The 283,467-nt window shown below is 49.3% G+C and overlaps 6 protein-coding genes, 1 long non-coding RNA gene and 1 pseudogene across 27 annotated transcripts; 4 read left to right on the top strand and 4 right to left on the bottom strand.

Moving 5' to 3' along the window:
• The first annotated feature begins 6,521 nt into the window (after window positions 1-6,521).
• Window positions 6,522-13,491, top strand: Tor1b (torsin family 1 member B). Of its 2 annotated transcripts, XM_052725651.1 has the most exons (5): window positions 6,522-6,765; window positions 7,186-7,451; window positions 9,910-10,085; window positions 10,763-10,890; window positions 11,133-13,491. In XM_052725651.1, the coding sequence occupies exons 1-5, from the start codon at window positions 6,570-6,572 to the stop codon at window positions 11,372-11,374; spliced, it is 1,008 nt and encodes a 335-aa protein (XP_052581611.1). In that variant the 5' UTR covers window positions 6,522-6,569; the 3' UTR covers window positions 11,375-13,491. The 2 variants fall into 2 exon arrangements, with proteins under 2 accessions (XP_052581611.1, XP_052581612.1); XM_052725652.1 differs by lacking the exons at window positions 9,910-10,085; window positions 11,133-13,491 and having other exon boundaries at window positions 10,763-10,873.
• Window positions 13,492-14,643: 1,152 nt separating this feature from the next.
• Tor1a (torsin family 1 member A) lies at window positions 14,644-21,716 on the bottom strand. The gene is made up of 5 exons (XM_052725653.1): window positions 21,359-21,716; window positions 20,737-21,002; window positions 17,680-17,855; window positions 17,454-17,581; window positions 14,644-15,227 (listed from the first exon to the last, which is right to left on the bottom strand). The coding sequence occupies exons 1-5, from the start codon at window positions 21,537-21,539 to the stop codon at window positions 14,977-14,979; spliced, it is 1,002 nt and encodes a 333-aa protein (XP_052581613.1). The 5' UTR covers window positions 21,540-21,716; the 3' UTR covers window positions 14,644-14,976.
• A 3,012-nt stretch (window positions 21,717-24,728) lies between these two features.
• On the bottom strand, window positions 24,729-37,525 carry CUNH9orf78 (chromosome unknown C9orf78 homolog). Its single transcript, XM_052725654.1, has 9 exons — window positions 37,208-37,525; window positions 36,461-36,520; window positions 33,719-33,770; window positions 31,383-31,453; window positions 28,869-28,946; window positions 27,557-27,754; window positions 25,803-25,939; window positions 25,620-25,718; window positions 24,729-25,212 (listed from the first exon to the last, which is right to left on the bottom strand). The coding sequence occupies exons 1-9, from the start codon at window positions 37,288-37,290 to the stop codon at window positions 25,121-25,123; spliced, it is 870 nt and encodes a 289-aa protein (XP_052581614.1). The 5' UTR covers window positions 37,291-37,525; the 3' UTR covers window positions 24,729-25,120.
• On the top strand, window positions 33,777-36,035 carry LOC128102119 (uncharacterized). Its single transcript, XR_008215323.1, has 2 exons — window positions 33,777-35,468; window positions 35,649-36,035. It is a non-coding gene; the product is annotated as an uncharacterized LOC128102119 (long non-coding RNA).
• Window positions 37,526-37,710: 185 nt separating the features above from the next.
• Window positions 37,711-73,598, top strand: Usp20 (ubiquitin specific peptidase 20). Of its 2 annotated transcripts, XM_052725649.1 has the most exons (26): window positions 37,713-37,808; window positions 44,694-44,773; window positions 47,092-47,139; window positions 47,720-47,816; window positions 49,027-49,080; window positions 51,436-51,498; window positions 51,835-51,966; window positions 53,160-53,256; window positions 53,659-53,728; window positions 55,307-55,420; window positions 56,974-57,052; window positions 60,382-60,829; window positions 61,206-61,346; window positions 61,642-61,757; window positions 61,910-62,082; window positions 62,566-62,660; window positions 66,964-66,997; window positions 67,209-67,254; window positions 67,848-68,028; window positions 68,109-68,235; window positions 68,442-68,611; window positions 68,700-68,781; window positions 69,409-69,517; window positions 70,500-70,602; window positions 71,661-71,732; window positions 72,151-73,598. In XM_052725649.1, exons 4-26 carry the CDS (start codon window positions 47,736-47,738, stop codon window positions 72,309-72,311), a joined length of 2,748 nt encoding a protein of 915 aa, XP_052581609.1. In that variant the 5' UTR covers window positions 37,713-37,808; window positions 44,694-44,773; window positions 47,092-47,139; window positions 47,720-47,735; the 3' UTR covers window positions 72,312-73,598. The 2 variants fall into 2 exon arrangements, with proteins under 2 accessions (XP_052581610.1, XP_052581609.1); XM_052725650.1 differs by lacking the exon at window positions 61,206-61,346 and having other exon boundaries at window positions 37,711-37,808.
• A 4,648-nt stretch (window positions 73,599-78,246) lies between these two features.
• Fnbp1 (formin binding protein 1) lies at window positions 78,247-207,381 on the bottom strand. Of its 19 annotated transcripts, XM_052722720.1 has the most exons (18): window positions 207,222-207,378; window positions 164,539-164,654; window positions 156,608-156,664; window positions 155,590-155,737; window positions 141,290-141,352; window positions 140,267-140,371; window positions 115,411-115,539; window positions 111,400-111,546; window positions 109,995-110,189; window positions 108,920-109,102; window positions 103,408-103,491; window positions 99,578-99,592; window positions 95,099-95,208; window positions 89,758-89,890; window positions 89,111-89,232; window positions 88,628-88,767; window positions 85,878-86,036; window positions 78,247-80,971 (listed from the first exon to the last, which is right to left on the bottom strand). In XM_052722720.1, exons 1-18 carry the CDS (start codon window positions 207,243-207,245, stop codon window positions 80,964-80,966), a joined length of 1,938 nt encoding a protein of 645 aa, XP_052578680.1. In that variant the 5' UTR covers window positions 207,246-207,378; the 3' UTR covers window positions 78,247-80,963. The 19 variants fall into 19 exon arrangements, with proteins under 19 accessions (XP_052578680.1, XP_052578681.1, XP_052578677.1 ...); XM_052722721.1 differs by lacking the exon at window positions 78,247-80,971 and having other exon boundaries at window positions 81,736-86,036; window positions 108,920-109,072; window positions 207,222-207,381; XM_052722717.1 differs by lacking the exon at window positions 78,247-80,971 and having other exon boundaries at window positions 81,736-86,036; window positions 207,222-207,380.
• A 10,025-nt stretch (window positions 207,382-217,406) lies between these two features.
• Gpr107 (G protein-coupled receptor 107) lies at window positions 217,407-282,510 on the top strand. Its single transcript, XM_052722738.1, has 18 exons — window positions 217,407-217,555; window positions 234,539-234,661; window positions 235,267-235,317; window positions 235,935-236,017; window positions 238,592-238,731; window positions 240,922-240,959; window positions 243,318-243,374; window positions 244,210-244,320; window positions 244,714-244,847; window positions 249,171-249,246; window positions 250,474-250,547; window positions 251,160-251,277; window positions 254,236-254,366; window positions 257,118-257,161; window positions 274,139-274,188; window positions 275,624-275,707; window positions 276,948-277,069; window positions 281,032-282,510. The coding sequence occupies exons 1-18, from the start codon at window positions 217,433-217,435 to the stop codon at window positions 281,126-281,128; spliced, it is 1,656 nt and encodes a 551-aa protein (XP_052578698.1). The 5' UTR covers window positions 217,407-217,432; the 3' UTR covers window positions 281,129-282,510.
• On the bottom strand, window positions 221,131-223,463 carry LOC128100504 (cAMP-dependent protein kinase inhibitor gamma-like; annotated as a pseudogene).
• Window positions 282,511-283,467: the final 957 nt, after the last annotated feature.

Raw genomic sequence — 283,467 nt, 5'->3', positions numbered from 1 at the left:
TAAAGGGGTTGGTGTTTCAGCAGGCTGTGACCTGCAATCCTTTGCCCAATGACATCCCTTATTACATCTGGGGCATTGGGTCCTAGGTTTTGCCCAGGATCAGTCACACCACAAATGGCCTGGTTTGCCACATCCCCAGCAAGTTCTGTCTGCCTGGAGGCCCTTGGGGGTGTCATCAGCATGCTGCTTGTCAGTGAGGAGAGCGTCCAGGGAGGCGGTAAGAGCGACAATGGGACCGGTGCCGGGGTCGAGATCTCTGGTGGCCTGCACCCATTTGTGTATGTCCTCATTCTGCACAGCTGCAACCACATTACAGGTTTGGACACTGTCTCTCCCAAGTCAGCTGTTTAGTCAACATATCTCTAGTGGGGCCTACATCCACTCTCTGCTCTACTGCCTCATTGACATGGACCAGGAAGTAAGGGAAGAGCTCCCTGGGCTGTTGGATAAGATTGTGAAAGTATGCCAAGGGGTCCCGGGGAGTACAGGATCTGAGGGCCTTGAGGGCCAGGTCCGAGACCTGTTCAAAATAAGCATTCAAGCCAACTGTGTCTGGTGCACAGGAGGGACATAGTCCCCAAGCCCTATGAGCATATCATAGGTCACCAGGATGTTAAGTAAGATGTTCACCCGGGCCTGGGATTCTGCCTGATCATCATAGCCTGCAGGCTCCAACACAGCCTTAAGCAAATGTTACCAATCGAAATAAGTTTGTAACTACTTGGACCATTGAGCAAGGACCTGCTGAAAGTAGGGGGAGTCTGGGCCTGACTCATTGACTGCCTTCCGGATGAGGGAGAGTTCAGCTATGGGGTGGGAATCCAGGGCTGGACATCGGCATTTGGGCCCACATTGCCTGGGAAGGCTTCTGTAGGCCTATGGACTGACAGTGGCGCAGGCTGTGAGGGTTGGAAGATGCCTGGCACCCTGGGAGAGGAGCCACCTCCCGATGCAGCCGGGTTCTGGGGTAGATCACCCCAAGAATGCTGTGGTGGAGGCATAGCCGCCCTCGGTGGTGGTGGAGCAGAGAGGGGAGCAGCGTGTGACTTAGTGACAGCTGCATTCTCCTTGACAGATTTCGCCCAAACTGTCTCCTCATCATTGGTTACCATAGAGATGGATGAGAAGTGGTGGGGTGATGAAAAGATGACCCATCTTTTAGAGGGAAACAGCAAGCAAACAACAGTCAGAAGGTGACAGTTTCTATGGACCCTTAGGTCTTGTGCTTAGTGGGGGACTTCCATGGTGTTTTAGGCCATGGCCACATGCTCCCAGGGTGTCTCCAGACAAGGGTTGGTGTTCAGGAGTCGAGCCTTGGTTCCACCTCCTGGGGGTGTCAGTCCTTATGTGGAGGTGCCAGGCGAACCAAAATAGAAAAAACTGTGCCTTCCTAATGGGACAGGCAGACAAACATGACAGACAACACAAAAGAAGGAAAGAAATGGGGGGGTCCCAACGCTTACCTGCTGAAGGGGCTGAAGAACACTACACTGAGGGGCCTTCTCACCGAAACACACCGTCTTGGGGGCGCTCTCCAGTGCCTCGAGGGAAGGGAGGGAGATGATCAGAACCTACACCAGGAAGAGAAAGTAACAGAAACCCCATGTTCAGGTATCAGATATTGCTTGGATCCTAAGGGCTCCCTTGGGGAAGGGGGAGAGAAGGCATGGCATTAGTGAAACAGACATCGGGAGTCAGGTGGAGGCAAACAGCAGACTCATTTAATAACATGGAAGGCCTTATATACCCTCCTCCCAGCACCTAAGCTGTGTCCCAAACTGGTGGCATTTTGTGGTCATCCCCCATTGGCTGGGCACACTCAGAAACTCTGACAGCGTCTGCTGCTAGGCTCTCAGGCAGACTCCAGGTTGGTTCATAAGGAAGTACATTATGTACATACCTTGGCAACTGGTTTGAGCCAATTTCTTTGACCCTATGGGCCTGTCCTAATACAATAGTGTCCAAATATCCCACAACAGCACCATCTTGGAAGCACTGAGCAGCAAGAATCCTCAACTGATGCTGAATCTATGGCTCTCAGGTCTTGGCTACCCTAGCTATTCAGAACCACCAAACAGACAAGACCATAGGATCTGAACAATTGAAGGCCATGCTGTCCTCCCCAATCATCTGTTCTCTATCTGTCTCCATGGTGTTCCTGTCCCCAGGCATCACACCCTGGCTCCAGGTCGATTCTCAAGTCCCTTTCTCTGCCTGCCACTGCTTGTGTTTTTAGCTCATGCCACCAGCTGCTCCCTGAAGGAATTATTTCAGCTACAGAACCGGTCCCTTCCTTCTATGGACTTGACCCCTGCTAGCTCAATATAGGTCCGAAGTGATCAGAATTTGACAGGCACTGTCTCCTTGCTTGGAGGCAGTCCCTCGAGGTGACTAAAGCATTGTGAAGCCCTGCAATTGGGTCTCATTGCGTGTCTTTTTAAAAAAAATTATTTATTTATTGGTATTTCAAGACAGGTTTTCTCTCTATAACAGCCCTGGCTGTCATGGAACTTGCTCTGTACACCTGGCTGGCCTTGAACTCACAGATATCTGCCTGCCTCTGCCTCCCAAGTGCTGGGGCTAAAGGAATGAGTCACCACCGCCCAGCGTCTCTTCTTTTCTTGTCTCTCTCCCTTCCTTCCTTCCTTCCTTTTTTCCTTCCTGTGTGTGTGTGTGTGTGTGTGTGTGTGTGTGTGTGTGTGTGTGTGTGTGTGTGTTGAGACAGGGTCTTATGTAACCCAGACTAGCCTCAAATTCACTGTGTGCCAAGGACGGCCTTTCACTCCTAATCTTTTCGCCTCTGCCTCCCAGTTGTTGAGATTACAGGTAGCTACTGTCAGCTTTTTGTTGTTTGTTTTTTGGGTTTTTTGTTGTTGTCTTTTGTTTTGTTTTTTTAGCCAGGACTTCTCTGTGTAGCCCTGACTGTCCTGGAACTCACTGTATAGACCAGGCTGGCCTCGAACTCAGTGATCCTCCTGCCTCTGCCTCCTGAGTGCTAAGACTGAAGGCGTGCACCACCACACATGACTTAACTGTCAGCTTTTACAGTATTGTACTTCAGACTGCCAAAGTGGGTTCCAGCCACTGTCCTGACCCAATCAGCTTGGATTCCAAGAACAGGACTGATCAATCAACATCCATATGACAAGGAAACTACACCAACAGCAAGCATGGGTGAGCCAACACACCATCCTGTGAGGGTGGTTGTCTCTGAAGGGATGACTGGAGCAAGCTCCTGGAAACTGACTTGTCTCTTTAAAGAGTATGGACTCCTATGAGCCATCATCCAGAACTAGACTGAGACAATGATCAACCAGACCACCCTTTGACCAGAAGTGCTTACTTATGAGTGCCTCTTGTCCCTTGTCCCAGTTCCTCCTCTATCTAAACCTAAAGCTCATGTCAGTGTCCAGAAGATGGACTTGAGGTCGGTCACTGGCCCCCCTTATCTCCTCTTCCTCATGTTGATGAAAGCTCTTTATCTGCTTTTCGCTATTAATCATCTCTTTAATTAGTCCACTGGGACAGGTCACTGAGACCAGCCTTCAGGAGACCTGGGAGCCTTAGCTTTTTCTGGGAATCCCCAGAAATAAGAACAGTCATGATCAGGGGCTCTGTAGTGAGGTCAGGAAACACACCTGTCCTGTCTTCTGATGTAAGCTTGATACTGTATATGGTGCTGGATCTGACACACAGTCAGAGTTCATGAGATATTTGTTGCAGATTGACTGTCCAAAGAACTCAGTCAAGTTTGGCAAAGCCTGGGGTAAGTATATGTGGACTGCTGTGATAGTTTCTCTCCCTGGTGAATGATCTCTGAGTTGGCTCCCAACTCTCCTCCAGAACACAAGCTAACTTCTTTCAGTGTCTGTAAACCCTTTACCTTCCAGTCTCTGCACTGCCCTCCATCCTCACCTCCTAACACCCTCCCAATGAACAACAGTCTCAGCCCTTCAAACTGGCCGTCTACAAACTCTACTCTCTAAATAGACCATGCCACTGCTTGTTTTTTGGTCGGCCAACTCCTTGAGTTTTTGTTTGGATAATACCTTTTTTTTTTTTTTTTGGTTTTTCGAGACAGGGTTTCTCTGTGTAGCTTTGCGCCTTTCCTGGAACTCACTTGGTAGCCCAGGTTGGCCTCGAACTCACAGAGATCCGCCTGGCTCTGCCTCCCAGAGAGTGCTGGGATTAAAGGCGTGCGCCACCACCGCCCGGCTTGGATAATACCTTTAATCTCCAGCTTAGGCAAAGGCTTTCCCTACTGCAGGGTCCCTGAACTTTGATGGCTCAGTATCGTTCCTTGTCCTCTTCCTGTCTCCCCCATAGCCTGTAAGTCCTGAAAAGCAGGGCCAATTTGGTCTCCTGCACTCCTGTCTTCCCAGAAGGCAGCCTGGGGCCTGCCAGGTGACATGCAACATGAATGGATGTCTGGATTTCCTTGTCAAACCCAGCATGTGTCTCTAAGTGTTCTATGCCCCTGATGCTTACTTAGCCCTGGGCCTAGCACCAAGAGTGCTCTGCAGCTGTTCAGGAAGGCCAGGGGTGGGCAGATCTGAGCAGTGCTCATCACAGTCCAGGGGAAATGAGACAGGATGACAAATCCCAAATTTGGGATTCTGAGGGGCTCTTTAAAAAGGTCCTATGAGCTGGTCATTGGTGGCGCATGCCTTTAATCTCAGCACTTGGGAGGCAGAGGCAGGCAGATCTCTGAGCTTGAGGCCAGTATAGTCTACAGAGTGAGTTCCAAGACAGCCAAGGCTACACAGTGAAACCCTGTCTCAAACAAACAAACAAAGGCCCTGTGAATTTTGGGTGTAGTTTAGTAGCAGAGTGGTTGCTGACGAAGAGAAAGAAAAGAAAGAAAAGGTAGGTCTGTAGAGATGGCTCTGTTGGGTAAGAACCCCAGGTGTGCAGGCATGGCGACCTGAGTTGGAGACCCCAGCTGTTGTGGAAGTTTTTTTGTACACTGTGAAGTTGTGTCGCTCTGATTGTTCTAATAAAAACCCGACCGGCCAGGAGCTAGGCAGGATTTCTGGGAAGAGGGGATCCTGGGAAGAAGGGAGATGGCCAAGAGACGAGGAGGAAGCTGCACGGGCAATACAGAGTAAAGGTAACTGAGCCACGTAAAAAAAAAAAAAAAAAACGTAGATTAAAAATATGGGTGAATTTAAGTTGTAAGAGATAAGTTAGAAACAAGCCTAAGCTATTAGCTGAGCTTTCACAATTAACAATAAGTCACTGTGTCATTATTAGGGACCATGGGTCCTGACAAAAAAATCTGACTACACCCAGCACCTATGATAAATGCTAGGTGGGATGGCCAATGCTGGTCTGTAACACCCACCCCCACCAGACAGAAAGGTGGCTGGGGAGTCCTGACCACAGCCCTAACTCCAGGTTCAAGGTTCACTGAGCTTCCTATCACAAAGGAAGATGAGGTAAAGCAAGAAATCTGACATTCTCCTCTGGCCTCATACAACACACACACACACACACACACACACACACACACACACACACACACACACACACACTCATGTACTATTATTATTATTGTTTGGTTTTATTTATTCATTTATGTATTAGTTTATGTGTATGTTTGTGTCTGAGTTTATATATATGCACCCTATACATGGAGGTGCCCACGAAGGACAGAAGAGGATGCCTGGAGAAACAGGCAGTTATAAGTCGACAGATGCGGGGGTGGTAGGGTGCTGGGAACACAAACTTGCTTCCCTGCAAGAGCATAAGTACTCTTAGCCACTGAGCCGTCTCTCCAAACCCATTTATTTTTTTCGATTTTTATTTTTTTATGTATGTATGGTTTTTCAATTATTATTATTATTATTATTATTATTATTATTATTATTATTATTATTTTTTGGTTTTTCGAGACAGGGTTTCTCTGTGTAGCTTTGCGCCTTTCCTGGATCTCGCGCTGTAGACCAGGCTGGCCTCGAACTCACAGAGATCCGCCTGCCTCTGCCTCCTGAGTGCTGGGATTAAAGGCGTGCGCCACCACCGCCCGGCAATTATTTTATGTATATGAGTGTTTTGCCTGCATGTACGATTGTGTGTCGTGTGTGCAATGCTCACAGAGGCCAGAAGAGGGTGTCAGAACCCCTGGAACTGTATATATATATATATATATACACACACACACACATATACATATACATATGCATATTTTAATTTAGAAAAAGAAAAATAGAAAGCAAACAAATAAGACCTCTTAAAGACAAGTGTGAAGCTGGGTGACTCTCGCCTTTAATCCCAGTAGAGGCAGAGGCAGGCGGATGTCTGAGTTCAAGGCCAGTTGGTCTACAGAGCGAGATCCAAAACTACACAGAGAAACCCTGTCTCGAAAAAAACAAAAAACAAACAAAAAAGACAGGCATGAAATGCCTTCGAAGGTCCCTAGAGGGTTTCCTGCCACTCACAAGGATGGCGCCTTAAGCCTCCCGCCCCTTTCCAGTAGGGGGGCGGAAGTGACGCACCGTACCGGAAGTAGGTCTGCTGCACACCGGGGACTGAATCCGAGCGCGGCGCACTGCTCTCGGTGGCGCGCGATGGGGAGGGCCGGGGCGTTCGGGGGCTCGGCGGTGCTGTGGGCTCTGCTGGCCGCCCACGTCGCGATGGCGTTCGAGCCCGTGAGCGTGGGCATCGCCATCGGGGCCGTGTCGCTCACCGGCTACCTGTCCTACTCCGACTTGTACTGCCGCTTCACCGAGTGCTGCCGTGAGGACCGGCCCCTCAACGCCTCGGGTACGTGGCTGCGGGTCGCGGGCGGGGCGGGTGGGAGACCCACTCGGCCCGATCTCGCCACACCTTCGCAGGCCTTGCGATGACCGCCCGGAGAACTGAACGCAGCGGGGCCGGCTGTGCGCCCCCCCCATCCAGAAAGCCCGCCTTTGGCTCTTGCATTTTTTTCCGAGCCAGCAGGGGTGGCGGGAAAGCTAGCTTGGAGCTCAGCCGTGAGGTGGCTTTTCCCTGGGTGAAAGAATCCGAGTAGCTTCCTTAGACACTGCCACTTAAGGGTCTGACTCTAGATCCTTACGGTTGGGGTTCTGAAGCCTGGCAGAGACCCTGCTGCTGGATCAGTCGCTAAGCTGTGCCTCTCTCTGGCCAGTTTCACGTGCTTTTTTTAACGTTATTTTTCTTTCTGTTCCGGGCTGGCCTCCGCAGCCCTCAAGCTGGACTTGGAGGAGAAGCTGTTTGGACAGCACCTTGCCACCGAAGTGATTCTCAAGGCACTGACCGGCTTCAGGAACAATAAAAATCCCAAGAAACCACTGACTCTGTCCTTACACGGCTGGGCTGGCACGGGCAAGAATTTTGTCAGCCAGATTGTGGCTGAGAACCTTTACCCCAAAGGCCTGAAGAGTAACTTTGTCCACCTCTTCGTCTCTACTCTGCACTTCCCTCATGAGCAGAAGACAAAACTGTACCAGGCAAGAAAACCTATTGCTACCCGCTCAGCAGCTCTGGCCTCTGCTTCACTCTGCCTTGCAATGGTTCCGACTGGCCTCTCCCCTAGCTTCTTCCTTTCTGTTATTTGTTTACAGTTTCACTCTGTAGGCCTCAGAACTCAGAGATCCACCTGCCCCTCCCTTCCTCCCTGGTGCTAGGATTAAAGGTGTGAGCCTCCATGCCTAGCCTGTAGTTATTTATACTTTTTGAGTTAAGGTCTCATTATGTAGTTCAGGCTGGCCTTGATGTTAGGGACCCTACTGCCCCAGCTTTCTGAGGACTGAGATTAACAGGCATCCACCACTTTGCCCATCTTATGGTACATGTGTTTGTGTGTGTGGGGAAGTCTTAGATAGTCTCATGTAGCCCAGGTTGGCATCAAATTCACTATATAGCTGAGGCTGGTTTTGAACTTCTGATTCTCCTACCTTCACCTTCTAAGTGTTGGGATTATAGGTGTGCCTCACCATATCCAGCCTTCTCTCTTTTTTTAAAATTGCTCTTCCAAAATAATCCAGTGTGGGGGGCCCACAGAGGCTCCCTATTAAGGCTTTACTCTGGGTCAGAGACTCTGAGCTTGCTTTACCCAGCAGGGCTGCATAAATGGATGACTTGGCCACAGGTGTGTTTACCCGGTGTTTGGAAGGGTCTACACTTGACTGTACGGTGTGCTTTGATCTAGCAAGGGGAAGTCTTTTGCCTCTCCCCTTGGTGTTGTACAAAAAAGCCCTTTTGAGTAAACGACTGGGCAGCTGGGTATTGACCCAGGGCTCTCCCGAAGCTATCCTGTGTCTCTGTGTCTCCTATCTTTCTATCATTTCCTCGTTCCTCTCCTCCCCCCAAGAACTCCTCGACAGGTCAGAGCTGGACTCCAACAGACCCCCACAATCCAGTGAGGTAGGGATGCTATGAACGTTGAAAGAAGGAGCCAGCAGCTGGGCCCACGTGGTGGTGCACGCCTTTAATCCCAGAACTCGGAAGGCAGAGGCAGGTGGATTTCTGAGTTTGAGGCCTGGTGTACAGAGTGAGTTCCAGGACAGCCAGGGTTAAACATAGAGAAATCCTGTCTTGAAAAAAAAAAAAGGAAAAAAAAAATGATGGAGCCAACTAGTGTGTGTGAGACCATAGGTTCAATCCCTGGAATTTGGGAAGGGAGAAGGGGGCAAGAATGAGAAAAGATGGGCAAGAGAGGCAAGGTGACTTATTCTTACAGCCTGTACTCGTCACCTCCCATCTGTCTCTAGAGTATGTCCCAGGCACCCATAAAGTGACTAGCCTGCCCAGCAGGGCCTAGGGTGTTAGGTGGGGCAGTCTTAGTTGACTTGGGCATGGCCTCATCTAAAGCTCTCCATCGTGCTGCAGCCTGGACTTTGCCCCGTGTTTTGCAGGGTGCAGAGAAGATTTCCTCTTACCAGTTTTGATTCCCATTGCCTCCTCCCACCCCTCATGTCTCAAAGAACCAAACCTCCAGACTTTGTGCTTGTGAGATCTCTGCACATTTCCTTGGCTGATTCCGACTTAAATGATTGTCTTACTTAGGGTGCTAGTCCTTCAAGGACTGGGACAGCAAACTGAAACCCAAGCGAGGAAGGAAATGAAAGTGAATATTTGTTGTCTTCACATGAGGCAGGGCGGAGTGCCAAAGGGAAGAGATGGTTTTATTTTAAGGTGCTGGGGATAGAAACCATCGTGTTTTGCTCAGGCTGAGGAAATGCTATCTCTACCAGGCTACAGTGCCTACCACAAAGTAATGTTCATGTTTTCTAAATTGGATTATAGCTCTCTCAAAATACAGTATTTGCAAGGGGTAGTTCATGGTTGTGGCCTCCCCTATTTAGGGAATGAGAGGCTGTTGCTTGGGTGTTTCAAGAAAGCAAGAGGGCTAGGGATGTAGCTCAGTGCTTTTCCCACCAGCCAGGTCAGCACCTGTACTCACCACATCAATCCAAAGCCTCGGTCCCCTGCATGGTGAAGGTCTGAATCTGGTTGTCATTTCTGTGTGCCTGGTGTCTTGGTGTCTTTCCTGTTGCTGTGATGAATAGCCTGGCAGAAGCACCTCCAGGCTTCCTTCCTTCTCTGAGGCTGCTGTGGGTGAGCTGACCAACCAGCTTCTGCCTGGTTGTCTACTTCCCATTTTGTGGCGGAGGGTTGTTACAGACGCATGCATTGGCACAGTGTGGGAATGTATATGGAGGTCAGCACACGGCTTTCGGAAGTCGGTTCTCTCCTCCCACCATGTGGGTACCAGGGATTGAGCTCAGGTGGCCAGGTTTAGATGGCTAGTGCCTTTCTGCTTGTGGTGACCTCTGGAAAGTGTCTACCTCTGTTGTGTGGGGCAAGTATGCAGGTGATGGCTCCTCAAAGCCCAGCCCAGGGGGCTCTCCCCCCTCATCCTCTGGAACATCCTCTGAGCTGTGCCTCTCTTTACGGTTGGTCTAGGACCAGCTCCAGAAGTGGATCCGAGGCAATGTGAGCGCGTGTGGCAGCTCCGTCTTCATCTTTGACGAGATGGATAAGTTGCATCCCGGGATCATTGATGCAATCAAGCCCTTCCTAGACTACTATGAGCAGGTGGATGGGATTTCCTACCGCAAAGCCATCTTCATCTTCCTCAGGTCAGCCAAGGAGGCTTCTCAGGGACTACAAGTGCTAGAACGAGGTTCCCCTGGCCATCCAGGACAGAGCTGCCGGCTTGGCAAAGCCATGGCTCATGTGCCATTTTCACTTCCCAGTCAGTCTGGCATAGAAACTGGCTTGAGGATGAGACAGTGATCCCTCAGTGAGGCACTTGGTGCTCCTGCCAGCCCGTGTTTAAAATCTAAACACAACATTTACATTCCTTGCAGGCAGACACGCTTCTTTTTGTCCTTGTCTGGTAACATGTTCCAAACGTCCTGGATTAAAGCTTTGGAGTGCTAGCCCGGTGGTGGTGGTGGTGGTAGTGGTGGTGGTAGTGGTGGTGGCGGTGGCGCACACCTTTAATCCCAGTACTCAGGAGGCAGAGGCAGGCGGATCTCTGTTAAGTTCAAGGCCAACCTGGTCTACAGAGTGAGTTCCAGAGCAGCCAGGGCTACATAGAAAAATCCTTTCTCAAAAAACCAAAAAGGCTTTGGAGCATTAGAAGTGGCGCACACCCGGAAGTGGGGTGTGGTATGATGCTGTGGTGACACCTACTCAGCATGCCCGCGACCCCGGGGTCAGTTCTAGCATTTGAAAAGGAACCAAGCCTTGGGTGAATGTACTTGGCAAAGAGATGGGGATAACTGAAGTCTTGCATCTCTGGCCAACTCAGTAATGCAGGCGGAGACCTGATAACTAAGACGACCCTGGACTTCTGGCGGGCAGGAAGGAAGAGGGAAGAGATCCAGCTGAAGGACCTGGAGCCCGTGCTGTCTGTGGGCGTCTTCAACAACAAACACAGTGAGTCCATTACGGAGCTGGGGCACCCGGGCTCTGCCGGCATCGAGCTGCCGCGTCTCAGCGGCGCTCAGGAAGCCGGCGTCACTCCTGCCTGTGGCTTTGCTGCCATAGGGAGTTTCCTCGGAGTGTTAGAGGGCGTATGTCACTTGACGGTCTCTGGAAGGGTAAAGACGTGAAGGATGGACTGGGATCAGATACGGTGTGGCCAGGTGGCAGTGACAGGCCCCTGTCTTGTTCTGCAGGTGGTCTGTGGCACAGTGGGCTGATAGACAAAAACCTCATCGACTACTTTATCCCCTTCCTGCCCTTGGAGTACAGACACGTGAAGATGTGTGTGCGGGCAGAGATGCGGGCGCGAGGGGCTGCCGTCGATGAAGACATCGTCACTAGGGTGGCCGATGAAATGACCTTTTTCCCCAAGGACGAGAAGATCTACTCGGACAAGGGCTGCAAGACTGTGCAGTCACGGCTGGATTTCCACTGAGCTCTTCATCCCATGGGGTGGGAGATGCAGGGGAGCCTCCCACCACCTCCACGGCCTTGCCTTGCCCAAGTACTTTGAAGACCCCTTGGGGCTTTGCACATTTGCACCTGTGGACTCTGGGGATGCTGCCGATGCTGCATGGCAGCAGCCGAATGTTTAGAACCCTTACACTGTTACTGTGAATCAAGTGCCTCGAAACACCTGAACACAGGAGGCCAATGGCACCCATGCCTCAGATGCCACCAATAGGCTACAGCACCCTGCTGCAGCCTTGGGGAAGCACGGGAGGTTTTTTTGGTTTTGCCCTGAGGCTGGCACTGTCAGTTGAAAGCTGGTCAGTCTGAGGGAGCATGTGGGCTTGACCTTGGCTCAACTGTCATCGTGAGCAGTGAGGACTCCCTCTGAGGCCTGTCACACACTGGCACACAGAGCCTTGGAGGCTGGACCTTAGCTGCTGCTCACAGCCCTGGCTGTGGACTGTGTCCCACTGTGTAGGGGCTGCAGCCTGCCTCGGACTTTGTCTCCTCGACTGTTAGGTTCACCCCAGCCTCATCCCTGGTCATGTCAGAATGGGTTGTCAATGTTGGAGGTCTTTGGAGTTGGTCTGTTACACTTGCTCTGAAGGTCAAGTCAGCCCTACGGCACCAGTCACATGCATAGGAAGAGCAAGCTCTAGGCCAGACCCTCGGGTTGCTGACTCTGTCTGAAGGAGTGGACCTGCCACACACCAGAGATGCCTTTTTTTAAAAAAAAAACATGTCTTTTATTTCTAAACCTTAGGTAATAAAGTATAAGATGCCATGTATTTTAAAACCTAGGAAGCACCCAGTGGTGGTGGCACACGCCTTTAATCCAGCACTTGGGAGGCCAGGCAGACGAGATGGATCTCTGAGTTCAAGGCCAGCCTGGTCTACAAAGTGAGATCCAGGACAGCCAAGGCTACACAGAGAAATGCTGTTTCAAAAAACATCAAAAACCTAGGAAGGACATAGAATAAGTATTCCTAGTCTCGGGTAGTATTGTTGCTGGGTGTGGGGGCACAATGTGCATGATCCTAGCAGGAAGATCAGGGTTCCTCTGCCGGTTGTGAGTTTGAGGCTAGCCTGAGCTACATGAAACTTTTAAAAGGAAAAAAAAAAGGTTTTATTGTCAATGTCTATGTGTAGAGAGTGGAACTATATGGGCACAGTTTTAGACCCCCCAGTCCTCAGTTTATAGTGGATCCTGGGTATAATCTCAGGGTGATGCCGTGAGTGGCGGTCCTGGGCCGGGCTGCTCTGACTGTAGGAAGTAAGCCTGCGATTCTGACCTCGTGAACCTCTCTGTCCCTCAGCTGCAATGCAGCTGCAGATATGAACACTGTGCTGTATTTTTATGGAATGTGGAAGAATGGCTATTTTTATAACATGGAAATGCCTTCTAGAGACTCACATTTAGTCTTTTAAAAATGCCAAGGTGAGGGGGCTGGAGAGATGGCTCAGAGGTTAAGAGCACTGACTGCCCTTCCAGAGGTCCTGAGTTCCCAGCAACCACATGGTGGCTCGCAACCATCTGTAATGAGATCTGGTGCCCTCTTCTGGCCTGCAGTCATACATGCTGTATACATAATAAATAAATAAATCTTTAAAAAAAAAAATGCCAAGGTGAGCTGGGTGTGGTGGTGCACACCTTCAGTCCCAGTACCTAGGAGGCCAGGCTGGACTGTCAACTTTGAGGCCAGCCTAGGCTACACAAGTGAACAGCAGGCCAGTGGTGTACACACCTGTAATCTTAGCACTTAGGAAGATGAGTTTAAAGTCAGCCGAGCTACATACAGAGACCCTGTCTCAAAGTAGAAAGCAAACAGAAGCCTGCCAAGCTGAGGCGGAGTTTCATGCCATATTCTTGGGTTGGAGCCAAGTTACCATTTAGAACCTGTCGGGTGCCTAATCAAGAAGAAACAAGCTTTTCTGTTTACAATGATGCAATATGTGGACACGTGTTGGCCACCTTTGGACTGCTCTTACTGATCTGTAACTTAGAAAGGCCTGGGCTGGCTGCCCCAGCCTCCCCGACCTGCCTGTAGGAAGGCATGAAGGCAGACTAATAAAGCCAGTGTGGTGCACTGTGACATGTCACTTCCACTAAGTTTTCTTCATTGGTGTGGTAGCACAGAGCTCAGAATGAAGGCTCTGGAGCTGCCCATGTGTTCCTTACCTTTCCACACCTGGATGCGCAGGTTGGCCGAATCACAAAATCAGTGTTTGCTCTTGGCTTTTCTGTGTGGTATGTTTGCACATGTGAGGGGTAGGCAATCACATGCACGCACGCACAGAGGCCAAAGTCGGGCACGCTTCTCAGTTTTCTCTTCCTGAGACAGACTCTGGAGTTCAGAGGCAGCGGGCTCCGGGGGCCGCCAGAGACGGGCTTTTCTACCACATAACCTCCCCAATGGTGACCTATCCACCTGGCCATGGCTGTCTTCATCCTAGCTGGCTCTTCCGGCCCAGGACTGGTAAAGAACCTGATTCTAGTCTGTTCATGGGCCAGATCTCAGCATGACTAAGCTGGCTTCTCAGGCAGCACTGATAATATGGCTCCGTCACAAGTCTAGAAAGGAAGTCCTCTTCACTGTCACCCTGCTGCTCCCTTTCTTAGTGGAACATCCAGGAGCCTAACACAGCACCCACTCTGTCATATCTACAAACACAGGACTTGGCAGAACAGAGGACTCGGCTCCTCAGTTGGGGCTCAGTGCTTGGGCTCCAGCCTTAGGTGAGTGGTCAGACCTGACATGATCCTGGGGACTCGGGACCATCATTGGGAGCCCCGCACAGGCTGGTAGAGGGGTGGTTCTGCCAGCCACTGACCTAGTATTTGACTTGTTGAACCTTCGGGCCCTTTTCTCCTTGCTAAGCCCAGCCCTGTGAGTGCCCTAAACGGCAGCCACACCTACAGGAGCCCTCCCCATTGGCAGGCATTGTGTGTGCATAAAACAAGCCCATCTGGAGCTCTGCCTGCCGGACATCTGGAGTGGACCTGACAATCACAGTGCCACTAAACTTGTTCCCATGCTACTGAGTCCAGGGAAGAGCACACGGGTGCATTTGTGACAGTGTTCCAGTCTTAGCCAACCACTGCATGGCCCCTGGCAGGGCTGGCTTCAGTCCCCTAGGGTCAGTCCCTTGTTCCTGAGATGTCATCCAGCAGATGCCCGTGCTTGGGCTTTTGCAGTAGAAACCCTGGTGATGTCAGCCTGAGAGTTTGAAAAGACACACAAAGCCAACAGCTGAAAGGCTTCTCATATATTAAAAACCATTTAAAATAAAGTTATCACATTTGCAGTAAAACTTACTTGTTCTGCCTCAAAACAGAAACACCTGAAATTAAAACATAATTTAAAAAAAAATCATGAGCCCGGGAAGGGGCAGGCTGGGAGGTTTCATCCCCTGGAGGCTCCAGGAAGCTTTGGGTCCATGTTGTGTCTGGTCCCTACAGCATGGCCACCTGCAGGCTCTGAGGAGCAGAAACAGTCCCCAAGGCAGTACCTGGTAACCTCGGCAGAAAGTGTCCTGAGCCGCCCGCCTCCTGGGAGAGGAGTGGCCTGGCTGTCTGCAGCAGACTCAGTCATCCAGGTAGTAGTCCAGCTTGGTGAACACAGTCTTGCAGCCCTTGTCCGAGAAGACTCTCTCCTCCTTGGGAAAGAAGGTCATCTCTTCAGCCACCTTGCTTACAATGTCCTCATCTACTTCATAGCCACGGGACCGCATCTCAACTCTGATGCACATTTTCAGGTGCTTATATTCCAGGGGCAGGAAAGGGACAAAGTAGTCAATGAGGTTCCGGTCAATGAGGCTGCTGTGCCAGAAGCCACCTGGGAAAAAGACAAAAATGTGCCACTCACTCTTCATCTGTCCAAGCAGAACTAAGTGTCCACTGGAGACCATCCCCAATACCACCCCGTCTCCATACAGTGAGGGAGAGACAGGAGCTGGGGACAGCCTACAAACACTGCCTTGTGATGCTGCTCTGACAGCAAGGGCAGGGTGACATAAAGGGACACCTTTGGGCTGGAGAGATGGCTCAGCAGTTAAAAAGGCTTGTTGCTCCTTGCAGAGGTCCCGATAATCACAACCACATGTAACTCTGGGTCCAGTGGATGCAACACCCTCTCTGGACAACCGGATGCACATACACACATACTCAAAAATGAAAACAAAAAAGTTTGAAAAGGGACACTTTAGTGCTGTGGGCTTGGAAAGGCTTCTCCAGGGTACCTTAGAGGTGGGAGACGGGCTAGAGGGCCACATGCACCATACTGTGTGCCATGTGGGATCCAGGCAGGGTGGCCAAAAGCTGAGGGACAGGTTGGAAGAGGTGCAAAAAGGAGAGAAGGGAGGGGTACCCCCAGAGACAGACTCCACCAGTCAGTTTCCAGGAAACCACCATCTGGAGAACCCACTGCTGCTGCCAGTGCTCAAACCTAGACTCCTCCGGGTGGTCATGTGCAGACAAGGCTGTGCACCTCAAGGGTCTGACTCCGACAAGTGCTTCGCTGCAGAAGCTGAGCTCTGCATGGCTCAGCCTCCCAGTACTGAGAACACTTGACGCAGCTCCTGCTGGATGCCTGGGAGCTCCTGACATGTCTTCATGTCCTGCCTGACTCATTCATCTTTGCGTTCTGGCTTCCCGTGCAAGCTGTGCCAAGAGCCCAGTTCCCAGTGGAGCCCTGCACTCTGACGTACTCAGTGAGGGCCTGTGGCCAGAGCCAAGACCAAAACTATGAACAGCCACCAGGGACTGCTGTCTTGAAGACCTACTCTGTGCCAGGTGTACATGGAGCCCTGGGGATCATGGCTGGGGGCATCTGGCCTGGCTGGGGAGGAATCCCCCCAACACAGCCTGAATGAGGAGGACCCAACCACTTGACCCAGCAAGTGCTCAGCAGAACCAGTAGACGAGATGGTGACATGGCCTTAAACACCAGCGGGGCTGGGGTTAGCTCAGTGGGAGGCACAAAGCTGGCATGTGTAAGGCCCTGGGTTTGCGTCTGAACATGAAAGTAACACCACTCATCTACTGCCATCTCAGATGTGGGTCCTGAGTCAAATGTCTCCTTCCAGCTCCTCCCCCTAGCAGGATGACTCAGGCACATGTCTCCTCCTCCTCCTCGGAGGCTCTTCACTGTCCACCCCAGCACTGCTGGCATTCCGCCACCCAAGCCAGATGTCTTCACTGTCTCTTCTCCATCTACAGCCCTGCAGGAGGTCTTCACTACCTTCAGCACACAGTGTTCTGATGTACTGCTGCCAATCAATCTGTACTTCCTGTTGTGTGTTGTCATCCTTTTAGCACAAAGAGAGACTTTAACATTTAACCACGTTCGTCTTTCCTCGGTAGTATCCCCTTGGCACAGGGTAACACCACACTGTGCTGGTCACCTCACTTCAGTAGAGATCTCTCGGTGAGCGTGTTTCCAATGAGACCTACGGCCTTCTGTTTGTCACCTCGACAACCGAAGACCTGGTGAGATGACCAGTGAGTCACCCTCATGGCCGGCTGCCTCCTGGGGTTCAAGGTCAAAGGTTGCAGGACAGTGGCTGGAAAAGCAGCTTAGCTGAGAGGTAAAAGCTCTGAGTGCAGGATGGAGGTGCCACCCAGGCTGTGTGGTGCTGCGCAAGCTCCTGCACTGAGCCTGGGTGTCCTCTGTAAAGAACGGGACAACAGGCATCTGTCTTCTCTACACGGGAACAGGGTCGGCTGAATCAAACAAGCAGGTCAAATGTCTGCATGTCCAGTAGAGTGGGAAGGCCCAGGCATGGCTGCAGAGTCCTAGGGCACTTACCCAGTCACCAACCTCCCTGCAGTCACAAGTGGCCTTCTCCTGGTTCAACTACCTGCTTTTCCTCTACAAGGAATGACCAGTGGTGCAGCCCAACTTCAGCGTTTATAAAATAGCCTGTGGCTCGTTAGCAGATTTCACGCAGGGATTCGGCTGGGTCAGGGAAGCACCAAGACTGCATGAAGTATGGTTCCTAGGCTGACAGAACTGACGGTGCGGGGCTAGGAGGTTGGTTTCATGAAGGACGGCCATACTTACTGTTCTTGTTATTGAAGACCGACACGGCCAGGGCATGCTCCATGTCTCTGAGCTTGATTTCTTCCCTCTGCTTCCCACTTTTCCAGAAATCCAAAGCCACGTCTGTGATCCTTTCTGCCCCCGCATTGCTGCAGAAATAATTGCAGTGAGGAGGGGCTGCACTTCCCCCCAAAGCCCCCAGGTCCAGGAGCAAGGGTCTCCCACCACATCCCAGCCACAGCCTCACCTGAGGAAGATGAAGATGGCCTTCTGATAGGAGACCTCATCTACCACATCGTAATAGTCTAGGAAAGGCTTGATGGCATCGATGAGGCCTGCGTGCATCTTGTCCATCTCGTCAAAGATGAAGACGGACCGAGCACAGGCGCTCACGTTGCCTCGAATCCACATCTGTAATTGGTCCTGGAGACAAGAAGGCCCAATTCAGAGCTCTAGTGGGTGCAATGCTCTCAGCTTAGGTTTCTTTGTTTTTGTGCAGCTCTACCCAGAGCCCCACTAGGGCTAAGCAGCCCTCTACCGGAGCCACACCCAGGCCCTCAGGACAGCGTTATCCGCTAAGGTCAATGGCTACACTTCTGGAGCACCGGGCTGTGAGCATTACACACATACACCTTTCCCTCACAATCACGCATCACACCCATGCCAGGCCACAGGTGAGGACACCAAGAGACAGAGCACTTCAGCAGCTTGTCTAAGACAAGATAATTAAGCTGGGGCAAACTGGGATCTCAATCCAGCCCTGCCCTATGGCAAAGCTCCAGGTTTGTGACACTGTGACCACACCGATGCCGTTGTCAGCCAGGCACCAGCTCTGTCCTCACAACGGCAATGTCACAGATGTCCTGTGGATGATGATCTCTCTCTCGGTAAGAGACAGAAAGCTACTATCATCTCATCCCTTGCTCCGCAGTCCAGCCTGGAGAAGCACTGACTCCCAGGTGGGAAACCGCGCACAGGGCTCCCTTAGGGAGTCGGAACTTGAGCACTCCGCACTCCGGGAGGGTAGGAGGAGGCTCTCGGAAATCCATCGCCTGGCCAGAAGAACACATTTGGAGAGGGACTTGGTGACATGCATCTGTGACCCCAGCTGAGACAGAGCAAGAGTTCCAGGCCAGGGGTGGGAGGAAAGCATACTGGGTAAAGCGCCTGCCTTACAAGCACCCTTATGAGGAAGCCAGGTGTGGCAAATGCAGGATCTTTGGGGCTTGTTTAACTGGCAGTCCCAGGTCTCAACGAGAGACCCTGTCTCAAAAAAAGTGGGCAGATTCTGAGGAACAGCACCAGAGACGGACCTATGACCCCTATGCACACACATGCTCACAAGTACACAGACACACAGAATTTAAAAACAAAAACTAAACTAATAATACAATAAAGCCGAGTTCAGGGCCAGCCCAGGCTACAATAATGAGCACGTGAGCAGCGGGCTCCAAAAAAAATCTTAAAATGACATCAGAGTCACTCATGCCAGTTACACACTAAGCCATCAAGATGAGACACACAGACCTCTTCAAGCATTATCCTCATAAAACTGAGCCAAATTCTACCCAGTCTGTAGGTATTTCCACCCTCCTCCTGAAGTGAGGTGAAGAAATCAGCTATGCATTTTTCTGAAGAACACACTAGCAGTTACATTGTACATCTGTTTGGGGTTCTTCCCTTGGCTCCTGTGGCCAAGGTTACAGTGTTCCATTTGTATCTAATGGAAGCAGCAAATCTGCAGGTATGGACCGCCTTCCCCTAAGAGCGGTGGTTCTCAACCTGTGGGGCTCAACCCCTTTGGGGTCAAATGACCCTTTCACAGAGACTACATATCAGATATTTATGTTTCCTAACAGTAGCAAAATTACAGTTAGGAAGTAGCAACGAAATAATTTTATGGTTGGGGGTCACCACAACATGAGGAACTGTATTAAAGGGTCGCAACAGGTCGGTGGTAGCATGCTCCTTTAATCCCAGCACTCGGGAGGCAGAGACAGGCGGATCTGTGAGTTCGAGGCCAGCCTGGTCTACAGAGCAAGATCCAGGACAGGCACCAAAAACTACACAGAGAAACCCTGTCTCGAAAAACCAAAAAAAGAAAAGAAAAGAAAAAAAAAAAGGCCGCAGCATTAGGAAGGTTGAGAACCACTGCCTTAGAGGAACCTTCAGAGACCCGAAGTGGCCTGCTAACACCATGAGGCAATTGACCATTTACACAGAGCTCACTCAATTGTTCGAACCCAACAGACAAGGTTTGCCCAGTCTCCTGCCAGAACAACAGACTGTGCAGGCCACTACGGAGGACACCGTTCTAAGCACTGGTCCCTGGACATTTCAGACGCCTCCCAAGGCCACTGAGGAAACAAACACTATTGGGCCTTTTTTTTTTTTCTTTCTCCCTCATCTGTCCTCCTCCCCTTCTCCGTTTTCAAACAGAGGCTCACTGTGTAGCCCAGGCTAGCCTCAAACATGTGATCCTCCTGCCTCAGCCTGCTGAGACTACAGCTGTGTAGAAAAAACCCAGCTGATCACAGGCACAGAGATTAAACAACCTGCCCAAAGCCCCACAGTTATGGTGACCCGGATGTTTAACAGAAAGCGGTGGTGGTGGGGTGCTTCGCACAAGTGAGGGCAAAGCACCATTCTGTATCAAAGAGCGTGCCTCTCAGAAAGGTTAGCAGACGGTCCCCACGCTGCACAGCTGGAGGGAGGGGGCGTTAGGACCTGATTCAGGTGTGGGCTCTTAACCAGAGATAAACTCCAAAAGCGGGTTGCAACAGCCAAGTCAAAGCAAACTTGGACCTCCATGTTTCCTTTTCACAATGCGGGTGGGACCTGAAGACCCTGAAGCTGGATTGGATTATGTCCCCACTTGTCCACTGCCATGTGTTACCGAGCCTAGAGGTCACCCATAAAACTTTGGTGGTCTAATTGCTCTATGTATCACAAACCCTCTGTAACGTACACATCCACTACCACTCCCGCTGCGGCGGGCAGGGCCAGGGTGTGGGCAAGTGCTCTACTCTGGGCTCCCCTAGCCCTCACTGTTTTCCTTTGAAACACGCTCCCGAGCCGCACTGCACAGGCTATCCTCAACTGTAGAAGTTCCTCCAGCCTCTCTCTGCCTCCAGAATAGCAGACATGACCACAGCCAGCTATGCCCACAGCTTTTAAAGAGGAACTGACATATAAAGAGCCATATTGAGGCTCACTCACTGACGTGGAATTCCCACATCTCATCCCACAACAGAGAAACCCCAAATCCGGGTCATCCACGATGGCGGCCAATTAATGCTCTTGCCTTATACAGGGTGATGTTAGAGGCGTGGGGGAAATGCAGCGTGGCCACAAACAGGTGCACATAGTCACTGTTGAGCCCACCCTCGTAAATATTCTCTGCGATGATCTTGCTGGCGAAGTTTTTGCCGGTGCCTGTCCACCCATGCAGGGAGAGGGTAAGGGGCTTCTTGGGCTTCGGATTGCTTAGGAAACCAGACACGGCGTTTAAGATGACTTTCTTTGCAAGATGCTGTCCAAAGAGCTTGTTATCCAGATCCTTCTGCAGCGCTGGGAATGGAAAGATCACTCTGGTCAGGAGAGAAGCAAGCAGGCAAAATGCAGCCTCATGTCCAGGCTATCAGAGCCCGCGGAGCCCGGTCTAGAGAGCGCTGAAGGACCCTGGTGCCGCGAACTCCGCCCTTCCTAAGGCCTGGGCTTGGGGATGTTCCCCAGAGCCAAGCGGAAGAGACGCGGGGAGGCCACCCCGGTGAGCTCCGCGCAGGGCTGACACCCTAGCTCCCCGCCCGGCAACTCATCTCTCAGGCCTCGGGCCAAAGTTTGACCTGGCCGCGGAGCATCCCCCTGCCGCAGCGCCCCTGCCGCAGCGCCCCTGCCGCCTGCCGCCCGTCCCTGGTACCGCCTACCCTCCCGGCTGAGGCTCCGCTTCTGACCGCAGCACTCGGCAAAGAGGCAGTAGAGGCGCGGGTAGGAGATGTAGCCAGTCAGTACGCCGGCCAGGGCCAGGCCCAGGCTGATGGGCTCCACCGCACGAACCACACACGGCGCCAGCAGCAGCAGGGCCAGGGCGGCCCGGCCCAGCTTCATGCCCGGACCCGCGCCGCTTGCGCGTCCCAGCGCCCACCGTACCCTGCGCACCGCCAGACGCGAACTTCCGGTTCCTGTATGCTAGGCCGCCCTCTTTGTCTCAGGCAGGCCGTCCCCCGACGCTAATGGCTGCCATCTTTGTTAAGGGCAAAGCCATTTCTGCTTCTGAACCTTGATAGGAATCAGGTGGTGATTACATCCCCCCCACCCTCATCAAATAACAGAATGTTTTAGAACAGTGTTTTTTTTTTTTTTTCGAGACAGGGTTTCTCTGTGTAGCTTTGAGCCTTTCCTGGGACTCACTTGGTAGCCCAGGCTGGCCTCGAACTCACAGAGATCCGCCTGGCTCTGCCTCCCAGAGAGTGCTGGGATTAAAGGCGTGCGCCACCACCGCCCGGCTGCTTCCCTATTATTAAAATCTGACGTTGGGTCAAGTTGCGGTGGGTGGTGTGCGCCTTTAATCCCAGCACTCAAGAAGCTGAGGCAGGCAGATCTGTACAAGTTTGAGGCACATCAAAAATACATAGTGGACCCTGCCTCAAAAAAATAAAAAGTAAATAAATCTGACATTTGAGAGCTGGGTAGTGTGGCACACACCTTTAATCCTAGCACTCTTGGAGGCCAAGGTAGGTGGATCTCTGTAAATTGGAGCCATCTTGGCCTACACAGCAAATTATAGGGGCAGCCAGGGCTACACAATGAGACTCCCATATCTAAAGAAATTTAAAAAATTGACATCTTTATATTATACTTGTTAAAATCTATGAACCACTATAGTAACTAAAGCCCATAGTTCATCCAGTTTCTTACTTAGGGAACCCATCCCGCTCCCCACAGTGCTGACCCCCAACTCCTCTTGGATGCATCTGACACGCGCCTTGTTTTTTTAAATGACTTGGGAGTTTTGAGGAATACTAGCTAGACACTTGGGGGGCACTAGGATGAATCCAAGGTGGCTGTGGAATAATCCTTATGTACACTGTGAATATGTATTACTCTCATTAGTTTTAATAAAGAGCCAATTGGCCAATAGCTAGGCAGGAAGAGGTTAGGCGGGAGAGCCAGATTGAGAAAATGCTGGGAAGGAGGGCAGAGTCGCCATCTAGATGCAGAGGAAGCAGGAGATGAACATGTCATGCTGAAAAAAGGTAGGACCACAGGATAGAACACAGATAAGAAATACGGATTAATTTAAGTTGAAAGAGCTAGTTAGTAGCAAGCCTAAATCGGCCAAGCATCGATAATTAATAAGTCTGTGGTTATTTGGTAGTGGGCTGTTGGGACAGGAAAGTCTGCCTAGACCAGGGCCTCATGCACTGCAGGCAAATGCTATCGTGGAGGCATACCTCAGACCTTGTTCCTTGTTTCATTTTAAAATTTCTTTGGGGTGTGGGGAACAAAGTGGGTGCTAGGAATTGAACTCAGGTTTGTACAAGAATGACACCCTTAACTTGTTAGCATCTCTCCAGCCTCTGATGGTACGTACTACTTTGCTTTCAATTACTATGATAAACACTATGACCAAAAGCCACTTATGGGAGGAAAGGGTTTATTTCATCTTCCATCAAGAGAGGCCAAGGCAGGAACTCAAGGTAGGAACCTGAGGGCCTAAACTGAAGAGCCCGTGGAATTACTAGCCCGTGGAATTACATACTTACTAGCATGTTCCCTCTGGCTTGCTTTTTCTTTTATTATTTATTTTTATGTGCATTTTTTTTGACTGCATGTCTGTCTGTGAGGGTGTCAAATCCACTGGAACTACCATGTCAGTGCTGGGAACTGAACGCAGGTCCTCTAGCAGGGCAGTCAGTGCTCTTAGTCACTGAGCCATCTCTCCAGCCCCTCAGCTACAGGTCTACATGCCTAGAGATGGCACCACCCACAGCAGCCTGGGCCCTCGTACATCCATTAGTAAATAAGAAAAAGCCCTCCAGCCTAATCTGAGGGAGGAAATTTCTCAGGTGAGGTTTCCTCTTCCCATCTACGTCTAGGTTTATGTCACTGACAGAAATGAATCAGCACAAGGCTGCATCTACGTGTTTTCCACTGTGAGGTTCCCTGTGGACCTCCCTCCTCTTTGGAAGTCAGTGTGCAAGGCCCACACTTAAGGCAGTGGAGAGTTATGCTCAAGCTTGTTGAGGGCAAAATGTCTACAGAAATCACCTGTGCCAGGAATTGTGGCGCTAAACTAATTCCAGGAGGTAAAGGTAGGAGGAAAAGAAGCCAAGGTCACTCTTAGCTATATATTAAGATCAAGACCAATCTAGGACCAAAGAGGGGAAACAAAACAAAACAGTGTTTTTCTGTGTAAATTTGGTGTCCTGGAACTCGCTCTGTAGACCAGGCTGGCCTCAAACTCAGAGATCTGCCTGCCTCTGCCTTTCCTTCTTAATCAAAAGAACTTGTAGTCTGTAAGAGTCAGGGAATGACAGTGTATCTCAACCATCCTCCATTTTTTTGCTGTGAACTGGACAGATGTATTTTTCTTTCTTTCTTTCCTTTTTGAAATATAGTCTCTCCTGGTTGTCCTGAAACTCACTATGTAGACCAGGTAGATCTCGAACTCACAGAGATCTCCTTGCTTCTCCCTCCTGAGTGTGAGGATTAAAGGCATGTGCCACCACACCCAGCAAGGACAGATGTATTTTTCAAGCCCATTTCAAACAGTGACGGAAACCATGGTTATGTATATAACCACAAAACACAATGTAAATAGACTAGAGAAGATGGCTCAGTGGTTGAGAGTACAGGCTGCTCTTCCTGAGGACCCGGGCTCGATTGCTAGCATGGACATGGCGGCTCACAACCATGGGTAACTCCAGTTCCAGGATAGCTGACACCTTCCTCTGGCCTCCATAGGCACTGTGTGTACACACAGGGTACACAGACATACATGAAGACAAAACACCCATATACATAAATAAATCGTAAATAAATAAGGGGTGGTGGTGGCGGCGGTGGCGGCGGCGCAGGCCTTTAATCCCAGCACTCGGGAGGCAGAGGCAGGCGCATCTCTGAGTTCAAGGCCAGCATGGCTTACAGAGTGAGATCCAGGACAGGCTCCAAAATTACATAGAGAAACCCTGTCTCGAAAAACCAAAACCAAAACAAACAAACAAAAATAAACAAACCCACAATGAACACATCTAGGTCTTCCTGAGCTGGGACAACATTAAGACAAAGGCAACATATTTACAAACAATTTAATAACACTCTTGAGAAGGTTTGCCCAGGTAGGAAACAACATAGACATAGATATATTGTTTTACTTTGAAAACTACAAAGTCAGTGCTTGAAAATGCCAGTCAGGTGTGGTGGGGCCTCTAAAATTCCAGTAGGGAGGAAGAGGGAGTTCAAGGCCAGCCTGGGATATACAGAGAGGTGGTGCCGTCTCCAACCCAAAACCAGAACAGAAATTTAGCAGGTAAGCAGAAGCGCCATCTGATGGAGAACCCCAGTAACTAACAAGCGGGTTCTACGCAGGGCATTGTTTGTACGTGGACATGTGTGAGTGTGTGTGCCCCTCCTTCCCCACTCATCTCCTCAAACTTCTCATGGTGTATGTACGCGCTATCCAGCCCTCAGTAGCGCCTGTTCATCTTCTTAAACTTCTCGTAGTGGTAGTCATCTGTGGCCTTCTCGTTAGCAGGACGCTTGCGGTTGGGAGGGGACCCTAAGGAGAACAGAGGCTGCCTGTCATGGTGGAACCAGCAGAGACTACTGTTCCAAAGTGAGGATCTGGTTGGAGTTGGCCACGACAGCAGCCAGCACTGAGGCTCAGGTGGACTTACCATGTGGCTCTTATTTCCCGGTGTTTGCTTTTCCCTTTCCGAAACTTTCACACTCAGTCTCTACTAGCTTGACAGCTTGGGGTCCCCCAAGCAACCAACGGGCTGCCCCTACACCTCTCTTCATTTTACCAAGGAGGAGCCCCCAGCTTGGACAGGGGAAGGCACATGGCCATGGTCCTCAACAGGAGTCTGGGTCAGATGCCTTGGTCCCTTAGGGCTTCAGCACTGCCCTGCCCAGCATGACTCTGTCTACACAGGCCACTTAAGTGCCACCCAGGGCTGTACTCACGTTCAGGCTCTGGCTTCTCTGTGTCACCCACTCGCAAGGGCCGGGCTTTGGGCTCTTCTTTGTTTCTTCGGATGGGTGCATTGAGCTCTTCGTGATAAACTGAGCAGAGAAAGAACAAGGGACCATGAGGCAGGAGGTGGGGCTTTTAGACTCTTGGGGTGTGGGGGCAGGCAGGGCACTCACAGCGGTTGTGCTGGACATAGTTCACAGCCATGTTGGTGGGCACAAATGAAGTCTCACTGTCCTTCTTCTTGTTCTGCTGCTCTGCCAGCAGCCGGGCCTTGGCATCCTCCGTGGAAATGATGTTTTTTATTTTAGCACTACGGAAAGAGAAAGAGGCACACCTCATACGAGACCAGCACACCTCTGGAATTAACCAGTGAGGCTGGCCACTCCTACTGCACAAGGAAAGCTTTCGTCCCAGAGCACCGAGCTCTACAGTGTACCAGGCTGCTTCATGCCTTTCCTTCTTTCCTTTTGGTTTTTGTTTTTCAAGACAGGGTAGTCCTGTGTAGCCCTGGCTGTCCTGGATCTCACTCTGTCGACCAGGCTGGCCATGAACTCACAGAGATCCACCTGCTTCTGCCTCCCGAGTGCTGGGATTAAAGGTATGTGCCATTACCACATGGCTCCGTTTTGTTTTTAGGACAAGGCTTTCTACGAAGCCCCAGTTGGCCTGGAACTCAAGATCCATCTCCTCTTGCCTCAGCCTCCCCAGGGTTCAGATACCAATGTGTGCCACCCTACCTGGCCTGACCCTGTCATCACATCGGTATGGAGAACTCAGAGCCATGGGAGAACAGATGTGTTCTCTTTGACAAAGAGGAAATCTTGGAGCCTGGCAGTGGTGGCGCACACCTTTAACCACATCAGTCAGAGGACAGGCAGGAGGATCTCTGAGTTTGAGGCTAGCCTGCTCTACAGTGAGTTCCAGGACAGCCAGGACTACACAGCTACACAGAGAAACCCTGTCTCAAACAAACAAACAACAAAACAAAAAGGAAATCTTAGGCTGGGATGCAGCTTTGTGGCAGAGTACTTACCTAGCATGCGTGAGGTCCTGGTTCAAATCCCCAGAAACACACACGTGCACACACACAAGAAATCATGTCCCACAAAAATGAAGCAGGCTGCCTAAGGTTCAAACCCTGCCAGGCCAGAAAGAGACCAGAATCCGCCGCCGCCGCCGCCGCCGCCGCCTCCTAACACTTTACTCTAAGCAATGAAGCTGCCGACCACTCACTGAACTTGTTTCCCTGCGGGTGAGAAACGGCTCACGGAGGAGGCACGGACCAGCCTCTCACACGGCCCTTGATGGAATAAACAGAGACAGGCCCTTGATGGAATAAACAGAGACACGTTTGCTTCCAGAGGTCAGGGGCCCTCAAGTCTCTTCAGCCACGGAGACCAGGTGTAACAAGAAACCTCTGGAGACAATTTGCCTGAGAGAACTTGTCTGCAGGTTCCCAAGGAGACTGAGAAGGATCTCCATAACTTTTGTGAGCACCCGTGCTTCTGTGCATGTGTGCACATGCATGTGTGTGTGCATGCGTATGAGCGTGCATGGGAAGGCCAGAGGACCACCTCAGATAGGAAGCCACCCACCTTGTTTGAGGCAGGGTGTCTCACTGGCCTGGAGCTCACTAAGTAGGCTTGGCTGGCTGGCCAAGGGGTCCAAACAGCTCTCCGATCTCCACCTGCCCAGTGTGCCCTCTCTACCCGGCTTTTCTGGCATGGGTTCTGGGAATCAAACTGAAGTCCTCATGCCTACAATGACAAGTACTTAACTAACTGAGCCAGCTCCCCAGCTTCCCGGAACTCGTAGGAATGCTAGGCAAGTGCTCTGTGCTCTAGGCTCTGTGCTCTCTGTAACCGCTAACTGGATGGTTGGTGGCTCTTCCCAAGGGCAGGGGCACAGCCAGGGCTGGGAGACATACTCTATCCCCAGGTCCACCTCGGGGATGCCGCTCAGCATCTGGTTGGACAGCATCTCCTCCGTCTTCTTGGCGGACGAGACGCGGATGTTCTCTGGCAGTTCATAGAGGCAGTCCTCGGCATTCTTGGGCTTGGCCTTCTGTTCCTCTTGCTCCACAATCCCCTTCCTCTTCTTCAGCTCCGTCTCAATGTACTTCATCCTGAGAAGGGACTATAGGCTCAGGGGGCCGGAGAGGCCACCACAGGCCTCTGCTAATTAGCATTTTAATGAAATCCTTTTCACCTTTTACTTCATGTACCAAGTATGTGCAGAGCATGAACACAACAACACACGTGGAAGCTGACATCTCCCACATGTGGGTCCTGGAGACTGAGCACAGTCCTAAGGCTGGTGGCAGAGGTCTCTACCCATTGAGCCATCTCACCTATCAATACAGGAAAATTGTTTTGAAGACAGGTTCTCATTATGAAGCCCTGGCTAGCCTTGAACTCTTTATACAGACCAGGCTGGCCTTGAACTCAGAGATGTGCCTGCCTCTATTTCTCAAGTGTTGGGATTAAATTCGAGTGTCAACATACCTGTCTCCAATGAGGAAATTATCAGTTCATGCAGAAATTAAGAAAAATAAAAATACCCGGAGGTTACTTTTGACAGTCTCACACTGTGTGACCTAGATGGTTTCAAGTTTGAGATCCTCCTGCCTCAGCCTCCTTGATGTTAGAATTACAGGTGTGTGCCACCATACCTGACTTGAGTTCATTCGGAGTTTTGAAAATTTCAACTGAAAACATCAACGTGTACTGGAGACTACAACACCCAATCTCCAGATGTGACCATATCCAAGGCTCTTTGAAGACAGAAGGTGGCATTATGTTTCTCTTTTTCCCACCCCCCCAGCAGAATGAACTGGATTTATCAAGATAAAGGAAAAGAGAGGAAGAGTGGGTAGGACTCAAGGGAGGGACTCTGGAACGTTTTAAAGGCCTTGGTGGAAAAGAAGTGGCGACAGTCCTTGTGTCTGGGGGAAAATCACTAGTCAAAACATCCAAGGGCTGAGAATGTACTGTCTGGTATCTATCCCTCCAGAGAAAGGAAGGAAGGAGAGGGGAGGAGGGAGGGACAGAAATGTAAGCACAAATATAAGACCCACCCTTTGAAAGGACTTTTAAGAGGCTTTCAAAGATCTCAAACCTGAGAAGTTGGGAGGCCATGGCTAAGGAAACCCTAGAGGTACTATCTGTGACTAGACATTTGTGACAGTCTGGCTGGGGCCGACTCCAGTGTTATAGACACTGAGACACACTGGTACCTACATGTCTGCATCCTCATCCCTCCGGTTAGTTTCTGCAGAAAAGGATGTCCCCAGGTGCAGGTCCTCCTCTTCACTGACCCTGAGAGTAGGAAGAAGGTCACATTCATTGAGGCCAAGTTACATCAGACAGCTCCGATACAACAGAAAATGCATGAAAACCTATGACACAGTATGGTATATAAAGAGAAAAAACCCTAGACACATGCAAGCAACAGGCGGCAGCACCTTTTAGACTTAAGAGAATGAGTGCAAGCTTTCTTTTGTAAACATGTATAATAGGTAGTTCCTGTGTATGCATGGGTGACCCTGCATGCACATATGGAGGTCAGAGGCTGTGTCAGAGTGCCCCCCCATGGCTCCTCCCCTTTGTCTTTTTTGTTTGTTTGTTTGTTTTTCGAGACAGGGTTTCTCTGTGTAGCTTTGCGCCTTTCCTGGAACTCACTTGGTAGCCCAGGCTGGCCTCGAACTCACAGAGATCTGCCTGGCTCTGCCTCCCGAGTGCTGGGATTAAAGGCGTGCACCACCACCGCCCGGCTTCCCCTTTGTCTTTTAAGATGAACTTTTACTAGTCCACAGCTCATTATTTTGGATAGACAGGTTGGCTACCAAGTCCCCAGGATCCACTGCCTGCACTCCCTAATGCAGGGGTTACAGACACATGCTGCCACACTTGGATTTTATGTGTGTCAGGGATCTCAACCCAGGCCCTTCACTTTACTCACTATACCATCTCCCTAGCTCCTTAAACACATTTACTTTTTTTTTTTTTTAAAGAGGGTCTCATGCAGTTTAATCTGGCCTTGAACTCCCAATCCTCCTGCTTTCGATTCCTGAGTGCTGGGGTTTTCAGTGCATTGTTTTTTGTCGGAAGCCATGCCGTCACCCCTGGGAATGGTGCATAAATGTTTTGCGAATGGAACTCTCTAAGGCAAGGCCCTTTGGAGAATCCCATCCACCTGGAAGGACTTGTGGAAGGGATGCTGAAGACCCCCTGTGCTGATGCCAGGGAGCTCAGATGCTGCAGACCCCTGTGCTGAGCCCCTGTGCTGATGCCAGGGAGCTCAGATGCTGCAGACCCCTGTGCTGAGGCCCAGGGAGCTCAGATGCTGCAGACCCCTGTGCTGAGGCCCAGGGAGCTCGGGTGCTGCAGACCCCTGTGCTGATCCCAGGGAGCTCAGATGCTGCAGACTCCTGTGTTGATCCCAGGGAGCTCAGATGCTGCAGATCCCTGTGCTGAGCCCAGGGAGCTCAGGTGCTGCAGACCCCCCCCCCCCCCCAGGGATGCTTCTAACTGTTGCCATGCTCATTCTCATGGTAATTCTTGGATTTTCTTTGCCAATTGTGATTGTAGTTGAGTTTACTGGAAACAAAAGCTGATACTTTTTTTCTAAGTCTCTCCAAGGAAATCGAACCTCTGCAATCATTCACAGAAACCAGTTCCTCAGGTCACCCCTGGCTGCCTTTGCAGTCATTCTCAGTAAGCAGGAGGAACTCACTAAGGTTAATGATTCTTGCTTACTTAACTATCCTAAAAAAGAAATAACTATATTGGGAGATGGTTTCTGAAAAGATGACATTAAAAACTTACAGGAACATATAAGGAAAAGGCAAAGGACATGAAAGGTCAGACATCTCTCTGGTGCCAGGACGTGAACGGTTAGGTGTTTTTTCAGTTAAAACTCCCAGTTCCCTTGGAAGTAAAAGCACATGTAGAAACTGCCAGGAAGAATATAAACTTGGCCCCAAAAGTTAGAGAATTAGGTAATCACTACCATTTTGAGAATTTATAAATAGGATTACAACTGTTGTCCACAGAAAAGTGATATACAGATTATTTAGAAATTGACTTACACTTGAAAATAATATCCTAGGTATGGCTGATTACAAAAATATAAAATATTACATTGTTAAGGACTAATCATAAGACTTGAATCTCTTTTTTTAATAACTGCATGTTTGCTGCTGGCTAGGGCACAGTATGGATAAGATGTTCCTGGCTAGATATAACCATTTGGCTTGCAATATAAAAATTAATGAGATGAGGAAAAGGTCAATGACGTCAAGGGAGTGGGGAAGAGGAAAGAAACTAAATTGGGAAAATGGTAATGATTCTTGGAAAATGATTAAAGAGAAATGTATTGAAACTGCTCATGTCTGGATGCACTAGAACTCATAAAAACAGTGGCTCGAGTTACTCAGGGCATCTGTTTGAAAGACTTTCACCGACTCCACACCTCCGTCCTGCAGCTCAGAATCTCTCTGGAGCTGGACTCTGGTAATTTTTGTAACTAGGTTTTCATACAAAGCTTCCCCGTGTTTGAAATAATGAACAAGGCCCCTTACAAAAGGATTCTTCTCTCTTGGCTCTGAGCCCTCCACTGGGGTTGTTTCTAATTAGCACACCCCGGCACAGCACAGAGGCTGCAGCTCTGTGCAGGATGTCTCAGCAGCCCTCGCCCTCCCTGCCTGCTCAGGCCCAGGCGACAGTGCGTTTGCCCTAGTTCCCTCCACTTACTTATCTTTGCCCCTCTCCTTCAGCTTCTTCATGTCCACCATGCCGCCTGTCGTCATTTGGAAAGGGTCGTCCTGCAGAAAGCACACAGCTTAGAGGAAGCATCTAGAATAGCCACAGCTGAGTTAGTGATCTGTGAGTGTGCAGGTGCACGTACACATACATGTACATACCCATGAAGGTCAGAGGTCAATGTTGTGTGTCCTCAATCATTCTCCACCTTATTTTTCTTCTTTATTTTTGTGTTTTGAGACAGCACAGCCAAGCTGTCCTGGAACTCACTCTGTAGACCAGGCTGGCCTCAAACTCAGAGATCCACCTGCCTCTGCTTCCCAAGTGCTGAGATTAAAGGTGTGCGCCACCACCACCCAGCTTTCCTTACTTTGTATGTGTATGTGTGCTGTGAGCTGCAGAAATATGAAGTAGGAATTCAGCTGACACTGACTAAAAAAACCTGGCATAGCCAAGAGCTCTGCCAGAGGGAAGCCAAAACTCAAGGAGTTTTGGTGATATTAGCTTTTGCATGTATTAGCTGTTTCCTGCAGTGAATTTCTTGTGTGCTACTACAGTCTTCCCATTTGAATCTTTTCCCAGGAACTTCTAACACTGGGACTGATCACTTATTGGGCACTACTTCCCCTATACATTTTGAGGTATTTGGATAACATCACCCAGCTGTGTTTGAAAACAGTCACATAGTCAAGACCCCTTTCCCATAATCAGGCCTTTGTTCCTTTTATTCTAGCATAGACGTAGAGTCTGCCTTTCTGTAATTACCTTCATTAGCAGACATCTGGCCAGGGCCATCTCTGGATAAAGAGACACCTGGAGACACTTCTCATACATCCAAGGACAGACTGCAGACAGATGAGCACTAGTGTGCCCTGAGCTCATCTTGCCTACAAGAAAAGCTAACCTTGCTAACCTTAAATCCTCACCTTCACCCCGTTTATTAACACAAGACCCTAATTTAAGAGATTACTGCCTGCAAAATTACCAGGATGGTGTTCGGCCATCTTCTAGTTACTAAGATGAGGTAAATATTTCCACTGACCCTATGAGACAACCGCCAAGGCCAGTCGGGTGATAGGTGCCAAGCTTCGTTTCCTGTGCAAATTAAGCTTAAGTCCTCCTCGTTTATCCCATAGCCCAGGTGTTATCCTTAGTTCTAAAGATTCTTCCCTTTAGCAACCGACTCAGAGTGAAAGTGCTTTTATAAACCAAATGCTACATGTTGTGATGCAGAAAGTGGTGCTGATGGGGGATAAGCTTAGCCAGAAGCGGGGCCAAAGGAGAAAAGCCAGTGTTATTTTACTCATGACTTATACTGACACAGACTCCTAACCTTTTACCTAGCCACTTCTAAGAACAGAGTCTGAGCACATAACATTCCTCTTTAGATCCCCTAACTGATTTTAGCCCTTAGTTGACTCTACCTCCACTAGTCACTCCCCTTTGGGGTTGTAAATGAAAGCCGACAATTACTGCTCTATGTGTGGATCTTTTCACCTCTCTCTATGACCCCGAAAACTTTAAGTTTCGCATTGCATTGCCAAAGAATTACTGCTTGTAAGTGCATATAAACTGGTACTCCCACGGCACTTGTAGAATTGACTTAGAAGAATAAGTGAATGGACTGAAAGAGTTCAGTGTGTGTAGATTCATTTAATATCCCTCAGATTAGATCCCAGCTACTTAAAGCATCTTCCCCTGAACTCTGGGAAGAAAACCCCACGGGGCAGATACCCGGGGGCTTTCGATATATGTGACCATGCGTGTTAGTTTTGTGTGTGGAGTGTATATGCACGGCTGTGTGTACAAATGTGTGGTTGTGGAGACAAGAGACCAAAGTCAGGCATCTGCCTCAATCACTTTCCAGCTTAAGTATCTCAGACAGAGGTTACTGCTTTGGGTAGACTGCTGGCCAGTCAGCTCTAGAGCTCCACTGTCTCCACTCCAACCCGCTGGGGTTATAGGTGTATGCCATCATGTACGGCTTTTGTGTTGGTACTAGGGGCCTGAGTCAGGTCCCCATACTTCAGCAGCAACAACTTCAGCACTTTACCCACAGAGCCGTTCCCCCAATCCTTTGACTTACAGGCTTTGAGGCAGGGTCTCTTAGCTTGCTTATTCAGCACCTCGTCCTGCCTCTGCCTCCCCAGGGCTCGGATTACAGGTGTATGCCACCTCTCTCAGCTGTTCATGTGGGCGCCAGGGAGCCAAGCTTGGACCCTTGTGCTTGCACAGCAAGGACTCTGACTGAGCCATCTCTCTGGCACCATGGTTATACCTTAGGAAGCCACACAGAAGAGCAGCCCCAGAGAGGAGCCCACACTTACCACCAGAGTAGTTTCCTCTTGAACCTTCTCTCCCACCAGCAGGGCGGCAGCACTGAGCAAAAGAAAAGAAAACAACACCCAAAGAGAATGACACAGAGACAAGGAGGAAATCAATGTGCTGGCTAGTTATTTTGTCAACTGACACAAGCTAGAGTCATCGGGAAGAGGAAACTTCAACTGAGAAAAGGCCTCCATCACACCGGCCTGTAGGCAAGCCTGTGGAGCAGTTTCTTAGGATTGGTGTGTGCAGGGCTCCCTTCCCCTGGGTATGCGGTCCTGTGTTGTATAAGGTAGCTGAATGTAATCCTGGGAAGCAAGCAGTCAGCAGTGTTCCTCCACGGTCTCTGCTTCAGTTCCTGCCTCAGGTTCCTGCCATGACTTCCCCCAATAACTGAATGTGATCAAAATATGTACACCAAATAAACCTTTCCTCTGCACGCTGTTTCTGGTCATGGTCACAGGAACAGGAGGCTAACTGGGACAATCAGGCTTGCAGGCTGGAGTACTGAGGGTAGGTAGGAAAGCAGCTGCAAAAGCCAAAGAAGAACACAGCGCTCGGCACACCGTGAGTGCGAGGGAGAGCACAGTGCTCGGCACACCGTGAGTGGGAGGAGAGCACAGTGGTCGGCACACCGTGAGTGGGAGGAGAGCACAGTGCTCGGCACACCGTGAGTGGGAGGAGGAGGACACAGTGCTCGGCACACCGTGAGTGGGAGGAGGAGGACACAGTGCTCGGCACACTGTGAGTGGGAGGAGAGCACAGTGGTCGGCACACCGTGAGTGGGAGGGAGAGCACAGTGCTCGGCACACCGTGAGTGGGAGGGAGAGGCAAGGGAGGCACCTAGTGCATGTTCTTGCACGACCATTTGATATCACTGTGGTCTGGAAATCCCAGTATAAGATTCTGCCAGTCAAGGAAACTGTAACAGAAGACAAATGCCAGAGAACATGCACCGCGTATTTATAGCTGATGGTGAAAATTTACAAAATGACCCACAGGGATTGAAGTCAGGGCCTCACAGAGGCTGGGCCGTCACTATCACTGAGCTATCCCCGACACTTTTTGTTTCTTTGATTTTTGAGATATGGTCTCATTCAGTTGCCCAGCAGGCCTTAGACTTGTGACTGTCCCCCTTCAGCCTCCCAGGTAGCTGGGCCGACGGGTCTGTGCCACTAGGACTGGCTGTGTTGTTGCTGAGAGGAGGTTTCACTCTGTAGCCTGGGCTGGCATCCAACTCATGGCACTCCCACTATTTCAGTCTCTCAAGTCTGGAATTATAGGTGTAAGTCACTCCACCCACGGAGGCAGTCGACTAACAAATTATAGTACATACTCCTGGGGTACAGCATTATACAGTCTTCTGAAAAGATTTTCTGAAAAACACACAATATGGGCAGAAGCTCACAACATCATAATGAGTTGATTTTTAAAAAGCATGGGAAAAAAGTAGGTATAAAATTGATTAAAATCTTCAAAAATAAAAAAGAAACAGGTGGGAAAGAACTTTAGATGCTAACAATGGTTACCAATGCATGGAAAGATTATGAATGCTGTCTATCTCTCTACCTCAGCGTTTGTTTTTGTTTTGATGAGTGTTCTGTCTGCATGTACGCCTGCAGGCCAGAAGAGGGCATCAGATCCCATTGTAGATGGTTGTGAGCTGCCATGTGGTTGCTGGGAATTGAACCTGGGTCCTCTGGGAGAGCATCCAGTGCTCTTAACTGCTGTGCCATCTCTCCAGCCCACCAGGTTTTTTTTTTTTTTTTTTTTTTGGTTTTTCGAGACAGGGTTTCTCTGTGTAGCTTTTGCGCCTTTCCTGGAACTCACTTGGTAGCCCAGGCTGGCCTCGAACTCACAGAGATCTGCCTGGCTCTGCCTCCCGAGTGCTGGGATTAAAGGCGTGCGCCACCACCGCCCGGCCACCACCAGGTTTTTTAATAAATGGTCTTGCTATGTAGCCCAGGTTGCCCTCAAACTCCCAGTGTTAAGATTAAAGGCATACATCAACTACCACACCAGGTATTGTTTATTTTATTTTTTATTTTTTGGTTCTTTGAGACAGGGTTTCTCCATGTAACAGTCCTGGCTGTCCTAGAACTCATTCTGTAGACCAGGCTGGCCTCAAACTCAGAGAACCACCTGCCTCTGCCTCCCAAGTGCTGGAATTAAAGGCATGCGTCGCCACCGCCTGGCTTATTTCTTGATTATACTTCTCTAAGTTTCCCAAACTCTTATCTGCCAACATGTTGTTAGTCACAGTTCATCGGTGCAATTAAAAACTCAAGTTAGGAAAAAAAAAAAAAAAAAAAAGAAGAAGGCTGGAGAGGTGGCTCAGCAGTTAAGAGCACTGCTTGCTCTTCCAAAGGTCCTGAGTTCAATTCCCAGCAACCACATGGTGGCTCACAACCATCTGTAATGAGATCTGGTGCCCTCTTCTGGCCTGCAGGGATACGTGCAGACAGAACACTATATATAATAAATAAATAAATCTTAAAAAAAAAAAAAAAACACAAAAACACAAAAAAACTCGAGTTAGTTACCTGAAGCAGATTCTGAGACCACCAGGCTCAGGGCATGTGGCAAGTTAAACATTTGTAAAGAACGTTGGTCCCCTCTGTGAGCAGTGGAAGGTGCATGTCTAGAGAAAGAACTATGTTGAAGGAGGAGAGATTTGTAACTGAGACCCTAGCTGGGAAGTGTCTGTGTCTCACTGATGCCGCCCCCACCCCCGTGGTACCCACCTCACCCCGTTTGGCCTCTTCCTTAAGTTCTGCACCTCTCGGGTTTCTTCAAGTTTTAACCTGGGAGAAAATGAATAAACAGTAATGTACAGGCTGAGAGATGCTCTGCGAAATTCAAGGAGACCCACAGAGGTTTCCTAGTGAGATCTGAGCTTGTTTTACCCAGCAGGGCTGCACAAGGGGATGACTGGACCGCAGGCCTGGTTACCAGGCGTTTGGAAGGGTCTGCACTTGGTTGCACGATGTGCTTTGATCTATTAAGGGGGAGGTCTTTCGTCCACGCCTTGGCATTGTTATAAAAAGCGCTTTTGAAGAGTCAGAAGGGGCCAGCGGATTTTGATAAGGTCCTCCCGAAGCTATCCTGTGTTTCTGTCTCTCCTCTCCGCTATCTTTCTATCTAAAAGTTTCTTATTCCTCTCTCCTCCTCATAGGAACCCTTTAAAAGGTGGGCACTGGCCTCCCACAGATGGTGCCCTGAACAAGGACATAGGTTCAGGGACTCCCACACTAACTCAGTTCCAAGGACATCCGTCTCCCTTGGCCGAGTCCCTGGCACGGTAGATCACCGGCAGTCAGACCCATACGACCCCGGGACACCTCTCCCAGCTTCGCAGCCGGGAAAATGTGGCCTTATCCCCAGGAGCCTCTAAAAGACAACCCTGGCTCCCGGTCAACGGCGTCAGCGCGGTACCAGCCCCAAGCCTGTCTCCCTCTTCCTGGACCGTGGAGGCCCTGCCACACACGTACCGAACCTCCTCTGATTCCTGCTCATCTTCCTCCGACTCCGAGTCAGCCCGCCGGCGGCGGAAAGTCTTCCCGGTGATCCGCATAGCGGCGCCAGACTTTCGGAGCTATGTTACCAGCCGCGTAGTGCAGGGAACCCCTTTCGCTTCCGGCGCGCAAAAGTGTCGTCAGACCGCCGCTGCCTGCAGGCCCGCCTCCGGCTTGCCGGGCCCCGCCCCAGCAGACGGCCCCTAGATCCCAACTCGGAAAAGCAAAGGCAGGTACGGCCGCGTAGCCACACCCTCGGCCACACCCCAGCGATGTAACCGTGCTCACCACCAGCATGACAACCTTCGAACCATATGGCCACGCCCCAGCAGCACGGCCACTCCCCCTACTCCCGGCATGCATGGGCACTCAACACTCATACGGCCACGCCCCCAGCACGCACGGTCCCGCCTCCTAGTAGGCAGCGCCGTGTGACCCCGCCCCCTTCCATGGCATAGGCTCTTCCGATTGGACGGCTGACAGTGAGGAGGCGGGGCGCGGCAGGCAGAGCCACAAGACTCTGCGCGGCGTCGCGGTGGGCGCGCTTGACTGACAGGCGGCGCGGTTGCGACGGCAGGTGAGTTCCGGACGGCTGCTGCCTGATGTCGTGGGCTGGGCCGCTAGAGCAGGGACGATCGCGCCGCCGCTGCGAACAGGGGAGGCCTAGATTTGCGGGGCAGCCGCGACATGGGGAGAGGTCCCCGCCGCCCACCATCCCATCGACCGGCTTCTGTGTCCGCCCCAAGACCCCACGGCCCTGGCTTCTCCCAAGCAGGCCGCATGTCGCTCCGAAGGCCAGCGCGAGGCCACTCGGGCTCCGGGTCCAGACGTGCAAATTTATTCCTCACGGAGAAACACTGAGCGCCTGGGCGGGGGTGAATATCAGTCCCGGTGCCAACTGCCAGTACCAGGGTGGCCTGCAGCCACTGGTCCCTAGGAGGGGTGCCACTGACGTTCAGAGGCCGCTCCAAGGGTGTGAGGTCGGGGACTGCCCTTCGAGAGCTTGGGGTGTCTCCTTTGGCCTGGAGGACTGCCGCTCTACCCTCCACACCTTCCACCCCCAAGATGTTTCGAGGGTAGTTAGCTTTCAAAGGTGTCCATAAACACTTAAGAGATGGATAAATGCATGCGTAATGGCTCACCTGGGACTTTTAGGGACTCCTTAATTACTAGTTTCCTCTGGAGCAAAGCACTTTTTACTGGATACTTAACTGTGGCAGGCACTGGGCTAAGCATTCTCCCCGAGAAGTCTCCCGTCTAATCCTACGAAGTAAACGCAGTTGGGTCTGCCTTCCAACTGAGGAAGTTAGAAAAGGCTGAGGCTTACACAAGTAACCGGTGCTTCAAGTTACACAGCTGGGAAATGGGGCGGGGGCATAGTGTTGTCGGCTACGGGAATTGCATCAGGGACAGCGGGCCTCCATGGGTCTTTGCTGCTGCTATCGCACCTGGCGGTCCAGCTCGTGGGCTGGGGGAGGGGCTGATGGAGACTTTTTCTGGAAGACTATTCTAAAGCAGGGAGGCAAGTCTGCCCTGCCTTGGCTTTTCCCCAGAACAATTTTCTCAAAGGTGGTCATTCTCTTTACACTAGGACAAAGAAAAGACTGGGATGTCTTGAAACAGCCTTTTGGCTTTGATCAAAAAGGCATTAAGTGTCAGCGTCTTGACACCGCCCCCCAGACTGTTTCAGCCATCCTCAGATGTATATGGCACTCATTGGATTGTCTCTGTTGGCTGAAAAAGAGACTCCTTGGGAACTGCTGCAGGCACCCAGGGACTTGTGTGTACAACTCTCAAGGCTCAGAGGTGGTTCTTGATTCCCCTGCCTGGCCGTGCGTGCCCTGCCCTATAGCCCCTAGGTTACTGGGCCACTCTGGTACCTTCAAGGAAAGAGTCAAAGTCAGGAACATTTCCAGACAGTCCTCATTTGACGATACAGAGAGAGACATTAGATGCAAAGCTGTTGCCCCTCTCCTACCCTCCTCCTTGAAGCCAGAATGCATGCCAGGTGGCACCCACTTCCTGGGCTGTGGCAGATGGAGTTGATTCTTGTAACACAAGTACTGATTAGAGCCTGGCAGCCGGGAATTTGACCTCGGTGCCTGGGTGGAGAGACAGCAGGCCCTCTGAGTCAGGTTCTTGAAAGTGAGACTGCTTCACAGAGGGATCCTGTAGGAAAGTAAGGGGTTTTCCTCTCCTAGTTCCAAGATGAGTCTCTGGTTTTAGTTTGGCTTGGGAGTTGGGAATAGGTGCTGGTTTCTCTGAAGCTAGATGGATGCCCAAGGAGCATTCACATCTGGATGGCCCCTGCCATTGTAAGCATGCAAGAAATGCTTATTTGAGCCAGGTGGTGGAGGTGGCGGTGGCACACACTTTTAATCTCAGTGCTCAGGAGGTAGAGGCAGGCAGAGTGAATTCGAGGCCAGCCTGGTCTACAGAGCAAGTTCTAGGACAGCCAGGGCTACACAGAGAAGTTCTGTCTTGAGAAGAGAGAGAGAGAGAGAGAGAGAGAGAGGAGGAAAGAAAAATAATTCTTGTTTGAAGGACAGAGTATGTGCCTCAGCTGGTAGAGTTCTTGCCTAGCATGCATGATGAACCTTGGGTGAACCTGGCATACGGTTTCATGCCTGTAGGCCCAACCCTTGGTAGGGTCAGAAGTTCAGGGTCATACTCAGCTATATAGAGAATTTGAGGCTAGCCAGCCTGAGTCTAGGCTACATTTGACTATCTCACCATTAAAAAGTCATTAAAAAAAAATCCAGGCATGATGGGGCAGGTTTTTAATCCTAGCACTTGGGAGGCAGAGGCAGGTGGGTCTCTGAGTTTGAGGCCAGCTTGGTCTACCATGTAAGTTTCAGGCTAGCCAGGCTACCTCCTAGCTCCAACGGAAGCCTTCCTTCCCACCCTCTCCTGAGCCATCCTCCAGAGAGCAGTTCACTGCTCCACACAGCTTCAAGAAGTGTAGAACAGGGCCTGAACCAGAACCTCTGCTGGCAGCTTTTAGAAGTCAATGAAAGGAAAGGCATAGGTTTGGGGCTTTCCCAGGCTGGCACGATTTTTTCTTTTTCTCTAAAAACAAAACAAGGCCTTGCTGTGTAGTCGTAGCTGGAGCTTGGAGGTGAAATTTGTCCCTGTGCCCTGCTGACTGGTACATTGGGGATGTTGGAAGCCACAGTTCATTTAGAGCACTGGCTGCAGGGCAGGTCCCCCAGGTTTGGGTCCTGGCTCTGGGGCTCCAGAGCTCTGGGGCTCAGCCAGTTACTTCGGTACTCCAAGGCTCACATTCCCCACCTTTGGTGATGGGTGGGTTGCATCCTGGCCTCCCTGGGCAGTGTGAGGGTCCTGCGAAGTTATTCTTGGGGAAGTTCAAGACTTGGAGCTGTTAGCAGAGCTCCTAAGGTAGGGTCCGTGGTGGGCAGGGAGACCCGGAGGTGAGAGAAGCTGGCCTAGTCCAGGCAGGGGGTGGGGTGCCACATGGCTCTAGGTGAAGAGTCAAAGGGATGGGGGACTTAGGGAAGTAAGACTGGGGTGGGGAGGTGGGCAGTGTCTGGAAAAGGAAGGTGCATGTGTCCGCAAGGAGTGTGGTGTGCGGGGAAGGGGCTGTGGTTGGCTAGTGAGAGGATCGGTGTGGTAGTTGTAGGAACCCCGGCAGTGCCACCTTCAGATCCCAAAGGACCAGCGACTTCCTGGGAGTTGGGAGGAATATTACCAGAAGCTCTGGGGAAAGTGATGAGTAACGGGCACCTGAAGCTGCCAGGCCTTCGGAGTGAGTGCGCAGTCGCGCTGCCTCTTCTAGGCCCCGCCTCCACCCGGCCCCTGAGGGTGGGGCTTCCTCCATTGCCAGCTCCCTGGTCAGGTGCCAGAGGCTGTCCTTGCAGGTGCAGAATCTTAAGGTCTCACGGGGCAGGAAAGGTGGACTCTTTGCCTCCATCCTACTCTCCAGCTCCAAGACATGGGGGTGTAGTCTAGTGGGTCCCTGAGGACGGTTGCCCGGTAGGACCAGCTGCTCTTCAGGGGACCCGTACCCAGCACGGTGGGCTTTAACAGGTCTTCCCTTTCAGCCTTTATTAGGGGCCTGCTGGCCCACCCTTCCAGCTGTGTCCATTCCTCACTGTGTGACCTCAGGCTTTGCTCTTCTGTCGGAAGCGAAGCTGCTATTCCTGCCAGAGAGGGTTGCTTGAGTAGTCCGATGAGCCTCATTCTGCCGTCACCGATTATTGGCTTTTCCCCTTTATTTTCCATATCTGCGTTTCATAATGGCACTGTTGCTGATTCATGGGAAAGTAAGCCCAGGCAGTCTGGCCTTTTATGCCCAAGTATCTCAAGCAGTCATCAGAGAATAAGGGAGGTTATCACCGTGCACAGCCAGAGAACGATGTTCTCCTGTAAAACCTTTATAACAACCATTCTCCAAGGATGCTGTGACAACAGGCCACGGGAGGGGCTGCTTAAGCAATACCAATTAGTGGTCTCAAGTTCTGGAGGGGGTTAGGTTTCAGACAGCACCTTCTCATTGGGCCCTTGTGGCCTTCTGTGTGACAGCCTCCATTGCTTCTTTGTGCTTGAGTCCCGTCAGGGCCACCACAGAGACCTGATTTTCACTTATTTCTCCAAAGTCCTTACCTCCAAATACATGCTAGAGTGATGGTGCTTAGGATGTCAGTGTAGGAATTTTGGGGTGGGGTGGACAGTTGAGTGGTTATCAGTGGTGGGGAGGTGCTCAGTCAGCATAGTGCTTTCCAAGCTGCATGAGGACCTGAGTTCAGTCATCATGTGAAAAATCTGGGTATGTGGTATGTGTCTCTAATCCCAGCACTGGAGGGAAAAGATGGGGAGATCTGTGGGGTTCAGTGGCCAGCTAGTCTAGCTTAATCAATGAGCTGCAGGTTCTGTGAGGGACCCTGTCTCAAGAAACAAGGTGGACAGCTCCAGAGAAGGTGACACCCAAGCTTGGCCACTGGCTTCCACACACAAGCACACATGTGCACCCTCACCCACACCCCCAGGTAAATTCTTAAAAATACTATTGTCTAATGTCTAGTCCATATGCTAGCTTGCTAATTGTTCAGTAATTCCACCACCACCACCCCCTTAATTTAAAGAGAAGAGGGCCACCCTTTCCCTCCCTTCCTCAGTTTCCCATCCCCTTTCTCTGTGGCTTTTTTGTTTGTTTGTTTTGGTTTTTTTGAGACAGGGTTTCCCTGTGTAGCACTGGCTGTCCTGGATCTCGCTCTGTAGACCAGGCTGGTCTCAAACTCAGATTTGCTTGCCTCTGCCTCCCCAAGTGCTGGGATTAGAGTGTTTTAAAAAGATTTCTTTTGATTAGTTTTTTGTTTGGAGATAAGTTCTCACTATGTATCCTGACTGGCTAGAATTCATTTCTGTAGACCAAACTGGCCTCCAGTTGAGAGATTTCACCTACCTCTGTCTGGCCCCACCCTGAGGGATTAAAGGCATATGCCACTGCACCTGGCTTATTGTTTTTATTTTTATTTATTTATTCATTTGTGTGTGTGCATGTGCGCATGTGTCTGGTGTGGACACTCTTGGAGAAGTAGGTGTGGTATTTCCCTGGAGCTAGAGTAATGGGTGGCTGTGAACCACCATTGTGAGTGTTGGGAACTGAACTGAGGCCCTCTGAAAAAGCAAGTGTTCTTCTTAATGGCTGAGCCATATCTTCAGCTCCCCATCTCTTTTTCTTGTGTTTTAATTAATTTATTTATTTTTGAAACAAACAAGGTTTTGCTGTGTATCCTTGACTGGCCTGGAACTTGCTCTGTAGACCAGGCTGGCCTTGAATTTAGAGATCCACCTGCCTCTGCCTCCCAAGTGCTGGGATTAAAGGGATGCGCCACTGTGCCCAGTTTACACAGTGCTGAGACTCAAACCCAGGGCTTTATACATGCCAGGCAAGCACTGTGCCAATTAAGCCATGTCCCCAGCCCTCTTAGTTGGGTTTGTTTTTTTAGAAAAGGCCCTTCTCTGTAGCCCAGGCAAATCTGGAACTCAAAATCCTCCTGCCTCAGCAGCCTGAGTGCTGAGGTGATAAGTGTGTGCATTTACACGTGGGGTTACACTCTCATTTAAACTGCCTTGTGTGAAACTGGATGGTTTGCTCATGCTTCAGAACCAAATACCATAGTAACATACAACAGGCACTAGCAACTGATGCAGTGAGCCAGGGTTGTCTTGTAGGGTCCTAAGAAACCTCGATGTGACCCAGAAAGTCCAGCTATTTATGTCTGCTCATTTGGAAAGATTTAAAATCAGGTTCTGTGTGGACTAATACCAGTTGTTTGCAAAACTGACTGCCATCCAACCAGCCAGGTGCTTGACCATGGACAAACTCAATGGCGCACCGCCTGTTTCCTCCTGGGAGGATTAGGTTGTGACGATTCTGAGGCTTTAGCCGTGGGGCTTTTTTTTTTTTTTTTTTTTTCTCTCTCAAGTTGTGGGAACTGGACTCCATTTGCTCTTGTGAATTAAAAGTATGCCTGACACTGGTTGTGTGGATGCTTGTCTGCAGTCCCAGGCCCAAGGGCAGGAATATCACCAGTTTGAAGCCAGCCTGGGCTATACAGTGAATTCTTGGCCAGCCTGGGCTATATAGTGAGACTTTGTGTGTGTGGGGGGGGAAATGGGCCTGTCATTGTCATTCTGTTGTGGGCACCAAGATCATAACTAGACTCCTCCTTCCTCAGCACATCCCTCTGGAATGCTGGCACATGTGACAGAGACACTAAAACCCCACCTCTGCCCCAAATAGCTCTGGACTTGTGCCAGCAGGCACTTGGCCTCTGAACAGACCACCCAACCTGGCTGCAAGTAGGTTTGGAATTTAGAACTTTGAACCCTGTTGTTGTCATGTGGCCATTTGAGAAGTTACCTTCTAACTGCCCCTCCCTCTTTGAACTCCACATCCGGGAGACTTCGCCCACTTAGGAAGCAGGGCAGCGGCAACTCTGGTCAACCTAGTGGTGGTGTAGCCCCCGGCGGTGGCTGAAGACTTGGGGGTTCAGAGGAGCTCAGGGCTTTGGAAAGGCTCAAAAGGTGATGTGAGGGGCTCGGTGGCATGGGTGGAGGGGCCAGGCCTTGTTGTCCAGAGCTCCTGCCAGTTCTATGCCCATCCTGGAAGCAGGCTGTCACCGTCCATGAGGAACGCAAAGCCTGTGGAAGCCCCAGACAGCCCACTGTGTGTGGCCTCCCCCAGGCAGTGTGGGATGTTTTCAACCAAGAGAAATTTTTAAGATATTTATTTATATTTTGTATATGAGTGACCTGTCTTCATGCACACCAGAAGAGGGAATGACATCTCATTACAGATGGTTGTGAGCCACCATGTGGTTGCTGGGAATTGAACTCAGGACCTCTGGAAGAACAGTCAATGCTCTTAATCACTGAGCCATTTCTCCAACCCAACCAAGAGAAATTTTAAAGTAGATTCTGTTTTGTTTATCCCCAGGTGCAGACCTCCTCAGCAGCCAGTCACTGTCAACAGAGAATGTGCATGCTGGCCTCCTCCTGCATGTGCCTTTGACTCAGGTAGGTCCCACCTCCTCCTCTAAGGTGTACCCCTCAAATACTGACAGGGGAGCTGGCTGTCCTAGAAGACCATGGGATTATACTCACAGGTCGCTTTTGCTGATACGTGGCTCTTGTGCTGGGCATTTGCCTTTTGAGGCAGATGTGGGGTGAAGTCACACCAGTCCCAGGATGCTCAGGATAAAAGTGAAGTGGGGAGTGTGGAATGCATGGCAAAGCTTCGCCTTTATTTGATTTTTTTGTTTGTTTTTAATTTAGAGAACAAGGGTCAGCAAGATGGTTCTGCAGGTCAAGGCGCTTGCATCCAAAGGCTGCCAACCTGAGTGCCAACCCTGGGGACCCACATAGTGCAAGGAGAGAACTGACTCCCATAGTTGTCCTCTGACCTCCACACACATGCTGTTGGACACACACACATAAATAAAAATTAACACATTTTATTTTATTTATGTATGTATGTATGTATTTATTTTGTTTTTTCGAGACAGGATTTCTCTGTGTAGTTTTGGTGCCCATCCTGGATCTCGCTCTGTAGACCAGACTAACACATTTTAGAGAGAGAAAGCACTCACAAGTGAGCGAGTGAGGGAGGCCTGAAGCCTGTTGACCACCTTTTGGCCCTTGCTCGGGGCTGGCCCTCGGTGAGATGTGAGATGGGAAGGAACTGTCTCCTGGGCTGTGCTGCCGGGGCCGTCACAGCCACGGACACAGCAGGGAGGCTTTTGCTGGGCTGGTACAGGACTGTGTCCAGCCTAGTGGCCGGCACTGTCAGCATAGTGTCTCATGTTCTGCCTGGCTGACCCAACCCTGGGGTGGAGAGGGAATGAATGCACTGTGTCTACCTTGGGCTTCGGGAGAATGCAGCCCTGGCTGTTGATAAGGGCACTCTACACTCTACCCACACCTGTGGCTGATTTGAACCTTTCTTTTGTTTTGTTTTGTTTTTGAGACAGGGTTTCTCTGTGTAGCTTTGTGCCTTTCCTGGAACTCACTCGGTAACCCAGGCTGGCCTCGAACTCACAGAGATCCGCCTGGCTCTGCCTCCCGAGTGCTGGGATTAAAGGCGTGTGCCACCACCACCGGCTTGAACCTTTCCTGATAGTAGTTTGAGCAGAATCAGCTGTCAGCTCCTAGACTGACCCTACTGAAGTATTAAAGCATGGAAACAGGCTTTTTTATTGTTGGGTTTTTCGAGACAGGGTTTCTCTGTGTAGCTTTGGAGCCTGTCTTGGAACTTGAACTGTAGCCCAGGCTGGCCTCGAACTCACAGAGATCCACCTGCCTCTGCCTCCCGAGTGCTGGGGTTAAAGTTGTGCACCGCCACTGCCCGACCCTAAAGCGGGTTTTTTGGTTTTTTTCTTTTTTAATTGTTATTTATTTTGAATTCTTTCTCCCTTTCCTCTCTCTTTCTCTCTCTCTCTCTTTTGAGACAGGGTCTCTCCATGTAGCCCTGGCTGGCCTGGAACTCAGTATGTAGACCAGGCTAGTCCTCACCTCACAGAGATGAGCCTCTGCCTCTGGAGTGTTGGGATTAAAGGCATGCCACTAAGCCTGGCTTTGTTTTGATTTTTTTTTTAAGACAAGATCTCATATACCCAAGGCTAGTCTCCAACTTTCTGTGTAGCAGAGGGTGATATTGAACTTTTTTTTTAGTTATTTTATTGTGTGTGTGTGTGTGTGTGTGATTGTGTGATTGTGTTGTCAGCATATATGTGTATGCACCATTTGCTCGCCTTGTTCCTGCAGTGGGCAGAAAAGGGTGTCTGACCCTCTGGAGTTACAGATGGTTGTGAGCCACACACCATGTGGATGCTGGGAATTGAACCCAGGTCCTCAGGAAGAGCAGCCAGTGCTCTTAACTGCTGAGCCGTCTCTCCAGCCCCGCCTTTAACTTGTGATTGTCCTGCTACCTCTCAGGTGCTGAGACTATAGACATGGCCACTACAGACCTGGTGTCTCCTTTTAAAATGATCAGATTCCCAGGATTTTGCAAAAGCATGCCAGGCTATCCTATGTGCCCTCCCCCAGCCTGCCTAGTGTAGCTCCTCTGCCTTGTGACCAGACTATAGCCTGGATGGTCAGAGGGCGCCCCCATCTGGCAGGAAAGCATTGGTTTTTCCAGACAGATTTCCTTTTTCTTTTTCTGATGAAAGAGGAGTGGTTTACAGATGAACATCAGGAGGGATGTCTGTCAGGAATGAAGGGACCTAGCTATTCTGCCCTAGATCTTTTAGTGTCTGAGTTTGCTTTTCCTGTGAGCGTGTCACTTACCACAGCAGCAAAGCTAATTTTTCTACTCCATGACATCTGTCACCCAGATACGCTGCTGTTGACACTTTGGCGACCTCTTCCATCCTGCTTCCTGGGTGAGTCTTCTGCCAGTGCTCAGCCACTCTCCCTGTCCTCAAGCTCCTGAAGGCGGGGCCACTTGTCCGCCTCTGACGTGACCTCCAATTGAGCTTTTCCACAGAGACTGCCGCTTCAGGCACTCAGGCTCCCCTGGGCTCCTTAGAGGATGGCCCTGCCTGGTCAGAGAAGGCAGTTCTGAAGGCCAGCCATTCCTCTGCCTGCCCACTTGGTGCAGGAGATCACAGACATGAATTTGACCTCTTCCTAAATCACCTACAGCTCCTATGGGTCTGGACAGGGTAGTGTGCAGTTCCGGGGGGATCGTCAGGACTCTAGTGTCTCCCCACCAGGGAGCGTTGTCCAAAATGCTGTCTGTCAAGCCAAGTGCAGCCCTGCTCTGGCACTGGCTCTGGGACCCTCACACCAACCTAGTGAGACAGCTGCCCTCTTCTCAGACTAGGAGAGGGAGGCCCAGGGAGGCCAAGCAGCCTGCTGGCTTACCGGCTGGTATGAGATAGAGCTGGGGTGCCAGTGACCTCTCGTTCCCTGTGGTATCGTCCACAGGGGCTGCTGCTAACCTGTTGTGTCTCCTTACAGGAAAGCCTGGGTCAGAATGGGAGACGCCAGAGACATCTGCCCTCACCTGGACTCCATAGGGGAGGTGACCAAAGAGGACTTGCTGTTTAAGTCTAAGGTAGAGGAGCAGTCCTCAGGAACTGGGGCCCAGCCTTGGGCTGCCATATGCTTGGGGGACCTTTGTGAGGCAGGGCAGTGTTGCCCTGCCCCCCAGCTCTGCAAAGTCTTCTGTGTCTAATGGTCCTGCTGGCATCTGCTTGGGAACTTTCTTCCGGCGCTGGGTCCTGCTGCCATTAATCAGTTTGGATCAACCCCCTGAGAATCACTAATGGCTCCATCCATTTCCACTGGCTGGGCTCACAGCCTTCATAAGGCAGGCACGAGCGTACAGAGGTGGTTCTTGTTTTTCTTCTGCACTCCGTGCAAGTACAGAACTGCTGAGCCACACCCTGGCCTCCCATCCCTTCTTACAGATGTAGCCCTAGCTTGCTTGGGATGCCAGCAGGAGGAAGATGAGCTTCCTCCCTGAGTGACAGGTAGTCATTGTCTTCTAGGTGTTGAAGTGAAATTCTGTAAAAAACCTGCAAGGACTGAGGGTGTGGCCCCATGCTGGAGTGCAAGCAAGGCCCTGGGTTGTTAGGTTTGGTGGCGCACGACTTTAATCCTAGCACTGGGGAAGCAGAGGCAGATGGATCTCTGAGTTCCAGGCCAGCCACAGCTACATAGTGAGACCTTGTCTCAAAACAAAACAAAAATAGTGAGCAGACCACAAGGTTTTCTTCAAAGGAGGCAGAAGTTAGTGTCGGGAGGGAGAAGAGGAGTGCCAGAGGATTGGCTGGGTCTGGCAGAAAGACCAAGCCTTCTTGAGCATCTCTCTGGATATCAGAAAATTCCAGAATAAGCCAGTAGCGTTAAAAGGCGGTGACAGTGAGTCCAGTGCAGACACCCGGCCGACTCCTTGCTGGAATGCTGCTAATGGAAACCGAGACTGCCTTCAGGCAGGGCTGGGGTCCCGCCCCTCAGCTGATGTCACAGAAGAACTCGGGGTGGGGGTCAGTGTGAGGAGTCTGCTGTCCACTTAAGGTTTAACTGATTTGACTTGAAATACCTTTACAAACATGTGTTTAAAAAACTCGCTCAGACAAAGTGCCCACAGGCCCCTGTGTAGATGGTAAGTTGAGAAAGGGCTCTGAAGCCAAGGCCTTTGGGCTATGTGAGTGGCAGCTGATGGAGAGGATGCCCTGTGCTTCACCGCCTTGGCCACTTACACCTTTTTCTCCTCCCTCCCTCCCTCCCTCCCTCCCTCCCTCCCTCCCTCCCTCCCTCAGGGAACCTGCCAGTCCTGTGGTGTTGCTGGACCTAACCTATGGGCCTGCCTCCAGGTAAAGAATCCTCATGGTCCACAGGTGGGCTCAGTCTGAACTCTGGCCTGGGAGTACCTAGCCCCAGTGGGTACTACTGCAAGTTCAGGCTCCAGGGATAGTCCCTGGGATGGCTACTCAGGCAGCCTTGAAGAGTGACGAAAGAAAGTGGGGAAGACTCTGAGCCAGGTGGGCCTGTCTCCGCAAACTCTGCTTGTGTGGAGTCTTAGCTGGGGCCTGAGCCTCCTGGCAGGAGCAGTGTCTCCAGGGCCTCACTTCCCTCCCTGTGTGTGAACTACGGGTAGTCACGCTGTCTGCAGGCCCTCCAGTGGGGACAGCGTGGAATAACCAGATGCTGTGACGGTTTGTGAAGGGCTAAGGTGGTATGCAGCCCTCACTAGCATCCAGGGCGTCCCTTAGTGCCGTGAATGCCGTCATCAGAAAGAGTGGAAGTGGGGAGGTGTGGTGGCACAGCCTGGTCTACATAGCAAATTTCAGGATAGCCTGGACTACATGGACTCTGTGTCAAAGAAAAAAGAAAGAATGAAGGTAGATGTATCAAGATGTGCCACTTTTCTCTGGAGTGTAGAATTACAAGTTGTATTCAAATTTCCTATAAATATGTGGTAAATTTTATAATGACTCTCAAAAATGTTATTTAAAATTTCTTTTTAAAAGTCCATGTATGGGCTGGGCGGTGGTGACACACGCCTTTAATCCCAGCACTCGGGAGACAGAGGCAGGCGGATCTCTGTGAGTTCGAGGCCAACCTGGTCTACAGAGTGAGATCCAGGACAGCCACCAAAACTACACAGAGAAACCCTGTCTCTAAAAAACCAAAAAAAAAAAAAAAACCCAAAAACAAAAACAAACAAACAAAAAAGTATGGTAGTACATATCTTTAATCTCACCACTCAGAAGAAGGCAGAGACAGGAAGATTTCTGTGAGTTCAAGACCAACCTGGTCTACATAGTGAACTCTAGGACAGCCAGGGCTACACAGAGAGACCCTGTTTGTTTGTTTAAAACAAATCCTTTTTTTTTTTTTTTTTTTTGAGACAGGGTTTCTCTGTATAGTCCCTGGCTGTGCTGGAACTCCTTTATAGACCAGGCTGGCCTCGAAATCAGAGAACCACCTGCCTCTGCCTCCCAAATGCTGGAATTAAAGGCATGTGATCCAGCCCCCAAAATTTTCATTTATTTATTTATTTATTTATTTGTTTGTTTGTTTGTTTGTTTGTTTGTTTGTTTAGAATCAGGATCTCTCTACGTAGTCGTGACTGTCCTGAAAATCACTATGTAGATCAGGCTGGCCTTGAACTCATAGAGATCCATCTGCCTCTGCCTCCTGAAGGGAGTAAAAGCATATGCCACCATGCTCAGGGAAAAACTATTAAAAAATAAACTCTAGCAGGCTGGGTGGGCTGATGCAAACTATACTCCTAATGTGTGAGAGGCAGAAGCAGGAAGATGGTCACAGTTTGTACTCAGCCTGGTCTACACAGCCAGCCTGGGTTACCTGGCATACTTCATCTTAAAAAGTCAGTCTCCAGCAGGAGCAAAAAGATGTTAAGTGAGGAAAACACCAAGTCAATCTTTGCAGAAGTTAGAGGACCCCAGAGGTACTCTGACCTGTCACTCAGAGTGAGGATTGTAGCACACCAGGTACTCAGGAGACAGCCAGAAGGGCTTCCAGGGACCTAGTCCTGCTTCATGGGAACCCCAGGTTCTCCAGAGGCCAGATGTGGGAGCCTGACACCAGGAATGGTATGCTTTGACCACGGATTTAGGGTCACAGCCAGTGGTCTTCCCGTGGCACTGTCTGTCCGTGGCACCAGGCCCTCCTGGAGAAGGGGGACTGGTGTCTGCTGTCTCCCACACTGGGGTAAAGGCCCGTGGAAGAGACTCTGAAACTGGGTTGGGAGGAGGCAGAGCTGGGAGAGACAAATGTGAGGCCAAAGGCAGGGGTCAGAGGTGAGCAGACCCGATTATGGGATGTTGGGATAGTGTTGGGCTCTGGCTGCTGACACTCTTATTTTTGAACACCCACAGGCCTTTTAGTGTCCCTTGTTCCTGACCCATGTAGTAAAGGGACAGGCACTGGCCCCAGCATCTGGACACTGGCCCCAGCATCTGGGCGCTGGCCCCAGCATCTGGGCACAGCGTCTCCTTCACTCCCTGCAGGGCCACTTTTTTTTTTTTTTTTTTTTTTTTTTTTGGTGGCCACCCTCATCTTTGGTTGCATAGGCCTTTGTTATTTTAGGGTGGGAGTCCCTCAGTCATGTGTTGATAGCTCCAAGTCACACTGCCTTGGGGTAGAGTTAGGGACTTACTGTATCTGCTGAGGTTCCAGGCCACTCTCATGTCTCTCCCCAGGTCACCTGTCCCTATGTTGGCTGTGGAGAGTCCTTTGCTGACCATAGCACCATTCACGCACAGGTGGGTGTGGTGGGGGAACCCAGGGCCCAGCCCTTGCCAGCAGCCTCCTAGCTCCACCTGCTCTAGGTGCTGGCGACTGGGCCTAGAAAGCAGAACAGTCACAGCTCAGGTGCTGCAGAGCTGCCGGAAGGGAAGCAGGCGTAGCCTCCCACACTAGCCCTGTCTGGTGGATGCTGCCCTGGCGGAGGAGGAGCTAGCCTCAGCTCCTGGACACTGACCAGGCTGCCTCTTCCCTGTGGTGCGGGGGGCAGGGGGGGGTTGTGGGGGGGACTTGCTGGGTCAGGGCATCTGCTCGGCCATGTTGTCTTCAGCCTTCTTTGGGGTCTCCCCCTCCAGGTGAAAAAGCACAACCTGACTGTGAACCTGACCACGTTCCGGGTGTGGTGCTATGCCTGTGAGCGCGAAGTCTTCCTGGAGCAACGCCTGGCAGTCCACCTGCCCAGCTCCTCAGCCAAGCTCACAGAGCAGGTAGGGGCACAGAGCTCAGGCTGGTTGTGGACAGCAGTGTCCAGATGGGGCAGTGTGACCTGAGCCAGCGAGTCCAGAGGAAGTATGTGACAAGGAGCTCAGTGCTCGCTGAGCCCAGTTGTGACAGGACCCGTGTAAGGCTGGGAGGGGACAGATGAGCAGGGACAGGGTGGGTTGGTAGGTGCAGGGGTCCATTCATGGCTATAGGAGGACTCAGCAAAGTCACAGGTAGTCCCTGGCAGTCCCACACCTAAAGTATATCCTGAGGAACCCGAGAGTAGTTACTGTGGCATGCTCCTTTGTGGAAACCCCTGTGAGAGAACTGTCCCTTTGGCAGCAGGGCACTGGGCACTCCTCAGGATGGCAGGCTCCATCCACCCTTGCCTGGCTGGTGCTTGGTAGGGGCCAGCAAACCCATCTGTCAGGCTAGACTCGCAACCCTGGAAGGCCAGGGTATTGTGGGCAGAGATGTGTGCGGGTGTGTGTGTAGGTGCAGGAGGGTTTGGATATGTGCAGGTGGGGTGTGTGCATGTTTCTCTGTTAGCTTCTTGCTGAGACAGCATATCATAGCTAAAAGCATTTATTGAATACAGTGTGACCGGGAGATGTTTGCAAAAGTTTTTATTTTTAATTATTAAAAAGGGGAGGGGGAGATTGTATTTTTCTTCTGTATGTGTGCATGTGTTTGTGCACATGAGTTTAGGAGCCTGAGGAAACAAGAGGGGATTATCAGATGCCCTGGAGCTGGGATAGGCGCTTGGGAGCCTCCTGATGTGGGTCCTCTGCAAAAGCAGTGTGCTCTCCTACCCACTGAGATGCCTCCCCAACCCTTAAGTTTTTCGGCCTATGACAGTGTATAATATTCGTTGTTGTGTGTCAAGTGGTAAACATGTCCAGATGTGGACAGTAGTTAGCAGTGCGTGCTGGAGAAACTGGGATTGTGTGGTTTTTCTTGCTCCTCCTCTGCCTCCAATGTCTTCTAAAGGAGACAGCAGTTCTTACAAATTAAACACAAGACTGGGAGTTCCCAGGGCAAGGTCCCCAACCTCCCTTTTTGTATGATATCCTTCACTTTGTTGGGTCACTCAGGACTAGCTAGATGCCGAGGGGCTGCACATGCTTCCCTTGGGAGGAGGTGAGTACATCAGGTCCCCCTCTTCACCCCAGTTTCCTCACTTGGGTCTTTAACACAGGACTCCCCACCCCCCTCCCACCCTCTGAAAGCTGTCCCCATTGCTGTGGCTGATGAAGGAGAATCTGAGTCTGAGGACGATGACCTGAAACCTCGAGGTAATGGCTGACAACAGGAGAGCCGCTGGGCCAGGCTGGGCATGGAGAGCTCCAGGGGCTTGTCTCTGCTGGCTCCAGCTGCCATGGTGCAGTGGGCAGGGTGGCATGTGCACAGGGTGTGCCGTCCTAGTGACTCGGTCATTGCTTTCTGAGCTGCATGAGGTGTTGGTCATAGGCCCTGTGTGTGTGGCTTCCTTACCCATGTGGTTGGGAGCCTGAGCTGGGCAGAGTAGCTAAGGGCCCTTTTGTTTGGCACACCCAGCCCTGCTTAGGTGTTCTGAGAGATCTCTGGGTGGAATACAGTTATGCTCCAGCAGGGCCTAGGGTGGAGCTCCTCAGTGGAGGAGGCTTGTGAGGGTCCTTCTGGACGGGGTTTTCAGTCCTTCTCCATGTTGTTTTTAGGCCTTACAGGCATGAAGAACCTGGGGAACTCCTGTTACATGAATGCTGCCCTGCAGGCCTTGTCTAATTGGTAGGTTGTCCTCTCCTAAGGGAAGGGCAGGAGATGTCCCTGGCAAAACCCTAGAAAGAGCAGCTGTCTCCGCTTTGTGCGTTGCACATTGGCCATGGACATGGGATAAGATAGACTTCAAAACCCCTAGAACCAGGCATGCCCAGTGACTGCCATCCCTTTTAGTCTCATGCCAGCCCTCACATGACCAGAGAGGAGGAGGCATGACAGGCACAGGGGTGCCCAGCACCAGTGATTGGGGAGGGTTGACCTAGCATGTGCGAGTCCCCGGGTTCCACTGATACTGTGTACATGCGGCCTGTCTGCTCTGCAAGAGAATAAGTTTATTGTATCGCAGTCCTTTGGGGAGTGTAGGCCACCATTTACTGGAGGGGTGCAGAACCTGACAGGTAGAAGGGAGGTTGCCAGGTGTGGTGCAGGCCTGTTTAGTGGGGGTCTCTAAACGGTTGTGATTGAGAGTATGTGTGTTCATCATTTACACACACACACACACACACACACACACACACACACACAGCTGACCCAGTAATGATAGGGCAAACCCAGCAGCCTTCCCCTTTTCCCTATGTATATATAGTTTGTATGTTAACAGCCAATATACATACAGAAAGGAGGGAAGGAGGGGGAAAGGGAACAGATAAGAACACCTAGAAAAGTCTGGAAGGACAGCCCCCAAAGGTTCACGGTGGCTGTCTCATGGCTTTATGGTCAATTGACATTGTTTGCATATGTTTGACATATGTGTGTACATGCACCAGTGTGTGCATGCTCATACATGCGAATGTGTGGTTTCCTGCAGTGTGGTAACTTCTAAAACATGTGGAAAGGGAATTGAGGTTCCCTCCCACCTGACAAGTCCTGCAGTGTGGGCTCTGGGGGGGCAGGAGCGCTCCACCTCTGTTCATACAGAGTCCCGGCCTCAGGACCTGTGGCAGGGAGCCCCCATCTGACTCAGGAGAGAGGGATATTTGTTAGCTGCAGTTGATAAGGCCTTCCTGGCTCTCAATCCTGGAGACCCACTGTCAGCAGTTTCTCCCCAGGCCCCTCTCCTCCAGTAGGTAGAGTCACATTCTCATGAGGTCTTTTCCTTGTACACCCCAAAATTCCTCTGTCAGGACACTGGGACTGGCCTGGGCCTATCCAACACTCACTCCATAGTGATCTGACTACTGCTTAAAGGTCCCGTCCCTTGTGGAGTCACGTACTGAGACATGAGGGGTCAGGACTTTAACATGAATTTGGGGAGTTTTGGTCTAGGTGGGGTCCTTCTAGTCATCTGCAGGGAGTTCTGGGTGTGGGGGCCTCATCTTCCATGGCCATTTTGGTCTTTTGTTGCTCACTTTGCTCCTTAAAAAAAGGTATTTTATTTATTTATTGTGAATGTGTGTGTGAGCATGGATGGAGTCATGGGCAGCCGTAGGAGTTGGCTGTTCTTTCTCCAATCAGGTCCCAGGACTGAACTCGGCTCACCAGGCTTAGTGACTCACTGAGCCATCTCTCAGCCCTCACCTAGTCCTTCTGAATAACACTGTGTTCCTCCCATTTCTTTTCTGTCCTGGCTCTCCACCCACAACCCAGCCCCCCACTCACCCAGTTCTTCCTGGAGTGTGGTGGCCTGGTGCGCACGGACAAGAAGCCAGCCTTGTGCAAAAGTTACCAGAAGTTGATCTCTGAGGTCTGGCACAAGAGACGGTGAGTGTCTGAGTCTGACCTTGACTAGGTCTGTGGGGCAGGACAGCCTGTGCGCTCTTGATGGAGCACATCCTCTGGGTTCTCCAGAGCACTCGGATGCTCACGGCAATCCTGCACCGCGGGTCTGGTTTGATCTAGTTCTGTCTGATGAGTGGGGAGACAGGTACAGAGCTGGAGGCGTGATTCTTGTTTGCAGCCACAGAACCTGTGACCGTGGAACTAGGGTCTGAACTCACATCAAGTCTGGGTGACAGCTGTTTTGACGGATGTCTGTGCAGAGAGCTGCAGACCATCCTGCCAGTGTTGGGTCTCAGTTGAGGCTGTAGTCTGGGGTGGGGTGCTTGCCCAGGAGTGTTGGGTGCTGGCCAGGCCAGGGTTGTGGCAGAGTAAATGGCATGTAAAGATGAGAAGCATGGTCTCCTCTGGGCAAGTGGAAGGGGAGGCAGTTGCTTACAGACCCTCACTAAGTTCCCTCTGTCCCTGCGTCACATCCTGGCTGAAACCCTCACCCTGCTTGCTCTGGCCCTTGGGGCTTCTCATCCTTTCCTGAAGGGTCTCCTGTCAGCTGCTTGGCGACCGCCTGCTCGTTGAGAGTCCCTAACTCACAGGGCATGGCCGACTCTCCCTTCTCCTAGATCTGCCCCTTCTCCTAGATCTGCCCCTTCTCCCTGAAACTGCAAGGTTTACAGCATGCCTGCCCTGTTCTTCTCTCAAACTGTAACAAAATAGTCCTCAAGCTTATAAAAGCAAGCAAACAAAAGAACAAATGTAAGCCGGGCGGTGGTGGCGCACGCCTTTAATCCCAGCACTCGGGAGGCAGAGCCAGGCGGATCTCTGTGAGTTCGAGGCCAGCCTGGGCTACCAAGTGAGTTCCAGGAGAGGCGCAAAGCTACACAGAGAAACCCTGTCTCGAAAAACCAAAAAAAAAAAAAAAAAAAAAAAAAAAGAACAAATGTAAGAATAAAGAAAGGGAAGTGAAGTAGGGAGAATTCGAACGTGCCCACACCACACACACTAGGTGTGGAAATGGATTAAGAAACTAACAGTGCAGCCGGGCAGCGGTGGGTGGCGCACACCTTTAGTCCCAGCACTCGGGAGACAGAGGCAGGCGGATCTCTGGGAGTTCGAGGCCAGCCTGGGCTACAGAGCGAGATCCAGGAAGCCAGGGCTACACAGAGAAACCCTGTCTCGGAGGGGAAAAAAAAAAAGAAGAAAGGAGAGACAGAGAAAAGAAACTGATTACACTGTTCCACAGGTCAGAGGTCAGAGTTGCTGTTGGGGTTCCTGGGTGCACTTTAGCCTGCTCTTCTAGGGACCACTAGGGTCTTGATGTGTCCTCTTTGGTGGGGACACATTGGTGATAGTATTTCATTGTACTTCTGTGAAGTTTTAGGTTTTTTAGCAATGGACCCTGTGGGCTTGTCTCCTGGCCAGCGGAGCCAGTGGGGGTGGTGGGAACAGCCCCTGTGGGGTCTGATCTGCCTTGTCCTCTTGCCTTTCATGGCGTAGCTCCAGGCTGGCCAGCTGTGCTAGCAGGTTTGGTCTCCCCACAGGCCAAGCTATGTGGTCCCCACCAGCCTGTCCCATGGGATCAAGTTGGTCAACCCGATGTTCCGAGGCTATGCCCAGCAGGTAAGCTGTCTAGCTGCTTGGGACACTGGCCCAGCCAGAGCAGACCTCACAGTAGGCCAAAAGGCTACTGTCAGAGCCCTTTTACTAACAGAAATGAGGTCTCCAGTGACCTGCCACCCTTTAGCGCGCTGCCTTGCAGACAAGGAACTGAGGGTTAAGGGACCAAGTCCCCCATGCCAGCCACACAGCAGAGAAGCAGTGGAGAGGACGCCCAGACACCTGCCTGCCGCAGCCCTGCCCCTCACCCTCCTCGGAGTCTTTTCTTACTAATTCTTATTGTTTACTTATTTATTTGTGTGTGCGTGTGCGTGTGCGTGTGTGTGTGTGTGTGTGTGTGTGTGGTGCACGCACATGAGCATGTACAAGTGTGTGGAGGACAGAGGTTGGTGTTGGATATTCTTCGTTAGTCACTCCCCACCTTATTGTTTTGAGACAGGATCACGTAACAGCCTGGAACTCATGGTTAGGCTAGACTTACCGACATGACAAACCCCAGACCCTGCTGTCTTCGCCTCCCTAGCTCTGGGATCGTAGGTGTACCACTAGGCCCCAGTTGATGTGGATCTGGAGACCAGGCTGGGTCTGCAGGCTCCCACTGCAAGCACTCTGCACAGAGGGGCCCTGCTTTTTCTTTTTCTGGGGGGAGGGGAGATTTGTTTGGGTTTTTGGTTTTTTTTTTTTGGAGACAGGGTTTCTCTGTGTAGTTTTGGTGCCTGTCCTGGATCTTGCTCTGTAGACCAGTCTGGCCTCAAACTCACAGAGATCCGCCTGGCTCTGCCTCCTGAGTGCTGAGATTAAAGGCGTGCGCCACCACCGCCCGGCTTTGTTGCTTTTTTTTTTTTTTTTCCTTTTTGTGGTTCTTACTATGTAAATCTGGGTATCCTGGAACTCACTGTATAGACCAGGCTGGTCTTGAACTCACAGAGAATCACCTGCCCCTACCTCTTGAGTGCTGAGTGCTGAAATCAAAGATCATAGGTATGCTCTACCATGCCTGGCAAGAAAACCTTTTTAACTCAGAGAGCACCTTTGAGACCTTTGTGATTTTTAGAAAATCACAAGCCAAGCGTGGTAACACACACCTTTGGTCCCAGCACTCAGGAAGGCAGAGTCAGGTGGATTGCTGTGAATCTGAGGCCAGGCTGGTCTACACAGTGAGTTCCAGGGCAGCCAAGAAAGGAAATCATGAAACCTAGAATGTTGTATGGCAGGGACCCCTAGCTAAACCTGCAGTCAGAGCTGGGCCACATCTTCCGCTGCCTATATGCTGGTCTCTCAGATGCAGTGGTGGGCACTAGAGGTGCCTTCACACTCTTGTCTGCCACCCAGTCCAGGCTGGGGGCCCTGGGGCATGTGCTCAGGTCCTTGGAGTGGGTACCACGCTGTCTGCATGAGAAAGTCTACACTGCTTCTCTACTGCCTGTTCTGGGAAGTGGTGACCCCAGTGGCCTGGGCTCATTGTCTACCGCAAAGGGGGCATGTTGCTCCCCATGTCCCAGGGGAGCAAGGCTCAGAAGGTATACATCCAGGGCACAGCACACAGTGGCATGAGTGGGTAAGGGACAAACCGAGCCTGTCCCTTACCACCAAGTGGACACCATCCAGTGGTGCCGCTTGGCTGTGCTGTGACATCCATCTAGACCCCAGCAGAAGCTGCTTTCCCTGGTCCTTGTACTTCTGCAGACGTTTCTAAGTCTTATTTATTTATTGGTTTATTTATTGGTTTTTTGAGATAGGCTTTCTCTGTATCCTATAGACTACACTGGCCTGGCCTCTGCCTCACAAGTACTGGGACTAAAGGTGTGCACCACCACCACTACCTGGCTGGAAAATTTTCTTTTTGGGGCTGGAGAGATGGCTCGGTGATTAAGATCACTGGCTGCTCTTCCAGAGGTCCTGAGTTCAATTCCCAGCAACCACATGGTGGCTCTCAACCACCTGTAATGAGACCTGGTGCCCTCTTCTGGACTGCAGGGACACATATAGGCAGAACACTGTATACATAATAAACAAATAAATCTAAAAAAAAAACCTTTTTTTTCTTTTTAAAAAGATTTTGTGTGTGTGTGTGTGTGTGTGTGTGTGTGTGTGTGTGTGTGTGTGTGTGTATGTGTACGTGTGTACGTACGTCTACATGCATCTCACTTGCAGAGAGGTTGGAAGGTGACCTCAGGGACCACCCTTGTGAACACCGCCCACCCCCTTTGACACAGCATCTCTTACTGGTATGGAGCTCACTGATGATTGGTTGAGCCTGGCTGACCAGTTAGCCCGGGGAGCTGTCTGTCTCTGCACCCCCAGTGCTGGGACCCCAGTGCATGTCACCACATCTGATTTTGTTTTTAATGTGAATTCTGGTGTTTGAACTCAGGTTAGCACATTGAGCACTGTATTGAGCGAGCCATCCCCCTGATCTTGTAAAAGGAAGGAGCAATAATAGGTGGTCATTCTTACTCCTGCCCTCCTGATGGACAGAGGCCAGTTGTGGGTCCCACTGACCTCTCCTGGGGACTTCCATCCAAGGTAGAACCTCAGTTGCCTCTGGATGCCTATGAGCTACTTCTTTCGTGTGGTCCAGGAGTGGCTCAGGGGTCGTCAGGCTGCTGCTGGCCTTGGAGCCCATGTCTTCCAGTGCTCTCAGCCCTTGAGGTCAGCTGCCATCACCACCTTAGAGTGGCTCTGCCTGCAGGTCACCTCCCAGCCTCCTGCAGGGCCGGATTAGGTACTGGATCCTAAAATGACACCATCCTTTGGGGGAAGCAACTTGATCTTTGTCCTGCCCATGTGAGCCAGGAGAGTGGGAGTCTGCTTCCAGGGCCTCTCTTCTTGCCCCAGTGTCACACACATGGTGGCAACATGTGGGGAAGCAGGAAGATGCAGCCGTAGAGAAGGGATCAGCTTGGCTGCCTGGCTTGTTGGGTAGCGCTGTTCAGTGCAGTATTCTTGACAGGTCTGGCTTGCAGCATCCTGTACTTTCACCCTTCCTGGGTCCCTGCCACCCTGCTGACCTCTGCTCAGGGAGCAAAGAGATGTCAGTGGCTGGGTGTGGCTGTTTGTGCAGAATCAGAGTTGAAACTGGTTCTGTGTCCCCTGGCTCTTTGTGTGCTGTGTGACCTGAGAGGAGTCCCATAGTCTCTCTGAGCCCTGGTCGGAGGTGGGGCTTCACACAGAACTATGGTGGAGACTGCCATGGGGGCTAAGCCACTTGTCTACATGGGTGCCTACCAGGACCTGCTGGAGGTGGCTAGCGGCCTTGTGGGCAGAAGCAGCAGTGCCCATGGTGGCTCTAATATCCCTGGAAATCCCTGGTGACATGGCCCTGGTTGCAGGACACCCAGGAGTTCCTACGCTGCCTGATGGACCAGCTTCATGAGGAGCTCAAGGAGCCCATGGTAGCCGCTGTGACAGCACTCACTGATGCCCGGGACTCAGATTCCAGTGACACAGATGAGAGGCGTGATGGCGACCGGAGCCCGTCAGAGGACGAGTTTCTGTCCTGTGACTCGAGCAGTGACAGGGGTGAGGGTGATGGGCAAGGGCGTGGTGGAGGTAACTCGAAGGCTGAGATGGAGCTGCTGATCCCAGATGAGGCGGGCCGAGCCATCTCTGAGAAGGAGCGCATGAAGGACCGCAAGTTCTCCTGGGGCCAGCAGCGTACCAACTCCGAGCAAGTGGATGAGGATGCTGATGTGGACACGGCCATGGCCTCCCTTGACAACCAACCCATCGAGACCCAGCCACCATCACCAAGGTCCACCAGCCCCTGCCGGACCCCAGGTATCAGTCAACCAGGTCACTGGTTGGGCCACTGGGAAGTCACCGCCTGTAAGCCCTGTGCTTGCTGCCTGCCTAGCACTAGCATGCAGCAGCCATGGGGTGGGAAGACTCTACCCCTGGGCCCTGCTCACAGGCGGGAAACCGCCTCAGTGCCAGGTTCACTGGGCTTTCAGAGCCACAGCCCTGCCTAGTCTTGAGCCTTAGTTGGAAACAGACTGGATTGCTATGTCCTGGTGTATTTGATGGGGTTGGGGATGGACATAGAGGAAGGTGTGGGAGGAGATGCTGGCAGGTTCTCTTGCTCTGGCCCCAGAGCTGGCATGGAGGGCACTAGCGTGGTCGCCCTGGCCCAGTACTTCCTCCTTGCTGTCCCCAGAGCCAGACAACGAAGCCCACATCCGCAGCTCCTCTCGCCCCTGCAGCCCTGTCCACCACCATGAGGGCCATACCAAGCTGTCCAGCAGCCCTCCTCGTGCAAGCCCTGTGAGGATGGGGCCATCGTACGTGCTCAAGAAAGGTTCGGGGGCAGTGATGAGCTCAGCTGGGGATGTCATGGTGGCCAGTTTGGGGCACTTCCAACCTTGGTCCAGTCTGTGTGCTGCTCACTTGAGCCTTTAAACCTTTGTTGCAGCCTTGGGATATGAGAGGGAGCCCCATTTTATAAACGGTGGTGCTAAGATGCCAAGGGGTGACGTATATAACCAATCATGTGATCCACAGTGAGGACTGCACAGTGTGGCTGAGGTGCCTCTTGTCTGTGCCTGTGCCTGCCATGCGGGGGAGGCTGGCCTAGTCCTGTGCTGTGTTCCCAGCCCAGGTGCCCAGTACTGGTGGCCGGAGGCGGAAGGAGCAGAGCTACCGCAGTGTCATCTCAGACGTCTTCAATGGCTCTGTCCTCAGCCTGGTGCAGTGTCTCACCTGTGACCGGGTGGGTGTCCAGGGCAGTCTGGCATTGTTTACTACCTAGGGCAGGGTGGACTTCCCCTTGGCATTCCTACCCTAGGAGCAAGCCGTCTGCTTCACCTGCTGGGGCAATAGACACTGGCAGAGGTGGGCACCAGGCTGGTCTTCACCCAATAGGTGTCTACCACGGTGGAGACATTCCAGGACCTGTCATTGCCCATCCCTGGCAAGGAAGACCTAGCCAAACTCCACTCTGCCATCTACCAGAATGTACCAGCCAAGCCGGGAGCCTGTGGGGACAGCTACTCCTCCCAGGGCTGGCTGGCCTTCATCGTGGAGTACATCCGACGGTACGCCATCCTGCTAGCTGGGGCGTCCAGCCTGGCCTGCTTTCCTGGGTCTACCAGAAATGCAGGAACAAGCATTCTTGGGGCCAGGGAGAGTCCATGGATTGGGGGAGCTGGAGGCCAAAGATGCAGATGAGTAACTGGGTTCAGGGTCTTGGTCATTTCGGGATAGCCTTGACTACATGCTCCTTGAAGGTGGAGGGTAAGTGACAACCCAGAGAGTGGCCAAGCCACAAGTAAAAGTGAGGCAGCATCTGGGCCCACGCGTGACCTGAGAGTCACGGGCAGCTTCCTTAATCCCCGAGGCAGCTGGCCTCACGGAAGGGCACATAAGCTGGGCCCCTGCATAGCCTATGGACACAAAATGTCCAGCTCAAGGCCTAGTCTCCAGCTGTGTCAAGCTGCCAGTCAGGCCCCGAACAGACCTCAGCCACACCCCCATACCCAGGCCCTACAGCACCTATCACCCCTTTCCTGTCTGTTCAGGTTCGTGGTATCCTGTACCCCCAGCTGGTTTTGGGGGCCTGTCGTCACACTGGAGGACTGCCTGGCTGCTTTCTTTGCTGCTGATGAACTGAAGGGTGAGCAGCCTGCTGCCAGAATGGGACCACAGGGAGTGGGGTGTTGCAAAGAGCCCATCCATCATGGCTGTGCCTCAGCTAGCCTACAGCCCAGGGCTAATGGACTCATGGCCACAGGGCTTTACAAACTGACCTGTTAGAGTCCACTGCCAGCCTACAGGAGGTGCACACCTGTGACCCCAGCCCTCCAGGGGTGGAGGCAAGAGGTTAGGGTTTAGGGGCATCCTGGGCTACATAGTGAGTTCAAGACCAGCCTGGGCTACATGAGACTGTTCCAAACAAACGAGATAGATGTTCACCTGCTACTCCCCAGGGAAGGCTTGGACACCTGTCCTCCCAAACTGTTGCCTGTGACTCTTGGCTGTTGACCTACTGTTATTTTCTACCAGGTCAGTGGGTGGAAGGGACACCCCGCTTTAGCCTATGCTTCCTTGGTTATTAAAGAAGTGGTTTGCTTTTGTTTTGAGACAAGGTCTTGGTGCAGCCCAGGCTGGCCTTAAACCACTGTTCCTCTAGCCTCCACTTCTCCAGCTGAGATTGTAGATGTCACCACCAATGTCCAATTTGAGTGCTTAAATGTAATTTAAAATATTTACCTATTTACTTAATGTGTGCACACTGCTGTCCTAGTATGGAACAAGAAGACACCCGGGCTTGAACCTGTCCTGGCAGCGTGTGGGTCTTGGGATCGAACTCAGGCTGTCGGGCTTGATGGCAAGCATCTGACCTGCTGAGCATAACACTGATTTCATGATTTAAAAAAAATTGCATCCGGGCGGCGGTGGCGCACGCCTTTAATCCCAGCACTCGGGAGGCAGAGGCAGGCGGATCTCTGTGAGTTCGAGGCCAGCCTGGTCTACAGAACAAGATTCAGGACAGGCTCAAAGCTACACAGAGAAACCCTGTCTCGAAAAACCAAAAAAAAAAAAATTTTTTTTTTTTTTGCTTTCTTTTCCAATTGTAAAATACAAATAACACCAATTTTGCTACCCTAACCATTTTAATTGTTTTTTGACTTCAGATGTACAATTCAGTAGTGTTGTGTATTTTAACATCACTGCAGCCACCACCTCCATTTCCAGAATGTTTTCATCTTGCCAAACTAAAACTATATCCATTAAATGGCTCTGTCTCCTCTCCTGTCCCTGATAGTCACCATTCTGCTTTGTTGTGTGCCATCCCCAGTGTCCTTTTTGTGGGGCTGGGGATTGAATTCAGAGCCTTGCATTGCCTAGGCTTATGCTTGACCCCTGAGCCCCACCCAGCCCTTCTTCCTTCTGATGTGTGAGACTGACTCCTCCCAGCTGTCAAACCTGTTCCCCCTTGTGGAAACAAGGTTCAGAATTTTCTCCTGTTTTTATCTGTCTACGGATGGACCCCGCCTCTGTGACTCCATCAACTGCTGTGATGTCACTCCCGCGGACATCCGTGATCTGACGTAACATGAACATAATGCTGTCTGTGTACGCTTAGGAGTACTCTTGCTAGATCTGTGGGAACGGCAGTTTACACCCCAACCATGGAAGAGTTCCACGTGGTTTTGGGTTTCCCCATGTTCCCCCTCATTGCTGTTTTTTTTTTTTTTTTTTTTTTTTTTTTTTCCCAGAGCAGTTGCAAGCTTCCTGGACACTCGGTGGTGCCACTGTGGTTTTGATCTGTATCCTCTAATGATTAGTGATGCTGAGCACCTTAAATATATTTCCATGGGGAGCTAAGGGGGCTGGTGAGACGGCCCAGCAGGTCCTGAGCAGTTGCTGTTCAGTTCCCCGCACCCCATGGCAGCTCACAACCAACTCGAGTGACCAGTTTCAGGGTAACCAATGCCCTCTTCTGATCTCTCGGGCACTGCACACATGGTGCGTAGACATACATGGCACATACCCATACCCAGAAAATAAATCATAATCTATTTTAAAAACCTCCTGTTTGTTGGTGGGGATGGGAGACGGTCGAGTGAGTAGTGTTTGCTGAGTTCAGATCCCCAGCAGCCAGGGATGGTGGTGTGTGTCTATAACCCCATAATCAGGGGTGGGCAGAGCCAGGAGGACCCCAGGCCTCACTGACCAGCCAGTCCAGACGAACTGATGAACTCCAGGGGTGTGGTGGGAGACCCTGTCTCAACAGACAAGGTAGAGAGCTATAGAGGAAGATGACCCGATAGTGAACGCTAACCTCTGCACATGCACACACAGGCGAGTGCTCAGCTGTGCAGCCACAATGCAGGTGCATACACATACATGTTAGTCTCTGTCTGTTCTGATAGCAGGTCACTTGGTTGTTGAGTTTTAGGAGGTCGTTCTGTGCACCCTTCTCAGGTACAGAATTTGGAGCGGGCTGCGGCTGTGGCTCACGTGGTAGACTGCTTGTCTAGTCGCACCAGGCCCTGGGCTCAGTCACCAGGGCTGCACAGACTGCACACCTGGAATGTTATAATCTAAACACCCACGTTTTCTTAGATTTTTGAAGTTTTAAAAAAAATTTAATTTTTAATTTCTTAGTTTAATTAATTAAGTAATTGTTGGGATATGGTTTCTCTGTGGAATCCTAGCTGTCCTGGCACGCACTCTGTAGACCAGGCTGGCCTCTGTCTCCCTGTCTTCTTCCTCCCTCCCTCCCTCCCTCCCTCTCCCTCTCCCTCCCTCCCTCCCTCCCCTCCCTCCCTCTCCTCTCCCTCCCCTCCCTCCCTCCCTCCCCCCCCCCTCTCTCTCTCTCTCTCTCTCTCTCTCTCTCTCTCTCTCTCTCTCTCTCCTCTCTCTCTCTCTCTCTCTCTCTCGGAGGCTTCCCTCCTCTCCTGCCCCCTGTGCCTTTGTTTTTGCTACTGTCAAATAAACCTTTTTGTTTCTTGTTCTGTCTCTGGAATCCCGTCACTTCCTGCCATTTCCCCCTTAAACATAATTCCTATTTTGTCGTGGTCTGGGTTTTAGTAGGAATATTAGACTGAGGGAGAATAGGTTGAAGGTATTTAGGATAAGTGAGATTTGGTGAATGATAGATAGATATAGATATGAGAGTATGTTGTGAAATTGTTGTAATTTTATTTAGATTAAGTAGTGTTTTTTATATAATTATTTGAGGAAATATGGCAATCGGCCAGTGGGGCGATAGATATAGAATTAATAATGTGGTTATATAATTTTTTTAGAATGATTAATAGATTTTATGAGTATAGGTGTTATTTTTTGTGGTTTTTTTATTTAGATAGAGAATATTATGGTTTTAGTTGAAGTTTTTTTAATGTAATTATTAGATTTTTGTTTTGTATTAAAATTAAATTTTTTTTTTTTCTTTTTGGTTTTTTCGAGACAGGGTTTCTCTGTGTAGCTTTGCGCCTTTCCTGGAACTCACTTGGTAGCCCAGGCTGGCCTCGAACTCACAGAGATCCGCCTGGCTCTGCCTCCTGAGTGCTGGGATTAAAGGCGTGCGCCACCACCGCCCGGCAAATTTTTTTTATTATTGTTTTAATTATGGTTTTATTTGTGTGAAAATATTTAATTTTTGTTTGTAGGTGAGAAGGTATTAGGGGGGTTGGGATTTAGTTATTTTTTTTATGAATTGTAATTTATGTTATTTTGTTTTTATATTATGATTTATTTATTGGTTTTTATGTTTATTATAAGTTTTTGTAAAGGGTAATGGTTTTAAATAATTATTATATTTAGGATTAAAGTTAGGGGGTTGTTATTATTGACCTTTGATGAAAAATTTTATTTGTTTTTTGATAATTTTTGTAGGATTGGCTAGTTTTTGTAATTGTTTTTTTGTAGTTGTTGTTGGTTGTGTGTGTGGATTGTTTATGAGTTTTTGGATTTTTATTTTTATTTTTTTGTTAGAATTTTTGCTTCTTTGAGTTATAAGTTTTTTTTGTTTTAAATTATTTATAAATTTTTTTAAATTTTTAGGATTTTTTTTAAATTGTTTAAACGTTTGAATTATAAGTGGGGGTATTGAGGTTATTTTTGAGGAATCATTATTTTTTTTATGGGGCATATCAGGAATATTGAGAGTTAATTTTTTGAAATCAATATATAAGGAAATAGTAATAGTCATAGTTGTAAAGAGAAAAAAGGCAGAATGCCAGCCAGCCTCTGCAAGCAGATTTTGTGTGGTTCCGTGTAGCCTGGCACCATGATTCGGACAGATTGATAAGGGGTCGCCGGGGGCATAGACCTGAGGGCCGCGAGCCAACCACCTCATCCAAGGCATTTGTCACGCGGGCGACACCGTCGTGGGCGTGGCACTATTTGCCCTCTCTGTCCCCATTTCCTGTCGCTTCTGACTTCTGACCTTTGCTTCTCTGCACTAGGTGACAACATGTACAGCTGTGAGCGGTGTAAGAAGTAAGTTGTGCCCTGGGGGCCTGTCCCCAGCTCCCTGTCCCCAGCTCCCTGTCCCTAGAGTCCTCCTGCTTACACTTTCCCCAGGGGTTCCCTCGGATAGTCCTGTGCTAACCTCCAGGATGACAAGGGTCTGGAGGGCACTGTACCCTGGTCCCTCTACTGACTCCTTCCCTACAGGACACTGACCGTGGCTCTGTGTCCTCCTCTGCAGGCTTCGGAATGGTGTGAAGTACTGTAAAGTCCTGTGTCTGCCTGAGGTGAGTGAACCACCTTGGCTGTTAGGCTGGGGTCCATGTGGACAGGACGTTGGCATGGCCTGTGGGCCGTGTGAAGACTGACCTGTCCCTGCACAAGCACAGAAGGGCTTGGGGTGAGACACCCAGGGAGTGCTGACAGGGTCCCATCGTAACAGGTGTCCTCTGGACTTCAGTTCCCTCTTCTCTTGGGGGCTTGCTGAGGTCCCCAGGAGAGCAGTGTCGCTGTGGTTGGCACAGTCTTCTGTAGTTGGGGCAGAGACAAGGCTGAGGCTGCGGCTGGATGGTGTCCTGGGAAGGCTCCTCAAAGTCCCCAAACCAGTGTCAGAATTCTTGGAAAGTAAGCATGGCAGGAGGGGGCAGAGTCGGCTTCCTCAGGGACCAGCCCAGCTCGCCTCTCTGGCAGCCACACCCTAGGCCGCCAGTCCTAGTGAGGGAAAATGGGGCTGTTAGCTCCCATGTGGGGGTCTCTGACATGTGTGGTGGATTCTAAGCAAATCCTACAGGCCTAGGCCTGTGTGGGAGTCCTATCTGTGAGCTTCCCTGTCATCTCCCCTAGATGACCAGGGTGACTGGCGCCTGCCCTCTCCCCTCAGATTCTGTGTGTCCACCTGAAGCGCTTCAGGCATGAGGTGATGTACTCCTTCAAAGTCAGCAGCCATGTCTCCTTCCCCCTTGAGGGACTCGACCTACGCCCTTTTCTGGCCAAGGAATGCACGTCTCAGGTCACCACATATGACCTCCTCTCTGTCATTTGTCACCATGGCACAGCAGGCAGTGAGTATGCCCCACACTCCAACCAGCCCTCCTTCACTGTCCAGGCCCTGTGGTCTCCATAACCTGTTCTTGTCTGCCAGGTGGGCACTACATTGCCTATTGTCAGAATGTGATCAATGGGCAGTGGTATGAATTCGATGACCAGTATGTCACCGAGGTCCATGAGACAGTGGTGCAGAATGTGGAGGCCTACGTCCTCTTCTACAGGTAGGTCTGGTGGGGAGCCCCACTCCGTGTGTCTGTCTGTATCTGTAGTTTCTGTAAGCTAGCTTTCCTGAGCTTTTCTGTGGTGGCCCTGTGAGAGGATCAGGCCACACCCCAGCATGCATACTTGGCATGGCTTGGCATGGCTTGGTGTCTATGCACAACTTGGGCCCAGGTCTATTGGCTCATCCCCGCCTCCCCATTCTCAGGAAGAGCAGCGAGGAGGCCATGCGGGAGCGGCAGCAGGTGGTGTCCCTGGCTGCCATGCGGGAGCCCAGCCTGCTGCGGTTCTACGTGTCTCGAGAATGGCTGAACAAGTTCAACACCTTTGCAGAGCCGGGGCCTATCACCAACCACACCTTCCTGTGTTCGCACGGAGGTGAGGTCTCCCCTGGGAGAGGTGGTGTGGTGGGGGTGCCCGGCTGGGCCCAAGCCCCAGCTCTCCCTCCCTGTGCCTCCCTTCACAGGTATCCCACCCAACAAATACCACTACATCGATGACCTGGTGGTCATTCTGCCACAGAGCGTCTGGGAGCACCTGTATGGCAGGTGAGTGCTGGGAGCTGGCTGGAGTGGTGTGACCCCACTGCCCCGGTTCCCTGGGCAGTACAGTTCCAGCGAAGGTGACACAGTGGCTGCTGGCCAGCCTGACACATGGCCAGCCTGTCGGCTCTGCCATGTAAAGAAAGTCCTTGGCTGTTGCCTTCAGGGCTGAGGTGGGGGTAGCCTTAGGCCTCTGACCTCCACTCAGCACAGGCTTTCTGGTGTGGGGCCAGGACTGGGGACTTCTGGGGTTAAGTGCGGTGACCCCAAGAGCAGGCAGCCCTCCCATGGCAGCCTAGCCCAGTCCCAGGCCCCTGTGGAGCTGAGTATGTGGGGTCTGCCCCTGCGAAGGAGGGGCCCTCCTGCCAGCTACCAGTGGATGGTGGAGAACAGCCCTTGATCCTGGAAGGCCCCAGGGCCGGGCCACTGTCTCCCGCTACAGCCGCCCTGCACTGAGGCCTCACACACTGAGCTCGGTGGCCACCCCGGGGGAAGCAGGGCTCCAGGCACCTTTTACAGAGAAGCGGGCATAGAGGACCTGACTGCCTTTGCACTGAGTGTGCTAGAGATGGCTGAGGGCACGGGGCGGGCACCTCCCCTGCCTGATGCTGGCTCTTCCTCCTTTCCGAGCAGGTTTGGGGGCGGCCCTGCTGTGAACCATCTGTACGTGTGCTCCATCTGCCAGGTGGAAATCGAGGCCCTGGCCAAGCGCAGGAGGGTGGAGATTGACACTTTCATCAAGGTGCATTTGGGGAGTTGGGACTTGGGGACCAAAGGCAGTGCTCTGCAGAGCAGCAGAGGGTAGGGAATGGAGAGAAGAGCCTCTGGCGTTAGTGAGAGGCCGGCCCGCTCTGCCTGCGCCTGTCTCAGTGGTCCAGACTGAGTGCCTCTTGACAGTGGTCACCATCCTGAGCCCCACAGGAGCACTGCTGTCCCTGGGGGATGGAGCACTCCTAGCTGAGGACTGCTGGGCTCTGCACCCTCATGTGGAAGGTGCCTGAGACTCGCAGAAAGTGTGAGGAGTGTGGGGCTGCTCCCTCCTCATGGTGCTTACAACAGGGCATAGTATGAGACCTCGAGCATTTAAAATAGTGGGTAGAAGTATTTAAGGCCTCTGCCTCGTAGCCACGGAGAAGTGCCAATGAGGGCCTCTAGGTGTGGCTCCGCACCTGGGATGCCCCGGGCATCGTCTCCAGCACCAGCATTAGAGCTGTTAGAACAGTGAACCGCGTGAACCGCGTGAGCTGATGTTACGTCTAGTGAGTGGAGAAAATAGCATCTTCTGTGTGCTCGTCCTTTGGGAAAGTGCTACAGGCATTGTCTGTTGTGACCTAGCTGGTCAGTATGGAAACTGGCCTTTCTTTTTTAAGATTTATTTTATGTGTTTGAATGTTTTGCCTGCATATATATGTATGAGCATCATGTGCATGCCTGATGCCTTCAGAGGTCCGAGAAGAACATTGGAGTTGGAGTTATGGATGGCTGTGAGCCACCATGTGGGTGCTAGGAATTGAACCGAGTCCTCTGCAAGAGCAGTGAGTGCTCTTAACCCCTGAGCGGTCTCTCCGCCCTTCGAATTTTCTCTTTTCTTGAACATGTCAAGGAGTCATTGATCTTCTGCCTGGGACATCCAGTGTCTGTGAGGGTCAGGGGCTGGGCTGGGCCTTTGGGAAGTCATGAGAAACAGGGACCAGACTGACCCCCCTGCCTGCCTTCTCCCACAGCTGAACAAGGCGTTCCAAGCTGAGGAGTCTCCCGGAGTCATCTACTGCATCAGCATGCACTGGTTCCGAGAGTGGGAAGCTTTCGTCAAGGGGAAGGACAGCGGTGAGTGGAGAGGGCTGGGGAGGCCGCCTGCCGGGTCATTGGCGCTCTATCCGGGGATGCAGAGGGCCGTGTTCCTCAGGCCTGGCTGGCACTGCTCTCCAGCCACTATGGCAGAGCAGCGTTCCCACCCCCCATCCTCCATCCACTCCTGCTGACCCCGGGGCAGCTGCCCCTCCTCCTGCAAGGCTGTGTCCTTGGGTTCTACACCTCCTGGGTAGCTAGCTCTAGACCTTTAGGAAGGCTGGGGTGCTTGTCTGACCCCTTGGTAGCTAGCTCTAGACCTTTAGGAAGGCTGGGGTGCTTGTTTGACCCCTTGGTAGCTAGTTCTAGACCTTTAGGAAGGCTGGGGTGCTTGTTTGACCGCTCCGATTTGCAGCAATGAAGACAGCCCTGTAATAAGTGAGCCATCAGGATCCTGAAAGTTACCAGCAAAGCACAGCCCATGGCTCTGGGCCACCTTCCCAGCCACTCAGGCTCCCAGGCTAGGCCTGGCAGGTTGGCAGAGCCCATGCGTGCCATGTGCTAGGCATTTGCCTGCTTCTCAGAGCACAAGCAGCCAGTTCTCGAGAGGGTGTTGGATCCCTTTTCCCAGCCCCATCCTTTCTGGCTGAAGCAGTCAGGTGGCTGTGGTCAGGACCATAGCCCGGGGTTCTGTCCATGTGGCTTCTGGCTTTGCCTTCCTCCAGCTCGGAGCTGGGCCGGTCTCTCCAGCTGGCCGAACCTCTGTCCTGTGTAAACAGTCCTCACTTCCCATTGTTGCTGAGGGTTAGATGAGATGGTAGAGGACCAGGAAAGGACTCTCAGCTGGTGGCAGCTACCACCAATGCCCGTCACTGAAACATTGGTCTAGAATAATCCCATGCCCCCTGGAGGTACTTCTTCTGGGTCCGGAGTACTGAGAGGCTGATGTGAAATCCAGAGAGAAGGCATCAGTGCACCGGTGTCTGTTAGCCCTGGTTCTGCTCTGAGGCCAGGATGGTCTCTGGGCTCTGGGTGATAAGCCTTGCTGAAGGGTAGCACTGTCTCTCGAACCCTGAACCCGGCCCTGTCTGTTACAGAGCCTCCTGGGCCCATCGACAACAGCAGGATTGCTCAGGTCAAAGGCAGTGGCCATATCCAGCTAAAGCAGGGTGAGTCCCCAGCACCCCAGCCCAGCCAGGCTGCCCTTAGTACCTTCATGCCACCAGGTTGACATGAGGGCCTGTCCTTCCAGGAAGCTTTGCCATCTGTCAAAGTCCTGTTTTCCAAGTCCAGGCCCAGAGGCCATGTTGCAGGTCCTCGGGCCCTCACCACACCCAGCCTTTCTGCCTCCTGCTAGCCTGGTTGACTCTTCCGTCATCTAATCCTGGGAAAGAGACAGCAGTCACAGACCTGTCCTCGGGGCCCTGTACATGCAGCAGCTTTCGGGAGGGTCTGGGGTTACTCTCCCTCCCTTCTGGGGCACGGTCCCATCCTCATCCCAGGGGTCCTCACTACCTAGAAGGTGTTTCCTCTGAGGACTGGTGTACAATGTGGACTCTGTGTAAGTATGCTTCTCCTGTTCCACAGGGGCTGATTATGGGCAGATTTCCGAGGAGACCTGGACCTATCTGAACAGCCTGTATGGGGGTGGCCCTGAGATCGCCATCCGGCAGAGTGTAGCCCAGCTCCCAGACCCAGAGAGCCTGCATGGAGAGCAAAAGATTGAGGCTGAGACCCGGGCTGTGTGACTTGGGCCAGGCTGAGTGGCTGTGGCTGGCCCTCCTCCCTCTCCAGACAGCCCTGCATCCCTCTGAAGGCTGCGTCCTGCTGAGTGTCCGTTGTCCCTGAAGGCTGGTACTTGCCATTCCCCGGGGGTGTGTCTGTGCCCTGCAGCTGCGCTGCTGTGTGCCCGGTGCAGAGGCTAAGTGCGGCTGGTCCGTCTGCCATGAGAGATGCTGGGCTGGGAAATATATTCTCTCAGACTTGGAGGACTCTGACTGTCATCACCGTGTCCCCTAACCTGCCCTCTTGCTAGCTCAGGCCCAGCTTGTGTCCCAGGAGCCCCATGCTGCCCCTCAGCCAATGCTGGCCCCGGGGATGGGGCGCTGGGAGTGGCTGCCACTTGTGGGGTATTTTCTGCTGTGTACTTGGTCCAACACCTTAGGGACTCACAGAGGTAGATTCCCATGCCCAGGGGGCAGAACGGTTGTGAGGGGCTCTGCATGTTGGCCAGCAGAGTCTCCCGGAGGTGCAGGCTGTCCCATGGTTGTTATCCACTATAGAAACAGGACTCCTGGTTGGAATGGAGAATGGGCAATTGTTACTTGGAGAGGACCTACCACCTTGTCTGCTGAGCCGCTGGCAGATTGGGTGTCATCTGCCCTGGGGGGTGGCTCCTGAGCCCCTGTGGGGTGGCTCCTGAGCCCCTGTGGGGTGGCTCCTGAGCCCCTGTGGGGTGGGGTGAAACAGATACCTCATGCGCTAGTGCACTGTTGGCTGCTCGCTCAGCTTCCCGTGTAGCCTAGAGTGACCCTGATCCCCAACCCCCCGCACCTCCCCCAGCCTTGGTGTCTAGGGCCACCTCTGGGGAGATGATCTGTGGCCACTCACACAGGCACTTGCCCAGAGGGTCCTGCAAGGCCACTGCAGAGGTACTGGGACCCGCTGAGCCTAGAGAGGCTGTCCTGTTTTGTTTCTGGGGTCCTTGAGAAGTCTGGACAGAACATTTAGGGCAAGATTTTCAAAGCTAAGTCTGGGGTGGTGAGGGATCCTGGGACCAAGAGGTCTCCAGAGGGCAGTGACCTCCAGGCTCTGCAGAAGTGGGCGCCAGCAGCCCAGGTCTGGGCATTTGTTGTCCCCTAGACCTACTTCTTCCCAGTGAGGTGGCATGCAGCCCCTGGCCAGCTGCTACTGGGACTTGCCCTGTTGGCTGTCATCTCTTGAAGCCTCTGCTGTAGAGCTCTTGGCTCCTTGCACTACTGTGATGCAGTCTGGTTTGTGTTCAGAATGTCACAATAAATATGCATTCCTCCCCAGCCCCTAGCTTGTACTGTGGCGTCTGCCTCCAGTGGTGGTGAACACAAGCCAGAGGCCTTGGGGAGGAGGCTGGAACCCACCAAACCATAAGGGGCCCCAGCAGGGATGTGTTTAGTGGCCAGCACATCCCATGTGTTGTCATCCCTGCTACCTCAGCAGTAGCCTGCAAAGTAGCTACAGACCCATAGAGCCTTACCCAAGACCTCAGGCCTCTGGACCGACGGTGTGGCACTGGGCATCATCCCTACAGTGCGGCACTGGGCATCATCCCTACAGCTCTGGTCCCATTTATTTTTGCTTTCTGGGGGAGAATTGAAGAGTATGTATTACTTTAAAAGCATTGAGCTAGGGACTTGGGTGTAGCTCAGTGGTTAGGCATGGTATGGGGTCCAGATTTAATGTCCTGTGTAGGAGAGCAGACTGGTCACTGACATCCCATCAGACCTGAATGGTTCAGGAGTGCACTGAGTAGAAACAAGGGTTAAAGCCTTCCCAAAACCAGGAGTAGTGATGTACAGCTCTAGTCCAGCATTTGGAAGGCAGAGGCAGGAGGATCAGGAGTTCAGGGTTGTCCTCAGCTACATAATGAATTACAGACTAGCCTGGGCTATAGAACTCCATCTCAAAACAAAAAATCCACCAAACAAAAAACACTTGTAGGACTGGGAATGTACCTCACAGTTGGAAGAGTGTTTTATCTAATATGCATAAAACCCTGGATTCTGTTCCCACCACTTAACTCCAGGCATGGCGGAACCTGCTTGTAATGGAAGCTGCCTGTGGCAGGTCTGAGAGGCAGGCCACATCTTGAGTTGCCTGGACTACATGAGCTCCTGTATCCTGCCTCATCGATCCTGTTTACAAGTTACTATGTGTGTAGAGTGTTTCTAGAAATGTTTTAGATGTGCTCACTTCCGAGAGTTACACACATGTGGGTGGCTTCCTATGGTGGAGAAGTTCTGTCTGGAGTTATTTCAGGGGCTTGGCAGCATTCACTTCTTGTACTGCGGGAAGATGAGCTAGAAATAGACCCTGATTTGCCTCAAAACACTTTGGTCGTTTCCCTTGAAATAAACACCTAGCTCTTAAGAGGCTCCAGTGAACCTAGCTAGATCTGGCAGGCAATGTACCCTAGCTGAGCAGTACAGGAAGTTCTCAGGAGCTGGTGAGGTGGGGCCCACTTCTGTCCCTAGGGTTAATTCTTTGAAGAAGAGCCCGGGAAGGAGAGTGCCTCTCTGTGGGAGCAGGTAGCCATCACTGCAGAGCAGGTAGCTGGCACCTGGGGACACATGCAGGTCCTAATTGTCTGTGGTTCTGCCCACGAAGTTGCATGGGTTACATCAGCAAAATGTACTTTCCACCCCTTTCTGTTTTAAATCCGGGGCGAACACTAACTACCCTGAATCTTGTACTGCCTAATTTTGAAGCAGAAATAAGTAGATTTTTAGCATCAGGCTTCCTGTCTCCACGAGCTGGCTTGATGGAGCAGGGGGAGTGAGCACAGATTCACGGATACCTGCAGGGAGCCTGAGAAAGAGCAGCCAACCTGAGTAAGTGTGCTAGGACCACTGTGCTCCTCACGTGTGGAGAGCTGGGGGTGGAGGTTCTGCAGGACCCAGCAGGGCTCGCCTGGACCGTTACAGGCTGCATAGACTCTTGGGTGCTGTCCCTTTTGGGGGCATTGTGTCCAGCAGGGCACTGCAGGACTGGAGATAGCCTCCTGCCTGCCCAGTTCTGAGGACAGAGGCATGTGTGAGCCTTTGTTTATATTATCTTCTTGTAGCCCTGAGATGTCCTCAGTTGATGTCACTGAAAACCTACTGGACAGAGCCGGAAGTGTTTCAGTCAGGGCCTACTTGATGCATCTCAAGACACAGAGGGGCTGTTGGGTGCTGGCTGGCTACCATCCCATATTTGGACACCAGAGGAAAATACTACAGGGCCTTGTGAGGTGGGGATTCATCCTGAGTGATGGCAGAGCCTGAAGATGTCAACCCCTTCAAGCTCAGCCTGCCTTTTTAATTGTTTGCTGAAACAGGGCTCGGCTATGTAGCTCAGGCTGGCCTGGAACTCCTGAGTGCTGGGGTTCCAGCTATGCCCCACCATGCTCTGCTGCCATGTTCACTGTCCAGCCACCGCCTGCTTTCTCATAGGGCTTGCCTTTGATAACAGCAATTTGTTTTTTAATTCACTTATTTTTGGGGTGGTGGAGGAGGGATGCTAGTGTGTACCTGTGAAGGTCAGGAGATAACCTTCCAGAGTCAGTTCTTGCTCTCCACCACATGGGAGCGCAGGGATAGAGCCCAGGTCCAGGTCACCAGGCACAGCAGCGAGCCAGCCTACTGGCAGCAACAGCAGTAGCAGCAGTTAAGAGTGTGACTTGGGAGCTGCCCTGAGGCTCTCACAATCCTAGAATTTTACAGTAAGCAAGCACAAGGTGCTGACATTGGAGGTAGTGGGGGGAGGTGAGAGATGCTCCCCGCCCCATCCTCAGGCTCTTAAGACTTCCTCCATAGCTGCAGGTTAGGGATGCTATTCCAGTTCTGCCTTCTTCCACTAGGGGTCGCCACTTCCCTCGCCAACAAAGCGCCTGAGGCTTGGGTGTGGCCAGGGCAAGCTGGATGCTGGGGTGCCTGGGCCAGCTGGTATTTCCAGAATACTGGAGAAACCCAACCCAAGGGCGTGTAGCTGTCCTGATCCTGTGAATCAGGAACTTCTCTGCAAACCCAGTACCAGGGTAGGAACCACAGCCTACCTCCTGGTTCATAGCCCCGTTGCCTGCTTTGTGAAGATGTCTAACCCTGGGCTCAGACAGCTCCCAGCCAAGGAAGGTTCTGAGGAGCCAAGGAGATGCCAGGCTTTGATCCACAAATTCCTTCTCTGAGGAAACAACCAAGTCCTCAAAGAACAGTCTGGAAATGGCTTTCCAAAATTAATCTTTTGCTAGCCACAGTTACCTCTCCAACACACTGTCACTATGGAGAATGATGACTAGCCCAGACCAGCCTTGAACTGGTCCTCTTGTCTCCACCTCCTGAGGGCTAGGATTTCAGTTGGGTACCCCCATATCCAGCCTCGACCTTGACTTGTTTAGAAGTTTGGTCCAAATGTTAGCCTCCTGGTACTGCAGCTTTCCTGGAAGGCACCTGCATCCACTGTGGGGTGAGGCTTCTGTGGCTCTCCCTGATGATCCCTGGGGAGTATGTTGACATGGTGTTAGCAGGGCCACTCTGCCCATACTCGGTGGCTGCGAATAACTCTTCAGTGTGGACAACTGTTTCCCCGAAGCACTTCTAAACACCCTTAGGGAATGGAGGTTTGTTCACACCATCCCTGAGAAGACAGGGTGAAGTGTTCAAAGCCAGCTATGGAACCATGGCCTCCAGCAATAGGCAAGCCAGTGAGTACCAGGCATGTGGCATACACCCTTTTTGAGGCAGGGTCTTACCTTGTAGCACTAGCTGGCCTCAAACTCATTATGTAGACCAGGCTGGCCTGGAACTCACGGAGATCCTCTTGCCTCTCTGCCTTCCCATTGCTGAGATTACTGGTACGTGCCACCACTCTGGGCCTGCAGGTCGCCCTTTAGAGTCATCCAGGGCTGCTGAATTGGCCTGTAGCAGTTCTAGCCTGGCCATTGGGAGAACGGTGACCCATTAGTGGACCATGAACATGTCCTTGCATTGCTCAAACTCCCACACACATCAGCATCACTGAGGGCAGAGGTCAGCTGGCTGGAGGAGAAGTAAAGTCCTCACTTGGGCAGTGGCAGTGCACGCCTTTAATCCCAGCACTTGAGAGGCAGAGGCAGGTAAATCTCTGAGCTTGAGACCAGCCTGGTCTACATAGTGAGTTCCAGGACAGCCAGGGTTACACAGTGAAACCTTGTCTTGAAAAACAACAAGAAAAAGAAAAATCCTCACTTGCTAAGGAGCCAACCCCAATCAATACACTCTCCCCCTCTCCCCATACACATCTGCCATTCTTGGATAGAACGTGTCACCGTGATGTGGCCACCTTTCTTAGAACTGGAAGTGACATTTAGGTGCCTAGCCTGTCCCTGAGTAGTTTATACAGTGACGGAGAAGAGCAGAGGTCAGCTCTGAGAGCTTCTGTGACTAGAGTCCTCTCTCTCTCTCTCTCTCTCTCTCTCTCTCTCTCTCTCTCTCTCTCTCTCTCTCTCTCGTGTGTGTGTGTGTGTGTGTGTGTGTGTGTGTACAGGAGACCAGTTAGCTCAACATCATTGGGTGTCACCCTTTATCACTATCTTAATTTCATTGAGACAGGTCCCTGTGTAACCTTGACTGATCTGGAACTCAGTATGTAAGACCAGGCTCGCCTTGAACTCACAGAAATCCATGTGCCTGCCTCTGCCTCCTGAGTGCTGGGATTAATGGTGTGTGCCTCTGTAATTTTTAAGATAGAGTCTCATAGATTTCATAGATTAGCTGTCCAGTTGGTGACTGGGTCTCACCTGCCTTTGCCCCCTTTAGTGTTGAGGCCACAGAGCTCACTGCTGGGCCCAGCTTTGTATGTGGGCGCTGGAGATTGAACTCAGGTCCTTGTGCTGCTCAGCAGGCAGTCTCCCCACTTAGCCATCTCCCCAACCCCGAGTCATCTCTTCATGCAACCAGAGAACCGAGGAACTGTATGCCAGAAGTTATATTTTATTTAACATTGAAAGGACTAACGTTTAATTACAAGGTTGAGAGTAGCCTTCTAATGAAAGCACTTTGTTTGGTTTTAATTCCCCCTCCAGAGACACAGGCAAGCCCAAGACCTGACAGCTGCAAAGGCCTTCCCAACAGTGCCATGCCCTCAAGGCATGCACACACACACACACACACACACACACACTTTAAAAGGTGCTCAATGTCATGTTAAAAGAGAACTTGGGGCCATTATTAGAGACATTCTAGAAGTTATACGTACAGGACACAAAATCAAAAGGAAACACCAGGCTGCAGTTTCTGGAAAAATACTGGTAGGAACAGAACTTGGTTTGTGTGTGTGTGTGTGTGTGTGTGTGTGTGTGTGTGTGTGTATCTGTGAACATTCTACTATGTTCTACATACTACAGGTGTCACCAGAAGGCATTAGAGGCCCCCCTGTGCAATATTTGGGCTGATCCCACTGGCTGAGCCTCTCAGCCTAGAGGGAGGAGCCATTACAGTCATATCCTGCAAAGAAAAAAAAAAAAACGGGTGAATGTCAAGTTCCTTTTATTTTCGCCTCTAAGTCATTGGCAGGGCAGGTTCTTTTACAGTGAGTCATTCTTGTAACAGCACTCTAGCAGCTAGGGATGACAGGCAGTGGGTCCGGGGAGAGGGAGTGGAGAGCTTCCGGGGAAAACCTGCACCCCTCCCCCCGACACCCGGTAAGATTCCACAGGATTCCCGCAGCAGAACGTGCATCTCGGAGAAGGCGCATCTCAGAGAACAGGAAGACGCTCATCCTCCATACTTTCTGGACGTAGGTAGTACAGGCAGTTAAAGAGAAGTGAAGGGAAGCAGGCAGAGGCTTTAACAGTCATGGACTGGCAGCTTATCCCTTTTACCTTTGTGACAAGAGCCTTTTTTGACCCAGGAGATGGGAGACACATCCTTCATGCATTACCAAGATCTGCAAACAGACCTGTAAAAACCACTCAGCTTCCTCACGGAGGGGACAGCAGTCAGACCAATTGGTGAAAATCCGAGGTTCTGGGGATAGATGCCTGGTGACCTGCTGAAGTGGGGCTGCAGGGACCACAGGTTGGGTTAGCTGTGTCAGAGCTGAGGCCCCGACAGTCACCCTGAGGTACCAGGCTTCCATTTTGTTCACTAAGCCTTCCTCATGTGACTAAGGGTGCATCTGCTACAGGGAACAGAAGCTGTGGTTCGTGGAACAGCTTTGCAGGGCCATAGAGGGCAGTGTGTAGGACCCTGGGCTTGGCCTTGCCTGGGAGGAGGCAGGGTGGAGAAAGCCAGAAAGCTAATCCTTGCTTGCTCTTGCAACCCAAAGCCAGGCCCTAGCCAGCTGCTCCCACCCGAGAACCCTCCCTCTGCTATTAAGTTGGCAGTGCTGTTCTGCAGGGTGGTGTGCCAGCCCTGGTTTGCAGAGAATGTCTGAATTCCACACACTTGGGGCAAAGCCCAGGCCAGACCCTGTGGACCTGCCCTTTCCGTCCCTGGCTCTGCGGTCTTTGTAAGACTCCCATGTCTTTGATCCTCTGACATGACACCAAGCTACCAGCTGCCCAGAGGAGGATGCCAACTTTCTCAAGCTCGTGCTAACAGGGTGCCCTGCACAGGGGCTTGCGGCCAAGTCTTGAGTGCTTCTGTCCCGGGCAAGGGGGGAAGCTGTGCGGCTCTAAGGTGCGAATGGCCATTTTGGTTCTCCCGCCAAGATCCATCATTTGAGGAGGAAAACCGCTTCAAACACAAACTCCATCCATTCCACAGGGCTTCCCGAGCACAGGATCAAATGCAGAAGCGGTGGCTGCAGAGCCACCAGAGGGACCACAAGAGGCACAAGGTCTTTGGTGAGGAACATAGTAGAGTCCTCGAATGCTACTTATGGGACTCAACAGGTCCACTTTACAGTGATGTGCCGGCAGGTGTGAGGCCCTCCGTCACAGGGTGCCACGAACAGGTGGACAGTGCTCACAGAAGGTAGACTCAGGCCAGACAACAGGGCTGGCCCACAAGCTGGAGTCGGGACTTCAAGATGGATCTTCCTGGGCTATGTAGAGGGTTTAGAACCAGAGTGGGGGTGGGTGGGGGCTGGATGTCCTAGTCCCATCTCAGACCCACTGGGATGAAGTATGGAAGGTGTCAATGCTGAGATGTTGGAGGATGGGTGGACCAGGAGAGAAGGACACATTTGCTGATGTCCCAAGAGACACACGGGAGACAGGTGGACGCTCAGTCCACCCAGTGCAGGACTGGCCTTCCTTGTCTGGATTCTGTCTGTCACCTAGGAAAGCAGTGGTAACAGTTGACAAAAGGCACAGTGTGAAATGTGCAAGGACTGGCCAGGCAATCTGCAGGTGGACTGGGAGCCCAGAAGGAGCAGGGACCCATGGGCACAAGTCCAGCTGTCTTTGTGGCCCCTGTGGGTGGGGACTGGAGTGAGGTGGACAACCCCTGTGTGGGGCTGAGGAAGAGAAATGCCCCTGCCAGTACAATGGGCAGAGGGGATGGCAGAACCACGGGAGCATGCTGTGATGAGAAGGGGGCGTGGGATATAGAGAGCCAGCTTGCAGATGGGCTGGAGGATGCCCAGCCAGCCTGGGTGGGGCTGGAGGCTCGTGGGGACAAGTGGACTGGCTGATGGTGACTCCTGGGGAGGCCCACGGGGAACTCTGGCCATGTGCACCGCCTTTACGAACCTATAACACAAAAAGAAAGAAGAAAAGCCCTGGGTTAGAGAAAGCCGCAGGTGAGAGGCAGACATTTGCCATCGGCAAAGCGCTTGCCTTGGGAAGAGGGGTGGGGTTTGAGTGCCCGGTCACCAGAGCGGCTCTGCCATGGAGAGCTTTCGAGGCTTTAGTCCCTTGTTTTGAGGCAGGCTTTCCTGTAGCCTAGGGTGACCTCAGAGTCTCTAGACAGCTGAAGATGACCTTGAACTCATGGCCTTCCTGTTTCTACTTCCCACACTCTGGCATGACAGGCCTGGCTTTTTACTTCTGTCTTTAGCTGGCCCCATCTCTGGACCAAAAAAAAAAAAAAAAAAAAAAAAGATCAATAAGGTTGATCACTTGACATCTTCTTAACAAACTGAACTTTTTTTTTCTTTTTTGTCCAGGACGGCGTGAGGAAGCTAAGGGGCAAATTCTCCCATTGCAATTGTAGGGCCTCTTTGCAGTAAGGACAGACCCCTTTGGCAGGAGGCAGCCTAAGGCTGCCATGCCTCATTGAGCAGCGAAAGCTCTCCATCGCCAGAGGCGAGGAAATACACAGGGAAAGCAGATGCTCCAAGGCCAAGGCCTGAGGACAGGAGGAGTAAGAACAGGGAGGCAGAATTATTTGGGAAAAAAAAAAAAAAAAAGCATTTGGCTGGAAAATTCCTCAGTCCCAGAGATGAAAGTGTTACACACTTATTACAGAGAACAATGTTCTTGAAAAGAGAAAAATCACTTAAAATACACAGCACTGAGAAAAAGAGTAACATTTATTAGAGAGGCAGGTTCGAGGGCACACTGGAGGATGACAGGCAGAGTCTTTGCTCTTAGAGAAGAATAGAGAGAAACAATCATGACAGCTATATTCAACTATATTCAAACACTTACTCAGAGCCCAGGGGTTTATAATAAACTCAAGCGTGCAGCAGCCAGCCGGGGGACCTAGCTACCGTGCAAGAGTCCAGGGGCCTCCCCAGTAGTTATAAAAACAAAAAGTGGTTAGGCAGAGGAATAACAAATAAAACAGACAGGTAAAACACTAAAGCAACACTGTTCAAAGAATCCGCTTAGTTTTCAAATTGCAATATATACAAATATACCCTGCGGGGCAGGATTACGGGCATGTTCAACAGAAAGTGATGTAAAAAGCAACATTCCCCACGAGGCTCAGAGTAGTCTAGTATTTTGGCAATGATTAAGTACGTCATAGATACCACACACACAGAAAGTGCTCTGGCGTTATGATATAAAAATCCAAAAGGTGCAGCCTGGCGGTAGTGGCGCACACCCTTAATCCCGGAGGCGGAAGCAAGTGAATCTCTGAGTTTGAAGCTATCCTGGTGTACCGAGCCAGCTTCAGGACAGCCAGTATGACACAGAGAGACCCTGTCTGGAATGCGCCCGCCCCTCCCCCCCAAATATCCAAGAGGTACTTGGAGTTCCTGGGAGTTGGGCAGCAGCAGCTGGGCCGATAGGGGTTGGAGGCAGGAGGGCAGGGTTTGGGAGAGGCTAGGTGGGATGGCACCCCACCCCCAGTCTGAGGATAGCTCCCAGGTGACCATTAATCTCAGATATACTTTCCTGACAACAGGAAAAAGCTACAGACAGCTCAGCTCTCCCTCTCTTTACTTATTTATTTGCTGTTGTTTTGAGACAAGATCTCACTCTGTGGCCCTGGCTGGCCTGGACTCACAGAGATCTGTCTGCCTCTGGCTCCCAAGTGCTGGCTGGGGTTCCAGATGTGCGTTGCTCTCTAGTTTTTTACACTGAGTTGTGTGTGTTTTGTGTGGGTGTACACATGTGCCATGGCGTAGGAGAGTTAGAGGTCACCTTTAGAGAATTGGTCCTTCCTTCAACCGCGTGAGTCCTGGGGATTGCGCTCATATTCATCATGCTTGGGGGGCAAATGCCTGTATTTGCTGAGCCAGCTTCCCCTAACCATATCTCCAATCTCCCTTTTTTAACAGCCAACTATTGGAAGGAAGTTCTATTATTCACCACGGAGGAGATGGGAACTACGAAGTATCATTCAGTGTAGTTAGTGTTGGACCCATTCATCTGTTAGGATGCTAAGTTCAATTTAGTAACACACACTTAAGACTGTGACCACAAATGCATGTCCAAACTGACATTTCCCCACCCCAACTTGCACAAACCTGAGGGAAACCTGTCCATTTCACCCAGAAGGCTGTTTACCTGAAGGGGCCCCGGAATGGTTGACTTTAAATACACCACGACAGCAAAAGTTACTCAAACAAAATACGAATTACAAAATGAATGTGCATTAAAAACAGCCAGGTGGCCTGGGTCAGCTTCCTATTTTGGAGACCGTACTAGACTGTGAAGTATGGCTGCTGAAGCCTTGGGGAGGGCATGGGGCCATCTTTATATCAACTTTGTAACTGCCAAGAGCCAGGGGAACCGAGTTCAAGGCTAGCCTGGGTTACATATCAAGACACTGCCTCGGGCTGGAGAGATGGCTCAGAGGTTAAGAGCACTGGCTGTTCTTCCAAAGGTTCTGTGTTCAATTCCCAGCAACCACATGGTGGCTCACAGCCATCTATAATGAGATCTGGTGCCCTCTTCTGGACTGTAGGCATACATGCAGGCAGAACATTGTATACATAATAAATAAATAAATCCTTTAAAAAAAAAAAAAGACACTGCCTCAAAAAAAAAAAAAAAAAAAAGTCTTTTAAGAGCCAGGCTGTCGGTAAGGAAAGCTTGCTCAATGACACCTCACAGGCCCTTGTGAAATTCAGGTGAAATCATTGCCAGAATCTCGAAACCGTTTCAGGTTCCTGAGCCCAGATTGATGTATAGCTGTCACTTTTAGAGTCAGTGAAGGGGCTGGGCTACAGCTCCGTGGGAATGAGCCTGCCAGCATGCATGCGGCCCAATTCCATCCCCAACCACATTAAAAACAAACAAAACAGCTTATAAAAATGAGCCCCTAATATAGAGGCAGAGAGCTATTTTCTTGCTTAAAAATAAGATGTAAGCCGGGCGGTGGTGGCGCACGCCTTTAATCCCAGCACTTGGGAGGCAGAGGCAGGCGGATCTCTGTGAGTTCGAGGCCAGCCTGGTCTCCAAAGCGAGTTCCAGGAAAGGCGCAAAACTACACAGAGAAACCCTGTCTCGGAAAAAAAAAAATAAGATGTAAATAATTCCCAAAGTCAAACAGAAAGAACCAGATGTGAGCCAGGCGGTGGTGGCACCACTCCAGAGGCAGAGCCAGGCAGATCTCTGTGAGTTCGAGGCCAGCCTGGTCTACAGAGCAAGTTCCAGAACAGCCAGGACTACACAGAGAAACCCTGTCTTGTATGATATTTTGTTTGTGTTCTGACAAATCTCGCCTGAAGATCAAAGGTCTGAACTAGCCACTAGTTAACCATAGAGGCCAGGTGGTGGTGGCTCACACCTTTGATCTCAGCACTTGGGAGGCTCACACCTTTGATCCCAGCACTTGGGAGGCTCACACCTTTGATTTCAGCACTTGGGAGGCTCACACCTTTGATCCCAGCACTTGGGAGGCTCACACCTTTGATCCCAGCACAATGGGGAGGTGGAGACAGGATCTTGGCCCCCTTTTCGGTCTGAGGATTCGTAGCGGTAAGAAGTCTCTAGTGGCTGCCGCTCTGCTTCTCTGATCTTTCAGATTATTACCCCAATATTTGGCTCTTGGTTTTTATTGATAAGACTAATTAGAATCATGCTTCACTGTCTCAAGCAGCAACAACAACAAAAGGACAGATGTGGCTCCTTGGTGACTTTGAGGTCATGATTGGCATAATTCAGTCCTGGATTACCTCTGCATATGACCCATGCCACTCCCTCCCCTCCAATATCAGCACTGACTTTAAAGTGCAAATTCCCACATGGCCCAGATTCCCTTCAAACACGAGACCATTTATTTTATTCTGGCTGTAGTTAGCTGGATCAAATGTGCCAGAACCCCAAAATCAGTGTCTAGTATTTCAAACATTGGCTCTTATAGATCAAAAAGAAAATGAAAGTCTTCCCCTTAAAAAGGGACATGCAGGTGCCATTTTGTACAGTGGCTGGTACACCAGGTTCTGCTCACAGCAAACCCTCTGACAGGAATAGAAAATCACGCCCACAGGGGTGTTGGGCACTTAGCTGCTGCAGAAGCCTGCCTCAACAGCTTGAAGACACCCTACCATTGGCCCAGGCCCATCGGGTGAAACCAGAAGACGATAATGTCAGTCAAAGTTAAATCACTAAAGGAGCGTACATTTCTGGACATCTCTTGGTTGTTTGGGACACTCAGACAATTAAAGGCTAACACAGGAGACCTGAGCAGCAACTGTAAGGGCACTCAGCGTGGGCACCAAGAGAATGTTACAGTCTTTAGTCAAAGACTTTAGGTGTTACTCAGTTCCACTGATGAAGTAACAAATGTAACATACATTTATTTATTTATTTATTTATTTATTATTTATTTATTTATATACTGAGTCTTACTCTGTAGCCCAAGCTAACCTGACACTCAGTGGGATGCTCCTGACTCAGCCTCCTGAGCACTGGGATTATAGGCATGATGGGATGCTCCTGACTCGGCCCCCTGAGCACTGGGATTATAGGCACGAACCACCACTATACAATTAAAAAATCTACATATTTTGTTGAAAGGATGGAAACACTGATCAGATTTCAAAGGACACAGTTGTAAGCAGGCCAGTGGCAGCTTTGCACGTGGCCAAGTTGGACAAACTCAGGCATGAGATGCCCCCAGTTCCCCGAGTGTCTGCATCACTTGCTCTCTGCCGGCCTCTTGAAGGCCTGTAACAGCCAAAGTGGTGGGGAGAGACAACTCCAATGCTTTTAAAGGCTTTTGTTTTGTCTTAAGTGGATTAAATATAAGTCTTAGCACCTTTGGCGTTTTTGTCTAAATAGACTTCGACGTAGGAGGTAGGGACGTAGCCCTCCTCGTCTTCGCTTCTGCGGATGCGAGTCCACCCGTCACCCTTGTCCTCCTCGATGACGCTCAGCGTCTCCCCCTCCACCACGGAAATGGTGCCTTCATTCTGACCTGAAGAAGGAAAGCGAGCTGTGAGGTCTCTCAGGTCGTGCTGGGAGGGCCCTTGCAGCGGTATCTGGGAGTCAAGGTGATCAGTGCAGAGGACGTCCCCCCCTCCTTGGTCCCTGCACGGTGTTTTCCTTCCTCAAGTGTCTTCAGGTTCCTCCTCCTGTCTGTGGACCCCTCCTTAGACAGGACCCTTCCTTAGGTCCTCTGAGGAACCCCCACAGCTCCCCACAAGCCTTGGTGAATCTACTCCTCTAGGCCATTCCTCTCAGGGTTTCTCCTGGGGCAGAGGGGGGCAGGGGGAGCAGGGGTCTTCGCTCAACTTCCACAGCACCTTCTAGCAGGCCCTCATCTCTCTCCCCTTCTGGCATTTCCTGAAGTCAAGGTTCTACTTTTCCTACTGCCTCTAGGACTGTTCCTCGTGATGTCCCCAGGCCTTGGAAATGTAGCCCAGGAGACCTGGATTTCCTGGGACACTCCTTCCCCAGGGCATCTCCGAGGACCCAAGGATGAGCCACCCAAGGATGAGCCGCTGGGTTGGCCTTGGCTCTCCTCCCCTTTGCTTAGCCCTGTCAAGCACAATGCAGCTGTGTCTTCTCCTTAGCCAAGGCCCCCAGACAGCTCTCTACGGTCATTTAAAAGCCAGCCACCCTTCTCGGACAGCTCTGGGAGTGTGCAATGGTTATTTCTGTCAGCGTGAGACAACCTGAGGCCACCTAGGAAGAGATCAGTGAGGAACTGGACAGCAGGTCGGCCTGTGGGAGTGTCCATGGAAGGCTGGTTCTGTCTGTCTGTCTGTCTCTGTCTCTCTTCTTCCAAGACAGGGTTTTCCTGCGTAGCCTTCACTATCCTGGAACTCACTCTGTAGACCAGGCTGGCCTCGAACTCAGAGATCCGCCTGCCTCTGCCTCCTGAGTGCTGGGATTAAAGGCATGCGCCACCACTGTTGGACTTGTGGGAGTCTGTCTTTATTTTATTTTATTTTATTATTATTGTTTTTTAATGCCAAATGCCGTTTATTGAAGGAGGGAGGAGGTCTTAAATACAGGCTTACAGCACAGTGGGGGAACCCCGGAGGGCAGAAGTTTGCTACAGATGTTTTACAATCTTGCATCTAAGCTGTTAACACCCAGTATGCAGGATACACAGACAAGGAACTTCCCTTAAGCATTCAGGAGGGTGGAACCCGGCAGGGAATTAGCATAGGGAGGATATCGTGGGAGTCTGTCTTAACCACCATAATTGATGTGGGAAGGCCTAGCCTGAAAGTGGGCAGCACCTGAAAGTTCGCTGCTGTCTAAGAGTAGAAGCTAGCTGGGCAGTGGTGGCGCAGGCCTTTAATCCCAGCACTCCGGAGGCAGAGGCAGGCGGATCTCTGTGAGTTCAAGGCCAGCTTGGGCTACAGAGCAAGATCCAGGACAGGCTCCAAAACTACATGGAGAAACCTTGTCTCGAGAAAAAAAAAAAGAAAAGAAAAGAGTAGAAGCTCTTAGAACAGCATTCGTCTTGGTGGTGGGTGTGACCAGCCATTGTCTGGCTCCTGCTAGGATAGACTGGGACTCGGAACTGTGAGCCAGAGAAACTCCTTTCCCCTCTGAGTTGATTATCGTCAGGATATTTCATCCCAGCAACAGAAATGAAATAGGGCAGCGGACAATGGTTTAGGGCCCTGTCAGCAGGGTCACGTGTGTGTGTGTGTGTGTGTGTGTGTGTGTGTGTCTGACTGACTGTCTGTCGGTGTTGGGGGCGGGGTGACACAGCAAAGCTTCATTGATGATTTTCTGGGTATGGCATCTGTCACTCATCCCTGAGCCCTGCCTGCTTCTGTCACAGCGTCCTCTGTAACTCTGGGCAGCAGCATGTCCAAGTGCAGAGCATCGAGGCCTGGCGCTGATGGTCCACCCTGTCCCCTGGCTGAGGCCTGGGCTGATGGTCCACCCTGTCTCCTGGCCGATCCCACACAGGGGCAACGGTGTGCCTGTCAACACCATCAACAGCTCCTCAAGAAAAGCTGACACTTCTTTTTCTCAACCAGGTACTCCACTGTGTGTGTGTGTGTGTGTGTGTGTGTGTGAAAGAGAGATTGTGTGAGCATGTGTATGTAGAAGAGCATGTGAGAGATTGTGAGTGTGATGTGTGTATATAAATGTGTGTGTGTGAGTGTGTAGTGTATGGTGGGTAGAGGTTGCTGTCAGGTTGATTATTGATTAATTTTCCCATCTTATTTATTTATTTAAAAATTCTTTTACTGGGGCTGGAGAGATGGCTCAGTAGTCAACAGCACTGGCTGCTCTTGCAGAGGACTGGGGTTCGGTTCCCAGCACCACATGGTGGCTCACAACCACCTACAACTCCGGTTGCAGAGGATCCGATGCTGCCTTCTGGCCTCCACAGGCACCAGGCACTAACATGGTTCACAGACACACATGTAGGCGAAACACCCATTCACATAAAATAAATAATATTTTTTTCTATAATTTTATCGTATGTATGAGGGAGAGAAAGAGAGAAAGAGAGAGAGAGAGTTCTGATCCCTGGGAGAGAGGGATCACCTAGTCAGTTTGGGAAGGCAGAAGACCTCCCTTGGGCAGCAGTACCTTCAAATGTGTAGAGGGCCTTGCAGGTCCCTATGGCAGGAAGTGGCTCCTCATCATCAAATTCATCATCGAAGTCCGTGGCCAGCACCTTGAGCTCGCTCTCCTGACTCTGCTCCTCCGTGTAACTCCCATCTGGGCTGCTCAAGAGAGGAAGACAGGAAACAACTATAGCGCCCCACCTGGAGACGCGGTCCCCTCGCCGCCGCCACCGCCACCGCCGCCGCCGCCGCCGCCGCCGCCGCCGCCGCCGCCGCCACCGCCACCGCCACCACCACCACCACCACCACCACCACCACGGGGCAACGCTGCCTCAGGTCGCCCGCCCAGACTGGATGATAAATTGAAACATTTTCGTGTGGGAAGGATCAGAGATGATGGAAACACACGTTCTTGCCTTACGTTCATGAGAAATTCCAGAATTTAGAGGTAAGTACAAAGCCAGATGGCCCCTCTGCCAGAGGCAGGGCCGCACAGGGACTGTACCTTTCCCGGTCCTGGGCGCAGTTAGTGACTGTCGGGTGTGTCTGACCGTCATACATTCCACTCTGCCGGCGCGCCTGCTCACTCCGTGCTGGGAGTCTGCCCTCCACCTCAGCCAGCCAGGCCTGGAAGCAAAAGCCACAGAAGACTTGGACCTGGGCTAGCCTAGGCTCAATCGTGGGCCGCCAGGCCTTAACTCAGGGTTGGACAGTCACTTAAAGCTGACGGAGGAAGGCCTGGGTGACGTCTTTGGCCCTGCACTGGCTGGCTATACAGATGGGCTCACAGGCAACTGCTTCTCTTGCAGAGTTGAGGAAGGGGTAGGGAGGCCCCTGTTTACCAAATTTACCAATCATCCCACATGGCAGAAAGCAGGCATCACTGGGCAACACTCTTGGGCAGCCATGTAATCACAGATGAATTACCCTATACTTCCTTCTGACTCAGTCCCGTGGCTCTGAGGTCACCCTGGGGAACCCCAGGCCCAAGGCTTGTCAGTAGGGTGGTTTTCCTCTCCAGAGACATAGCCTAACACAACCATCACACCAACCACTGGAAATGTGGGGGTGAGGGTTGGGGGGGGTTCCCCAGGGCTCTGCCCAGAGGCAGCCTTCCCCTTCCTGCTCCTTCCTTAATCCTGTCCTCCACACCTCAAACTTCTGTGTCTCCAGGCGCAGTTTCTCTATGTTCTGGGTGGCCTCAGCGAGTTTGTGGTCCAAGCTGGCCGGGTCTCCCATCTGAGGGTTCTTTAGGTACACATCTTTCATTTTGGTGATGGCGTCCCTGAGAAAAGAGTAAGAACAGCATGGGAACTGAGGCCGGAGTCAGTAGCGGGTTTTCTCTGACTGGGTGAAAAGTCAACTGTCCTTCACAAAACCCCATCCTGGGCATCACAGGTCTCCCATCACCTCTTACCAGCATTTCTCTGAAAAATTAAAAGTAGTTGTTAACACTGCCCTTCTGGCTTGGTGACACATACTGGTGATCCCAGCACTTGGAGGCCAAGGCAGGAGGAGCGTAAATTGGAGGCTAGCCTGGGCTACAGGGTGAGCTCACCTCTCTTCTCATGGTCTCTTTTGATCAATTTCTTCAAAAGTTCACTGATGTGTGTGTGTGCACACTCATGTGTGTTGTGTGTGTGCGCAGGTATGTGTGCACACACAGGTCACATTGGGTGTCTTCATCTACCTCTTGTCTACCTATGCCTTTTCTTTAAAAACTGCTTATTTATGTATTTGTTTATTTGTGTGTGTGAGCGTGCAGGTGAGCATGCCTGTGTGAGTCATGGAGAACACGGAGAACACAGTCATGCGTCTTCTCAGTCTTCACCTATTCCCTGGAGGCAAGCCCCAGAGATCCCACCGACTCTGTCCACCTGAGAACTTGGCTTAGAGATGTTTGTGGGACACTGGGCATGTTTTGTGGGTGCTGGAGTCTGGACCTCAGTCCTCCAATCGTAGAGCAAGGGCTTATAAGCATGGAGCCCTCGCTCCGGCCACTCCCCTTGTTTTTTTTTTTTTTTTTTTTTTTTTTTGGTTTTTCAAGACAGGGTTTCTCTGTGTAGTTTTGTTCCCTGTCCTAGAACTCACTCTGTAGCCCAGGCTGGCCTCGAACTCACAGAGATCCGCCTGTCTCCGCCTCCAGAGTGCTGGGTTTAAAGGCGTGCGCCACCACTGCCGGGCTACCCCCTTGGTTTTTGAGACGCGGTCTCTCACCAGCTTGCCAGTGGTGGGGTTACAGACCCACCGCTGTGCCTGGCTTTTACAGGGGCACTGGGGATTGGAACTCAGTTCTTCGTGCGTGTGCAGGAAGCACTTTCCCACTGATCTGCTCCCAGCCCTAATTTTACTGAAGTCTTTAAGGAACCGAATTTTTGTGTCTGTAAATCCTTTGTTAAACAGCATGATTTTCTCTTTTGGTTTTTGAGACAGGTTTTCTCTGTGTAGCCCTGGCTGTCCTGGAACTTGCTCTGTAGACCAGGCTAGCCTCAAACTCAGAGATCTACCCAGCTCTGCCTGTAAGTGCTGAGATTAAAGGCATGTGCCATTGCCGCCCGGCTTTGTTTTTTCTTTTCTTTTCTTTTTCTGTCTCTGTCTGTCTCTCTCTTTTGCTTTAAAAATTATTATTTTCAGTTATGTGTGGAGGGTGAGTGTGCACGTGAGTGCACGTGCCCATTGAGGTCAGAGGCATCAGACCCTATTGAAGCTGGAGTTACTGAGTTGTGAGTCACCCGGTGTGGTGCTGAGATAGAATTCAGATCCTTTGCAAAAGGAATACACACTCTTAACCACTGAGCCCTGCCCCAATTCCTTGCTCCTTTTTTGAGGTGGGGTCTCACTTTGTAGCACAGGCTGGCCTCACTGGTCAGCAATCTTCCTGCCCCAGACTCCCACCACATGGCTTCTCTCTCCTGTCTGTGATGACTTTAACCTGCTGTCTCCTCCCTAATTTCATGAAGAGGTGCCTTAGTTAATTCACTTTTGCTTTTTTTTTTTAAAGATTTATTTATTTATTTATTATGTATAATGTGATCTGTCTACATGTATGACTGCAGGCCAGAAGTGGGCACCAGATCTCATTGCAGATGGTTGTGAGCCACCATGTGGTTGCTGGGAATTGAACTCAGGACCTCTGGAAGAGCAGTCGGTGCTCTTAACCACTGAGCCATCTCTCCAGCCCTGCTTTTGCTTTTTTGTTTGTTTGTTTCAACTTGGTTTTTGTTTTGTTTTGTTTTTGGAGACAGGGTTTCTCTGTGTAGCCCTGGTTGTCCTGGAACTCACTCTGTAGACCTGGCTGTGCTCGAACTCAGGGATCCACCTGCCTCTGCCTCCTGAATATTGGGATTAAAGGTGTGCACCACCATGCCCGGCTGTTTTAACTTATTTTTAAAAATTTGTGTGCCTCTTGCTCTCTAGCGCTCACCCCTCCTGGCTGGCTGGAAACTGTGTCCCCTCCTACGTTTATAGTTGTGAGACTGTTCTCTAGGGCACAAAGGATGGACAGCTTGGAAGCTTCAGAAGTGTCACACATGAGTCCCTGAGATGGTCAGAAGGTGAGCAGCTGTTGGTTTCAGGGGTTCCATCAAGGAGACCTAAGTTATAATGAGGGAGTGAGAGGGATGGAGGGGAGAGGTCAGAGAGGAGAGGAGAGGCTGGCGGGGGAGAGCAAGACAGAAAGACAGCAAGCTACAGAGAAGGAAGCATTAGTTAGTTTTCTGTGATATCCCTCAGTATCAGTCTTGGTTAGTGATGGGGTGGCAATGGCCTATCTTTTATTTGAATTTTTTTCACTTTTGGGTGCTTCCTGTTGAAGCAAAAAGAACAGACTTCATTTCTTTTTTAATATTAAATTTAAAAATTAATCAAACTTTAAAAAAAATTGTGTGCCTGAATGTCTGGGTGGGCACCGCTTGTGGGCAGCACTCACAGAGGCCAGAAGAGGGCATCGGATCCTGTGGCACTGGAGTTACAGGTGGTTGTGAGCCACCACATGTGTGCTGGGTACTGAACCCCAGTCCTCTGTAAGAACAGCAAGTGCTCTCAACAGCTGAGCCATGTTTGTTTTTATTGGTTTTGAGGTAGGGTCTCAAAACTAGCTCAGGTTGGCCTTGAACTTGTGACCCTCTACCTCAGTCTTCTAAGTGATGGGATTACAGACGTGTGCCATTACATTTAGCTTTTTAACTTTCCTTGTAGTATGCATCAAGAGCTATAAATTTCTTTCCAAAACCACAGCTTTAATGTTTTGGTTTTTTAAATACACTCTCAAAACAAACAAACAAATAAATAAACAATTGCCACAATTTCAAGATACAGCATTAATACGTAAGATTTCCATGGTTTTTGGTTTTTTGAAATAAGGTTTCTCTGTATAGCGCTGGCTGTTCTGGAACTCACTCTGTAGACCAGGCTGTCCTTGAACTCACAGAGATCCGTCTGCCTCTGCCTCCTGAGTGCTGGGATTACAGGCGTGTGCCGCCACTGCCCCCCTGCTGATTTCCATGTGGACTGTGATTCAGTAGCGGAAGAACTGCCTACCATGTGCGGAGGCCCTGAGTCCACTCCACCCCAGCACAGCACACAACAAAACAAAACCTCCAAGTCCCAAAGGGATGATAAGTCTTCTCTCCTTTTTAATAAAAACAGTAACAAACAACCAACCAAAAACCCACCACAAAAACAAAAACCAAGCAGACAAACAAACAAACAGAAAACCCCTCTTTGGTCCTTGAGAGAAAAGCCTGAGACTTCTTGTACCTTGAGCCTGAGCAGAACAAAGAGACCAGCTGTCTTCCAGACCACTAAAACAGTCAGTGAAAAGAAAAAATGGGTGGGGTTCACGCCCATAGATCCAGCACTTGGGAGGCTACAACAGGGGGATTGCTACCCTGAGTTAAGGCCAGCATGGGCAATACAATGAATTCCAGGACAGGCTGAACTACAGGGTAAGACTCTTTCAAAGGCTAACAAACAACCCCCCAAACAACAGAGGGGTGCAGTGGTGCACACCTCTAGTCCCAGCAAGCAGGAGGCAGAGGTCTCCGTGAGTTTGAGGCCAGCCTGGTCTGCATAGGGAGACCCTGTCTCAAAAAACAAACAAACAAAAAACCAATGAAAGAGGGGATTGGGAGGGGAGGGAAGGGGAGGGGAGGGAAGAGGAGGAGAGGGAAGGGGAGGGGAGGGAAGAGGAGGAGAGGGAAGGGGAGGGGAGGGAAGAGGAGGAGAGGGAAGGGGAGGGGAGGGAGGAGACCTGTGAGACTCTACAGGAAGGCTGATACTTAATTAGCCTCAACTAAAAAGAAACAGATTTTAGACTCAAAAGCAGGATGTGTGGGAGTGGGACTCATGCCATTTTCTACTCTTTGTACAAAAACAAAAACAAATAACCCAAAATCCCTTTGACCCCTGAGAGAAAACTCCAAGATTCTGCCTGTATCGAGGCGACCTAGCTGATGCCAATATGCAGAACCTCAAGAGGTCCCTGACAGGCAAGACCATCACCCTTGAGGTGGAGCCCAGTGACACTATCCTTGAGAATGTCGGGACAGAGATCCCAGACAAGGAAAGCAGCCTGCTGGAGCAGCAGAGGACAATACTGGAAGGCAAGCTGCTGGAGGATGGCTCGTATTGTATGACTACAACATCAGAGAGAGTCCACCCTGCACCTAGTGCTGTGCATAAATGAACTATCCCTTCGCCAGCTTGCTCAGAAATACAAGAGACAAGAAGATGACTTGCTTCGAGAGCCACGGACGCCTGCACCCCTGCTTCAAGAGCTACGGACGCCTGCACCCCTGCTTCAAGAGCTACGGACGTCTGCACCCCTGCTTCAAGAGCTACAGATGCCTGCACCCCTGCTTCGAGAGCTACAGACGCCTGCACCCCTGCTTTGAGAGCTACAGACGCCTGCACCCCTGCTTCGAGAGCTACAGACGCCTGCACCCCTGCTGCAAGAAGTGCAGCCACACCAACATCTGTACAAGGTGGAGGGAAGCTGAGGTAGCCTATTCAGCCCATGACCCCGGGACCCCATTAATCTTCCTCCCATTGACTGGAGTAGAAAACCAAAAATTCACCCATTCACACAGGACAAGAGAAACATGAAACCTAGCCAACGGCATTTTGTTCCCCAGACTCAAAATACAACCTCTACAGAGAAACCCAGCACACAGTGAGAAAACAGACAAAAACACCTACCAAAATAATGCCTTTCTATCCATTTTGGATGCTGGAGAGGTGATGGCTCAGCATTTAAGAATATGTACTACTTTATCATGAGGGCCAAAGTCGGGATCCCAACACCTGTATCTGGTGGCTCCCAACGGCCTGTAACTCCAGTTCCAAGAGTTCTGACACCCTCTTCTGGCCTCTGTGGGTACTGCGCGCGCACACACACACACACACACACACACACACACACACACACATTTTCAGATTTCCTCTTTCCAAACTGAGCTTGGGTTGTTTGACAGGGCACACTGACCCATCCTACCTCTGATCCATCTCCTTTTGGATCTCTTTATTGAGATCATCAACTTTCTGCTGCAGCTTTTTTCTTCTCTGCTCAGGCGGGAGGTTGCTGAAGTCTTCTGGTGTGGCACCCTGCAGACACAAACGTAAGTGAGAAGCCAGAAGGCCTTGAGGTGCTCCTGGGTAGGAGGAGGCAAACCAAGCCTGCAGACCTGCAGAGGCTCCCCAGAACCAGCGAGGCTTTCCCGCCACACCAGCTAAGATGGGAAACCCAAACCCAGGCAAACCCCAGAGGTCCCGCCAATGGCTGCCTGTTACTACAAGGGCCCGCACACTGCAGGAAGACCAGGAGCAGCCACACTCCGGGGAGGAGAGACCAGGAAATAGGTTTGACTCAGAAGGAAGCCCACAGAAAATTTAGAGACTACTTCGTTTGCATTTTCTGACTGTTCCCACCCATGACTGAAGTGGAGGAAGCTGGCGCTTCTGTAAATGTAATCCAGCCACGCAAACATTGGCTCGGAACCTCTGCCCTTTCCTTGGTTGGAGCATTCCTTCCCGGCTCCCCTCTCAAGGCTGAGGCAGAGTTCCCACCCCTGTGAAATCATGACAGGTGGACTATCACTTCGTTTTGAGGATGTGAGCGAAAAGCATGATTTAAACACAAAAACCAAAACCATGTCATCCCCTTCTGGTGTTACTGGCCCCTCACTGTCTTTGGGACCCCAAATTACTTCCCAGTGAACAAAGCCAACCTCCTCTGCTTTCACAGTCAGGAATGTATTTTAACACCTCTCCCCCTTTCTGCAGGGCTGAACCTGGGGCCTATGTGTACGAGGCAAGCATTTTACCACTGGGCTACAGTCTCAAACTCATGGTGAACACTCCCTGCCTTGGTTTTTTGGGTACTGGGATTATAGGTGTGAACCACCACATTTGGCTCCTAGTCCCCTCTCCCCATTTGAAAGATTTTATTTCAAAATTGTGTGTGCACACATGTGTGTTCGGTGCCCCAGAGTTCAGGAGAGGGCATCAGATTTCCCCGGAACAAGGTACAGGTGGTTGTGGGCTGCACGATGTGGGTGCTGGGAACTCGGGGCCTCTGCAAGGGCAGTTTGTTCTAACTGCTGAGCCATCTCTGCAGCACCTCATTTTCTCCCCGCTCCCCACTTGCAATTTTTAGCGCCTGCTTAGCCTGGTACTTGCTGTGTAGAGCAGGTTGGCCTTCAATTTGAGGCAGCCCTTTAGACTCGGCCTCCCAAGGGCCAGGACTGCAGATCTGAGCCACCACGCCTGGCGGGGCTCTCTTTAAAGTCTCACTGCCCTCTGGTCTTTGTACATGTGCTTTCAGTAGAAGACATCAGGGGCTGGTCTCCCTCCAAAGACTGTCTCCTTGCTGGACAGCCATGGCTCCACTGTAGTGCCAAGAGCTTTTCCTTAAATGAGGCCGTTTTCATAAAGAATGAAATGTATTCAACCGGCCCAGCGAAAGCCAGGAAGCTTACAAGAGAGATTTTACTTCAAAACCTCAATTCTTTTCAAACAAGGGTGAGACTGACTTGGGGGCGAGAAGAAAGGGGGGCCCAGGGAATGTGATTCTGGAATCCACTGGATTTGCCAAGCGGCTTACTCAGGGGCTTGTGACAAAGTTTGTAGGCCGATTATGAGGAAGATGGCTGGGCTGGGAAGTGCATGAGTCAGCAAATATTTGCCTCTTAGGCCGCCTGGAGATGGGAGCCCCATCCTGAGACACCCTGAGTGTGTGACGGTCGAGGGTGAGAGGGTGGGTGATGGTCCTGTCACCAAGCCAAGCAAGGGCCTGAAGCCAAGCAGCAGCAGGAGGGTCCCTCGGCATGACAGGCTGGGGCAGTTTCCTCTCCCACGCACACTATTTGAAAACTTCCGTGTCTACCTCTGTATTCACTCTATTCCAGCTTTGAGCTTGGAGGAAGATCCGTCTTTACAATTTTTATTTATTATACCATCTGTGGGAGACAGCTCCATCATTCAATCATGTGGGTCTCTGGAATGGAACTCAAGGTCATCAAGTCCTAAGCCACCTTGGGGACCCTGATACTTGTTTCCTAGGTTGAGATTGTGTACATACACACACACACACACACACACACACACACACACACACACACACACCAGGGGTCCCTATCTTCCACGTTGTTTGAGACAGGGTCTCTGGGCTGTCTTTCCATTGCATACTCTATCTCCCCACAGGGCACTGGTATTACGGCCATGCCTGCTGGGCATTGTGCTTTTACATCGAGTCTAAGAATTTAGACTCAAGCTTTCACACTTGGGCTTACAAACACTTTCACCCTCAGACCCATCTGCCCAGCTCTGAGATTTTTTTTTTTAAATCTGGGATGTAACAAAATTCAATACAAGTCACTGGTCTGTGGAAGTGAGGCAATCTGGTCAGTGGCCAGAGAGCCCTCTAGACCTGTGTGTGATGATGGAAACATTCTGTGGCTGCAGTGTCTGGGACAGGAGCTTCAGGAGACTGCCTGCCTGCACTTGAACATGGCTGCTTCAGTGGTGACCTGAATCTTTTGAATGTATTTAGAACAGGTGTGAGGCTTGGATGGCGTCTGAATGGCAGAGGCACCTGTAAGGGGCACTCTGGGCTGGTGGCTTGTGACGAGCCACGGAATAGACAGCACTGGTTGCCTGTGACACCGTGACAAACTGTCCTCCCGCTATCCCTATGTCAATTGATAAAGCGTCAACCTAACTGACCGGCCAGGTCCCTTTCAAAGGCTCCCCTGGCTTTTCAACTACCATTGTTATTTGAAAACAAGTCACTGGAAAAGCCTCAAACCTTGGTTGCTATGGAGATTCAGGTCAGCAGCCTCTCATATAAACTTAGGATCCGTAGAAAGGGTGTCTCACCCAATTAGGCTTTTGAAGTTTACATTTCCTCAAACAAAGCTCTGGCATGTGACTCATCTTGTGGCAGTGGGGCTCTTGTTTCCAGCTCTGAGTCAGAGGGGACGTCTCTGACGAGGCTGGAGAGGCTGGAGCGGCCCAGTTAGCAGAATGGACAGTGGAACCAGCCATGGAAGGCGTGGCCACCCACACCCAGGTTAAACGGCTCCGTAGTCAGCTTTTCTTCATCTCAGGATGGAACCTACATTGCTCCTGGGCACAGTCCTGGGTAAAACAGGTCTTTGAGATATTTGCTTTTACAGCTATTCCATTTCCTACCTAATATTTCATGTCTGTGTGCGTGTTTGTGGTACAGACACATGAGTATGCAGAGCTGTGCACACTCAAGGTGTCACTTCAGCAGGATGTCAGATGTCACCCTCTCTCCACGTTACAGCCTTGAGACTGCCTTTTCTTTGGCGAGGCTGGCTGTCCAGGGCACTTCCTCTGGAACTCACCTCTCTCCGGCCCTCAGTGCTGGGATTCCAGATGGACACAGTCACACCTGGCTTCCTGTGGTGCTGGGGGTCTAAGCTGGGGTCTGCACGCTTGTGAGGGCAAGAGCTCTCCTCACTGAGCCAACTCTACAGCCTCCAGTGTTTCACTTTTTCACTGACTTCACAGAAATGTCATGGAAGCGCATGGGAAAGGACCTGTATTCCAAAAGGACACACGTCCCCAGCCCTCACCCATTCTCCAAGGATAGTGGGTTATGTTGGTTAGGATTTCCTTTAACAAATTAACAATTACTCCGGGTGTTCACCAGAGCTACACCGTGAAGGAAAAGCAAGACAGACAGACATTAGGTAACAGTTTAAGCAAGGATGGATGAGGGGCATCCCTTTATCCATCAGAGCATCTGTGGCCTCTGGAATCACCTTTACCCAAGGCACCCACAGAGCTGCGCAGGTCCCCAGGAGGTCCTAGCTTCCCCCCGGTCTTCCCACCAAAAACCTGAGCAGTCACTACAGGTGTGACACACACCCATGTGTCCCTTCAGGCTCCCAGTTTTTGTTCATTTTGTTGTTGTGGTGGTGGTGGTTTTTCACTTGTTTGTTTGTTTGGTTTTGTTTTGTTTTGTTTTTGAGACAGTGTCTCTCTAAATAGTCCTGGCTGGCCTGGAGCTCACTATGTAGACCAGGCTGACCTCGAACTCACAGAGATCCATTTGCCTCTGCCTCCCGAGTGTCTCCTTTAGTGGCTGCCAGGAAGGAGAACTGTCCAACTATTTAAATTTATTTTGACCCAAATGATCCAGTAGGAACACTGCCCCACCCTCAATTTCTGACATTTACATTCAGATGAATATAAACAGTTGATCAATGCTTGGCATATTCATAAGGACCCCACAGTAAGGAAAACCAAATCATGTTAAGCATTAATTTTCTTAGTGAATAGGACAGTCACACATCCAGAGGTCAGATAAACACCAACAAAAGTGCCCGAAGGAGGAAAGAGTGAGCAGTTAATGCTGGAGGCAGGTTGCCCATGGCATAGCATCCATAACACACACCAGACACCCAATTAGACTAGGGGCATGCATGGGGGACATTATGCTTACCAGCTTGAGAGAAAGCTTCACGGAAAAATTGAAGAGGTAACAAATGGGAAGAGAGAAAGAGAGAGAGAAAAAAAACACAGGTCAGAAGAGGGGGCATGTGACCAGTCCCACTGGACTCATAACATCAGCTCGCCCGCCAACTTGTGAAAATGGCCAGGGCAGATCTGTGCAAAAGTTCACAGGAGGAGTTGGTCGTAACAAAAACTTCTTAGGTGGCTTGGTTGCCAAAGCCAAGACGAGGTATGAGAGGAGAGTCCTCGTGACCTGAGCTGTCACCTCCCACTGGATGCCTATCGGCTTGTTGGGGAGGGTGATTTGGAAAGATGCTGGGACAGACCCAGGGACTTCAATCTGCTAGGCACAGAAGTGACACATAATGACCCTAAAAGAAGAATCGCACAGCACTTTGTTTACCAAATCTCTCCCAGGACATCTTAGGTAGATTCTTCTTAAAATTTTATTTTTGAGACAGTGTTACCCAGTGTCCAGCCCTGGCTGGGATGGCCTCGAATTCTCAGAAATCCTTCTCTTCTACCTCCTGAGTGCTGGGGTCATAGGCATGCACCACCACACCCCCTCTCACACAAGTGCTTAGTTTTTCTTTTCTTTTCTTTCTTTCTTTTTTTTTGGTTTTTTGAGACAGGGTTTCTCTGTGTAGCTTTGCGCCTTTCCTGGAACTCGCTTTGTAGACCAGGTTGGCTTCGAACTCACAGAGATCCGCCTGGCTCTGCCTCCCAGTGCTGGTATTAAAGTCATGCGCCACCACCGCCCGAGTTTTTATTTTCTAATAGTAATTTTTTTAAATTTTGCCCGGCATGGTGGTGCACATCTTTAATCCCAGCACTTGGGAGGCAGAGGCAGGTGGATCTCTGTGAGTTTGAGGCTAGCCTGGTGTACAGAGTGAGTTCCAGGCCAGCCAGTGCTACACGGGGAAACCTTGTCTTGAAAAAACACCAACAAAACAAAACAAACAAAAAACTTGTGTGTGTGTGTGTGTGTGTGTGTGCGCGCGCTCGCGCGCGCAGCGCGCAAGCACATGGCCATAGTGCCTGCAGAAGCCAAAAAAGGGCAATGGAACCTTTGGGCTGGAGTGATACAGTGACAGACTTGTAAGCTGACATGTAGGTACTGTCCTCTACAAGAGTAGCAAGTGCTCTTAACTGCTGTGTCGTCTCTCCAGCACCTCTTACACTAACTGACTGACTGACTGATCAATCGATCGATTGATTATTGAATGAGTGTGAGTGTGTGTGTGTGTGTGCATGACTGACTGACTGACTGACTGATGGATCGATTTTGTGTGTGTGTGTGTGTGTGTGTGTGTGTGTGTGTGTGTGTGTGTGTGTGTGCATGACTGACTGACTGACTGACCGACCGACCAATCGATCGATTGTGTGTGTGTGTGCGCGCATGCGTGTGCCACAGCATGTATGTGGAGGTCAGAAGACAGATAGCCTCTTGGTAGCAGGACAGAGGGGACCAGGAAAGGCAGCCTCCCACCTGCACACCAGCACTGGCTCCTGGGCCATGAGGGTGACTTCTAAGGCTCGATCTTTCTCAAAATGAATTGTTTTCTTTTGGGGGAGTTTTGGGTCATGCTATGTAGCTCAGTCTGGCCTTGAACTCTTGATCCTGCTGCCTCAGGCTCCTGAGCAGTGTGACTACAGGTGGCTTGAGGCTTGCTATTGAATGTCAAGCCTGTCCATGGGGGCTACACAGCATGGAGAGTGATCATGAACAGAAGCTTACGTTGCTTATGGAAGCTGCCTTTACGGTATGGGTAGACACTGCCTTGGCTCTCGGGGTGCTGCTGTGGGTGGTGGCCTGATCGCCACAGGGCCACAACAGCTGTACTACTGCTGGGCCTGGAGATAGGAAGGGTCCCATGACAGCAGGACTTCAACCACAGTAAGAGGGCTTCGAGAACTCAGAGCAGAACAAGATTCTGTGAGACCCCACTGTCGGCCTAGGGAGAGTTCAACACATGGCGCTGACTTCATCTCCAGCAATACCGAAGGCCCTAGTAACTGATAGTAGGGTGCAGGCACACCCGGAGGACAAAATACCAGAGAAAGCACACTTGGATTTTTATGCTGGGTAGGGAGGGCTTAAAATTTCTCAGCCAGCCGGGCGGTGGTGGCGCACGCCTTTAATCCCAGCACTCGGGAGGCAGAGGCAGGCGGATCTCTGTGAGTTCGAGGCCAGCCTGGTCTCCAAAGCGAGTTCCAGGAAAGGCGCAAAGCTACACAGAGAAACCCTGTCTCGAAAAACCAAAAAAAAAAAAAAAATTTCTCAGCCAACTTTTACACTTTTTCATCCTTAAGCTGATACTTTTAGCCAAGCTTGGTGGCTCACACTCAGGAGGCAGAGGCCTGGGCTACACAGCTGACTTCCAGGCCAGGCTGGACGACACAAATCCTGTCTCAAAAAAAAAAAAAAAAAGACACTTCTTTGTAAACAGGCAATCGCTTTTTAAAGAACCCATTCCATGTGGAAGGAAGAGACTGACTGGACAGCTTTTCAAGTCTGCGTAGGCCATGGCCGTGAACTTGCTGAGCCTCCTGGAGCTTAAGCACAGATTGTCCGTCACAAGCTGAGTTCGTCGTTCAGACAGACAACACTCATGGTGCAGGGCAGAGGACGGCCCCCACAAAGCCCACTAGCAGACACTAGTATATCCTCACACACCATCTGACGCGAATTCCAAGACCCTGACTCACTATCTGCTCTCTACAGGACTCCTTTCGTGACTTCAGATTATAATGGAAATATCCTAGAACCAAATTTGTAATATCAATAGGAAGGTTACCACTTCAAAATAAGAACAAATGATCAAAATTGAACATCTGTTCCAATAGAAACTAGAAATACTAAATTCTCACACTCAGTTTTTGGAAACACCAAAACTCTCAAATTCCATTTTCTGGAATGGACAGTGACGGATCACCTGCAGGAGGTGCCACCGCGGTGCCGAATTCTTTTTTCAAACATGATTGTTTTCAGGTCATAAGTCATAAGCCAGCCAATTAGGTCACTTTTGATTAGAAAGCAAGCCTTCTCCAAGGAGAATAAAGGCAAAGGACTCATGGAGTGTGTGACTGGACACCGAGGGACCAAACACCATCAGCTTCAGGCGACAGTTAGGGGCTCTGGGAGGAGCGAGCATCAATAACACGGAAGGAGACAGAGCCAGCTCGTCCATGTGTCATTGGACGGTCACAGCTACTAACCTCAAGCGCAAAGAAAGGGGACAGGAAGTGTCTAAGCACATATGCTTTGGTGAAATCTACTGGGACCCTATCTACTCATGCTTCTTTGAGTTTTTACTCTCCAAGCTCATGGCATCACTCCCTAGGGACCCACTGGCTGCAAACACGGATGGAGATGCCTACATGGTCACATCGCCATGCCCTAAACTGTCTCTTTCAGTGACTACATTCTGCAGCTGTGTTTTATGGGTAAATTTCTGCCGTAAACTCATATCAAGGGACACCACGGACATTTCAGGTAGTAGTTGCAGGCTCTTTAAAGATTTTACCAGAACTAAGACAAAAAGGCGGCACCCTGACAATGAGCTCACTCAATGACGTCACGGGGGCACTGGATGTCCATTAGGGAGCCTGGGTCTTTCTATGCAACTTTGGGGATAAAACAGCTGTTGGATTTATACCCTAAGACCCCCCTCCTTGCCCCAGGGTGCAGTTCTCTCAGTTGGGAATTTTGGTTGGTGGGGTGGCCGTGTTACAGCTGCACTGGTCCCCAGTCTTGGCGCTGTCCAAGGGGTTAGTGGTTTGGCTGTGACTGCATACTTGCAGCACAAGCAGACTTACAACATAGTCCCTAGCCTCGAAGGCATGCGTGGGTTTCCCTAGAGTCCTCTTCATGAGCTCTTTGTGATAACACAAAGACTGAGTCTGCCAACAGTCAGCAAGAGAACAAGGTAAGATATATGAAGAAAGGAACCGCACATTGAGAACGTGACACACAATAACGGATTTCCAAAATGTCTTGCTCTGCTTTGGTGGTATTTCCTAAGATTAACTTTAAAATACAGAGGGATCATCTAGTTTTAGCTAGGCAATAATAGAATTACCCTTTGTAGAGTCAAATTCAGGACATGTTCTTACCTATCTATCCATCCATCTAACCATCCATCTATTATCTATCTAGTATCTAGGTGTCTATCTCAATCAATCAATCAATCAATCATCAATCCATCAATCTATCTAACATCTATCCTTCTATCATTTACCTATCCTATCTATCTTCTATATCTAATATCTATCTTTTTTTCTTTTTCTTTTTTTTCAAGACAGGGTTCTTTGTGCAGCTTTGGAGGCTGTCCTGGAATTCACTCTGTAGAACAGACTGGCCTTGAACTCACAGAGATCCACCTGCCTTTGCCTCCCAAGTGCTAGGATCAAAGGTGTGCGCCATCACCGCCCACAAACATCTATCTTTCATCTATCATTTTTCTTTCCACCATCATCCATATATCAATCTCAGTCTCTCCCATACCCCTTCGGTTTCCTCTCATGTAGCTCACACTGGCCTTAGACTCCATGTGTAATGGAGGATGATCTTGAATGCTCACACTGGCCTCAGACTCCATGTGAAATGGAGGATGATCTTGGATTCCTCCACTTTTCACCTCCTAGGGGCTGGGATCACAGGTGTTTGCATCCACACCAGCTCTGAGGATACTCTCTTCTTTAATCTTTTTTTTTTTTTTTTTTTAATTCCTGGAAAGATGGAATACTAAGGTCTGTTGGTGTAGACTCTCTGTAAATACCCCCAGGAAATGGCTTACAACAGCAACAACAAAAGTATTTAATCTTGGGGATGGCTCAGAGGTTAAGAGCACTGGCTGCTCTTCCTGACGACCTGAGTTCAATTCCCAGCAACCACATGGTGGCTCACAACCATCTATAATGAGATCTGGTGCCCTCTTCTGGCGTGTGTATACGTAACAAATAAATAAATCAAAAATATTTACTCTTGTTTAATTATTCAGAAAAAAACTAAGCTATGCTAAGAAATGTTTGCACACTGAGCCAGATGTGGTGGCATGTCTCAGAAAAAAAGAAAAGAAAAGGAAAGAAATGATTTCACATAATTTCCACACTCTGGTCATTAAACCAGATACTTAGAATTCAAATCTGAAGGCTGTGAAATGTGATGAATTAAAAGACATGCTGCAGGGTACTAGACAGATGGTTTGGTGGTTAGAAGCCATTGCTGCTCTTGGGGAGGACCTATGTTCGATTCCCAGAACCCATGAGGTGACTCACAATCATCTCTAACTCCAGTTCCAGGGGGTCCGATGCCCTCTTCTGAACTCTGAGGGCACTAGGCCCACACGTGGTACATAGACAAGCACACAGACAAAAAATAAAATGAAAAAATCTAAACAAAACAGAACAGAAAGACACACCACAGTTACACAGCTATTCTCCCAGAATCCTCCATCGATTCTCTGCTCAGGAGCGGCAGTCTCAAGCTCAAGGGACAGTGAAATGGTATCAAGGACTGTCCCCCTCATCATGGATCCATTACCTCGCACACTGAAGCTGCTGAATAACCTGGTCTAGTTCCCCAGGCTTTGGCTTTATGATGTTTTCCAAGGCTCAGTGTCTCCCCCTTTCTTCCTTCCCTCCGGCCCCCTTCCTTGCAAGCAGCATCGGATCTGACTGACCCTAAGGGCCCATCACACGCAACATCACAGCTTCCAGCAGGTTGCTCGTTATGGGGAGAAGGCACTTACCATCCAGGAAAGTTTCCATAAAAGGAATTTGCTGAACACAGATGTGAGGAGTAAGAAATAAAATTCATCTTGGTGATTTAAAAAAAAAATTCTTCCTTTAAATCAGACTTTTTTTTTTTAAACCATCTTTTCTTGTACTAATTGAACACAGGCATTCTTTGGTCTCTGCCTACGCACTCGGGGGAAACATGAACACAGGTACGAAACCATCGATGACCAGGAGATTGTGTGATGTAGCATCACGGACCAGATACGCAAACGGATGGTGACTGTGAAAACATCTGACACATTTCATCATGAGTGTCCGACAGACAGATGCAGATGTTCGTAAACATGAGTGATTATGTGGTGACATGATGTAACTGACTCTGAGCCTGGCTCACCCTGGTAACATCCGTGGAAATTCTCTGATGAAGAGTGGAGTTCTAAAAGCCAGCATAATCGAGCCAAGAAGCTGCCGATTGCTCAGCCAGTCCCAACAACAGAGCTCAGCACGATCCATCGTCCACTTGTGAAGCTACTCTGCCTGCTCACAGTGGCTGTCCTGACGGTTTTAGGAAATTAAATTTCTGATTTAATAAAAAATGAGTACACTTATTTGTGCAGTATGTGGGGGCACTTGAGGACCAAGATGCACATGTGGAGGTCAGAGGACAACTTGGGTGAGTTGGTTCTCTTTCCTTCCGCTATGTGGGTCCCGGAGACTCAACTTAGGTTGTCAGAACCATTTCACCAGCCCAAATGTCTGGTTTTTAATTTGATATACGAAGTAACCTTAAAGCAAAATAATTCTCTCAAATGTGTCCTTCCTTCCTTCAACCTTGATTTGGGGACCCTACTACTTTTTTTTTATTTACTCATCTATTTTATTTATTTGTTTATTGTGCGCGTGGACAGCTTTTGGGAGTTTCACTGCTTGGGACCTGGGGATTGAACTCAGGTCATTAGGCTTGGCTCCAAGTACTTTTGCCTGCTGAGCCATATCGCTGGCCCATTATTTTATTTTATTTTTGAGGTAGGATCTCACATAGCCTAGGCTGGCCTCAGACTCACTCTGTAGCCAAGGAGGACCTTTGAACGTCTGATCTCAGCAGGCTTTCACCATCACATTGTGGTTTATGCTGTGCTAGAGATGCGCGCTAGGCAAGCATTGACAACTGAGCCGCATCCCCAGCACCGTTTCTGTTCTTTGGAAATGCGATCTCATTATGAAGCCCAGGCTGGTTTTAGACTTAGTGGCAATTCTCCTAACTCCACCTTTGGAGTGCTGAGGTTAGTCGTGGATCAGCACGCTGATTCTATAAAATGAAGATTCTCTTAGCACAGGAATGCTACAGATGAGGAAGTCTACCAGCAGATGGACTTGAGATAAATGCTCAGTCAGGTTCGGAATCTCTTCCTATGACAGTGGATGTTGGAGCAAGACCACAAACTCGGGAACTTTCCATTCATGAGGAACACTGGACCTGTCTTTGCCCAGCCATGCTGCTTACCAGCCCAAGGTCTGGTATCCAACTCCAGCTCTAGGGATAACTTAGCTCCGTGGCATCACATAGAAACAAGTGTCTTGAACTGGGAGTGGTGGCACATGCCTTTAATCCTAGCAGTTGGAAGGGAGAGGCAGGCGGATGTCTGTGAGTTCAAACCCGGTCTGCTCTACAAATTGAGTTCCAGGACAGAAAGAGAGAGAGAGAGAGAGAGAGAGAGAGAGAGAGAGAGAGAGAGAGAGAGAGAGAGAGAGAGAAGGGAGGCAGGGAGGGAGGGAGAAGGCTCAGAAGACCCGTCATTTAGTTTTACTTGGGAGAGCTAAGCTGGTATCTGTGTTAGATGACTGCCCTGATTCCTGTAGAGGGATAAGTGTGATTTAGTCACACAATCTTAATTGTCATGCAAACTGGATGGGTTTGTTTGTTTGTTTGTTTGTTTGTTTGTTTTGAACAGAGTCTCATGTAGCCCAGGATGGTTTGGAACTTGTTATGTAGCCAAGGATGACTTTGAACTTGTTACATAGTCAACGATGGCTTTGAACTTCTGATCCTCTTAAGGCTAGGAGGACAGGTGTGCAACATCACACCTGATTTCGAACGTGAGTCTTTTTTTTTTAATTTTATTTATTTGTATTTTATGGACATTGGTGTTTTGCCCTCATATATGTCTGTGTGAAGGCATCAGAGGGTGTCAGAGCCCCTTGGAACAGAAATTACAGACAGTTGTGAACCCAGGTCCTCTGGAAGAGCAGCCAGTGCCCTTAACCACTGAGCCATCTCTCCAGCCCATCGAACCTGAGTCTTAACAGCAATCATGTTCTAAGAAATTTTTCCCACTGGGTGCCAGGGACTCTCAAACCGTGGGAGCAGATTCTCCAGTGTTAGATCCTGGCTCCACAGCTTCTCTTAGCATACTGGCTTCACTGCAAGGAGAGCTCAGAATGGAACGGAGGAGGCCTGGATAAATGTCACTGCTACTGTGCCTTGTCCCTTTGCAAAGAGACGCAGGTTTAGTGTTCCTCACAAGAATGTCCAGGACCACAAGTGCTTCGGACTTTATGGGGAGATTTATGTAGATAAAATGAGATCCAAATCTAAACATAAAACTCACATATGTTTTACATGGTTTTTTTTTTTTTGTTTGTTTGTTTGGCGGGGTGTTGTTTTTGGTTTTGGTTTTTTGAGACAGGGTTACTCTGTGTAGCCCTGGCTGTCCTGGAACTCACTCTGTAGACCAGGCTGGTCTCGAACTCAGAGATCCACCTGCCTCTACCTCCTGAGTGCTGAGATTAAAGATGTGGACTACCACAGCCTGACTTTATGTGTGTGTGTGTTTTGAACCTGTAATTTGAACAAGCTTCTGGTATCTGTGTTTTGTTTCTGTGGTCCTGCAGATGGAATCCAGGCCCCATGCAAACATCTGCCTCTGGCCACATCCACAGCCTGCTGCTATGTTATGGCTGCAACTCACGTGAGGTCACGTGTGGAACTTTTCACTCAAGGTGTCACGATGGCATTCAAAACACTTTGGATTTGGGCTGCTTGACCTGTACAGAGTTCAGCCCTATCCAGTTGAGAGGTATTTTATCACCATCCCTTAACTCCACTAGGGAACCAGTGTGCTGCTCGGCTTCCTCTTTGCCTCAAGGCTTCGTTAGGACAGCGGTGTCTGACTACACTCCGGTCTGTAATTAGTCAGCACATATTTTCTGATTGTCCAGTCATTTCCACTTCCTCGTCTTCTCCACGGTCAGTTTAAGAGACCCGATCAAAGTTGGTGAGATCAAGGAGGAAATGAATGACTTCAGTCCTCTGAAGGGGAAGTGTGGGGTGCTTCCAGCACGGACTAGAGAATCAAATCTCAGGCTTGCTGGCCTTCTCTTCCTCCCACACCTCCTCCCTCCTCCGCTCCTTCCTTTCTTTCTGACATTCTTTTGCTCTCTGGTTCTCTGGGAGCCGAGACTCAAGCTTTCTCTCCCTCTAAACGTTATAGGAAAACACACTGGGTCCATTCACAAACAAAGTAAGTTATGCAGAATGAGACATGCAACACAGTGCGCAAGAGACGCAGGATTCCAGAGCGGAACTTACCCCACGCTTTAGGCTCCGGAAGCAGTGGATTTTGGGTTTGGAGGTCATGAACTCGTTGAAGCGGTGGGAGAGGGGTTCCTTTTGCTGCTTGGGAGACTGGGGGCCGTTGGGAACAGCAGAGGGTGAGGCAGAGGCAGGGGGAGGAGGGGGAGGCTGATGGGGGGATGTTAAAAGGGACATAAGCTACATGTGAGAGATGAGCGGTGACAGTAAAAAAAAAAAATCAGAAACGAGAAGACACAAAACAGAAATAAGCATCAAATCATATTCAAGATCCAAAGCAAGTCAAACACAAACCATTAATATCGATGCCACGGTACAAAAGAAACCATGTAGGATGTGTTCCACAAAGAGGGGGTGAAAAGGAGAGGGTCCGTGAGTACGCGACAGGACAGCAGAACCTTGTGACCCAAAGCTCATGCAGACGGCCACATGCAAGCTAAGGCTCTCATTAGTCATTCCAAATCCAGTGTAAGCCAGAGGGGTAAACGTTTCCGCACCTAAACTAACACAGCTCCATGGGGGGAAAGGGTCTAAATTACTGAGGTTTTGAGGAACAGCGGAACAGTTCTGTCCTGAGAATCTAACATCCAGACTAAGGTTAATGCAGGAATGCCACCTCCATCCCGTTTTAGGCCGGTGGGTTAGCGCTGTCATGCACCTACATACCACGCTATGAAAAGAAAATGGAAAAAATGTTCACGGAGACAGAGGTTAACATGGATTCAAAACCAAGCCCAGGCTGGCAAGCTTGATTAGATGGGACACTGTCCCCTCGCTCCCAGCAGAGGTGCCCAGCAGTCTGGGAGGATAAGGGGTGGGTGAAAGGGCCGTGAGGTCAGTGATGTTAGTGTGGGTGACCCAGTCCAGGTGATAACACATCTGCAATAAGACAGAGGTCATGGCAAAGACCGCCACCAGAAAGAGACCGTTGGAATCATGAAATGAACGCAGCACGCTAACTCTTCCCTCTCGCTTTCTGCAAGTTCAGAGCTTTGTTTGATTAAGACCAAAAGATAAACTCCGAGCCTCTGCACCTTGTCGCCTCAGCCCGCAGGGTCCAAACTTGCAGTACCTTGTTTTTCTTGATGAACGGCCACAGCTTGCCTCTGGATTTGCCGCCAAACTTGAGCTCTGCCTTGCCTTCTTTGGAGCTCGAAAGGCTGTTCTCTGATACGGTGCGTTTCATCGGCTGCGTGTAGTCTTCGAACTCAATGTCTCCAGGAGGCTCGAACCCTGACTTGTAGGCTTCCACGACCAGTTGGGAGTCCTGCAATCATACCCGTGGACAACCACATCAACACCAGAACACTCATGATGCACGCAGAGGCCATTCCAAGAGAATCCTGTTGATACTGGATTTCTTTTCTCTTAGTAGTGTGTCTATTACCAGATAGATTAATTCATAAAGCTTTGCCTCCAGGTGAGAGCCAAAGGTGCTTTCCACATCTCATTTCAACCTTCCATGATGTTCTGCCTTTAAAAAATTCCCCCGTTTACCATGTCGCTTATAAGTCACTAAGCCTTTAAACAGAGTGATTGGAGGAAGCTTCATTTAGACTTTAAAATTAGACACTAAGTCTGATGACAAAAATATGAAAAACATTTCCAGCTCAAGGTAAGGATGGTTTGAGCACCTCAGGAAGGGAGCCTGCCTGTAGGATGTAGCTGGAGGCGGGGAGGATGATGTTCACTTTGGAACATCGATAACTGTTTCTCACAAAGATGGTTGAGATCACTGAAGGACACTGAAAGCTGACATGTCTTAATGAAATGGGAGGCAAGGAATCTTACAACCAAACTCTACACACCAACACAAACAAAACCACAAAGCACCTACTGCCCAGAACTCTCTCCTACAAATATTTACCATTTAAAACACTCTGAAGCAGCTGTTCACACCAACTGACAAAACTCTTCACAGAGGTAATTAAAAAGTGGAACAGAGGGATCTGAGTGGGTATTTTATTTTTTTTTTTATTTATTTTTTTTTCGAGACAGGGTTTCTCTGTGTAGCTTTGCGCCTTTCCTGGAACTCACTTGGTAGCCCAGGCTGGCCTCGAACTCACAGAGATCCGCCTGGCTCTGCCTCCCGAGTGCTGGGATTAAAGGCGTGCGCCACCACCGCCCGGCATCTGAGTGGGTATTTTAAACGAAGGACAGTTTTGCCACCCAGGGGCCTGGCAGTGATACTAACTGTCCCCACGAGGGGATGCTGCCAGCATCTAGTGACAAACACCTCACACTCAGCAGGCCGCTGGGTTGCGGGTGCCCTAAAGAGCTTGCCTCTTTGCAGAGATCCATTTAATTCAGTGACAACTCTGTGTTCTACACAAAAGGACTGGGGAACTAAATCCAAACACCGAGGGTCATCAAAGGACTCTCAGGTGCAAATGACCACACCCAGTGCTCCACGTCCCAGGGTCGAAGCAGGAGGTGGTGCTGGAGGGACAAGGAGAGAGCCCAGTGACTACACTTACATTTTTCTGGTCGATAGACTCGGCCGCCTTCACTATACCATCCAAGCATTTCCCGATGATGGGTATCACCTGCCGGTCCACCTCCGCGTAGGTCTTCATGGACTCTCCAATGCGCACGATCCGCCTTTCCTCCATCTCTTGTATTTTCTGCAAAAATTGGACCGTGTATAAAATGGTCTACTACTACTTGGGGAAGTTGTTTTGGGGTGATATTGTTCCCCTGCAAATACTTCTGGGGAACAGATTGGAGCGCGAATGGCTGTGGGTTTGTTGTACCGTTATAGACCAGTCAGCTGTGCTGTGTTCAGTGAACGGCTGGGCTGCATAGTAAGCCCTTCAAACAACTGGACTGCAGTTTCAGTAGGACTCTTGTGATGTGTAACATCAACTTCAGTCGGCGGGATCTACAATCACCAAATATGGGCATGTCTAGGAAGGATTTTCTTGACTAGTTTAATTGAGGGGGACGACCCACCCTAAATGTGGGTGTCACTATTCATTGTGCTGGGGTTCCAGACTGGAAAAAAAAGAGCAGACCCATAAGACACCTCCGCAGGTGTAGGTTCTTGCCTCCGAGCTTGATAACCAGAATTCAAACCCTGGAACCCACCTAGCAAGGAGAAAACAGAATGCTCTCTGACCACTGTGTGCACTGTGATACACCTACTGTAGCACAAATCCTAATTGGTCTTAATAATAAAAACCCGGAGCCAGCTATCAGAGTAGATGCTGAAAGATCAGAGAAGCAAAGGAACAAGCCACAGCCACCTCTCACCTCACCAATTCCTCAGCTGTATGTACATAACCACATACTAAATAAATAATCAAATGTAAAACAATTTTTTATATATAAGGAGAGGGAGCTGGAGAGATGGCTCAGTGGTTAAGAGCACTGGCTGTTCTTCCAGAGGACCTGGGTTAGATTCCCAGCACCCACATGGGGGCTCACAACCATCTGTAACCCCAGTTCCAGGGGATTCATCATGCTCTTCTGGCTCCCAAGGCACTGCATGCATGTGGTACACAGACCTGCATGCAGACAAAACACTCATACACACAAAATAAAAATATAGGAAATTGCCGGGCGGTGGTGGCGCACGCCTTTAATCCCAGCACTCGGGAGGCAGAGGCAGGCGGATCTCTGTGAGTTCGAGGCCAACCTGGTCTACAAAGTGAGTTCCAGGAAAGGTGCAAAGCTACACAGAGAAACCCTGCCTCGAAAAACCAATATATATATATATATATATATGAAATTAAAAAAGGAGGAGAAAGTGAGCTGAGCATCTGCATTCATCATCCCTTGCTTCCCAACCGCTGATGCCATGTGACCAGCCACCTCCTGCTCCTGCTGCGATGGTTCCCCTGCCGCGATGCTCTGTCCCCTCAGCTGTGCACCAATAAACCCTTCCTCCCTGAGGCTGGCCTTGTGAGAGAACCTTACCACAGTGACAATGAAAGTGCCTGTAAACCCCACAGGGGCTCTATGACATTATTTATACTTTGTTGTTTTGAGGCAGGACTAGCTTTGACTTCTGACCTCCTGCCTCTGCTTCCCAAGTGCTAGGCTTACATTCGAGTGCATGCCCCACACCCAGCTCAGCTTTATTACTAATATCCTCAGCAATTCACGTCCCTCCCCGTTCCGTCTTTTACAAAAACATTTTAGTGACCGTCTCAACGCAACCCAGGCTGAGGGAGAACCAATCTTCTGCCCTCTATGGCCTAGAGGTTCGTTGGTGGCATAGGACACTGAGAACCCAATTAGACCCAACTAGGGGAGTTACTTCAATCAGTCACTTTGGCTTTTCTGCATTTGAAACTCAAATCATAAAAGAGTTCCCAAGTGGGGAGCCATGCGTGATGTTAACAACTATAACCCTAGGATTCTGGAGGCTAAGGCAGAAGGATCACTAGTTTAAGGCCAGCCTGGGCTACACAGCAAGACTCTGTCTCAAAACCAGGCAAAATTCTCCAAACAGGGGGAAAAAATATATATAATGTGTTTGTTTATTTTGTACATGACAGCCTGATTGACTGTCATGCGGGGATGGAAGGTCATCAGGCTTAGGTGGGACAAACCAGTGCTCCACAGTGAGCTTTATCCGGTGTCTCTCATATCATTTTTGACCACTTAAGGCAGCCAAAGAAATGATCCATGTGCTTGGGGAGATGGCTCAGCTGGTAAAGTGTTTGCCACACAATCACAAGGACCTGAGTCTAACCCCCACCAGTCATGTACAAATGACAGGGTCAGGTCGGGTGGGTACAACAGTAAGTCATCACTGTAGACACAGAGAGGCGGATCTCTAGAGCTGGCTGCTGGCCAGCCCAGCCACACAGGAAGCTCCAAATCAGTGAGAGAGTCAGCCTCAGAAAAATGTGGTGGCTCACACCTTTATTTTTTTATTTTTCTTTTTCTTTATTTTTCTTTTTATTTCTTTCTTTCTTTCTTTCTTTCTTTCTTTCTTTCTTTCTTTCTTTCTTTCTTTCTTTCTTTCTTTCTTTCTTTCTTTCTTTCTTTATTTTTTGGTTTTTCGAGACAGGGTTTCTCTGTGTAGCTTTGTGCCTTTCCTGGAACTCACTTGGTAGCCCAGGCTGGCCTGGAACTCACAGAGATCCGCCTGTCTCTGCCTCCCGAGTGCTGGGATTAAAGGCGTGAGCCACCACCGCCCAGCGGCTCACACCTTTAATCCCAGCGCTTGGGAAACAGAGCCAGGCGGATCTCTGTGAGTTCAAGGCCAACCTGATCTATATAGTGAGTTCCAGGACAGCCAGGGGTCCATAGTGATACTCCTTAAATAAATAAATACATGTACCCACAAACCACACACACACCCCCAACCCCCACCCCACCCCCCACAGATTTTAAAATGAAGAGAAAAGAGAGCAATTCAAAGGAAACAATACTTGTTTGTTCAAACCCCACATGTCTGAATGCCACTTTGTCTCCTAAAGCTAAGCTGGCATTTCTTGTAGCCAGAGTGTCCTTTACAAAGGAAGCAGTCCTCTAAGAGGCACAGTTGTAAGATATCAACCCCCTCAAAAAAACCCAGGCACAGTGAAGGCCCAGGACGTCCACCCAGGGCACCTGATGAATCCCAAGTTAGCATCATGCTTCGTTCTTAACGCTGGCCATCGCCTGGTCTCCCCGCTACGGGAAACAACTCCGGCGCTGGGGTGACGGCCCAGTGGGGAGGGGCTTGCTGTACAAGCATGAGGCCGGCTCTGATGCCAGAATCCACCTAAAAAGCTGGCTGTGATGGAGTGTACCTGTAGCCTTGTGCTGGGGTAACAAAAACAAGAGAATCTATGAGGCTTGCCGGCCAGCCAGCCTATGCTAAGGTATTTTTAAAAGATTTATTTATTATGTGTATGTGTATGTCTGTGTGAGTTTATGTATACCACGTGTGTGCAGATGTCCACGGAGGTGGCCAAGGAGGCCAAAAGAGGATGGCAGGTCCCCTGGAGCTGGAGTTGCAGGCATTGTGGGTTCTGGGAACCCAACGCTAATCTCCTATAAGAGCAGTAAGCATTTTTAACTACAGAGCCATCTCTACAGCCTGCCACTGAGAGACCCAGTCTCAAATAAAAGGGTGGGAGAGGGGAGAGATGGTTTAGCACCTAAGAGCACTGGCTGCTCTTGCAGAGGACCTGGGTTCGACTCCCAGCACCCACATGTCCACGCACAATCATCTGGAACTCTAGTTCTAGAGGCCCTCTTCTGATCCTCAAGGGGACTAGGCATTAATGTGGTGTACAGATATATATCCAAGTTGACCTCTGACCTCCACACACACATACATGTGCGCCTACTCCCAAATGACTTTGTGGACATTTGCGAAGCCAGGTGTGGTGGTGCACACTTGTAAGGCCAGGACTCAGGGGGCTCAGGCAGGATGACTGCTGGCGTAGGTACACAGTGAGTTCCAGGCCAGCCTGTGCTACAGAGTGAGGCCTATCACATCAGAAACAGCCTGTCTCCACAAACGGTGAGTGCTGTGGAGCGCTTACCTGGAAGATGGTGGGGATGTGGGTATGGTAGTATTCCCACTGTTCCTGGTTGAATCTCTGCAGGATTGAGGAGTAATCAGCTTTGCTGTCCTCTGCCAGTTGGTGGCGTAACTGAGCCTGCTGCCGTGCCTTGGGGCAAAAAGAAGAACATCCTATTTATACAGACGAAACAAACGCCTACAAAGGCACACCTGTACCCAAGCCACTCTGTACACTTCATGTTAGCAGGTGCATTGAAAAATGGCTTCTGAGGCTAGGCATGGTGGCACACGCCTTGAATCCCAGCACTTGGGAGGCAGAGACAGGCGGATCTCTGTGAGTTCCAGAGGGGTCTAAAATTTCTGGACAGCCAGGGCTACATAGAAAGAGCTTAACTCAAAATTATTAATTAATTAATTACTTCTTCATAGTGCTGGGGACTGGCTGAAGAACTCAGAGCCTCACACCTGCCAGACAAGTGCTCTCCCACCGAGCCACACCTCCAGCTCATCAGGTGCTTTAACAAACAAACTATCCTGAATCTAAATTTTCTATTTGTCTATTGAGACAAGGCATCATTATGTAGCTCAGACTGGCCTTGAACTCACAGAGTTCTTAAAGATGACAGAATTTTCCCAAGTCTAGCCCTGAGAAAATTCCCAGAGTCCTGGGAAAGACGCTACATTTGGCGTGGGGTTATCCGAGGGAAAGGAATCTACATACACCATGCCTTTTTGTCCGTTACTTTATTCCTCTATGACAAAATTCCATGTGCACAGCTTCAGCTCCACCCTCACATCCAGCTCCTCTCTGTGCCCTCTTTTCCTGTGCTCATAGTTTTAGTAAGCTCCTATGCTTCTTGACCTCATCTTCCTCCTCTGTCCCTTCGTCCTCCATCTCTCCTTCCTAGCTCCTTACTCCTGGCTCTCAGAATACTCTGCAAGAGATCTGCCTTACCCTCTACAGAATCTCTGTCTTCCTGTCCTCTCTCTGGCCACGTGGTTCTGTGTCTGCCTCTGGAATTCTGCTCCAGTCCTTACTGCACCTGGTTATGCCAAAAGCCCTCTTGTCCTCAGTCAATCTCTCTGCCATGCCCCTAGGCCTGAAGGAAGGGGATGGTCTGAGCTTCCTTTGCACAAGAAGCAAAGCTGTGCATCTACAGCCTACCTGTGTCCTAGGCTCAGTTGGGGAGTTAGTTACCCAGAGGTTCAGCAGGTCCGAGGAGCAGAACTGTTTGCCAAATGGTCTAGTAGTATATGGGCCCACAAGAAGTTCACAGCAAGACGCAGCTGGATATTAAGGCTGTATAACACCAAATATTCCTTGATAAATGGCTTCCCATTTGACAGACCCTTGGTTGGTCAAAGTATAGTTTTAATATACAGCTGAAACTCTATAATACATTCTTGTGGCCCACAAGAAGTTCTACCTGCCTCTGTCTCCAGAGCGCTGGGATTAAAGGTGTGTGCCACCATCTTAAAAACAAAGAAAAAAGAAAAAACTTGGGGCTGGAGAGATGGCACAGCAGTTAAAAGCACTGGCTGCTCTTCCAGAGGACCAGGTTCAATTCCCAGCACCCACATGGCAGCTTACATAGGGTTTGCCTCTGCCTCCCGGGTGCTGGGATTAAAGGCATGTGCCACCATCACCTGGCTAATAAATACTTTAAAAAAAAAAAGATTTATTAATTTATTATGTATACAGTGTTCTGCCTACATGCATGCTTGCAGGCCAAAAGAGGGCACCAGATCTCATTAAGGATGGCTGTGAGCTACCATGTGGTTGCTGGGAATTGAACTCAGGACCTCTGGAAGAACAGTCAGTGCTCTTAACCGCTGAGCCATCTCTCCTGCCTCTAATAAACACATTTTCAAAAAGTTAAAAAGAAATAATTTTTGATAAGTTTAGAGTCACTTTGGGGGAGGAGTTCTGGGTATCAAACTCATGGCTTGGCTTATGCTAAGCACACGTCCTCCTGCTGAGCTACATCCCTAGGCCCAGAGTCAAGTCTGCAGCTCAGACAAGGATGTCTATACAGCACAGAGTCACACACAAACCTAAGAGAATGTGTCACTTTGATCCCCACCTCCTACTCCAAGGAGACCAGAAAAAAAGCCATCCGGTGGCACTAAGGTCTACATGGCTGAGGTCTACATGGCTTAAAAACCACCCCCTGCTGATGAAGACACTTCACGGTCCCGGTTTCATGTCACAGAGCTTAAGCAATCACAGGCTAGGGGCTCCATTCCAGCATGGCACATGAGCTTCTGCTTGCTTTGACTGTTTTTGTCTTGTTGGATGGCACCCAAGTCATAGGAGATCAAGATCCATGACTGAGCCGGGAGTGGTTGGCGGTGGTGCATGCCTTTAATCCCAGCACTTGGGAGGCAGAGGCAGGAGGACGGACACACACACACACACACAGCATGGCGCATATGTGGAGATCAGAGGACTTGTGGGAGTTGGCTCTCCCCTTTCACCGTGTGAGAATCAAACTCAGGTCATCAGGCTTGGCAGCCAACACCCTTACCCACTGAGCCATTGCAGGGGCCCTCGGGTAAGGGTTTTTTCTTTTTTTCTTTATTTTTTTAATGCATATGGCTGTTTTGTTTGCACATATATCCATACCCTATATGTGGGCTGGTGTCCAAGGAGGCCAGAAGGCATTGGATCCCTGGAGCTGGAGTTATCAATGACTGTGAGCCACCATGTGGGTGCTTCGACTCGGACCCGGATCCTCTAAAAGAGCAGCCAGTGCCCTTTAGAGTCAGTCTTTTTTGGAGGGTGGGGGGTTCGGGGTATCACACCCACAGCCTGATTCACACTAAGCACATCTCTCCAGCCCCCTCAGGTGAGCTTTTAATCTCAAAGTTTCTCCCTGGCTTCTGACCTGGTGACCTTAACCTGAGTTCCACTTCCTCCACACATTTCACTCACAAGGGGACAGTCCGGTGGCTTCCTTTATTTTCTTCCCTATTCATGAACAAAGATCACCCAGTATTTCCAAGCATTTCCTTATTAGCTGGGGCTTTTCGGTTCTGTCAGGCATGGAGTCTTCTCAGCTAACCTGGGTGTGTTTTAGCACTACGTTCTTCCTCCTAGCTGGCAGCCTGTCAGCTCCTGTCCTGGCCATATGCTCTGCCTTCCGCCTCTGACAGTCCCCCACCAAGTACATTAACTAAGTCCCTGTGACATTCATCCCTAGCTACCTTCAAAAATCCGCCCCCTCATAGCAGACAGCAGTGATCCTGTGAAAATAACAGTGTCCCCTGCCTGCCTTCCATCTGCACGGCCAAGGCTTCCAACGCCAGAGCTCTCAACCTCCTCAGTTGTCACTGTCGTGAATATGTTAAAAAGGGGATTCCCATGTAGAATACAACTTCTAAAATAACTTCTGCTTCATTCATAGGCCTTCCTCGGAAAGTCTTAGAGCAGAGGGGAGGAGAGGGGAGGGGAGGGGAGGGGAGGGGAGGGAGGAGAGAGGAGGGGATCTCACTCCAGACAGAACATAACTGCAATCAGATAAAGCGGTTGCCTGTTTATTTCAGGGAAATGGTCCTAAAATAGTGATTGGGATATCTTTTGGCAGAATATGTATGTGTGAATGTTCAAACACGGACACACACACACACACACACACACACACACACACACACACACACACACACACAGGCACAGAGGCGGGGTCCAGAAGATAAATCTACTCCTGGCAATTTAACTGCTAAGAGCTGTGGTCTTCCTGCACTGTCTGGGGGAAGCTGCTGGACTACTCTTCCCTTGGCGTCCCCTCATAATGTTTCAGTCCAGCCATGAAATTGCTTTTAGAGCTTATTAACGCCTAACAGTTTCAGGGTGTCCTTCCCCAAGTCCTGTGCAGCTGTAATGATAAAACAGTTCAGGACCTCAGGTGCGAACTGTGGAGGGTGTGAACCGAGGAGGGTGTGAACTGTGGAGGCAGCTCCACGAGGAAGCGGACGGGAAACCTGGAGCGACTGAAGGCAATGTCACCTTCTCAGGTGTTGGTGAACCTGTGTAAAAACAGCCCCCAGTCAGTAGGGCGTGGTGACCCACACCTTTAATCCCTGCGCTGGGAGGCAGAGGCAGGAAGATCTCTTTAAGTCTGAAGCCAGCCTGGTCTACATAGCAAGCTCCAGGATAGCCAGGACTAAACAGAGAGAACCTGTCTCAAAAGACTAAAAAACCCTAAAACTAAAAAGAAAGAAAAAAAGCCAAGGTTGTCTCAGAGGCCTGAATTTCCCCTCCTACCCACACCACTGGCTATTCCTTTAAAGTTGCTGTTCTAAGAATACCTTACAAGTAACATGGCTGTAGTTCAAAGATACACAGAGGTGTTTGGCGTGAGTGTGTGTGTGTGTGTGTGTGTGTGTGTGTGTGTGTGTGTGTGTGTGTGTATGAGTCAAGAGTTTCAGAATGTAAAGATCTACAAAATTCAAAAGACCCACATTGCCTGAGGATGTAAGTCATGGACAGGTCCGAATGAGATTCAGATATATGTTGTCAGAAAAATGAAATCTTCACTTCATAATTGCTTGGTGTGGACCCTGCTGTGCATGGCTTCACTTCTGACTGGTCACGCCCTCAGCACAGGGACTCACTATGTAGCCCTAACCAAGTCGGCCAGGAAGAGTTCATCTTTGACATCTTTGGGAAAGTCATTTTTCCTTTCCCATTGTCAAAAAGGTACAGGGCTGTAGCAATCGCTCATCAGTCAAGAACATTTGCTGCTCTTGCAGAGGACCTGAGTTCCCAGCATCCCACACGGTAGCTCACAGCTATCCCTAACTCCACTTCTAGGGCATTAGATGCTCTCTTCTGGCTTCCATGACTTATGCCCATGTAGGCAAAACACTCAAACACATAAAATGAAAATAAATAAATATAAATAAATCTTTTTTTTTAATTATAGAAATCCTATCTTTTATCACCAAGAGTTTTTTGGTGTCTTGTTGGGAACAGCAATGAAGACCATCCTTAGGAGCCCAAGCAGTCTGCCCAGCACTGTGTTCTCTGGAGCAGTGGCTTCTCGGTGCTCCCCGGAATCATTGTCCAAGAACTCCTAGCTGGGTTTTATGCTGGAAGACAAGGCAGCTCGATCTGCCCTTCATCCCCCACCTCAGTGAGGCACCAGGCTGCCGAGAATCTGCAATGCCTGGCAGCCGGGCCCAGCTCCCGGCACTGGCAGATGGGCCTGATCTCCATGCAGCGCAGGCACGGAGGGGACCCAGCAGGGCCTCTGGATTCTGATCCCTCCTCAAACTGTTTGTGCCAAGAGAACGGTAAACTCGGGAATGTAACAGTCTGGGTTAGTTAGGCTTTCTCCACCCTGCGTTCTTTTTCTTGGGAAGACAAAAGGAAGAAGAAAAAAAAATCTGTTTGCTGAAAATAATTCAAGTTTACAGGTTTTTTTTTTTTTTTTTTTTTTTTTTTTTTTTTTTTTGGTTTTTTGAGACAGGGTTTCTCTGTGTAGCTTTGCGCCTTTCCTGGAACTCGCTTTGGAGACCAGGCTGGCCTCGAACTCACAGAGATCCGCCTGGCTCTGCCTCCCGAGTGCTGGGATTAAAGGCGTGCACCACCACAGCCCAGCTTTTTTTTTTTTTTTTCTTATCTGTTCTGTTTTGTTGAAATAGAGTCTTATATTATAGCCCAGGCTAGCCTGGTACTCCCTGTGTAGCCCAGACTGGCCTCAAATTCACAGCAATCCTCCAGCCTCAGTCTCCTGAGTGCTGGGAATACAGACACCATGTCCAACATCAAACTTACAGTTTGCATAGTTTGTAAAGTAAAGCATTCCTGCTCACCCCACCTGCCTAACTGTCGGATGCAGCCAGGAAAGAGAACAGGGCATACAGGTCACCAGATAGCAATAGAGTAATAGGATATTAATAACACAGCATGGGATTACCTATTACGTTTACATCAACAGATACAAACCCACAGAGGATCCCAGGAAACCCTAACCAATAACACGAAACATCTCCAGACTTGCCAACTTGTAGGGTCCGGCCAGAATGACTAGCTCAGCCTCTGGCCTGTAAGCAGCTTTACATCTGTGAACACAGCCTAGTGAAACCATTTTATGGATTTGTTTGCTTATTTATTTATTTTTCATTTTTCAGGCAGACTCCCCTGAAGCCCAGGCTGGCCTCCAGTACCATATGTAGCTGAGGATGACCTTGAACTTCAGGCCCTCCTCACTCCACCTTCTTCAGGCTGAGACGACTAGCTTGTGCACCAGCACTGTTTTATACAACCCAGAGCCACGCTGGCTGCTGTAAGGATTCAGTTACATTTCCAGCCCTAAAATCCTTTCAAATGTTCACAAGAGGTACCCTGCAAGTCAGGCATAAAATACACGCCTAGAATCCCAGCATTTGGGAGGCTGAGTGAGACTCTGAGGCTGACTCAAAAACAAACAAACAAACAAACAAACAAAAAATACAAACACAAAAAGAAAAGTAAAGAGCTAACTAGTGTATTGGCATTGCTTAACAGCTAATAATTTGAAATGGTAATTGGAAACTAGGGATGGGATGTGGCTCAATGCCCACATCAATAAATAAATAGACAAATGTAACCCAATGTCCAGTATTTTGGTTGTTCACCCTTGATGGACAGATGTATAACCTGGTTAAAAAATAATAATATAGTCCAGATGTGGTGGCATATACTTTTAATTCCAACACTCATGAAGCAGAAGCAAGAGGATCTCTGTGAGTTTGAGGCCAGCCTGGTCTACACATGAGTTGTAGGCCAGCCAGGGCTACACAGTGAAACCTTGTCTCAGAACAACAATAGTAATAATGATGAAAATAATAATGAAAAGAAATCAAAGTTTTATATATACATATATACATACATATATTCTTACCCCCGACCCCCCAGATAAGGTTTCTATATATAACAGTCCTGGCTGTCCTGGAACTCACTCTGTAGACCAGGCTGCCCTCGAACTCACAGAGAGCCACCTACCTCTGCCTCCCGAGTGCTAGGACTAAAGGCGTGTGCCACCACTGCCCGGCAGCTTCATATGTTTTAAAGGCTTCAAAATTGTATGTTTTTAAGATATATTTTTAAGTGTGTGTGTGTGTGTGTGTGTGTGTGTGTGTGTGTGTGTGAGAGAGAGAGAGAGACAGAAAAGGGTGTCAGCTGCCCTGGAGCTGGAGTTACAGGGGCCTGTGAGCCTCCTGATGCAGATGCCAGGAAATGAACCCAGGTCCTCTGCAAGAACACCAAGTGTTCTTAACTGCTGAGCCAATTCTCCAGCCCCTAAAGTATAGCCGATGCACACTCACCAGGGGATTGAACCTAAAACCTTATGCATGTTGGTTAAAAGCTGTACCTCAGCACTAATCCACCAGCATGAAACAGTATTTATAGCCTAATTGCATTATTAAGGAATATCTTCTTTTGTCTTGATGAGCAAACGATGTAAATTCTAACACTGAATGCTGGAACAGGCCTGGCTTGCCTCTGAGAGTGGGCACTGCGAAGCTGACGGGAGGGGGGAAGCGGAGGGGGGGTGAGGGGGGGCAGGGAAGGGACAAGGACATGAAGCCAGTCTTTGTCCTGCCATGCCGTGGTATAAGTGGCATTGTTGAACTTTTCCAGCAAAGGGTCGCATCTAGAATACATTTTCAACTTCAAAACTAAGAGTGCATTTGACAATTCCTACTCAGTCGGAGCGCTGGGAGCATCGCTGGAAACTTCCAGGCCGAGGGCTTGCCAAAACAATGCAGCCTGTCTGGGATAAATTATAAGGGCAGCGAAAATACAAAACAGAAAAACTTCAAAATAAGTTAACCAAAGAAGTATGCCTGAACTATTCCAGCAATTTCCTGAAGCTTCTTTTTTCCCCTCCAGTCTCACAGTGCTCCAGGCCCGGGGCTGCGGGTCACTCTGGTGCACAGCCATTGAAATAGAAGGGGAAAGGAAAAAAAACAAACACAAAAAACTAACCCCAAACTGAAAGATAGCAAATGAGACCAGGATCTCCATCCGGTGGCCATTCACTTGCTAAGCAGGGCTAAGAAAAGGCTTTCTGTTGCCCCGTACCCCAGTTACCCAAAGTAGAATTCAAAGTATCTGTTAACTCAACGGGAAAAGCATCTTTTGTTGGGCGGGCAGCAGGCCATGTGGACGAGTCCACCCCGTGTCCAGAGAGGAGGCTGCAGAAGCAAACCTGCTCTGAGCTCGCACTGAGAGGAGGAAGGACCGGGGCCTCCTGGTTTCTAGACACGACCATTGCAGTGGACTGTAGCGTTTCATTATGGATGTTAGAAGCTGGAGTCTCACTATGTAGCCCTGGCTGGCCTGGAACTCCCTCCATGGATTGCCAACCTCTGCCTCCCAAGTGCTGGGATTAAAGTTGTGTGTTTCCGTTCCAGGATGAAATGATTGTACTTTTCCCTCTGCCTTCTCTCAACAAGCAACTCCACCCAGGGTTCACAAAGGTTCTGACACCCATGGCTACGGACACGCTGGCTGAAGGTCTCGGGCATTTGCTGTCTCTGCCACCAGGGTTAACACAGTGCCGCATTTGCTTCTCAGGGTGACCATAGAGACACGTAAATCTCTATTTTTAGAAAAGAAACACTCGGGAGGCTCAAACACAGTCCTGTCAGACACAGGAGCAAGAACATCATGCTTCCATTATTTCTTTTCAGTGTATGTGCATGTGCACGTGTGTGTGGGTATACAGGTACATGTGTATGCATGGAGGACCAGTGTTGTTCCTCGGGCACCATCCACTTAATCGCTTTCTTTTCTTTTCAACAGTCTGCCACCAGCCTGGAACTCCCCAATCAGGCTAGTCTGCCTGGCCAATGAGCCCTAGGGACCCACCTGTCTTCACCGCTCCCCCACCCCTCCCCCAGTACTGGGATTATAAAGGCATGCTACCACACTCAGCATTTTTTTTTTTTTTTTAACAAATGAAAATGGGTTATGGGTTGAACTCTGGTCTGGACACTTGTGACTGAGCCATGTCCCCACCCTTTACTCCATTCCTGAAGTTAATCTGAACTGCCTAGGGGCAGCTGCTAACATTTATTGTCCAAGTCACAGGGAACATCTAATGAAGAATGCTTGCTACTCAGCTGGTGGTGGCACACACCTGTGGGCTGAGACTGGAAGACCCCAAGTTTAAAGCCATTCTGGGGTACACAGTAAGTACTAGGCCAGCCAGGGCCATATAGCCAGACTCTCCAAACAACACCTCCACCTTACATATGTTATTCAGTAAGGAGCCAGCATGGGAGACCACAGGCTCTTCCACTGTGACCTGGGTTGGCTCTGCTTTCTCTAGGCTGCACAGCACTTCACAAGAGTCCTATTGATCAGAGAAATGTCCAAGAACCTCGCATGGGCTTCAGGCTATGGGGGGAGGTAAGAATGTCTGCTGATAAACAAACCCCTAAGCCTGTCCATGGAAGATAAAAATGCCAAGCCTGAGATGGCTCAGTGGTTTGGAACACTCACTGCTCTTCTAGAGGCCCCAGGTTTGGTTCCCGGCACCCACATGGTGGCTCACAAATGCCTGTAAGTCCAGCTCAAGAAAATCTAAGGTTCCTTTCTAGCTTCCTCAGGCATGTCACTTGATGCACATATATATACTCAGGCTCTCACACACATATGCAAAAAATTATAAATAAAAAATATATTTGAAAAAGAATGCCCAAGCCCATAAATTAGTATAAAAAATTGCCTGGCAGAAACAACAAATATCTGTTGTGGAATAATCTTTTTGTACATTGTAAAGATGTGTTGCTCTCATTAGTTTAATAAAGAGCTAAATGGGCTTCTGGTAGATCTTGCTGCCTGGGTGCCCAAAAAAAAAAAAAAAGAAAAAAGAAAAAAAAAAAAGAGCTAAATGGGCAATAGCTAGGCAGAAAGAGGTTAGGTGGGACTTTCAAACAGTGAGAACTCTGGGATGAAGAAAGGTGGAGTTGCCAGGAGACTTGGGGAGAAGCCAGATGAATATGCTGTGCTGAGGAAAGGTACTGAGCCACATGGTAGAACATAAATAAGAAATATGGATTCATTTAAGTTGTAAGATCTAGTTAGTAACAAGCCAAAGCTATTGGCCAAGCATTTATAATTAATAATAAGTCTCTGTGTGGTTATTTGGGAGCTGGCTGGTGGGACAGAAAATTTTGCCTACATATACCCTTGCTAGGGTGGCATTTCCATGGTCCTACTTCTCCAGAGGAGAAGCAATCACTGTCAAAGATATTCATTAAACAAAGATTATAAACGTACCAGGGAGCAGGCCACCATGAGACTCAATACCACAGAGAAGAACAGTTACTACAAGAACCTGGACTATCAGAATGTCTGGAAGAAATATAAACAAGAAGATGCAAAAAGAAAAAAAAAAAGAAAAAGTAACAGAAGTCACAATAATATGATGTCATCAGTGAAGGTCTGAAGAAGATACCAATGAAACTTCTAGAAGTGAAAAAGTAGTTGCACCTGGCAGTGGTGGCGCATGCTTTTAATCCCAGCACTCGGGAGGCAGAGGCAGGCAGATCTCATCTCTGTAAGTTCAAGGCCAGCCTGGTCTACAGAGCGAGTTCCAGGACAGGCTCCAAAGCTACACAGAGAAACTCTCTGTCTCAAAAAAAAAAAAAAAAAAAGAAAAGAAAGAAAAGAAAAGAAAAAGAAAAAAGTAGTTGCAGAAATTTAAACTCAATAAATGAGCTAATAGAGTAATTAAAAGCATGGGGCTGAAGAGACAGCTCACTGGTTAAGAGCACTGGCTGCTCTTCCAGAGGACCTGGGTTTGATTCTCAGCACCCACATGGCAGCTCACAACTGTCTGTAATTCCAGGATTCTGATACCTTCATACAGACCTACATGCAGGCAAACACCAGTGTGGATAAAATAAAAATAAGTAATTAGGAGTTGCACAAAAGCTCACATACAGAGATAAAGAAACACAATGGGGCCAAAAGGATGGCGTAGCTCCTCCCATGCACGCCCTGTAAACTGAGTCTGATCCCCAGAACCCACGTTGAGGTGGAAGGAGAGAACTGACTCTTCACGTCACTGTGTCACCCCCTCACAACAATAATAACAAATAACATAAATAATGTATGAAAGGGGAGAGGTCTACGAGACACAATGAGGAGTTGCACGCTCATCTAACACAAGTTCCCGAACCATCAATTCCAGAGACTGAAAGATGAATAATTTTTGAAATTTTTTTGTTTGTTCTTATGTTTTTCTTTTCTTTCTTTCTTTTTTTTTTTTTTTTTCAGAGCTGAGGACCAAACCCACTGAGCTAAATCCCCAATCCCTTGTTTTATGTTTTTCGAGACAGGGTTTCTTTGTGTAGCCCTGGCTGTCCTGGAACTCACTCTGTAGATCAGGCTGGACTCAAAGTCAGAGATCCACCTGCCTCTGCATTCAGGTGCTGGGATCAAAGGTGTGTGCCATCACACCTGGCCATTTTTGAAGCTTTAATGCCTATAGTTTCCTTGCATTTATGAAATAAATAAATACTCAAGGACCCCGAGGAAATAAAAAATAAGAACTATGTTTGAGCAGTGGTGGCGCACGCCTTTAATCCCAGCACTCGGGAGGTAGAGTCAGGCGGATCTCTGTGAGTTCAAGGCTAGCCTGGTCTACAGAGTGAGATCCAGGACAGGCACCAAAACTCACAGAGAAACCCTGTCTCGAAAACAAACAAACAAACAAACAAACAAAACAGAAAAAAGAAAAAACCCCTCCCTTCCTCTCTCTTCCGCTCTCTCTCCATTCCCACGAGGTGTGCACCCTCGACCCCTCCCCCTCTCCTTCTTTCTGTCTCCCTCTATCCCTATCTTTCTATTATAATAAACTCACTTCCATGTGGACACAGTGTCTGGGGTATGAGTGACTGTCCACGCACTTGCCACTGTATCTGCCCGGCATGTTCCCCTGCCCGGGGGGTGGGAGGGGCGCAGCGGTGGGGGATAGGGAGATACCCTGGCCTGGCCAGCCGGGGTCCTGTGTGTAATATCATAACAGCCATCTTACTGGTTCATCTTCTTTCCTTTCTCTCTCTTTCACAATTATTTACTTGTTTCTGCTATTGTTGGTTTTTTGGGGGTGGGGTGGTGTTCAAGCAGGGTTTCTCTGTGTAGCCCTAGCCGTCCTGGAACTCACTCTGTAGACCAGGCTGGCCTCAAACTCACAGAGATCCACCTACCTCTGCCTCCTGAGTGCTGGGATTAAAGGTGTGTGCCACCACCACCCAGCTTGGGGCTCTGCCGTTGTTCCTGAGAAAGAATCTATGTAACCCTTGATGACTTCCAACTCATTATGTAGCACACATTGGCCTCAAACTCACAGTCCTCCTGCCTCAGCCTCTCAAGTGCTAGGAGTGTTAGCACAAGATATCACACCATCATGCCATGCCTGGTTTTGAAGGTCAGTCTTGAATGTGAACTTGACTGGACTGAGAAACACCCATGAGTTCAGTGGAGCACCTCTGAGTGAGTCTGTGAGGGCTTGTCCCCAGGCGGTGAGAGTCAAGCTTGTCCCCAGGCTGTGAGAGTCAAGCTTGTCCCCAGGCTGTGAGAGTCAAGCTTGTCCCCAGGCTATGAGAAAGCGAGGGCTCTGACAGTCCACGGTTAAGCTTTCCACAGACTCAACATCTGAGCAGACTCCTGGGAGAAGGTGGGCTGTGTAAGGTGAGGCCTGCCTAGAGGAAGCAGGTCACTGGAGGTGTGTCTCTCAAGACTCTATCTTGCCCTGACCTCTTTCTGTCTCTCTTTTTGCTGGCTTCTGTGATGTAACGTTTTCCTGCTGGGACAGAGAGAAACTTCTAGAACCATGAGCAAAGTCTTTCTTTCCTCTAGCTGTTTCTGCCAGGCATTGGGTCACAGTGATGATGAAACTAACAGTCCATTTGATTCTCTGGAAGGTTTGCTATTCCATATCCAGCCGATTCCCGTTCTCTGTCTCTATCTCCTGTCTGTTAACTGGAGCCCTCATGAAACCTTCCATTATTACCCAATGGGTGCTACGCATTCCTCCACCAACACATACTCTGTTGAATGCCTAGATTCTTGGAATGTTTTTGAGACTAAATATATTCATTTGATTAGCAGTACATTAAAGCCACGAATGCTGGCCATACGTCTGCATTTCTAGCATTTGTTAGGCCTCAGCAGGAGGACTGTGAGGTTGAGGGCAGCCTGCTAAGAAAGATGTGCTCTCAAAAAATAAAAACAGGCCAGGTGGTGGTGGTGGCACACGCCTTCAATCCCAGCACTCAGGAGGCAGAGGCAGGTAGATCCCTGAGTTCGAGGCCAACCTGCTCTACAGAGTGAGTTCCAGGACAGTCAGGGCTACACACAGAAACCTGTGTTGAAAAACCAAAAAGTATTTTTAAACCCTTTTAGGTTCCAAGATGAAGCTGCAGTTGCAATATGTATTTCCTGCATTCGTGCTGACCACTTCCTCTTTTTATCTTTTTTTGTTTTAAGAATTATCATCTAGACTCCTGGGAGGGCGTAGGTGCCCCAGGTGCTGACAGAACCACACTACCGATGCCTTTAAGGCACTTGCCTTCCTTGGCCTTCCTGATTCCTGAAGAAATCCTTCAGAGATCTAGTCAGACATTTTTATCTAAAACAAAAATTGGGGGCCAGCAAGAAAGATGCTTATATGTTCAATAAAGCTGTCAACTCAGTACCCCAGACAGCAAAGGAAGCATGCAACCACTTCATTCCACTGCGTCCAGTGCTCAGGGGGTGTGGGTTGGAGACAGCTTCCCCAAACGGTGAAAACTTAACCTTCCACTGCTTATCTGGCTCCAGTCACAGTAAACCTCTCACCCTGCTTCAGGCACTGCGACTGTGTTCTTAGAGTGGCCAATGTCCCAGGCTGCGCACTCCACTGATCTTGAGAAAATTATCAGACAATCCTTTGAACAAAAGGCCTTCTTGCTTAATGATGGCAGAAGTTCTAGACTTCAATTTTGTTTTTAATATTTGAAACATTCTATCACATAATCTAAGACATAATAAAACACACACACACAAACACACACACACACACACGCACACATGCACACACACATGGTGGGGAGATGGTTTGATGGTTAAGAATGTGCATTGTTCTTGCAGAGAACATGAGTTCAGTTCGCAGCACCCAAGTCGGGTAGCTCACAAATGACTGTAACTCCAGCTGCAGGGAAATCTGATGCCTCTGGCCTCCTTGAGCACCAAGTGTTCGTGTACACATGCACATAATTAAAATAATAAAATAAATGTTGAAAACACACACATACATAATATATGCACTTCTAAAAATATTTTATCTTTGTGTGTGTGTGTGTGTGTGTGTGTGTGTGTGTGTGTGTGTGTGTTCTGCAGTCACTTGAGGAAGCCAGAATAGGGTGTCAGATCCCATAAAGCTGGAGTTACAGGCAACTGGGAGCTGCTTGACTTAGGTGCTGGGAACTGAACTCTGGTTCTCAGTAAAAGCAGTACACACTTAACCACTGAGCTATTTCTCCAGCCCCCACATGACCTTTTAATTATAATTTAAAAACCTGAAAGAGGGGGCTGGAGAGATGGCTCATCAGTAAAGAGTGCTAGTTGCTCTCCCAGAGAGCACTTGTGTTCCCCGCACCCACAGGATGCACAGACACATATGCACCCAAACACTCATGCACAGAAAGCAAATACATCTAAACAAAACACAAACCCGAAAGAAGGGCATGGCCGCACTTGTCTTTAATCCCATCTCAAGAGGCAGAGGCAGGCGGATCTTTGTGAGTTTGAGGCCAGCCTGGTTGATGTTTTGGTTATTTACTTATTAGTAAACCTGAAACAAGCCAGACCCATCTGGGAAGAGGGAACTTCAATTGAGAAAATGCTGCCATCAGATTGCCCTGTGAGCAAGGCTGTGGTGCATTTTCTTTGTGTATTTTATGTAGATGGGTGTTTTGTCTGCATGTACATCTGCACACCAGAAGGCATCAGATCTCACAAACCTACAGTGATAGATAGTTGTGGGTCGCCATATGAGTGCTGGGAATTGGGCTTAGGACCTCAGGAAGAGCAGCCGTTGCTTAACCGCTGAGCCATCTCTCCAGCACCTGAACATTTTTCTTAATTGATGATTGATGTAGGAGGACCTAGCTCACGGTGGGTGGGGCCACCCCGGGAAGGTGGTCCTGGGTGTCTAAGAAAGCAGACTGAGCAAGTCCCGAGAAGCGAGCCAGAAAGCACTGTTCCTCCAGGACCTCTGCGTACATTCCTGCCTCTACTCCTGCTTGACTTCTTGCCCTGACTTTTCCTTCATGATGGGCTGTAAGTAGCAAGATGAAAAAATCCCTTTCCTCCCCAGGTTACTTTTGGTCATGGTGTTTACCAAGGTAATAAAAAGCCAACTAGGACAGTACACAGTTCCACGCCAGCCAGGACTACACAGTGAGTTCCAGACAAGCCAGGGCAACACAGTGAGTTCCAGGCCAGCCAGGGCTACATAATGAGACCCTGTCTCAAAAATCAAAACAAAACCAACACCTGGAATCAGGGGCAAGCAAGATGGCCAGAGGGTAAAGGTGTCTGCTGCCTGACAATCTGAGTTCAACCCCCAGGACCCAAATGATGGAAGGAGAGAACTGACTCCTGAAAGTGTCCTTTGACCCCCACTGGCGCGTCATGGCATGCTCACTCCCTAACCCCATGAATAACTAAATAAACAGACAAATGTAAAAACCTGAATTCAGCTCAGTGGAAAAGCATGTGAAAGACACTAATTCCCAAACCAAACCAAACCAAACCTCAGCTTACATCCTCATGTCCATACCTTAGAATTCTCCCTTTCTTCATAACAACTCAGGCCTTCCTCCTATCTGACTTTATAACAGAGACATGTATGTAATGTCTTAAAATGAACTATATTCAAAGTCTCCCTTTTTTATTGTTCTTATTTCCAGGAGTGCTGTGGAATAATCCTCTTGTACACTATAAAGATTTGTCACTCGAATCGGCTTAATAAAACGCTGATTGGCCAGTAGCCAGGCAAGAAGTATAGGCGGGGTGAACAAACTAAGGATGATGGGAAAGAGAAGGGCAGGGTCAGGGGTTGGCCAGTCAGATGCAGAGGGAGCAGGAGATGAACGTGCCATGCTAATAAACCTACCACCACGTGGCAAAGCATTAATAGAAATATGGGTTAATTTAAGTGTAAGAGTTAGCTAGTAACAAGCCTGAGCTATCAGCTGAGTGTTTATAATTCATATTCAGCCTCAGAGTCAGTTATTTGGGACCAGGCAGTTGGAACAGGAAACATGCATTTACATGGGAGTGATTTGAGACAGTCTTTCTCTGCACCCTAGGCTGGCCTGGAATTGGCTGTGTTGTCCTCGCTTGATGTGAACTATCCCGAGTGCAGGGATTACAGTTCTAATGTCTCACCCTGAAAACATTCACAAGTCATATTACCATAGAAAAATGAGATGTAAAGTCCCACAGAAACTGGTCTGCTCTTCAGCATTTATGTTGACAATTCTAATGTAACTTAACTTTTGTTTTTCCTGGCTGGCCTGAAACTTGTTAGGTCATCTAAAATTCATGGAAATCTATCGTCTCTGACTCCCAAGTACTGGGACTACAGGTGTGAGCCAGCCACACTCAGCAATAATTTAAGTATTTCCTCAAATTGAGTTATGCAACAAAAAAGGCTCATGATTAAACCAGAGAGAAGGTGAACTCACATCCGAGTTCTAACTAGTCACCTCTCTTGAAGTATGAAGAGAAGAAGCCACACAAACTTTCTGTGGCTGAGAAGGGCCCATAAACTGAGACTGTAGCCGCAGAAGAGCCACATCTCCAAGACAAGTAGAGGCTGGGGAGATGGTTCAGTGGAAGAGGTCCTTGCACCAAGCCAGACAAACTGAGTTCTATCCCGGCACCCACACGGTGGGAGGAGAGAACCAACTCCTGAAGCTGTCCACTGATGTCCACATGGGCACTGTGGGACACCCCTCCACACACACATACAAATAATAATACATTCTTTTCAAAGATAAATTAGATGGATAGTGACTGAGGCAGTTACCGACATCAACAGGCCTCTGTACACACATGTGCACCTGAATATGTACACACATATCACACACACACACACACACACACACACACACACACACACACACACACACACAAGGAAAACAAGAAGTTGATGCTGAAGTTTGTAAAAACAACAACAAAAAGCAACTCAACCACTATTTTCATTTCTGCAGCCCTCTGTAGCCAGTGACTGTAGATTCTGTTAGACAGTACCCTGCTATGCCTGTAGAAGTTACATAAGGATGGCAGTCACATGACAGGGTGGGGTTATTCACCCAGGCCTCGGATGGACTTGATTTTAACGTGAGTGTTTAGAAAACACTTCTCTCTCTGTTGGGAAATACTAGTTTACAGGCTGTTCATTCGGACAGCCTTCCCCTCTCATCCCATACCAGGCTGGCAAAGCAGGGCGCTGTCGGAAGTCCAGGAAGAGGCACTGCCATGTGGATCCAGCCTGGTTTGATTCTGGAGCAGTGCCACAGTGACCCCAACTCCAAGGCTTTCTGTCACTCGAGAGACATTCCAGAGTCGCAGGGAAAAGTCACTGCACACTAAACACCAGGAAGGCCGTGGAGGGCAGGTTCTTAAAGACCGAGATGGCGTGGTCCCGACAGCACCCATGATGCCCACACGCCGCCAGCAGTCAGGACCAAAGGACCAGGAAGGGATTCAAACACTTCAAATAGTGGAGATCCCATCAACTTGCTGTTTCCTGAAAAATAAGAAACAGGCCTAGACGTGCAGCCTGTTGGTAGAGTGCTTGCCTGGCGTGCATAAGGCCCCGAGTTCCACTCTCAGCGTGGAATAAACCAGGCTCCATGGTCCACTCTGTCATCCCGGCACTTGTTAGAGCCTGCCTGGTCTCAATGCCTTGCTGCAAAAAGCCAAAATACAAACTCAAACCTCTAAAACAAATAACAAAACCTCTTTTTTTTTTTTTTTTTTTTTTTGGTTTTTCGAGACAGGGTTTCTCTGTGTAGCTTTGCGCCTTTCCTGGATCTCGCGCTGTAGACCAGGCTGGCCTCGAACTCACAGAGATCCGCCTGCCTCTGCCTCCCGAGTGCTGGGATTAAAGGCGTGCGCCACCACCGCCCGGCATAACAAAACCTCTTATCTCCCAAGTAGGGTCAAAGGAAGGCCTGAGGGAGCTGGCTGGAGTCCCTTATCTTGTTTGGTGGCTTCACGGTTTCTTCCCTCTTCTTCTTCTTCTTCTTCTTCTTCTTCTTCTTCTTCTTCTTCTTCTTCTTCTTCTTCTCCTCCTCCTCCTCCTCCTCCTCCTCCTCCTCCTCCTCCTCCTCCTCCTCCTTGTTTGTTTTGTTTGTTTTTTGTTTTTTGAGACAAGGTTTCTCTGTGTAGCCCTGGCTGTCCTGGAGCTTACTGGCCTTGAATTCAGAAATCTACCTGCCTCTGCCTCCCTGGTGCTAGGATTAAAGAAGGTGTGTGCCACCACTGCCTGGATTCATGTGTAATGGAAGTTCATGGAGCTGCCCACATGTGATGTGGTCACCTCAGGTGACTGGCTGGTCAGCTCCCAGGATCCACCAGTCTGTGCTTCAGATGTGCTGGGGTTCAGGCATGCACTACTGTGCCTGACTTTTACATGGGTGCTTCGGATTCAAACTCGGGTCCTTGTGCAAGTACTTCACCCACTCAGCTATCTGCCCAGGCCCCGAAGGGAGCTTAAGGGCTTGCTGTTAGGATCCTGCCCTGACTCCTCCTGGTATCTTATGTCATCAGCAGGCTCTAGCGACTAAGTCCCCGCAGACCCCTCCCCTCTGTTCCCCTCTGTTCCCTCTCTGCTCTGCTCCGCTCCCTCCCCCATCTTTCTCTCTCACCAGGCCTGGTCCCCTTCCCCCCACCCCTTTTCCCTCCTAATAAATCTCTGAAAGGTCCCACTGGGGTCTGTCATGACCGTGACCTTTCCACGCGGTCACCAGCGCCGTTTTACTATCACTTGTGTCAGGGGAAGGATAAGATCTGTTTTTACTAAAACCAGAAAATATATTCCAACATATGGTTGACTAACTGGATCAACCAGCTGAAAGTGGAGGAGCCCAAACTCTGACAGTTTCATCTCCAAAGAGGAGAGGCTGAAGGGCGCCTTGGACATGCAGCTGGCCCTCCTCCTTCATCCCTGTGCCTCTGAGGAATACAGCATCCAGGGAACATCCAAACATACACTCCTGCCCAGAGAAAAAGCCCTTTCAGGGAATTAATTACCAAGCTCCTGGCCACAAGGCAAAAGTCTTCTGTGTCCTAAAGTGGGTAAGAACCCATGTAGGAAGTTTGAACACAGTACTGTGACAATCATGACTCAGTGATGTCTTCAGAAAGAAAAGGTGATTCTGCTCATACCTAGACCCAGAGATTCATGCAAGTTTATACTACATGTCCCCTGTGCCACCACACACACTCCAGAGTCTTGGGAGACACAGCACAGCGTTATATAAACTGTACAGCTGCCTGCTAGGAACAGGAAGGCGAGCTGAGTCAAATATAATCGGGCCACTTAATCATTTGTGGAAACTGGGGCAGAGACATCTGTGTTGAGTCAAAGACTGTCAGAAGTAGCAATGGAAAACGGGTGTGGCCATGCACCCCTGAAATTTCAGCAATCGGGAGGTGAAGGCAGGAGGGTGGCTAGCTTGGGCTATGTACGGAACAAAACTGTTTCCAAAAACAAAGCAAAGACAACAATGGGGCTTCAGTGAGAAAAGCTGACTTCACGCCTCCGCGTCGCCTGCGTGGACAGCAGGTTTCCGGTCACCTCCAAAGCGAAAGGCCCTAAAATAGTCAGTGTTCAGACATCCGTGCTTATGCTCTGATGTCCATGGCTCTCAAATTGGGAGCTTCACATCCCTGGGGAGGGTGGCCATGGTACTTTCAGAAAAAAACAAAACAAAACCAAAAAACCTGCTCCCCGTAGGGAAAGATGAATCAATGGAATAATGCAAGTAATTGAGGTAGCGATTCAATTAAGAGGTACCCCACACATCCTATGGGGTGGGGAGATGACTCAGTGAAATGTCTGATGTGCAGCTAGGCTTGAGTTTGCATTCTCAGCACTCCAAACAAACAACACTCACAACAACAACAACCACCGGGGGCAGTGGCAATCACCTGTGACCTTAGGGCTGGCCAGGGTGGAGACAGGCAGATTCCAGGGCTTGCTGGAGGACAGCCCAGCCAAAGCAAGCTCCAGGTTCAGTGAAAATAAAAATCCACCAGGATCATAAAGGAGCAGACAATGAAACACTGAATCAGGGATGAAGAGATGGCTCATTCGGCGTCGATGCTGCCTCTAACTCCAGCTGCAGGGGATCCAACACCCTCTTCTGGCCTCTGCACACACCCACACATATGTAACTGTCACAGAGAAGCCTCGTTAGACATCTAAGAGACGGTAAGAGCTGGTGATGTAGTGTGTGTCTTCAGTCTCAGTGACTGGGGAGGTTGAGGCAAGGGAAGCAAGAACTCAAAGCCAGCCTGTCACTTCAACATAAGGAAACACAAAAGACAAAACCCAGAACTAGACACTTCCATCTTACAATTATTATTTCAGAAGAAAGAGCAACCTCCCAAATTCTAAGTAAACGAAAACAGAAGGGAAGGGGAGTTTTTATGAATTCAATGAATTAGGCCTGCCTGCCTTTTTTTTTTTAAACAGTCTCATTATGTAGCCCAAGCTAGTCTCAAATTTTCATCTATCTGTCTCCCAAAGCTGGGATTACAATAGTGTGTGCAACCTCACTCACCGAAATGAAAAATCTTGAGTGAAATATGTTGAATAGTTAGTTTGTGTCCTTAAAGAAACAGTAACATAATCTAGCTGAGTTTACCCAGGATAACTTAATTCAATGTAGGAAAATAGATGAATGTAACCTACAGCTCAATGAAGTAAAGGAAGCAGAAAATGGTATCTGATTACCAAATCAAGCTTTTTAAGAACAGACATTCTGGAGGGCTGAAAAGCTGGCTCTGCAGTTAAGAGCACTTGCTGCCCTTTCAAAAGACCTGGGTTCAATTCCCAGCACCCATAGCGTGGTTCACAACTATCTGTAACTCCAGTTCCAGGGGATCTGACCCCCTCTCCTGGTCTCCACAGGCGCTGTACACATGTGGCACATAAACACACATTCAGGCAAACATCCATACACATAAAACAGAATAAAGAGGGCGGTGGCGGCAGCAGCAGTGGCGCCCGCCTTTAATCCCAGCACTCGGGAGGCAGAGCCAGGCAGATCTCTGTGAGTTCGAGGCCAGCCTGGTCTACAGAGTGAGATACAGGACAGGCACCAAAACTACACGGAGAAACCCTGTCTCGAAAAACAAAAAACAAAACAAAACAAAAAAAGAATAAAGATATTTTGGAGAAACAAAGAATGAGAATTTCTTCTTTAAAAAGACATATTAAAACCAGTCTCGCCGGGCGGTGGTGGCGCACGCCTTTAATCCCAGCACTCGGGAGGCAGAGCCAGGCGGATCTCTGTGAGTTCGAGGCCAGCCTGGTCTCCAAAGCGAGTTCCAGGAAAGGCGCAAAGCTACACAGAGAAACCCTGTCTCGAAAAACCAAAAAAAAAAAAAAAAAACCAGTCTTTTCCTTTCTCTTCCCTTCCTTCCCCCTCTTCCTTTCCGCTTTCAGTCAGGATCCCCCCCCACCACACCCCCCACCAGTAGCCCTAGCCGGCCTTGAGCAGCAGCGATCTCTCGGACTCCACCTCCCAAGTGCTGGGTTAGAGGCCTGTTCCATTACACTCTTGGTGGAAAGGACTGGAAGCTCTCTCCCTAATCAAGGAGAAGATAAGGAAACCCACAAGGGCTACTGCTCTCTGCAGGAGAGGTCACAGACCACAGAGGAAGATAAGAAAAATGAATAGAAGAGGTACAAAGATAAGGGCAGAGGATACGACCCGCCAGCACCGGCTGCCGACGGAAAGCCGAAACAGGTCACTGTGGGAGGCTCCGGCTCCGATATGTAGCCTGTGTTCTAGACATCCCTGAATTAGGGTCTCAGAAACAGTGTTGATGAGGCTGGAGGGATGGCCCAGTGGTTAAGAGCTGCTCTCACAAAGGACTAAGGTTCCATTCCCAGCTCCCACATGGTGGTTCACAACCACCTGTAACTCCAGTTCCAGGGGATCCGATGCCCTTTTCTGACCTCCATAGGCACCAGGCATGAAAGCGGCAAACAGATATACAAGCAGGCCAAACATTCATACACAAAAAATAAAAATAAGTAAAAACATTTTTAAAAGAACATGTGCATTTGTGCCACATGTGTACACACATGACCGTAAACGGAGCTGACTTCCACATGTGTATACACACGACCATAAACTGAGCTGACTTCCACATGTGTACACACATGACCGTAAACGGAGCTGACTTCCACATGTGTATACACACAACCATAAACTGAGCTGACTTCTACATGTGTATACACACATGACCGTAAACTGAGCTGACTTCCACATGTGTACATACATGACCATAAACTGAGCTGACTTCCACATGTGTACACACATGACCATAAACTGAGCTGACTTCCACATGTGTACACACACAGGACCATAAACTGAGCTGACTTCCACATGTGTACACACACACATGACCATAAACTTAGCTGACTTCCACATGTGTACATACATGACCATAAACTGAGCTGACTTCCACATGTGTACACACACAGGACCATAAACTGAGCTGACTTCCACATGTGTACACACACACATGATCATAAACTTAGCTGACTTCCACATGTGTACACACACACATGATCATAAACTTAGCTGACTTCCACATGTGTACACACGTGACCATAAACTAAGCTGACTTCATTTAATTGTGAGTTTTTAAACAAACTTCAGTCTATCTTACCTGGTGCTTTTATCTATTTTTAAAATCTACTCACCTTGCATTTTTTAACTAGGAAAAATATTAACTTTATTTTTAATTATGTGTGTGAGTCTATTTCTGAGCAATGCATATGAATAAAGGTATCCACAGAGGCCAGAGGCATGGGATTCCCTGGAGTTGGATACACAGGAAGTTGTGACCAGTCTGAAGTGGGTGCTGGGAACTGAACTTGAGTCCCTGTCCTAGAACAGTATACCTCTTATCTACTGAGCCATCTCTCCAGCTGTGTGTGTGTGTGTGTGTGTGTGTGTGTGTGTGTGTGTGTGTGTGTGGTCTTTGGTTTGTTTTTTTGAGACAGGTTTTCTCTGTGTAACAGCTCTGGCCGTCCTGGAACTCACTCTGTAGACCAGGCTGCCCTTGAAATCACAGAGATCCACTGCCTCTGCCTCCCCTAAGTGCTAAGATTAAAGGTGTGTGCCGCCACGCCCAATTCCATATATAGTTTTAAAGACTTATTTATTTTTATTTTATGTCTGTGCATCACGTGTATGCAATGCCTACAGAGGCCAGAAGAGGTCGTCAGATCTCCTGGATTTAGAATTACATATGTTTTAAGCTGCCACGTGGATGCTTTGACTCCTACCCTGGGTCCTCTGGAAGAGCAGCCAGTGCCCTCAATCACTGAGCCATCTCTCCAGCCCCGTATTTTTCAATTTTTTTGAGACAGAGTCTCATATATCCCAGACTGGCTTCAAGTCCACTGTGTAGCTGAGGATGGCCTTGAACTCCTGACCCTCCTGCCTCCACTCTCAAGTGCTGGGATTACAGGCAAGCATATACCACTCTCAACTGGGTAACATTGAAAAGTCCGAAGAGGGACCGTCAAGATCGCTTATCAAATAAAAGGGTTTGCTGCAAAACTTAATGATTCTTAGGACCCACATGGCGGAAAGAACCCCCTCTACAAAGTTATCCTCTGACTGCGACACAAATACACTCACACACAAATAAATGAACGCGACTTAAAAAAAAATATTTGAGCAACACTTTAAAAGTGACTAGTTAGTAGGAATTTATGGTAAGTATGGTCACTTAATCTAAAAATGAATGTCTTTTGGTAAAGTAAAAATCTCCCCTCACGATGTCAAGTTTAGCATTTTAGTACATAAAGTAATTTAAAAAGTAGCCATATATCCCTCCATGCTAATCGAGATATTTCCCACTCAAGGGATCATGAACTCATCTGGCAGAACCGCACAGCACCATGAAAAGGCACAGCTTTTCCAGAGAAAAGCAGACCGCCATGCCCAAATGGCCCTGGGCACCATGAATGAATGCCACTATTTAACGGCATAATTGTGTTTACACTATCTTGATGACTTTCATTAAAAAGAAAATGGGGCTTCTAGGGAAAAAACACACACACTGGGCCTGGGAAGACAAGGGCTCACTTTATGTCTGAGTCATGGAGAGGAAAGCTCCGCAGACTTCCAAATGCCTCTCTCACCCCGGCCTCCTGGGTATCAGCCCAAACGAATCCCTGACACAGCTGGGCAGAGGGTCAGCCTTTCTGAAGGCCTGGAGCTGCTGCCGGGTTCTCCCACATGGGCTGGGACAGCTGCTCGGCTCCTTAGACACAGAACTCGGCCTTTGACAAGCCACTAAAGAAGAGCGTGGCCTCCTGGGCCACTCCTCTCGTGACGTGTCCGGGTCTCCCCACGATCACGGTGGTGACCAAGCAAACCACCTCAGGCCCGGTTTTACCCCCAGTGTGGACATGCTGTCCCCATGGCAATGACACAAAATGAAACCCTTCTTCCATCAAGTACCCTCTTGTGGTTACATCAGAAAGAGGAAGCTGAGGCCAGGCCTCCTCAGCGGCAGCCTAGGAAGCACGCTCCAGGGAAGTGAGACTGAGTCCCCTCACCTTTTCCACGTCGGCCTTGGTCACGTTGATGTCAGCGTCCATCTTCTCGAAGTACTGCTGTGCGCGGTCAGCCTCCTTGCAGTCCCGTTCGAAACGCCTCTTACTCTGCAGACAGAGCACAGCCAAGCCGGGTGGTCATCCACCTGCCCTGCCACCTCTAGAGAGACCCCCACAGGCATTCTCCCCAGAACCCATCCACCATGCGTCATCCTTTCCAGAAGTAATTTCAGCATCTGTCCACATTAGAGTGACCCCCTCTCTGTTCTCTGCACAGGATTTACCTGCCTCTACTCAAGCACTTTATGAGTGTATGTACCTGTTTGTGTGTGTGTGTGTGTGTGTGTGTGTGTGTGTGTGTGTGTGTGTGCATGAAGAGGTCAGAGGTCAACATGGGACATCTTCCTCAATCACCCTCCACCCTGTTTTAAAGATTTACTTTCATTCTGATTGCATGTGGTTGTGCGTGCATCTGAGTGGAGTGCAGACACCTACAGAGGCCAGAGGCATCGATCCCCAGGAGCTGGAATTATGGGTGGTTCTGAGCCACCCACCATGGGTGCTGGGTCCTCAGGGAGAGTGTCCAGTGCTCTTGGTTGCTGAGTCATTATCTCTCCAGCCATACACCTTGCTTTAGAGAGACGCCTCTCACTGGGTCTGCAGCTTGCTGATGGCTAGGCCAGCCGGCCGGCCAGTGAGTCCCTGAGAGTCTCTCGTCTCTGCCTTCCCAGTGCCACTGCACCCAGCTTTTTAAGTGGTGCTGGGGATCCGAACTCAGGTCCCCAGGCTCCCACAACAGATGCTTTACCCACTGAGCCGTCTCTCCTCAAGCATTTCTGGCTCAGCACTTTGCTTGCCATAATACTTTTAGAAGCAAATTAAATGAAATACAAATGAGAAAAATCTAGAAAGAAGACTCCTTAGTGGTTTTTGCTTGATTTTTACTTAGTGAGCCATGCAAGCCCTATTCAGAGTGATGTGAGATGGTCTGGGAGACACTGGTTTAGTGGCCGGCTTCCCACTTACCGACTCCAGCTGCTTCCAGCACGTCTCAATGTGCTGCTGGGCCTTCCGTCCATCGTGGAAGTTCTGTGAAGAAAACAGAGCAGGGTCAGCACCTACACTCCTCAAACTAATGCAGAAGGAAAACCCTTCCACCTACTTAAGTAGCTTTAAAAATTATGTTTATGTTATATGTGGGGCTGTTTTCCCTGTATGGATGTGTATGCATCACGTGTGTGCAGTGCCCATGGAGGCCAGAAGAGGGCATCAGATCCCTCGAGGATAGAGTTACAGATGATTGTGAGCCACCATGTGGATACTGGGAACCAAATCCAGATCTTCTGCAAGAGCAGCAACTGCTTTTCACTGCTGGACCATCTTTCTAGCCCCTTAGTAGCCTTTAGGTACCATCTCAGTGGACGTTTGTCTGCCTTGTACGTGTGAGGCCTCGCAAAGCAAATGAACAAACACTGAACACCTAGTCTGTGCAGTCCAGAGAAATGTAAGCGTCCATGCCAGGTTTGGTGGCTCATGCCTGTAATCCAACAGCTTGTGCCTGATGCAGGAGGATTTTCATGAGTTCAGGACAGACTAGAGTGAGACCCTGATCTCAAAAAACAGCCAAAGTTTAAATAATAGACAAGTTAAAGGGAAATGAAAACTAGGCTGGCCGCAAAGTTCCCTTTAAGGTTTTAGACGCAGCAATATTGAATGTGAAATTGTGCGTGGCTTGCAAAAACAACAGGACTGCCTTACCGAGACAGGGAGCCATCACACCAGATGTGGCACACTTTTAATCCCAGCACTTGGAAGGCAGAGGCAGGAGGATGTCTGTGAGTTTGAGGCCAGCCAAGGCTGCATAGTGAGACCCTGTATTAAAAGAAAAACAGACAGTAATCGCTGGGGTCATCTTCTGAGTGGCAGTGAATTCATACGTTATATTTTCACCTCCAAAGAATGAGAAATTGTATTTCTTAGCCGTCATCCTCAACTTCTCCTGACTTAGAAACTAGCTCCGGATATGTCACATAATGGACTCACACAGGCTGAGGACCTTTGTGATGGCAGGATGTCAATTTTAGATATATAAAACCATTCACATGTAGGGTGCTTTTTCAAGGTCCATCCTGTTGTAGTATCGGTCTACCAACTCTTTTTTTCTGGCTGAATAATGTTCCACTGAATAGATGTACCACATTTATATACCACTCATTGGTTGGTAGTTCAGGAGAATATGAACATTGATGCTATGAACACCACTGTGAGCTTTGTGTGAACAGACATCACATCTTAGAATCTTTAAAAATGATTGCTTTTTTTAAAAAAAGTTAATTTTTATTTTGTGTGCATTGATGTTTTGCCTGCATGTATGTCTGTGTGAGGGTGTCAGATCCCCTGGGACTGAAGTTACAGACAGGTGTGAGGTGCCATGTGGGTGCTGGGAATTGAACCTGGGTCCTCTGGAAGAGCAGTCAGTGCTCCAGTCCCCTTTAAAAATGTTCTATTATTATTGTGTTTAGGTGTGCATATGATGTGTGGTGGGACTGTGGAGGCTACAGTGTGTGTGGAGGCCGGAGGACAGCTTGCTAGGGTTTGTTCTCTTCCCAATGTATGGATGCCTAGGGATCGAACTGCGGCCTGAGCTACCTCACCAGCCCTAGGATCTTTTTAAACAGAAGGCCTCAGGGCAGGCATGCGACTGCTATTACCCTCCAAGGACCCCAGGGAGCCAGAGCAGGGCAAGCTGCTAGAAGGGGAGGAGATGGGCTCAGTGAGGCACACGGCGGCTCAGGGGTCTGACTGAGCACCAGACTGTGGGTGACGTGAAGGAAGACCCCAGAATGGCGGCTGTGACCTGGTGAGTCAAGCTCTACAAACACTCTACCAAGGCCCCACCCCCAGCCACACGGGTGTCTTTTGACTGGCAGCACAGGATCAGACATGAATTAACAAGAAGTCTGGGTCTTCCAGGTGCCTCAGCGGATAAAAGCGCTTGCTGTCAGAAACAAAACCCAGAGTTTGATCCCGGGGTCCTACACGGTGGAAGGAGAGAACCAATTTCTCAAAGCTGTCCTCTGACCTCCTTACATGTGCCATCCGAGTGTGTACACATGTTCTGGGTCCTGGGCCCTAACTTGAAGAGAACTTATCGGGTCCCACATGGTAGGAGGAGAATCCAAATCCATAGAGCTGCCCTGACCTCCACCGGTACATCATGACACACATGCCCCACCCCCATAAATCAAGTTTTTTGTTTTGTTTTGTTTTTAAAGTCCAGGATGACCCTGTATTTGGCCTGAGTTTCAGAAGGAGGAAAGAAGGGGAGCCACGGCATGAGGAGTGTAAATAGATCTGCAGTGTTAAGGTTGGTATTTCTACAAGATTCTAACATCCAGTCCATTGTGGCCTGGGTCTGAGTGCTGGGAAGAGCTGGCATGAAGCCTCACGGTAAGGTGGGTGGTTAAAGCCAGGAGACCACCAAGGATGAACGCTCTGGAAAAAGAAAATGCTACCGACTGACAAAGGAAACGGCGCCTGTCACTCGGCATCCTAAAATCACCAGTTCCCTTTAACATGCTTCCACCAGACACTAACTGGATCAGTGGACCTTGTCTGTATGGCCAGAGGCTGCAGGGCCTGTGCAGGTGAAGGGCCCTGCCCTCTGGCTCTGATTAAATTTGCTGCCTGTAGCTGCCCGGTCAGCTTCTGGTTTGCCTGAGTCCCTTGACCAAGGACACAGTAAACTCTGAGCCCCTACAGGTTCACTCTTGACTTGGAGGACAAGGGACATTAGCAGCTCCACCTGGTTTCCCTGGCAAACGTCCTTCTGTGTGTACTCACAAGTGCGTCCCTTGGGAGGCCAGAGGTGAAAGTTAAGTGTCTTCCTCCATCATTCTCCACCTTAATTTTTGAGACCCTGGAGCTCACTGGTTCTGCTGGACTGGCTGGTCAGTGAGGTCCTGGGAGCCGCCCACTTCTGCTTCCCATGGCTGGGTTACAGGTGTGCACCGCCACACGGGGTTAAGGGTGCTAGGGACCCAAACTCAGGTCCTCACCTTTATAACGCAAATGGCTAACCCACTGAGCCATCTTCGAGGCCCCTAAATGCTCCTTTAATAACCTTTCTCTTGTTAGCCAGTCTGAGGCCTGCTTCTAGACTGATGAGGTACACTGCCTGGAAGTGACTCACAGAAAGTACCAGGTCCCCAACATCCTCCCCCAAGCCACACCTTGAGCCTCCCCTAGTCAGACCTACAACTCAGCAGTCTCGGGACAGTCAAGCGCCAGAGAAGGCTGGAGAGGGGCCAAGGACAGCCTTTTGCCCAAACAATGATACTTTATTACAAGGGTAAGTGTTTTTGTCTCTAGCGGTCAGGTGTCACCATTCTGGGTTCTTCTGCAGTTAAGTTCTGACCATCCTACAAAATTTTTTAAAGATTAAACTTTTTTTTATTTCAATTTTATGTGTCCAAGCATTTTGTGTGCATGTATTTTGTGTATCACTTGCATGCCTGGTACCCAAGGAGGTCAGAAGAAGGCTTTGGAATCCCCTAGACTGTAGTTATAGACAGTGTGAGCTTTCATGTGAACACCAGGAACCAAATCCAAGTCCTCTACAGATGCTCTCAACTGGGAAACCATCCCTCCAGTCCCATCCTTCATTTTTTTAGTCTCTACAAACTCTAAGGTCTTGTCCCTTGGGCCTTCACTTTTTAATCTCACAATGGAGGTGGGGGGGGGATGGGGGCGGGGATGACAGAGCCCTGGGATGACAGAGCCCGGGGATGACAGAGCCCGAGGATGACAGAGCCCGGGGATGACAGAGCCCTGGGATCACAGAGCCCAAGGCTGAGAGTAAAGGAGCTAAGGGCAAGGCTGAGGGAGAGCCAGGCAGTTTGCTGATTGCAGGGTGCAAACAGCCCTGCTGGGGAGGACAGACAGGAAGCTATGCACAGTTCTGTGGAAAGGAAGGAGTGGAGGCCAGGAAGAAGGCGGAGGGGTGTCCTCAGGGGGAAGACAGAGGCAGACAGGAAGGAAATAAGGATCCTTTCACACCGTGCCCTGTCAGTGACACGCTTTGGGTTCCCTAAATTCCCTACCTGAGGCCTTCTCTCTACAGAGGACATCAGTTCCCGTTCCCAAGCAGGACAGCAGTGTTCTGCTGCACGCTCAAAAGGTCTCAGTGACTTGAGATTCAATGATGGAGCCAACAGGTGGCATACAAATGTAATCCCTAACTCCATAGGCAGAAGCAGGAAGACAGTAGTTCAAGACCTGCCTGTGCAACTTAGTATAACCCTGTCTCGAGATAATAAGTAAAAAGAGGGCTGGAGATACAGCTCAGTGCAGTGGTTCTCAAACTGTGAGTTGCGACCCTTTGGGGAGGTCAAATGACTCTTTCACAGGGGTCTCAATATCAGATATCCTACATATCAGATATTTACATTATGATTTGTAATAGTAACAAAATTACAATTATGAAGTAACAATGAAATAACTTTATGGTTGGGGTCACCAAAACGTGAGGAACTGTATTAAAGAGTTGCAGCATTAGGAAGGTTGAGAGCCACTGGTCTCGTGGTAAAGTGTTTGCTTAAATGGGTTCAACACCCAGCACCACCCCCTAACAATACAGACACAGATAAGAATAAAATGGATAAGCAGATAAGTAAAATAAAAATGAACGGTTGAGGCTGGAGGGACGGCTCAGCAGTACTGCACTTGGCAGAAGACCTGAGTTCCGTCCCCAGCACCCACGCCAGGGGGCTCACCACTGCCTATAACTCCAGCTGCAGAGGATCCAACACCCTCTCCTGGGCCTCTGCAGCCACTGTACTCATGTGCACAGACACACACAATTTAAAAACAATAAAAATAGCCAGGCGTAGCCGGGCGGTGGTGGCACACGCCTTTAATCCCAACACTCGGGAGGCAGAGGCAGGCAGATCTCTGTGAGTTGGAGGCCAACCTGGTCTACAAAGCGATGATCCAGGAAAGGCGCAAAGCTACACAGAGAAACCCTGTCTCGGGAAAAAAACAAAAACAAAAACAAAACAAAAACAACAACAAAAAAAAGCCAGGCGTGATAGTGTACACCTTCAATCCTAGGGCTAAGGAGGCAGAGGCAGGTGGATCTCTAAAGTTTCAGGCTAGTCTGGGCTACATAGTGAGACCCTGCCTCAATAAACAAACAAACAAATAAACATTTTTAAAAAAAATTCATATTTGGGGCTGGAAAAATGGCTCAGCAGTTAAGAGCATTGGCTGCTCTTCCAGAGGACCTGGGTTCAATTCTCAGCATCCACATGGCAGCTCACAACTGTCTATAACTCCAGTTCTGGAGGATCTAACACACACAGAGACATACATGCAGACAAACCACCAATGCATATAAAATAAATAAATCATTAAAATAAAAAAAATTAATATTTTGCGTAATTCTGACTAAAAACCAGACAGGACATTCTCTGGCTGTCCTCCATACATATGTGTGGGAATTGTACATGTGCTGTGTACCTTTCAGAGCTGGTGGCTGGGGGCAGTCTCCCATGAAGACATCTCAAGCACTTTCCCACCATTAACCAAACACCTGTACACTGCAGTACGTGGTATTGATGTTTCTTCTGGAGGGTGTGTCCCCAGACTCCCCAGGAGACCCTCGCCCTCCTCACCACCCTGCACATGCCTGACCCTAAGCAGGGGTCACCAGCTCCAGCTGGCTCCCCGCGGGGGGGAAAACAGTACTTTGAACAGTTAGAAAAGTTAAACAAACAGGCAGATCTGCCAGATGCATTTGTTGTTTACGGACAAACAATGGCAGGCGCTTCTTCTCCGGACAGTGAGGGAGTGTGTCGGAAAATCGTGCCTCCTCATCTCTGAAGAAAGAGGGATTGTTCCCAGGACAAAGATGGAAGGGCTGCTTTGGGAGCCTGGGATGAAGTCATCACTGCTCTTCCCTCCTGTCAGAAAAGGGACAGGAAATGCCATCTCTGGGGACCCAGAGGAATGCTAGTTACTGTCCCTGTAATAAGACACTTTGGGTCTCTTTTTAAAAACACAATACTAGACTAAAAAGAAAGAAAAGAAGGAAAAAGAGAAAGAAAAAGAAAAGCCTAGTGGTATCCAAAGTCACCTACAAGTATTGTTTTCATTTTGTATGTGTGTGTGGTGTTTTTTTTTGGGGGGGGGGGTTTGTTTTGTTTTGAGACAGGGTCTCTCCGTAGCCCTGGCTGTCCTGGAACTCATTCTGTAGACCAGGCTGGCCTTGAACTCAGAGATCCCCCTGCCTCTGCCTCCCGAGTGCTGGGATCAAAGGGGTGCGCTACTATACCCAGCTCCTGGTTTAGTTTTGATTGTCCTTGAGCTTCTCCAGAAGAAACATCCTTCAGAGAACGGTCTGGCTCAGTGGGTCAGGTGCTTGCTGTACAAGCATGGGGCCCAGCATTCAATCCCCAGCAACCCTTGGAACACTGAGCACCTGTAATCCTAGCACAGGGGACAGGAGGAGCCCTGGGACTCACTGGCCAGCCAGCCGAGCCCAACTGTCAACTTTCAGATTCAGTGAGGGACCCTGTCTCAAAAAATAAGATGGCGAGCAATACAGGAAACCACCCAATATATGACTTCTGGCCTCCACATGTACATGAATGGGAGATTTAAAGAGAGAGAGAAAAAGAAAAATCTGAATATGGTTGGGTGGCTCAAACCTTTAATCCCAGAACTTGGAAGGCAGAGGCAGGCGGATCTCTGAGTTTGAGGCCAGCCTGGTCTACAGAGGCCAGAACTGTTACATAGAGAAACCCTGTCTTGAAAAACAAACAAACAAACAAAAAACTGGACTGTGTGGTTTGAGCCTGCAATCCTGACACTTGCTGGGGTGGGGTGAGGGCTGAGGCAAGAGATTGCTAAGTTTGAGGCCAGCCTTGGCTACCTTCATAGTGAGTACCAGGCCAATCAGGACATCCATACAAAGACAGTCTCAAAACCCAGCGGAAAACATCTGGGATTTAAGAAAAGAAAGCGTCAGCTTGAAGAGAAATAAAGACGACCGTGTCTGTGGTGACTTTACTGTTCCGCAGGCTGACATGCGTTTACCCCTCACTCTGCCAGGGGGACAATATGGCCAACTCTATGTCTAACCACTAATGGTTAAAAAAGCAAGACAGAGCACTGTTGTGGAAACAGGCACTTCAAACACAAAACAGGGAAAATTAAAAGACGACGTTCTGCGTTGGGAGCAGTCACCCGTCTGGAATCTCAAACACAGCTCAGATTCCACAGATGGAATCAAAAGAACAGACTTTAAAAGGGCAAAGACAGAGGAGCCCCCAGACAGCACGTGTGGGTTGGTCCCCTGGATTGGCAGTGTTTCAGACAGGGCCTCACTATGTAGTCTAGCTGGCCTTGAACCCTCCACCCCCTGCCTCAGCCTCCCTAGTGCTGGAATGGCAAGTGTGCACAGCCTTGGCTCCCTCTGGAATTTGGCTATAAATCTGTGGGGTTCGGGCTGATGTGGGCCAAGTATGACAACACCTTGTGGAAGCCGATCACCCTGTCCATCTGGTGCTCTGTTCTCCACCTAACCCTCAAATAGAAACATAATACGGATATGGCCATGCATTCTGATTTGATTTCCTAAGGACTATGTTCCGGAATCCATATATTAAAAGTCCTCAATGCGGGCATTTCAGATCTCATAAAGACATCTACCTCGTCACACTAGGAGTGCCTAACCTCCCGCAACACTGATCACAAGGCATGGTTTGGGGATCCAAACAGGGTGCAGGGTCTGCCTGGCCGGTGGATGAGGCTGGGTTTCCTTATTTCTCTAGCTGCCCCTTTGTCCTTGGCTCCACACCCAGCACCCATAAGTTGTGCTTAGCCTCCTCTGCAAAGCCATCCCGTGTGCACAGGCCTTAAAGTTCTATCCTTGGAGGACCTAGGTTAACTCACATGATACAAGGACCAACTTGAAAGGACCTTCATAGACTCCAAGGACATTTCTCCCCATCTCTTCCAAGAGTACAAAGCTGTTGCTTCTAAATCAAAGCAAGGACCTCCATGATGGGTTTAGGGGAGTGTCGGGTGGAAAAAAGAAACCTCCAGTGTCCCGTGGCTGAAAGGTCTTCTCGTCTATTTCTGTCACCCACCAGAGGACAAGTGCAGGCCCAGGTGCATGTGGGGATGGTCTAGATATGAGGCATGCAGTGTGATACACAAGGATCCTGTGCCTGAAGCTCATTAGATCTGGGACAGAGTAAGAGAACACAGAGTGTGCAGGAGAAGGGCAGCCTGGGTACCACTGGAGCAGAGGCTAATGAAATGCATGACTGAATCGAAAAGGTTGGGGGATGGCCCCTCCTCAGTATCTTGGAATGATGAGCAACTTGCAGATACTCAGATGCCACACCTGAGATTGAGTGAAGGAGAAGCAGAAGAGGGAGGTGAGGTCTTGGCCTTGGACGGTCTCCACAGCCAGGGCGAGCATGCGTGCCAGAATCACCAGAAGGGTAGTTAGTGGCACTCTTGGATCAGCATGATGGGAAAGACAGTCAGGTGACTGCTGAGTACAGGACACACTAGATGAGGAACAAGTGGGGGTGGGGCAGGCCTGGTAGTGACTAAAATGACTAAGTTCAATCCCCAGTATTGTCAGAAAGGGCGAGAGGAAGGCAAAGGAGAGAGAGGGACGGAGTAAGAGGGGAGAGAAGGAGGAGGGAGGCAGGGAGAGAGAAGGAAAGTCCTGGCCGTATTTCAAGCATGTAAAATCAAGAGGACAATGTGAACACCCTGTCCCAATGAACAATGAAGCTTTCATTTTGGTTGATGCCACAGATGTGGCTCAGTGGCCTGGGCTCCATCCCCAGCACCCTATACAGGGGGAGAGCTGCTGCATGTTTACCGTCCTCTCTTGGGAGGTACAGGCAGAAGGATCAGGAGCATCTTTAGCTACATAGTGACTTGAAGGCCAGCCCGGACTGTCAAAGACCCTGTCTCAAACCAAACCAAACTAGACAATCAGAACCAATAAAAAGTCTCAGGGAAAGCGTCCAGTGATCTAAAACTTCCGGTCCTCTGCAGGTGTCTGCCGAGGCTCATGAAAACTTCAAGAGCCACTAAGGGCATCAATAATTGTTTCCTCTACAACTTCCTAGCTAGTTACACTGGGGGAAAGCAATGCCCGGTGCCTGGAGATCGATGAAGCGGATTTTCCAACTGCAGAGAAAAGTGTGCCTGCTGCTCCACTCAGGCTGGCGAGACCATCTGGGCTCCTCAGTGAGAGCCCATCTCTACAATCTCCTCCTAAGAGATGAGTGGGTTTTGGTGTGCTGGACCCCAGATGCACAAAAAAGCGGGGCTCAGCCAGCCTCTAAAATTCCAGTGAGTCCCTTCACCGTACAATAGTCATCAGTGGTGCGATATGTCATCTACTCAATGACCTAGACCTCAGATAAGCCAGTCCAGGTCTTAGTGATGGGTTGTAACTCTGCTGGAGACTGTTAATCTAATACATGATCAGAGCTTGACTGAGGACCATAAACCAGGATGCCGAAAGCACTCCTGCTTTGGGCTAATCTCACTTCTGGGAATTCAGTGGGGTGGGAAGATAATCTCACTTCCCACAAAGGAAAGCGTTAGACCAGGTGCAGTGGGCCAAGCCTACCATCCCAGGCACAGTGGGCAAGTCCACCATCCCGATATCCCTTTAGAGCATTTCAAAGCCAACATCAACTACATCATGGATTCCAGGAGAGCCTAGAACATAGCAAAACCAAAAGAGATCAAAACAAAGAGCTAAAAAGAGCCGATTGTAGAATTGTTTAACTAATCTAAACCAATCAAAAGCAGTAAGCTACAGATCAATGAAACAATAAAAAGTACTTAAACAATAAACAAACAGGGATGGACATACACCTCAGAGTGGAAGCTATAAGTTCATTTATGAATGACTAGAACATAAAAATGGATTATTAAAACAATCCATTTTCCAGAGGAAACATAGAAACCTCTTCTATTAAACAGAGAATGAAGGATATAAACTACGGTACAGTGAGATGGCTCATCAGCATGTAAAAGGTGCCTGCTGTACAAACGTGGCGACCTGAGTTCAGTCCCTGTAACCGACATAAAAGGGGAAGGAGAAAACAGAGTCCTACAGACCAGCACCGGCCCGTTTCTAAGAAAGACCGAAGTGTGTGTGGGGCTTTGTTCTGACCTCAACAGGAACCAGGAAATGATATCATCTGACCAGTGCCACTAAGGGAAGCCAGGGACCTAGAGTATTAGGTTTGCAGGCAGAGGCTGCACCGTGCAATCAGTGGCCTCGTGGGTAAGCTATGAAAACCACTGATGAAATAAAAGCATACATGCAGCTACGTTTGGCCCCGAGGTCCAGGATGCCCGGGTGTCACCCCCAACTGGACCCTGTGTGACCGGACAGACCCACATCACCTCCCTACGCTGCAGGCTCCTGAGCAATGGGTAATATCACAGACTTTCTACTGGGGAGGGCTAACCTGAAGTCACAGTCAGTGTTAGCTACTGATAGAAAAGGGAGTGCAGGGCTAACCAATCTCAGACCACTGGTGTGTGACACACCCACAACACAGTCCTCGAAGCTTTTTGTTTTCTCTGTTCGTGATTTTTTTCTTGTTTTGAGACAGGATGCGCTATGTAGCCCTGGTTGTCTTGAAACTCGCTATGTAGACCAGGCTGGCCTCAAATTCACAGATACCTACCTGCCTCTGGCTCCCAAGTGCTGGGACTAAAGTCGTGCGACACCGTACCTCACTGTTTTTGAGCCAGGATCTCTTGCAGCTCAAGCTGGCCACAAACTCTGCTGTGGGATGGTCTGTATGTCAAATGTGTTGCTGATTGGTCAATGAATAAATCACTGATTGGTCAGTGGCCAGGCAGGAAGTATAGGCGGGACTAAGAGAGAGGAGAATTGAGAGAACAGGAAGCTGGGTGGGAGAGACACAGCCAGCCGCCATCAGGACAAGGAAGATGTAAAGTACCGGTAAGCCACAAGCCACGTGGCAAGGTATAGATTAATAGAAATGGATTAATTTAAGCTGTAAGAACAGTTAGCAAGAAGCCTGCCACGGCCATACAGTTTGAAACCAATATAAGTCTCTGTGTTTACTTGGTCGGGTCTGAGCGGTTGTGGGACTGGCGGGTGGCAGAGATTTATCCTGACTGTGGGCCAGGCAGGAAAACTCTAGCTACAAACTCACTGTGGAGCCGAGGAAGATCTTGAGTTCATGATCTCCTTTCCTCCACCCACCAAGTAAGTTCCACCACACTGCCTTTTTTACTTTATTTTTAAAATTTATTTTGTACATGCTATGTGTGGAGATCAGAGGACAACTTGCAGGAGTCAGTTCTCTCCTACATTGTAATCTTGGGGAATCCAACTCAGGTCATCAGGCTTGAAGGCTGAGGTCTTGTCCACACAGCCACCTTGTGCTCTCTCCCTCCCTCTCTCCACACCACACACACACACACACACACACACACACACACACACACACACACACACACACACACACTTTTTGAGGCAGTGTCTTGCTAGGTACTCAGTTCCATCCTCCAACTTGTAATCCTCCTGCCTCAACCTCCCGAATGCTGGCATTAAGGGCCTGTGTAACCACACTGAGCTATGCATTCCTTCTGAAGAATGGTAGCTATGATATAGGAAAGAAGAGATGGCTTCACAGCGCCACATAGGAAAATACCACAAATATGTATTTGTTGACAGACATTCTTTCCAGTGCTTCTCAAGATTTCACAATGTTCTTAAATGTCAGTCTAATTTAGTTGCAGAACGCTTCAACAAATAGAGTGGTATTTGCAGATCCTCCTGACAGAGCATATGACTCCCAGGCCTGGACTGGTGACTGGTGACATTCCTTAAAAACAAAAGGCTGGTTTAGTGGTCAAGAGCACTGGCTGCTCCTGCAGAGGAGCCGGGTTCAGTTCCCGGCACCCACATGGCAGCTTAGTCTGTGACTTCTGTTCCAGGGGATTCAGTACCCTATTCTGACCACTTTGGGTACCAGGTAGGCAAAACACATGAAATAAAATAAATAAGTCTTTTTTGTTTGTTTGTTTGTTTTGAGGCACGGTTTCTCTGTGTAGCCATGGAACTTGCTCTGTAGAACAGGCTGGCCTTGAACTCAAGAGATCACCCTCCTCTGCCTCCCTAGTGCTGGAATTAAAGGGGTGTGTCACCACCATCAGCTTAAAATAAATAAATAAATAAATCTTAAACAAAAACCAAAACTTTTTAAGGAACATGATTTAAAAGATGATATAACAGATTATAAAAAGATAATTAACAATGAGTAAATAAGATAATCCATTTACAAGATAGCAAAGGCATATGAAGGTCCTTATCTGTAAACTTTTAGAACTAAGTTGACATTAACACAACGTGCGGGAGGGAGTGTTTTGTGTGTGTGTGTGTGCGCGCGCGCGCTGCGCGCGCGCGCGCGCGTTCACACATACTGTGGATGGAGAGGCAAGTGTGCAGCACTGAGCCGCACCCCTAGTCCCTCACTGGTGAACTGCAGGAAAGAGGTCTCCACTGCACTGCACTCCCAGCCCTGGGCCACACCTGCTATTTCCCACCTCTTGCTATTCCTCTCTCCCCTGCACTTCCTGTGTGCCTGCCTTCTGCAAGGGCTTCCTTGTCCTGGAGGAGCAGACATTTCCGTGAGGTAGGAGAAGACAGTGGGCAGGGGTTAGTGGGGGGGGGGGGTGCGTGATCAGCACGCACAAGGTCCTGTCACTAGTGCTCCAACTCCCCCCAAATCTAGATACTGTTAGGTGCTACGCAAGAGTGATGTCAGGGACAAGATGGCTCAGAGGGTAAGAGTGTTGGCTGCTCTCGCAGAGGACCATGTTGGGTGGCTGGGCTCACAACAGCCTGTCAACTCCAGTTCTAGGGGATCAGATGCCTTCTTCTGGCCTCAGGGGGCATCTGCACACTCATGGTGTACACACAAACCAACTGACTCCAACTCTGTCTCTCTCTAAAACCACGGCAAAGCTGCCGGACATGGTGGCACATACTTCTAATCCCAAAACTCAAAGGCAGAAGCCGGCAGATGTCCGTGAGGCCAGCTAGTCTACACAGTGAGTTCCAGGACAGCCAGGACTGCATAAAAAGACCTGTCTCAAAAAAACAAAACAAAAACATTGCAAAGGGGGAGGGTGAGAGGCCAGAGGAATTTGGTAATTTTAAGTGAGGCAGATGGCAAAGTCTGCTCTGAGAAGGAGGCATTCCTAAGGAATAGGCCCTGAGGTGTCTGGCAAAGGCTCCCTGAGGGAGAAAAACCTGTACAAGGGCCCTGAGGCCAGAGCACAGTGAAGCCAGCCACACACAGCTGGGGGAGAGGAGTGGGGGAGGGGCACGGCTCTGCTGAACTCCCGGCTCCTGACTCACTCCTAAACAATGGACACTTGCTAAGAAGGCAGAAGCAGTTTCAGCTTGGGCAGTCAGCTCTGTGGGTAGAGGAGGGTCAGTGCAGAGAACACAGCAGAGCCCTAGACAGGAAGAAGAGGGAAACCTTTGGAAAGGTCAAGGCAAGTTCAAAAGCAGGGCAGCAGGCCAAGGCTGCCTCCAGATTCCCTGTGTTTATTTTATCTTTATACTAGGTGGTAAGATTTTGTTCTAAGCCCCGAGGTTCTGTCTCACTGCTTCCTAGCTGTGACATATTTATTTAATGTGTATGAGTATTTTGCCTGCATGTACGTATGTGTACCACATTTGTGCTTTGTACCCAAGGAAGTCAGAAGAAGGTCTTGAACCCCTTAGAATTGGAGTTACAGGTGGCTGTGACACTGAACCTGGGTCCTCTGCAAGAGCAGCCAGTGCTCTTCACCAGTGAACCCTCTCTCCAGCCCGTTTGTTTTTTAAACAGGGTCTCACTTTGTCACCCTGGCTGGTCCAGAACTCACTGTATAGACCAGGTTGGCCTTGAATTCAGAGATCCTCCTGCCTCCTCTACTGCTCAAGTGCTGAGATTAAGGCATGCACCTGTGTGTGTGTGTGTGTGTGTGTGTGTGTGTGTGTGTGTGTGTGTGTCCCTGCTCCCTGAACCCCTGTTTTTTGTTTGTTAATATAGGGTCTCACTATGCAGCCTTGCAGGTCTGGAACTCATTGTGTAGCCCTGGTGGTCACTGAATTCACAGAGAATTTTCCGCCCCAGCTTCCCCAGTGCTAGCAGGTGTGAGCCACCATATCCAACTCCATCTGGCTATCTGATGGGAAAACACCCCTGTCCATATTTGGGGGAAGACACCCCAATATACATTACCGATTTCCTCTCCTGCTTCAGCTCCTGCACATAGCGCATCAGGTCCACCGTGATCTGTGACGTCATGTTCTCAGAGATGACCTCATGCTGGCCGGCATAGTCGTTCATCTCATTCAGGGTGGAAAGAAACGCTTTACATGCTGTGTACCTGGGGACAGAACACACCGGCTCCTTCTCAGACAAGCCCACCTCCATCCTCACATGTTTCACTTGAGGAAATATTAATTAAAGTCAGTCTGCGCTGCACCTGCCTCCCAGAGGATCTTGCTGGTTCATTACACAACGGCTCAGAATTAATTATAACCCAAACATGGCCACAGGTGCTCTGTGAAATGCAGTCTCTGGTTCTGTTCATTCTGAGTCCAGAGATGGTTCCAAACCCACCCACCCATGTTCACTAAATACACCAGGCACCTGGACCTACATCAAAGATGATGCCTCCACCATGCACAATGACCCATCACTGCTGACTGAGACAGGCATAGTTCTTGGATGGATGAAGAATTTGGACTTCTGACTCTACAGAACAGAGCACAGACTCCATGACAAGGTTCTCAACCTGTGGATCACGACCCCTTTGAGGGTCAAATGACCCTTTCACGGGGGCTGCATATCAGATAGCTACATTCTGATTCGCAAGAGTAGCAAAATCACAGTGATGAAGTAGCAACGGAAATACTTTTATGGTTGGGGTCACCACAGTATGAGGACCTGTATTAAAGGGTCGCAGCACTAGGAAGCCTGTTCCAAGGCTTATACCCCACACTGTCTGCACACGCTTGCAGGGCCTCCTAAAACTTTCCCTAATTAGTTTAATGGAAACAGTCCAGAGCGGGTCCCGTGGCTCAGGGCCAGGGAGGTTAAGGAAGCCTTCTCATTGTCGCCCCCAAGTTGAAACAGACCCAGACAGGAAGGCAGGATGGGACTTGTGTGACAGCATGCAGCTTCCTCCCCTCCCTTCACAGCCACCACCGACCACACACACATCTCACCACACATCCACCAGCAACGGACGTACTTGTATTCTTCTTCTTCCTTCGAGTTCTTCTTGGGTTGGTATTTCTTTGAAAGATTCCTAAGACAAAAATGCAGACATGTCACCTTCTTTGGAAGTGCTCAAAGAAATCAGGAATGAAAGATGACGTGTGCGCTTTTCTGGTTTTTAAAATTTTCATAAAGTTGCACAATTAAAACCCATTTGTGCCGGGTGGAGGTGGTGCATGCTTTTAATCCCAGCACTTGGGAGGCAGAGCCAGGCGGATCTCTGTGAGTTCGAGGCCAGCCTGGGCTACCAAGTGAGTTCCAGGACAGGCGCTAAAACTACATGGAGAAACCCTGTCTCGGAAACCCCCCTCCAACACCCCCCCAAAAAAAACATTTGTAGGGCCAGCAGGATGGCTCAGGGGGTAAAGGCAGCTTGCCGCCAAGCCTGGTGACCTGGGTTTGATTCCCCAGGACTCACATGGTGGAAGAAGAGAACCAACTTGTACAAGTTGTCCTCTGACCTCTGCATGCCACGGCATACACCCCCTCACACACATATCATACACAGTAATAAATAAAAAATGCTTACAAATTATCACGCCAACGGATGACAGGAGACTCACCTCTGTCATTTGTACATACACTCACACACAGAGACCATGCTTCCACAGACAGGCGGATATGTAGCAGATTTCTCTAATAAACACAGGTTTAAAAAGCAAAGTTTTCTCTCTGTGTGAGGGTGTATAGTGGGGTCACGGGGGAGAGGAAGCACTCCATGCCGAAAGACCCTTCGTCAGTCTCTCAGAGGAAATAGAGTTAAAGTCCAGAGCCAGGTTGGAGGGGACAATTGGAGTGGGCGGGGTGAGCACAGTAACAGATTCTTCCGTGCATGGGAGCTGGGGGCACTGAGGAGCCCTGTGACTACATTCCAGGTATTTTTAGTGTGCAGTTTTAAATAGTAACCATTCCTTTAGCTAATCATAACTTACAAATTGAAAGCACCACTTCTAAGTTCACACCTCACATAAAAATTCTCAAAACTGTGATTTTAAACCAAACCACTTGCTTAAGTCCACATTTCCTTTTTAGCTTCTAGACCTGCACAGCCATAAACCTAACTTCAACGTTACATGGAGCTGAGGGAAGCTGAGCCTGACTAACTGTGGTAAATGTCGCTCTGAAGGGCTGGCTGGCAAGATGGCTCAGTGGGTCAGGGAGTTAGTTGGCCTCCAGGCCTGATGATATGAGTTTGGTACCCAGCACCCACACTGGGGAAGGAGAGAACTGATTCCCACAGGCTGACCTCTGACCTCCGCATGTGCACCATGGCTGCACCAACCTCCTGCCACCACCACCAAACAAACAAACAAAATTTTAAAGATTTGTTCTGTGGTCCGGGCTGGCCTTGAATCTGTGGTGACCCTCCTGCCTTGGCCTCCTGAGTGCTGGGATTATAGGCCTGGGCCATCATGCCCAGCGAGAAAAGGTACTCTTCTTCCTGGAATTCCATACGTAGCCGGGCTGGCCTCAAACTCACAGAGATCTGCCTGCTTTTGCCTCAAGATTGCTGGACCTAAAGCTGTGTGCCACCGAATGCAACCACAGGCATGAAAATCACCGTTTACCATCAATTCCTAAACAAGATCAAAGACCTGTCATGGGTGACATTCTGTTAAGACCCTATACAGCCCTGGCTGTCCTGGAACACTTTATGTAGACCAAGCTGGCCTCAAACCCACAGAGATCTACCTGCCTTTGCCCCTCTGAGTGCTGGGATTAAAAGCGTGCACCACCACGCTCCCTGACTCCCAACTTTTTGCAAAAGCCTGAGTGAAAGTGAGTGTGGCGTGTGGCGTATTCTCATCCGAGCACCCATACACACACGTGCAGGGGCCAGCCGCCAGCAAGGCTCCTCCTGTTCTCCCTCTCTCTGCATTGTTTCCTGAGACAGAACCTGGAGCCAGGCTGGCAGCCCGGAAGCTCCAGCGACCATCTAGTCTCCACTCCTTGCAGCTTTGGAACTACAGGAATAAATGGTCATGCCCAGCTATTTCTGTGGTGGCTAGGGATTTGAACTCACACCCTCATGCTTGACCAACATGCATTCTTACCCACTGAGGCACCTCCAAAGCCCCAAGTCCAAGGTTCTTTTCTCTATCAACCCTTCCCAACCCCTTACCCTGGGGACAGGCTTTCTGGCCTTGTATTTTTTTTTTTTTTTAAACAAAAACAAGCCTGCAGGGAAGCCCTCAAAACATCGCCCTCAAATTTATGGGATCTGCTGAGGAACCCAGTGTGCATCCTATACGGGTACACTAATAAGAAGGAAAGAGGAAAACAGAGTTTATGAGGCTGCTGGCTAAGATCTGGCCAACCCTACGGGCCAGGGGGACTTTGAAAGCAGACCTTTGGGCCCCTTTCCAGGTACTCTGAACCAGGATGCGCAGGGTGGAGTCCAGGAATGTTTGGGGCTGTTCTTTCCTTATTTTTCTGAACCACAAGATATCTGGATCACGGTGGCAGGAGAAAGGTCTTTCTCAACAAATGAAAGGCACCGCATAGAAGGAGCCTAGCCAGAGGCACTGGCTGTAATCCCAGCTACTTAGGAGGCCCAGGCAGGTGGATCCTAAATTCAAGGCCTGCCCGGACTATGGAATCAGTTCATAGCCAGCCAGGGCTTTTATGTCTCAAATAAAAAATATAAAATGAACTGGGGAGCCGGGCGTGGTGGCACACACCTTTAATCCCGGCACTCGGGAGGCAGAGCCAGGTGGATCTCTGTGAGTTCAAGGCCAGCCTGGTCTACAGAGCGAGCTCCAGGACAGCCAGGACTACACAGAGAAACCCTGTCTCAAAAAACCAAAATAAAATAAAGTAAAATGAACCGAGATGTAGCTCAGTGGTAGAGACTGCAGGGGGCGGGGCGGGAAGGTTTGCGTTATCAGACAGTAAACAACAGGAGCAAGATGCTCACCCTCAATCCACACACTTTTAAAGGGGCACCCGAGAACAGAGACGGACGATTTGGAGGCGATCAGAATGATTTTCCCACGTGAAGGGAAGTAAGGCCACAGCCCTGAGTCAGTTCAGACAGAAGCAGACTGAACAGGGAAGATCCACGCAGGGACAGGGGACCTGCCCTGATAATATCCATGTTGCCCCTTCCCATCTGTGAACTCTGAGGACATAGGCAGTGTGGGCTAGCCTGTGGTCTCCACTCCTCAGGTCTCAAGCTGCAGGCATGAGGAAGTCCTCATAAACCTAGGGATTCCACAGGAACATGGCCGCTTCTCCTGACAAAGACAGCCCACAGCCCAAAATGCCAAGGAGTTCCAGGACAGACAATAGCTCAGAACCCCTTCCTCAGCTGTGTCCAGCCTCCAGCCTCCAGACTGAGCATACAGCAAGCAATATCCCAAGGGACAGTCACTTCCAGGGCTATCGGCATGTGATGAGTGAGCTGGGAGTCAGCCAGAAGACTTTCATCTCCTTCGGTCCCTGTGACAGGCAATCTTCATGGTCAACATGAGCTGAGGTAGAGTCACCGTGGAAGTCCACCTCTGGGCGTGTCTGGGAGGGCGTTTCCAGAGGTTTGACGGAGGAAGGAAGATGCCCGAATGTGGGCAGCACCACCCCCTGGGCTGGGGTCCCTCCCGGTCTGAATGAAGTGACCCGAGCACCAGCATTCACCTCTTCGCTTCCTGACTGCAGTCACACTGTATCCAGCTGCTTCAAGCTCGGCCACCATGATGGACTGTGTCCCCCTAAACTGTGAGTCCAAACCCTTCCTTCCTATTGGTCACAGCGAAGAGGAAACTGAACAACTTCAGAAGGCAGAACTTCTCACTATTCACCTTTTACAGTTGAAAAAGACAAATTCCAGAGAACAACGAGCCCCAAATCGCACTTCTGTGAAGCAAGGACAGGACTCCCTCCCTGGCTCCAGGGACCGAGAAGATGAGCTCAGCCCCTTCATCAAACTCTCCAGGTCAAGGAGACCCAATGGGAAAAGATTTGTCAGACACCGTTAGAGAAGAGGAGGAGAAAAGAGAAGGGAGATGAGAAAGAGGAAGACCCAACCTGGAGGAGAATGAAACACACACCAGAAAAACAAGCAACTCACCAACCCACCCTGCCCCCTGGGGAGTATCTCACACCAGCAGCAAACTTAAAACACAACCCTGGCATAGCAATAGTGCTGCGCAGGACAATAAGACTCAGGAAATGAACTTTGGGTGAATGAATAAACATGCCAGGCTTTATCAAATTCCACAAGAAAGGAGCAAGATCACCACAGTGCCAAAACAGGACCATAACCAGAGAGCATGCCCAGCATCCGGGCAGGGAGCTTGGGCGCATGGTCACACTGCATGGACTGAGTCAGAAAAAGCCAAGTTTCCCACACGGACCATGTTCTGCCTGGGCCCCGACTTTCCACCAAGGCCATGCGGGCATCAACCCAGGGTTAGAGGGAAAAGGCACGGCCAGCGGAGAGCCGGCAGAGAGCCGGTGGAGAGCCGGGCAGGCAAGGCTTTTAGGCATTTGCCAGAAGAACTTTGGAGATTTAATCAGAAGGAAATGGGGATTTGCTGAGGAACTAGGGTGGCCGCTCCACAGAAAGGCGGCAGACAGTGGGACAGCAAGCCACCCCAACTGGTAACGACCCAGGCAAGAAACACCAGTGACTCAGACGCAGCACGGCGCCAGGAGAAGCTGATCCTGGGTCGGTATGGGGAGTAGAGTGGATGGTGTGTCTTGATGGCTTGCTGAGGAGGGTGAGAGAGGAAGCACAAAAAGGACTCTGTGGCTTCTGCCCTCGGCCAGGGAGGGCCGTGCACTCACAAGAGAGGTGGAAACTGAGTCGGTGGTTTCAGACGTGTGGATGCAGACATTGTTTAGAAATCTCAGTGAGCTTTGGTAAGCTGCTCCGGAGTCTGGAAAGGAAAAGAGCTTGGAGAGACACAGCTGGGGGTGAGTGATGGCTACACCCGTGGGTGCTGAAGCCAGATCCAGCCGGGGTCAAGGAGAGAGCATGGGCTGAGGGAAAGAAACAGGAAGTGGACGCTGCTCGCAGCAGCGCTAGAGCAAGGATAAAATCAGTGATGTGGGAGGAACCCAAGAGACGGTCATTTGGTCTCCAGGGGAGGAAGACGCTTTCAAGGAGGACAAAGGACCACTTCCATGCCCATCAAAAGCTGCAGACAGACCTCCACAGCACAAGGTTACAGGGACTGAGGCACCAGGAAGAAACCAAAGAGGATCGAAGACACGAAACTAAGTAAGTCCCCGAGGGAAGACCCATGACTAGGCTGTGGGGTAGTACATTTCCTCTTTCCCTTCCTTCCTTCTCCCCTCCCTCCCTCCCTCCCTCTCTGGAGACATGGAGTCAGTTCTCTCCTTCCACTGGACTCAAACTCACAGAGATCCACCTGCCTCTGCCTCTCAAGTGCTTAGCCAGGCAGTGTAACCCGTTTTCACATGAGTGACAACGTATCAGGACTGACCCATGTGAAGCAGCCATTTGCTAGTGAGTCCCAGACTCTTTGTAGGGTTCTAGAAACTGACCTGGATCCAGCTAGTAGGAAACATACTTTCTTGGTTTCTGCATTCCAGGTACTCAACGTAAACAAAATGTGTCATGCTAAGAGCTTCCCACAGCTAGTGCTGAGATGCTTATTTAAGCAAAAATGAGAACCCTGTGGCATCCTAGATTATAACAGCTGAGGATGACCTTGAACTCCCGATCCTCCCGCCCCCACCAAGTGCTGGGGTATACAACCACACTCAGTTTGCACAGTGCTGGGGATAGAACCCAGAGCTCCAGCTGCACGAGGCAAGCCCTCTACCAACGAAGCCACGGCCCCAGCCCTTTACCAACAATTTAAAAATGGTTTCTATCCCCAACAAATTCCCCAGGTAATTTGAAAGGTTCAGGACAGCACACAGCTCCCTGGCAGGAGTGGGGATAGTCCAGAGACACTTGTGCTAATTCCTTTCTAACAGTGGCCTCCAAGGAACCAAGATTTCCCAAGGAACTTCATTCTGGAGCAAGAGAAAAGCTAAAGGTAGGCTGGTCTGGGCCAGCAAGAAGGTTCAGTGGGTAAAGGCGCTTGCTGCATAAGCCTGGTGACCTGAGTTTGAACCCTGGAACATGCAGAAGGGTAGAAGGAGAGAACTGACTCCATAGTCTTGTCTCTGACCTCTACATTTGTGCTGTGGCATGCACACCCCTGCACCCCTACACATATATTCTCTCTCTCTCTCTCTCTCTCTCTCTCTCTCCTATACACACACACACACTCTCTCTCTCTCCTACACACACACACTCCTACACACACACACACATACACTCCTACACTCCTACACACACACACACACACACACACACACACACACACACGCGCGCGCGCGCGCGCGCGCGCACTTAAGACTAGTATTGGGATGTCACCCACTAGAGCTAGGACATTGACATCAACAAACCAGTGATGGGCCAGGACTGCGTAACCCTGCGTACCTCTTGCTTTTTATTTAAACGGCATTAGGACCCACAGACGGACTTGGGGGTCACTGGACCTCTTCGTTCCTCTTCCCAGTGTGGCCACATTGAGTAAATATCCTTTCTCTGCTTTTCACTCTGACTTGCCTCTTTAATGAGTGTGCTGGGGACAAGTGGCTGGGACTAGCTTGTGGGAGCTGCCAGGGTCCAGGTTTCAACCCTAAAAACTCCTGTAACAGTTCTTTTCAAATTCTGCCCCCTGCGACCCCTCACACACTCTGAAGAGTGAAACCATGCAAACATTAACTAGTTTAAGCACACTGAAGCCAGCAGAGGTACACTCTGATCACAGTCCCAGCCCTACAGTAAAGGAAGAAAACGCTTCAGACACGCACCAGTGGCCTGTGCTGGCCGGAGAGAGGGCTCGGCGCGCAAAGGCACTTGGTGCCAAGTCTGATGACCTGAGTTCAATCCCAGAAACCCACATGGTGGAGAGAACAACCCCCAAAGTTGTCCCCTGACCTCACGGGATGCTGGCAGTGGCATGTCCACCTCCCCCATACACACACAATAAATAAATAATGTAATTACAATTTAAAAGCAAAAAAAGGGTCCAGCATGAGTGCAAACAGGCAGCTGCTGAGTGACCACAGAGACGCCCTGGAAACCCACACAGCAGGACAGTAAAGAGCAAAGAAAATATAAGCGAAAGACCACAGCTCAGGCGAACCTCACAACCGATGCAGAGCAAAGGAAGGCAGATTTGTTTTTTAGTTCCCAAGTAGTCCTGGCTGGCCTCGAACTCAGAGATTCTGCCTGCCTCTGCCTCCTGAATGCTGAGATTAAAGGTGTGCGTGCCACCGCCGCCGCCGGCAGAAGTCAGATTTTTAAAGGACCAGAGCCAGTGCTCACACCCATGTGAAATTCACCGCAGGCTCTTCTGAACCATGCCACTCAGAAGGAGCATGGCTTCTGGGAAGGGAGGGCTAGTCGAGAGCCTTACGTGTGGGATTCCTGTGCTTTTCCAAACACGTGTGTATTTCTTTGTTCAAGGCCAGCCTCTACCATACAGTGAATTCAAGGCTAGCTTGGGCTACATGAGACTTTGTCTCAAACAGAAGAACTGAACAAACTAAAGGAATGACGTATTACTTTATGAGAAAAGACTACACACAGAGAGACACTGTGAAATGAGAATAGAAATCACGCTTGCATTCGGCTGGCAAGATGGCATGGGGGGTGGGGGGGTGGTAAAGGGCTCACCGCCAAGCCTGATGATGTGAGTTCAATCCCCAGGACCCACACCACGAAAGGAGGGAAAACCAGCTCCTTGGGTGTGCTCTGACCTCCACAGAAGCACATGGCACACACATTCCCCTGCCCTACAAATAAATAAGTGTAATAAAAAATTTTTAATAAAAAAGAGAAGTGAGCCTTTCTTTCTCATGTTCACAGGGCCACCTTACCTGAGCTGCTTGGCATAGCTGAGCTCAATCTCAGTTCTCTCCTTCACAAACTTGATGTACTTTTCAAGAATATCGATTCCCCACTGGGTGTGTTTTTCTAAGTTGTCAAACTGATCCTGTTTGGAAAAAGAGAGAGAAGGGAGTTTATTGTCTCTTTCTGTAGCTACCAGTTCCAGGGAGCAGTCCTCTCCATCATTCGCTGATCCAGGAAAGCGGCTCTAACATTTTCCATGATGACACTCGGGGGCTTTTCTGTTGAGAGCTTTACATCAACATTACCAAATTTGGTTTGAGCATGGTCCGGAGTTAGGATCTGTGATCCATTCTGTTCTCTCTTCCTTTTAGACGAATGACTCCTATACATAATTAATGTTCCATTACAAAGGAAAATGTCTCGGATGCCAAAAGCTGACAGGTCACACACACACACACACACACACACACACACACACACACACACACACACACACACACACACACACACACACACACATGAGTTCCCTAGGGCAGAAGAGATGGCTGAGTAGTTAAAAGCACTTGCTGCTCTTGCGGAGGGCCAGAGTTTGGTTCCCAGTACCCATGTCAGGCAGCCCACAGGCAAAACTCAAGCTCCTGGAAATCAGAAACCCTTTCTAGACTCCTGAAACACCTTCACGTACATGTGCATACACAATAAATAAAAATAATTTCTTACATTTGTTTTATGGATATGGGTGCTTTGCCTGTGTGTATACAAGCGCATCATCTGTGTGCCTGGTACCCATGCAAACCAGAAGTCTCAGATCCCTGGATCTGGAGTTACAGGTAGTTAGGAGCTGCCATATAGGTGCTGGGAATCAAACCCAGGTCCTCTGGAAGAGCAGCCAGTGCTTTTTAACTGCTGAGCCATCTCTCCAGCTTTCCCTTCTCCTTTTCTGTTGAGACAGGGTCTCATCCTATAACCATTACTGGCCTGGAACTCACAGAGATCCACCTGCTTCTGCCTCAGGAGTGCTGGGATTAAAGGTGTACACCATCACACTCAGCATCTTTTTTTTTTTTTTTTTAAGAAAGAACTGTAGTTTAAATTTGGAGAGAGGAAGTGGTAGGGGAAGGGTTATGAAATTCAGCATTTTTCAAATGAGTAAAACAGCTCAATGTGGACTTTGCTACACTATGTGTCACAGACAGGGGTTGGATCCAGGGAAGCAAAACTGAGCAGGGTAAACTGCACCTCGCAGTGTTTCTTGTAGTTCACCTTGGGTGTTTCTGCTTTGGAGAGCAAGACAGGCAGATGTGCCGGCCTGCTGATGCACAGCTGTAGAGAGGGTCGGGACTCTCCTGAGCACAGGTGAGGGTGGGAGGGCCCCAGGGAATGGACAAGCGTGACGACATTGGAGGCAGTGGAGGCCTGCCGTGCACAGTGACGGAGCTCAGACTCTCCAGAAGGCTCAAACTGCTCTTGCACTGTGACCACAGATCTGCGTGGAATCATGTGAGGCAGAGGCCAGGAAACTGTCCTAACGGTCTGAGATGAGAGCAGGAGGGAGCCATTTTGGAGACACTTGGCAAATGCTACTGTAAGCGACATGTTGGCTGCAGACTCTAAGCAAGGGGGAAGGGCTGCAGGGTGACTCGGGCTCAGCTTCCTGAGTGCAAATAAATCATTCACACAGGGAGGAAGACGCTATCCATGCGAATAGAGGGGTTGGTGTGCACAACAGAGCCTGGAAGCACAGATGGACCGAGCTCACAGGATGATGCCGGGGAGTGCATGGGTCTGAAAGCCAGCACAGAGCGGAGTGCCAGTGGGTGGACAGCACACACAAGAACAGCAAGGAGGACTGGCCCAGGAAGTGGAGCCCGAGAGCAGTGGAAGCCAGCCAGAGAATGCATTAGAGCCACCGGGGGTGAGTGATGAGCCAGGTCAGCTGGGAAGCATGCTGCTGCCTCAGAGGGAACCTCAGAGAGGATGAGGCTCTGGCCAGCCACAGGACTTCACTGACCCAGGCCACCAACTGTCTCAATGGCTCTGCTGTGGTCCCTAGTGTGCCCAGAATCCCTGCCTAGTTTCACCAAGACATGCAAAGTGGGGAGGGTCAAGTCAATACACGAATGACACACACCCGTCAGCCGTTCTTCCGGCCCTGTCCCTGGGATCCGGTTGGCACTGGCACAGCGCTGGGGCTGCAGCTCAGTTGGTGGTGTGCTCGCCTGGCGCACATGCAGCCCTGGGCTCCTCAAGAACTGAGTGTGACGGCACACGCCTGTAATCCCAGCACTCGGAAGGTGGAGGCAGGAGGATCAGACGCTCAAGGTCATCCTCGGCTGCATGGCAAATTTGAAAACGGCCTGGTCTACATAAGACCCCATCTCACAAAAGTGGGGAGGGTGAGCTGGAGACGGCTCAGGGGTTGAGATCACCTCCTGCTCTTGCAGAGGACACAGCTCTATTATCAGCATCCACTTTGCCCAGTGTAACTCCAGGGCATCTCAGGCTTCTTCTGACCTCCTCAGGCACTGGACTTAGGTGCCCAAACCTCATGAACACACACATACAAATAATAATAAAAAAAATAAAATCTTGGCCAGGTGGTTGCCTTCAATCCCAACACTCGGGAGGCAGAGGCAGTAGATCTCAGTGAGTTCAAGGTCTACAAATCGAGTTCCAGGACAGCCAGGGCTACACAGAGGAACCCAATCTCAAAAAAAAATCTTAAAAAAAATTCTTCTCTCGGCCGGGCGGTGGTGGCGCACGCCTTTAATCCCAGCACTCAGGAGGCAGAGCCAGGTGGATCTCTGTGAGTTCGAGGCCAGCCTGGGCTACCAAGCGAGTCCCAGGAAAGGCGCAAAGCTACACAGAGAAACCCTGTCTCGAAAAATGAAAAAAAAAAAAATTCTTCTCTCATATATTACATCCTGACCCATGTTCCCTCCCCACCCCTCTCCCCAACCTCTCCCCTCACCTTCCCTCTCTCTCCCCCAGATCCACTCCTCCTCCATTTCCCTTCAGAAAAGGGCAGGCCTCCCAGGGATATCAACCATACGTGGCATATCAAGTTGCAATAAGACCAGGCACATCCCTTCATATTAAGACTGGATGAGGCAACCCAGTGGGAGGAAAAGGGTCCCAAGAGCAGGCAAAAGAGTCAGAGACCCCCCCACTCCCACTGTTAGGAGTCCCACAAGAACACCAAGCTACTCAGCCATAACTTATATTCAGAGGACCAAGTCAGACCCCTACAGGCTCCCTGATCTCTTCGACCCCCAATGAGTCCTGGTCAACTGATTCTGTGGACCATGTTCTCCTGGTGTCCCAGACTCCATAGATCTTTTTAAAGAGGCTGTACATCTTTAGTCAGACACGGTGATATGATGTATACATTTATAGTCCCACCTCTCAGGAAGCTGATACAGGATTACACAAGCCCAGGAGTTCAAGACCAGACTAAGCAACACAGTGAGACTCTGTCGGCAACAACAAAAGCTATACACACTTAGCATATATAACCTGAAGAGTACCCAGGAGACCAACCATTGCCACAGTCTACCTAACCAACACATATCTACCCCTTCTAAAAGCTTTTTCTTGTCTTTTGACTCCTTGTGTGTGATCCAAGTTCTTCGAACACAACGCGGTATTGTTGAGTGATGCTGAGCCCAGTGCTGTGCTTTCCACTGGCTTCGGCACCAACCTTGAGTCCGTCGGTCACGTGACCTACTTTCCTTCCCGTTCCTGTGATAAAACACCCTGACCAGAGGCAACGGAGAGGAGAAAGTGTAGACTCAGCTTACACTCCAGGTCACAACCCGTCACTGAGGGAAGTCACAGCAGGAACTGAAGCAAGAATTTGAAGCAGAAACCATGGAGGAATGCTGCTTGCTAGCTTCCTCACAGACTCATGCTTACCAAGGTAAGCATGGTTCCAGGACCACCGGCCTAGGGAATGGTGTTACCCACAGTGTGCTGCACTCTCCTAAATCAGTTAACAATCAAGACCACATAATCATGCCCATAAGCCAATGTGGTGTGGACATTCCCTCCATTGAGACTTCCTCCTCAGGTGACACTGTGTCAAGCTGACAGTTAATGCTGTGATTATGGTCTCACAGTCACCTTATCTAACCTAACTGCTTTAGTCTTGTTCCTAGCCAAGTGCACAGAACAGTATCAACTGAAGACACTGGAGTCTTCTGCCACTAAAATGACCCTCACTGTAAAATGCTTATTCTTATAACCAATCTTTTAAAATGGTATTAAAAAAAGGGGGGGGGGACACAAAGACAACATTCTCCGCTTTTTAATCCTCAATCTATCCCACACCCCTCCCAGATTCCATTTTAAGAAACGTTGCTCAGATTGTTTATTTATGTTATCTCTACAGAGGAGGGTTGTTGAGCCAATGAGCAGGGTAAACAGGACGGCAGGTCTCTGTAAACAACTGGAGAAGGTAAATACACAAGGAACTCAAGCGATGGCAATGAATGAATGCTCCTAGCACTCAGGACTGCTCCAAAGTGCTCTGCTGGTCAGTGACCCTTCCTTGATCTAGTTTCTTTTCAACCAGATTTATTTAAAGATAAAAGCTGGGGTGATGGCTCTGTGGGTAAGAACATGTTTGCCTTGAAAGCACGAATACCCTATCCACAACACCCATGTCAGTCAAAGTGCCCAGCGCCGGGTAGGTGGATGGTGTTTCTGAAGATGACACCTAAGGTTGACCTCCACAAGCATGTGTACACACACACACACACACACACACACACACACACACACACACACCCCTCTAATATATTATTTATATCTATCATCTGTCTATCTTGATAGCTCTATCATCTACTCATCTATCTACCTACCTACCTATCTATTGATATTGATATATATCAAGCGCTGGGGCTGCACAGCTCAGTGGTAGAAAGTGTGAAGTCCAAGGTTCCAGCCTCCACACTGAAGAAAAGAAAACTCCCCCTCCCTTGAATTCTCTCTACAATGCCATCCCCTCTGAAAGCTCTCAAAGGCTCCTGCCCTTGATTCCATTCTGTCCCATTGACAATCTGCCTGATACACCACCTCCGATGCTCTGTAGCAAAGATGGATATCCCCAAACCCCTGCAAACAAAAACAAGAAGCCCCTCCACACGGAACTTAGTCCACCTCACAACTGACTGCCCAATAATATGTTTTCATTGGCATTAGTTTTGAGACAGGGTGTTCTATGTAGCCCAGGCTGGCCTCAAACTCCCTATGTAGCGAGGATGACCCTGAACTCCTGATCTCCCTGCCTCAACCTCCCACTCACTGGAATTAGAGGCATGCACCACCAAGCTGGTACTGGCAATCAAACCCAGGGCTTTGTGCATGCTAGGTAAGCACTCTGTTAGCCGAGCTACACCACAGTCTTCAACAATGTGTTTTCAACAGTTATCAGTTACCAAGACCATTTTGCAAACTGTACCAAACCCTTCCTCAAAGAACAGGATCCAGCTGGATGTAGTGGTACACGCCTTTGATGCCAGCACTCAGGAGGCAGAGGCAAGTGGATCTGAGTTTGAGGCCAGCCTGGTTTACAAAATGAGTTCAAGGATAGCCAGAGCTACACAGAGACACAGAGAAACCCTGTTTCAAACAAAACAAAACCTACAACCAACCAAACCAAACAAACAAAAAACCAGAATCACACAGGACAGAGGATCTTCACAGTAAAGCCTTAAATAGTAACAAGAAAATGAATGCCTGCTGCCTCCAAGCAGCATCCTCTGCAGGCGCTATTAAGGCATCCCTGAAGGGACCACACCCTGCTGCTACTATCACAGGACAAGGCAGCCAGAGGAAAATTCAAAACAGATGAAAAACCAACCGGCCCACTTACATTCTTGACTAAAATGTGGAAAATTTAATGGGAAGAAATTCCAAATCTTAAAAAGACTCTTTTGTGGGCAAACACTGTAAATGGTCCTTAAAAAAATATTCCAGGCTCCAGTGAGGATGTTGTTGTTATCAAGAAAGTATTCCTTCCAAACCTGGCCTGGTGGCAGCCTGCAACCCCGCACAGCTGGAAGACTGAATTAGAGGGATCACGGGGGGCGCATTCAAGAGCAACATTGTCTCAAAGCAAACAAACAAACAATCAGTGGCCTGAGATGGCTCCGCAGATAAAGACACTCACCTCCAAGCCGGAGTTGATCTCTGGGGCCCACATGATGGAAGGGAGCTGACTCCCACATGATGGAAGGGAGCCGACTGCCACATGATGGAAGGGAGCCGGCTCCCACACGTTGCCCTCTGACCTCTATATGCACACAATGGCATGTATAAAATGTAACAAGCCCTTCCTCTTGCCTGAGGTCACATGACTACAAGCCCTACAGACCCTTTGCCCTCTTCAAATTTATTGAGGCCCCTAAGGAGCCTTTAAGTGGATTATACTTATTACTATTTATTTTATGGGAAATCATGGAGATTTTTTTAAAAACTATTCACTTGTGTAGCAATAACAAGTACACCACATGTTTATGTAAATGACATTGTTTTTCTGCTTAAAAACTGGAGTCTTCCAAAGTAAACCCAGCAGTGGGAAGAGTGGGTTCAGAGCAGACAGGCTGTTGGTGTGTTCATTCTGCAGCCATTCCCGACGAGGTGAGTTAGCAACAAAGGTAACTGCATTCAAGCAGGCACGAGAAAGGGGAGGACCAGCCTGCCTCCTTCCCTCCTTCCCCCCACTTTTTGTTTTTCTTAGTTTTATTTATTTATTTTAGACAGAGTCTCTCTTTTGTAGGCCAGGCTAGCCTTATACTCACTATGCAGCCACAGCGACTCAATTCCTGAGCCCTGCCTCTATACCTTTCAAGTCCTTGTACAACAGGTGTGCACCTGGTAAAGTCTTTACCACTCTGTGGGGGTGGGTGCCGTGGGTAGACGCTATGGCCCTGCATACTAGGCACTTACTCTACACTGACCCACATCCTCAGCCCTAAGAGTCATTCAATGGCCTTTGCAGATAACTGGATCTCTTCCTTGTATACCACACCAATAGTTTCTCAAAGACTAGAAACCATATGATATCAGCAGCCACAGCAGCAAACCGTCCACACCAGTTACAGTGAAACCCACCAGTCCACCTTGCATTGCAAAGGGCACTTTTACCTGTGCGTGATTATGCATTATTCACTGGTGTCAGGTAGCTTCAGCTGTCAATGTGATACACCGGGCAAGAGGGGGCCTCAACTGAGGAATTACTTCATCAGACTGGCCTGTGTGCGTGTTTGTGGGGCTTTTACCTAATTTCTAACTGCCATAGGAGGGTCTTGCCCACCATGGGCAGTGCTATCCCTAGGCAGCTAGGCCTGGGCTACATAAGAAAGACAACTGAACAAGCCGGAGGAGGAGAGGAGCCAGCAAAGTGTGTTCTAAGATCTCGGCTTCAGTTCCTGCCTCCAGGCTCCTTCCCTAGCTTCCCTCAAAGACAGACGGTAACTGTAAGTCAAATAACCCCTTTCCTCCCCAAGTTACCTCTGGCTAGTGTTTTATGATAGCAAGCACACTACATTTTTATTTAGGAAATACTTTCCTTGGTATATGTAGATCTTTTAAGATTGTCGTCCAAGTTATTCAATCATTAAAAACATTTTTTTTTAAATTGCATGTATCTCATCATTGCCTGTCTCTTTCTAGGTGATTAAATAGTTGGAAGGTGTCAGGCTCATAGTGAAATACAAATTTCCTCAAATTCTAATTGTTTACATAGAAGCCAGAATGTTCTAACTAGCAACAAGTATTACCAGTAGCTCTTCCTTCACTCAGTGAGGAAACTGGCTGCCACGTACGCAGGAGCTTGTCCCTGAGGTCAGAGTGTCGTCCTAAGAAAGAAAAGCCACTAATCCAGAATCTGACTCAAACACACACGCAACTGTTCTGCTCTACACCAACGTGCTGAAGATTGCACTCTGCGGCAGCACGCACGCCTAGGAAGGAGGCTTGTCCACGAATCAAGACTTCATAAAATGAGGGCTCTGAGCTAGGTGCGGCAGCGCACACCTGAAATCCCAGCACTGGGGAGGTAGAGGCTGGCGGATCAGGAGTTCAAGGTCATTCTTGGCAGCTTTGAGGGCAACCTGGGACACACGAGACCTTGTCTCAAAACAAACCAAACAAAAAACCCACAATCGGCAGGGCTGGAGAGATGGCTCAGCCGTTAGGAACGTTTACTGCTCTTGCAGAGGACCTGGGTTCAGTTCCCAGACTGTAACTGTAGTTCCGGGAATCCAACACCCTCTTCTGACCTCTAAGGGCTTCTTCACACACATGGTGCTCATAGTTACATATAAATAAAAGTGAGCAAAGGGCTGGAGGATGGCTCCGTGGGCAAAGTGCATGCTGTACAAAAATGAGGACCTGAATTAGGATCTCCCAGGCCTGGAGTCCTAGCGCCTGAGAGGAAGAGACTGCAGACTCTCTTGGCCAACCAGTTCACTAAATTAGCAAGCTCCAGGCTCAGTGACAGAGCCCGTCTCAAAAAGTAAGATTGAGAACGGCTGAAGGAGACATTTGCCATCAGTCTCTGGCCTCTAAATGCACATGCACCGATGCACAACCCCCCCCAAATAAACTGGGTATCAGTATGCTCACAAAATCACAAATTTCAAGGGAACTAATTGCGGAGTCATTCCAACCCTCACACACAATACATGAGCTCATGTGAGTATGCACACGCATAATAAAGAAACATAATTTCAAAAGATTTATTTATTTATTTTGAGAAAAGGTCTCTCTGTAGACTAGGCTGGCCTCGAACTCACGGAGATTCACCTGCCTCTGTCCCACAAGTGCTGGGATCACAGGCATGTGGCACTATGTCTGGCTTGTAAATAGTATTCTATACAGACATGTTTTCATACATTCCTTTGTAATATGTCACATATATATAGTCTGTAAATACTTATTAGCCTATCTGTAATTGGGTTGATGGGAAAATCTTCTAAGATAAGAGAAACGTAAGGCCACTTGAGTCTCTGCCAACCAGTGATAAAAAATGGAGATAAAACATTTGGGAAAGAGACACTGACATCCACTTCAAAAGCCTGTCACAAAGTATCGAACCATGGCTTTTCTTTGATTGATACACTTCCTATTTTGTCTCCAGGAAAAATAGTAATCATTCTTCAGGAAATGGCACCAAGTAATGCCCACATATGGATTGTTCATCAGTTGCATATAAAATTTCACACTTAAGGAAAGAAGAAAACTTAAAAATAAATCCAGGGTTAGTTGGGCATATTGGATCACCAGAGTTTGAATCAGGCCTGGGCTACAGTGAGACCCTCTCAAGGGAAAAAGAGAGAGAGGAGAGTTAGGGGAGGAGAAGAGACCAGGAGAGAACAGAGATATTAGCCCATCAGGTGTTTTAGACAGGCCCAGTAACACAGCGTCACAGAGTTAAACAAATGCAACATAAACAAAAGTAACACACATTAAAATAATATTCTACAACAGAAAGGGTTTATTTGGCTTATACTTCCATATCATTGTTCAACACTGAAGGAAGTCAGGACAGGAACTCAAGCAGGGTTGGAACCTGGAGGAGGAGCTGATGCAGAGGCCATGGAGGGGTGCTGCTTACTGGCTTGCTCCTCATGGCTTGCTCAGTCTGCTTTCTTAGAGAACGAAGGACCACCAACACAGGGGTGTCCCCACCCACAACGGGCTGTGCCTTCCACCATCAATCACTAACTAAGGAAATGCTCTACAGGCTTGTCCATAGTCCCATCTTATGAAGGCATTGTTCTCAGTTGAGGATCCCTCCTCTCTGCTGACTCTGGCTTGTGTTAAGCTGACATAAAACTAGCCAGCACAGATTGTTTCTACTCGAAGCTAAGACAGCCATCCATCTAACACCCCCTCCCCATAGATGTATGTGTATAGACAGAGTTTCACTCTGTAGACCAGGCTGGCCTCAAACTCTCAGAGACCCACCTGCCTCTGTCTCTGGAGTGCTGGGATTAAAGGCGTGCGCCACCAAATCTGACCCATCTCAGCCTCTTCAGCTTTTGGAATTTCTTCTTGTAACTGTCTTGTACTTAATAATTTTTCTGCCAGAAACTTTGTATTTATTGTATTGTTTTGTAGAAATTCTTTACAGGTTAAGGTAATTAAGAGTGTTGCATTTTGAATACACGTTTTTGTAAAAAGAGACTGGAAACCGTGCAGCAGGTGATATAGTTCTTGCCACCGAGTCTGACAACTTGAGTTTGAATCCTGGTTCCACAGGGTAGAAGAGAACTGGCTCCAGCAAGTCGCCCTTTGACCCCCACATGCGTGCAGTGATAGAAACATGCCCCCCACAAACACACAAAATAAATCTTTAAAAAGTTTTCCTTAGATTGTTTGATTTGAAACTTTGTATATGATTGCTATAGACTGAATGCTATATGCGACCCAAATTCTTTTTTTTTTCTTTTTGTTTATTTTGGTTCCCCCCCTCCCCTCCCCGAGACAGGGTTTCTCTGTGTAGCTTTGGAGCCTGTTCTGGAACTCACTCTGTCGACCAGGCTGGCCTCGAACTCACAGAGATCCGCCTGCCTCTGCCTCCCCAATTTCATGACTGAAATCTAATCCATGCTGGAGGTAAGGCTTTGGGGGAGGTGATGATGTCATGACGGAGAGGCCTTTGTGTCATGAATGGAATTAGATTAAGGCCTCTGTAACAGCAGCCCCTGACAACTCCCTTCTAACTTCTGCTAAGAGGGGTTTAGGTGATAAGACAGTGTCTAGTGTCTGCTTGCCAGGAAGTGGTCCCTCATCGGACACCATGTCTGTGAGCCTCTGACCTTGGACCTTTCCGCCTCCAGAACTGGGAAAAAGAAATGTTTCTCACGAGCCACCCTATTTACAGTACTTTACAACAGCAGACCAGACAGGCTAAGACAAGCACATTTTTGACACACAGACTTGGTGACCTTTGGGGCTGGGTCAGGAAGGTTCCCCCACACCATTATTCACTTCTGTATGAGGCAAAGCTTCTTCAGCAAACATCTTTTGATGGTGTCCTACTTTGTACCATATGGACTTGATTTGTGGATTATTATTTTAAAGGTGCCTAAGAAAGTAACATAAAGCAAGAACTATTATGAAAATAACATCCAGGGGCTGGGGAGACAGATAACCCTGTGGATAAAGCCTTTGCTGTGTCCTTGTGAAGACCGATGCTCAGACCCCCAGCACCCACCCACAAACAGAGTGGGGAACTCCAGGCCTGGGGGAGGGCGCTAGCCAGACTAACATAATCAGCAAGCGTTGGGTATGGTGAGAACTCCAACCTCAGTAAATAAAGTAGTGCCTCAGGAAGATGATGCCAGGTGTCAACCTCTGGATTCCACAAGCACACACACGCACACATGTGCTCCCACACACAATTGAACACTAATACAGGCAACACATTAAAAACCATCTGCCTTCACTTTACTATAGCCTCACTTCTTTTTAGTAATTCATGCTAAAATAGCACAGATATTGCTGTTTTATTTCAGTTTAGTATTTTTACTAAAAGGAAAAAGGTCTTTTACCAACGTCATTTAACATGAACTAGAGAGGCCAGATGTTCATTGCCTGGCGACTCAGTTTGATTCCCCGGGCTTTATGGTGTTTGAAAACAACTAACTTCCACAAGTGTCCTCTGACCTTCACATGTGTGCTGTGCTGTGGTTACACACACACACACACACACACACACACACACACACACACACACACACACACAGTAATGAATTCTTTTAAAAACAAAAACAGAAACCAAAAGCCCAGGATGTCTTTTCTGCCATCTTTTTACATGTCCACACCACTGCCAAATGCATCTCCCTCCACAATATGCCATCTCCATCAAGTGCTTCTGGCATGGCTTGTGCAGCTTCAAATGGGTCACCTCTCTGTCACTGTGTGGGATTCACCACATCCTGTGACAAGGTCCAGACTCACAAGGCCTGGGAATCCTCCAATCAATATTTGCTGAATGCAGACTCCCAGCACTGAACTCCTCTGGGCATCAGTCAGAGTCCGCACTACTGAGAAGCGGGACAGTGAGTGGCAGATGTTCTTTGAGAACACTGCATCTGTGAACAATGAAAGTCTGCTGCTCTGGTGGAGGCACTGAAAACCTAACCTATGGGGCTGGGGATGTGACTGAGGTGGTAGAATGAGTGCCTAGCATGCACAAAGCCCTGGATTCCATCCCCGGCATGGCATAATCCATCCGTGGTGATACGCGCCTGTATTCCTAGCACTGGGAGATGGAGGAAGGGGGATCAGAATTTCAAAGTCATGGGACTGGACAGTTAGCTTAGCAGGTATGCTCTTCCAGAGGACCCAGGTTTGATTCCCAGCACCCAAGTGGCAGTTCTCAGACATCTGTAACTCCAGTTCCAGGGAATCCAATGCCCTTTTCTCACCTCTACAGGCATCAGACAATCGTGTGTGCACAGACACACGTGCAGGTAAAACATGCCTACACAGACAAATAAATAAATAAAAGAGTTTCAAGGCCCTCCTCAGCCAGTTCAAGGCCAGCCTGGGATATAGAAAACTGCCCTCAAAAAGCAAAACATCTAACTTATGAAGAACTTGTAATGACATGAGAATGTTATATATAGAAAGGTGTGTCAGTCGGGTGGTGGTGGGGGCGGCCTTTAATCCCAGCACTCAGGAGGCAGAGCCAGGTGGATCTCTGTGATTTCGAGTCTAGCCTGGTCTACAGAGTGAGATCCAGGACAGGCACTAAAAAACTACACAGAGAAACCCTGTCTCAAAAAACCAAAAAAAGAAGGAAAGAAAGAAAGAAGGAAAGAAAGAGAGAGAGAAAGAAAGAGAGAGAGAGAAAGAAAGAGAAAGAGAGAGAAAGAAAGAAAGAAAGGAAGGAAGGAAGGAAGGAAGGAAGGAAGGAAGGAAGGAAGGAAGGAAGGAAGGAAGGAAGGAAGGCGTGTCACTGGGCACAGTGGCACAGGCTTAGGATCCCAGTATTCAGGATGGTAAAACAGGAGACTGAAAATTCCAAACCAGCCTTGGCTACATAGCAAAAAAATAAAAAAAGAGGCAAGGTAGCTCAGTGGTAAAGTACTTGCTGAACACATGCAAAGCCCAGCTTCTAATCCTCAGCAACACACACACACACACACACACACACACACACACACACACACACACTCACAATCACAGAATTCTACAAATAAACATTGATAAACTTTTTTTTTATTATTATTCAATCATGCCCTCTCTAGAAACATTCTAATTCCCAGAATCAGGCACAAGAAGTACTCATTCATAAGCAAAGGATAACCAGACTGCAACCCACAGCTCTAGGGAGACTAGCTAGCAAGATGGACCCTAGGAGGGATGCATGGATCACCTAGAGAGAAATAGATGAGATCTACATGAGCAACCTGGGGATCAAGGAGGGGGAGTAATGAAGGGCAAGGGACGGAGGATAAGAACATAGGGGAACGGGAATTTTGACCAGGGACAGAATGGGCGAGCAAGGAAAGAGATACCATGATAAATAAAGACATCATGGGAATAGGGAGAAACAGAGTGCTAGGGAGGTTCTCAGGAATCCACAAGGATGACCCCACTATAAACTACTGGCAATAGTCGAGAGGGTACCTGAGCTGGCCTACCCTGGTGATCAGATGGCTGAATACCCTAACTGTCATCATAGAGCCCTCATCCAGTGACTGATGGAAGCAGATGCAGAGATCCACAGCTGGGCACCAGGCCGAGCTCCAGGAGTCCAATCGATGAGAGAGAGGAGGGATTCTATGAGCAAGGGACATCGAGATCATGATGGGAAAACGTACAGAGATGGCCAGCCAAACTAGTGGAAACGCATGAACTGTGGACCAATAGCTGTGGAGCCCCCATGGGACTGGACTAGGCCCTCTGGATAGGCGAGACAGTTGTTTAGCTTGAACTGTTTAGGGGGCCCCCAGGCAGTGGGATCGGGATCCATCCCTGGCATGAACCAGCTTTTTGGAGCCCAGTGCCTATGGTGGGACACCTTGTGCAGTCTTGGTGCAGGGAGGAGGGGCTTGAACCTGCCTCAACTGAATGTACCAGGCTCTGCTGATTCTTTATGGGAGACCTTGCCTTAGAAGAGGTAGAAATGGGAGGTGGGTTGAGGAAGAAGGCTGAGGGGTGGGAGGAGGGAGGAGAGGAGGATCTGTGGTTGGTATGTAAAATGAATAGAAAATTTAATAAAATAAATTAAAAAAAAATCTCTAAGGCACCGGGCAGTGATGGTGCATGCCTTTAATCCCAGCACTCAGGAGGCAGAGGCAGGCGGATCTCTGTGAGTTTGGGGCCAGCCTGGTCTACAGAGTGAGTTCCAGGACAGCCAAGGCTGCACAGAGAGACCTTGTCTTGAAGAGAAAAAAAAAACTCTAAGGCTTGGGATAAAACTCAGTGTTAGGCAGCTTGCTCTGAATGTGGTTCAATCCCCAATACCATACAGAAAATATCAAAAATAAATAGAACTCTCTAGCAGTGGCCTTCCCAAGCTGTTGCCAGAGAACTTGTCCTAGCTAAGTGAACAATAACCTGGATTGGAGGGCTCTCTGCTCATCAATAATGCAAGGCTGGCTTTGTTTGCTTTTTGAGACAGGGTCTCTCTGCAGCCCCAGCTATCTGGACCTCGCTCTGTAGACCAGGCTGGCAAGGAACTCACAGAGATCCGCCTGTTTCTTCCTCTCAAGGGCTGGAATTAAAGGCACGAGCCTCCCTGTCCAGCCTCAAGTTGTAAGCATAAACATTCACAGAGAATTTCAAAGACACTTCATCAGCTTGACTCTGCTTTTGAGTGGTTGTAAGTTACTTTGATGTCTCTTATTTCATTCAAGGTGGTTGTGAGCCACCATGTGGGTGCTGGGAATTGAACTCAGGAACTCTGGAAGAGCAGCTAGTGCTCTTAACCTCTGAGCCATCTCTCCAGCCCGATGTCTCTTATTTCAACATTTCAAGTTTCTACTTCTTTTTTGAGTGAATACCAAAACAAGTGTTTATTGACATTCATGTCCATCCCTAGACTTCAAGGGCTGGTATGAGGCTTAGCAGCAAGAATATATGTGGATACACTTCTACAATTATTTACTTGTGTGCACACGTGTGTGTGCTTTCTATAGGTATGTGTGCGAAGGTCAGAAGACAAAATGAGGGAGTTGGTTTTCTCCTTCTACTGTGTGGGTCTGGGAGGCAGAACTAAGGTTGTAAACTTCACAGCAAGAGCCTTTATCCACTGAGCCATCTCCCCACCCTCGGACACGATTGCAGTAAGTCGAGTGGATAAAAGGCAGTGATGGACAGACACGGGCTGCTAGACAACAACATACCATCTTCAAAAGCACCACCTCCTTTTCTATTTCCTGTCTGTTTGGCTTCTTTGAAGGTAGGCACCAAGAGTCTATTTCTATGTTACAAATCCCTAAACCCACACCATTAGTCCCAGCACTTGAGAGGCAGAGGCAGGCAGATCTCTGTGAGTTCAAGGCCAGCCTGGTCTACAGAGCGAGTTCTAGGACAGCCAGGGCTACACAGTCTCAAAGACAAACAAACACTTGCTGACCAGGGGCTGGGGAGATGGTTCAGTGGGTAAGAGTGACGCACAGCAAGAGTGGGAACCTGAGTCTGGCACTCCATCATCTGTGTGGACGTGTCCTTGGTACCCCTAGCCCTGAGGTGTGTGTGTAGGGGACAGGACAGCTGCTGGGGTGTGTTGGTGACTGTCAGCCTTGCAGGAAAACAGTAAGCTCCAAGTTCACTGATGCCCTGCCTTGTGGAGATGAGGTAGAGTTTTTAGAGCAAGATAGCCATTGTCCTCCTCTGTCCTTCAGTCATGTGCATATGGGTGTGCACACCCATAAACATGTGTTCCCATAACACACACACACACACACACACACACACACACACACACACACACACACACACACACATACACACGCCCAACAAGGGCTGAGGATGCATTTCAGTTTCTAGAGTGCTTGCCTAGCATGCACAGAGTCCCAGGCCCCATCCCATAATCCTGTCTCATAACCCTGGTGTGGTGGCAAAGCCCATAATTCTAGCACCAGGGAGGTGAAGCCAGGAGATCAAAAGTTCCTGGTCATCCTTGGCTACATAGTGAGTTAGAAGGCAGCCTGAGCTACAGACCTTGTCTCAAAAAAAAAAAAAAAAGAAAAGAAAAGAAAAAGAAAAAAGAAAAGAAAAGTCAAATCCTTCTGTTTTCCCCAGAGATAAGCCAATGGGAGCCAGCCAGGGTAAGTTTTTTTTGGATGAAAGTAGCAGTTAATCTTAAATGTTTTCACACCTGGTCTTCCTGGGTTTGACAGTGACGTGGGTCACATCTGTGATGTATTTAAGAAAATATTTTAGGGCACAGCTTTTTAATCCCAGCACTCGGGAGGCAGAGGCAGGTGGATCTCTGTAAATTCGAAGCCAGCCTGGGCTACATAGTAAATTCCAGGACAGTCAGGGTTACACAGTGAGACCCTGTCTCACTAATTTTTTTTATGATCAGTTTTGTAATTTGCTCTGATGTTTGGCACAGATTGGTGAGGGAAGTTTCCAAACAGATCACCACGGCCGCTCCATCTGGAGCCCAAATCTGCTTTATAAATTCTGACTTGGCAGGTGCTAACTGGAAGGAAATGGGCCATCCCACTGGTGTATTTTGTTGTTTATTTTGGTCTCTGAAAGGGTGGCCTGCCAGACAGAAGAAACCTCAAGATTTTTAAGTGGTCAGATGGGCACAATGCTGACTCTGTCTACACAAACATGGAGCTGTTTTCACAAGACCTCGATAGATTAAAACCAAACCAAACCCACTGCTATGGAGCTCTGGAGATTCAGGGAGCAAGGCTGCAGGCTCCTTTAAAGCTGCCAGGCTGGCTTCAAGTTTTCACCGCAGCATCCAATCTGAATACTAAGAGGGGAAGCCCCGTGAGTCAAAGCCTAGAGTGTCACAAACCACACCAATGGAGTGACTGTCCCACAGACGGAGTGACACGTCCATTTCCATGCCAACAGTACATCAACAATATATCCACGTAGGTACTATGGGGACCAGCAAGATGGCTCCGTAGGTAAAGGAACTCGCTGCCAGGCCTGACGACCTGAGTTCAATCCCCAAACCTACATGGTTGAAGGACAGAACCGATTCCCCCAAGCTGTCCTCTGACCTCCACACTAACCCACAATTGACATGCACTCCACTTTCATACACAAAATAAAATGTAAACACAAAAACACAAGTCAGATACTTTGTGGCCTGGGGATGTAGGTCAGTTGGTAGAGTGCTTGCCCAGCAGTCTCAAAGTGCTGAGTTCAATCCTCAGCACCCCATAAGCCAGCACGGTGGAGGAGCATGCCTATAGTCCCAGCACTCACAGGAGAATCGAGAGTTCAGCCACACAATCAATAGGTACCTGTATATATATTTTTAAGAGATTTAATCCTAGACATGCAGCCCCATGCCCATGGAAGCCAGGGAGTTGGGCATGCTAGGTGGCCAAGCTCGGATGAGCTCCCTCCCCAGTTTCGTTTATCACTTTCTTTTACATAAACAAATGGGAATCTGTGTGTATCTGGTAGTCGTTTGAGTTCGTTTCCCTGACAGAGGACATCAGCACTGAGTCTGACTGAGCTGGCATCCACCAGCCATCTTAGTTTGTATTCTCTTGGTGTTCCGGTAGTCCAGGGATGAAGGGCTAAAAGCGGACTGCCACTTGAAAAAATGGCAGCGTTTCAAAGCCCTTGAGCACTCACCTCCTGTGAGTCTGGTAAGGCATGCAGAGAGAGTGCAGGGAACTCTCCGCTCCAGCTGCCTGCACCCCTGCCGAGCTGGCAGAGCACCCTAGCCTCCGTGCCCACTGGTAACCTGTGGTATAGCTCAGTTCTCCACACTTTTAGTTTCATGTTAGGGCAGGTCAGTTTAAGTGTGGCAGAAATAGAAGTTTTAGAATGATTATGTTGCTGTTCTCAAGTGGCAATGCTTGCTAGACCAGAGAGGACAAGGAAAGCCTGGTATAGAAATAGCCAAAGGGGGCCGGGCGGTGGTGGTGCACGCCTTTAATCCCAGCACTCGGGAGGCAGAGCCAGGTGGATCTCTGTGAGTTCCAGGCCAGCCTGGGCTACAGAGCGAGATCCAGGACAGGAACCAAAACTACACAGAGGAACCTGTCTCGAAACCGCCCCCCCCCCAAAAAAAAAAAGAAAGAAAGAAAGAAAGAAAGAAATAGCCAAAGGGCAACTTGAGCTCAATGAAAAGGGAGCTGTTGGGCTACAGAAATGGTTCAGCAGTTCAGAGCACCGGATGTTCTTGCAGAGGACCTGCAAGTCTATAACCCCGGGACTTGCGAAGTGGCGGCAGGAGGATCAGGAGTTTAAAGCCATCTTCGGCTTCACAGTAAGTTCAAGGCTAGCCTGGACTACATGAGACCCTGTGTCAAAAAAAATGAGATTAAAATAACAATTAAAAAAATAAAAATAGAAAAGCAATAAGCAGGTCGGGTAGAACACTTCCCAGCCTTGGAGAGGCCCTAGGTTTGATCGCTGCCAAGGGAAAACAGATAAAACAACAACAAAAAACCCAAAGAAAATACCTCTAAAATAACATCAGACTAGATATTCAAAACTAGAATAGAGGGGTTTGGGGTAGTGAAAATCATGATAGTAATTTCTAGAAATGTCATACCAGAGCATCTGAAAGCAGGTGTTGGGCAGTTCCCTGGGGACTCCCACAGCCCTCAGCTGAGGGAGGACCTTGCACAATAATGTGTTGGTGGAATTGAACTGTACCACAGGCACACTGAGTGCTGTGTCTAGCCATCCAACTGTAGTGGTCTTAAAACAGAACCGAATAGTTATACAGGGTCACATAAAAATGTCAATCCCAGACACACCATGACGGCCATTATCTGTTACTCTAGCTCCCATTTCCCACGTGTTCTGAGAAGACTTGAAACCACTAAACGCTGGTTTTAGATCAATTAACAGCTGATTTGGTAGAAATTAATTCCCGTGGAGAGTAATTCGTTTCGATTGGGCCAGTTACATGTATATTCTTAAATAGCACCTGCTAGGCCCTTCCAACCTGTTTAGCAACAAGAGTCCTCAGCCTTCCTTCATTAAGGAGACTAAACAAGGAGGCAGTCCTCAGGCACCCGGGAGTTCAGATGACTCCTCCAGCTGAAGATCAGCGGTCTCCTGAGGCATTCACCTTGGCTCTTAATCTCCGAAGACTGAGGAGCTTCTCACATTAGCCCTTTGTCATTATAGCCATGACCAAGATGCCCCGGGCCAAGCTGTCTTCTTTATATGTGTGTGCACGCCCATATGTGTGTGTATGTGTGTGGAGATGCACCTGGAGGCCAGGGGCTACCATCAGGTGTCTTCCCCGACTACTTCCCACTTAAAGATGTGATCAGTCAGCTTCCTGTTTCTACCAGCATGCCTTGCCTTTCTGGCCATTACTGGTTTTTCTTCTGGAAACTTAAGCCAAAATAAACTCTTTCTTCTGGCCTAGTATGGAGTCATACACCTTTCATCCCAGCACTCAGAAAGCAGAGGCAGGTGGATCTCTGTGAGGTCAGAGCCAGCCTGGTCTACAGAGCAGGGTCCATAGTGAAATCCTGGATAAAAATCTCTTTCTTCCCTAAGTTGCTTTGGTCAAGGTAATTATCACAGTAAGAAAATTAACCAGTTCAGATCCCCTTGCCTCTGTGCCTCAGTAGCTGGAATCACAGGTTTGTGCCACCACACCTGGCTTGAACTCACCCTGCTGAGGCAAACGGTTCAGGGGTGTTTACTATATTCACAAGCTTGCACAACCACCTCTTCCATCTGGTTCCAAAACATTTCCATCACCCCCACATACACCGTGCTCCATGAAGCAGTCATTACCTGCTCTTCAACCTCAGGCCCTGGCAACCGCCAGTCTGAGTTAGCTCTCCATGGATTTACCTGCTCTTCCTGTTTTATCTAGAGAGATCCATACACCACACCAGGCTCCGCCCCTTTACCACCTCACTGTCAGGGTTCCCTCAAGTCCTAGCACAGGCCAACACTGCATTACTTGTTACGGCAGGATAATATCCCACTGCACAGAGACACGTGGTTTAGCCTCCAGGAGTCTGTGGTTTTCTATGCTTTTTCTGATGTCAGTCCCTCACACAGTCCCCCATGCGAAGTGGCTTTGGTTCGAGTCTCTGAAGGGTTCAGCCTCGCTCTCTGTGTTTGTGTCTGGGTACCTTTTTCAGATCTAACCTGCCTATACTCTTCGCATCCATGACCGTAAGTAAAAATAACCTTAACATTTTCCTAGCACTTTAAAAAGTATTCCATACAAACGCGTACTGCATGACACATCCCGAAGCCCACGGCCTCACCTCTCCACCCCTCCCCCTCCGGTGAGTCCCATTCCTCCTCCTAAGGCATTTCACTTCCGCTTCTAGGTCACATAAACACATAAGATTTCATGCATTCATGTACAATCTAGGAGCCACAAAAGAAAGAAAACATATTTGTGTGTGCGCGCACACGCGCACATGTATGTGTGGGTGGTTATACACTGTTTTAAAAGAACACTTCTTTTTGAGACAGATTCTGGCTATGTAGCCCTATCTGGGCTGCGCTGGCTATGTAGACCAGACAGACTGTCCTTAAATGCTGGAACTGCAGACATGTGTCAGGATACCTGGCACTTAAAGGACACTCAAAAGGGTCCCAGCTGAGTGTCTGCTCGGGTGTAGTCACGCCCCACTCAATGATCCAAATGCCAAATGGTGTCCCAGCAACATGCTCTTGGTGATGGGCAAGAACCCATGGATGAGTCATCTTTTTTTTAAGTTCTGACACCAGGCGGTGGAAGCAGAGGCAGGCGAATCTCTGTGAGTTCAAAGCCAGTCTGGCCGGGTGGTGGTGGCACATGCCTTTAATCCCAGCACTCGGGAGGCAGAGGCAGGTGGATCTCTGTGATTTCAAGACCAGCCTGGTCTACAGAGTGAGTTCCAGGACAGGCTCCAAAGCTACACAGAGAAACCCTGTCTTGAAAAACAAAACACAAACAAACAAACAAACAAACAAAAAGCCAGTCTGTTCTACAGAGCAAGTTCCAGAACAGCCAGGGCTACACAGAGAAACCCTGTCTACAAAAACAAACAAAAGTTCTGAACATTTCCTGTTTTATTAAGTTTCCCTGAGCTCAACACCCTCTCTGCTTCCAGTATGTTCTACATCCCTTTTCGTCTCTCTTCCTTTTGCCTCACATGATATCAGACCCTAGATAAACTCGAATTCAAAGAGTGCTAAGCATTCAGTGTGCAAAATAATATCCTCTCCTCATTGAGGCTACTCTGCTCTCTGCCACAGCAAAGGATCAAGACACACACAACTTTTGCCCTGGGCTTTGCCATAAACCTTGAACTCCTGGACTCAAGTGATCGGCCCGCCTCAGCCTCCTGAGTGGCTGGGACTGCAAGCATGCCTTGAGTCCTGGGCTTGAAATGGGTATTAGCTCGGCTCACATCTGCAGCCATTTACCAACCCCTTCATTCCAAGCATGTGAGTGGGGGTGGGTCCATACCACAAACAAACATTGCTTATTTTTAAATAAGCAAATCTTTTTATAGACTGGCACACGTGAGTGGGACCCACTGAGGACTGCTGAGGAGACGCTTCTCTGTCCACTTGTGCAATTAACTGTTTAGGTTTTCAGTCATTATTTCACCAAATGACAGATTGAAGGAAGATGGCCCTGAGAAACAGGGCCTGGCCCTTTAAGAACTGCTCCCTATGCCTCTGGCCCTCCTCCAAATTGATGGATCTGCTTAAAGTTATCCAAAGTGGCCTTTCCTCTGCCGGACTGCTTTCAGTGGTGTCTCTCGGGTCATCGTCCTCCTCCACTTCCTCCTCTTCCAAGGCAGGTTTCTTGTATGCTCAGGCTAGCCTTGAAGCACTATGTAGCCAAGGCTGGCTCTTGACTCCAGATCCTCCCCTCCCCCTCCCCGGTGCTGGGATGGCAGGAGTTCCCCACCACTTCCAGCTCCAGGTCTGCCCCTCCGCCTACTGTTGGCACAGTCCACTTTCTCAGCCCGTTGCTCAGGAAGCTTTTCTGGAGTGATACTATTCGTCTGTCTTGTCTATTTGCTGACCTGCTAAACCAACAGAACAGGCAGCCAAAAAGTTGCACATGCGTGTGTGTGTGTGTGTGTGTGTGTGTGTGTGTGTGTGTGTGCGTGCGCGCGCGCGTGCCATGTGCATGTCAAGGTCGGAGGAAACCTGGTGGGAGTCCTTTATTCCTCCCACCATGTAGATTTCAGGGACTGAACTCAGGAGGTTCATTAGGCTTGGCAGCCATCTTGACAATGTCTCTTTTGTGAGACAAGGTCTCTCCTGAACCTGGATGGCATGCCAGCAAGTCTCTGGGATCCTCCTTTCTCTATAGTGCTGGGATTATAAGCAGCCACCACCATGGCCAGCTTTTACATGGTGCTGGAGATCCAAACTCAGGTCATGGAACCATCTTCCCATTCCCACCAAAATGTCTGACTTGGCAAAACAGACCTGGGTATTTTGTCTGGGGAGTCACGCCCAGGATACCTAATGCCTTCAGGAGGCTTGATAGCCTAAGGAGTGTGTCTAATGACTCTATTTATGTCCCACTGTACAATGGTCGGGCCTCTGCAAACCCCCTATTAACATTATTGGCGTTTCTTTGAGTTGCAGTGTGGGAACTGAACATAAAAGTTCTAAAGAGAGTTTCCAACCTCAGAAGCTGTCATAACTATCATAACCCACATCGAGTGCCTATCCACACATTATGAATCAGGACTCCGATCAAGCTTTGGGCAGCTGAGCCCTGAACTTTAAAATATTTATTTTATATACTTGCGTGTTTGTGTGTGTGCCACATAATGTCCTCAGAGGCCAGAGCAGGGAGCTAAAGTTAGAGGCAGTTGTGAGCCACCACGTGGGTGCTGGGAACTGAACTCAGGCCTTCTGTAAGAGCAGCCAGTGATCTTAACTGCTGAGCCATCTCTCTGATCCCTGTTTCTGGAACTTTTGAAATTTGGGTGGCGGGACCCAAGGCTGTGCAGTCTAGTTCCACCCAGTTTGTTGACTAGACCAGAACTGAGCCAAACACTACAGTCGGCAACACACAAGGGGATCATTGGTGGATGGAGCGGGTCGCAACAGACACTACTAGTGATGGCTGATCTTAGCTGTCAACTTGACTGCCTCCAGAATCAACTAAAATCCAAAGTAGCTCTGCACTCCTGAGAGGGATTTTCTTGATCACACTTTCTTGAATCAAGAAGACCCATTCTAAATGTGGATGGCACCTTCTGACGGCAGCCCAGATAAAAGGACAAAGAGGAGGGAACCTGCTTTGAGCCTGCTTGCCCCCACTCTTGCTGGCAAGGTCATCTATCCTGCTGCTGCAGCTTTCCTTCACGGGTGTTAGAATCTGAATGAAAATGAGGACATGGCTGTGGAATATCATTTTAACTGGGCAAAGATGGGTTTATGCCAAGGAATGTTACTTTAACTATGTGAAGGTATATTACATTTGTTTCGGCTGCATTTGTTTAATTATGTAAAGATATGTTGCTGTTTCACCTTGCAGACCTAAGCCACCTGATTGGCCTAATAAAGAGCTGAATGGCCAATAGCTAGGCAGAGGAGGGATAGGTGGGGCTGGCAGGCAGAGAGAATAAGTAGGAGGAATCTAGGCTCTAGGGGTGTAAGGAACACATGCAAGGCCTAGGGTGAACAACCCTGGTCAGGAGTGATAAGCAATAGAATGATGTAAGTAAACCACAAATGGAATAGTGATAAGCTATAAGCTATGTGTGGAAGTAGGGATAAGACTGGAAACCTAGCCAGGAAAGAATATAAAAGATGAAGCCTCAGACCCGACTGTCAGAGCTCGTCAGGCCCTCACGAGAGACGACTCTCCTCCGCCAGAGACGAGAGAGCCTGTCCCCAGTGCAGACGTGGCTGATCTGAGGAAGGCTGACCCAAGATCCAGAGGAACAGACGTGGCGAGTCTGGACCTGTACACCTGGAGAGGTACTCCTGCTTCCATTTGGAAGACAGGATGAATATTGCTTGTAATCTTACTGTGTGAATAAATGAGTGTTATACCAAGTCTGAATCAAGAGTGATTATTCCTCCCCTGTAACTGGGGTATGTGCTCGCTACAAGGGGCGATCTAGGAAGCCAGGCAGCTGCCTGCCACACATGAGAAGCAGGAAAGTAGGGCATACAGAAGGAAATAAAGGTAAAAAGCCCCGAGGCAAAATGTAGATGAAGAGAAACAGGTTAAGTTAAAAGAGCTAGCAAGAAACAAGCCTAAGCTAAGGTCAAGCATTTGTGACATTAATAATAAGTCTCTGTGTCATGATTTGGGAGCTGGTTGGTGGCCCAAAAAGAAAGCCTGATACACATGACCAGGTCAAGGTATGGTTGAAGAGAAAGTTTTTATTGTAGATACGAGGGAAAGCACATCCAGATGCATCTGGAAGGACCCAGACTGAACATGGCTGGTAGAATGGACCAGGCCATGAGAGGAGGGGGTGGGGGCCAAGAGAGAGAGGAGCAAGCGGACCAAGAGGGCAAGAGAGAGCCAAGAGACCAAGAGAGTGTGTAGTCAAAATGGCTGAGTTACAGAGGAAGGAGAAGCTAGGGGAAGGAACTGAAGTCCAGGCCCTGAGAGGGAGGGGATTAGGGTAGGGGGCGGGGTAAGAAATGCTGGGTGGAGCCACAGGTACTGAGCATGCTGGGAGAGCTCTCAGATGGGCATCACTGGGCCCCATTGGACAGCTCCACAGCGGAAGGAACCGAGGCTGAAAGGCCTGTCCAAAATGACTCAGCAAGTCTGTACCTGGAGAGAAGCCACGAGACTTGGCTCCAGACCCATGCTGTTGAGCAAGACCACACACGGTCTGCAAAAAGCTTGTAATAACAACAACGACAACGGTAGTAACAACAATAATAATAATTACCTGGGTGTGGTGCTCCACACCTGCCATCCAACCACACAGGAGACTGAGACAGGAGGCCATGAGTTCAAGGCCAGCCTAGGGGGCATAGAAAGTTCCAGGCCAGTTTAACCTACAGAGTAAGACCTTGTCTCAAAACAACAACAAAACCCCACAAAATAATCAAAAACCAAAAACACACACAAAAAGAGGCCAGATGTGGTGGGGCACACCTTTAATCCCAGCCCAGGAGGCAGAGGCAGGTGGATGGATCTCTGAGTTCCAGGCCAGTCAGAGCTACACAACAGGCCTTGTCTCAAACAAAGGACAAGCAAGCCACCCAACCAAACAAAAGCAGTCCAAACCAGCCAAGCCAAAGCAGATGTCTTCCTTATAACCCTGCCTCAGAAGTCATGTGGCATTACTCCCACCACTTGTCCACATCCCAGGGGAGGAATATAAGGTCCTCTGCAGCCTGCAGGGGGGTGTGTGGGTGGGGGGGGTGGGGGTAGGTGGGGTGGGGTGGGTGGGTGTGCAGTAGGTCACATTGTAAGATGAGCCTGGGGGACAGAGATAGGGTTGTGAACATCTTTGCAAAGTAGAATCTGTTGGCCACATGAGGTGAGTTCTCTCAAAATCAGATTTATTTCACAATTTGTCAAGAGGAAAATGAAACAATATTAGATCAGTCACCAAGGTGAGAACTGGATGATTCTGAACTCCGTATGTCTGCAGCAGCAACACTCGGGCAGCTTACAAATGAGCAGTCTTTAATGGGCTTCGTGTGGATTTCTCCGGACATTTATTTTTCATTGCTACCCAAAGCCTAACGCTCAGCAAGGGCCGTTTTGTTTACTGTTCCCACTTCCGACTTACAAGGGCGGGGCTCCTGGAGCTTCAAGATGCACTCATCTGCAAGTCAACCCCCGACCTAAAACAGATCTCCCGTGGTGACACAGTAAGTCACACTCCGCAAACAGAGGGCACGGACACTGAAGGACAGCGACAGTTCACTGGGCCTGTGGAAAGCTTCAAAATCCCTGTTTTATGCTGGTCCCAGCTTCCGTCTCCAGCCTGGAGCTCTGCCCTGGCCTCCAGATGCAAATGTTTGTCCACTCAAGCTCTCAGATGCCAGACATCCACGGCTCTCTCGTCAGTCCCCTACTCTCTGTAGCACCTGCCATTCTGACAACCTGATAAATGAAGACCACACATCATCGAAGTGCCCAGTCGTCCGTCCCCCGTCCTTCCCTGCCCCGTCCCCCCCCCCCCTTTTCAGAAGACAATGCCCAGCCAGTGGGTGGCCAAGTATATTACTTAAATGATTCAAGAAATGAGAACTTGCTTAGGCACCTGAGCAAACTGAGGCACTATACTATGCCACAAGGAACAGAAACGACTTTACATATGGTTGTGGCGTTCCTCAGTGGCTGACTGGGAAGGATGCAGCTCTGCACATGTAATGGAAGATGCTTGGAAGGGTGCCGTGGGAGGAGCTCAAGCACGAGGCCACACCCACTCTCCAAAAAAAGAAAAAAAAAGGGAAATTAGCCCTAAGATATTTCTAAATTTTAAAAATTATTTTATTAGCCCTGCATTGTGGCACACACCTTTAATCCCAGCACTCGAGAGGCAGAGGCAGGTGGATCTCTGAGTTTGAGGCCAGCCTGGTCTACAGAGCCGAGTTCCAGGACAGCCAGGGCTACAGAGAACCCTGCATCGGAAAACGAATAAATAAGTAAACTATTATTTATTGTCATGTGTATGGGTGCTTTGCCTGCATGCATGTCTGTGAATGCCTGGTGCCCTCGGGTGCCCTGGAACCTGAGGTGCAGGCAGTGGTTAGCTGCCTGTGGACACTAGGAATTAAACCGAGGTCCTCCTCCAGAGAAGCCAGTGCTCTTAACTCCAGAGCCAACTCTCTGTTGCCCTTTGCAGATTTTTAACTTTGTTGAAAAGAACAGGCCAAGCAGCCAGGCATTGCAGCTTCCTCCTGTAATCTCAATATTTGGGAGGCCAAAGCAGGAGGACCCAGAGTTCAAGGCTAAGGAGGAAAAGGAGGGGTCGGGGGCTGGTGAGAAATCTTCTGGGGAACAAGTGTTTGCCACAGAGTCCGCTGACCGGAGCTTGGTTCCCAGTCTAATCACGGAGGGAGAGCTGACGCCCACAGGTTGTCCTCTGACCCCCATTCGCTAGCTGCCGCACACTCCCCTACCCCAGATAAAGTAAAGGTAATTTAAAGGAAAGAAAAAAAAAACCCTCAAATTTAACTCCCCCAAAACCAGAGCTGGCGAGATGGAGCACTGTGTAAAGTGTGTGCACCTGACTTCAATCCCCAGAACCCACAAGGTTGGGTGTGGTTGTTCATGGCCGCAGCTGCAGTGTTCCTGCTGAAGGATGGGGTGGAGACAGAAGTCCAGTGGCTCTCAGGCCAGCTAAAGGGTAACTAGAAACACACCCTGTCTCACACCAGGTGGAAGCTAAGGACCAACACTGGTGGTTGTCTTCTGACTTCATGCAAACGCAGCATCTCTCTCTCCACACTCTCAGGCACACAAATAAGCACATTAGCTGGGTGGGGGCACACACCTTTAATTCTAGCACTTGAGAGACAGAGCCAGGCAGATCTCTGTGAGTTCAAGGCCAGCCTGGTCTCCAGAGCGAGATCCAGGACAGCCAGGGCTACACAGAGAAATGCTGTCCCAAAAAAAAAAAAAAAAAAAAACAAACAAACAAAAAAAACGAACAAACAAAAAAAAAAAATCAAACTGGCTGTGGTTCCATATAACTTTTTTTTTTTTTTTTTTTTTTTTTTTTTTGGTTTTTCGAGACAGGGTTTCTCTGTGTAGCTTTGCGCCTTTCCTGGTACTCGCTTTGGAGACCAGGCTGGCCTCGAACTCACAGAGATCCACCTGGCTCTGCCTCCCGAGTGCTGGGATTAAAGGCGTGCGCCACCACCGCCCGGCTCCATATAACTTTTATTTCAGCACTCAGGAGGCAGAGGCAGGTGAATTTCTGAGTTTGAGGCCAGCCAAAGCTACAGTGAGATCTTGTCTCAAAAAACCAAAAATAAATAAATAAAATCTTTTTTTTTTTTTTTAAATAGGTCCATTGGTAGGGTTTTTTGGTTTGTTTTTTTTTTTTTTTTTTTTTCCATCGGTAGGTTCTTGACTCTGCTGCTATGGGAAATGCTGGAGCAGGTCAGATGGCGCGGATGACCGGACCTGATCTGGGAGATGCAGGATTGAACAGAGAGTAAATGAAGACGATCTGAGTGTGAGTGTAGCAGTCAGCCTGGGGGAGACTCATCTTGGAGCGTCTTCGGAAGAGGCTCTCCTCTCTCGCCCTCACCATCGAGAGCTCCACCTCCACCCACCCTCTCCACCCCTCACCCCACCCACGGACACGGGAGCCTCAGGCGTCCACAACTTGCTGTCACTGGCCATTAAGCTCATCCGATCCTGTTTGGACTTTATGCTCTCCAGGAAACTCAATATAGAATCTTGTTTTCCACATAGATTAGCCTCTGGGGAAGGAACGTACAGACCAGCCAATGAGAACTCCAGTCTCCATTTCTCATGAAGTTTCAAATTTGCATTCTGGGTTATTCATCAGTCCCTGGGAATTTGGTTAGTGTGAGTCACCTCCAGGCAAACTGAAAACACTAAAGTTGAGGAGCTGTTGCTGATAACCCTACCACGGTTTGTGTGAGCCGAACAGAAACAGAGGGCAAGGAAGAAGGGATGGCAGGTTCCATGTGAGTACTCGTGTATATGTGTGTGGTGTGTGCACACGTGTGTACACAGTGCATGTGAGTGGAGGCCAGAGATGTCCTATTCAATCACTCTTGACCTTAAGACAATGTCTCTCACTAAGCCTGCAGCTAGGCCGGTGGCCAGCACACCCCAGTGCTCTGACACCCAACCCTTAACCCTACACAACCACCACCGGCGGTTTTACGTGTCTTCCGGGGATGTGAACACGGGTCCTCATTGAGTTTTGTGCTCCACTGATGAGGAGAAAGACTAGGAGCCTGGCTTGCTGCCTGCAGCTGGAAGGTGTCTGACCTGGTCTGAAAGGGAAGCCAGTTCCACATGTGGCTTTGGCTGCCCCACTTTCTCAGGCCCCTCCTACAAGCCCTCACACACCTGACTCAACAGAGAGCTCTGTGTCTCTCACACTTCCGGTATCTTTTGTCTTCTGCTTCCTCTTCCTGGAAAGGTAGTTTGGTCTCCACCCCACCTGATCACACTTCCTTGACAACTGGCTACTCTTCAGCACTCCACCAGGATGTAACTCTTTCCCAACTGAGCTAAGCCCTCTCATTCTATTTTATGTGTGTGAGTGTGTTCCTGCAGGGGACAGAAGAGCCGCACACCATGAGTTCTGAGAACTAAAGCCAGGTCCTCAGAAAGAGCAGCAAGTGCTCTTAACTGCTGAGCCATCTCCCCAATCCTGCTGTCTCTGTCATTTCCTGCCTACCTTCTTATCACACCCTAAACCACTTGAAGGCCATGGGTTCTCTTCGTAGATGCTCAAAAAATATAAAGTGAGGTAAGTTGTACAAATACCACATTCGCTCACCACGGCTGCTTCTCTCAACTGGCATGCGGCCTGTTTAACTTCACTTGTTTCTAGTCCATGATGTTGTCACGTCATTATTTCCCACTGACATTTGCCCAGAGTAATAATGACAATTCAGAACATCACATGAGGCTGGGGGAGTGCCTCAGTGGGTATAAGTGCCTGCTGTGTGAGCATGAAGACAGAGTTTGAATCCCTGGTACCCACACAGAAGTCAGGCATGGCCAAAGGTGCCTATAACCCTGACATGGAGACAGGTCCTTGGGGGCTTGTCTGCTTTAAGAGGTGAGGTGTTTCAGATTTAATGAGACCCTGTGTCAGGGAAGAAGGAGGCAAGAAAATAAAGGAAGACACCAATGTCCTGCTCCCCCTCACCCACAATAAAAGGTAATTTACAAAAATTCAGAGCCATGGTAAATTTCTATTTACACACTCACAGACACTCAGGCAATCCAAAGTCTTTGTCTAAACACTTACAGGAATTTCCACATATCTCTTTCCTAAAGTAAATATTTTTTAAATCTAAGTTATCTTTGCTGAGAAGAAATTGATCCTGAGCTAAGCTTATATGCAGAATAATTTATTAGATGTCTCAAGTGGCAAATACCCAGCTTTGTGAGGGGAGAAAGAATGTAATTTAAGTATCTTTTTGAAAGTGGTAAAAATAGCCCACGAGAACTATTAACCTCTAGGCTATCTTAAAATTTTATATTTAGTAGACCCAAATATACAGTAAACTTTAAGATAGCGCTGTCTTGCTCAGGGTTTCTATTGCTGCAATGAATCGCCATGATGAAAAAGCAAGTTGGATAAGAAGAGGGTTTATTTGGCTTACAATTCCACATCACAGTTTATCACCAAAGGAAATCAGGACAGGAACTCAAGCAGGGCAGGAACCTGGAGGCAGGAGCTGATGCAGAGGCCATGGAGGGGTGCTGCTTACTGGTTTGTTCATCATGGCTTGCTCAGCCTGCTTCTTATAGAACCTAGGACCACCAGCCCAGGGATGGCACCACCCACCATGGGCTGGGCCCTCTCGCATGATCACTAATTGAGAAAAGACTTTACAGCTGGATCTCAAGGAGGGCATTTCCTCAGCTGAGGCTCCTTCCTCTGATGACTCTAGCTTGTGTCAAGCTGACTCACAAAACCAGACAGGGACAAGTGGGGTTTTTATTTATTTGTTTTATGTGTGTGTGCCTGAGTATTTGTGCACACCCATGAGTGCAGATGCCCAAAAAGCCAGAAGAGGGTTTGGATCCCCTGGAACTGGAGTTACAGGGGTTGCGAGCTGGGGTCCTGAAGATTGAATCCCAGTCCTCTGCAAGCCCAGCCGCTGCTCTTACCTGCTGAGCTCTCTGCAGGCCCGGGGCAGGTGTTTGGAGGGCCTTAGCTTCTTCTTTTTTTCCTTGGTTTTTCATGACAAGGTCTCTGCTTAGCCCTGGCTGTTCTGGAACTCACTCTGTAGACCAGGCTGGCCTTGAACTCAGAGATCCACCTGCCTCTGCCTCCTGAGTGCTGGGATTAAAGGGGTGTGCCACCCCTGCCCGGCTTCGTTTTATTTTTTTAAAGAAAAGGAAAATCACACTGTGGTATGGCCTTCTGGGAGCTAGACTGCTTCACAAAACAATGCCTTGCAGGCATTTTTCAAAGATCAGTTTGTTTTGGTGTTTTGTTTTTGGTTTTTCTTTGACGCTTGTTGGTTTTGGAGATGGGTTTTATGTTGAGGCTGGTATGTAGGTGAGAAGACCCTGAACTCCTGAGTCTCCTGACTCCACCTCCTACATGCTGGGACTCTGGATGTGACCCACCACCACACCCAGCCTAACATCACGTTGTTTTATTTTATTGTTAAAATCAATTTTATTGTTAGAATCAATTTTAAATCAAAGGACAAAGAGTGCGTGCGGAAACTGGGAGGCAGGGTGCCATGATGCCGAGCCTGTGCATTAGGAGAGTCCTTAGCTCATTCCCAAGGACCAGGACTTTTCTTCCCATAATCCTCCCCTTCGTTATAATTCCCACGGACTCACTGGCTCTCACCCAGCAGACTCACAGCACCTTCACACAAGCCCTCGTCCCCATGTCTCCCCAGAAAGGAAAGCATCACCACAACGCAGAGGTCAGGAACAAGGGACAGAGAGGACCCGCCCAGTGTCACCAGCCCACACACTCAGCAGTGCTGCTCTCTCAAGTGGAGGCCTACGTTCCATTTCTCCCCGGAGAAATGCCATCCCGTCTCAGGAGTCCGCACACAATTCGGCCTGTGCATAAGTAAATACAAGTCCAAGGGACCAGCTTCCTTTGAAGGTCCATGTTTTCTTTTACCACAGATACGAGAGGAAGCATTTGAAATCTTATACCTCCAGAACCAAAATTCTGAGGGACTAGGGTGGTGGCCCGGTAAGTAAAACCTGAGGACCCAAGTTCAAATTCCCCACAGAGAAAAAGTCAGTTGCGACTGTGGGCACCTGTAATCTTTGCACTGGGGAGGAGGCGTGAGAGGTGTGTCAGAGGCAGCTGACAGCCAGCCCACCCAGCAGAAACATCGAGCTGCAGGGGGAGCGAGAGACCTTGTCTCGGGGGAAAAAAACCAAAAAAGTCAAGGGTGACTGGGGAAGACAATAGGAAGCCAACCTCTGTCCTGCACATGTACACACATACACATCACACACACACACACACACACACACACACACACACACACACACTCCAGCATACCTAAATAAATAAATAACAAAACCTTTGAAAGCCTTACATATGATATCTAGAACACCCACAATTTAATTAAAAATACTTTTCAAACATACTTTGTTAGAAAAACAAACAAGCAAAAAACCAAAACCTTTCTACTATTCTGGCTAACACCCATATGAACTAATTTCTTTAAATTAGGGGATAAGAGTCTTTGGGGGATGGGCTGCTCAGGGGAAGACTTCTGTAGCATTCATGAGAACCTGGGTTCTGGGCATGCAAAGATGCTTAGCTGAGGGAGAGCTTAACTGCTCTTGCAGAAGAACCAGAATTAGTTCCTGGTACCTACACCACCCTGCTCACAACCACCTGCACCTCCTTGGGCACCAGCACACATGTAGTGCTCATGCATGCACATAAAATAGAAAAAAAAAATCAATCTTTAGGAAGAGAAAAACACCTGAGTTCTGGTCCCAGCACCAAAGACCAAACAAATAGAAACTGTTCAGTCAGAAGGACCCCTTGGCCTCACTCCCCCCATTCCAAGCCCCGCCCTTCTCAGAAAGCCTGACAAGCAGTGGCTCCTCCCTTAAAGCTGCTCAAGACCACACCTACAGGATATAGAAGCTCCATCCCTAGACCTGCCTCGGGATTTCTCCTCCCTCCCCATCTCATTTCTGGGGGCTTGAGCGTGGGGGGGGGAGATTTGCTCATTAAACCTGGACTTTTAATTTGGCTTGATCTGGTTTATTGCACTGGCAGAGAAACCCACAACCAGGGATCCAAAAATACCTATCACAAACAATGAGGGGAACCAGGAGTTGTGATACAGGCCTTTCATCCCAGCACTCCAGAGACAGAGGCTGGCTGATCTCTGTGAGTTCAAGGCCAGCCTGGTCTACAGAGCAAGTTTCAGGATAGCCAGGGCTACACAGAGAAACCCTGCCTTGGAAGAACAAAATGAGAAAAGAAAAGAAAAAAAAGAAAAATGAAGGAATTGCTGGACAAATGACAGCCGCCACCTTCATTCCCACCCACGTCTACCAGGTCTGCAGCCACAGCAGTCAGCCTAGCCACACTTTCTCAATAACAGTAGCATCAAACGTTTCATCAGGCAGGCCAGAGCCCCAGCCCAGCAATCCCAGCTGCATGAGAGACTGCAGCAGAAGAGTCAAATTCAAAACTAGTTTGGGCTACGGAGCTCACGGCCAGTCTAGACATCTTACTGAGACTCTAAAAAGAAAAAAAAATGGGAGGGGGTGGAGTTGGGCGGAAGGGGATTTTTTAAATATTTATTTTGATTTTATGTGTACAGATGTTTTGCTTGCATGTCTGTGCACCATGTACGAGGAGTGCCCTCAAAATCCAAAAGAGTACATTGGATTCTGCTGGAACAGGAGTCACAGGTGGCTGTGAGCCACCATGTTGAGGGCTGGGAATTGAACCCAGGTCCTCTGGAAAAACAGCTGTGATCTTAGCCTCTGAGCCATCTCCACAGCCCTTGGAAGAATAGCTAACAAACTCATGTCATGCCCTAGGTTCAACCCGTTACCAAAAACAACCAAGTTTTAGGGACCCAACCCTATACCGCCGACAGGGGAAGCAGGAGTGAGCGATGGGGACAGGGAACCACGGCTACTAATACAGAAACAAGCTTTGAACTAGGCCGGGCTGACTTCGTGCCAGGAAGAGAAACTTTCATTTACGTGGGAGCAGCACTCAGGGTGAGCCTGGGGAGTGGCTCCACCAGCCTGAGTCTCATCTAGAAACTGGAACTAACTAGCTCCTTAGGTTCAGCCAGGAGGAGCTTATCGCCCTGAATTAGGGCCACTAGCTACTTAGTGAATTCTAGCTCTCCTCTACTTCCATATTTTAATAGTGGGGAGAATATGGAGTCTGGGCATGGTTCCCCAGAAAGCCAGGGAGCAGGAAGTCATCATGGTGTTCAGGTGAGACTGTTGAGGACCCTGCAAGAATACACTGGGTATAAAGTGATTGTACACAAACATAGCAGAACCCAACCATTCTTGAGGCTGGGTGATGAGGACGGGGGGGGGGGGGGGGGGGGGGGGGGGGGGGGGTGTGTGTGTTATGACATATATATTTTTTCTACTTTAAGTTTATTTGAAATTTCCTATATTATTCAAGGCCAGCCTGGTCTACAGAGCAAGTTCCAGGACAGCTAGGGCTACACAAAGAAATCTTGTCTGAAAAAAAAAAAAAAGAAAATCCATATATTAAAACACTCAAATAAACAAAAGAGAAAAAAAACCAACAAAACAAAATGCTCAAACAGAAAAAATGAGTTTTTTGTTTGTCTTTCTGTGTGGCCCAGATAACCTCAAACTTGCAGAGATCCTCTTGTCTCCACTTCTAGAATGTTGGGGCTACAACTGCGAGCCACTATACCTGGCTTAACATTACTTCTTAGGCTTGGCGACATAGCTCCATGGGTAAGGGACTTGCCACCAAGTTTAGTGACCTGAGTTTGATCCCAGGAACCCGCACAGTGGAAGACGAGAACTGACCTCCACTGGTTGTCCTCTGATCTCCCTCCTGCCATGGTACATACGCACCCCACACAAATGTGTACAAAGTTAATAAATGAAAATGTTACACTCTATTTAAAGAAGGAAAACCACAAGGGCTGGTGCAGTAGAGAGCTTACCCAGTGTGTGAGAGGCCTGGGTTTGTCCTCAGGACTAAGTAAAGAAATAAACACTTCTGAGTACCACAGACCCAGGACCCTGAGAATGAACCCCTACTCACTACTCCGATCTTGGGTGAGCTGTTTACCCACGAGAGGCTCAATCTGCCGGATCATGGATTGTTACACTGGGATGACCCGTGTGAAGAGGTGCCAAAAACGGACTCTCTGCCGAGCAGCAGGGCATGTGATAAGCAGCCTCCCTGTCAAGGCCTTGATCACACGCCATCATCCCAAGCAAGGACTAGGCAAGACGAGAGTCACGGTCACGCTCTCCCTGGGGGCAGATGGTAGCCATTTCTGCTCCATGTGGGCTTCCCTGGATCTCCCAGATGGCTTGGCGGAGAGTGTGTGAGGTCTACAACGATCTGCCGGACCCCTCACTTTTCCTGTCATAGGGTGACCCCCCAGGAGGCCTTGCACATTCCCGAGAGCATCTTGGTATCTCCTCAAAAGCTGCCACAAGTGGTACCTGACCCACCTTGTCCTTATGAAGGAGAGCTGGATCATGGATGGGAAGTTCCCACAGCTCCTGGTCTTAGATGCCTTCAATGAATAGCAATCAAGACCACAGTAACTTGGGGTGAAGAGATGGCTGGGAGGTTAAGAGCACTGGCTCTTCTTCCAGAGGTCCTGAGTTCAATTCCCAGCAACCTCATGGTGTCTCACAACCATCTGTAATGAGATCTGGTGCCCTCTTCTGTCATGTAGACGTACATGCAGAACATTGTATACATAATAAATAAATAAATCTTAAAAAAGAGAAGACAAAACTCTTCAGCATCAGCTAAAGGGCAGTGCATGGGGTGTTACAGGCTTACAGGATTGAGGCAACTATATGGCAGTTTTAGAAAAGAAAGAAATATAAATGGAAGCGTGTACACTGGGAACTGCCGGTACCACTGGTCTAAGAAGTCATTCTGGGCTGGGGGTGTGGTTCAGTCAGCAGAGTGCTTGCCTAGCATGCATGAAGCCCAGGATTCCAACCCCAGTGCTGCATAAGAAGTTCAAGGTCACCCTCAGCTGCATTTCAAGTTCAGACCAGCTTGAGTTACATAAGGCCCTGTCTCAAAACACTAAAAAAAAAAAACCCAAAAAACAAAAAACCAACCAAACAAGCCAAGTGTGATGACATATGCCGTTAGTCCCCGAACTCAGAGGTAGGTGGATCTATGTGAGTTCGAGGCCAGCCTGGTCTATAGAGCCAGGTCAAGGACAGCTGGGGCTACATAGACCTTCTCTCAACCAAACCAAATCAACAACAACAAACAAACAAACACCCCAAAACCCCACCAAACGAACAAAAAAGAACACAATTCCAATTACTAAGACGGTATATCCGAACCAACTCCCCCTAATGTGATGTCACAGTTTCTCTTTTTCATTAATTGACTTGTGTGTAGGAGGCGCCTCTGCTGTTACAGTATGCTTGTGGAAGTCAGGGGCAACTTGCCAGAGTCAATTGAGTCTCTCCTCCTACCTGTGAGTTTGAGACTGAACCCGGCGCAGGCTTGGCAGCAAGTGCCCTCACTAGCCCAGGGTTACAGGGTTTTTTGTCTGTCTGAATTTTCCATGTTATGGGTATGGGTGCTTTGTTTGTGTCTATGTCTGTGCACTGCTTGCATGCTTGGTGAGCACAGAGGTGAGAAGAGGGCATCAGATCCCCTGGGACTGAAATTACAGATGATTGTGAGCCACCACGTGCGTGCTGAGGATTGAACCCAGGTCCGAGGTTACAGTTTTAATGTAAAAGATATTGCGCCCTTTGCAAGAAAAAGGGTGGATATTCTGCTGGATATGGTGGCTCACACTTGTAATCCCAGCACTTGAGAGGCTGTGGCAGGAGGGTTTCTGAGAGTTTGGAGAAAAGCTGGGGCTATATCTTGAGTTCTAGACCAGCCTGAGCTGTATAGTGTGAGACTCTGCTTTTAGGATTTAAAATCTTCTAACTATCACACTAGGAGCCTAGCTCATATGAAATCATGGTACTAAAACAGGAAACAAATATTTCCATATAAATTCCTGACGACTTCACGCCCACATTTTAAAATCTAATTAGATTAATATCCCAGGGCATCTGTGTATTCTTGGTAGTGTGCAATTTTTCAGTGTCAAAATAAAGCCTTATTTTTATGTGTGGGTGGTGCTAACAAAATAAGCGTGAGTGGTGCCCATAGGGAACACGGCACCAGGGCTGAGCTAGGAGTTGGGATGCCACACTGGACCTGTCCTTCAGAGGAACACTTTCTACGACTCACCAAAGCCAGGCGTGAGCTCCGGAGCATCCCACAGCCAGCACGGGCAGAGGCAGGGGTCTCAGAGAATGCTAGCCCAGACACAGCACAATCACATCTTCAGGACCAACGTACACACTGCACGGTGAGTTGACTGCACAGTCCTGGTCGGCCGTGCGCTGGCTTTGCGTCTCCTCACCAGAAGGGCTGAGTGCAAAGCCTGTCCCGAGGAAGGAACAGCAATGACTGAATTCAACTAGCCTTCAGAGGTCTCTCTTCCAAGGTCCTTCTGTTGCGCTCAGCATAACTGGGGACAACTGTCCATGCTGGTGGCTTTGCGGTGCTCATCCCAAACAGAAACCTCTGAAGGGTAAGGAAGAGCTGTGAACCGCTGTTAATGTTCTACCTACATTTAGAAGTCACTGGGCAGTAGAGTTCACGCCTCTCCCCAACCAGAAACTGTTAATCCTCAGTACTTCCGGTTGAAAAAGAATCGGTATCATCTAGTTTAACACCTTGACACATTATAAAGTGTCCTAATATAACTCAGCTTTCAGGCATGAGTGCTATGACCCACAGGGAAGAAGCTGCTTTTCAAAAACAATTTTTATATTTGTGTGCATGTGTGTTTGTGTGTGTGGTATGAGTGGAAGCATGTGCCAAAGCATGTGTGGGGAACGAAAGTGACAAAGTGGCCAGACTCTTCATTTAGGAGTGTGTTCAAAGGGCACAGAGGAGGTGACAATCTCTGCATTACCTGCTCACTTCTACTGGGAATCTCAAACTGTTCTAAAAAAGTTAACCTATTTTTTAAGGTGTCCAGGAATATATATGTATACACACACATATATACATACAATATAATAACACATATGCATGTTACACATAGTTTTATATATAATATATGTCAAATATATGCCAAAATGCAGGAAAGTATTGTGATTAGGTTGACCTGAGTTTTAAGAATCAAATTTTAAACCAAAAGTGGGGGAAGGGATTCACCCATTCATTTAATAAATATTTATTAAGCTCCTACATCAAGCCAGGCCTTGTTCCTAGAATAGTAGATGGAGCCCAGGGCCTAGTGCACACTGCACAAGCTCTCTACCTCTGAACCAAATCTGTAGCCTCTTGTACTGTTTATTTAGAGACAGGAATTTCACTGAGTTGCCCTGGAAGTGTTTTGAAGTACACCATACATTGATACCTCATTTCTGAGACAGGGTCTCACTATGTAGCTCTGGCTGGCCTGGAACTCAGAGATCCCCCTGCCTCTGCCTCCTGAGTGCTGGGATTAATGGAAAAGTCCTGAGCAACCATGCTCAGCTCACACTGCTGCCTCTTAAAAAGCATACGCCACCATCAACATTGGTGGCAGCATCCATATACGTGATATGCTGGACTCTATCTTAAAAACATAGCTAGAAAAAATACACATAATCTCTGAAGGTGGCTTCTTAGGATGCTAACCAGCATGTGCTTTTCAGGTTTCTCCATTTTCCTTTATTTATACCTGGCTAATTCATTCCTCATGAGCATCCTGAGCAAAGATTAAAGAGGGCAGACAGGATACTAGGAGAGGGCAAAACCTGGTCCTGTCACTGAGTCAGCTGCAAACTTGGAGTAAAGATGAAAGCTAAATTTTCCAATTTTTTTCATATATTTCATACTAACGAGAAAGCTTAAAAAAAAAATAGGTGAGCTGATGGCTTAGTAACCTGTCATTGCCTTCCAATAATTAGGAATAATAAGGAAAAGTCACCCTAATGACCCTGACGTGACGAGTTCTTGTCACTTCACCAGTGACCACAATGTCAACAAGCTGGGGCTGGGAAGATGGCTCACCATGTTACCATGAAGATCATGACCGCCGGTATCCACGTAAAAATACCCTGGCTGGGCGGTGGTGGTGCACACCTTTAATCCAAGCGCTCAGGAGGCAGAGAGTGCCAGGCAGGTCTCTGTGAGTTCAAGGCCAACCTAGTCTACAATGTAAGTTCCTGGACAGCCAGGGCTACACAGAGAAACCCTGTCTTGAAAATTCCCCCAAAGCAAATCAAACCAAACCTGCCATTTAAGGAGGCAGAGACAGGAGGATCTCTGTTAGTTTGAGGCCAGTTTATCTACACAGTGAGCTCCACGCCAGCAAGGGCTACCCAGTTAGACCCTATCTCAAACAAAACAAAACAAAAACCAAAACTAAAGTAAGTAACTAACATTTAAGACTGCCTTATGTACTCTGTCTTGTCCTCTCCCCACGCCAGCACCAGGGGCAGAACTCAGGGCTTCATGTTTGCTCTGCAAGCCCTCTCCCACTGAGCCATGTCTCCACCCCTTTCTGTGCTCTGAAATTATTGACATAGATTCCCACTTAAAGTTGCACAGGCAGGCCTTGAACTTTCAATCCTCCTGTCTCAGCCTCCCACTAGCTGGGATTACAGACCTGAACCAGCAGGCCTGGCTTTATTACACTCCTTTGATACAAAAATACAAGGACTAACATACACATACATGAATCTAACTAAGTTATAAACTATAATTTTTCAAAGCTCACCTAGACTGTGAATGCTTTCTGCCATAAACAGTTTTTAGAAGTGTTTCACTCCTTAACAAAGCAGGATGTGGCTTAAGCGTGGGCTTTTCATGTAGAATGAGTGTTCGAAGCCAGAAGCTTTTTAGGGCCCTGGAGGATTTTTACTAAAGTCTCAAGACTATACAGAATCTTAAGATCAGTGAAAGTCCATGAGAGCTGCAGCCACCTGCCACCAATCCCTCATGCCACCCAAAATGTGCTACTCCATCTAGAAGCATCATTCTGCCCAGTGAGGCTTTAGCACCCCATCATTATCTCATTACACATGAGCCAGGTCCCAAAGCCACCATGTAAGGAAAGCCCTTAATCAGGGCCTCAGCCTGGCTGCCAGGCGCACTGTACATCGCCAAGCTGCTGACCACTAGACACACAGACGGCTTCTTCAGCCCCAGTTCCCTTCCTTCCTCTGGGCTTTCTTTTCTTTCTTTCTTTCTTTCTTTCTTTCTTTCTTTCTTTCTTTCTTTCTTTCTCTTTTTTCCTTGAAAACTGCTAAAAAAAAATAATAATAAAAATTAGGGGGTTGGAGAAATGGCTCAGCCGTTAAGAGCACTGACTGCTCTTCCAGAGGTCCTGAGTTCAATTCCCAAAAACCACATGGTGGCGCACAGCCATCTATAGTGGGATCAGATGACCTCTTCTGGCATAAAATCGTCCATGCAGATAGCGCACTCATATACATAAAATAAATAAACAAATAAAAAAAACTGCTTAAAAAAAAAGCTAAGATAACTGATAGCTGACATGTTGGCCTTAAAACACAGATTTTGCACCGATTTTTCATGATAGTGTCCTAACATGCTAACCCATTCCCTCCATTAAACTATAAGCTATCCAAAGGCAAAAGCCTGCACTCAGCATGCTTTAAAAACAAAACAAAAAACAAAACCACCTTTTTTTCATTGCCATATACTTCGTATATAATATGACTGTCCAATTTGTTATTGGCCATAAGTAAACATATAAGTTTACCAAGTAAAATAAATCCAAATATTTCATATTTCTTCTATTAACAATATTTCTCAAGTGTTCTCTTTTTTGTCTCCACCTCTGGTACTGGGTTTGACCCCAGAACCTCATGCATGCCAGGCAAGTATTTTACCACAGAGTCACATCTCAGCAGGTCTTTGCTTTGCTTTTTCAGACAGGGGCTTGCCATGTAGTCCCAGCTGATCTGGGACTCACTGTGTACTCCAGGCTGGATGCAAACTCACAACAATCCTCCTGCCTCAGCCTCTCCAACCTTGGGATTACAGGGGTGAGCTGCCAGGGCTGCTCTTGTCTTTGACTTCCTGTCTTCCATTCTCAAAAGATAGGCAGGAAGCTCAGTCATGCTTCTTCCTCCAGCCACCTGCCCTCTAGATCACCCTGCTAGAACATTCTCCAACATAACTATGAAATGTCTTCTCTCTCAGTCACTCAGGAACCATTCCACTGTTTCAATAAGTTGAGGGGGAACACATGCCCAGACTTCAGTTCTGCTGCTTGATCATGACTTCTGATGTGCCCCCACCCCGACAACAAAAACAAAACAGAAAAACAACAACAACAAAAAAACCAAAACCAAACCAAACAAACAACAAAACCCCAAAACAAAACTGAGGGAAGTTTTGCCTAACCTAGGTTTGTACGAGTACTTCAAAATATGTGCTAATTTAATTTTTTCAAAGTGGGTATTTTGCACTCGTCACCGGACATTTTGACAGCTGAATGAATGGAAATTCTTTTGACAGAGGATGTTTATAGAATGAGTTCTCCTGATTTAAGGGCCAGTACTCCAAGGATTCTAGTATTAACAGAATACTTTAGTCTAAGAAATGGTTATGTAAAAAAACAATTAAAGCAAAAGAAAAAAATTAAGGAAGATGCCCTGCGTTTCTCTAATTGCCCTAACCTTGTTTTATTTTGACACGACATTTCTTGGCCTCATCTTGGAGGGCAACACCATCCCACACTTTCTCCTCCACACCCTTCATGGAATTCAGAAATGGAATTCAGAAAGGTAGTCAGCGGGCACTTTGGAATCCATCACTGAGAATGGCTGGTCATGGGCACATTTGGGCGCAATAACCGCGGTTTCGTCCCCACCTTCACCCAGGCCCCTGCACTGCCAGCCTGTGCCTAGCCTTTCCAGGTGCTGGAGTCCAGAGGAAGGCAGGGCAACAGGCCCTGTCCCTCGGTCAACAGCCTCCCTTCCCCAGAGATGGCCTGAGGGCTGCCCTGGCGTCCTCTGACCGCCCTCGGTGGGACCGTTTCCAGACGCCAAGCTGCTCTCTAACCCACCTGCACCCCAAAACGAAGGATCCTGCGAGGCCAACCCCTCTTAAAACCGTTTCCTCTGGGTAGCAGGACAGAAACAGGTTCCCGGCAACCGGCCCTTCATGGTATCCTATGATCTCCCCTACCGCTGTCCTCCTGCGGACCAAACGCCGCAGCCCCCCTCAAATTCAGAATCTGAGCTGTCCCTAAAGAATTACAAGTGTGCCCCAACGCTCCGGGTCTAAAGTCCTCACTTCCAGAGAGAAGACCTCATCCCTCGCTCGCGGCACCCCCAAACCCAAGACCCGAAACCGGGAGCCTGCCAGGCCGCCCCGCCCCCGGGAGCAGCGCGGGATCCGCCCGCACCCCAAAGCACAGATCTGCCCCAGAGCTCTGGCCAGGGGCGCGCGCAATTACGCAGCCCGGCACGGCGCGAGCCCCACGCCCCCGGGGATTGCCCGCAGGTCGCCGCTCCGGGAGCCGGGACCGAGCCCTGCGCCACCCCAAGGCCGCCGGGGCCACCCGATCCGCGTTCCCTCCTCGCTGGGCGACGACGCGCGCCGAGGCCCCTCGCCTCGCCTCCCGCCCAGGCCCGCCCGCGGCCCGGCCCCTCACTCACCCAAAGCTCGGTGCCCCAGCTCATGGTGCAGGGACCGGGAAGGGGCCCCCTACCCCCTTCGCCGGCGATCGCTGAGGCCCTGCGGACACTGTGAATGCGGAAAGCCCGCCGCCCGCCGTTTCCTCCGGCCCGCGCCTCCTCTAGCCCTGGCTCTCCACCTCTCGTCTCTCCGCGCGGAGCAAAATGGCCCGAGGAAGCAGCAGCGACCGCCGCAGCGCGCCCGCCCCGCACCGGAGCCGAGGGGCGGGGTGGGGCGGGACGAAAGGCGGGGCGGGGCGGGGCCGGGCTGACAGCTCGCGCGTACCGTCCCGCCCCCAGGCTCCCTTTGGCCGGGTTGCCTGGGGGTCCGGAAGGACGCGAGCCCCTCGGTACTTCTCCAAGTCGTCGGTTTTCGGCAGCCAGCGCGCCCTACGCTGTCGGGACCTGCGCTCACTGCCTGCAGACTGGCCGGCTCGTGATCACGACGCTCCATCTCGGTCTGCCCTCCACCCACCGCTCCCAGCACAGCTTTGCATTTCAGAACTTTCGCCCGGCGGCCACCGACGCCCACTTTAGAGGCTCCCGGAGCGGCTTCTCCTACCATCCAGCTACTGCGGAAGCCCAAGGAGCCTGTCAGCGTGCGTGCAAGTAGGGCCTGGAACCGTGACGTCCTGCACTGTGTACACAGGGACCGTGAGGCAAATAGAGACCAAGCAGATCCGAGAAACCAGAGAAGGAACTCGGGGATCAGCGCTCAAAGAATTATAATCTGTGGAACAAGCCCTTTCCTAATTGTTCGTCCAGGAATCTCAGCAGTGAAGTCCTGTTACTCCGCGGAAGGACAGCGGACTCTCTAGAGCCCCCTGAGAACTTGGAGGGTTCAAATCCAGCCTCCGAGCTCATTGGTCTTGGACGGATTTCACCTCTAGCAGGAGAGCCCCAGCTGTCAAAGGGAGGCAGTATCTGCCAGTCCCGCCCTAGTGGTGTGAACCAAGGAGGTAAACTGGCCAGTGGGTGGCTTGTACAGAATGGAGACCATCTCATTAACCCTTCCAAAGCTCCACAGAATGTCATTGCTCACAAGCTGTGAGAAATCTGGGGGCTTCCAACTGTTTCCACGACTTTTCTTTCTCTGAATGCTACTGCTGAGACCTTTCCTCCAGAGCCATGGCTTCAGGAACAGGTCCCTCCTCCTCCTCCTCCTCCTCTTCTTCTTCTTTTCTTCTAAATAATTTATTTATTCTTATTTTATGTACATTGGTGTTTTACCTAAATATATGTCTGGGGTGGGGGTCAGATCTTGGAGTTACAGACAGTTGTTAGCTGCCATGTGGGTGCTGGGAATTGAACCCAGGCCCTCTGGCAGAGCAGTTGGTGCTCCAACCACTGAGCCATCTCTCCAGCCCCACAGGTCCCTCTTCTAAATGGTTTCTCCACTTCCTGCTCTCTTTGACCTGTTCATCTTCCTTCAAGGAGTTAATTCTTCTTGAAGGGTGAATCTCAGCCCAGTGTGTGGTGGCCTATACTTGTAGTCTCAGCACTCCTGAGAAGGGACAGGAAGAGGCCAACCTGAGCCACATAGTAAGTACCAAGCAGGCTAACCTGGACATCCAAGTGAAACCTTGACTAAAATAAAAATAAAAATAAAAAGAGTGTGGTGTGAGGCAGAGACAGCTGGATCTTTTCTATGAGTTAAAGGCCTGGGTTACATAGTGAGTTCCAGGCCAAGGACTACAATAGTGAGACTCTGTCTCAAAAACAAAACAAACACAAAATAATAATAATTTGTTTAAAAAGTAAAAGGAAAGAAAGAAAAAGGAAGGAGGGGTGGAGCTGAGAACCTTGCCTCAAACCTCAGGACCTCCTACTTCCTTTGCTGGGTAGTTACATCTAAACTATCAAAACTGTTTCAGGCTCTTTTGTCGGTTACAAGCCCCTCCCCCATCCTTTGTGTCTGTTTAAATATTTTGTTTCCACATTTCCCAGGTCTGAGCACTCTTTACTCCCTAGACTGCCAGATACGTGAGAGTCAGGATGGCCAGGAGGCCACCTCCCTGCCAAGGCAGAGTAATGGCCAGGGTGCGTTGGAGGGCTTGGAAATGTAAACAATGTTAATTAACAATGCCACAGTGTTATTTTTTGGTTATGTTTCTTTTTTAATGTGTGCAGGTGTTTTATCTGCATGTATATCAGTGTAGCACACGTACGTTTGGTGCCCTTGGAGGCCAGTGAGGGTGTTGAGAATCAAACCTGTGCTCTTAGCCACACCGAGCTATCTGCCCAGCCCCAACAATGCCACGGGTTGTATTTGCTCAAAGCTGGAAATGGCCAGTTACTTAGCAAGATGCTGCCTGTGTTGTCGTCTACTCGGAAAAAATAGGCTAGCCAGGAGGTAGAGCAACCTGTGCCCTAAAGAGAAAGGAGCGGAAGGAACTTCAGAAGGGAGAGATGCCTGAAGACGGAACTTTTTATGTGAGTAAGCAGAAACTATTACAGGACCCTTGAAAGCCACAGAAGGTGCAGGAGCCAAGTTAACTGGGTACACTTGAAGTATCTTTCACTTTTTAAGTCTGGACAGCAACTGGAAAGTGCTTTGAGTCAAAAGCTTCAGAAAATGAAAGAGAAATGCAGTTCTCACCCTATGCAAATGCTAGGCTCACAAAGTTGTGGTCTTTGCCTTTGACTAATCTGATGGCATGGAAGGGGTTAATCCTAAAGGAAGGCATCTGAACAAACACAACACAGACCCTACTTGCATAGGTTTCTGTCTGGTTGGTTTGCTTTGTTTTTACATTTTATTATATTTATCTGTTCACTAGTATGTGTGGGGGCTTGCACATAGAGCACACAAGTAGAGGTCAGAGAACAACTTGTGGAAGTGGGTTTCTCCTTCTACCATGTGGTTCCCAGGGATTGATTGTCCGGTACTTCAGCCTCCTGGCAGGTCATCAGCCTTGATGGCAGGTGCCTTTACTGGCGGAGCTATCTTCTGAGCCCTTATTTTCTGAGACAAGATTTTATTCTGTAGCCCAGGCTGGCCCAGAACTTTGGTGGGTGATCCTCCTGCTTCCATAGGTATTTCTGAGCAGTCAGAGGCAAATCTAGCAGAGATTTGGACAGTCCTAACCCTGTATGGAATTCATGAGCATCTCACTTGAGGTTTATAGGGAGGTACCTGTTCAGTGGCAGATGGGTGTGTGGGTGGGGGGTATTCTGAAGCAGGTGGGGATCCCTCCCAGTGTCCAGTCCTTATTAGGTGTGTGCCTTCTGACCACTTACACCATCCGTGCTTCACAGACTCCCAGGAGGCTGAAGTACCGGACAAGCACGCACTTTAGTGTGGTTCAGACATGCAGAGCTCAGGGCGGGCAGCTGAAGAGCTTCCCTTCCCCAAACCTCAGTTTCCTCTCTAATGACCTAATGGCCTCTTCAAATGCTAAAAGAAAATATCTGCGAAGTGCTTAGCAAAGAGCACAAATACGAGTTTCCTTTCCTCTCCTCCTGTGTGCCACAGCAAGGAAGCAATGTCTTACAAACTGCTGCTATGGCTAGATTCTTAGGCCTGAATAGCAGGGCAAGATGACTGGTTGTCTATCACGAGAGTTTCCTAATGACATCCCAGCAACCCCCCCCTTACCTCCCCCCACCCCACCCCCGGCCACAATGGTTTCTATCTGAGTTTAGCTTAATTCACAATAGAGTTAAATTGCAATAAACTCCTATAAACTTTTATATTTTGTGATCTCTGGCTGGCTGGAACTCACAGAGATCTGCCTGCCTCTGCCTCCTGAGTGCTTAGAGGGGTATGCCATCAAGCCTGGCTTACTGTTTTTTTTTTTTTAAAGACAGGGTCTCATGTAGTCTAGGTGGACCTCAAATTCACTATGTAGCCAAGGCTGGCTTTGAAATGACCTGAGTACAAAGAATGCATTTAGTATTCCAAGAAACCAACAACGTTTGTTGAGTTATGGTAAACTGAGAACTGGCTGTACATACTCAGGACCCCAGGAAGCAGCTAAGAAGAAGAACTAGGAACAAGTTAAAACTAGGAACTTTCTAGCGAGTGCAATCTTAAAACTGCAAGTAGATTTCAATACCCTATGGCTGAGTTCTCTGAAGGTCTGTAAAGACTCCATAAGTCATGAAACACAGGCTGCCTGGAGCTGGACAGGTTGTAGACAGTGTCCCCAGGTTGACAAGTGGTTCTCAGATTTATTTCCATCACAACCTTCAGCCCTCAGAAGGTGTGTGAACGCCACTAGACCGACATCTTCCCAGTTGACAAAAAGATGCTCTCAAAGGTTTCTTTCCTCTCTGTGTCTGAAGAGATGCCCGAGATTCTCCACTGCAATCTGGAAGACATGGCCAATGGTGTTACCAGGCCGAGAAGCCTCTGGTTCCTTATGGTGTTAGCTTTGGGGTCTAAGAACTCTTCTGAAAAGACAACCCGTGGGACAGTTCAGCAGGTAAAGGAGCTGCCATCAAACCTGTCGACTTGAGTCCTATCCCGGTGACTATGGTGGAAAGTGGGAACAGACTTTTGAACATCACCCTCTGACCTCCACACATTCTCCATGGCATGTGCCCCTCCCCCAATACACACATAAATAAATGTAATACAAACTTTGGTACAAGGAAAACCAAATGGCAGTTATGTCTTATTTTCTCCAACAGTCCAAGCCCGGGCTCAATATAATCAATAGCATTGTATTCAAACTACAAGTTTGAACGCAAACCTGAGTTTCCTGCCAGTGGCAACCTTGAACTGATCCTGCAAACTGTAAAGGCTCCTGATTAAGATAGCAAGGCTCAGAGCCAGGGTTAGGAGCTCTGCCCTTCTTGACCTCAGGCTTTTCTAGTCAGTGCCTCGGTTTAATGCCCCCTGGAAAGTGCTGCCATGGGAGAAGCAGGCATAACTTGTTTTGTTACTCAACAAGATATGCTGGTTGCAGCATCCTGGTTACACAAATGTCCTTTTCTGGAAACTAGGCAGTCATGTGTTATACCTTTCTGGGACCCAGTGTTGGTAGAACATTCCACATTGACTTCTTGTAACAGGTTTTCAAAGACTTTGTCAGGGGTTTTTCATGCTCCTTCCTCTGGATTTCAAAATAACCACTGGAGTCCACAGAGTTCCCAAACACACAGAGACAGACATTCTCACAAACCACTGACCACATCTGATTGGTGTGGTCCTGTGGAGGGGTTGTCATAATTCCCAGGTTTAAAAATGAAGGAATCCTAAAGATTTAAGGTCTGGCTAAAGTTTTACCACAACAAGGCAAAATTCTTCTTTGGAATAGATATTTTACCACCACTAAGAGGAAATGAGGATACCTGGACATTCTGTTTTTAATATTAGTCAAATTTAAAGACATACCTTCTAAAAAGTGCTATTGAACTTTATTATTTATTGGTCTTTATTATTTTTACTTATGTGTGTATATGTATATGTGTGTGGCAGGGGTAGGGTGTCCATGGAGGCCAGAAGACATTGGATCCTCTGGAGCTGGAGTGACAGGTGGTTGTGAGCTGCCTGATGTGGGTACTCTGGGTGAGTAGCAAGTGCCCTTAACCACTGAGTCATTTCTCCAGCCCCACCTTATTATTATTGTGAGACAGGGTCTCACCTCGCAGCTCTGATGGTCCTGGAACTCACTATGTAGACCAGGCTGGCTTCAAACGCACAGAGATCCATTTGCCTCTGCCTGCCAAGTGCTAGGATTAAAGGCATGTGCCATCATGGCTGACTTTTATTTTTATTATTATTATATTTATGTGTATGTCTGCATGTATGTGTGTGTGCCAGGTACCCAGGGAGGCCAGAAGAGGTTATAAGTGGTTGTTAGTCACCATATAGGTTCTAGGAAACAAACTCCAGTTCTCTACAAGATCACTAAGTGCTCTTAAGTGCTGAGCTATCTCCCTAGCCCAGGTTATTATTATCAATTGGGCACTTGACTTTAAAAAGTGAAAAATATGCCGGGCGGTGGTGGCGCACGCCTTTAATCCCAGCATTCGGGAGGCAGAGCCAGGAGGATCTCTGTGAGTTCGAGGCCAGCCTGGGCTACCAAGTGAGTTCCAGGAAAAGGCGCAAAGCTACACAGAGAAACCCTGTCTCGAAAAACAAAAACAACAACAACAAAAAAAAAAAAAAGTGAAAAATAGGATGGGAATATAGCTCAGGAAATGAAGACTTGTCTAGCATGCATGAAGCCTCAGCACTACAACATCAAAAAGGAAAAACTCACTTAAAAATTCATGTGTTTACTTAACATTTTTAAAGTAAAATTCACTTAAGTAGAAATGGCTCAATAATTACGAGCATAAACTGCCCTTCCGGATGACCCAGTTTCAACTCCCAGCACCCACACGGTGGCCAACAACCATCTGTAACTCCAGCTTCAGAGGATCTGATGCTATCTTTTGGCCTCTGCGGGCTCCTGCATGCATATGGCATGTATACATATACACTCAGGCACACACACACACATATACATAAATAAATATTTAAAAATATTTCCTTAAGTGTCTTTAGTCTTTCTTCTTGCTTCCCTAAACAAAGTATCTGATTTTTCACATTCTTACTCTTTTTCATGTTTTGAATGTTCCAGTGTGGGGGACTGAACCCAAGACCTCATTCACACACATGCTAGGCTGATAAGGTACATCCCCAGCACGTGACTTCTACCTCAGACTTCTGTCCTGGGGTCACAGCTATGTTACCACGCCAGTTTGTTACCCTTTTTAAAATACGAAGTTACAAAAATCAGAGAGCTGAGGCTGGAGAGGCAGGTCAGCAGTTAGGGGTGTGGACCGCTCTATGGAGGACCTGAATTTGGTTCCCAGCACCCATCTCATGGGGCTCACTACCACTTTCCAGCTCCAGGGGTTCTAGAACCCTCTTTTGGCCTCCAGGAAATCTGCAATCGCATGCACTCCCCCCATTCACACACATACACAAAATAAAAATGGAATAATAACTCTTTTTAAAAAAATTACAAAGCTGTTCATAACAAGAAGCCCAGATCCACTTCTGTAGCAACTGAAGTTTCAGTCCTGGTTTTATAGATGCCTGCTAAAACTACCCAAAAAGCTGTGTGATCTTTGGAAAGTCACATAATGTTCTCTGGCACTGATTTCATACCTGTTAAAAAAAGTGGACAAATCTGGGTTACCTCCAGAGCCTTCCAGCCTAACACAGCATGCAAAGGCCTTTCTACAACACGCAGGACAGAGGGTTTTGCATGAGTGTGCTGGTGGGTCATTATACAGGAACAGACTGCCTCTGAATTAGTTAATCCAACCAAACTTCGTCTGAAAAAAGAAAATACACACCTTGTAAGACTTTCCTGATTTTAGATGGCATAACATACATACAGATCAAATAACTGATTAAGTTCACTCAGAAAACAATTTCTCATCTCTCCGAATGGAGCTGCAAAAGATTAATTCTAGAGTTTCCTGCTGGAGGTTCCATTATCTGTCAAGGGGGTGGGATTAGATGAAAATTCTGTTCAAACAAGGAAGACTGCATATTCAAAAGAGATGGCCCAAGACCCAAGGGAAGGGAATAAAGGTCAGCCACCAACTAGTAGTCACTGCCTTTCCCTCCCATGAAACTTAAAGGCATTTTTAAGATAAACTGCAACCTGTGCCTCCACCTACATGTTCTACTTTCGCCTTTGAAGAGGGTGCGGCTGAGTTGCACTGGATTTTAGTCAGGGGAAGGATTAGGAGATTTGTCAGTTTTGAAGATTGTGCACACACAGATGAAAACTGAGACCTTCTGGAGCCCCAGCTCACTTTCAGTTCTGCGCTTCTGTATTTTCCCAAGTGGTTTGTGATCTTTTTTTTATTAGACAGGGTAGTCCCAACCAACCAAGGGAATTTTTTTCTTCCTTTCTTTTCTTTTTTCTTCCTTTTCTTTTCTTTTTCTTTTTTTTTGAGATAGGGTTTCTCTGTGTATTCCTGGCTGGCCTTGAACTCAGAGATTCACCTGCCTCTGCCTCCAGAGTGCTGCGATCAAAGGTGTGGGCCACCACTGCCAGCTCCAAGTGAAATTTTTTTTTTCCCCGAGACAGGATTTCTCTGTGTTAACAGCCCTGGCTGTCCTGGAACTCGCTCTGTAGACCAGGCTGGCCTCGAACTCACATAGTTCCACCTGCCTCTGCCTCCTGAGTGTTGGTATTAAAGGCATGTGCCATCACTGCCTGGCCTCAAGTGAATTTCTTCAGTTGACTGTTTTGTGTTCAGCTGTACTTCCAGAGGACTGGAGATTGGGTTCCTAGCAAGCATACTGTAACTCCACACTGTGAGCACACTGTAGCTCCCAACCACCTGTAACTCCAGCTCCAGGGAATCTGATGCTCTCTTCTAGTCTCTTCAGCACATATACACACAGACACATAAATAAAAATAAACTAAATTATCTATATACCTATATGTAATTACATCTATAGATATATCATGTTGGGTTGGAAACATTGCTCTGTGGTTAAGAGCACTTACTACTCTTCCAGAGGACCCGAGTTCAGTTTCCAGCACCCATGATGTCAGGCAACTCACAACTGCACGTTAACTCCAGCTCCAGAGGATCTGACACTGTCTTCTAGTCCCCTCAGGTACCTGTACGTGGCACACACACACACACATACACACACACACACACACACACACACACACATACACACACACACACATACACACACACACACACACACCCATACACACACACACACACACACACACACACACACACAAATTACAAACAAACAAAACTTATATATCCCGTTCCTAATTCCAGTTAAAAGTTTTAGGAATCTGATTCTGTCACAGGAGTCAACACACCTGTACATTGGTGGTTGCCTAGTAGTGGAATTCCTAGTGGTTTTGTTTTTTTTGTTTGTTTGTTTTGTTTTGTTTTGTTTTGTTTTTTTGGTTTTTCGAGACAGGGTTTCTCTGTGTAGCTTTGCACCTTTCCTGGAACTCACTTGGTAGCCCAGGCTGGCCTCGAACTCACAGAGATCCGCCTGGCTCTGCCTCCCGAGTGCTGGGATTAAAGGCGTGCGCCACCACCGCCCGGCTCCTAGTGGTTTTTATTGTGTCCTGTTCTGTTTAAATGATCACACACACAGACACACCACACAAGCGCACTTGCATACATTACTTGTGTGTCCAGTTAAAAAAAGAATCTAACGCCTCGCAGTGGTGGCTCACGCCTTTAATCCCAGCACTCGGGAGGCAGAGGCAGGTGGATCACTCTAAGTTTGAGGCCAGTCTGGTCTACAAAGTGAGTTCTAGGACAACAAGAGCTGTTACACAGAGACACCTTGTTTCAAAAAACTGAAAAAATAAATAAATAAAAGAATTTAAAAACTAAACAAACTTGACTATCAGCAATTTTAATATACTTGTTTCCTGTAACTCCTTGATAAACAATGGTATCAGGGGCCTACTACCAAGTCCTCAACTGCCAAGGACCAGAAGCAAAGTCTCTACAGGGACTACAATAGAAGACATTAAGGCTCAGACTCTAGAGGTGGCATGAAATCACATGAGGCAAAATGATGTATCACTTAAAATTTTCCATGTGATCCCCAGCTCAACCTGGACCAATGGCCATTTCTCAGAGCTTAGATAGAGTAGGGGAGAAGTATGACACCTACCTCTTATCTGATTGGATTGTCCCAAAGATTAAATGCCATTTAAAAAAAAAAAGCCTAGTAGATTGCTTCATATGGACTCAATAAATCCCATTACTACAACTCTTCGCCTGCAGTTTGTGGTAAAGGGCCTAGGATAATAATAAATCATGGGATCTAAGACAAGCCAGCAATTTCTAAGATATTACCACCGACGACAGGCCAGTCAACAGCCAGGGAGCGTGTGGCAGACACTGCGGGTTCCAGCCTTTGGTCCAGGTCCCTCACTCCCAAGCCGGGCGAGGCAGAAAGGAGGCCCCCGTTGGTCTTGCCCCGCCCTGGTTGTCATGGCAAACGCTTCAGGGTCCTCACAGGGGCTTCACCGGAAGTCTGCACTGAGACAGCCAACTGACAAGTCCTGAGGTGGCTAGCTCAGGTCCCTCGGTGACCAGAGTTGCATTTCGCAGTACAACGAACTTAAGGACCTCAGAGGGGGCGGCCGCGCCCCCTTCCAGAGCACTTCCGGGACGCCGCACCTTGACCCGGAAGTGGGTGGTAGAGGAAGTAGCTGGTGATGCTGGAACAAACATGGCCGTCCCGGTTCCCCTCGGCTGCTCGGGCTCCTACTGTCTGCGGCTGCTACCACTGCTGGCGCTGCTGGAGCTGCTGGTCGACCCCGGCCTGGGTCGCGTCCACCACCTGGCGCTCAAAGTAAGGCCTGGCGAGATGGGGATAGGGACGGGAGTGGAGACGGGGGCGCGACAGCTGCTCGGGGCTGAGCCAACTTTGGCCCTGCGGGGTCTCTAAGTTTGGCTCCCGAGCTGGGGCTCTGCGCGGCCCTGTGGGGACGGACTACGCGGCGCGGGTGCCTCGGCTAGTCTGGTCCCTGCAGTTTGGAGGTCTTGGGGAAGGGGCCCAGCCGCGGCCTAACCCCAAAGGACCCGGGAGGCCGCTCCTGCGATCCCCGCTGGCTTCCCTGGGACCCACGCCGGTGGTAACCTCCTTTCCCTCCTCACCCTTACACAACTTTAATCCCAATTTCTCTTGTCCGTGATCTCCGCCCTTCCGTGCGCCCGCACCTGGCGCTTTGAAGGTGTGTGGAATCTTAGCCTTTTTCCCTGCTTCGTTTAGGGTGCTCGATTGACTGACCAAAGCGAGGATTCCTAAGAGGAATTCAAATCACGCCTGAAATATATGCCTTTTTTAAAAAAACAAAAAAAGAAAGAAGGGAAGAAAGAAAGAAAGAACGAACAACCGTGAGAATTCAGACTCAACATTCAAAGTGTTTCTAAGTAGTGGGTCTTTTTCTTTCTGTCTCTATGTCATTGCCTAAGGGAGATGTTTATGACAGACCTGGAGTGAACAGTAGGAACCGCTATTGGTAACCCACAGTTTAAAGTTCTCTAAGGCTTACACAAAGTTGTCAGCAGGTTAATCTATTTGGAAACAGAATATGACATCATTATGACTCAAAGCTTTGTACATTTCCCTAATAGTGTTTCAGTAAGTTTGTGGACCTGGACACAGCTGTCTTGTAAAACACCTTGCATTAATCGTGAAGCGTCAAGTCTTGGGAATGTGGAGTTTAAAGAATAGAGACAGACTCTAGATTTGAAACCTGGCCAGATCTATACAGGCATACTTGCATTGCCGGCTTTTGTTTGTAAATAAAAATGATCTCAAGTAAAGTGACTCTTAACCACAGCAAGACAGGTCAGTCTTGGCTCCTTTTGAAGAAAGGAGCTTGTAGGAGTTGTCCCCAGAGAAATACTTGTTGAAGGCCACACAACTTTCTTGGCCTTCCCGTGACTTCATAATCCTGGTGCAGCTTATCAGTAGTTTCCAACTTGCAGGTTAATCACTCTGGGTCTAAGAACTCCTGATTTCTAAATTCTCCCATTTTGAAGTTTACAGCTTGTTTTTACTGAGTACATAGTGTAGCTGAGATTGTAAAGCTTAGGAATTAGAAACAAAACTTGGAACAGGACACACTGGGACTATGTCTCCTGTTTCCTGTTCATTATTTCTAGTATTAAAATGCCAGGTGCCTGGTATCATCAGGTAAACACTGGCAGTATTTACATTGGCCAGCCTTGGTGGCCATTATTTACCAACCTTAGATACCAGCCTTAGTGGTAGAGGCAAACCTAGAAGTAGTTCTGTGGTTGATTTCTTGTCCTTTGTGTCTACTTAGTGTAGTTCTGTGATTGATTCTCTCCTGTGCCAAATGACTTGGTTTTCTCTCTCGTAACAGGTTTCCTAAGCTTATTCTAAAATTGGTACTAGAATCTTTTTTCTTAGTCTTAAGTAGATGACATTTACCCACAGCAGGCCTATTAAAGAGGCACGAGATGGTCTTGCTTTCTTGAGGTCGGGAAGCATAGACTAGATCAGATTAAAAACCCAGACTTGCAAGAACATGAAGTGATCACCAACTATCAGGAGTATGAATTGATTTTTAAAAGATTCATTTTATTTTTCTTTATGTGTATTTGTGTGTGTGTGTATACATGTGAGAGTAGGTGCCTTGGAGCTGGAGTAATAGGCAGTTGTGAGCTGCCCCATGTGGGTGCTGGGAACCAAACTGGGGTCCCCTGCAAGAGCCATATATTCTCTTAACTGCTGAGTCATTTCTTTTCTTTTCCTTCCTTCCTTCCTTCCTTCCTTCCTTCCTTCCTTCCTTCCTTCCTTCCTTCCTTCCAGACAGCGTTTCTCTGTGTAGTTTTGGTGCCTGTCCTGGAACTCTCTCTGTAGACCAGGCTGGCCTCGAACTCACAGAGATCCACCTGACTCTGCCTCCCGAGTGCTGGGACTAAAGGCGTGCATCACCACCGCCCAGCATGCTGAGCCATTTCTGTAGCATTGATCCTATTGCACCAGCGTAGGTACGATTGTATTAGGAACTCCCATGTGCCTGTCCTGTGGCTAGTCCTGCCCCTCCCGCTGATGTCACTTCTCTCTTGTCAACTTTTTTATAGTTTTCTAAATTAGAAAAGAATCTCTTCATTTTTAATTCACCATCTGTATTTCCATCTCCTATTTGTTCTCCTGGTCTTCTCACATCTTGTGTCTTTTGATCTTTCTGTATATTCCTTACTCTTTTTTTTTTTTTTTTTTTTTGAGACAGGGTCTCTCTGTGTAGCCCTGGCTGTCCTGGAATTCACTCTGTAGACCAGGCTGGCCTCAAACTCACAGAGATCTGCCTGCCTCTGCCTCCAAGTGCTAGGACTAAAGGCATGCACCATCATGCCTGGCTTATTCCTTACTTTTTAAAAAAAATTATTTATTTTTAATTTGCTGCATGTATGTCTGTGTGAGGGTGTCAATCTTGGAGTTACAGATAGTTGTGAGCTGCCATGTGGGTGCTAGGACTTGAACCCAGGTCCTCTGGAAGAGCAGTCAGTGTTCTCAACCACTGAGCCATCTCTCTACCCCTTAACCACTGAGCCATCTCTCCAGCCCCTTATTCTGTACTTTTTTTGTTTGTTTGTTTTGAGACAAGGTTTCTCTGTGTAGTTTTGGAGCCTGTCCTGGATCTCGCCCTGTAGACCAGGCTGGCTTCAAACTCACAGAGATCTGCCTGCCTCTGCCTCCCAAGTGCTGGGATTAAAGGCGTGTGCCACCACTGCCTGGCTTATTCTATACTTTTTAAAAGCAACTTTTTTGAGGTATTAATTTCTGTACATAACAGTCACATGTTTAATTGTTAGGTCCTTGTGATTACTCATTATTTACTATAATTATCACTATATTATTATTTACTATAATTGTTACCTTCCACAGATTTCTTTTTTTCCCTCAAACATTAGTGTTTATTTCCTAGAACCTAAGTATCACTCTCTTGGTACAAAGGGCAAAGAATTTGTCAAATCCTTTTCCTACAGTTGGATCTGTGAGGCTCCACAGGGGAACTTAGAGCTGCATGGATCATCAGAGCTAAGCTTAACGGCTTTCAAAACAGACCAAAACGGAAAAAAGTGATTCTCAGCTCCCCTTTCTCTGCTGAAAAAGCTATGTTTTTAAAAATGTAAAAGAGGCTTTGAAAGGCTAAGAAGATCTTTCTGACTAGGCCGCTGGCTGGAGAGATGAGTGGTGTGGGGACAGTCCCTGTCCAGGTGGGGGCTGCTCACCTGGGGGGCAGGGCCTGGCTCGAGCCCCACCCCCACCTAGCTGAATAAATAATATCCCGTGGTGATGGTGTCCCTAGGTACCATGGGGAGGTGGAGGGAGAGTGGAGCCTGTGGGGGTGGGCAGAGGACTTTGCTGGAGTAGGGACCACAGGGGCCTCCATGAGGTTCTCAGTTGGCCTGGCTGCCCTGGGATATGGGCTTAGAGAAGAGGCTGCTGGGTTGTGCCCGGTCTCCAGTTCCAGGAGGGGACAGCAGGTCTCTCTTCTAGCCTCTAGGACCAAGGCCAGACTCAAGACGGGTGTTTGCGTCACTGCTCTCGGGCTGGCTGCTGGCTTCCTTGTCTGGAGTACTTCCCGATGCCTGTCCTTCTGCCCCTGCAAGTGCCAGCTCGCCCATGTCTCCAGCTAGCTTCTGCATGCTCACAGCGTCTGAGTCACCCTGAGTATCAGCACTGCATTCTGACGGTCTGTCTGGTCACAGGAGATGAAGTCTAAGTTGGAGGACTCAGCCTCCATCGTACCTGTCACGTCGCTCCTTGGGCCTAGTTTAATTTCTTTTTCCTGCTTGCATCTCTTCAGATTTTTCTTGATTAGTCAGTGTGGAAAGTCTTAACGCCTTGTCGCCTCTCGGAGCCCTCCACAGATCTCTTTTGTTGGCTTATAAATCCCCTTTCATCCCATGCCCAAGCAACTACCCTTCCGCTTGGTGTTCTCACCGAGTTGCCCTTGCCAGATACTTTATGAAAACTGGAGTCACATGGCAGGTTGGCTTTTGTCCCTGGCTTCATATACTTTTTAGATTCGTCCATGTTGTGCCATGGCTCAATTTATCTTTTGTGTATGCATGTGCTGTGTGTGTGTGTGTTTGTGTGTGTGTGTACACGTGCATTGAGATGTTTATGTGTGTGCGTATGTGCATTGAGATGTTTGTGTAGAAGCAGAGGACAGACTTGAATGGTTTTGCTTCCCATCTTGTATGAGGCAGGGAATTTATTTGCTATTGTATCTGGCAGCTTAGATTGCAAGTTGCTGGGAATTCTCCTATCTCCGCCTCTCATAGACATACATGTTGGAATTACACATGAGTGCTACCACATCTGGCTTTAGGTGGGTCCATGGCATCTGAATTAAGGTCCTGGCGCTTGTATGGTAAGCATTTATCCACTGAGCCATCTCCCTAACCCAGTCAGTAATTTGATGTTATTTATTGTGGAATACTACTCCACTCTGGGTGATCACCTTTTGCCTGGTACAGCTGGCCTCTGTTTTCCTGTCCCAGTCTTCCCAGTGCTAGGATTACAGGTGTGTGCCCCATGCCCATCTTCCTACAATGACTAGTCCTACCACCATCATTCACATGCAAGTCTGTGACGCTGTCTGTCTTTGTTTCTCTTGGGTGACACTCAGGACTGGAGTGCAATTGCCAGGCTATATGGTAGGGTTGGGTTTAATTTTTAAGAAAGTGCTACACCAGCTGTGCGTGGCACACACCTTTAATCCCAGCACTCAGGAGGCAGAGGCAGGTGGATCTCTGTGAGGTTGAGGCTAGCCTGGGTTACAAACCGAGTTTCAGGATAGCCAGAGCTACACAGAGAAACCCTGTCTTGAAAAATCAAAAAGAAAAAGAAAAGAAAGCGCCACACTGTATTTTCCAAGGGGGCTAGTTTGTTTCCCATCCTACCAGCAGTGTTTGAGGGTTCCCCTCCCCCCACATAGTTGGCAGCATTTGTCATTATCTTTCCATATTTAGAGCAAATCAAAGTATCCTGTTACCCATCTGTAAGTACTCAGTGCATCCCTGGAAGATGTAAGATGCCTTTAAAAGCAAAACTCAGAAGCCATTTGAACAGAAAAATCCTTAATAGTAAATCAAATCAGGTCCACATTTCCTCTGTTCTTTCAAAGCTTCAGACTTTGACTCCATTCCACTTGTGACTTTGTATGCTCAGTGAACCAAGACGCTAAATATTAATCTTCTGAGGGTAGAGTCTCCTGTTGCTAGTAGACAGTGACCAATATGTGCCACATGCTGTTGTTCATTTCTAATGGAGAGATGGGCCGTGGTCCTTAAAGGTGCTTTTGCTTAGTTTTTGGATCTGATCATTGATCAGAGGTGGCAAACTCAGATGCTGTGAGAAGTCGGGTAGGTCCTGTTAGAGACCTGGCTGCCGGAGGGCCAGTAGAGTGTCCACTGAAGGAAGCTTACCCTTCTAGCTGTATTAATGTGCCCTAGAGATTCTGGGTCTCCCTTCTCTTTTCTTCTTTCCCCTCCCCTCCCCAGGTCAGGTCTCCTTATATAGCCCAGTTTGAGCTCAAACTCACCATTCTCCTGCCTCAGCGTCTTGAGTGCTGGGATTATGGGCCATCTTGCCTGGATAGTGTCTGTCTGTCTGTCTCTTTTAAAAGAGACCCTAGAGGGCTGGAGATATGGTTCAGCAGTTAAAAACACTGACTGCTCTTCCAGAGGACCTGGGTTTGATTCTCAGCATCCATATGGGAACTCACAAATGTCTGTAACTCTAGTTCCAGGGGATCCAATGCCCCTTTTCTAACCTCTGCAGACACCAGGTATGCATGTGGTGCATAGATGACTTCCATGCAGGCAAAGTAGCCATACGCATAAAATCCCCCTGAGACAGGGTTTCTCTGTGCAGCCCTGGCTGTCCTGGAACTTGTTCTATAGACCAGGCTGGCCTCGAACTCAGAGATCCACCTGCCTCGGTCTCCTGAGTACTGGGATTAAAGTTGTGTACCACCGCTGTCCAGCTGAAATTAGAATTCTTAATGTGAAATTAGCTTGCAGTGAATTCAGTGATAAAATAGTGCCTGGGGATGTAGCTTAACAGTGGAACACTTGCCTGGCATGTAGAAAGTCCTGAGTTCTGCCCCTAGCATTGCAAAAGTCAAACCAAACCAGGAGCTGAAGGTGTGGCTCAGTAGTGCTACATGTGCTTACCATAGCCAAGGCTCTGGTTGCACTCATCACAGAAACAAAGAAAGCAGTGTGCTGCCTGCATGTCTTATCTACATAGGTATGCTAGTACAATCTGGCAGTACCAGCCAGTGAGCTGTTTAAGGTAGCAGCTGGCTAGGTGACTTTCAGCTCTGTCAAACAGGCATTACTTTACTCTTTGTAAAGTTTAAAGAACTACACTGAGCTATTACTCCACTTGCTTTGTATACGAATGTGTGTATATAGTGTGTGTGTTCTGGAGTGTGGGTACCATGGCATATGTGTGGAGCTTTAACAAGAATCTTGAGTGTTAGTCCTTGCCTGTCACAGGACCCACACAAGAGACAGGGTCTCTTGCTGCTCACTGTTTACACCAGCTCAGCTGGCCCATGGGCTTCTGAGCTGCTTTTTTGTCTCTTGCCTTTGGTGAGATGGATTACAGATGTGCATTGCTGTATGTGAGCTCTGGGTGTTCCACTCCAGTCCTCACACTTGTGTGGCAAGCACTTTATCCACAGAGCCACCTCCTCAGCCCTGCTTGCTGTTATTACTAATTTACATTTGTTGGTGGTGTGATCTGTCTGTCTGTGCCTATGTCTATATTTATTGGGCATATACATGCGTTCCTATCTGTGTATATGTGTACATGCATGCATGCATGACATAACAAGTGTGTGGTGGTCAGAGGGCAGCTGTGGGAGTTGTCTCTCTTTCTCCACCATGTGGCTCCTTGGGATCAGACCCAGGTCACCCATCTGGACAGCAGACACCTCTACCTCCTGAGCCATCCTGACAGTCTTAGTTTGTTTTTGCTGGTTTTTTTTTTTTTTTTTTGGAGAAGGCTCCCATAGCCTCGGCTTGCCTCATACTCATTATATAGCCAAGGATGTCTTTGAACTCTCGGTCTCATGTCTCTGCTTCCCAGTTATAGGATTCCAAGCACAGGCTGCCCCATCTGTCTTATTTACCTTGCACTGAAAACAGTCAATGTGGTGAGGTGTGGCCACAGGCCTGTGTCTGTTCAGATGCCCCCATCATCTTTCTGTTAGAATCGGGCTGCCCTACCCCAGCTGTGTGCTCCCCCCCACTTTGCCTTTCTTAGTGACTAGACACTGGCTGCTCATTTTCTCAAGCTGGATGTCTGTCACGTCACCAAGTTCTGTAGACTACTCTAAATAGCTCCCAGTCCCCGTCTTCTTGTGTGTCATTACCACGGTTACTGATTCCTTTGGGCTACCCGTATGGCTCCTGGGCTAGTGTAGTCTTGAAACTTGTGTCCCAGCATTCCTCTAGTTCACAGAGTTTGAAATTTTATTTATTTATTTAGTCACTAGAGTGATTTTCTTTTTTCTTTCTTTCTTCTTGGTTGTTTTTTGAGACAGGGTTTCTTTGTGTAGCGTTGAAGTCTGTCCTGAAACTCACTCTGTAGACCAGACTGGACTCGAACTCACAGAAATTCACCTGTCTCTCCCTTCTGAGTGCTGGGATTAAAGGTGTGCACCACCACCACTGCCTGGCTTGGTTTTTTTTTTTTTTTTGAGAAGAGTTTCTCTATAGCTTTGGAGCCTGTCCTGGAATTCACAGAGATCCACCTTTGTAGACCAGGCTGTCCTTGAACTCACAGAGATCCACCTGTCTCTGCCTCTCGAGTGCTGGATTAAAGTCATGAGTGATTTTCTTAAAAAAACTGCCTGACTAGAGTGATTTTCTTTTTTTTTTTTTTTTTTTGGTTTTTCGAGACAGGGTTTCTCTGTGTAGCTTTGCGCCTTTCCTGGGACTCACTTGGTAGTCCAGGCTGGCCTCGAACTCACAGAGATCCGCCTGGCTCTGCCTCCCGAGTGCTGGGATTAAAGGCGTGCGCCACCACCACCCGGCTAGAGTGATTTTCTTAAAAGCCAGATCTAATCATCTGTGATGGTTTGAATAAGAAATGTTTCCCTTTGGTCCCAAGTTTGAATGCTTGGTCCCTAGTTAGTGGTGCTGTTTGGGGAGGCTTTGGAGGTGTGGTCTTGCTAGAGGTGTGTCACTAAAGACCAGTTTTGAGACTCCTTCCATTTCTAGTTCACTCTCTTTTGTTTCATGGTGGAGTTCAGTCGCCATGTCTCCACTCTGCTGTCATAAACTCATCCCGCTGGAACCAGAAGCCCAAGTCAACTTCTTCTGTAAGTTGCCTTGGTCATGGTGTTTTATCACAGCAACAGAAGTGTAGCTGATACATCATGTGACTGCCGTTGAAATTGGTCAGGAGCTTCCTGTGCTCCTTGGGAGGGAAGTGCTGGACTTTGGCGCGCCAGGCTCCTCTCCAGTGCTAGTCTCCTTGCCCTTCTTGCGTGTGTGCACAGCTAGATGAAATTTTCCTCAGACCTGTTGCTTCCAGCTGAAGAAACGGCATCATTCGATCCCCGGAGTATCCTTTCTGCGGTCTGTCCTCTAATCAGTTACCAGTGAAGCAGCCAACAGAAGTGCACACAAGGAGGGAGAGCTCTGCCTTCCTCAGGATCACACTCTGAGGCCATGTGACAGGTGGCGGTGGTCAGTGCTGTAAGCAGAGGGGTCTGAATGGGAGTGTGACATGTGCAGAGGTGGGATCATAGAGCAGTGGCTGTTAGGAGGTACTGTTCCTAAGTAGTCTTAGCCCAGTGACTGTGGGGTGTAAGTATGTGGGGCCTACCTCATGCTTACATGGAAGGAGAGTCTACGAAGATTAAGTTGTGCAGTGAAATACCCATGAGTATTCTCTAACCTTGGATTCAAGGATTATTTGCACTTAATTAATTTGTGTCTGTGCATATATGCATGCAGGTGTGCATGCCTGAGTGCATGTGTAAAGGCCGGACTAGGGTGTTCCGTCCTCCTCTATCACTGTTGTCACCTGTTCCTTTGAGACAGGTCTCCCTCTGAACCTGGATTTTCTATCTTCTAGACTGGAAATCAGCAGCCCTGGCAGTCCTGTCTCCGTACCCTTCGGAGTTTGGGTACAGGCGTTTTGTTATGTGGGTGTCTGGACGTAAGTCCTTGTGATTGCAGGGTGAGTGCTCTTCACTGCTGAAGCAGCTCTCTTCAGCCCCAAGAAGAATTAACAACAAAAAGCTGTTTAAGAAACTACTACCAGGGGGACCGGGGACGAGGCTCAGATGATAATGTGCTTGACTTAGAAGCTTGAGGGCTTGAGTTCAGTCCCTAGCACCCGTGTGAAAATGTCAGACGTGGTGGGGAGCAGAGACAGGAGGACCACAGGGACTCTTGCACTCAGTCTAGGCTCATCTGTGAGTTCCAGGCAGTGAGAGTCCTTATCTCCAAGAGGCTAGAGGTGTTCATGAGGATGAAGCTTGAGGTTGTCTTCTGGCCTTGCTGCATGCAAATACACACACACACACACACACACACACACACACACACACACACACACACACACAGAGCGTGTTCAAGAAATAGCTACTAGCAATAAAGATTGACAGGTTTTCTTCTTCAGAATTAAAGAACAGAACCGAAAAACCCATATATGACAACACGTTCCACACAATTAAAAGCATTTAAAAGACTGGAAGAGACCTGCAGCCTAAGTTCCAAGTGAGCTCCCAGGCTAGTGAGACGGCTCAGCAGGCACTGTAGCGAGCACAACGCCAAGACTTCGTATTGATTGTGAAAGCACAGCCTTAGCTTCGGCTCGTCCCACCAGCTCTTATAAGTTAAACTAACCTGCTTTTATTAATCTACATTTTACCATGTGGCTTCTCCCCCTGTATGTCTGACTCCCCACATCTCCATGACATCTCCTGTGTCCCTTGATTCTCTCCTCCCACTTCCCCTCTCTGCCCAGAAGTCCTGCCTGTACCTCCTCCTGCCTAGCTGTTGGCCCTTCAGCTGTTGATGACACCAGTCACAGCAGCAGGTCTTCACACAGTGTACAGATGTCCCACAAGGCACCATGCCAGCCCAACCACCTGACTTCAATCCCCAGAGCCCTTGTAAAGGCAGAAGGAGCGAAGTCACTCCCCAGAGCTGTTTCTGACCTCCACACCATGTCCCCACAATGCTACTACTAAAACAATGGTGAGAATGATGATAAAAAGATAACTAGCCACATATATAAAGGACTTTCAGTCTGGAGAGATGGTTCAGGGGTTAAGAGCACTTGCTGCTCTCTTGGAGAGGACTAGAGTTCTGTGCCCAGCATGCATGAGGGATGGTTCACAACTCCAACTCCAGGGCATTTGACATTCTCTTCTGCCTCCAAGGGCATCGTCATGCACATACATGTATACAGGTACACAGACACACACAGTAAATAATAAAAATAAACTTTAAAAAACTACTTCGAGAAAAATTCTAATAGGAATAAACATAAGATACTTCTAATAGGAATAAACAAAGATACTTCATAACAGAGAAGCAACCAGCTAACAGACAAGGAGCACAGACAGATATTAAAAAAATATAAACTGAGTTACCAGCAGCTTTATTTTCCCTGAAATTGGGAACTGTGAGGCCTGGCATCCTTGGATGGTGAGGAATAAGGACCATGGCTCTCCTGGACTTTGGAGATAGAGTTGCAGTTTCTAGTAAGCACTGAAGCTTGACGGCTAGATTCCTACAGCCCAGAAGTCAGTGCAGACAGGTGTGTGTGAGAAGAGGGCAGGCACATGCAGATGGTGTGGTCACTGCAGAGCCTAGAAATGGCTTCACATGGCCTGGAGAGAGGGCTCAGTGGTGGAGAGCACTGGCTGTTCTTCCAGAGGACCTGGCTTCAGTTCCCAGCACCCACATGGCAGCCTACAACCGCCTGTAACCCTACCTCCAGGGGATCCCACACCTTTACACGGCAGGCAAAACACCAATGCACATAAAAATAAATAAATCATTAAAAAATTAAAAAAAAAAAAGAAAGGGCTGCATGCTCATGGGAGTATGTGTTGGGGATTTGTGAAGATGTGTGGGCTGATGAACTACAAGAACAACAGGAAAATGTATCCGCAAAGAGTCCACAAAGAATACATTGTTGCTGAAAATGGAAGCTGCAGATCTATGTGAACATTATTTATCCAGCTTTTAAAACTGATACTGTGTGATACTTATGGGTCTGCATATGGTTCCTTCTTTATTACTTCCAGCCAACCTTCGGGGTTTTGCCAGTTTGCCCAGGCTGGCCTGTAACTTGCGGTCCTCTGACGTAGCCTGACACGTAGCTGCAGTTACAGGCAAGTATCACGAAGCCTTGCCGGTGACTGGGTTTTCCTGCTTGTTTTGAGACAGAGTTAGTATCTCTGGCTGGCCTCAGACTTGTTAAATAGCTGAGCATGGCCTTAACGTGGGATCCTCTTGCCTCCATCTCCTCAGAGCTGTGCTTTTAGGTGTGTACCATGGTTGGTTTATGCAGTGGGTGATCAAAACCATGAAAACCCTCTAACAATTACACCCTCACTCCAGGGACTTTTGTGGGTTTTTCCCCGCTGGAAAAAGGGTCACATCTATAGACCAGGGTGGCTTGGCGTTATTTTAGTCAAGGCTGGCTTTGAACTCATGGCAATCGTGCCTCAAGTTTTCAGAGTAATAGATTACAGGAAGGAGCCACTGTTTCTTGCTTGGTGATATAAGTTAAAAACAAGAAGAGGACCTAGCCATGTCCTGCCTGAGACACAGGACTGCCTTGTGACTGATGCTCTTTTCCCTTCCCTTCTCCCTCTGTGATCTGAGACAACTGGAATGTGGGCATCTGCTGCTGCTGCTGCTGTGACCTGTGGAACTGGTTCCTCCTTTAGCTGAGGCAGTGGACTGCGTGTTCTGTGGCTCACATACTTCCCAGCACAACACGTGCCCAGACGGCTTCTGTCTGCCTGCCAGTAAAGTGGTGACATGTCATTGGTGCAGTTCAGGATGTCAGCATGGTTCTGTTGTCTTTTACTTTCAGATTTATTTTAGTTTATTTTACTTTTCTGTAAGCCCGAATTTTTAGGACAACTTACTTTAGTAGGAATTTATATTCGTCTCTCTGTCTCTTTCTCTGATACAACCTACATAAAAAATTTTTTGAGATAAGATCTTACTGTATAGCTCTATTTAACATGGAACTCACAATGTAGACTAGGGTGGCCTTGAACTCACAGGGATCTGACTGCCTTTGCCTCCCTACTGCTGGGATTAAAAATTTTAAAAAAGATTTTTGAGTTAAGGTCTGTATAGCCCAGGCTGGCCTTTGGCCCGTGATCCTTTTCCCTCAGCCTTCCTAATGCTGGGATTATAGGTGTGTACTGCCACATCCACATCTGCCTTTTATTACTTATTTTATTATTTTTACATTTTTGTTTATTTAGTGTGGGGATGGGACACATGTGCATCATGAGCAGGTAGATTTGGAGGGCCTACTCCAAAGGAGTAGGTTCTCTCCTTTCACTGTGTGGGTCCTGAGAATTGAACTTAGGTTGTCAGCCTTAGCAGGCAGGTGACGATGCCTTTACCATCTTATAGGCCCTTATTTATTTATTTATTTAAAGACAAGTTCTCTATGTAGCCTGGGCTGGCCTAAAACTCACTATATAGACCAGGGTGGCCTCAAACTGAGAGATTCATCTGTCTCTGCCTCGCCAATGCTGGGATTAAAGGTGGCTTCCACTACACCTAGCTTTTAAAATAAAGTTTTAGTTTAACAAAATAGATTGTCACATAATCCAGAACAATCGGGCTGCGTTTTCTCTCTGGTGGGTATATCTAGGCTTGGTGGGTTGGTGAACACTGGCAGCCTCAGCAGTGGATTCATGAGGGTGAAGAGAGAGAGAGGATCTCCAGGTCAAGGTCAGTCGGGGCCTCTCAGGGAGACCCTGTTTCAAGGAAAAAACAAACGCAAACAAACAAAGGGTACATTAATCACCTGTGTTTCACCATCGAACTCGGCCTTGCTCATTGTTGGTCGCTGGCAGAGTGCCTGTGAGGAGAGCCAGGCAAGACCACACACTCTTAACACTGACCTTGTTTGGGTATCTGGGAATTGACTTTCAGGCCAGTGCTTAGGGTCCAGCCTAGCATCTCACTCGCACACTCCAGACAACACTCTCCCTCTGAGCTGCATCCTCGGTCCGGTATGTATTTGATGTCCCTGTGACCCTGACTTGTCACAGCTGAATGATCTTGTTCATTAACCTGTTATACAGTTTACCGTGATGAAGAGTACACCATGCTGTTCTTTTTTCTTAAAGCCCACATTGGAGATGCACACTAAGATACCTGTAGATGAAATTGTGGGTTGTTTGGGGTTTCTTCCTCTAATTAATTGGCTGGGGCATGTGTGTATATGCAGGGACAAACCTGGCACTTTCAACTCCTGTGAAATGCAGACTAGTTCAAAGCAAACTCCGATGCACTGTTTGCCTGTGAAAGGCATGCAGTGAGTAAGAGCCCAGGTGTGGAGTTCCCACCTAGGCTGGGATGCTGGTTCTGCTTCTGCTGCCGTCTGAGCAAGTTTGACCTGTCTGGGCCTGCTTCTTCATCATAGCCTGAGCAGAATAGCGCCTGCCTTGTTGCGTTGTAGCGAGGCAGCATCGTGCTGCAGAGAGCTCCTCCAAGCCCTGCTGGGCCCAGTGCAAAGGAGGTGGCCAGTGGTTGCTGAAGGCGTCTTCTCTGTTGCTGGTGTCTAGCAGGGTGAGCTGGAATGCTCCTGCGGACCCCCTCTCTTCCTGCCTCCTCTCCCTTTACCACTGAGGCTCTGCTGCCCTTTCCAGGGTAGTAGCAGGGAGGAAAGGTGGGAATGCTGAGCTCCTTGAACTCCCGATCCTCCTGCTTCTGCCTCCCAAGTGCTGGGGTGACATGTGCCACCATGTCAGGTGCCAGGTGCTTGAAAAGTACATACGGTGCAGACATTATGGAGCCTCTGTGAATCTTAATTTATTTATTTATTTGAGACAGGGTTTCTCTGTGTAGTCTTGGCTGTCCTGGAACTCACTCCGTAGACCAGGCTGGCCTTGAACTTACAGAGATCCTCCTGCTTCTGCCTCCCGAGTGCCGGGGATTAAAGGCGTGCGCCACTGTGCCTGCTGTCAACTTCGTGCAGGATGGCGAAAGTGAAAGAAGCATGGCCTTACGATTTTAAGTCTGGAGCCAGCAGGGAAAGCCATTTGCCACCAAGTCTGATGATCTGAGTCCAGGCTCTGGGCCTCATCCGTTGGAAGGAGAGATGGGACTCCTACAAGCTGCCCTCTTTTGTGCTGTAATGTGTGAACACACACACACAGATAAATAGACAAATATAAGAAAATGTAAATTTCCGTCCATGCTGAACGTTACAAAAATGTACCACTTAGTTATTTCCACAGGGTAAACACAGTGTAACCAGCAGGAAACAATTAACTAGTGCTTTCAGAATTGTCTGAAGCTTTGCCTTCCCTCAAGTGCCTGGAAAGTCCCTTTCTCGGGGGAGCAGTCACCCTCCTGAAGGTCGCCCTCCAAATCCTTGCCCCGCGTGTTCTGTGAGTGGGCTTGCTTCTCCCTGAGGTGGTGTGAGCAGGTTCTGGGATCTCCCTGCCGCCCTGCCAGCTCAGCTGGGGCTCTCGCAGAGAACTGAATGTCCTCACTGACGAATATTGTCAAGTTAGTCTCTTTCTTGTGCACCTGCAGTGGTGGTGGGCAGGTGTGTCCTCTGAAGAACAGGGAAGGTAGTCACTCGGGTCACTCCCTGAAGACTTTAATTCCACCCCAGAAGGGCCAGGAGCCTTCACTCTTGCTGTCTTTTTCCTTAGCAGGCCTCACAGTCCTGCAGAAGGTTACTTCTCTGTGGGAGTGGGAGTTTGCCTCAGGCTCCTCTTTCTCACGGAAGTGAGAGTGAGCAAACGTGTTTTAAATGCCTAGCTGAACTCTGGCACCAAGAGAAATTCCCAGAGGACCAAAAAAGGGAAGAGGGAGTTGAAACCAGCAGATAACAGAAGGGGGTTTAGGGAGGGAGCCGGTGCCATTCTGAGATATTGCAGGAGTCTGGGGAGAGCTTGGATTAGACCATTGCTGAGGGCCTATGCTCCAACCAGCAGATCCAGTTGGGAGGGGCCAGAGGCAGCCAGGAAATAAAACTCTCCTGGTGGCATCGGTCCAATGCATTGTCTCTGGGCCATGTGGATGTGGCTTATACTGATCCCTCAGAGGGTCCCATTGATAGCCTCTGAGGCCTGGGAACTTCCAGCTGTAGGGGAGGGTCCCATCAACAGCCTCCCGTGTCTGGGTAATTCTGGCTCTAAGGGTGAGGAGCCAGCTGTCACAGATAGTCCATATAATTCCCACTAACGTTACATGCTATGAAGAACCCTGGGCACTCGGTGTTAGAGGGCTTTGCTGATATCCCACCCTGGTCCTGGAATGTGTGGTCATGCTTGAGATTGGGACATGAAGCAGGCAGGGGTAGCCATATCCCTGTGAGCTCCGGTTTCAGCAGAGCCCAGGATTTCCCCATGCCAAGTAGAGTCTGTTTCTACTTGACTCGCTCCTGAGAGTGCTTCTTCATTAGCTTTCTGTCCTGAAGGCCATTGTACGCTATCATTTTTTTTTTTTTTTTTCCTTCTCAAGACAGGGTTTCTCTCTGTAACAGTCCTGGCTGTCCTGGAACTCACTTTGTAGACCAGGCTGGCCTCAAACTCACAGAGATTCGACTGCTTCTGCCTCCCAAGTGCTGGGATCAAATGTGTGCCACCACACCCGGCTTAACTTTAAAGTTTTTAATTATTCTTAGTTATGTGTAGGTGTATGTATCTGCATATGGGTGTGTGCATATGAATGTAGGTGCCCACAGAGGCCAGAGTGAAGGATCCCCTGGAGTTACAGGTGGTCATGAGCCTCCTGAATGTGGGTGCTGGGAGCTGAACTCAGGTCCTGTGGAAGAGCAGCCAGTGCTCTTAACTGAGCCAGGTCCTAGTCCCTACACTCCCCTCAGCCACCACTAGTCTAGTCTAGTCTAGTCTAGTCTAGTCTAGTCTCCCCTTTTTTTTTTTTTTTTTTTTTTTTTGAGACAAGGTTTCTTTGTAGTCTTGACTGTCCTGGAACTCATTCTGTAGACCAGGCTGGACTCAAACTCAACAGAGATTCACCTGCCCCTGCCTCCTGAGTTCTGGGATTACAAATGTGTGCCACCACCACCTGGCTCTTTCTTTTTTTTTAAGCAGGGTGTCACTCTGTACCCCTGACAGGCCAGAAACTCTGTTTAGACTAGGCTGGCCTTGAATTCATAGAGAATCTCCTGCCTCTGCTTCTTGAGTACTGGGATTAAAGGCGTGCACCACATACATGAGTTGGCCTCCCCTATCACATTCTGAGTGCCTCTCTGTTCTGTCAGTAAGAATGCAAGGGAGATTAAAACTATGGTTCATCTTGCTGTGGAATCCCCATGTCAGGTTGACCCTGACCAGTTTGCCCCCAGAGCCCATACAAGTGTGCTGAAATGAATGAGCCCACTATTGCTTTCTGCAAAGTTTTGACATCTGTGGGATTTCTGAAGAGTCTTTTTTAGCTTTTGAAGGCTGTGACAGCTGTCTCTCTCTCTGTCCGCACCTCTGGGAACTTTGGCCATCGTGAAACTGGACACCATAGCTTTTCAAGCAAATGAACAGGCTGACTAACCAGAAATCTACTCCAATCTCTATAGGATGATGTGAGGCATAAAGTCCATCTGAACACCTTTGGCTTCTTCAAGGACGGCTACATGCTGGTCAACGTCAGCAGCCTCTCTGTGAATGAGCCCAAGGGAACCGTGGACCCGAGTGCTGAGGCAAGTGTCTTCCCATAGAGCAGGGTCACTCCCAGCTCCTTCCCTCCTAGCCGAGAACATTCTTGGTGGTCCTACCAAAGTACGTATCAGGAATCATCTTTACTTCTATACTTCTGTGGTCAGTGAAATACTGGGGTTGAAACCCAGGCCTTCCCCATGCTAGGCAAATGAACCACACCCCAGCTCTAAGCTGCAATTCCTTTTTTTTTTTTTAAACTTCATTTGTTTATGTATTTTATGTATGTGAGTACTTTGTCTACATGTATACCTGCGCACCCAAAGAGAGAATTGTATCCTGTTACAGATGGTTGTGAGCCGTTACGTTGTTGCTGGGAGTTGAACTTGGGACTTCTGGAAGAGCATAGCGGCCAGCACTCTTAACTCTGAGCCATCCCTCCAGCCCTGCAGTTCTTGAATACATGTATAATTAGTGATTTTACCTGAGCAGCTCTTCCCATCTTTCAAGAGAGCTCTTAAGAACAGTGACAAGAAGCCAGGCCTGAGGACCATGCTCTCTGTGTTTATGACTTCATTTTTCTGCTCTTTGAGGAAGAAAGGCATGGGCACTGTGAGGACTTAGTCTTTTCTCTCTTCCCTGCCCTCAGATCGGCTTCAGTCTAGATCGGACCAAGAACGATGGCTTTTCTTCTTACCTGGTAAGTTGCTTTTAAAGAAATTATGTATATTGGTGTCTAATCCCAAAATATGCATGCATGTCTGTGTGCCACATATTGGCCTGGTGCCATCAGAGGTCATAAGAGTTGGGTCTCCTGGAACTGAGTTACAGACAGTTGTGATCATGGGGTGCTGAGAGTCAAACCCAGGACCTCTGTAAGAGCAGTAAGTGCTCTTAACAACTGAGCCATCTTATCAGCCCCTCCCCGCTTCTCTGGGACAGCAGGGATGGACAGGGTTTCATTCTGTAGCTCAGGGTGGCCTCAAACTTGGAGCAGTTCTCCAGCCTCAGTCTCTCAAGTACTAGGATTACAGGCATAAGCCAGCACAGATTGTATCCCAGACTAGCCTGGAACACACTATGTAACTGGGGCTGGGCTTGAACTCCTGATGGCCCTGCCTCTGCCTTATAGGTGCTAGGATGGCAGGTACCTGGTAAGTTCTAGGTCACAGTCTGACTGCTGTCCTCACTCAGCCCACAGTGCCTGTTCTGGAGGTGGGAGCTGCTGTAACTTCTAGGCTTCACTGTTGGCGGGAGCATGAGCCTCGTTCTTGCCATAGTGAGTGCGATGATACGCGCTTGTTCTTCCTTTGGCAGGATGAAGATGTGAATTACTGTATTTTAAGAAAGCAGTCTATGTCTTCTGTCACCCTTCTCATCTTAGACATCTCCGGAAGTGCGTAAGTAATTCTGAAATCCTCTCTGCTGGCCCTCAATGCAGCAAGGGCGCTGGCTGCAGCCAGCATTCCCACGATATCTGCCACAGGCCAGTCCTGTGCTGAGTACTGGAGATGAGCTACAGCTGAGAGGCACAGGGCCCACCAGGGAGGAAGACAGATGACGTACAATCCAAATGACTGCAGCAAAGTAGAGGGAAGTGAAGACCCCCGTCCCTACACCCCACACCCCCACACCCCCCAGCAAGGAAGGACAGTTTCAGGTCAGGCTTAGGCAGCCTTCTGTGAGTCAGCTTTTCCAGATGAATGAGAGCAGGAAGGGTGGCCGTGTCTGAAGGAGGGGGAGTGGTCTGTGAAATAGCATGGTGATGGGCACTGCATCAGCACCCAAGTTTACTGTTGGGGGGCACAGAGGAAGCAGGGAAGAGGACGGTCGGAATCCAGGCAGCAGCTTCCGCTACTCAGGGACTGTGTAACTCCAGGGTGCAGGGTCCTCTCCTACCTCAGAGCAGTGGTGTCTCTTTTGTGAGATTGTCCTGGAGGGACTGACTGGCTTAGTGGCAGGGACAGGTGAGGGATGAATTAAGGGATTTTGTGTTTCTAAGTCAGGTGCATTTCTGTCTGCCCACTGCCTGGGTTTCATGCTTGTGTGTGTGTGAGGGGCTGGTGAGATGGGGTTGGACGGCAGAAGCTGATGTTGGGTATCTCCCACAACCACTCCCCGATCCCCCTCGTGAGGCAGGATGTAGACCAGACTGGCCTTGAACTCAGAGATCTGTCTGCCTCTGCCTCCCAAGCGCTGGGATTAAAGATGTGAATGCTTTTAATTAATTCATGAATCCCAGCACTCAGGAGGCAGAAGCTGGCAGATCTCTGTGAGCTTGAGGCCAGCCTGGTCTATAGAGTGAGTTTCAGGACAACCAAGGCTACATGAAGAATCTCTGTCTCAAAACACCAAAAGAAAGAGCAAGGTGTACACCACCATGCTCAGCTGTCCTAACTTATTTTCTTGATGTAGTCTGTCACTGAGCCTGAGTTTTTGCTGATTTACCTAGACTAGCTGGCCAGTAAATTCCAGGCACCCTCCTGTGGCCACCTTCCCAGCCCTGGGGTCATAGGCTCACATCATATGCCCCACTTTTACACATGACTCCTGGGGATCAAATTCAGGTCCTCATAATTCGGAGGCAAATGCACCTCCATGGCCCAACCACCCTAACTTGTATGTAACTTCTTTCTCTCTCCTTTTTTTTTTGCATTTATGTATTGTGTGATGTGCACATCATGCCATGCCTGTGGGGTCAGAGAGTGGTCTGTGGAGTCGGCTCTCTTCTTCCCACGGGGGGCTTCAGGGTTGACTCAGGTCCAGCCTCACTACTAGTGCTTCCCCGTGAGCTAGCTCTCTGGCCCTTCGCGTAATTTCTGAGGAAGCCTTCAAAGGGTTCAAGCTAAGATCTGTGTCCAGATTGTTTTCCGACGGAGCCGATAGCAGCCCAGAGTGGGTGAGTTAGAGATGAACAGGGTCAGAAGTAGAAAAACCAGGTAGGAAGCTTCTTAAAAAAATACAGCACTTCGGGGCAGAGCTACCTGCTCTGGGTCTCACTGCAGACATCTCCTGGTCGCCTCCACGATCATCCGTCAGGAAGGCTGCAGTCTCCTAGGTTATGGTGTGTTTGGCAAGTGGTAGAGAAAGGCCTGACTGGCCCTGGCAGAAGGAATGACAGCAGGGGTTGTCGCGCCCACCTGACGTCCTGAGGTGGCAGGCAGGCAGACTCAGGAAAGGGCAGGTCATTAGCTCCCTCATCCTGTGTTGACTCCCTCGGCAGTGGTCCGGGTGTGGTTCTCAGCACACGGTGGCTCACAGTCACCTGTAACTCCAGCTCTAGGGGGTGAGAAGCCCTCTTCGGACTTCTCCAGGTTCCTGCACACACACAGTGCACACAAATCCATATACGCACACAAACACATAATTAATCTTTAAAACCAAAAGAAGGGGCCGGGCGGTGGTGGCTCACGCCTTTAATCCCAGCACTCGGGAGGCAGAGGCAGGCGGATCTCTGTGAGTTTGAGGCCAGCCTGGACTGCCAAGTGAGTTCCAGGAAAGGAGCAAAGCTACACAGAGAAACCCTGTCTTGAAAAACCAAAAAAAAAAAAACCAAAAAACAAAAAACCAAAAGAAGGGGAAAAGAGGACATGGCTTTTAGGCCAGTAATGAGGAGTGTCCTCAGCTCCCCACACACCTCCTTCACTTCCGTTGTATTGTAGAGCTGTATGTCTTCTTCTGTTTCCCTTCCACCAGTTTTCTGAGCACATTAAGAATTCTAAAGGGAACCCTGTTGCGATGGTGGTGGTGCACACCTTTAATCCCAGCACTCGGGAGGCAGAGGCGGGCAGAGCTCTGAGTTCAAGGCCAGCCTGGTCTACAGAGCGAGTTCCAGGACAGCCAGGGCTACACAGAGAAACCCTGTCTGGAAAACAAAACCACAAAAAGACAGAGCTTGAGCTGGGCCCACAGCAGCATTTAGTGAAGGCTGGAGTGCTGCTCTGAACCCTCCTTTCTGTCTTCCGTGGACATAGAGTCAAGGTCAGATCCCCACCAGAAGCTGGCACCCAGTTACCAAAGATTGTCTTCAGCAAGGATGAGAAAGTCCTGGGTCAGAGCCAGGAGCCTGCTGTCAGCTCCATGCCCGAAGTCAGCAAGGTGCAGAGAGCCCAAGGTAAGCCTGCTTTGTAGAGATTTTGTTTTCAAGAACCACAGCCTGGCCTGTGTTGTCTGAGCATTGTGCTCTGGAGGCCACACAGAACTACTGTAACAAAGAAGCATGTGGAAGGAAGAGAGAAGGGAGGCCTCTCCTGTCTCCACTGAGCACTTGGGTAGTTGTCCCTGACTAGTCTAGAATGGTGCCTCCCAACTCCTGGGCCTATGTGCAGCCTGTGTATGCCCCTTGGCTTCGCTTTATTCTATCCCACTGTCCTAGTAAATGATTCTGTCACTTGCTCAGCCTTTTCCCTAAAGTGATACATTGTCATCTCCAGGCTTATACAGATATTGGGGCATTGAATGTCTTCATTCATACAGATCTTCTGTGTGGGGACTAGAGAGATGGCTCAGCAGTTAAAAAGGCTTGTTTCCATTCCACATCAGGTGGGTGGGTGGGTGGCATCCATCAGAGTGCAGAAGCGCTGGCAGCTAACACTGGGATGCTGGCTGGGTTTGGGTTTATTTGGTTTGTTTGTTTGTGTATCTAAAGTGCTGGGCATTGTGCATGTCTACAGTCCCATGACTTGGGAAGCTGAGGGAGGAAAAGCACTTGTGCCCAGTCAGTGCAAGCCTGTGCAGCAAAGGGAGACCCAGTTTGGAGGGAAATGCTAAAATGAAAAGGCACGTTGATGTTTTCGGAAGAGCTCCTGCGTCCTGGCCTCTGCCTCCCGAGGCAGCACCTCTCTCCAGATGTTTCTATTGGATTAACTGTTAGTCCCATCTAAAGGTTCATATATGTTCTTTCAAGGTCATTTACCACTTAGGCTGTTAGTTATTTTTTCCTAAATTTGTTGAAAGTTGATGCAAATTAAGAGTCATCTGGAAGCACTGGACTGCAGTGGTGCAGTTCCATGCCTGTGCTTTGGATCTGCTTGTCCAAATCCCTGTGCTTGTGAAACATTCTCTTAGGACTGAACTACTGTCTTCGTTAGGGTTTCTGTTGCTGTGAAGAGACACCCTGACCACGGTAACTCATATAGATGAAAACACTTAATTGGGGGTGAATTGCTTGCAGTTTCAGAGGTTCAGTCCATTATCATCATATGAGGTGGGGAGCATGGCAGCATGTAGGCAGACATTGTGCTGGCTACATCTTGGCTTGCAGGCAACAGGAAATCAATGATGGAAATCCTGGGTAGTAGGTATCCTGAGCGTAGGAAACTTCAAAGCCCACCCTCACAGTGACATATTTCTCCAACAAGGCCATAACACGCCAACAAAGCCACACCTCCTAATAGTGCCATTCCCTATGAAATTATGGGGGCCAATCACATTCAAACTACCACAGCTGCCTTCTTCAGGAGTGGTTTCCTCAGAACAGTGAAGCAGGTACCCACTCTGTGCCATGAAAAAAGCTGTCTTTTTTCTTTTTGAGACAGGATCTCATAACACAGGCTAGCCTTGACTTCTCTGTGTAGCTGAGGCTGACCTTGAACTTCTTATTCTCCATCTTCCACACCCAGAGTACTGTGGTTACAGGCGTGCACTAGCATGCCTAGTTTCATATGGTGCTAGGGATCTAGGGTCTCATGCATGCTAGGCAAGCACTTGGCTAACTGAGCTACATCCCCAGCCATCTACTAGTTAGCCTTTTTTTAATTTAAATATAATTATGTCATTTTTCTCCACTAGTAATCTTAACATACTGCTACTGGGGGGACCCCAAAAACTAGCAGCAATGAAAAAGAGAAGCCAGCAAGTCCAGGCTGGTGGTGCAGCTCAGGAAGAGTGCTCCCCTGCACAGGCTGAGTGTCCTCCCCAGCACCACACACACAGTCGTCTAGCTACCTAAGATTTTCTCCAAGGAAATTGCACCAGTTAGGTGCTTGTTAAGCTGCCTCTGAACGTGCTCACTTAGAAAGTATGGAAAGTTATCCATGTGGCATCTCTGCAGTCAACATTATTTACACAGCCTTTCCCTTGGTTCTGTAATGGTTGGCATAGTAATATTTGCAGCATGCCACTTTGATTTGCTACTTCTGCTGCCCAGTAATTACGTTTGGGGACCTGAAGAGGTGGAGGCCATGAGATTTGTTTGTTTTGGTGATGGGTATTAGATTAGCTGGAGCCCTGTGAAATGGCACTGTGATGTATGATGTGTGAGGTGAACTAGGCAGTGATGGCTTTTAAATGTCTGTGCTTCTAGATGGTTCGAAGACTAGAAGAAGTGCAGTGGATTCCAAGGTAAGCGTGGACCTCCTTCCTGCTCAGCTTCTTTGGATGTGTATGTGTGCTTGCATGTATGTGTGTATGTGCATGTATGTATGCATGGCATGTGGCTTGTGTTTGGAGAGACAGCATCAACACACCAAAACCGTTTTGAACTTACATGGAGTGCTGCATTGCTCAGCACAGGGGAAGCCCAAGTGGTGAGGGCGCACCCTAAGACAGACCTGGGGTAGCACAGGTAGTGCAGGGTGCTGACATGCAGGCCATGGGTTGTCTCAAGCCTTTGATCAGGTATTTATTGGAGCTTGTGGTTCTGAAAACACTTTGCAGGGTCAACAGGGTGATGAGACAGGGTTGAGGACTGGACTTGCCTAGAGCTTTGAAATGTGAAACAAGGTTCTGTCTGGGGGAGATGGAAGCGTGGAAGGGAAGGGGAGAGAGAGGTGTCGCCGCACAGAAGTGAGCAGAAGAGCAGAGATTTGCTCTGGAATGTCCTGATTCTTCAGTGAGGGGACTGTCTTGTTTGTTTGCAGACGGGGTCTCCTAGAACCCAGGCTGGCTTCACCTTGTTACATAGCCAAGGTTGGCCTTGAACTCCCCATCCTCCTGCCTCAGCCTCCCAAGCCAGGATCACGGGTGCACATCCCAGGCCTAGCTTTGCTTGCTCGTTTGTCTTCTTCCTTCTAACCGTTTTGTGAAGGTGTGATTGGGCGACAGTAAACTGCCCGTATTTACAGGGGCTGTTAGATACATTTGACCTGTCACTCAAGATGGTGGATGTGTTCATCACCTCCAAGGCTTCTCCTGCCCCTTCTTTTTCATCCTGTGCCCAGGGAACAGTCACTGCAGTAGACAACAGTTTAGGGGGCCTTAGAGAAATGAGCCACACAGGACGTATTCTTTGTGGCCTTTGTTCAGCATCACCGTCAGAGTTTATTTTGCTCCTGTGTGTATGTAGCTGGTTTCTTTCCATGGCTTGCTGTTAATTAATCTCTTGGCTTGTGCAGAAGACAGTGCTCTGCTATTTAAAGTCGGGAACAGAGTCTAGGTGGGCTGTTCAGCCCTGCCCAGAGCAGCATCCTTGGTCCCGCAGGAGCTGTGGAGTAGAGAGCAGCTCACAGGAAGACTAGAGAGGGAGTAGAGAGTAGCCAGGAAGGAAGGAATTGGGAAAGGGAGCTGCCCTCTCAGACAGGATCTCAGATCTATCTGGAAAGACAGTGAAAGGCTTTGTCAGAGCTCTCAAAGGTCAGCAGTGTTGGTGTTGCAGAAGGGATTTTTTTTTTTAGTTAGCTTTAATTTATTTTTATTTTATGTGTATGAGTGTCCTAGTTAGGGATATTTTTGCCATGATGAAACACCATGACCAAAACAAGCTGGGGAGGAAAGGGTTTATTTGGCTCACATTTCTACACCATAGTCCATCACTGAAGGATATCAAGACAGGAACTCAAGCAAGTCAGGAACCTGGAGGAGGAGCTGATGCAGAGGCCATGGAGGGGTGCAGTTTACTGGCATGCTCCTCATGGCTTGCTCAGACTCCTTTCTTATAAAACCCAGGACTACCAGCCCAGGGATGGCACTACCCACAATGGCCTGGGCCCTCTCTCATCAGTCACTAATTAAGAAAATATGCTATAGCCAGATTTTTGGGGGGCATTTTCTCAGTTGAGTTTCCCTCCTTGCAGATGACTCTGGCTTGTATTGAGTTGATGTAAAACTAACTCGCACAATGAATATTTCCCTGCATGTATGTATATGTACCATCTGTGTGCCTATGCCCCTGTTGGCCAGAAGAGGGTGTTGGATCCTTTGGAACTGTAGTTAGAGTGAGTTTGTCAGTCACCATGTGGGTACTGGGAACCAAACCTGGGTTCTCTGTAGAAGCAGCAAGTGTTCTTAACAACTAAACCATCTCTCCAGCTCAACTAGCTTTAATTTTTTTTTGTTTGTTTGTTTGCTTTGTTGTTTTTTGAGACTGGGTTTCTCTGTGTAGCCTTGACCTTCCTAGAACTTGCTCTGTAGACCAGGCTGACTTTGAACTCAGAGATTCGCCTGCCTCTGCCTCCCAAATACTGGGATTAAAGGCATGCACTGCCGCAGCCACCCAGCTTAGCTTTACTTTTTTTTTTATTTTAAGTGTTTAGATGTTTTGTCTGCAAGTGTATATGTGTATCATGTGCATGAAGTGCCCATAGAAGCCAACAGAGTGCATTAGATGCCCTGGGGTTGGAATTACAGACAGCCCAGGACCTCTGCAAAAAATATCCAGTGCTCTTAATCATTGTTCTATATCTTCAGCATCCCAGTTAGCTTTGCTTTCCTAAGCTTGTTTTCTGCCACTTTTGGTCTGAAACAGATTCTTGTGTCTTTTAGGCAACAGCAGAGAAATCCTTTTCTATTCATAAGAACGATGGGGCAGTTTCATTTCAGGTATGTGTCACCTTGGAGTAACGTTTACTCCTCTCTGCCGTGTCAGAGGGCAAGTCTTGACTGGCAGCATGCTCGTGTGATCCCTTGGCTGCAGGACCACCTCCCTCCCACCACTAGGTGGCTAGCTCCACCTGTGAACCAAGCCACGCGTCTCTGACAGTGAGAAACCTTGTGACAGTGCAGTGTAAGTGATGTGCCCAAGGTCCAACCCCACTCTGCTTAGGTCCTCTTGTGACCCCTCTGCATCCCACGCAGGATGTGACAGAAGCTCACAGTTCTGCACGTGGAAGGGCCTTTGCTAAGAATTGAAGGTGATGTAGTTTTAGAGGGGAGCTCAATTAGGCCCAAAGCCCTCGAGTGGCCAGCCTAGCCAGCCCAGTTATGAATTAAGTGTGGACGTGAGTTGTGCCTTTGTTAACTTGGAAGAGCCTATAGTGGCACACACTGGTCCCGTGTGGACTTTGGATCAGTTGTGACAAGTAGTGACTGATGAAGCTACTGTTAGATCTCAGAACGTGAAGCAGTTTGTTGACTTGAAAGGAGATGCTATGTCTTTGGCTACCTCTGCTGACCTCTGCAGAACCATCACAGGCAGATGGATAAGGTGGAAGTGAGTTGCAGAGCCCAGGCCGCTGTGTGCAGCTGATCACCGCATGGCTCCGCCAGCCATCTCTGTGCAGAGTACTAGAGGCTCACAAGATGAGAACACCCCACTTAACCTCTGTTCTGGAGGTTCCGAGGCTGGCTCACCTCCTGTTGATGAGACCGCTAATTCATTTCTGAGACTGGGAGCTGTGGCTGAGGTTGTGAGCATCTCTTTCTTCCTTACCTGCAGTTCTTCTTTAACATCAGCACTGATGACCAGGAAGGCCTCTACAGCCTTTACTTCCACAAGTGCCCGAGCAGCAAGTCGAGGCCTAGTGAGCAGGTCTCATTCAGCCTGAATGTGAGTACCTCGTGGGGACATCCACAAGGATGCTGCTGTCAGTGTCAGACACCTGCTTCTCCATAAGGATGGGGTGGGCTCGGTGGGAGGGCTTCTGTTTTATTTTGCTTTGCTTTTGGTGCTAGGGATGAAACAGGGCATTGTTCCCCCTTTGCCATCGAGGGCATATGAAACACCACTTTGAGAAAGTGGGGCTGGTCAGCACCTCTGCAGTGGGCAGGTATTTCTGCAGAGGACTTATGAAGAAGGATGTATAGAGTTGGCTGGGGCGTGTTCACCAGCCCAGACAGTAGCAGCCTGCTTGTTACCCACTGGCACACATGCTCTTGAGCTGAAGCGAGACAGCTGTGGATGTGTATTGTCTAAGAGGGATCCATCTTCCACTGGCTGCAGATTGACATCACCGAGAAGAACCCTGACAGCTACCTCTCTGCTGGGGAGATCCCTCTCCCCAAGTTGTACATTTCCATGGCCTTGTTCTTCTTCCTTTCTGGAACCATCTGGATTCATATCCTTCGTAAACGAAGGTAAGTGCTCTGAGTGTGTGGAGAACTGTGTGTTTCATCCTGCTGGATCTGCCCCGGGGGAGGTGGCACTGGAGAGGCCTGCTGTCTCTCAGGGTGTTCCCTGAGACCTAGAGGCTAGTGAGAGGAGCTGCCCACTGTGCTGTTGGCTCACTCTTAGAGTTTTGTTTAAAAAGTAGATCAAAATGTTAGCGTAAACACACAAGCAAACACAATGCATAAGCAGAGTGTTGTCTTAGCTGTAGCCCAGGAAGCTTCACGCAGAGAGTGTGGTGGGTGGTATCTTTCAGGGCCGTCCCTCTTGAGAGGAGTTAGTGAGGATGCCACTGCCCAAGTGGAAGCTTAAAGCCTCCCTGGACTTTCTCCGTTGTCCGCCAGGAGTTTGAACCTGGAAAAAACCTTCAGAGTCCACCTACCTTTCACCAGGACCCGCGTCCCCAAACCCTGGGACTCTGACTTTCTGTCCTCTGTTGTTGAGGGGAATGGCTACATAGGTATGAATTCCATGGCTCCCTGCCCAGAAATCTTAGAACAAAATAGTGTAAAGCATTTTTACATTAAAAGACCCATAGCCTTAGGGTGTGTAAATCTGATATACTGTTACCCAAAACTCACATGATAATTAAAGTGCCCTAGATACCCCTCCCTGGAGCACTGGGGCAGAAGCTGAAACCCTTGGTGTCTTGATTGCCTTTTAACAGACACCCAGAGTCTTGGATGTGGACACCTTTAAAAGAATCTTGTGCTGGACAGTGGTGTTGAATGCCTTTAATCCCAGCACTTAGGAGGCAGAGGCCGGTGGATCTCTATGAATTCGAGGCCAGCCTGGTTTACAGAGTGAATTCTAGGACAGCCTAGGGCTACACAGAGAAACCTTGTGTCAAAAAAAAAAAAAAAAAAAAAAAAAAAAGAATCTTGCATGCTGGCAAGATGGCTTAAATGGGTAAAACTACTTGCTGCCCAGCCTTTTGAGTTCAGTCCCCTGGTTCTGTGTGGTTGAAAGAGAAAACCGAGTCCTGCAAGTTGTCCTCTGGCCTGAGCGTGTTCACCACGGCTCTCCCGCAGCGCACACTTGGCCCGTGACTTCTTCTTGTCTGCCCCTTTTCACTGTGCTTCTTCATCTCCAAAACTGGGGCAGTGACAACTGCCCTTCTTCCCGCCGAGCCTCCTTCATCCTTAGCTCTGTCTGCTCTGTGTCTTTGCACCATCAGGATGCTGTGCAAATGAGGTGCTTCTGGACCCCTTCCTTGCCCATGTTTCCTGGTGTTTCATTTCCCTTTAAGACTCAGCAATGGCAGTATCTTTGTCTCGGCTCACTTGGATCAAATGGTGACAACACCTTTAATCTGTGGTTAAGTGGGGTGACCTATTTTGTGCCAGTCATGCTTTTAACCTTGTGTGGATGTGTGCACATCCAAAAAGATGCAGCTTCAGCCACCCATCCCCATGTAATAGCCTGCGAATGTCCATAGGTTGGAACTTGGTGTTTCACACAGTCATATGACCCCAGGGCTGCCAGAAGTGTTTAGGGCACTTGTTACTCTCATAGAGCTGGAAAGAATGAAACATCTTTGTCACATAAATGAGGCCCAGAGAGTGGAAGTGAGAGACAGCCAGTTACCTGACTGAGCTGGGGCTGGAGGCCAGGGCTGCCTGCTGGTGCCTGCCTCTCCTTTCAGGTTTAGTATGCCATGCACCCCAGGGTGTGAGCCAAGAGGGCTGGGCTGGCAAGCTGATGATTTTCTGTGTTTAGAGGTTGGCTGCTGTCCTAGGCTTATTTTTTTATTATTATTTTATAGGTTTTTATTTTTATTTTTTTATTTTTATTTATTTATTTATTTATTTATTTTTTTGAGCTGAGGATCGCTCGAACCCAGGGCCTTGCGCTTGCTAGGCAAGCGCTCTACCACTGAGCTAAATCCCCAACCCTTTTTGTTTTGTTTTGTTTTGTTTTTGTTTTTGTTTTTCGAGACAGGATTTCTCTGTGTAGCTTTGGAGCCTGTCCTGGAACTCACACTGTAGACCAGGCTGGCCTCGAACTCACAGAGATCCACCTACCTCTGCCTCCCGAGTGCTGGGATTAAAGGCGTGTGCCACCACCGCCCAGTTTATAGTTGTTTTTAATTAATAACATTGAAAACAATGTTAAAGGAACTTGTCATCTACAACAGGGACCTGAATATTTCTGTCCTAGGCTTATTGAGGTGGAGTTGTGCCATTTCAGAGGTGAGGGTCATCAGGGCCAAATCAGTGGCAAGCCTAGGTTGCCATGGTTTCAGAGCCTTTCATTGCTCCAGCATGGGTGCTTAACTGAGAAACCCAAATTAAACTTGCCAGGATGTGAGAGTGGCCTTTCACAGTGGGCAGTGTTGCAGTAAAGCCCACTGCCATTCAATAGTGACAGACTGCTCTAGCCTTGACTTCCTTTTTGACCTTCAAGTAAGTCGTCACTAGAACAGGAAAGTACCCAGGAAATAAACCCAGAAGCCCAGTGTGCGTCAGCCTGTGGTGTGATCTCATTGTCACTCTGTGCATGCTTCTCTCCCAACTGACCGTCCCCCTTTTACTTCCTGTCCCTCACCCACTTTTCCCAGCATGGAAAGTCACCCCAATATGCTGAATATACATATAGTTTGGGACATTTGTATGTTCTTGTAAGTGGTGTCTGTGGTATGCTGGGTTTTGTTTGTTTGGTTGGTCTGGTTTTTGGGGGGTTTTCTGTGTATGTATTAAATGTACAGAAGGTGTGGCCTGCAGGTGCAGCTACTCCAGTTCAGTGCCAGCTCTCCATCAGCTGTACTGCTGTCTCTGCTTCCAAATGCCTGGTTCTAGCCACACCACAGTGTCCCATGGGCTACCCTGTCACGTGTTACCCCTGCAGCCTTAGAGACAGGTCTCCATCCAGGTTGCCACTATCTCCCTGCTGCCTGAGACAGTGCTGGTGTAGCCTGGTGAATCCAGTGCCTGGAGCCCAAGGGTGGCCTGGAGTCTGTGAGGGGAGATGAGTGTAGGGACGTTATCCACGAGGCTAGGAAGAGGGGAGAAGAACATGATGCCAGCACTTTCTCCTCACCTGTCGCCATGGCCAGCTCCCAGACCCTCTGGGTTGGGCTCAAACATTTGCAGTTTCTGTCTTCCCTGGGGTCTCTCATTGTCTCTAGGACTGTCGTCTTTATGCCTGTGTGAACTGACTCAGTATGGTTTCCAGGGAGAAAGCTGGTGGGCTGTGTTAGATGGCCATCCTAGCATGCTTTAGCAGCCATCCTGCCTGCCTACAGTGCATAATTTCCAGTTACTGCATTAAATTGTGGGTGGGAAATGTTGTAGGACTCTGCCTAAGTTACTTTTCTGTTGTTGTGATAAGATGACTTAGTCCTGCCTCAACTTGATATGCCATGGGTTGTTGACTCCCATGGGAGGCCTAACCCTTTCTAAGGAGTGGATGGGGGAGCCAGTAGAAAAGAGGTGGGGGGAGGGAATAGGAGGAGAGGAGGGAGGGGAAACTGTGGTTGGTATATAAAATAAATAAGAAAAATTTAATTGAAAAAAAAAAAAAGACACCATGACCAAGGCAACTTATAGAAGAGAGAGTTTATTTGAGGCTTACAGTTCCAGAGGGTGAGTCCATGACTATCATGGCGGCAGGCAGGCTGGCATTGCGCCAGAGCAGTAGCTGAGAACTCATGTCTTGATCCCCAAGTGCGAAGCATAGAGCTAACCAGGAATGGCTTGTCATTTCCAGTGACCCACCTCTTCCAACAAGGCCACACACCTCCTGGTCCTTCCCAAACAGTTCTACCAACTGGTTACCAAGCATTCAACCATGTAGGGACCATTCTCATTCAAACTACCCCAGACTCATTTGAGGCCATTCCTATGGGCAAAAACTGCTTTTTAAAAAGAAGAAAATGACTTCATGTTTGTGGTTTGCTCAGATTGTACTTGCTGTGCACACCTTTGATCCCAGCACTCGGGAGGCAGAGGCAGGTGGATCTCTGAGTTCAAGGCCAGCCTGGTCTACATAGTGAGTTCCAGGATAGCCAGGGCTACACAGAGAAACCCTGTTTCAAAAAACAACAGCAGCTGGGCGGTGGTGGCACACACCTTTAATCCCAGCACTCGGGAGGCAGAGCCAGGTGGATCTCTGTGAGTTCGAGGCCAGCCTGGTCTACAAGAGAGATCCAAGACAGGCACCAAAACTACACAGAGAAACCCTGTCTTGGGGAAAAAAACAAAAACAAAAACAAAACAGCAAAACCGTACCTGACTGTGTGGCTGCCTTTGGGGAAGTGAAGTCTTTTAATTCTTTCCTCTCTCTTTTTATAGGAATGATGTGTTTAAAATTCACTGGTTGATGGCGGCCCTTCCTTTCACCAAGTCTCTTTCTTTGGTGTTCCATGCAGTATGTATTAGCATTTGGGGTCATTTATGAAATGAAGGGTATGCATACTTGATTGGGAAAATAAGGTAGAAGACGGGGCACAGGTGGGAGCCGAGGGGAACAGTTTCTCTCATAAAGCCCCTTGTGCAGAGAACTGGTCGTGGGGCCAGTGAGCTCAGCCTCCCATCCTACTTTCAAACCACAGTCTCTCCAGAACACTGGCTTTTGTTCTTTGTTTTTGAGACAGTCTTACTCTGTAGCCCAGGCTGGCCTTGAACTCGTGATTCTCCTGGCTTAGCCTCCTGAGTGCTGGGATTATAGATGTGAGTCTTTGTGCACATCAGACACACTTCCCCTAGTTTCTGTCATCTGGAGATGAGTGTTCCCCCTGCCGGGTTGTTCCTGTTCTTCCCTCATTTTACTAAGCATCCTTGTATTCCTGTCCTTGAAGTTCAGTATAGTAAACTTACTGGAGAAAAAAGGCCAAATCTTACAAAGATCAGGAGCCCAAGAACTGAGCTTTGACTACTGAGAACCGGTGCACATCAAAATGAACTTGCCTGTGGAGCCAAGGTCGTGGCTTCCCTGCTCTGGGGGTTGGTTAGGTGTGCATAAAGTGGTTGGCTCTCCTCCTACACTTGAAAATGGAGTCCTAGAAGAAAGCAGAAACGCACTCAGTTATAACAACAGGCCATGACAGTTACTTGGATAATTACCCCTTTGGATTTAAGTTAAGAGATTCTTGGGAGGGCCCCCGAGCCACTTTAAAATCTAGATGCCATTTAGAAAATGAGGACTGTGTGCCATAGCCAGCTCTCCTAGTCCTGCCAGGAATCTGCCTCTTAAGTTCAAATGCTTGGCAGTCCCAAGTGTCTAACCTTGGAGACTGTTGAAGCCAGGTCCCTGTACATGGGACTTTTGACTTTTTACATGGCTGGCTGCTGTCTTACTGTGAGCTGCAGGACTTCCAGACGTGTGCTTGGCTAGGGAGTGAGAGTGTTTGCCAGTGTGAGTCAAGAGAGTGACCTGGGCTGGGGGTTAGGGTCATGGAAGCCTGTCGGCCTCTCTCAGTTCAGTGTGCGAGCACACTGGTGTACTTGCCAGAGACTCGGCAATGGAGGAGTTCGACAGTGGGGTGGGCGGGCACAGCCCATTCCTCATCCTAAGGACTTCTGGAGTCATTTATTGCTTTACCCTGCACTGAGGTGCATGGCACAGCCCTTCTGAAACACAGCTGTTTGATTTCAGATCGACTACCACTACATCTCCTCGCAGGGCTTCCCGATTGAAGGCTGGGCTGTTGTGTACTACATAACTCACCTGTAAGTATGCAGGTCCGCAAGACAGTGGCGGTAGTGCCTGCCTGCATCATGACATGGCTTACAGAGATGCTTAAAGCCTAGAGCTAGGGATGTGGCTCAGAGTGCTTGCCAAGCATGTATAACTCCCTGTGCTCCATCCCCAGCATTGCATAAACCAGGCCTAGTGGAGCACACCCACGATCCTAGCCCTCAGGAGGTGGAGACAGAGGCAAGAGGATTTGGAGTTCAAGGTCATCTTTGACTACATTTTGAGTTAAAGTTTGAGTTAGCTTGGGTTATGTGAGATCTTGTCTTAAAAAAAATAAAAAGAAATGGGGGTCTACAGAAATGGCTCAGAGGTTAAGAGCACTGGCTGCTCTTCCAGGGCTCCTGAGTTCAATTCCCAGCACCCACATGGTGGCTCACAACCATCTATAACGGGATCTGATGCCCTCTTCTGGGTTGCAGGCATACATACATACATACAGACAGACAGAGCACTCATATACATAAATAAATCATAAAGAAAAAAAGAAATGGGGGAGTGTCGAATCTTGGAATGAGTTGACAGGGTGATTGACAGGACTAGAATCTGGGGGCCTGGTGGTATCTGTGAAATGTTCTGTCTTCTAGACTAAAGGGGGCGCTGCTGTTCATCACCATTGCTCTCATCGGCACTGGCTGGGCCTTCATCAAGCACATCTTGTCTGATAAAGACAAGAAGATCTTCATGATCGTCATCCCGCTCCAGGTACGGGAACTGTGGCTGACTTGTCGGTCCTCCCTGGCTCTGGGCGGGGCTCAGCTCCAGGCCTGTGTGCAGGGAGTCATCTCCCTTGGAAACCTGAGCTTCTACCACTGTGGGCTGCAGATAGGGGCTCCCTTCTGACTGCTGACAGACCTAGTTTCAGGTGTGCCCTGCAAGTCTTGGTGGCCACTTGCTGTCAGACAGGGCATCCTAGATGGTGGTTTGAGAGCTGCAGAGAAGTGAGGGATCAGTTCTGTCATGCCTTCTGCTGCTGCCAGTAGCAGAATGGTTCCCTTAGGCCATGTTCCCTGCAGTATTTTAGAACTCAGTGGCTTCAGTGAGTTTTCCTGCAAGGTGGAATAGGAGAGTGGCCCCATAGGGCTGACATTTTTAAACAGAAAACTTTGAGCTACACTCACCCTGTGTTTGGAGACTGTGGTCTGAGACCTGACTGACAAGTACATAGCCCCTCAGGGAGGACCCGTGGTTTGTCTTACATCAGCAGGCTGTGCAAGGAAGCAGAGACTGGAGCTGAGGGCACCATAGCCAGGTACCTCTTCCTGGCTGCCTGGTCACAGCCATGCCTTTGGGGAGGGCACTCCTTCTGTTTAAGACCATAGCATGGGTGTGGCTGGCAGGAGAGGAAGGAAGAGGGAAATTTCCTGGGCATGTCACCTCTGGGGATCGATTGGCTGCTGGCAGTATTCAGCAGGGAGGCGCATGGGTTAGCACCAGACCTGTGACACAAACCAGTTGCTGTAGGTTTTCAGGGAGAAAGTAATCACTCAGAATGGTCTAGAAGGGCCTTGTGATGGAGATGGAGCTTGGTTGGATGTTTAAGGAAGGAATGTGACAGGTAAAGGAGTAGCCACAGATACCTGTGGCACTTGTCAGAGGAACCAGACAAGCTAAGGTCTTCTGGTAACCAAACCACCAGGGCCACCACTAGGCAGCTGGAGTTCCATACCCTGCCATGGTGTTGTGAGTGTGTGCGGGACAGAGCCCGAGTTCTCCTTGCACTTTGGGGATTGCCCTTCATGTCTCTCTGGCAGATTCAGGCCATTCTGTCTGTTGACTCCTCCCCTGGCCTGAGCTGGGTGTGAAGAAGCCTCTGTCCTGCTGACTCCTGAAGGATGAACACATGAGGCCACATTGACTGTCACCCCAAGGAAGTAGGATGTTTGAAACCAAAGATGAGGAGTTAGTGTTTAGACAACGGGACTGGTCTGGGAAGCTCTTGACCAAAGTCAGCATCCTTTTGCCATGGGGAGCACCAGAGAGTTTCTTTTCTCTTTCCCTTTTGTTTCTCTTGTGCTTGGCATGGAACCAGGACCTTGAACAGGCAGGGCAAACAGTGTGCTGAGCCCCACCTAACCCTTACCTGAAGCAGAAGCGAGTAACTTGGTGTTCAAGAGCACTGTGGGGCGTGGCTCAGCACTTCCTCTGGGAACAGCCTCTTTCATGCAGAGTGCGTGAATTGGGGTTTACATTTCTAGGCTAGGACCGAAGCCAGCAAGCCCATCCCACTCCATCTCACCGAGCTGGAGTTAGAGTTGTGTTCAGGACACCTGACTTGTAAAGTGGGTGCTGGGATCCAGCCTCTGTGCCTCATGGTTGCTTGGCAGGCACTGTAACTGCTGTGCTAGCTCTCCAGTCTCCACAGGTCTCGTCTTTATCTCTGCACCACAGCTCATGGGTTCCCTAAAGGAAGTAGCATAAATCAGAAACTTCACTGAGACACAGTGTGTGAGGTCTCAAATAAGCCCATTGGAAAACTGTTCATAACCTGCTGAGAATCCAAGGGCAGGGCTAAAATCACAAGGCAAAGCTTTGATTGTGGAAATAGAAGCAAGACATGGAGGCAGATGAGCCTCAGGAAGACCTGTGTCCTGTGCAGTATAGGGTACCAGACTGGCTAGCCCATGTGAATAACACAGCAGTCACTGAACTCTGCATTTCTTGCCATCCCAACCTCGGGTCTTTGTATCAGCTACTTAGAATTGTTGTCCCTGAGGACCAAGACTTCTCAGGAAGAGCTGGGCCTGAGGAGTGTTGACATCCTGGCTATGTGGGATGTGAAATGCCACCTGCCCAGTAGCTTTTGAGACTGCCTGAGGCTTTGAGTGTCCCAAAGCAAAGTGTTTTCATTACCCATTGCTACATACCACCCCAAACTTAATGATTTGAGGCAACGCCAAGTAGTAACTCTCCATATCTTTGGGCCAGGGATTTAGAGGTGTCTTAATTGGATAGGCCTGACTTGGGGCCTGGTTGCAGTCTGATGGTGACTGGGGTCTGGTGTGGGGGCCATCCCACCCTCACTTTCCCCCAGAGTACTCTTGAGTAGGAGCAGCAAGAAATATTAGATAGAAGTAAAGAGGGGAGAGAAACAGAAAATACAAGGTAGCCTTGTAGGAGGGCCTGGATCCTAATCCATCCGGCCCCGACTGTCTCTGCCCTAGGGTATTTAAAGGAATGCCTAGGGGTGAAGCAAAGGACCTCCCCCCAGCACAGGTGCAGACTGTCTCAGACACCTGGTACTCGGGCTTGTGGTCCAATCATCCTTTTATGCAGACCTGCTGGGTAAAGCCTAAATGGGCTCCAGCAGTCTAGGATATGTAGTCTTCACTGAGTCTGTGTCCTGGACTAGGAATACCTGATGAGACGGAGGAGAAACAGCGGGGGCTCCTTGGACATGTCTTTACATAGTTTCTCCGCCATTGCAGTTACGGGGGAAGTCAGGCTTCTGCAGCCCAGCAGGGGGCCAGGAGGAAGCTGTCCCCACTGTGGAAATCACCCAGCAGCTAGCTTCTTCACAGGCCTGACAGGGTCAGGGGCTGGCGAGCTGAGAGGCGAGGTTCTCAGGGAGCTTCTGAGTGACAGTAGCGCTCCAGCCAGGTGAGCACCCCACTTGGGGCCACTGTCCTAAGAGCACTTATGCTTTGGGGTCTCATGTTGTAGGTGCTGGCAAATGTGGCCTACATCATCATAGAGTCTACTGAGGAGGGCACGACAGAGTATGGCTTGTGGAAGGACTCTCTCTTCCTGGTTGACCTGCTGTGCTGTGGCGCCATCCTCTTCCCAGTGGTGTGGTAAGTAACCTTGGGAGGGCAGCGCGGGTACAGCCAGAGCGTGTACAGCCAGAGTCACACGGCTGTCTGAGAAAGACGGCCCTGGGGGGCCCAGGCCCTAGCTACCGAGAGGACTCCAATGGAGCTGGTCTGGACTCTAGGCCAAGGGTTCAGTTCTACCCAGTCGAGGAGGGTGTAGAAGGGAGAGTTAGTGACACTGTAAACTGTCAGCCGGAATCTGATAAGGGCTGAGTAGGAGAGTCATTTCTCTTGCCAGTTTAGATGGAAGAGTGGGAATATACTCTAACATAAAACTAGGGGTCGTTCTCAGGCCACCCAGGTTTGGGGGCTCTGGAGAGTGGCTTGCTCTGATCCAGAAATGGCAGGCTTCAGGTTTGTGCTTCAGTTGTACGACAAGAGGTGTCATTGCTGTGCTCTGTGAGGAAGAGGCTTTGTGAATCCTGGCAGAGGTGCCGGTTGATGACAACACAGCACCCTGCTCGTCCTCAGTGTCTGCCTCACGGCTTCTCTAGAGCAGCTGGTGCTCGGTTAATGTGGAGGGAGTGAGGTGCATTCTCAGGCAGGACCCATTTCTGTGAGTCAGTGCTTTCCAGAATCCTAAGGTTGTCGGGTGTACTGTCCAGCCACCATGACTGTTGAGAGCATGGTTCTAGTTAGAGTCACCCTCCCGCTAGGCTTTGTATAACCCAAGTATTCCTGTTAACCAGCTGCTGCTGGTATAGAGGAGGCTGGGAGGGCTGGGGTGGGGTTCAGGTGGCACAGTGCTTACCTAGCATGCTTGAAGCCTTGGGTTCCTTCCCCAGCACCACATAACATGGCAGTGTGGTGCATCTGGAGTCTCAGCCTGGAGGAAGTAGAGGCAGAAGGATCCTAAGTTCCAGCTCATCCTCTGCTATATAACAAGCTTGATGCCACATGAGATCCTGTCTCAAAAAAAAAAAAAAAAAAAAATGGGGGTGAGACCATTCCATGCAGTCTCCTCAGCTGCCCTGCCATCCTGCCCCATTACCATCAGGCTGGTCAGTGCTGCCTCAGGTAGTGGGGACCTTGCTGGGAAGCAGGCGTTAGGTCCTATTCTTAGTGTCTGTCATTGTTGGAACACTGAAGTACAAGGGTCCCAGATGAGCATCGTCTTCGTTACTTTTCTATTGCTACGGTCAGATACCATGACCAAGGCAACTTATAGAAGAGAGAGATTATTTGGGGTTTCAGAGAGTCAGAGTCCATGACCATCATAGCAGGGAGCATGGCGGCAGGCAGGCAGGCATGGCATAGGAGTAGTAGCTGAGACCTCACATACCAATCTGCAAGTAGAAAGCAAAAAGCGCTAACTCAACCTCAGAAGCCTACCTCCTGTGACACACCTCCTCCAACAAGACCACACCTCCTAATCCTTCCCAAACAGTTCCACCAACTGGGCCCCAAGTATCAAGTGTATGAGTCTATGAGGAGTGGGGTGGGGAGAACATTCTCATTCAAACCACTGCAAGCATAGAGCCACCAAGCCATCAGTGGTCATTTCTTATCACTTGGTCACAGCCCTGAGAAGGTACCCAATGGCAATACTCTTTATGGTGCACATCCTGAAAATTGCTGCAAGAGATGAGATGCTAATAAATACAGAAGAAACAGCATCAGTGGACTGGTGAAATGGTTTAGTAGCTGCCAAGCCTAATGACCTGAGTTTGCTCCCTGGAACCCACGTCGGGGAAGGAGAAAACCTATACCAGCAAGTTGTCCTCTGACCTCCACATGGACATGTGCACACACATACACACTAAGATTTAATTACAAATAAATAGCACTATTAAATTTCTGAAATACTTGATTTCAGCCAGCCTTGGTTCAGCAGCGGCATAAACTGCCTTTATGCTGATGGCCTTCATGTGTTCACTTTATCATGAAGCTTGGAGGGTGGTACTTTGCTGAGGTCTTGGGAGTGATTTATCTGTAGATAAGAGGGTCAGCATTAGAAGAGGAGCCCTGCCTGTGGATCCCTGGCCTGCTTCCCTTCACTTCCTTGTCTGTCTGCTCAATGCAGACTTTCCCCTGTGGCTGTGAGCTGTGCCTGTAGCTCCAAGTCTTTCTTATTTTGTCCTGTTCTTTGAGCAGGGATTCACTGTGTAGCTCTGGCTGGCCTGATGCTCACTTTTAGTCCAGAGTGGTCTTAAACTGTCAGCAGGGCTCCTGTGTCAGCCTCCTGAGTGCTGGGATAGCAGGCATGTCCCACAGGGCTGGCTTCATGCATCTTTAATAATGTTAATGTCCCCTGCCTAGAGCATAGTGACTAGTTGTCAGCACAGCCCAGCCAGAAAAAGGATGCCAGAGACTAGCCTTTTCCAGAGCTATAAATCTTACCAGAGCCCGAGACCTGCACAGCTGCCAGACCTCAGTTAGGAATCAGCAGTGGCTTTCTCCTGGGTCATCCCCCTGGCAGGGCTGCTCAGTGATGCTGACTGTCTCCTGAGGGACAGGGTGGCTGCAGGAATGAGTGGAGTTAAATGGTGTTTCCGCTGCCTCTCCTGCTGGCCCTGATTCTGCCAGCAGAGAGCATCTTCGCCATAAATTGAGCACCATAAATGGCCAAGTGTGGACTGGCAGAGACCTGTTGTTTTAGGGAGGGTGCTGTCCAGTCATCTGGTCCAGTCCTTTCGGTTACAATGGGGTTCAGGGCCCAAGTTACTAGAGCCAGAAATGGAAGAGAACGCAGGCTCCTCTACTAACCTCTGCTCTCCGACTGGTTATTTTTAGGTCGATCAGACATTTACAAGAAGCCTCAGCCACAGATGGAAAAGGCAAGTTCCCTTGTGCTCCTTTGTGTCCCTCCCACGGCACTGGCATTTGTCCTTGAGAACTGGGATAGATTCTGGCTCCCCAGCACCAGCTTCTGGGGGACAGGCTAGGCAGGGCTGGGGACTCACTCTGTAGAGGCAGCATGGATGGTTTGGTGGGGAAGCAGGTGCCAGCTTACAGAGCCAGAGATAGTTGCGGAGAGAGGCCTGGGGCAGCAGCCCTGTGTCATTTCTGCTGTCCATTGTGATTGTGATATTTACCTTTTTAAAAAATTATTTAAATTTTTGTTTTGTTTTTCAAGACAGGGTTTCCCTGTGTAGCCCTAGCCGTCCTGGAACTCACTCTGTAGAATAGGCTGGCCTCAAACTCAGAAATCCGCCTTCCTCTACCTCCTGAGGATTAAAGGTGTGTGCCACCACAGCTGGTCCAAGATCTTCACTTTTCAGAACCAAATCCCATAGCAAATCTCAGGCGGGAATACTGGGGTCTGGGAAGGGCCGGAGAGCGGTGCTCCGTGGGTCGAGAGGGCAGCGTGCGGTATCCTTCTGCTTACTGCAGCACACTGTCCGTGTTTGTTTGACGGGAGACTCGGGGGCTAAAAAGCCCTTCCGCATCACCTGCTGTCCCCGCACTGTTCCCTCACGACGCCAGGCGACTCTTACAACTCTGTGTTGCAGTGTCCGGTGTGTGTCTGTCTGTACCAGTTTGTGGACTGCCCACCAGGTGGAGGAACGGTGCTCTTGGAGCTCGGGAAATGGCCTACCTGACTACATTCCAGAGTTTTATCACTGAGCGTTAGGTTTGTTTTTGTTTTTGTTAGAAAAATATGGGTTCATTCCACAGGCTTGATAATTTATATCAAATTATTTCACTTTGGGGGGGTTGTTTTGTGTTTGTTTGTTTTTAAAGATTTATTTTTCTTTTTATGTATGTGGGGTTTTCCCTGCCTGTATGTCTGTGTGAGGGTGTCGGATCCCCTGGAACTGGAGTTACAGACAGTTGTGAGCTGCCATGTGGGTGCTGGGAATTGAACCCGGTCCTTTGGAAGAGCAGGTGGTGCTCTTAGCTTTCTCCAGCCCCGTTTTGTGGTTTTGGTGTTGAGATTGAAGCAAGACATGTACTTGGCCACTGAGCTCCCTCCCCTGCCGTGTCCAAGTGTTTATTGGATTGCCGACTCCTAGCTTTGAGGTTTCACTTCAGGACTTGAGTGTGCTCACTGGGCTATTTATGTTCTGTTCAGCTTGGACCCAGAATAGCCCATCCAGCTGTCCAGGCTCCTGCAGCTCTGGGCAGCCCTGTATAGGAGACACTGCCATGGTCAGAGCCGAGTCAGTACCCGGCGGCCTCTGCACATGCTCAGTGCCAGCTCTGTTCTCTCTAGTGCTGAGGTACAGCTTCTCTGTCGTGTTTCCTCTTTATTTCCAAAGGCCCTTGACCCCTGCCACCCCCTACCCATGCCCTCAGCAGCACAGTCTTCTCAGCTGCAGCTGTAGTCCAGGCAGTTTGGGCAGCATGCCAGTGACTTCCCAGACCCGGGCAGCCCACCTGCCTCCTGCAGTGGGCAGAAGAGTGTAGATGTGGGACTCTGAGGAAGCACCTGCCCTGAGGGAAAGCCTGCCTGGCTGTGCTAGGGATGTTCCCAGCCTGTTGTCTGTGTTGTGTTGTGTGTATTGTACTAAAAGGTGACTTAGTGCGTTTATAACTTAATGCATACAGGTTCCTCAATGTATTAAGATGGGACAGTTTATGTGTCTTGTTTTGCCTGCAGATAGGCTCGATACCATGAGTGAGTTATAGACAGTTGTGAGCTGCCATGTGGGTGCTCCTAACTGCTAAGCCATCACTCCAGCCCCTCCTCCTTTCTTTTCCGTTTTTGTGTGTGTGTTTTTTGAGACAGGTCTCATTGGGCAGGGCTGGCTGGCCTGTCTCCTAGCGCCTTTTTCCTTGCATGTTTTGGTGTTTCTAAATGAGCATCCAGCATCTTCCTTCCGCTGCTTATCCTTCTAGCCTCTGCCGGGTAGCCTTCCGCACTTGGTCCTCCATCTTGTCTCGAGGTCCTGAGTGTGACTGGAGATTGGTCTGTGACATTCACCACACTGATCTTAGCTGAGGATGACATGAAGGGCTTGGCCTATGGTAGATAGCACAGCAGGCTGTGTGATGAAGAGAGCCCACAGAGAGGTTATTTTCTGTCTAGAGCAGTGCTTCTCAACCTTCCTGATGCTGTAACCCAGTAATACAGTTCTCATGGTGTGCTGACCCCAGCCATAAAATTGTTTTTGTTGTTACTTCATCACTAATTTTGCTACTGGTACGAGTTGTAAATATCTGATATGCAGATAGTTTCAGGCCACTACTGTGAAGTGAAGGGATCACGACTCACAGGTTGAGAACATTGGTCTAGACCAGGAGCACATGGGGTCTTCCACCAGGTGGCAGTATGAGACTTCTCTAGTTGTAAAAGCAGCCCTGCATCCCACCCATGAGGAAGGGCATGTACAGAAAACCTCTTGCCCTAAAGAAGGGCAAGAGACAGGATGGGGGAGTCTGCTCTGTGGGACGGTTTTGAGCTGATCCACAAGTGTGTACTTCACTCTGGTCTTTGAAAAATAACTTCCAGAGTCAAAGAAGCCATGTTCCCTCAGTGGAAACCCCACAGAGAAGCATGGGACCAGCACTCTGCTAGCTGGTCATTGTCACCACAGTACAGCCCTGCCTAAGTCCTCCAGATCTGTGGTCACCCTCTGGGCAGGTCTACCCCAGGGTCTGGAGGCACGTGGTCAGATGGAGCTGGTGCTTTACTGTCTCTCCTCAGCTCATCACCCGTTGATCTGTCACGGCCTCAGCAGTGACCTGGGTGTGTGTAGGTGCTGTGCAGACTGAGAAAGCAAGCGGATGCTGTTCAGCGTGGCTTTCGGGGTGTGTGTTGGGCTCGTGTGCACCCTTTGTCTCTCGATTCCCTTTGGCTGAGGGAGAACAAAGGAAATGGTTAAGAGAAGCAGCCCACGCCCTGCCTGTTGCTTTTCCACCACACACTGAGGGTTCTCTCGGGTCATCTCTCATTGCAGTCTGCAGCCTTTAGTGGCACGGTGGGTGCCCATGCTCCAGCCTCCTGCCAAGATCTGCTGGCTGCTTGGCCCTGGAACCTGCAGCCCAATTCCTCCTCGCTCCAGTTCTCTCTCTCTGGCATCATTACCTGGCTTGGGAATGTTCTGCATAACTTGACTGTTGGGCCCTACCTCTGGTCATCGGGTTTTTGTCTTCTGTTCCTGAGGGAAAAGCAGAAGTATTCTAGAGAGCCTTCCATTTTACATGTGCTTCAGAAACATGTGGTGTGATTGGATGGCTGCAGGCCTCGTTCTCAAGGGCCAGTGGAGGCATGGCCTCGTTCTGAATGGCTGCCATGGTCAGAAAGGAACCTTAGCCATAGGACATCATTTTGGCACTCTCAGGGTTCTTTGGGTCACATTGGCTTCAAGCCCAACATTATAGTGTCTGGGTCACTGTTCTGTGAAGAGACACCATGACCACAGCAACTCTTATAAAGAAAACATTTAATTGAGTGCTTACAGTTTCAGAGTTTTAATTCGTTATCATCATGGCAGGGGGCATGGTGGCAGTCATGGCAGCATGGTGCTGGAGAAATAGCTGAGAGCGATATCCTGATCCACAGGCACAGAGAGCCTGGGCCTGCCATGGGCGTTTGAACCCTCAAAGTCCACCCCTAGTCACACACTTCCTCCAACAAGGTCACGTCTGTATGAGCCTGTGGGAGCCGTTCTTACTCAGACTGCCACGTGTGCTCTGTGCTCTGGGAGCCTCACTGGTGTGCAGAGGTGTTGCCAGATCAAACAGTGATGTCTGTGTGGGGTCAGGGCGGCAGCCCCATACCACAGCAGCCACCGCGTTCTTTACCTATTGTGTTATGTTTTACTTTCTATGCAAGGGTATTTTGCCTGTGTAAGTGTATGTACACCATATGCCTGGTGCCCTTGAAGGCCAAAAAAAGAGCATCAGATTCCCCTGGAACTGCAGTTACTGCTGTGGGATGTCTTTCTGTATGCTATGAATATGTGTTGCTATGATTAGTCAATAAAGAAGCTGCTCTGGCCTGTGGTGAGCCAGGTTATAGCCAGGCAGGAAATCCAAGACAGAGACGGGAAGAAGAAAGGAGAGTAGGGGAGAGACGCCAGCTGCCACCCAAGGAACAACATGCCAGCAGACCGGTAAAGCCACAGAAAGCGTAGTAAAACATAGATTAATAGAAATGGGTTAATTTTATTTTTTATTTATTTATTTATTTATTTATTTTTTTTTGGTTTTTTTGAGACAGGGTTTCTCTGTGTAGCTTTGCGCCTCTCCTGGAACTCACTTGGTAGCCCAGGCTGGCCTCGAACTCACAGAGATCTGCCTGGCTCTGCCTCCCGAGTGCTGGGATTAAAGGCGTGCGCCACCACCGCCCGGCGAAATGGGTTAATTTAAAAAAAAAAAAAAAATGGGTTAATTTAAGAAATAAGAGCTAGCTAGCAAGAGGCCTGCCATAGACCATACAGTTTGTAAATAATATTAAGCCTCTGAGTGATTATTTTATAAGCGACTGCGGGACTGTGTGGCCAGGCGGGACCAGAGAAAACTTACAAGTTACAGACTGTGAACATGGATGCTGAGAGTCAAGCTCAGGTCCTCTTCAAGAGCAGGGAGTGCTCTTAACCTCAGAGTCATCTCTCAAGCCAAGCCACCCCATTCTTCACTGGCACATACTTGTAGGGTGACCCAGGTTTGTGTCCTTTCAGAATGTCTGTGATGATATAGCAAGTACTTGTATCAAGTTTCAGGCCCAAGTGCCTGTCTTTATATCCAGTGTGGAAAAATGGAAGGTGCACTTGGTACTGCGGTGTGGTGGGTCACAAGCCATGTGTCTAAAGAAATGAACATGTCACAGAGGAAACAGCGGGCAGTGTTTATTGCCAGGATGCAAGTTGTGCTTCTCAGTACAAAGCACAGCATAGGAGAGCTCACAGATGCCACAGGAACGTGAGTTTCCTAGTTCTTAAAACCCTCCAGGGTGTGCAGAGGGAGCGCTACCAGTGTGGGGTTGTTTAAGAAATGCTTCAGTGTTTGAGAGAGCAGTGCCGTTCACTGAAACACTGTGCTCCACCTGATGCATGACATCACCCTGTTCTCCTGGCAGGGAGCATCACAGGCGGGCGGGCGGGCAAACTCAAAAGGCAGAACAACAGTGAGGGAAGTTCCTACTCCAGGACACTGGTGTTTATTGGAGATGTCTGCTGGCCGCAGTTGTCTCCTGGCAAGGAGCTGTTTTATTTGGGTATGTTCATGACAAGCTTTCAGTGTGTTTCTTCTTGTTTTCACTCTCTTCACAGCGCTTCTCTGGGCAGTCGATCTGCTTGAGCATTTAGAAAGCTACAGACCTCCTGTGTCCACTAAAGTTGTTTGGTTTTCATTCCAATCTCTCTGTGTGCTTGTGCCCACCATGACATGCAGGTGTCGTCTTGGGTGCTGGTAACCCCAGACCAGGGAGCAGCACTGGGATTGTAGATGGATGTGCCACTGCAGCCAGCTTTCATGAGTTCTGGGGACTCTTAACCTCAAGGCTGCTGGCTCATCAGCAGGTGCTTACCTGCTGAGCCAGCCCCAGCCCCAGCCCCAACCCCAGGTGTTTGCTGTTTTTGAGTCAGGATTATGCTGTAGCCCAGGCTGACCTAGATTTCATTCTGTAGCCCAGGTTGGTCCAGAACTCAATGATGATCCTTCTGCCTCAGCCCCACAGGTGCTGGGATTACAGTTGTGAGTAGCACATCTGGCTGTGTGATTTGTGGAGCTCATGTCCACCAACCTTGAGATGAGTTTAAGACTCTCCCTGTGCGCTGTGATTTGAATAGGAGCACAGCGTGATTGTGATGTGAGACTCCTTGCTTGGATCTTTCCTGGGGAGTCTTAAACATCTAGTCACCTGAGATGGAGAGGTCATAGGAAAACCAAAGAAACAGTTCAGTCCGGTGTGGTGAGCCAGCAACTTTATTGGAATTACGCAGAAAAGCTTGGGCGGCTTGCCGGCACCGGTATCACCGAGAAGTCCCTCCCAGTCAGTCTCGTTGAAGACAGCAGTATGAGAGCTGGAACAAGCAGTGATATTCAGTAAACTCTCAGTTTGCATTCACTAGTCATTAGTGTTGCTACACGTATTTCCAGGAGCTTATTGGCCGTAGTATATCTTCTTTGGAAAATGTCATTTCAAGTCGTTTGCTCATGTTTTCACTGGATCATGCTGTCCTCCCAAGGGTCCATGTGCTGGAGCTTGGTCCTTGGTGTGATGCCCAAGAGATGGAACCTTTAGGAGATGGTCCTGGTAGAAGGTGACCAGGTGCACACAAGGAATGGCCCGCTCTTCTAGGGAGTGTGTTTTCAGTTTCACAGGAACACAGTATGTGGGTTTCTTTTGTTGTTGTTGATGGTAAAACGGCCCTGGTTGGTTGGCGGAAAAGTCACGGGCCATGGCAGAATCAATGTTAGAAAGAGCTTTATTAGAAAGAAGCCAGGCCTGGAGAAACAGGAAGAGAGAGAAGCGCAGAGAGGAAGCACAGAAAGAAGAGCGCAGAGAGAGAGAGCGTGAGGGTCCGTGTCTGGCTTTTTTTTTTTTTTTTTTTTTTTCCGAGACAGGGTTTCTCTGTGTAGATTTGCTCCTTTCCTGGATCTCGATCTGTAGACCAGGCTGGCCTCGAACTCACAGAGATCCTCCTGGCTCTGCCTCCCAAGGACTGGGATTAAAGGCGTGCACCACCACCGCCCGGCTAAGAAAGTAATACTTTAAAAGTCATTTTATTTTATTTATTTATTTTTTGGTTTTTCGAGACAGGGTTTCTCTGTGTAGCTTTGCGCCTTTCCTGGATCTGTGTCCGGCTTTTTAAGGCAGGGACTGTGTGACCACGCAGCCCGCGCCCCCTGATGACATAAGATGTTCGACCCGGAAGAGTGAGAGCAGGATTCTAACAGTTGTTTAACATTTATTTGCCTGTATACATGTATGTGCCATGGCACATGTATAGTGATCAGAGGAAGTTGTATGGGAGTCCGTTCTCTCCTTCTACATTGTGGTCCTGGGGATTGAACTCAGGTCATCAGGCACCTTTGCCCACTGAGCCATCTTGCTGCCCCAGAACACAGTGGTAAAAGTCGCCTGACACCCCTTGAATGCCTTTCCTGCCCCCATTATTCACCACTGGTATGTGCTGCCTCCCTTTTGAGCCATGTACCAGAAGGTGTGGTGTCAGACTGACCTCCAGATCGGAGAGCTATAGAACCTCTTGTCTTTAGTTCCGGCTTCGTGCTGCACAGAGGGAGGTTGTTTGTGCTTTTGTTGTTGATGCAGGGTCTTCTGGTTTTCCTAGACAGGTTACTACCATTACACCCCTGCAGCAGCTGCAGCCAGTCTGTGTTGTGAACACGTAGCAGGGACATGAGAGCACAGTGACTGCCATTCTGGAACTCTACTGGCCATTCCAAGTTTATGGGAGGAAGTTTAATGATAGGTGCTGCTGGAGCAAGCCATTGGCTGCTTCAGAGAACTGGATCATGTTCTATTTATTTTATTTTAAATGTGTGTGTGTGTGTGTGTGTGTGTATGCATGTGCATGTGCATATACCTATGGGTATCAGATAAGTGCAGATGCCCCTGGAGCTAAGTTACAGGGTGTTGTAGCTGCCTGATGTGGATGCTGGGAATCGAATCCTCTGCAAGAGCAATGCACTCTTAAGGGCTAAGTGATTGCTCCAGCTCTCATACTGCTATCTCAACTTTTTTTTTATTTTAAAGAAACATCTGGGGCTGGGGAGATGGCTCAGCAGTTAAAAGCACTGACTGTTCTTCCAGAGGTCCTGAGTTCAATTCCCAGCAACCACATAGTTGCTCACAACCACCTGTAATGAGATCTGGTGCCCTCTTCTGGCCTGCAAGGATACATGCAGGCAGAACACTGTATATAAATAAATACATAATAAATATTAAAAGAAAAGGGGAATTAAATTAAAAAAAAAAAAAAAGAAACATCTGTATCCCAGGCTAGCCTTGACTCAACTATGTAGCCAGGGTTGACCTTGACCTTCTGAGCCTTCTGCCTCTATCACCTCCCATGTGCTGTGATTACAGACATGTACCAGCACACCCAGTTTCATGGGTGCTGAGGATCAAACACAGAGTTTTGTGCACACTAGCCAACCTTAACAACTCAGCTGTCCCCATGTTTTTATAAGTAAAATTGTATTTGACTCTAGTGACTGTATTGATGGCAGAGCTGAGTAGTCACAGATTTGGGGGTCCACGGAGCCTAACAGCTACTATCCTGCCCTGCCTGCACAGGCAGTTGGCCACCCCCAGCTACTGTAGGCATTTAAGAGATGTCATGTTCCAGACCACGTATAACATGTACTAGTACTGACTGCTGGCCTGTCCTTGTACTTCAGCATAAGTACAAGGCTGCTTTTAAGTGTTTGCTGAACTCCAGCTTGGTTGCCAGAGCTTTCTTCTTCAAGCCTCAGGCTGCTCTCCTGGACTTGACTGCCTCACCTGTCAAGTGGGGACTTGGTACTCTTCTTTAGCCAGTTGGTGTCTCATGGGGGACTGTGGACTTCTCCTTAACTAGTTAGTGTCTCATGGGGACTGTGGACTTCTCCTTAACTAGTTAGTGTCTGGTGGGGACTGTGGACTTCTCCTTAACTAGTTAGTGTCTGGTGGGGACTGTGGACTTCTCCTTAACTAGTTAGTGTCTGGTGGGGACTGTGGACTTCTCCTTAACTAGTTAGTGTCTGGTGAGGACTGTGGACTTCTCCTTAACTAGTTAGTGTCTGGTGGGGACTGTGGACTTCTCCTTAACTAGTTAGTGTCTGGTGGGGACTGTGGATGTCTTCTTAACTAGTTAGTGTCTCATGGGGACTGTGGACTTCTCCTTAACTAACTAGTTAGTGTCTGGTGGGGACTGTGGACTTCTCCTTAACTAGTTAGTGTCTGGTGGGGACTGTGGACTTCTCCTTAACTAGTTAGTGTCTGGTGAGGACTGTGGACTTCTCCTTAACTAGTTAGTGTCTGGTGGGGACTGTGGACTTCTCCTTAACTAACTAGTTAGTGTCTGGTGAGGACTGTGGACTTCTCCTTAACTAGTTAGTGTCTGGTGGGGACTGTGGACTTCTCCTTAACTAGTTAGTGTCTCATGGGGACTGTGGACTTCTCCTTAACTAACTAGTTAGTGTCTGGTGGGGACTGTGGACTTCTCCTTAACTAGTTAGTGTCTGGTGAGGACTGTGGACTTCTCCTTAACTAGTTAGTGTCTGGTGGGGACTGTGGACTTCTCCTTAACTAGTTAGTGTCTGGTGGGGACTGTGGACTTCTCCTTAACTAGTTAGTGTCTGGTGAGGACTGTGGACTTCTCCTTAACTAGTTAGTGTCTGGTGGGGACTGTGGACTTCTCCTTAACTAGTTAGTGTCTGGTGGAGACTGTGGACTTCTCCTTAACTAGTTAGTGTCTGGTGGGGACTGTGGACTTCTCCTTAACTAGTTAGTGTCTAATGGGGACTGTTGACTTCTTCCAGACATCCTTGAGCATGGGACGGAGCTCTGGCTTTAGTGGGTTTGTAAGCACATTCTTCCCCAGTTCTTTCGTTTCAGTGTCCCTTTACAACAGGCTTGTCCAGCCTCAGTTTCCACTTTTAAGCAGGAGCCATGATGCTGTGGGCAGTGACTGAGAGCTGTTACCAGAGGAAGGCTAGAGCCTCCAGCTGGAAGCCCTCAGGGAAGAGCCAAGAGCAGAGGGACCTCCCAGCCACACTTCTTTCTGAGCCTCCCTCCCTGTCTGCTGTGGGGACAGCCCTGGGGCTGGGGCAGCGTGGCCATGTGCTTCCCTGCCTCACAGTCCTTTGCATGTACTGCTGTTGAAGGCCAGCTGTTAGACCCTGTCACCCAGAGCAGGGCTTTGTAACAGAAGAGACAGACATGAGTTCCTTGATCGCAGAGCATTGTCACTTGGCTTTTGTCCCTGTGTAGCTAAGGACATCAGGACACTCTGGCCCGAAGTCTGGAGCTGCTTCCCAGGGTGCGCTCCCAGCTTCCTGCAGCCTGACAGGAGCTGCCTGCAGACATATTTTCTCCGGTGCTGTCCTGGGAGCACTGCATGTGCCTGTTTCTCTTGTGGCACACAGTGGTGCCCATAAAAGCCTCTGAGGGTTCTGTCCTGCTCCCAGGACCACCTCACACGAGCTGGTGTCTGCACGGTGTCTGCAGATGCCTCCTACCTGCTCCTGCAGGTGCCACATACTGTGGGTACAGTCGCCTGGGTATGAGCTTACCTGGGTAGCTGGGACTTACTTTCACACATTATCAAAGGGTTCAGGACCTTAGAAAAAGCTCAAGCACAGCTCAGAGAACAATAGAAAGAATAGGTCATAATGTCAGTTTAAAACAGGCATATTTAATATGTTATCCACCAAAAACTTGTTTTTCCCCTTCAGCTACATCATTCCAATTCTTGAATTGTTAACAACTCGTATCTTCCAACACTATGAAATACGTACTCTTACTTAATAAGTAATCCCATCCTGAGGTCATACAACACACAACCCAGAGCCCAGGGGCTTCTCACAGCACAGGCTGAGAAACAGCCGATGGCAGATGCAACGCTTCATCGAGTATCGGGAACTCAGTGTGCCCACTTTGTGGTGACTGCCCCCTCATGGCCTGCTTCTGCCTAGGGCTGCTGGCATGTCTCAGGACTGCAGCTTGTTCTCCCTGATCCATTACTGCAGTAGTCCAGGAAGATCAGGCTCTTACCCAGAGATTGTTGCCTGCATTGGTGGCCTATGCCATCAAACAGACAGAAGTGTGACCTTCATCCTGGCTCACTGCTGGTTGTGACTGTGCGGTGGAGAGATGGGGGCGGAGAGCTGAGAGGGACATGCGCTCCAGCTTGCCTGCAGTCTCCTCCGGGTCCGTCTGATGAGCTCATCCTCTGCACTTGCACAGTGTGCTGGAGAGGTGGAGGCACTGGCGGCCAGTCTGGACCAGTCTTTGGTACCCTTCCTTGAGCAGCGCTGACGGAGTCTGGAGCCGAAGGGAAGGAGAAGCAGGAAATGAGCATTGTACTTCCCTGCCCTATGGTCTTTGGGCTTTTTTTTTTTTTTAAGTCAGGTTTTTACTTTAATGCCTGGGCTCATCCCAAGCTCGTAGACTCTAGAGATTCTCCCTTCAGCATCCCGAGAAGCTGGGGCTGTCTCATTGTCTCTAGGCCGGAGCCACCTATCCAGCTGATTGACTTCATTTCTGTCATTAAAGATAGCATCTGGCACAGCTGCATAGCTCTATGGTTCAGCTTACTTGCCTTTGACTTACCTCTTGGGCTGTTGCTTTAAATGCATGTAGGAATAGATTTTAATCACTTTCCACACTCCGCTAATGGCTTGAAGAGGAAAGTGTCCTGTGCTCTGAGTAACTTAGCTCAGAGGCTAAGTCTCTGGGCAGCCATTTTACTACGCTTACTGAAGTTACAGCCCCTTTCCCTGTGCTTGCTCCCCCAAACTGGCTGAGGTTTGTCGGTGGGAGGCTATAGGGCCCCCGCTAACACTTTAAGGCCAGTGCAGTCCCTGATCTCTGTGGCCTGTCTCACTGCTGACAGTGATGGTGTAGAGAGGCTATGATAGGCCATCAGGCCAGTGTGTGAGCATGCTCAGAGCTCCTCTGCTCTCTGAAGGTGAGCTTGAGCTGCAACTTCAGCAGATTGGGGCGAGGGGGGGGTTAGGATCAAAGTGAGTCTGAGCGATTCATGCTGGCAAAAACCCCTCCTCAGCTTTTGTGTTTGACTAAGAATTGCTTCTATGGCACAGAGAGAGGAGCAGGAGGAAGGGTGCCGGGCAGCGTCTGAAGTCGGGGACTTCCTTCACACCGGGGCAAAGACTAAGAAGCTGTCCTGGCCTCTGCCTCTGTGTGCCCCGTAAGTCGTCAGCTGTTGCTGAGAACGGCACTGGCACTGGCAGTCACCAGCAGTCGCCTGATGGCAGCGGGTCAGAAGCGGAGAGAACTCGGTGCTAAGGAAGGTGGCCTTGGGCTCGAGGCCTGGTTTCTCCACTTACAGGCTGAGTCTGGCTAACCTCCACCAGGCCGGTTCTTTCATCCCTAACAGCACGGCTTCCTACGCAAAGGAACTTGTGAGATGAAGAAATGGTGTGGTGGGCACACCCTCAGTGCCCGCCTCACTCAGCAGACAGTGATGACTGAGGTGGTTCTTGTTGTTTCTGGATAGTTTCAGAACTATCAGAGGAAGTCAGCTGGGGCAGGTGTGATCTGTCTCTGGCCTTCTGGGGGGTTTTAAGATTTGAAGAAATGTAATTCTGTATATTCATGTGTGTCTAGGGGGCAGGGGCTGGTTATGCACATGCATGGAGAGCCTGAGGAGACCAGAAGATGGGCTCAGATCCCCTGGAACTGCAGTTGTGAACCAACTCATGTGGCTGCTGGGAACCAAACTTGGGTCCTCTGCAAGCGCAGCATATACTCTTAACAGCAGAGCTCCCTTTCTGACTTCTTTTAGAAATGATTTTAATTTATTGACAACTTTATACATGTCTGTAGTAGATTTTGGTTACATTTGCCCCATCTCTTCTTCCATCACCCCTTTCTGGAACCCTTCTTCTCAACACTCCCTTCCTTTCACATCCTTTACTTTTGAAAACTTTTTTCACTCTGTGTGTGTGTGTGTGTGTGTGTGTGTGTATGTGCACACACACATCATACATGCATGCACTGGGGTGCAGTTATGAAAGTCAAAGCACAATGTTCTTGGATCCATTCTCTCCTGGTACTATGTGGGTCCAGGGATGCAGTCAGATTGTCAGGTTTGGCAGCTGTCACTTTTACCCACTGGCCCATCTTACTGGCCCTTAGTTGTTACTTTATTTATTATTTGTGTGTATACACATGCACATACATAGCAAGGGAGTGGGAGGAGGTGTGGGAGGCACAGAGCTCCCATTGTGGGTCAAGGGGACACTTTGAAGGAGTTTGTTTTTATCTTATTCCATGGGTTCTGGGAATCAAACTCAGGCTCCCTTTACCTCCTGAGCCATCTGGCTAGTTCCCTGCAGAGTGTGACATGGTGTGGGGTTATTTCTAAGATCATGGGAAACTCACTGGTGCTGCATCCCTGAAGAAAAATGGTTCTTGCTACCCCTTCCCCAAGTAGCTGTCACCTGCTCTTTGGTCTTCTTGGTCACCATGACTTGAGGGAAGGTGACAGCCAGGAAGGGCAGCAGTACCTCCTGTGGCAGCTGTGTGTTGACTTGACCTGGGGGCATTGGGCAGGAAGAAGTCCTTGCCTTGCTTAGGCTCCACTTGTGACCTATTTCCTCTGAGCAGGAGGAGGAAGAGCCCGCAGGTGCTCTAACTGCGGGAGCCCTGGAGCTGGGGGGGGGCATGCTGCTTGTTCCCCTCCACAGCTGGGCCTGGGACAGATTCCATAAGAAGCCTTCACTTTATGCCAGGGGATAGGGACAGTGCAAGCCATTAATCCCATCACTCGGGAGGCAGAGGCAGGCGGTCTCCGAGTTCTACAGACCAAGTTCCAGGACAGCCAGGGCTACACAGAGAAACCCTGTCTTGAAAACAAACAAAATGTTTCAATTAATGAAGCTCTGGCCACTCAGGTACTCCCTGGGCAGGAGCCTCTACCCTGAAGAAGCTCCCGTCCAGATGAGGAGCACAGGTCAGGGGCAGGCATGTGGACTTACAGTGGAGTAGGGACTGGAACTGAGGGCCCCTGGCTCCCTCTGGCCTGCTCATTCTTTGACCATATTCGCTACGTCAGCATAGCAGAGTCAGAAGTAGCCAGCCAAGCCTCCACAAGCTTTCACTCCCGGGAGAGCCCAGCTCCCTGTGGTTCAGGGAGCAGCAAGCTGCCAGCCTCCTAAACTCGTAGGAAATCTTTGGAAGAGAAGAAAGGGAAGCTGGGGATTCCAGGCTGTGACCTGCTGCTGGCTGCCCTTGTCATGATGCTGGGAGGTTTCACCTTGCTCTGGTCCTCCTCTGCTCTGTGCCCTGACTCGTCAGTTCCATATGGCAGGGGGCACTATTGCCAGGAGAGCCTGGGCATGCCAGTAGTCCCAGTTTCACATTTTGTTCAGTACTACTAGAGTCTGGGTTTCTGCCAGTCACAGTGGCCACCTTTGATGCAGGCTAGCTCCATGTAATCCTGATAGGATTCTGATAAACTTGGAATAGCATCCAGGTGTTGAGCTGTCTGCTGCCTGAGTTGCCCTGCGATTACCCCAGTAGCCCTAAGGGTAGATATTATTGTTTCTGCCTTAACAGATGAACAAATTGAAATTCAGACAGAGAGGGTAGGTGACTTGCTTATTATCACATGAGTAGAATTGGCTGAGGAATTGAGGGTTGAGCCCTGGATGTCCAGCCGCACTGGGCCTGTGCTGTTGAGTGCTCTGCTCTCCTGTCTCACCTCCGCTTACAAGCTTTCAGGGCAGAGTGTGTCAGGGATGGCTAGAGAGAACCGACAAACAGGATTGAGGCTCTGGGGTCTATTTCCAGCAGAGCGAGCAGGAAACCCCAGCCGGAGGCCTGAGGGGCTTGGGCCCTGCCAGCAGCAGTGCTAACTAATGTTATGGGATTAGCAATGATGTCATCATGACTGGTTTAGGAAATGGCCTACAGCTCTTCACATTCTTCCGAGACCCATTTGTCAGCCCTGGGAGTGTTGGGTAGCATGACACTGTTCTGTCGTGAACCTTCTGGTGTGAGGGTGCGAGGCACACAGGCTCAATTAAAGAGCTGTTTGTAGCCTACCTCCCCTCAGAAAGTGTCTGTGTAGCCTGGAGGTGTGACATCATGGCATGTGGTGCCAGGGAGATGCCAACGTGTCACTTTCTGCTCTAACTCTCAGTAATCAGCCACTAAGATCTGCAGGGCCTCAGCCCCTCCTCACACCCACCTCCTGCCCCTCATTCTTTCCTAGTCACTGCCACAGTCTGTCTGAGCCTGCTGCTTGCTGCCCTGACCTCACCCAGGTCACTGCACATCTATCTACAGGGGCGTTCACTCAGCGGGGCCCTTACCATTGGTTTTCTCTGTTCAAACTCCCTGTAAGGTCAAGTTCACAGGCTTGTGTCTTTCCCTTGCTTTACTCTCTGTCTAGGCCTGTTGCCAGCATCACCAAGGGCAGCATGCTGAGCCCCGCACTTGCCTGTCCATGAGATTGTCTCACAGAGGGACCCCATTGGTTCCTTCCCTCCCTGATTCTCTCCCCCTGGAAAACCCTACCTCGCCCTCCACTGCCTGGTCCTGTCCTCCCTCAGTTTGCTCATCCCTGTCCCAGCAACTGGAACTCTGAGAGGGACAGCAGGACATCCCCTGCCAGGCAGTCAGTTCTCCAGGTGCAAAATTTCCATTTTCAGGACTCCTTCAGCGAGCAGAACACTTTACAGCTGTTTAGGAAAGGAGAGAATTAGTGGATGCCCTGGGTGACAGACTGTAGTACCCTCAAGCTTTGGCTGGCTCTGCTGCAGAGTGTGGTGGGAGCTGGCCCTGTCATGGAAGCAGGAGATGCAGGGTTGTGCACGTGGGTGAAACCCAAGTCCTAGGACAGTCTGATTCACCACCTATGTCTCAAATTTAGCATTTGTCCTCAGTGACACTCCTCCCAGCCTCTGGGTGGGATGTCCCTGACAGCAGAGGAGGCAGCAGCTGCCCAGAACACTGCTTGTACCCAATGCCTGGTACACATCAGGACTTGGTAGTGACCGAGTCCTGATGAACAGAGGGTGAGGACCAGAGTTTAGGAAAAAGATGGCACGGTTCTCAGAGATGCAGAGAGATGAGTGTTGGCTACCCTGCCGCTGCCCTCCCTTGCCTGCTGGGTGTGTGTGCTTGCATGACCACGTCCAGGCACACATGAAATTCCAGTGTCTCTTTGAACTTCAGAACTTTCCGGAAAGGCTGTCCTTTTCCTCTCAGAAGACCTGGCAGAGCTCTGAGTTGACGATCCTCTTGATGACTTAGGATTCCTGGGATTTCTGTGGGCATCCTAAGCTTCCTTGCCCCCACTAATCATGAGCCAGAGGGGGGGAAGAGGAAATTTGAATGTCTGCCACCCACAGTCCCATTCTTAAACTGAATCAGTAATTGAATGCTATTAAGCAAAATTAATTTGCCTCCTGCAGGAAGGCTATGATGAATGAAAGGGCTGCTAATCGGGGAGGGAGCCCGGCTGCTCTCTGTGGTCATCAATATTTCATAGCTATAGGCAGTGTCAGGAAGCTGCTTGTCCTCCTGGTTTGGCTGACCTTGAGTGTTCTTGAAGGGAGATCCTAATTTCAAAGGACTTACTATGAAGCGTGTAAGGGAAACGCAAGTGAAGTTTGCTGAGCATGCCGGAGAGTTGATTGAATTTGCCCCGTGGGAGGCCCTCAGGTGGTCCTGTGGGCCAGCCTGGTGCTGGTTCTGGTGGAGGGGGCAGCTGTCCCTCAGCTGCAGTGCAGGGCTGGGAAGGTTAGCCCTGGCCCTTGTCTCTGCTGAGACACCATCCATAGCATCCATTTCTGCTCCTAGTTGCCCATCTCCCGAGTGAGGGGTTGCCCCAAACAGTTGAGAGATTGACTGCATCGTGCCACTGGCCAGGTACTCAGCCTGCTCTGTTTCTTCTGCGTGCGTGCGTGCGTGCATGCGCACGCACGCGTGTCAGATCACCACCTCTGCACTCCGAGGGCATACAGAAGGGTTAAGATTTTGATGAAGTTCAGGCACAGTGATTCAAACTGCTTAGGGCTGAGGTGGGGGTTTTGCCTGAGGGCAGCCTGGCCCACATAGCAAGACTTTGTCTCCATATGGATGAATGGGAGGAGATGGCAGGACAGACGGATGATGTATGGATAGAAAAAAAGAAGTTAATGCACTTTCATTCTGTTCTTTGTAGCTGCCATTAACTTAGCAAAGCTGAAGCTTTTCAGACATTACTACGTCTTGGTGAGTAAAAAAAAAAAAAAAAAACTACATCTGTAAATAAGATCAGTGAGCGGCCTGGTGACAGCGGCCATCGCACCTGGACCTGCCAGTGGCCTCACAACCTCTCATCCCCTCTCTTAAAGTGGAAATGAAAAATCTGGGTTGCTGCTTTGAAGCCTTAGTGTTAGAAGTGCCTTTAAATACTTAGAAAAGTAGCACATCCACATGATGTGAGAACAGAACTGAGGAGCCATGGGAACGGCTTGGGTCTTTGTGTGGTGGCCAGTGTAGTGTCTGATCCCCAAGGGCATTTCTCGGCCTAGGTCAGACCCCGTCATTCCCTGCCTTCCCTTCCTGCCCACTTAGGAATGTGGGTGCACTCTTGGGCACTTCTGCAGTCCCACCAAAGTTACTGAGTAGTCACCATGTTCTCCATTTGCCAGGCAGGAAATAGTTGTATTGTAGTAACATGTCCCTTAAAAACAGAGAATTGAGGTTGGTTTGGTTTGGGGATGTTTGGTTTGGTTTTTTGTTTGAGAGAAGGTCTCATTGTGTAGCCTTGGCTAACCTCGATCCATTGCCTTTGCCTCCCAAGTACTGGGATTAAGGGTGTGCACCATTGCATCCAGCAAGTCAGTGATGACCATAAAGCCTCGTGTGAGCCCATGGAGCATAAGCTCCCAGTGTTTCCTTGACTCCCAGGAGGAAACTTGACAGCTCTGCCCAAGCAAACGTTGAGACGTTGGCGGTGGCAGCAGAAAAGCAGGGCAGACATTGATCCAGCTGCTCTTCTTGTGCCTTCTCGCTCTTTCTTGGGCCGTTTGTTTTGTTTACATGGATCTTATGTCATCATCAGAATGTTTGTGTCACCATTAGAGCATTTCCTGATGCCTATGACAATACAGACGAGTGGTTCTTTGAAAGGCCAGGGAGCCACCACACCCATACCTCCTGGCCTGACCTGCAAGCCTAGCCATCCCAGCCTGGTCTAGTGTTCAGTGTGGTCTCATGGCCTGCTCACTGAGGCCTCATCACAGGGAGAGGAAAGCAGTAGTGGTTTAGAGTGATGGTTCCAGATGTCCTGGAGTATGGGCCTCAACTGCCCACTGCTTCTGCCTGTTCCCCAAGTGACCATTTTGCTGTAGCTGCTGGGAACTGCTCCCAAGCTTGGGGGTGGAAAGAGTACCCCTAGAGACTGAAACCAGACGGCCTGCATGTATGTGGGTGGTGAGAAAGGGTTAGAACAGCCAGACTAAAGGGGCTAGTCTCCCAGGGTGGGGCTGGGCAGTATCTTAGCCACCATGAGAGAGGCATGTAGAGCAGAGCCCCCAGCTTTCCCTGCCGAATTGGTAACCAGGGCTGTAGACCACATCTTTTTCTTTGGGGAGCTGTTTTCTGTTGCAGTTAATTAGTGGCAGAAAGCGGTACTCTAATTTCTGGTTTCCTTTTTCTGTAGATCGTGTGCTACATCTACTTCACCAGGATCATCGCCTTTCTTCTCAAGTTCGCCGTTCCATTCCAGTGGAAGTGGCTCTACCAGGTCTGCTGCTCTGGGGACACTTTGAAATTTATGTCTGAGGTTGTGTCTTGGGGTGAGCTTAAGATTGTGTCTGACTTACCTGGGAATGACTGCTAAGACCTTCCGTCTCCCCTGCTCTCCAGACACAGCCATCTGTGTGCCCAGAGAGCTGCTGGCTTACATGAGAAATCTGGGTGTAATTGCTTTATTGATTCAGTCTAAGTCTTTGAAGAGAAAAGCCCCAAGCAGAGCGAGTGAGATTTGCCCTGTGTAATTAGAATTTATCCACCTTTGCCTTCAGTCGAGAGCCTGAGTCAGTTTGAATCCAGTCCTCCCTGGTTTGGGGATTTGTTTTTTTGTTTTTATTTTTGGCTTTTCGGACCTATCATTTTTATTATGATCGTAAACCATCTTTGTAAGATGCTAGAACTGGTCCTGGGTCACCACGTGCTGCATCTGCATTAGGACCTTTGTTCTTGGGGCTGGAGAGGTGACTTAGAGGTCAAGAGGACTTGCTATTTTTCTAGAGGACCCAGGTTCAGTTCCCAGCAGCTACATAGGGTAGGCAACTCACAATGGCATGTAAATCCAGCCCTAGGGGAGCCAACACCCTCTTCTGGCCTGCACAACCACTGTACAGGTATACAGACACATGCAGACATACACATACATAAAGTAAAATGAAAGTCTTTTTTGTTTTTTAAGAAGGATTAATTTAGTAGAACCCTCGCCCCATGCCCCTTGTTCTTGGGCTGGGAAGATAACTCAGCTGGGAAAGGTGCCTGCTGCCAAGACTGATGGCCTGAGTTTGATCCCCAGGACCCACAGGATGGAAGGAGACATTGCAGTCCCCTAAGTCAGTAGTCCTCTGACCTCCACACTCAACTCCACAGTGTACACACACACACACACACACACACACACACACACACACACACACACACGAAAAAGGAAAAACAAGTAGGACAGAGAAGGTATAAAATGAACCAGTGTGATGGAATACTGTAACCAGCATTTGAGAAGCTGAGGCAGAAGGTGGTGAGTTCAAGGCTAGCCTAGGTTTCACACTAAGACCCTCTCTTCATAAAAAAAAAAAAAAAGGTGGTTCCTGTGGAGACACCTCAGTGTCCACTCTGGCCATGCTCAGAGCAGTTGGTAAAGCATGTGGAGACTGAAGGAGGCTGCAGCTTGTTTAGCTCCATTGCTTTCTGAAGAGCAGTGTTGCTAAGCCTTTTATTGTGGGGTGATTTTAAATTTGCAGCTGCTGGATGAAACAGCCACGCTCGTGTTCTTTGTCCTGACGGGGTATAAATTCCGTCCAGCTTCAGATAACCCCTACCTGCAGCTCTCTCAGGAGGAAGACGACCTGGAGATGGAATCTGTGTAAGCTGCCCCCCTCCTCCCTCCCTCCCTCCCCTTAACTGAAAGGTGTGGTGTTCAGTGGGCCCCCTGTTTTCCGCATCTTGCAGCTCAGAGGTGGTGCCTCTTTAGCAGAGGACATGGACACTGGAGCCCCTGGCGGGCTTAGCTAGTTTGAAACGCAGTGTCTGCCAGCCATTGCTCAGTCTTGTCAGGGAGAATTAGAACTAGCCATCCTGTTAAGGGTCACTGGAGCAGCTCCCAGTGACCCAGTGGCAACAGTTTGGAAATGTTCTGGGACTGTTCAGAATGGGCTGTCAGGCTGTAAGCATTGCTGTTAGGGTTTGAAAATGGCATCTTCTGAGTCACCACAGGTTGACAGCAGGCAGCACCTCCGACTTACATCTGAGTCACAGTGTTCGGAACTCCGGGCCTTATTTTCAGGAAAGGTGGTTGTTTGCCAGATGGGTCATAACCTGTGTGCCAGCTCTCACTCTGATGAGCTGGGCTGTGTGTGGTGGTCAGCTCAGGCCGAGACTCGGATTGCCTTTTTCCTCTCCACAGCTCAAAGGCTGGCAGGCTAGACTGGCAGGCACATCAGGCCTCCTAGGGCAGCCCCTCTGCTGGCTGCTCCACTAGGGTGGTGAGTGCCAGGTGGACCCTGGCACGGGCCCTGACCAAGTCCCATCCCCCATGCAGAAACACCTTTTCCACACAGGGTGGAGCAGGGGGACCTCCAGATGTACCTTTTGCAGAGGTAGCAGAGTCTTTGCAAGTGGCTGTTGAAAGAGGCTCAAATACAAGTCAGCTGGTGGCCTTCTTGCCCCTCCCCTGCAAGGTGCTGGGTGCTCAGCTGAATGACTGGGTCATAGCATCCTCTACTGAGCAGAACTGTGAAGTGATCCTATGGGAGTTGTGTTCCTATGTTCCTGTCCTAGACCATTGGGCTTGGAAACAGGATGTGTGTGTCTCATGGCAATGTTTTGTTTTATTTTTGGGGGACAGGGCCTCACTGTGTATCCCAGGCTGGCCTCAAACTCATAGAGGCCTCTGCCTCCCGAGTGCTGGGATTAAAGGAGTGAGCTACCATGCCTGACCTTCATGTTTTAAAGTTTTACTTTGGTGTCAGTCTGAGAGTAATACACTTTATAGACAGCAGGTCTGAGTGTATTTGAATCTTGAGAGGTAGGCAGCGGGGAGGTGCATAGACTCCAGCCTTGAAACTAGAGGGCACACATTCTACAGTTTGGCAAAGCATAGCCCAGGGGCAGTGTTGGAGATGGAGGTAATCCCTTGGTGGCCTCTGTGACAAGGACCCAGAGCTTAGGTCATGCTGGGTGTTTTTTGGGGCTTCCTGGAACCATATCATGACCGTGACAGAAGCCCTGCAGTGGTGGTGGTGGGGGGGGGCTGCATGCTTAGCAGCTGCACGGGTTTATTGATTTAGGGCACTGGCATCACCAGGGAGCCTCAGTGCACTCTGGGCTCTGGGGGAAGCAGAAGCTCAGGAGCTGATGGAGGCAGAGTGTCTTAGCTCAGTAAAGACAGAGGATAGGACAGAGACCTTATCTAATGTGCTCAAGGCTCTGGGTCCCATCTCTACCACTAAAGGAGGGAGAGAGGCAAGCTGGGAAGGGGGAACTGTTGAGAGAGTTCTGGAGTTTGAAAAGCTGTGAATGCAGAACAGACCTGTGGGGGTCCTGCCACCTGCCACTGTGGTGCTCTCCTGTACTGAGCAGCAGGCTTCATATGGCTCTTAGCCAGGTGGATGGGGCAGCACCTGGGCTGTCATCCCCTTCTGCTTGGGAGTGTGTTCTTGATGGCACTTTTTAAGTCCTCCACAAAGAACTCGTGCCAGAGGCAAGCAGAGCTCTGGCCTCAATGTTCTAGAAGGTCTTTAGCTCTCTGTAAGGCATCAGCCACATGTGGTGTTTGTCTTCTGTAAGAGCAGCTAGGTCTGACCCTACCATGGATGATGCCCCAGTGTGTGGAAGAACAGACGTGGAGCTGGTGAGGGTCCCCAGCACCTTTCTGTTCTTGGCACACTATTGGCTGGTACTCTGGGATGTCCTTTGCCCTCCACCCTCCTTTCCATACACTCAGAACAAGTCCATGGCCTTCATAACAGTCCTTACGAGTGGGCTTGCCACTCCCCAACTTGTGTGCCCATGTCCCGGATCATTTCCTTGGCTTGTTTTCCAACTCTGTGGGAGCCAGTTTCCAGGAGCTGCTTCCATCCTTGTGCTGGCCCAGGCTTGCCTGTGGAGCCCGCATGGCCATCACCCCAGAAGGCCTGTGGCTTTTCTGTTTAGCCTGGAAAGGAAGTTACAGGGCTTGCTTTCCCTTCTTGTTTCTTTTACATCTCTCCTTGAGCCTATCAATTTTGGTTATGAACTTTATTGTGAAAAAAGAAAAAATCATTAAATTGGAAAGTACTAGGTGACATTTCACTGACTAGCCTTGGTAGTGTCGGCCATGCTCTACACACCCTTACTATTTGGTTGCTTCTGACCTGAGTTGGGTGTAGGGAAGGTAGGGAGGGCCTGAAGTCTCCCCAAGCTCTCATTCCACAGGGGAGACAAAGATGCCTGGGATGCTCTTACCTAGGCCTCTCTGTATAGCCCCCAAGTCTGTCTTTTTATAGCCCCCAAGTCTGTCTTAGGAAAGAAACAGGTGTGTCCCTGGGCAGCTTCGGCCAGGCTCTCTGCTTGTAGTCTGCGTGATGGGCAGGCTGTGTCATTCTGTACTCTGGACTTGGGGCAACATGGGATTCTGTCAGGGAGGGGGACAGACGTGGAGCTGGTGAGGGTCCCCAGCACCTTTCTGTTCTTGGCACACTATTGGCTGGCACTCTGGGATGTACTGCAGATCTGCTTGGGAGCTGACCCCCAGGAGGCCTCACTTCCCACCTGTGACCTGGGTGGCTCCAGAGCCTGTCACTCGAGTTCCCTCGTGCACAGGGGTCCATGAGAACAGACTAGGTAGTGGCCGTGGTGTAGGCTGCTGGACAGATGCTGGGATTTGCATGGGAGCAAGCTGTACCCCCAGCCACCCTGTGTCCTGCCCTCTAAAGGCTTTAGGGTGTCAATCTGCTCCACACCCAGGCCCAGCAGCTCACTGGGAGTTGTCTAGACTGCCCTCTCTGTCCTCAGAGGGTGAGTAAGCATCTCCTTGACCCACCCGTGTGTCCCTCAGTGTCCCTCGTGGTAGCACTGCCCCTAGTCTGTGAGGGCTGGTGTTCGTTCTCCCCTTGCCTGCCTTCTCTCCTTTCTGCACGTCCTCGGGGCTGCAGGGTCTCCCTAGAGTGCTCGTCAATTACAGGCTCTGTTGCTGCTCAGAGGGAAGCCACAGCCACGAGAGGGCTGAGGGCAGCGGCCCAGGCCCAGCAGTGCAGGGGCCACTGGCAGCTGTCTCATGAGCTTAGCTCTCAGGGACACAGAGCTGAAAGATCGGATGAAGCTGGCCAGCTCGGTGAGGGCAGGAGGAGGCTGGGAGTGGGGTAGTTGTGAAGAGCTGAGCTAGGCAGCGGCAGCGGCATGGAAGAGAAGCTGAGGGTTTCTCACAGTGCCTGAGGAACACCAGACCACAGGAAGCAGTGTTCGCTGTCCATGGGGCAGAGTTTGGAGCGCCGAGCCCGTGGTTCATCCTGTGCCTTAGGAGTGACTGTGTATAGCTGCTGAAGGAATCCGCCCCACAAGTTAGCTCCCTTTCCTGAATGTGCTGTAATCATAACGGTCATGTGAGTATGGCCCTCAATCTCTGGCCACTGTGGTGAAAGAGAGAGAATGAATGTTGGCAGTCATGACAGCTTGTTTGGGGACACGGGGAATCTTCTTTTTCCTCATGGTGGTTCTGAGGTAAGAATTACACTCAGAAAGGTCAAGTGGCCTGGCCGGCAGCACACAGCAGCACACTAGCGGGCGGAGGCCAGGAGGCTTGGCTGCAGGGTTCTGGCTTCTCCCAACGTTGTGACTTCTTTCCTTCAGAGTGACGACGACAGGCGTGATGGAGACCATGAAGAAAGTCAGGAAAGTGACCAATGGTGCTGTGGAGCCCCAGGCTGACTGGGAGGGCACGGCGTGATAGGACCCGCTCTGAGGATCCGCTGTCAGTGAAAACTAACTTATTCCTAGCCCCACCCGTGAGCCAGCGTGTTCCTGACAGGACTGGGCCATCTCCCAGCACTGATCTCCAGCGCTCAAGGCACAGCTGAGTGCCGTGGACACCTCCTTTTGTACGCTTAGAGAATCTGGACTGCGGTGGGCTACAGGCAGCTAGGACCGTCCCTCAGGGAGGGTAGGAGGCCTGAGGAGGAGGGAAGGAGGTCCGGCTGGTTTACCTTGCTGACTGGGAGAGCCCCAGCAGCTGCCTCTCAGAAAGGCTGTGGTGGTGGGAAGGGAAGGCTGCCACTGCTCACCGAGCTTGGAGGCTGAGGGTGCGGCTCACGGCTTGGCCAAGCATTCATGAGGCTCTGGGTTCAATTCCGAGTACCAGGGTGGGGGAAAGAAGCTACCCTGGGATGTATTCTGGTGTCTACCAAGAACACAAAGAAGAAAAGGAGAGATTGCCCGCCTTTGGGGAACAAAAGCAACAGAAATGAATGAAATTGTTTTAGAAAGCCAAATAGTCACCCTAGGTGGTCTGAAGCACCTGCCCAGGGCCACCGGCCCCATGTCCCACTCTAAGTGTTGTCCTCTCTTCTAATGGTGACCCAGAACAGTGGCCCTGGAGGCCAGCTGAGAGGGCCCATCACATTGCTGTCCAGGCCACTGCCAGCCCCACAGCCCTGCTGGGGAGAATCGCTGTCTCCAGGCATGTCTGAAGGGAGAGGAGCCTTGGAGCTCCAGAAGTGTTCTCCGGCTGGCTCTGCAGACTCCATCCCCCTGCCTGTCCAGAGCAGCCTTCTGCCTTCCTCTCCTTCCACCTGTGTCTCCTGATGAGCCTCAGAGAAAAGAGGAGAGGGTTCCCTGAGGAGCTGCTGGGGGCGCAGAGGGGCGCGGCTAAGCAGATACCTAGAAAAAGCTTGTTCCACAGCTCGTACAGCCAGGCAGGACTTCTGAGCCTCAACTGCGTAGTCCACGCGTGTGTGAAGAAGGAAGTGAGCACAGGTGAGCTGCTGGGGCAGGAGACAGCGAGGCTGCTCGGAGCTTGGGCAGGAACACCAGCGACTGCCTGCATGGGACAGTGCTCAGCAGGGGCGAGCTTGGAAGGCGTGTGGCCAAGGGCACAGGTGACGAGCCAGCACCTCAGAGCTGCTTAGTGCCCGGGACTTGTAGGTGAGTCACAGCTTCACAGAACAGGGGCTCCCTGGGGTGACTGTTACTACCTCCTCAGCGCAGAAGACTCCGATCTCTGTCCTGAAAACAGCTGTGTCTGTCTCCCGCGCCCCACCCAGCTTCCACATCACCGCCTCCAGTGGGAAGCCGCTTCCTCCGCTGTCCAGTCTGAGCAGGTCCCTCTCTGCCACAGGTCCCTCTCTGCCACAGGTCCCTCTCTGCCAAAGGACTCGTTGAAGAGACCCTTTCTCCTCATGTTTTGTTCTGGTTTATTTGCTTTAGATATGTGACAGGAAGGGAGTTGGAGAGGAGAGGGGTACTTTTTAATGCTTTGTTTTCTGCACATAAGCACTACCAGCACTGCGGAAGTGTGTTCCTGTGGTGACATCCAAGCCTGCCCCTCGAGGGCGTGCTGCCTTCCTGCCAGCAGACATTGTTGACTAGGCCCTAGACTCAGAAGGTGTGAGGCAGCCTCCCCAGGCAGGGTTTCTATGGACGGGCCTGCCTTGCTGCCTTTTAATAAGACTGCTCTGGCTGAGAGCCAGAGGGAACTGTGGACAGCCTGGTCCTTCCAGAGCATGGGCGCACAGGCAGGCAGGTGGGCCAGGGCAGTGTCTTTCCCAAGTCCTGCCCTGTGACCGCTGCAGGCGGGAGTCAGGAATGATGGGGCTGGCAGGACTGGCTGGTGTGCCTGGGCTGTGGGAAGGAAAGCTTGCAGCTCTCTGTCCTGCATTGTCAGTGTCCTCATCTCCGTCATCTGAGAGCTGTGAGCCAGCGTTCAGGGGGTCCCTGGGTAGAGGAGTCTGATCGGAGTCCAGTGCCGCCGCCTGCTTGCCCCTGCTCACCAGCTGCCCTCTGCAGCCTGAGTCTCGGCCCACCTGGCTCCGCATCCCCGGGTTTGATCGGTGAAGCCCTTGTGTGGGAGGGGCTGAGCAAAAATGGGGCACACACTGCAGTGCCACTGTGGTACTCATAGCTCTGCTTTGTGTCCCCCCTGCCTCTGCCTGTGTGAGGTGTCCATGCTTCCTCTGAGAGTTCTGTGGACTGGAAGCTGCAGGTTGTGACATTTAATAAAATGTGGATTTTGCTAGAAAATTATTTCTTGGACGTCCGGAGCAAGTGTTAAGCTCTGAGTCTTGGTTCTTA

The sequence above is a fragment of the Peromyscus californicus genome, unplaced genomic scaffold (genome assembly GCF_007827085.1).
Source record: "Peromyscus californicus insignis strain IS unplaced genomic scaffold, ASM782708v3 Scaffold_7__1_contigs__length_154581171, whole genome shotgun sequence".
Classification (NCBI taxonomy): domain Eukaryota; kingdom Metazoa; phylum Chordata; class Mammalia; order Rodentia; family Cricetidae; genus Peromyscus; species Peromyscus californicus.
Note: the sequence above shows the minus strand (reverse complement) of the source record. Positions and strands in the feature narration are given on the sequence as shown.

Bases quoted from the DNA above. Each gene is read 5' to 3' on its own strand.
- Tor1b (XM_052725651.1), top strand. From the start codon at position 6,570: ATGGGGAGGGCCGGGGCGTTCGGGGGCTCGGCGGTGCTGTGGGCTCTG. The intron at 7,452-9,909 runs GCAAGAAAACCT...CGGTTGGTCTAG, and splicing joins AGAAGACAAAACTGTACCAG to GACCAGCTCCAGAAGTGGAT. The intron at 10,891-11,132 runs GTGAGTCCATTA...CTTGTTCTGCAG, and splicing joins CGTCTTCAACAACAAACACA to GTGGTCTGTGGCACAGTGGG.
- Tor1a (XM_052725653.1), bottom strand. From the start codon at position 21,539: ATGAAGCTGGGCCGGGCCGCCCTGGCCCTGCTGCTGCTGGCGCCGTGT. The intron at 17,856-20,736 runs GCAAGAGCATTA...TCTTGTCTCCAG, and splicing joins CTAACATCACCCTGTATAAG to GACCAATTACAGATGTGGAT. The intron at 17,582-17,679 runs GTGAGGCTGTGG...TTATTTCTGCAG, and splicing joins GCCATCTTCATCTTCCTCAG to CAATGCGGGGGCAGAAAGGA.
- CUNH9orf78 (XM_052725654.1), bottom strand. From the start codon at position 37,290: ATGCGGATCACCGGGAAGACTTTCCGCCGCCGGCGGGCTGACTCGGAG. The intron at 33,771-36,460 runs GTGGGTACCACG...TCTTTTGCTCAG, and splicing joins AAGAGGCCAAACGGGGTGAG to TGCTGCCGCCCTGCTGGTGG. The intron at 25,940-27,556 runs GTATGTCTCCCA...CTCTTTCCGTAG, and splicing joins GAGGTGGACCTGGGGATAGA to TGCTAAAATAAAAAACATCA.
- Usp20 (XM_052725649.1), top strand. From the start codon at position 47,736: ATGGGAGACGCCAGAGACATCTGCCCTCACCTGGACTCCATAGGGGAG. The intron at 49,081-51,435 runs GTAAAGAATCCT...GTCTCTCCCCAG, and splicing joins ACCTATGGGCCTGCCTCCAG to GTCACCTGTCCCTATGTTGG. The intron at 61,758-61,909 runs GTGGGTGTCCAG...TTCACCCAATAG, and splicing joins AGTGTCTCACCTGTGACCGG to GTGTCTACCACGGTGGAGAC.
- Fnbp1 (XM_052722717.1), bottom strand. From the start codon at position 207,245: ATGAGCTGGGGCACCGAGCTTTGG. The intron at 103,492-108,919 runs GTAAGTTCCGCT...GACTGTTGGCAG, and splicing joins TCCGGAGCCTAAAGCGTGGG to ACTCAGTCTTTGTGTTATCA. The intron at 88,768-89,110 runs GTACAGTCCCTG...TCCTCTCTTGAG, and splicing joins TGCGCCCAGGACCGGGAAAG to CAGCCCAGATGGGAGTTACA.
- Gpr107 (XM_052722738.1), top strand. From the start codon at position 217,433: ATGGCCGTCCCGGTTCCCCTCGGCTGCTCGGGCTCCTACTGTCTGCGG. The intron at 244,321-244,713 runs GTGAGTACCTCG...CACTGGCTGCAG, and splicing joins AGGTCTCATTCAGCCTGAAT to ATTGACATCACCGAGAAGAA. The intron at 251,278-254,235 runs GTACGGGAACTG...CTCATGTTGTAG, and splicing joins TGATCGTCATCCCGCTCCAG to GTGCTGGCAAATGTGGCCTA.